This window comes from Aythya ferina (assembly GCF_964211825.1).
Source record: "Aythya ferina genome assembly, chromosome: 1".
NCBI classification, from domain to species: Eukaryota; Metazoa; Chordata; class Aves; order Anseriformes; family Anatidae; genus Aythya; species Aythya ferina.
Window position 1 is genome coordinate 175,218,418 of NC_140296.1, and position 288,358 is coordinate 175,506,775.

Below are 288,358 nucleotides of genomic sequence, written 5' to 3' on the forward strand. Positions count from 1 at the left end.
TAAAATGGAGATTGTTATTTATAAAACTATTCCAAAGGCCTAATGGAGCTGCCCAGCTCTTTACAAAGTTTTTCTTGTTTTCTTTGACCTAGGAATCACTTTGAGCCTCATCTAAGATGATTGTTAAAAATCTCTTTCTTGTGCACTCTATGCACAAGACAAATTTATTTGACCTTGTCATCAATAATCAATAAAGAAAACATAAATTTTAAATAATTAAAATAGTATTTCCCTTTAGAGAGAAAAGGAAAAAAACAAAAAAAAAAAAAAAAACAAAAAAAAAAAACAAGAACCACAGAGATACCAGTCATACTGTTTAATGCACTTCTGGAATGCATTCAAACACACCATGGAGGCAGAACACAAGGTGGCAAGAAAGGTGACTGGATCACAAATCATTTTGCACAATGATTTTGCAGTGGTATTTACATGTTAGTTAGTTGCTATTATTAGGGTAAATATATTAAAAGATGAACCATGTGAAGAATTCCGTAATTTCAAAATCACTGAGACCATAAAACAATTTGACCATCATATTGCCCCTTATACTGTAAAGGTACATGTAGATGCCATGTCTAGTGTCTATCTACAGATTTACCAGATGCGAATATGAGCTAGAAATGGACAAAGATACCAGCAAACCATATTCAGAATCAACTCTCTAATAATTTATCTCTGCGCTTAACAGAACAGGAAGAAATATGGGAATTCCCACCAATTGTGCTTTGTTTAGTTTATTTCACCAGACATTTGCTTCTTACTGTCAAAGCATACCAAAACACAACAAGAATTATTTGTCTGCAACTTTTAGGATAGCATCTGCAACTTTTAGGATAGCATCAGTGGCTGGGAACCCCCTACTGCCTCAAACTTGGCTATCATCTATGTCATAATTTAGTTCTAAAATAGTTGTTTACCTAGCGTGTACCTATGAGCATAAACAAATGAAGAGATATATTCACAGTGCTATGAAGACTTACTGAAGTACATAAAATGAGAGATGTCCTTCATACTGTAATAAAGACACACTTGCTATAATGCCAAAAGAGTGTGGAGTTCCTATAGCAAGATTTTTTAATAGCAGATTATACATAAGGTCTAGCAATTGTAAAGGAATACCTTCTTATTTGATTTGCACATAGTGTGCTGGTTGATCATATATTCTGAGACTTACAAAAAGGCTACAATGTCATGCTCATAAATCACAGTCCATTTTGGTATGAACACCTTTCACACCTATATCCTTGAAATTATAAACAAATCTGGCTGTAGGAGTGGTGTGATTTCTTTGTTTAGCTACCTAAGGGTGTATGGGAATGGAGATTACAGGAAGCAAACAGAATAGAAGAAATTAAGTTTTCACATATCTCCAGAGGAAATAGTTTATATTCATTCTTATTCTATATGGATGGAAGTTTATCTTGCTGATGGAATAGTTCTCTAATACTGTAAGTACTCTTGAAAATACGGTTATTTTTGAAGAGCATACTGATTGGGGAAAAAAATAATCTAAGCTTAAGCTTTAAAGGGTGTCAGGACAGAGACCTTCAGGCATTGGAGCTCTACTGCAAGAAAATTAAGTTTTACTATTGTTCAGTAAAAAGGTTATCATTCTTCACCTGGTGGAAATGTTTAGTGCTTGAAATATCACCTCCAGATAGGTATGGACTGCAGTAATAAAAACTGTATGTAAAAAAAAAAATGTTAATTTGTCCTCAGGTGGACAATCATAATCAAACTTGGAACGAGCCTTCCTGGCAACATCACAACAGGAGAAAATGTTTGCACACCATTATGAACACAATTAACTGAGGACTCCATAGAGATTATAACCACAGCATTAAATCAGCTAGCAGAAGTGAATAGTGCATTGTTAAACCAATGAAGAGATAAATGTATAGGGAAAGAAAATAAAGACAGCAAAAATGAAAACAAGACCCAGAAGTCATACAGAAACTGCTGTATCAAAGTCTACTAAAAATACTTCCTTCTTAAAAACAAAACAAAACAAAACATCATTTATTATTTAAGTTAAAAGAATGTTATTAAAATTTGGGAAATTCTGCAATATGCAGTCTGTATCAAAACAAGCACAGCCGTAATTAGATACAAAAACTAATGTATATTGGAAAAAAGTAATTTAAGTACAGGGAAGAAAATGTAACTATAACTTAATGCTTATGCATATGCTAATAAATAAACCTCTCTATTGTTCCCAACAGTTGTATGACTTGGATAGCAATTTAATAATCCAAAACATTTTAGGAAGGCTCCAAAGTAAACTAAAATTCATGTGTTTGTGCATATTCAACAGATATGAAATCTTTACTTGTTTTTGCTCGTTTCTGTGCAACATGGTTTTGTTTGTTTGTTTGTTTTGTCAAACATCAAACACTGAGAATTTTAGAAACTACCTTAGACTTTCAGTTTGTCTTTTCCCCAGAAATCTCATACAAAATGCCAATGTGTACAAGGCTCGTTTCATATGAAGCAGATGGTAAGATCCCTCGGCTGTACTTTAGAGCCCTCTGACAGATTGGTGGGAGTTGATGTGATGTCACCTCAGACAGCCAAGGTGATCTTGATGTGGTGACAGACACTACAGTCTTGTACCATTCCAGTATCTCTACTCTTAAGTGTGGGCTGCCATTGAAAGCACAGTCACAGCGTGACTCCACAGTTTTGGCAGTGCATCCTCATTGCCACACTGCCAATACCAGCGCTTCTGGGGACACATGACCAGCTGGATCGTGGTGTTCATGATCCTTTACTTTGGTACATCTGGAGACAAATCAGTTCTTTATAAACTCTTACATTGTTAGACAGAAAGGATCAGTGGCAGACTTGAGTTAAATGATTTAAATTATAGTAATACCACATCTTTGGTACCACTCTGAACTCTAGTACTCTAGTTGTTCTTGGAAAAGCTCTCCTCCAATAGTTGCTTTACCATTTTACAACCTCTATGCTCCTGGAGGTGTATAATAGAGCAATTAGAGCTGGCCTCACTGTTCTCTGGGAGGTACCCCCTATCGTTTCTTGATTTTCACATGAAGTCTTTTCCCTTATTTTCTGCTTAGAAAATAAGCTGCAGCTTCTCTGTTTCCCCAGCTGCCGCAGTCCTCAGTTAACCCCAGCTCGCTAGCTGGTGACACATCTCCATAGTGACTCCTTATTTGCTGGACTAGCACTACACGGTGCTGCTCACATACTACAGTTACAGTGCTATTTTGCATTTCCCAAATAGGACACTGAATCCCTCACATGGTGTCTTTACACCGGGGATATGACAAAGTGCAGGCACCCACATCTATCAACACAAAGAAATCAGCTGACTTCAGAAATTCCTCTAGAGGCTGGGAAGGCGAACCAGACAAGTATTACCACATGCTTCCCTTACTCTTCCTTTTTCATTCCCTGTGCCACTGTGGAGATACGCAGGGCAAGGTAGTTGATGTGCCCTGTTACAGCATTTCTTACGTTGTGTGGTTAGCGACTATAAACACCCTGCCAACTCCCTAGAACCTGAAAGAATGATCAGCATTGGGACATTTATTAAGTGCCCGCAGTCCTGTTACTTCTATAAATGCCTATATGTTTCACCTGGGAAGTCTAAGCCAGACCACAGCACGGATTAAAAAATGTAAACGATGGTACACAACACAAGCAAATGTTTAGAGAAGAGTTAGGATGCATCTTTTATTGTCAGAGGGTGATGCTTTTCAGCCGGTGGACAGAAGTGCCTGTGAAAGACAACTAGCAGAAGCAAACCTACCTTTACAGCTGGTTTAAAGTCACTACTTAGGACTCTCCTTTGCTGGGAGCTTTGTGAAGCTTTCAACAAGCTGAAAAAGTGTAAAAGCCTTTGCCTGTGCGGATCAGCCACGCACAGGTGCAGCCTTTCTCTGCCTGGATTCACACCTTGGCAATGCAGGCAAACATTTCAGCTACCAGATCCGTGCTGAAATAGAGGAAATAATTATTTCTTTTGAAGCTGTGTCACCAACTAGCAAATATGAGGAGCAGCTGAGGAAGTGGGGTTGTTTAGTCTGGAGGAGGCTAAGGGGAAACCTCATTGCTCTCTACAACTACCTGAAAGGAAGGTTTGGGATGCTGAGGGTTGGCCTCTTCTCACAGGTAAGCAATGATAGGACAATGATAGGCAGTGGTCTCAGATTGCACCAGGGGAGGTTTAGGTTGGAAATGAGGAGACATTTCTTCTCAGAAAGAGCAGTCAGGCATTGGGATGGGTTGCCCAGGGAGGTGGTGGAGTCACCATCCCTGGGGGTGTTTTAAGGGAAGGTTGGACGTGGTGCTTAGGGACATGGTTCAGTGGGTGACATTGGTGGTAGGGGGGTGGTTGGACCAGATGATCTTGGAGGGCTTTCTCAACCATCTCGGCCTGTGGGGCCCTCATCCCTCTCGGGGGGCCGGCACAGAGCGGGGCTGACAGGACAGGGCCGGGAGGGCAGGACAGGGCCGGGAGGGCAGTGCCGTGCGTGGCAGCCCCGCGCCCCCACCCGGCGGCACCCGGCTCGGGCCGGCCGCGGGATGGCGGCGGGGCGGCCGCTGCCCGCCGGGGCCCCGCTGTAGGGGGCAGCAGCGCCTCGGGGCCGGCCGGGCCCGGCAGGCGCCGCGCTCCCTCCGACCGCTGAGTGGCGGCGGCGCCATCACGTGTGGGCGGCCGGGCCGGGCTGAGCCGAGCCGGGCTGGGCAGGGCTGGGCAGGGCAGGGCTGTGCCGAGCCGTGCCGTGCCGGGACAGGGCAGCCCCGGGCGCAGCGGTGCGACATGTCCCACCAGACCGGCATCCAAGGTACTGCCCCCCCTCCTTCCCTCGGGGTGCGCTGCCCGGCGCCGCCTTTGTCCGCTGCGGGCAGGGGGAGCCCCGCTGCCGGCTTCAGGCAGCTCCGTCCCGCCGCAGCCCCGGGGCTGCCGGAGCTTTTCGGGCAGCCGGTGTGTGCAGCACTGCCAGCGCCGCCGGTCCCTGCCGGCCGGTGGTGGGGAGAAGCCGTGAGCAGCTGCAGGGAGCCGGCAGCCCAGCGGCAGGGCAGCCCAGTGAGCCCCTGCTACGGGAGGCCAAGAAAAAGCTGGAAATGCACAGGAAAGCCTTTTTTCCCCTCTGTTTCCAGGCCTCGGGGGCTGTGAGGAGCAATCGTGTCTCGGTGTTACCCCCCCACCCCGGCGCAGGGTTGCTGAAGGGGCACCGCGGCGCGTTGCGGGGGCTGTGTTGTTGAGATTTGCTGGCGGTCTGTTTGCTCGGTGAGCACCGCGCTGCACTTTGTCTGCGCTCCCGCATTTATTGCTGAAGGTGACTTTTGTCCCGGCCGCAGCGGCTCCGAGCTGCGCCTCTAAGCCCTTTGTTGCCTCTTGGCTATGTTCGTTCAGCAGCCTTTAACCTCTCCTCAGCCCCTTCCCCTCTACGCCGGTGTTTGCTCTTCTTAAGTTTGTCACCTTCTCAGGCTCGAGGTGCATTAGAAACAGCTTATTTTATTTATTTATTTTTTTTTTTTTCCAGGCTGGAGAAGCTGTTACAGTGGCTCTTCATTCCCTTGCTTTTTTCCTCTTGCTGTCTTGCTGGAGGAGCAGCAGAATACCCTGTTGCTTACCGCAGGGACTGCTAATCCTCTTCTGCAGCTCACCTTCATTTCTCGGGCAGCCTTTTGTCCTCCGAGGGGATCTGCGGGGAGCTCGGCTCCGTTCCTGCACCGATCCTGCCTCGGCAGGCCGGGATGCAGGGCAGCCCGCTAGGCAGGGCTCCTTTCTGTGGCAAGGCTTCTGCAGCCGGCAGGGGAACAGCGTTTGTGGTGCCACTGCTGGGTAGCAGCAACCAACCTGGTGCTGCTCCTAAACAGCTGCAAGGCTTGGCAGCACGGAGTGCACTTTGCTAGAAGCAGGAGTGAAGTAATGGGGACAGTGAGACGTACCAGGCAAATGCTGAAAGGACTGGGCTTTCAAACAGGGTGGTAAATAAGGAGTGTAGAAGTCAGGGTGCATTGAGCTGTAGGGAAACTTGCCAGAATATGTTCAAGTCTTCTAAGTTATTTTAAAAATAATTTTCATGAAATAAACCTAATTGAATTTTAATATTTCATGCTGCAGGTAAGTCACGTTGAAAGTGCAGCAGAGCAAATGCAAGGAGTTGACGTGTATGTTTACAGGCTGTTTTATACCATCCTTTGAAACCTTTAACTGGTTTTTGTAATGGACTGTTCAAATATTGAATAGCTTATTTAATATGAATTTGCTCATTGAAGAAAGAAATATATGCCAGCTTGTCTATCTTAGTTTTGTATGTTGCATCTTTATAAAAATCGTGTCGAGGACAGCGCCTAGACAGCAGATAATTTCCATTGCTGGATGATAGGACAGGATATGTAGAACTTGTATATATCCAGAGTTTCTTCCCAAATACATAGTAAAGCATTTTTGCTACTGAAATATAACTTCATTAACAGAAGCAGTAGTGCATATGGAGAAAATGGATGTGTTTATCATTATGAATGCTTTTCAGAAAATAAAGTCAAATTAAACTGTAAGCTGGTCAATGAGATACCAAGACCAAATTGTAAATGGGGTCTCTGCTATGCAGAGATTTAAGCAAAAATGCTATCATTCTGTTGTGAATTTTAAAGCCTTGCGTGTGTGGCAGGGGGAGGGTATATCTCACTGATAGTGAGATTGTTCCTTGATAGCTGGTGTCTCATCTCAAAAAATTACTTCAGGAGCTGTTAGTTATGGTATAAGTGCGAGGGACTAGTCTATCTTGTTTGGTTGTGTAGGCTTGATGTAAGAGGACAGAGAACAAAAGATCATAGATGAGAAGAGGACAAAAAAATCCCAGTGGAACTGGGAGGTCTAGAAAGTGGTGTAATGTTTGTGTGCTGAGTGGAAGTGTTAGGAAAGGCAGAGATGATCAGAAAAGCAGATCACAGTGAGGGTCTGCACCAATGAGTGGGGAAATACTGAGATGAAGCTGGGGCTGGACTGCCCATTGCAGTTCAGTCTGCTTAAGTGCTAAGGCTCCCTGTCCTTCCCCCAGCCTGTTTAGGAATTGCAGAACGGACCCAGGCATTGCATAGATGGACATGAATTTTAAATATTTTGAATATGGGCAGTAACATAGCCAGATGCCATCTGTTCCTTCGGCCTCAACGTCACTGAATAATCCTTTTTATGCTTCCTGGTTTGTTGTTTGTCTTGCTGGTGCTATCCTCTGCTTTGGGATTACTTAAAGGACCAGCTTGCAGTGAATGTTCTTCAATAAATGCTGTACAGCCCCCTGTCTGGGGTATAATTGAATTGATTTGCACTCAGATTATTAAGCAGAGCGGTTGAGATTACTGTGATTTTAACAGTTTGGGCACAGCTCTTCCATGTGCTTACAGAAGCAACTCTGTCATGTTTGTGTTGTGTCAATGTGAATTACAGAAATTTATTTTTAGCTACTTCTTTGTAAATTAATTGTAAACCTATCCTACTGTGACAGGTCAGAATTTGAAAAAGTGCTATCAACATTGATACAAGTTGATATGAAAGATGAGCAAAGAGCGGCAGCCTTCCCCAGTACTTTTCAGGGGGGTTGTGGTGGTTTTACCCAGCTGGGCAGCAGAGCTCCACCACTCCCCCCCTCCTCAAAGGGAAAATATGATGGAAAGGGCTCAAGGGTTGAGATAAGGACAGGGAGATCACTCAGCAGTTATCATAATGGGCAAAACAGACTCAGCATAGGAAGATCAATGTAATTTATTATCAATTACTAAAGACTAGAGTAGTGAGAACTAAAAACACCTTCCCCCACCATCCACCCTCTTCTATGTACTCCCCCTGAGCAGCACAGGGGAACAGGGAATGGGGGCTGTGGTCAGTCCCTACGCTTCGTCTCCACCTCTCTGTCACGGTCCCTCTCTGCCCCTGCTCCCCGTGGGGTCCTTCCCGAACTGAGCCTGTGGGGGCTGCCCACAGGCAGCAGCTCTTCAAGAACTGCTCCCACATGGCTCCGTACCATGGGGTTCATCCCCCAGGAGCAAACTGCTCCAGTACGAGTCCCCTACAGGCGGCAGCCCCCCCCAGACCCCCTGCTCCTGCGTGGGCTCCTCTCCACGGGCTGCAGCTCCAGCCCGGGGCCTGCTCCTGCGGGGGCTCTCCATGGGCCGCAGCCTCCTCCAGGCCACAGCCACCTGCTCCACCGGGGGCTCCTCCACCCATGGGGGGGCTGCAGCGTGGAGATCTGCTCCATGTGGGACCCATGGGCTGCAGGGGGACAGCCTGCTCCACCAGGGGCCTCTCCACAGGCTGCAGGGGAACTGCTGCTGTGTGCCTGGAGCACCTCCTGCTGCACTGCCCTGGGGGGCTGCAGGGCTGTTTCTCACTCCTCACTGTCCCAGCTGCTGTTGCACAGCAGGATTTTTTTCCCTTTCCGAAATCTGCTGTCCCAGAGGCCCAACCAACATCGCTCACTGGCTTGGCTCTGGCCAGCAGTGGGTCCCTTTGGAACTGGCTGAAACTGGCCCTTATCTAACACGGAGCAGCTTCCGGACTCTTCTCACAGGGGCCATCCCTGTAGCCCTCTGCTGCCAAACCCAGTACAGAGGTGTCCTCAGGAAGGCAGGTGTTTTTTACAGACAAGCTCTAAGTTTTTCCTGGCAGGCATAAAGTTATGTCTGAACATTTGTACTAAGCCTGCAGACTTCATGAAGCTATAGTAATTTGAGTTGCATTGTGTTTTGATTGTGTTGCTGTGTGACCTGTGAAACCTGAGAGCAGTGATGTGATGTCACTTTTAATTTTCACAATGTTGAGAATGATACAGTGTGTGAGTAAGCAGGGCTGTTCTGCAGATATTTATAATGTCTGTCACCCTTTTGTGGCATGCCGTGGCTGGAACTTGATTTGACATGGAGCGTAGGGGGGAACATCACTCTTGTTTTCCTTTTCCAGTCCAACTTTGTAGTGAAGGGCCAGGTATATGCTTTTCCAAAGTTGTTTTTACCTTCATGAGTATTCTTTATTTGAGAAAGGTAAAATGTTTTAATTTGGTTACTTTTATTTTCTCTTTTTCAGCTAGTGGAAATGTCAAAGATGTCTTTGTTGGAGCCAGAAACGGAAAATACAGGCTTTTAAAAATAGTCATTGACAATGGTTAGTCAAATTTTAATATTTTTCTTTGACTTTTAAGATTTTTTCCTAGTTGTTTTAGTGACCTACGTATAGAATTGTTAAAAAAAAACAGAACTCTGCAAAACTTAATGTTACCAAGGTCTTTCCTATCCTGAGGGTAGGATTTAAGTTTTGGCAATGGTGAAGTTTTCAGTATGATGCTACTGTATTTTTGCACTAGAGCTTTTCTTCAAATTGTCATTTCACGTTTTACCAAGAACTGTTGCATATTTTGGATGGAAGTATATCAAATACCCACCTCATTACCTTGAGGTGTTTTTGGTTGTTCCAAAGTTCATTCATTTATAGTACACTGAAAAACCTGTTGGTTGGAGAAAGGTACATGTGTACATAAATACACGTACACACTTTTATTGCTAGGTAAGTAACCTGCTGTTATCTTTGTGTTTGCTTTTCTTAGGAGGTTTTCCACCATGTAACACCGCTTCTCTCAAGGAAGCAGCAATAATATTATAGGCAGGTCACTGTCGTAAAAAGTTTCACCCACACAGGTTAGCAAACACCGGCATACTGTTGAATTTGGTTTTATTATTAGGCAAGGTAAAACAATGTGCTGTTGTGTAGATGGTACTCCCTATTTATGGCCTTCGTTTTGTATTAAAAAGTATCTTCCTTTTCTTGTCTTAATGTTTTTCTTTATTCGTATGTTCCTGCGTGTATGTTTGTGTGAAAATATATGCATGTGTATATATGTTATATATATATATATATGTGTGTTACATATGTACATTTTTGTCTGTATGTGGAACCAGAATCCAGTCTCTAATGCTATTTTCCACAGTTCAAAGAGAAACTTCTAATGCTCCCAGAGGAGGGACAGTTGCATCACCTGTCTGCAGGATCTTTCAGCAACTGTCCTTAGCGAATAGATAATACTCAAATTGAGTTCTGCTAATTTGAGTGAATAAGAGAACAGGCTTGCTGCTATACAACATAATTGCTGTGGGGTTTTTATTATTATTTTTTCCTATCTTAAATTCAAATGACTATAAAGCCACCTAGAGCTATGAATTGGCAAATACATTCTGGATGTTCTGGTTGTCTAGGTATATGACTTCATCTGCTTTGCATCTAGTTCAGAGAAGTGCCAAATACTCTCTTGCTCTGAGCTCTTAATGCTCTGTGCCTTGGAAAATTACTGTGGGAGAGTGGCTTGTTTGGAAAGTTGTGCATTAGAGGCATTTGAATACTGCTGTACTTTCATCTGAGCTATCAGAGGTTCAGTCCTGGACTCTCAAAAGATACTTTGCATACCAGCTAATATAATAGTCCTCAAACCATTGTGGGAACCATTCAAGTAAGGTGCTTCTCTTTTAGCTGCGGGGGCTACTATTTGTTGGGAAGCTAATAAATGTTTTGAAAGATACCGTAGTAATATTTTTCATTTGGAAAAACTGAAACATGATTTATAAATAAGAGAGAAATCTTGTTGCTATAGCTGTTCACATAATTAAATCTCATCTGAAGTATTCTGTGCAGACTTAAGCCAATTATACATAATAAACAACTTCAGTCATTTAAAGACTGTAGTTATGAAGCTATAGTAGAAAGGGGCTCATCTGCTTACTGTCAAGTTAGTGACTAGTGCAATCATGTTCATTCCCAACTCTTCACTATACAGCTAACTGTCTTTTTACAATAAGTACAACCACTAGTATGGTACAGCAAGTAAGAGCATCAATAACGCTAATTTTAAAAATTAAAAACTTACTCTCATCTTATTTCTATTTATTTCAATTTAAAAATAAGATAACTAGCAAAAGACAGTTTTTATTTCTTTTCAGTGCACATTATGCTAAAAACAACATCAGTCTTATGACATGTGGTATGCATTCACAGCTTGTGCAGGAATTCACCTGCTTTCACATTGCATGTTCTTGATTTCCATTGTTGTGAACATGATTATAAAAGAAGCATTTGATTAACTGTTTATTATAATAGCTAATTTTGAAACAAACAATATTAACTATATTGTTGCTAACATGTAGTTTTGGTTATTGGTTATAGAGCAGCTTGTTCTGGGATCCTCTAGGCGGCCAGTTGGATCATGGGAAAAGGATTATGACTCCTTTGTTCTTCCCCTTCTTGAAGACAAGCAACCCTGTTATATATTATACAGATTAGATTCTCAGAATGCTCAAGGATATGAATGGATCTTCATTGCATGGTCACCTGATCACTCTCCTGTAAGTAGCAGTCATCGGAGGCTTCGCATTGTTAATGGCTTTTCTACAGTGTCTTTTGATCCAAATCCTAGATGAGAAGGATTTTGAGAGTAAAGCATTCCCTAGCTTTCCCCTCACTTTCTGAGAAGAGAGCCGTGGAAACATTTTTCATGAACCTGATTGTGGGTCCAGATGGAGTACAGCAGATCCAATTTATTTCTAGCTTAATTGGAGGAAACAAAACACATGTTTTTGTACTGTTTGTTTGTCTTATCTTTCTGTCAGTGTTTCATGAAAATTCAAGGAAGAATATAAGACAGAAATCTCAATTGGTGTCATCACAGGGAGAAAGACTATAGTTTGAGCTCAAGCTCTTTGTTCTACCTGGCTTGCTGGCCGACTGGCTGGCACTTGTGGATCTGTTGAAGCCACCACAGAATGTACTCTTTATTTGGTGAGCAGTTAGAGAGCATGGGAGGAAACTGAAGTCGGAGTTTCTTGGAGAAACTAGGGTGTTATGTGCAGGTTCAGGGAATGTGAGACAAGGGAGGACAAAGTAAAAGTACTACTAGATTCCTGCACTATTTCCAATAGCAGTTAGAAAGGAGTTGGAGACCAAAGGGTAAACTGCATAAAAGAGATTGGGTGGAAGAGGTAAGGGTGATGTGATGGCATGATGTTGAAATATGGTGGGGAAGATGGGACTGTTGGGAGAATATGTGAGTATGTTGGACACAAATTGATAGGGAGCACCATTAGATCATCTGCCTCCAGAAAATTTCATTTTTGCATTCTGTAGTTGAACTAAGCCACTACCAAATCAAAAGAGGGTAGAGCTACCAAAAGATGGTAGAGCTGGTGGGTTATTTGCAGTTAGCTCTTTCTGTATCTATTGTGTCCTTTAGTACACAGACCAGCAATAAATGATCTAAATCATTGTGTGTTTGTTTCCCCGTTTAAAATTAGTAAGGATTGTGCTCCATTTCTTGTTTCATGTTTTTATTATTGTTGTTATTTTAAATTTTATTTTATTTTTTAAAGGTAATACTCTAAAGCTGCAATTTAGTTTTGGAATTACTTTAATAATAATGCATATTAAAATGTCTCATTCTGCACTTGAGAATTTAATAGCATATGTTAATATCATGCTCCAGAGCTCATTCTGTGATTCTGTTTGATATTAAGAAGTACAACTTCAAACTTAATTTTCAACTCTTAAAATAGTTGTTCAGGAAGGGTGTTTGTTAATGGATTTGGTACCGCAAAATGCTAGATTCTCAGTGTACACTAAAGAGGAAAAAAATATCTTAAAAAAACAAAACACACTGTTTTCTGATATACTAGGTTCGTCAAAAAATGTTGTATGCAGCAACCCGGGCAACACTCAAGAAAGAATTTGGAGGTGGTCATATTAAGGACGAAGTATTTGGAACAGTGGAGGTATGTTCTTCCCTTTAAAATCAATACATTATTCTAAGGAATAGTTGGAACAACTGCTGGTTTTACTGGTAAAAATTTGTGGTGGTTCTGTTCTTTCCTGATGAAGGAGAAAGAAGGTTAAAAGCTATGTGTATTACTCCAGTGTTAAAATGTAATTGCTCTCGTTTGAAAAAGTAATTAATTTTATTTAACAACTTCAGGCTAAGATGTCCTTGCTTCGAACGCATGTTAAAACTAAATAAACTAGGACTAACAGGAGAATCCTTTAATTTCAGTGCATAAATGTGGATCCTCAAAACGCCATAACACCCAAAACTTTCAGGCCAATTGTTTGCAAAAGCCATTCTGGATGTATGGGTCTGAATCAGAGGTGGGCTAGAACAGCTATCTGTACGACTTAAACGTCTGAAAACAAATGTTTGTCTTAAACCAAGGATATGAAGCTGTCAGTTCATTAAAATTTGACTGTGAAATGTTACTTGAGTCCATGTCTGCCATTTATGGAAAGAGTTTTAGTAGCTAATGATTTGTTCAGTGAAAATACTAATAGTTGGGCGTTCAGTTATGGTAAGATAATTGGAAGGTACATGTATGAAGTCTGACAAACTTCCAAGGAATGTTGAAAAGCCTGCAAGTGTTGTGCATGTAAGGGAATCTGAGGCTATTGCATTACTATGGTTTCCTTAGGACACAAGTCTAAGCTGATTGTGATGTCTGCCAGTTTGCCAATATTAAGTGTTGACTTCTTGATCCATTGCCAGTTGTAAACAAACAAGTTTTCAGAGACACAGAGTTTCTATAGCTTTCATGAAAACTGATCATTAGCTAGAGATCAGTTATTGCTTCCTTTTTCCTCCTTCAGCAAAGACAGTGAGCTCAGCAGTTACATTCTGTTGGGCCAAGAACTTGATTATAAAGTCATATCCTGCCCTCTTCTGAGTGATAACCTTAATTGTTTAAGTACAACAATATTTGTCTCTGGTATCAGCATCTTTGGAGGGGGACAGAACTGACACAGAGAATTAATAACTTACCCAAAGTCGTCATCAGAATTTATCAGTTCTGTGAATTTGCATCCTAAACAGTTGGCAGCGTTATGTCCTGAGGTAGTATTCCTGTCTCTTTTTTTTTTTTTCTAGGTAGAAAATTATCAATCAGCCACCGGTCTGAGCATACAGGTTTTGTAAGAAAATATGTACTTTTTTTTTTTTTTGTAAGAATTGTGGCAGTTCTGTGATGTTCAGTCCAAGAAAGCTGAATAAATTCATACATACCCCAGTCTTCATTAAGACTAATTTTTGAATTAGCAAGGTAATTAGGGGGTAATTGTGGAAATTCTGCACACAGTACAACCGGGTACAGAGCAGCCCAGCGGATCCTACTGTTCAGGAAGCCAAGTTCAATTTGCAAATGCATGTACACTTGCAGTCTGTTCAAATAAAATGAACATAACTGTATGGGAAATAACTGCTTATTTATGCTGCATAGGCTGTCTTGAAGAAAGCCTTTATTATCAAAAAATGAAGAATACTGATATTGTGCTTTCAGGATGATGTTTCGCTGAATGGATATAAAAAGTACTTGATATCACAGGCTGCCCCTGCGCCTCTGACTGCAGCAGAAGAGGAGCTTCGACAAATTAAGATTAACGAGGTACCTACAGTGTCTTCGAGCACGTTTGGGGTGTTGGGTTCAGAGTTCCTAACATATCACTAGGACCATATTGTTAGGAGTAAGTCTTTCTGGGGTAAAAAGGGCAGAACAGAGAAGTTTCAGAAAGCTTAAGCAGATGAGAATCCAAATTTCTCCCTCTGAGTTGAGGTTGCAGGACGATGACGGCTGGAGACAGAGCAGTGTGATCTTGCTGAGTTGGCAAGGTCTAGTGTCTGGGTCAGAGGCTGAAGAGGCTTAGTGGTTACAGATTTGTTCCCTAGGGTGCTTCAAACATCAGTGGATGTGCTTTATTGTGAGGGGGCCTGAGCACTGGCTGGTCTGTGTGTCCCTGCTTGGGTGGTGGGTGTTGGAGAAAGGGACTTTCAGAGACCCAGCCTCAACCATTCTGTGATTGCCCAGGTGCATTTCACATGGTGGCAGAAATGGTAGAGAAGATACAAAATAGCAACTGTGGCAGTGAGTAATCCCAAAGAATGTTTCAGCCACCTTTATCTCTGGATGAAGCTTCCCCTCCTGAGCAGCCAGAACCAGTTTACTTGTCTTTATTTTGACTTACTTCTTCTCAGTCTGAAAGTTCAAAAACCACCAAAACCAGAAATCCAAAGCAAGTAGCTAGGCCTTTTAAAAGACTGATCTGTTTTTGCTACAAAAGCCTGATAGAAAGATTTCCAGCAAATGCCTTTAACCAAATAATTTGATGATTGTTGGTTAGCTGGTGACTGATGCGTTTCAGAGGATTCTTTCCTCACATTTTTCCATGACTCAATCTCTTGTTTGTGTTCAGACATGTATTAATAAGCCTTGTGCTGATCTTATTAGTTCTTTAGGCATATATTTTACAGCCACCGGGAAATCTGTTTTGCTTTCCAGCTGGATGCCAGCAAACCATCATGTTAAATGTAGCTCTTTATCTTCTCTAGCATTTGCACTCTCTAGCATGCTTTTTCTGCAACTGTTGTTTATTAACAATTATTTTTGTGACTGTCGTCTTTTGTCATTTTCTATCTTTATTTTTGATTAATTCAGTGCAGAAATGCTCTCATCATCACTAAACACTGTATTTTACCTCATGAGCTTTAAAACAAACAAACAACAAAAAAAAAGCAGAGACTGTAAATTCTGTGGTGTCAATGATCACTTACTCTTGGTATTAGTATTGTCTTTCACGCCCTGTATGCATCATGTTTACCAGCTGATTCATGCAGACTAATACTTTATGTGCTCTAGTGAAACTTCAGCAGCAATAGCTGTAGTTCTCAGAGATGAATAAACTGCAAATTGCTGCCACTTTGGCTTTATTTGAAGCATCCTGCAGTAGGTTAACGTGTCATTTGGATTTTTGTTGTATCTGCCACTGAAGGAGCATTTCATTAACTTTCCTTCTTTATCTTCAGCAAACTAAAAACTTTCCGATATTAAAAATAAAAAATCGAGATTTGCACATTTATATTCTTTTGTCATTACCCCAAGAAGTATTTCACTGAATCAGGTCAGAGGTTACTTACCTAGCCTACTGTCAAGACCCTAAGTGAGCAAGAGCAGGAATCTGAGGAGGGTGTAAGAGCAGGGTAAGAGGCTATAATAATTCCTCTCACCAATTGCCTCAGCCATTGCAGGTAGGGATCTTTCTGAGCAGGACGTAATGTTTTACTATGTAACTGTTTTTATTTTTTTTTCATCCATCATCTAGTCTTGTCATTTTTCTAAATCCATGTAAAGTTTTGGTGACCACAGATCCTGTGGCAATGTATCCGACAGCTTGACAAAGTATTATGTGAAGAACTGCAGCGTGCTTTCTACCAGCTGATTCTCATACCCCTACAGATTGCATATAGAAGGCAAAGAAAAGTTATTTCTCATTCTTTTCTTCCCCCACTCCCCAGTATATCCACAAGACCTCCGTATTTCTAATCAGTTATCTCTTCTGGGCAGAGGAGTCCTAATCCATGCCCTTGTTCTTCCTAAAGAAGACACTCCATACTTCTGATCCTTTTGCTTTTCTCTGCAGTTTTTCCAGTTCTATAAAATTTATGAAAAGGAGGGATGGGGAAGGCAGAACTGCATGTGGTATTCAAGATGCGGGCATGTTACTGGTATCTACAGTGCGTAATGAGTTGTTCTGTCCTGTTCCCTACTCTTACTAACAATTCATAACATTTCATTTGTGGATGGGTGGTTAGTGGTGGGTTTTTACTATTATTATTTTGTTACTGTTGATGTTTGTTTGTTTGTTTGTTTGTTTTTGCCAAAGCTGGTCACTGAGCTGACATTTTCAGAGAAATATTTTGTGTGACCTGCATGGTATTGCTCCTGAAGGGTAGTAGCTAGCTCAACCCCATTGCTGTACGAGTAGAAGAGAGGTCATTTTTCCTTTCACATACGTTGTTTTACATTTATTCTCATCAAATTTCATCTGCCATTTTATCACCCTCTCAGCAGTCATCATGAACAAATCTTGCAGTGTGATTTAATTATTTTTTAAGTGGCTTGGGTGTTTTGTTTTGTTTTAGTGGGCTGAAATATATTGCAGTGTAGACAAGTAGATTTAAATCCTTTCCATAGATCGGGATACTGGGCTACTCTCTTCATATTACTGTCCCGAGACTTCAATGTCTTTGTCTTTTATGTTTTTTTAATACGCTTTATTACATTTTGTTCTGTAATGCCAATTTTATAAGGTTTATTAGTTGGGCTTTTATGCAGATATATTTTGCAAATATTTGTCATATAATCTTGTTAATAACTTTATTAGTTTTATACAGAAGTAAGCTCCTCCATTTCTTTTTGTTTCTTCCTTCTTTGTTAATGATAAACAGTCCTTTAAAATACGAAGCATAATTTAGTATTGTCTCAAGTGTCTTTGTTTTTAATTGTTTTCATTCTTGTTGCATATTTCATTATCTATTTTTAATTAAAGCTGAGCAGCTGGAAGACGTTAGATCTAAAACCCACACTTTTCAATTTTGTGTGCTTTTCTGTCTGGCTTTTTGCTGCCTCTTTAGCAACGTTAACTGCATTTGTAAAATTACAAAGGAAAGTCGGGACATTCAAAAGCTAATACTTGGACAAGTTTAGACTTGGAAAGACTGTAAGCCAGAGTTCATTTTCTGAGAAACTGTGCATGAACGTTAAAATACACCACATAAATTCTTGAGAAGCGGCTTTAAAGCAACTGTCCTTTTATCTCAGATAGTTTGTGACTAACATAGCCAGATCACGAGTGATTATCTAGCTTGCAGTTACCATCAAATTTTATATTTTGTGTTACACCTAGAAGTCAAGGATTGAGACTTCATTTGCTTGTTTTTTGTTTGCTTTCTTTTTGGTGTAGGATTTTGAGGGAAGGATGCTAAACAGGAAGGGAGGGAAGATGCTTTGTTTTTTCCTTCAAGAAGATTGGTTTCTCTAATAAGACATAACTTTTCTCTCTTCCTGCCAGAATGTTGAAAAATTACATTTCTATGTTTTGATCTAAAAATGTTCAAGATACAGCAAAGTTTATAAACAACATTGTCAGTTCAAAAGCACAGCATATGAAAATCAAGCTCCTGGCTTACTGTATCTGTGTACCAGAATGTAACTTGGAGCTTCCTTGAAATTTGGTCAGTTTTTTTTCTCTTGTGATTCTGTGGGTTTTACAAAGCTAATGTGATTTTTTTTTTTAAGGTAAGTAAGCAAAATGTAATCATAAAATGAAAATATGCAATTCTTTTCCAGAAGTGGATGATGGTTCAGTGTGGCTTATTCTCAGAATAGCTACTGCTAACTCTGTGTGTTGCCGTATGCGATGCATCATCAGTTACTGCATGAAACAAAATGCTTGCAGAAGTTTCTGTTTACATTTCAGTTGACTTGTGTTCCAGGTACAAACGGATGTTGGTGTAGATACCAAGCATCAAACACTGCAAGGAGTAGCATTCCCCATTGCTAAAGAAGCTATTCACGCTTTGGAGAAATTGAAAAATAAGCAACTCAATTATGTGCAACTGGCAAGTATAAAATACTTTAAATATTTTAAATAGTGAGTACTAAATAGATTGCCTGTGTATTGAACAATATATGTTGATACTGATATATTACCATTCTGTAATAACTTTTTTTCCATCCTGTCATATTCTCTGGTTTCCTTTCTGCGTATTAACTATATGCATTTTTCTTTGTTAACAGCAAATTGATATGAAAAATGAAACTATTGTTTTGGCTAACACACTTCATACTGAACTGAAGGATTTGCCAAAAAGAATTCCAAAGGACGCTGCACGTTACCATTTTTTCCTCTATAAGCACGCCCATGAAGGAGACTATTTGGAATCCATAGGTATGAGAAAATTTTCCAGTGTAAACTTGCATTGGTTTGTTTCAAACAGTTTAATAATCTTGAGGCAGAGAGAAAGATGCAGGAATCTGACTGCTTAATGCAATCATAAAATTCAGGGTCATTTGGTTGTGAAACTGACTTCTGAAGAGTCACTGTGTTTAGAAACTAGAGAATTATCCCTTCTGATTATGAACATGCATAAATCAGTTGCCATGTGAAAAAACAAAGATGCCCCCTCTTCTGAAATTAAATACTCGCTGGAGCAAAACATCCTAAACTGTTCTGGACATTTTCCCTTTCAGACTACACAATTACTCTGCAATGTCTTTCTGCTGTACATGATTCTATGATACAGGTTTTGATAAGGTTTATTTTTGTTCTGATATTTTTTTCCTGCAGTTTTCATCTACTCCATGCCAGGATACACCTGTAGTATACGAGAACGAATGCTATACTCTAGTTGTAAAAGTCCACTTTTAGAAATTGTAGAAAGACAATTGTGGATGCCAATAATTAGAAAGGTAAGTACGCTGGGTATACTGGTATTTTTTTCCATCCCTCAGTTCCCTTCTTAATATTCTTAACCATAATTATCTCTGCCACTACTTTCTGTAAACAATGAAAAGTTCTGCATAGTTATTAAAGATCTGCATAAGAGCTTGCCCTGAACAAGAAATACTTGTTGATTTAGCTTCAGGGCTTTTGTCTGGTTCATAATTTTTACACTTTCATAGATTTAGTAAACATATTCTTCTGCATCAACAGTGTCTGAGAGTACTTTGAAGGACTATTTACAAGTAACATGATTTCTTACTCAAAGGCCTGTTATTCTTTGGACCGCAGCACATTGTTGTTGAACATTAAATTCCTTTAAGGCCAAGGTTATGTAATAATTTTCAAAATAAAAAATCAAGCAGCAGTTCTGGAACTTAAACTGCATTTTAGGAGTCCTTGATGGGGCAAACAAGGACGTGTGAGTAAGCTGATCTTTCCACTTTGTCATTTGTTGTCTTGTTGTCTTTACAACAAGGGTTTCTCACTTCCAGAGCAGAGGCCATGGTAGTGGTCCATTTGTTGTGAAATACGACTGATGGTTACATTCTTAACGCTTGTGCTGTAAATTTAGAAGGATTTTGAGGCTTGGTTTCAGTGGGGTTTTTGTCTACCTGAAAACTAGTAGACTTGTCACTAGCCATTTTTATTGTGTTGATATAACTTAAGTAGATTATCAGCACATGTACTTATACATTGCTATTTCTCAGAAATGTCTTTAGATGAGACGTACCAAGGGACTCTTGAAAGTCCTGAAGACTTCTTTGTGAAGCATGTACTTGTAACAGCAATACAGTGGCTGACAAGTCCATCAAGTGCTACGGTTGGCAGGCCATGAAGTGTTCAATGCTCAGCAGGACAGGGCCAAAGCATTTGTCTGAACTCTAAATTCATGCAATTAAAAACTGGGGTTTGGCTTCAGAACAGTGTTTTCTTTCAGGTTTATATTCCTACATTTAAAACAAAACAAAACAAACTCTGTTAATTAAATTTATTTTGGCTTTTCCCTGGCATGAATACTTGCTGAGTTGCAGTAATCCATGAGTTGTATAAGCTGTTTATACAACTTCTCCTTCACTCTAAGGAGACAGCAATATATATATATATGCATTGCTTTTACAAGTTTAATTCTTCAGACACTGTCTAGTGAAAAAACTTTAATTCTTAAAATGTGAAGATTACACTGGAACAATGAAAAGTTTCTACTTTTGAGGGGAGGATAAACAAAGGAAATTTTCTGAAAGATCACATGCTGCTTTATTAAGGAAGTTTCTTACGGAGGACTAATAAACACTTGTTTCCACATGGAGTGTGTACTCCTAGTTATTGCTGCGTACATAGTGCTAAAGCTTGGGGCAATAGGAGTTTCTTGGGATATGTAGTTGTGCTTATATTTAAGGAAGAAGTGATTAAATCAAAATGCACTTACATCAGTACTGCTAAGAGTGTGGTTGATTCTCAGAAAGACTATCGAGGATTTCTGAGGTGACTAGGCACAAGTTGAGAACACTTCATGTAAGACTCTGAATGTTATTGTACATATTGGTTTTAATACAGTATTTGGAGCTTCAGCAAAATTTCTAAATGTTATTAAATGTCTAAGGTGATATATAAGTGATATTATAAGCTGCTTTTTATTTCTTTCAGATTGAAATTGATAATGGTGATGAGTTAACTGCTGACTTTCTTTATGAAGAGGTTCATCCAAAACAACACGCACACAAACAAAGTTTTGCTAAACCAAAAGGTCCTGCAGGGAAGAGGGGAATACGAAGACTGATCAGAGGTCCAGCAGAGACTGAAACATCTAGTGATTAGAAACTGTCATTTGCATTAATTATAGGGTATTACAGTTTAAAAAAAAAAAATATCTGACTTTTGCTAATGAACTGAAATCATTCCATCCATAGATGCTAGGGGGGAAAAAAAACCTTTTTACTCTGCCCTCTTCTGACCTCGATGCTTCCCATGTTATTACATGATTATATTTGTTGACCATATTTTATGACATGTGGAAGAGTTGATTATTTTAAAGGTAGAGGAAGAAAAATAAGCTAGTATCCTTCTATTTTAAATTAGAATTCATTATTTAATAGCAATACATGTGATCATTCACAGACAAGACTATTAAGCCCATATTTTCTGTGGGTAAGTAGCAGCTGTATGCCTAGATAACGAACCTGTATCCATATTAGTTGCCTCTTGAAACCCATAAGACTTCACCTGTGTGAAGAGCTGAACCACTATCTACCACTGTCCCAGATAAATCATTCTTTCTGGTAGCTCTCATGGACAATAACACAGCAGAAGATTTTCTTATGTTTTTGATGTGATGGATTGTTGGTGTTTTCTTTTTTTTTTTCTTTCTTTTTTTTTTTTTTTAAGTAGAAAAGATTAATTAAAATCTGTTATCTGTCAATTAATGGTAAGTACTTGCTCAGGAGTAGCAGACTTATTTTTTTTTCCTGCACAAAAGCGTGGTCATTTCAAACTTATGACCAACTTAGTGGAATTGTCTCTTAAGGTAATCTAACATAAAACCACTACAGCTTTTCCAGACTTCTATACCACTCATAAGACTTATATATTAAGTACTGAATGACCAAGTTAAATGTGATTAAAAGTGCATCAGTCAGTATACTCAGTAGATTATGGAGCTGCTTTCAAAGTGATATGCTTAAAGTTTCTAATAAGTGATTGATAATCTATCTGTGCACTTGGATCTAAACCTGTGCAAGTTCATCAAATGGAAATAGATTTGCTTTGTTTCATAATGATGATTTATTCTTGAGAGCCTAGTGCTCTTCCATTATCCACTGCAACTTTAAAGGTATTCTAAAAAGTACTTTTCCTAAATGTTTGAACTTTAATAGTAAGTTAAATCTTAAACAAAATCCAACTGGGTCTTGAAAAACTGCTGGCAGCACCTGAGTAGGATTTTGTGGGGTTTGTTTGTTTTCTGCTTCCCTTTTAAATTCTAAAATTAGCCAGAAGAGTCTTAAACTTGATTGAACCATGAATTATCTATTTAGTAGGAAGAGGAAAGATAGATTTTAACAAGGAGATTAAAGAATAAATAGATTTGGAAATCAAGTATTGGATGAACTTAAATATTTAAAATTGTGTAATGAGACAAATTCTAAAGGATAGATTATATTCCCCAGTGGGGACTTGCTTTTTAGTATCTTTTATGTGAGCTTTGAGCTTTTTTTTTTTATTATTATTGTTATTATTATTTTTAGAGCTACATGGGAGCTGCGAGTCTTGGTTCACTGCATATTATCTTAGGTGCTGGTTGTATACATTGTATAGCTGAATCATGTGTTTACCTGGTGGAGGATAGCTCAATTTAACATAGTTCTGTAGGGAAATAAGGCTGACACTACTAGTTCCTGATAAAATTTGTTTTATCTTATGTATTATGTCATTTGGAGATACTAGCTTGTTACTGAGATTGCACTATGTAATGTGAAGGTTGCAATAGTTGCTGGTTTTACTGTGTTGTTTATATGCAGTAGGAATCTGACACCTCAGCTTTTTTCATTTAATCTTATACACTACATCAATCCAATTCAATAGCTCCCGATCCTCAGATAATCTGCTTGCCCTTAGCTGCTGTGTTCTTTCTTCTGCCTCTTGCCTTTACCTGCTAGGGCAATGAGCTGGTCCTCGGGACGTTTCTGGTGTGTACTACTGGTGAGACAAGTGTCATGGCTTTTAAACATGGTTAGTGTGTATGCAGCACATACATAATAACTAGCTTTTTTTTTTTTAATTTGAAGTCTGAATCATTTCAGCATCTTTTTTTTTTTTTAAAGGTAAACATTTGACTTGTAGCAGTTGAAAATTACTGCAAGAGGGCTTTTTGTTTGAATTTAATATTTCTGCCCATGTGTCAACCATGCCATGAGTGCACATACATATTTTTTTTTTACATTCATTTGAGCCAGTAAAGAAGTTCAGCTTTTTAATATGAACTGTTTTAAATAATGAACAGTTTGACCAGTTGTGGTTATATGCATGTTTTGTTTTTGTTGTTGCTGTTGTTTTTGCTTTTGTTGTTTTCCTTTTTTTTTTTTTTTTCCTCCTAATCCTGCCCTAGGTAGATGAGGATAGAAAGTAGAAAGCTTAAGCTGGAGGATGGCCAGAGCTGGTTAAGTGATTATGTGAGGGAGTTTACAATGAGCTGCTGTGGAGTTCAGCCCAAACCAGACATTTAAGTTATTTTACTTTAAAATATTTCATGTGGGTGTATAAACCCTCGACCAGCCAGCAGAGTAATGTCCTGGTTCCCTCTCACTTTTTCCCTAAAAGAGAGTGCCTGCTCTAACAGACACTTCTCTTTAAATTACACAAAGTCTTGCACTGCCAGCTGCCTCTTCAGGCCTCTTGTAGCTATTCTCCTGACACAGCAATAAGAAGCTTTTCTGATCTTTTTGTAAGATCTATCATGTTTACATCTGTGTAGTTGCCTCCCATAACACTACTACTGTTAAGACATGTTCAGAGCCAGCACACTACAAGGGCATTAAAAAAAAGTTATTTCTTAAACTGTCTCTGGTAATTTAATAATTGAAAGTGTCCATTTAAAACTATTGTTGGCCTTCATAAAGCCCAAAAGCAATGCAGCTGCTTGCATTTAAATCACAAGCTATTTAATTGCTGTAAATTAACATGACATATAATTATTTTTGAAGTGTCTATGTTGCAAAGTAGGGACAATTTGGTCTTACAAACCTCCCGTAAGGGGGTTGTGAAACTAGCCAAGGTAATAATTGGTCTGTTAGTTGAATAAATGCATCGATAAAGGAAACTTTTGATTTATGCTGTCTATGTATTCAATGAAAACCACCTTCAGATGCTAAAAGTAACTTTATCTATTTTGTAATCTACTTTATAAATAAAGATTGATGCTTTAGTTCAGTGTTGTCTGAATCATTTCATAGTCTCCCTTTAACAAAGATACATATTTTATTATCATGGTGTATAACAGGCGAAAAAAGGAAGTGACTGGAGGATAAGAACAGAGGTGGGCAGGAACCAAGTTTCTGATTCTTGCTATTGAAGAAGAATCCTTATATGCTCTGTTACACAGCTACTTTCTTATTGTTTTATGGAAGCCTTCATAGCAGGCTCCAAGTGTGTTTAACGCCTGAGGGTTTTTATGCTTTCAACAACAAACTGCTTCAGAAAACTTTCTTTTAAAATGCTGAAGTAGTTGATTAGTAATCTAATAGTTCTAGCCGCTGTTATTTGCTCAGCATGAGGTATTAAAATTAAATGATCAAATGGTGATGTTTCATAAATGTTTCTCTAAACTGCCAAGAACTAGTCTGCTTGTAGTCTTCCTAAAGAACACTTAGTGGTTTGGCTTGTCTTTTAAATGTCCTGCCAACACATTGCCACAGGGAAAAGGGATGATAGGGCAGTTTGGCAGGTGGAAGAAGGAAATTTGTGGATGTTTTGAACTAGAGTTTAAGAGTAATTTTAATGCAAAATGCTGTATAAAAAGACGGTTCCTAGAAGAGGCACGGGTAAGAGAGGAAGGAGGTATGCTGTATGTGAGCATGAATATCACAGACAACTTGAACAAAAGCCACTTTATTTGCCTTATGTTCAGTGGGTGTTTAATACAACTCTCCACTAGCCATCTTGAATACAAAGGTGCAGTAATTCTTAACATTTCAGCAAGAATATGAAATATTACAGCTGACAAAAAAATAATATCCAGCTATTAGCAGCTATACCAAGTTTTTTCTCACCTCCAACTCCATCATTCCTTTATTCACCAAGAACATGAACGACCAATTTACTGACTTCTGTCACAGAAAGCTTAAGTATAGTAATTAATGTAAAGGATGCAGCCTAGGATAGTTTAATGCTTTTTGCAGGGAACAAATGAAGCAGAAGTCAGCTACTATTGGCCCATCATTGGCTATAGGTGCTGGGTTTAGTATCTGCAGATCTTAAAAAACAAACAAACAAAACTTCGGGGGTAGGGAAGGTCCCCTCTCCTTGCAACTTGTGAATAACAGAAAAACAGATAAGCTAGCTACATTCACTTAACACATACCTTTATTCCTCACTGGGATATTCCTCACTATGAAAAGAGTTTAATTTTTATAATTTACTTTTTAACTGAAGTGGTAGCAAACGTGCTTCATTTTCATTGAGTGAGGAGAACTACCAGCAAAACTTAGGTGCTAACAGGCAGGCAGCCCAAAGAGGCAGCTCACAGGTCCACTATGATGTAAGAACGTTAACTCACACACCTGTGATAACAATGCTCCTTGCACCTAGAACATCACGTCTGTTACATGAACAAAATTGTTCTACAACACCAGCAGCGAATAGCACTCATCAGGGAGATGACAAACCAACTTCAGAGCAACAATACAGATGTATTTGAGCTCCAGGGAACAGTAAAATGCAGAAATTATCTAGAAGAAAGCCTTCAAGTAACAGCTGGAATAGTTGCTTTAAGAATGACTTAAATGCATTTTATTCTCATTTCAGTTTATAGCAGGGTGTTTTTTTCCCCCCTCCACTATACCTGGTCCAAAGCTGTACAGCTTTATTCCATGCAGTGAGGTTACTATAATGCTATTATCAGAAACAGAAGCAACATAGAATGCACGTTGTTTCCAAGACTAAAGGTTTTAAGAGCTGGAATAAGCATCTACAGTCATAATGCAGTTTTTATTTATGTTAAACAGCTTTTAATGTTTATACTCAATAAAACTAGAAACGGTTTAAGTGGATTCTTTTCTAGGTTAATCTATCATTTTGAAAGGGAAATAAAGAATAACTTAACCTGAGTTCTAATGTTATAAAAACAAGTGCTAGAAATCATATGCCTTCTACAATGATATGTGCCCCTAAATGCAGTTAGATTCTTTTCTGTGTATTTTTTTTCCATAATCATAGATCTTAGTTTAGCTGTATGCCAAACTGTTTTCCTATCCCTAAGCTGTCAAGAAAATTTTGAAGTACAAGAAAAGGTTTATATGAAACTAACCTTTTTCACTTACAAAGGTAGTCCAAAGTATCTAGAATCTCAATAAAAGTAGAATGAAGTCTTCTTTGGTCTGTCGATCTTTCTGCTTTTGAAAGCTTTCAATGCCTTTAAATGTATATTTTTAATATTTACTTATATACATAAATATAAGTAAGAGCTTAATTATTTAGCTAAGGAAAGGGCAGAATTGGTCCTAACAACATTATATTGGTCTCTTTTAACAGAATAAACCATCTGTATTTGCAATGTCTCATATAGAATCTTATTCTAAAACATAAAATATTAATTGTGAGTCTTCCTATGAACAAAGATTAAACCGTTTGTCATCACACTGAGTTCACCAAAAGAAAGCTATACATTGTTTTGCATTTGTATTAGTGTAATTGTTTTACTTATAAAACCTTGAAACCTAGAAGATAGCAACATTTATTTGAATAAAAAAAATCCTGAGAAGACTTTTTCAAAGTCACATTCACAAACATTACCAGTCTATTCTCAGACTAAAATGAACTCTCAAGCTAAAATGCTAAGCAAGAAGTTGGTTTTAAATGGGTACTACTATTGTGTCTTTCCAAGAAGACAGTGTTAAGTACCAACTGTAACTATGAAATGTTTTTCTCTTCAGTAGAAAAAAGTCTAGTAGATCACTCAAGAAAGCGATTTGCAGAAAGACATCCTAACCTGCAACTGTCCCACGTGTTTGCCAAAGACATACTTGAAAATCAAAAGACATTTCCATTTCATAATCTATTTGTTTAAAAAGCTGTGTAGATGATGTACCAGCACTAAAACTTAATACAAAAAATAAAAAAATAAAAATCTGTTGAAGGTCCAGTGACTAAGGATATGTGGAAATGCTGCTCAGTTAAAAAAACAGCACAATGGTGACAAGCCAACAGCACACCTTATACGCAGGCCAGAAAGTTCTGGAAAGCAGAAAAGCTGATAATGTCGCACTATGTGCTGATAGAAGTCTGCGTTTGTTGCTGGTTTCTACTCTGTTTAGAAAACGTGTGTATCAGAAGAAACATACGTCAAGCTTTTATCTCTTGTAGATGCTGCTGGACCTGCAAAAGAACAGAGAGAAGTACAAATAACTGACACTGTAACTACAAAAAAGGCTAAAAATAAGCCTTCAATCTGAAAAGCTACATACCGTCTTACTGTTTGGCCTCCTGTTTTTCTTCTCATTCAGACACTGATCAGCAATTGAATACATTTTATGAACTGAAGTTGCATCCCAGTCATGCATCTTTGCATCAATATAATCCTCAATAGTTGCTTCCTCATCCTCAATTTCATCTTTGATACCTAACTGCAAGAGAGTTTGAAGCAATGAACAGATAACATGTAAGCATCTGAAGATCATAATTCCACAGTAGCAATTTGAAAACTTGCTTTGGGCTCTGCACTTATTTTTGCAACCACTTTTCTAGACAAAGAATAATGGCAGTGGTTTGGCTGCATAATTATCCATCAATATTTTCAGAAACAACTTATGAGACTATAGTGTGTGATAGAAGTGTACAGTACATTTATCTCTGAGTTAACACAATTGCATAGCAAGTTCCCTTTAGCTGCGTCATACAATTTTAATATTCAAGGCTTAGTACAGTTTCTTATCAGGCTGCTTCTCTTGAAAAAGTAACAAAGTACCCGTTTACTTACTAACCCACAAGTAGGCAAGCATAAGCACAAATAACTTTTCTTTTTTGTCAAGTTTGTAAGGCCTCATTCTTGAGATTAATGCCTTCCTCCACCAGTCGGTCACTGGCTGCTATGTCTACTCTAAGGAAACTTCTACATCAGTTGACAAGGAAAAACCAGACGATGTCATCTACCTGGACTTGTGTAAGGCCTTTGACATGGTCCCAAGTGACACCCAGATCTCCAAATTAGAAAAATATGGATTTGAAGGATGGACCATTCAGTGGACAAGGAGTTGTCTCGAAGGCCACACTCAGAGAGTGGTGGTCAGTGGCTCTACGTCCAGATGGAGGCCAGTGACAAGTGGTGTCCCTCAGGGGTCTGTCCTGGGACTGGTACAGTTTAATATCTTTATCAATGACATGGACAGTGGGATTGAGTGCACCCTCAGCAGGTTTGCAGATGACACCAAGCTGCATGGTGTAGTCAATACACCAGAAGGAAGGAATGCCATCCAGGAGGAGTTGGATAAACTTGTGAAGTGGGCCCATGTTAACCTGATGAGGTTCAACACAGCCAAGTGCAAGGTGCTACACCTGGATCAGGGCAATCCCAGACAGAAAGGAGCACAGACTGGGAAAAGAACTCATTGAGAGCAGCCCTGCAGAGAAGGACTTGGCGGTTCTGGTGGACTAAAAGCTTGACATGAGCCAGCAGTGCACCCTTGCAGCCCAGAAGGCCAACTGCATCCTGGGCTGCATCAACCAAGGCAGATGATTGTCCTCCTCTGCTCTGCCCTTGTGAGGCCCCACTTGCAGTCCTGCATCCAGGCCTGGGGCCCTCAGCCCACAAAGGATGTGCACCTCTTAGAATGGCACCACAGGGCTGGCCACAGAGTTGACCAGAGGGCTGGAGCACCTCTCCTACAAAGACAGGGAGTTGGGGATGTTCAGTCCAAAGAAAAGGCTCTGGGGTGACCTCAGTGCAGCTTTTAAATACTTCAAGGGTGCTTATAAGAAGATGGAGAGCAACTTTTTGCTCAGGCAGACAATGATGGGACAAGGGGAAGGGTTTTAAACTAAAAGAAGGGAGATTTAGAATTTAGATATTAGGAGGAAATTCTTCACTCAGTGGGTGGTGAGGCACTGGCAAAGGTTGCCTGGAGAAGCTGTGGAAGCCCCATGTAGGTGTTCAAGGCCAGGTAGAACAAGGCCCTGGGCAACTTGCTCTAGGGGAAGGTGTCCCTGCCCAGGGCAGGGAGGCTGGAACTGGATGATCTTTAAGGTCCCTTCCAACCCAAGCCATTCTATGATTCTAGTCTGAAATCAATTTTCAAATCTGATGGTTTTAGTCCCAAACTTTCCAGCCCCAACGCACTTGAACTATGTTATCGGCAATCACAAATACTGTCTGAGGAATACCACAGACAAGTCAGTGAACAGAGGCAGGCCTTCTGCTGTCCCCTATGGGTGAGTCTGAAACTGCTGACATTCAACCACCCTAAAATTTTCAAAGCTAGGGATGTCACGTTGTCTTACACTGACCATTCTCTTTATGCTCCCTAAAATATGTTACAATGATAAAAACGTTCCAATCATAATCTAAAATGGAATAAAAAGTATGATTTATCTTGTGAAAAATCCCACTTTAAATAAATAAATAAGGCTTAGGATTGCATTTGACACAGCGTTGAGTTCTCCAAGGTCATCACAGAGTTCAACAGGATAAGTATTACACTACTCCAGAAGATACGGATTAGAGAAAATATTCTATTAATAGTACACAGGTATTCCTAAAGCTGTGTTAGAAGTGATCTGATATTGAATAGTATGGAACAAAACCAAACCAAAACTCATTTCTATTTCATACTTAGTAAATAATTAAGCTGTTACATTAGAACTATACCAGAAAAATCTTGGATTAAGTAGTTTGAAAAAAAAAAAAAAAAAAAAAAAAAAGAGCAAGCTTATAAGATTTTTAATTCAAAAGAGTAAGTTTGGAGACAAAGTTCCTAAATTAGCAGACTATTTCTACTTAAACATTAAAAATCAAAGCACCCCAAAATAGTTCTTCCATTCCCAACTTCCCTAGGGTTAAAAACAAGGTATTTGCAAATTCTTAGTGAAGTTGAAGAGAATGAAAAATGATACAGGAATGGTAAGAAACAAAGAACCAATGGAGATGAATGCTTTAAGATGCTCTAGTAAAAGATGAACTACCAGGTTATCTGGGTAAAACTGGATTACATGTATGTTCATAAAGCAGAATGGTGTGTGTGTGTATATGTGTGTATATATATATATACATGTATATGTATGTATGTGTGTATATATCAATAAGAAACAATATCAAAACAAAGAAATAAAGCATCAGATTGGAAGGAGATGACCTTGGGGATGGGGCAGTTATCTACCAGCCAAGAGAGAAAAGTTTCTGCCTCACTTCTAAAACACACATTGATACAATAGCTCTTATAATAACTGCATCTCCTGCTGACTAATTTGATTGTCTAATAACCTGTTAACTGACTACGATTTCACATGATGTGATCCTGGAGGGAGAGAGGGAGAAAGCAAAAAGAAAAATACCAGTAACTGTGGCTCCCGGTTTTCATCTACTGGTGGAAGACCCGTTATTATTTCTAACAAGACCTAAGAGAAAAAAAAATAAAAATCAGAAGAGAATCACAGAATCACAGAATTTTCTAGGTTGGAAGAGACCTCAAGGTCATCGAGTCCAACCTCCAACCTAACGCTAACAGCCCTCCACTAAACCATATCCCTAAGCTCTACATCTAAGCGTCTTTTGAAGACTTCCAGGGATGGTGACTCCACCACTTCCCTGGGCAGCCTGTTCCAATGCCTCACAACCCTTTCTGTAAAGAAGTTCTTCCTAACATCTAACCTAAAACTCCCCTGGCTCAACTTAAGCCCATTCCCCCTCGTCCTGTCACCAGGCACGTGGGAGAACAGGCCAACCCCCACCTCGCTACAGCCTCCCTTGAGGTACCTAAAAAGAGCGATAAGGTCACCCCTGAGCCTCCTCTTCTCCAGGCTGAACAAGCCCAGCTCCCTCAGCCGCTCCTCGTAGGACTTGTTCTCCAGGCCCCTCACCAGCTTCGTCGCCCTTCTCTGCACCCGCTCAAGCACCTCGATGTCCTTCTTGTAGCGAGGGGCCCAAAACTGAACACAGTACTCGAGGTGCGGCCTCACCAGAGCTGAGTACAGGGGGACGATCACCTCCCTAGCCCTGCTGGTCACGCTGTTCCTAATACAAGCCAGGATGCCGTTGGCCTTCTTGGCCACCTGAGCACACTGCTGGCTCATATTCAGCCGACTGTCCACCATCACTCCCAGGTCCTTCTCTGCCTGGCAGCTTTCCAACCATTCCTCTCCCAGCCTGTAGCTCTGCTTGGGGTTATTGCGCCCCAGGTGCAGGACCCGGCACTTGGCCTTGTTAAACTTCATGCAGTTGACATACAGAAGAAACATACAACAACCCTTAGCATATATACCATTTGAGAAGAGGAGCATAATCCTCAGTCTTTCAAACAAATGTTCACAGAATGCATATTTGTCCAAAGACAGCCCTCTATGCAATTGTTTGGTGTTCCTTCCTTTACTTCCATTATCACTTATTAGCAGTGTAGTTTGGGAAGTTTTTCCTCATCCTATATTGCATTGCTTCAAAGCAAAATGGAAGGACTCCCAAGATACTCAATTACACTATCTGGCCTACCTGCCCATGAAACTAAATGCCGTGAAGGAGGGTGTCAATGGCTCTTGAATCTATTCAGAATTGATTCATTTTTCTCCCAAATAATAAGCAGTTATCTTATTTGGATTAGATAAGCACTGTATTCAGCTTTAAGGCAAATCCCACATGGTACCACACATTTGGTGCTGAAATATAGTAAAAGAAAATTTAAATTTGAATCATTTTCTTAAAAATCTTCAAATAGAGTCACATTTCTGTGAATTACTATGCAAGAAGTAAAACAGTTTTACATTATTTCAACCTATATTTAGTTGGAACTTAGAATGTTGTTTTACTCTGGTCTTTCATACATAAATTCACATTCTAAAGATATCCATTTGAAAGTGCATTAGCAAAGTCAAAGTTTTGATCCACATAGTTAAATGCTTTTAAACAAATCAAAGTTCAGAAATACTTTCTTACGAGCACATGCACCAGGGGCAGGGTAAGGAGAAATAATAGATCAGAGATAGTTCTCTCATTCTTAGTTCCCGGGTATTCTTGATTCTGTACACTTTTACCAGTCACAAAACAGAATTCATATATAGCTTTGAACATTCTACTTACTACTCCAAAACTGAAGATATCAGATTTAGGTGTTATTTCTCCTCGCAAAGCTTCAGGTGCCATATAGGCTGCTGTTCCAACAACTCTATCAGTCATGATGGTTTGTGTAAACGTTACAGACGCTCTTGCAAGTCCAAAGTCAGAAATTTTGGGCACATATGTATCAGTTAATAAGATATTTGCACTGGTAGAAAGTGGAGAAAAAAGAAAAATTAATTTTCCAAACCAGTAACTTGGTTTTATTAAAGACTAATAACTTTTTAGTAACTAAATGCAAACTGGTGTTCTGAATGTTTCTTGAAATATAAGGTCTTTATTCATATTTCTTTATATATATACATAACTTTTTTTGAAATTGCTCAATTTCAAAATGAATTGCTCTAAGTAAATTAAGATCTGTCTGACAGGAAGACAAATCCATGCAGTTTTTCTTGTGCATGCATGCAAAGAAGAAACAAACAAATAAATAAACAATCAAAAAAAAAAAAGACACAAAAAAAGAAAAAAAAAAAAAAACAAGAAAGAGCAAAATTGGGTATTGGATCACATTAGAATTCTTAGTTGTTAAATCTCTGAACCAATAAAAGCAGGTTTTACAACTATTATCTAATACAATGTCAACCATTACAAATTCCCATGTAAAACGAATAACAATACTTATATTCTTCTCTTGAAACGTGCTGTGTTTCTATTTGATCTCCAGCTTTTACTGGCCTTACAGAAAACCCGGAGTAGGAGGCCTATGTAAAAGATCTTACATTTTTGAAAAATATTCAGTTGAATGAATTGCGGCATAAATCCTTCTACTATTTCTTATGCTTGTAGAATTTGGAACCATTTCAAAATCACTTGTTTAATATTTATAATATTTCTCCTTATTTTCTGACCCCCTTACTGGAACTTATTAGCAAACTACATAGCCAGATGCAACATGTAACACTAGAAACTTACTCCTAACTTGCCATTCTTGTTCACTAAACCTTGTCAACAAAAGTAACACAGCTGCAAGCTACAAAATGTCACTTGGCACTAGAACAGTTGTAAAAAGCGTTATAATATACAATCATTGCAAGAAGCCAAACATCAGCCAACCGGTTTCATAGTTAAAGCTTGTTAAGTAGGAACAGGATCACAACTTCAAGTTGATAAGCAGCTCTGATCTCTGAAGAGTCAAGTTACGACAGGTCATATTGTGATACACCACAACAGAATCAAGTTTTATTGCAACTGTCAAGCTCCAGAAGATACAGGCACTATTTCCTGGGTATAACCAACCAAAAAACTATGGTCAATTCTGAGAACACCTATTCAGACATGCCCTCACTAGCCTACAGAGAAGCTGTTCCAATGCCTGGGTAGTTATGACACATTCCCACATAACAGATGAAAAGACAGCTAAGTTTTACTTCATTTTTCATTTTGCTAAGTTTTACCTGGGAGCGGCAGCAATATTAACAACACCAACCAAATTGATTGAACTAGTCACGGTGACAGTGCAAGAGGTTACAAAATGGAATTCAAGAATAACAAAACAAAACTCAGTCCTGTAATATGATCAACTCACAGCAGTTAGAAGGGTAGAGCAGCACAAGGTAATGAAAATGAGTCCCTCCCAGGCATTACACTTGTCCAGAATCTTAAGCAGGGAAGAAAGAAGAAGAAACATGAATTGTCAAAGCAGCAGTACATTTTATGAGGGAGCTGAAGCAACAAACTCTTTCAGCATAGGCTGAATTCACAAAATGTATACATTCTAGATGTAGCAGAGTTGTTAGAAGCCAGAAAGCGACTGAAACATTCATCCGTGACATTCAACCAGTCCGTTTCTCCTCGTTAACTCACAAAAGGAGTAAGGCATTTAGGGCTTTTCTTCAAACATTTGTACTGTGTTGGTATTTCAAAAAGAGAACCAAACTACTAGCAAGAAAGGGAGAAATAAAAATCACAGAATGCAAAAGCTTTTTCTGATCTCTGATATCCCTAGAAAAAAAAATCTGGTGGTATAACAACCAAGTGAACACCACATCAACCTTGAAGAGCCCTGAATTTCATAAACCTGACTTAAGTAATTTTTAAAGTCTTCATAATAAATAGAAAGAAACCAAAGGGGACACTCAGAAGAAGTGTTCTAGGAAGAAAAAAAAAGGCTGGGTTTTCATCTGAAAAACTCCCAATTTAAGAACTCATAATGTTCTCCAACAGCAGCTTTTTTGTTAGCAGCAATTGCAAAACAACAGAACTTCTGTGTGTCTTTGCAGCACTCAAATAACTGTTTGATAGTGACAGATTACAACAGCCCCAATTATCTTTAGAAGTCTGTTCTGGCCGTGTCCTTGCGGCACAGACAAGATTATGGTGATGGATGGCACTTGCAGAAAAGATTGTGCCCTTGAGTGAAGCAATGATTCTTTCAGTCTGTTCCCTCTAACAAACTTTAACAGGGTACAACAAAGCAAAAGCAGCCAGTGATAGTCAGCAGCTTTTACCTTTTAATGTCTCTGTGAATATGATTATTGTCATGCAAAAAGTTGATGCCATTTGCTGTACCTTGAGCAATTTTACATCTCGTATTCCAAGAAATTGGTGGAGTGTCATTCTTGAATAAGAAGGGAAAAAGGGAAGTGAAAACATGAAAATTTACTATACGCATAGATACAAAACATCTACACAATACACATAATACAAAACAACAACAACAAAAAACACAATCCAAAACAACAATTGCGTGCCATATGTTGTGATTTTCAAGTAAATCATTTAAAAGATTAATGGCATAGATTTCTTAATTTACTTTGACAGTCACATACAGTTCTCTTCCCCACACTCTGGATAAGGTTAATTTACTTTTTTTTTGCAGGTGTTCTCAATAATATTTGATGCTGAGCCTGTATGACAAGCTACATTGCAAAGAACTATCAGCATCTACTGCACCTTGCTCTTTGTATCAGCACCAATACCAGTGCCTTTTAAGTCAAAGCCCATCACTCCAAGCAATCAACATTTTTGTACTATTAATAAGAAGTTAATCTTCCAACATTTCCAGACTTCACACTTTTCCAAGAGTTTAGCTCAATCCACACTAATAACTAGACCTTGGAAGCGAAGACACCTTTCAAAGTGCATTTCAAAAGCACTTTTTAATCTTGTCAGTAGCCAAGGGAGGAGGATTAGAGTATTTTATCACTCTACCACCTCCCTTGCCTGCTCCTCAAAGCTGAGACAAGAAGCAGATGACATAAGAGTTTATGCCCCAAACAAAGACAGTGAATTCACAATGAATCCTGCTTTATCAGCATACACACACATTCAGTATATGCATTCCTCACCTATTTGACTTTATCTGACGAGGACTCTTTCTGAATTTATATTGTAAATTTGTCTTTTCCTTGTAAAAAAAATTAGTTTAAAAAAAAATGCATTTCCAATTTTAGCTTTCAATTACCACTATTCTTCTCAGCTCACTTGTTGATAATGGCCAAAGTTACATGTATATGAAAACATTCATCTCTGTCAAGGACAGTCATTTCTACAAATAAACAAATAAACTTGCACTGTCTTAAGCAAAACTTAACTTCTCTTCTATATTGACTCAGCTGGAAAGCAAAACCAAAAAACCTGCATGCATATAGGTATCTGAGCAAATCAAACAAACCAGCCTGAGCCAGCAGTGCTACCAAACACATCCAGGCCTTTCCCCATTCACTGCTACTTATTCTCATCCTAACACAACTCCTTCCTGTTGGGGCAAAGGTGGTGCCTTGCAGAGAAAATGTCTCCAGTTGAAATGTAAAGATTTTGCTCAGAGTTCAGCCTGATCAGTATCCCAACCCAGCTCTCCATCCAACTACTAAACGCTTGAGCCAGCACAACAGGAAGATCAATGTAGAAAAAAGTAAAGCTACATTTTTGGGGTGTAGGGGCATGGAGTGTTGAAGAAACACCAGTTTAAAATGTTGAACAGATAACAACCACAGAAGTTGCACCTGCTTAGTATAAAGCAGGTTTTATACTGTTAAATTACTGTGATTACTGTGGACACACCTAGAGGGTTAAATCTGGTTTACCATTTTTATCACTCCAACAAGGGCTGGTTTCTCCCTCATACACAAAATTGCCTTTATCAAAAAAGAACCAACTTCTGTGTTATTAAAGGCCAAGGCTAGAAGATACATCATTTGATTAAATCAGATGAAAGCATTACACAAAATAATAATTAAAAAGAAGCATACCCCATTTGTTTAGGTTCTTCAGAAAGCGATACACAGACTAGGAACATCATGTTACAGCTGCTATCACAAGGGCAGTTTTACAACACAAAATCTCAGGGGCTGGCAGAGAACAAGCCAATGTCAGAAGAAGGAGCTGCAGCACCCTCTGCTCCACTCCACAAAAGCACAGCAAGTCCAAGCTTCCCTTGACTTCGGGGTACTGGTGCATCACATCATATTGTTATCCACTTTGACTAATTAACACTGAGTCTAAAACATCTGTATGTAACATTACTGGAAGAGTACTTCTCATCATGTGTCTTACTTCTAGAACACAAGAGCAAGTAGTAAAATATTGTTTGGCCACTACCATTTGCTACCGTTCCAAAGGTATTTCAGAAATAGCCTCACTTTAACAAAGTAAGGCAGCTGGAAGCTAGAAAAGATTTTACTTACCAGACAAGCAAGTCTATCAAGCAATGAACCATTGGGCATGTACTCATACACCAGACAGGGCTGGGCACCATCACTCGAGAAACCAAGCAATTCCACTAGATTCTCATGCTGACACCTGTGGCAACAAAATTCTATTCAGATATGTTCTGCCAAGCTCCTAACGTTTGTAAGAAAGCAAGGCAGAGGCAACTTGCTCCCTCATGCCACATTCCAGCCCTACTGCACAAGAAACTAGCCATTTGTCAGCAGCAGTGCTTTGATGTGACCCAAATACACTCATGCTCTATATGAAGTTTAGCAGCATAAGGTAAATTTTCAGGTTAAGACAAAAATAAGGGACCATGCTAGCTAAAGTGTTATCTAGCAACTCAGATTCTTAGAAAAGGTTATAATGATATTTATGATCTGCTACTTACTTCGCCATCATTTCTATTTCTTGATCAAATTGCTGTTTCAAATCCTGAGCACTAATATTAACCATCTACAAAGAAAGTATTTGACATTAATATTGTTGCACATATTCAAAAAATCGGTCATTGTTCACAAACCAAGTTGTTGGCCTTTATTTTAATTATTTACACATAACACCTACTTAAATACTGCTTACTGTATTTTTTTACTGAATTCAAAAACAAACAAACAAAAAGTATCAGAACATGGTCTTTAATAGCATGTAACATGATGTTACTGGAGTAACTAATCCAGTTTCATCAGAGTCACCAACTTAGCATAGAATGGTTTGGGCTGGAAGGGACCTCAAAGCCCACCCAGCTCCAGCCCCCTGCCATGGCAGGGACACCTCCCACCACACCAGGTTGCCCAAAGCCCCATCCAGCCTGGCCTTGAGCACCTCCACGGATGGGGCACCCACAGCTGCTCTGGGCAGCCTGCGCCAGGGCCTCACCACCCTCACAGTAAAGAATTTCTTCCCAATATCTAATGTAAAACTGCCCTCTTTTAGGCCCCAGAGCTGAATGCAGTGCTCCAGGTTTCACCAGATCAGAGCAGAGGGGGAAAATCCCCTCCCTTGCCCTGCCGGCCACATTCTTTTGACTCAGGCCAGGACACGGTTGGCTTTCTGGGCTGCGTGCACACATTGCCAGGTCACACTGAGTTTTTCCACCAAACAGCATTCCCAAGTCCTTCTCAGGGCTGCTCTCAATTCATTCTCCACCCAGCGTGCATTTGTGAGTTTTACCTCACTTGATTCTCCTACTTGTACATTTTATTTCACTGCATCTTCCTACTAAAAGCACTTACTAGTTACAAAATTAGTTATTCACACAAAATATTTATTACAAAGACTGAAATTATACAGCAATACCTATTTAGTTTGTTTAGCTTGTGAGTCTCCTGCCTGACTGTGCCATAGGAACTAGAAGGGAAACCTCACCTGCTCCCCTTCCCTTCTGCCCCTTCTTGTGTGCAGGGGGAGGAGGGGAAGTGAAGAAGCACCTTGCTCACCCCAACAACTATCCAAGCCACCATAAGAACCACTGAAAGGCAAGACATCATCTCTGCTGACAGTGACAGCATGCACCACACACAGGACTACAGGATAAGGTTCTCAACTCAACTGATGTTTAATGTAGGGATGCTTTTTGAAACCTATCATTCAACACCTTCCACAGATAAACAAGACTATACTATATGGTCATTTTTCAGAAAAGATGTTGAGGATAACTCACAGCAGCAAGTTTCTTCACAGCTACGTTTCTGCCATTGATGTAGCCTTTGAACACCACGCCAAAGCCACCTTCTCCCAGCTTATTACCTCCATCTGATTCTGGTCGTGCATCGAAATTATTTGTAACACTTTCCAAGTCACGAAACCAAAAATTGTGGAAATCTAAGAGAGATATATGCCATTTAACACAGAAATGCATTTTTGCTTATGGGACAAGCACATTGAATTGATTCTGTCTATCTGCTACAACACAAATCCTGACATAACAGAGCCCTACTTTCTGATGCAAGGAAATAAATGTAAAAAAATAATCTTTCTTTTTAAAAAATATCTTTCCTTAATCATCTTTTCTCCAACCTTCTCAGGTATTTCTGATACTTAAGATCCAGATCTAAAGGACAAGGTGGTAAACAGTCTACAAAATCAGTATTGAAAGAGGGCAACAGGTTTATGTGTAGCACTAAACAAATTGCAACTCAATTAATAATTAAGTTTTCCATTACATTAGCCACACTAATTGCAGGGTGCATCTCATATTCTGATGACTTATTATTACCACAAGCTTCATTCACGGTCACACGAAGAAAAAAAAAAAAACAAAAGCAGGGAGATAGGAATGTAGTCATTACTCCAACGTGCTCCTAGGATTTATTTCACAGAGGTGAAGGACGGATCAACAAAAAAGATTGTACCTAAAGTTTTGCAAACTAAGCACCTACCCGTGTTACTAGACTGTGAGCTGTTTTCCTGACTTAAGTAGGAAGCAGTTGAAGGTTGCTCCTCTGTATTCTGAGAGGGACTAGGTTTTACAGCTGCCACTTCTTTTTCCTGTATAGGCAGCTGCTTCTCATCTATGGGCAAAGTTTCCTGCGAAGAAAGTGGTAACGTAACTTCTTGTGCCTCCTTTACAGCTTCTGAAAATGGAATTTAGAGAAAGGGTTAACTGTGTTAGGAATAAGAAAACAAACAAACAAGTAACAGTATGGCATTATTAACTCAGATTATGCAAAATGTAAACTCCATGAAAAGATTATATTCTTCTAATGTGAATACTACAGGGCTTTTATTCAAACTTGAAGCACTCTAAACCAATTCTATAAAGCTTGTATTGTAAATAATGACAAAGACAGCCACTGTAGGTTATTTTGAGGTAATCCTTTCCGACCTTCAGGTTGCTGTGAGGCTTTTTAGCCCCCCAGAGAGCTGCTGACAGAGCCCAGAGGGGTGGGTTACCTGGCAGCAGAAGGCTCGCGGGTGCCAGGAACTGATTCCTGAGCAGCAGCTCCACCAGGTCAGCGACCGTGCAGTTGGTGGTGCCCCAGTCGTAGAGCAGCTCGCAGGTGGGGCTCTTCCCCATGCGCTCGAAGGCCTCGAACCTCCTGAAACCACAAATTGGAGGCGGCTTTGAGAAGAGCGGCGGGGGGGAAGCAGGGGCAGAGATTAACGGCGAACGCAAGGGCATTAAAAATGAGGATGTAACGGATTGCGTGAAGTACTTAGAGGCATGAAAAACAGCACGGAAATGCACATTTGGGTATAACACGCGCAGCTTCAACGCTGTGTTGGGGCACACAGTGCGCTTTACGTGTCCGTGGCTCTGCTTTATTCTGATTTTGGCCGATTTCGCCGCGTATCGCCTGCCTGGAGAGCCAAGCGGGGCGGAAGGCAGAGGAACCGGGCTGGGACCAGCCCCACGGGGCAGCCCCCGCAGGCACCCCCCGGGGCAGCACAGCGCGACCCCCGCTTTGCTGCTAAAAACCCCCAAAACGGGGCCGCGCTGCGGGACCGGGGAACTTCCCGTTAACCCGGGGACCTGATGTGCAGCTGCGTGTATCTGCTCTCCCCCGAGGGGCCGGCGATGTCCGCGGCCAGCCGCCTCCAGCCGTCCTGCGGGTCGATGTATGCGGCCAGGCGCTGCAGCAGCCCGTAGGGCAGGCGGCGCAGCGGGGTGGTGGGGCCCACCGCCCGGCTCATCCCGCCCGGAGCGAGCCCACCGCGTAATTCCCCTTTAAGAGGGCAGGGCCTGGCGGAAGCGCGCTCCGCTCCGCCTTCTCGGGGCGCTCCACTGGGAGGGGGGAATAGAGGGGGAGCGCTTTCTCCCCCCCTCCGCTGGAGGGAGTTGGTAGCGCCCTCATGGCTCCCTCACGGCTCCCCCGCGCCCCTCCCCGCGGCGCCCCCTGGCGCCATCTTGGATCCGTACCCCTGTGCGCGGGGCCGCCTTTATTTCCATTTTTATTTAATTTTCAACCGCGTATTTTTAATTTTGCCTCGATTTTTAATTCTAACTCGATTTCGAGTTTTAATTTCTCGCCCCTCGGGGGGCCATGCTGCCTTCCTTCGGCTACGCCGCCGCGCACAGCGGCTTCCGCGGCACCCTCAAGGGCTGCCCCGGCGACTTCGTGGTGCGGGAGCTGCCGCTGCCCCCGCGCGGCCCCGAGCGGCCGCGGGCGGAGCCGGCTCCCCTCAGAGCCCCGTCCCCCGGCGGGCAGCAGCCTGCAGCGGGGCTCCCCGAGCCGCCCGGCGACCCGCTGGCGAGCTGCCTGGGCGAGGAGGCGAGCGAGCGGCTGGCCCGCTTCGCCCGGGCGCTGAGGGAGGCGTGGGGCGGCGGCGAGCTGAGCCTGGGCAGCCCGGGGGGCAAGGCGGAGCGGGCGGGGGTGCACAGCGCCGTGCGGCAGCGCTTCCCCTTCCTCGCCACGGCCACCAGGGGCCGCGAGGTGGTGGTGAGGGGCGACGAGGGCTACCGGGAGCTGCGGCAGCTGGTCAGCGAGCCCGAGGCCAGCGGCTTCTTCAGGTTCCTGGACGCCAAGGTGGAGGGCTCCACCTTCTGCTTCGAGCCCGACGGCGACAAGGAGCACCGGCGGGCGGTGCACCACCTGCTGGGCAGGAGGTTCGGGAAGCTGCTGGAAACCAAGAGCTTCGCCCTGCCCCGCGGGGACATGGCGATAACCGTGCGGTTCCGGGGCAGGCGGTCCCGAAAACGGCCTGCTGAGGGCTCCCCTGACGGGCAAGAAGTTTACACAGGTAAATGTGGTGGTTTTAGGAAGTGTTAGGGCTGCTCGCCCACGGGCCTGGTGACAGGGCGAGGGGGAATGGGCTGAAGTTGCGCCAGGGGAGGTTTAGGTTGGATGTTAGGAAGAACTTCTTTACTGAAAGGGTTGTTAGACACTGGAACAGGCTGCCCAGGGAAGTGGTGGAGTCACCATCCCTGGAGGTCTTTAAAAGACGTTTAGATGTAGAGCTTAGGGATATGGTTTAGTGGGGACTGCTAGCGTTAGGTCAGAGGTTGGACTCGATGATCTTGAGGTCTCTTCCAACCTAGGTGATTCTGTATTACAGTGTTCTTCACTAACACTGACCCTCAGAATCACTTTAGTATGATACATAGGCCTGATGCACCCATTGCTTATCCTGAAATAAATCATTCCCGGTGTAATATAGTTCCATCACTGAAAAACAGACCTGAGATGGATGAATCAAGTTACTGCAATGATTTACATAAACTGTTCAGCGTTAATGCTTACGGTTCTTTTGTCTGTATCTCTAATTCTCTGTTAGTCCACATGCGTTAGTTCTCCCTTGAAAGAAGTTGAGGGATTTGAAAAGATGTGTTTTCATGTTGTACAGTTTAGAAAGGTCAGATTTGATTTATGATCTCATTTCTTAAAGCAGTTGTTTTCTGATAAACCAAGTGTTTCTAAGAATAAGTCATGTTATTTGAAGTGTGTTGCATTTTGTCAGGTACTGCTCTTAGAGTCAGCAGAGGATTGATTGTTCTGAGTTTTGTTTAATGCATCTTTATTCTTCCCATTCAGTACTGGAAAAAGTCCCATTTCCTTTAATTTTGTGGGGTGGGAGAGGAAACAGTGGGAGCACTGTTTCTTTGCAGTTTCCATGCTGTCATAGTTTGAAGGGAAGAACAGGACATCTGCTCTGGAAGAGCACCTGTATGATTTGCATCAAATTCCTAATAATTCTGAGATGATTGTTTCAGCTTTCACCCTTCAGAAAGAAAACCTAGAAACACTGGAAGCAATCGGCATCTTGGCTGCTGAACTTGGAGTTCTTCCTTCAGACTTCAGTTACACTGGCATCAAAGACAAGAAGGCTATTACTTACCAACCTATGGTTGTGAAGAAGGTTACTCCTGAGAGGTACTAGAAATCTGGGTATATGAAGTTTGAGACACATTTTAATATGTTAATCAGCAGATTGCACCACGTTGATAGTTAAATGTTCATTAAGCAACCTGGTCTACTGTGTGGCATCCCTGCCTGTGACAGGGGGGTTGGAATTGGAGAGCCATTAAGGTCCCTTCAAACCCAAACCATTCTGTCATTCTACCACTGTCTTCCCCTCCTGTATCAGAGCACAGTGGCAGTGGTTGTAATATTTTGTGGCTTTACGATGTATACAGCATAAGATTCAAGTCCACCGGTGTGGGAGTTTAAAGAAAAGTCTTCCCTCGTTCGTTTGTTTTAATAATATGAGTATACTATATCGTCTGGGACATTATCCTTCTAACTCATGCTCATGTGATCCCCTTCACAGTTTCCTGAATACCGTCTACTGACAGGAACAGAGAGGGAACCTATACTATGTGACCCAACAGTTTTCCACATACTATCAAATTTTTATCTAGTGGTCCACAGACAACTTAAGAGCCATATACAGATTAAAAAAAATAAACTAGATCACTATAATTATACTTTGGACAGATGCTCTTTTAGAGTCCTGAATATCAGCTTCTCTTACATTGCCCAGTATAGAAACCTGAGACTAAGTAAAGATGCCACCAAGTGTAAAGGTTCTGAATAACATGACAATAATACAAGTCATGCCATTCGGTTCCTCATTTTTGTTACTCTAGACAAAACTCAGTGGGTAAAAAAAATATATATATTAAGTTCTGCAGTAGTAACTGCAGTAAAAAAAAGTTTTTAGGGTTTGAAACTAATAAATAAATAATGATAGTAAAGTTCCACTGCAAACCGGACTATAAGGCCCTTTGTTCAAGAGAATAGGCAAAACTTTGTCTTAATGTATAAATGATTAAGCAAAATAGTTAAATGCTTCCAAGCCTCTTATATATTAGGAAATAATTTATGAAATTGTTAAAATATTTCTTAGCAAGTAAGCTGAAATTTCCCTTCATTTGAATGACTGTTCAATATACGTAAGAACAAAGAGACTGAGCGGATACTTTAAAGGGCAGATAGTTGAACTGTCAGCTGCATTTCCAATTACAGGCTTGTGCAAGCATACCCAGAGAATCAGTATTCTGAGTTTGCTTTTGTTAAGGCTGACCAAGAAAGAGCAAATTGTGTTCTGGAGACCAATAGAGTGGCAGACATTACTTTTTTTTTTTTTTTTTTTTTAAAAAAAAAAAAAGAGTGAATTATTCAATATATATTCAATATATGAGTTATTCAATTAAAAATACAAAATTCAGTTTGGTTGCCTTGAGCAATGAATTGTTTCATTCCAACACCCATCATGCTACAAAACATAAATGCAACTGAAGCAAACGTTTTAGAAGTATTTATGGATAACAACTGAATTTTAAGACTATCTCTGCATTTGCTTTGATTTTTCTCATAGTAATCTGTTTTAAATCTCTTTTGAATTCTTCAGCCTTTTTAGTTCTAGTATAAGATAAAGAAGGTATTTATTGCTATAGTTCTATAGCTTTTATAGCGGACGGCTCATAATTTCTCCCAATTGTTTATGCAGGTTGAAAGAAATTGGAAGCAAAATGGAAAAAAAAGGCATGAAAATACAGAACATACATTCAGCATCCCAGCACCTTAGGCTTGGTCAGCTGAAGGGCAATCACTTTGATATAATTGTGAGAGATCTTAAACTCCACAGTCATGACTCCTCTGCAGATTTGAAAGAGAGAATATCTGAAGCAATGGAAAATATTAAGGTAAAAAAGCTGCATGGCTGCCAATAAGGGGTTGTAGTTCTGTGCTGTAACACAAATTGCTTTAAAAAAATATTTGTAATGGCAGAACAATGGTGATATTTCCCTTCTTTGATGTTTTCGCTGTTTTATGGCCTTCCTTCATTATCCTTGGAACAAAGCTGCGATCTGAAGGAGGCCCATAAGTGAATTCATTCTGTGTTGCAGGCTTCAGAACCCAATGTGGTGCAGCAAGACAGAAGGGAAAGCAAATTGGTAGCAAATGAGTATCGATAGGTGAGCTGTCAACCAAAGTAATGTGTTTCACAGTGGCAGTTGATAGGATAAAAGAATATAGTTACACGTGTCAACTGCTTGCCTTTTTTGGTCATTTGAAGAAAATGCATGTTTGGCTTGGGTGAAAAAATGTATACTTTGATGCAATAAATATGTGTGAAATGTCTGTAGCGGACAAAGATCCCCTGAAATCTAGTGGATTTTGATTGCTCTTATCCTTTGTGTGATGATGAGGGTTTTTTTCAGGTCCTATCTTAAGTCTCTGAGAAAAGTAGAAGACAATCATGGAAAGGAAAACGTTTAGATGTTTTGTACAGCAGTAACTTCCCTTGCTTTCTAAGTAATGGCTATAACACAAATTACTTTAAGAAGATTACTCCAGGAATAAGGACTTGAATGAAAACTGTCCAGTGTGTAAAAGCCAAATACATGACGTGTAAAAATTTTGGAAATGTATTTGATTACTGGAAAAAAAAAATCAACTGGTGCTTTAATGCCTTTCTCTCTTCTACATCTGGCCTTTTTACTCTTGGCCTTTACTACTGTAATAATCATACAAACAATCTCATGTGAAAAAAGAGCATTTTAAAGAAAAAATGTCCAACAGTTCGTACCATTCATTACTTTTGCTCTGCTGCATTTTCTTCGATAGAGATTTCATAATTTGGCACATAGAAAGAACTCTCTTTGATTTGAACTGAATTAGTATTTCCAATAATTACGTATAAGTGATTTTATTTCATTTACCTAAGTGTTTTTTTTTGAAAACAAAGAGAATAGAACTTGTTTGTCTTTTTAGACCTTTCTAAATCAGTTGCTAAATCATATTTTTGTTTTATGTTATTTCAGGATTAAAAAAGTGTGTGTATTTTGGATAAATACAGATACGTGTTGTACGCTTAGTCTCACTGTTTTGATGTTCTTAACATATTTATTCTTTCTAATTCTAGACAAAAGGTTTTGTAAATTACTACGGACCGCAGCGATTTGGCCAGGGACAAAATGTTCAGACAGATCAAATAGGATTGGCTCTACTGAATGGAAAAATGGTATTTTCATTTTGTAATATAAGTAGTTACTGTCAAGTTCATTTTACATTACTGTTGCAACGTCTGGTGCTGGGGCTGACCTTCCCAGGGAGCAGTTTCATTTCTGAGATAAACCCCTCTGTGTGCTGGAAGTAATTGCCAGATTAGTTCTGACAACAACACAAGCATGAAGATTTTCATGCTGAATCAAGAAAATCTGTAAGCAGTAGGTGCAGCTGCATGTAGCTGAGGAAGTGATTCTCCTGTCTGTGATGGGAATGCGATCATCATTATGCCACTTCTCAGGGAAGTGGCTGCATTCCGTACAACATTTGAACTCTGAAATGAAGCAATCTTTATACAATGCCTAACCTGTAGCCTCTTTATCCTCCTGGGGGTCTATATTCCTTTTGCAAATGTCACAAGATACTACATAGGATCATACAAAAGGATTTGCTTTTTCAATGCCACAGTAATTTGTCTGCTGTATAGAAGAGATTGCTGCTTTCCATTATTCCTTGGCTACTTGCCCAAATCTTAGTTCTGAGCAAATGTTCCCCTGTAAGCTAAGGAGAACTTATTTCTTAAGTAATAACCCTTAAGATAAGAATCATATACTTTTCAGTGTATCTAGTGTAGTATTTGGCACAGGCTTAAGACAGAATCAAGCTCTACAAAGTCAAATGAATACTTGAGTATCCTTTTCCTCCAATACTGTTTTGCTTCTGAGAGAATTTGAGCGCAGACCATAAAAGTAGCTGTTGATGTATCTGACATTTTGAATTCTGATATGTTAACAGTTGACACAATGTGTCATTCTCTGCAGAGTAATGATACAAATCTCTAGTCTTAACTCAGTTACTTTTTAATTTGAAACATGCATTTGTGTTAAAAATGTGACAGTATATGTTTACACAGTCCCAATACAGAGGAAGACAACAACGTTAATAAAAGAGATGAACAGGGAGAGTCACAGGCTGATATAGGTGGTAGTGGACTGTGTGGTTCCACCGGTGTTACAGGTAGTGTTTTCCCTGGAACAGCATCAGTTCAGTATTTAAAAAAAAAAAAAAAAAAAAAAAAAAAAAAGGATTGTTGCCCCTCTGTGTGAGTCTACGGAAAGCTCTCAGCTTAAGTGTTACATGAAACATGCTGGAGGGAAACAAGAGGGAGGAACTGTCCTGCTCAGGATAGAACAATGGTGTTGCAATGCAGAGGAGTCCTAACTGGATGTTCAAGAAGACATTTCTCATAGAGCTTTGAAAGCAATCTCGTGCCTTCTTTGTGACCAGAACCTTTCCTTAATCTGAGAGTAACATAGCCACACTGGTGGCTATGCTGTTAATGGTGTCTTCTGTGTCTTTCATGTAGACCTTAAAGAACTGAAATGATTTTGAGAGGTTGCAAATCTGTCAGCACAGATTTGGATGCATGATTGTCTGTTTAGTTGACAAATAATTATTTTTACGTGCAGAAAATATAAATTATTAATATTGTTCTTTAAAGGTGGAAGCTGTGAAATTATTCTTCACGCCTGAAGATACGGATGACCCTGTAAACAAGGCAAAAAGGCACTTTCTTCAGACTGGTAAGTCCAGTTAAATTGTCTGTTCATCAGTTCAGCATAGGTATTGGGAGGGAATAAAGTGTTGCTGCACAGAGAGAGACCGTTTATTTTGCTGTTGTTATTTATGTCACTTATGGCATATTCCATGGAACTCCTGGAACCGCACATATTACTTTTAATAATGAGATGAAGATCAGGCCCTAAATGTGCAAAATAGTGGAAAACTAATGTATTTCAGGTGCGAGGCAGTGCAGAAATAAATGGTATATAGCATAATGCTGGAAAAGACTACAGTATTATTCTCAAAGCAGTTTTGGCCTCCTTCAGTCTGTTAGCTTTTGGAATACAGCTTTTTCCTCTCTAATTTAGAAGGAAGAATGCAGAATGAGGCACCCAACTGACACTCAGCATTTACCACATTTGGGCATCTAATTTTATGAAATTTCTATAATAATCTTAGCTCCTGGGTTCTTGCACCTTTGGGCTCTGGTTTTATGTCTTTTTAATTATGTATCTTCCTCCACACATTGCTCTAATCTGCCTTCTTTCTTCCTTGAACTGTTCAACAAAATATGCCAGAAACAGTGTGCTGAGTAAAACACTCTGTGTGTCATGTTTATTGCTGTCATTCAGCCAGCCAACTTTCCCTCCAAAACTAAAAATGTTAAGTTGCTCTTGACCGCAAATGTTTGATCTCTTCAAATCTTCCACATCTGTTAGCCTGCTTATCACTGTACGTTGACACGACAGCTACAATATGTGGCATCAAGGGACACAGAGACCTTTCATTTCACAGATGAGATAAGATGAATCGTTCTGTGTTATACATTGCTGTGTGATGCATGGAAAGACATTGATGTGGATTCTGTAACAGCTGCTTGCCTTTTCCTAAAAGAAAAGGCCATGCAGTGGCTCCTTCAGATAATCGCTCTTCATAAGAAAAATTAGGAAGGAAAAATATGTAAAATGTAAGATTTTAAATATGAAACATTTATATAATGTAGTACAAATCTGATTAAATATAATTTCATCTTGGTTGAGGCCTAGACTTCCTAGTGGCCCTTGTGATTTTTAAATTTAAAAATAAAGACATATTTTTTTTACCCCCTATGAAATACGTTTTCAAATGACTTAAAATCAAAATTTAATGATCTTCCCTAGGTTGTTTTCTACTTTCAGTTACCTGATCTAAAAAAAAACTTTGGAGCGATGAAATACATTTCTAAGAAACTGCAACTGGATTGAATAACCGAATGACAGCTAGTTGATTTTATCCTGTGTGAAGTACAGAGAACAGAGTTCATGGGACTATGTTGATAGGTGTATAAGATGGAATTTGTCTGACATGACACATTGAAAGAAAGGGAATAATAACTTAAAAGTCAGCATAAAGGGGTTAGACTGACACAATTTATTCATACCTGATTATTTCATCCTTTTAAGTGTGTTTTTTCCTGTAGGTAGTATTTGGAAAATCAATGATTACTTATATGGTTATTTTTGTTTATATCAGAGGATGCAAAGGGCACACTCACGATGCTGCCGGAATGTAAAGTGAGAGAGAAGATGTTGTTACGTGCTTTAAATCGCTATGGTGTAAATCACGAAGGCTGTACCAGAGGATGGCTCAGCATTCCTCACTCCATGCGTATATTCTATGTCCATGCTTATTGCAGTAAAATATGGAATGAGGCAGCATCGTATAGACTGGAGATCTATGGTTCAAAAGTTGTTGACGGTGATCTAGTCTTCACTGAGGAAAATGATGAAAGCCTTTCCCTGAATGACAAGGTGAGTTTTTACAAAATAGTTCTGGTGAAAAATAATCGTAATGCACTTGAGTACATTCATATGTCAGACAATAATCCTATGCTTTTATTTTGGTATGTTTATTAAATTAGTTACTGTTTGTGGTAAATCAAAAAGAGATACATCACTTCTTTCCCCTTTATCACGAAGAGGCATATATGCTAGATGTGTTTTAACAGTTTTTATCTGTTTTGGCTATTCGTTTTAGTGAACGGATGAGAAGGGACAGAATGGTGGAATTGATGTATGTAAGAAATTATTCTGCGTGGCATCTGATGCTCTTCTTACAATCTGGCTGGGGAAAACCTTCAGATTAGGCTTTGGGTGGACCGATATTATCAGTCAGAGTAGATCTGAGTCTTGATTTCAAGGTCAGACCTTGCCATCACGTACATTATTGAATGGAAGGCCACGGTGCAAGTTGACCTCAGACTGTACTGCTAATCATGCTGTAGCTACACAGTCAAAGCATGTTTAGCAAAATTTCTCTTACTCAGGCAATTAAAACAAATTGATGATGAGTCTAAACTGTTGGCAGCTGTTCAAAAATGCACTCCTCTTCTTGGGAAAATAGTAAAGGGCAAGGGAGTATTTCTGGTTGCCCATAGCACAGCCTTGGTGCTCTGCATGGAGCCAGAGGTGAGCAAATATCTTAAAGCCAGCACTGAAATGTATGCTGGCCACAGGCTTGGGCATGCTTAAGTCCATTTCTGTAACAACCAATCTCTTCTTTCAGGGTTAACATATCTTTTTCTTAACTGGATAAGGAGGCAGTTATCCTTCTCCCGATCATCAGATAGAGCGTAGAATTTTTGCAATGTTTTACTGGAAAATAAACAGGGGTGTGCATGGGCAGAATGTATCTCACGTCTTGGGTGGAAATTCTTATAAATTTGCAAGCAAAAGCACTTGAAAGGTTGGTGAATAATTTCTAGTCTCTGTAAAGAGTAGCTTCTGTTTCCATTGTGATTTTTCCTTTTGAGAATGAAGTTTAATAAACCAAGTAGATCAAATCAAATGAAGAGCGGAGCTACCACATTTAGCATTAAGTTACTGAGTTTACTATATATTCCTATTCAATAGAACACATTTTAATTAGTGTTTTTGCTTTTGGCAACGTAACGCAAAATTGCAGATTATAGTAATCATATCTAATATTTTTTGTAGCTGGAATAGATTATTTGGCCTTTTAGTAGTCAAATAATCCTAGAACGCAGAGGTTTTTAAGCTTTAAAACTTTGTTTTATTTTATTTTTAACTTTAAAATAACTTCACTTTAAAAAGTTGTTTTATTTTTCTTAACATCTTATCTGTCTTGCCAGGTTCATGTTGTCACTGCTCCAGAAGAGTCAGCTAACAAATATTCTATACACCAAGTAAGTCTGTCTGAAACATCCTGAGCTGATGATCTCTTTATTTGATTAAAATGTTTTGTTTTAAAGATAGTAGGAATATATTAACTGGTGCAGTCTTATTTCTTGCCAGAATGCACATTAAAGAAAACACATGTGAACTAATCTCCACCCTCTTAACAAACGGAAGGAAAAAATACTTACTTTGTAATGGAAATTAGTACAGTGTCATTTGCAGTATGGTAGTATTTTTTTGAAGTTGGATATAAATGCTTTGAAAATTTATTCAATCTATGTCTGGGAAAAACACTTGAATGGTTCATGTAATTGTTGAAGGCTCAGAGTCCTGTGAAGTCTTACATATGTAACTTAATATCTTTATTTCTGTATCTTTCCCAAGAAGTAAGGAAATTCATGTTAGTGTATTTCTAATTTGTTTTAGAAATCATGATATATTTATTATTTTTGCTACTTTTCATTTAAATTCTGTTCAAGTAATTGCACGGCTGTATTTAGCAAAAGAAGGAGCTGTTTTGCTATTTCAGGACCCAGAATAGAAGGTTTAAACACATTTATGATTGTAATTGCATTTCCTTAAAGAGAAATTGGTGAATTGTATTTCATTTTTTTTAAATTGTTTTTATTTTTTCCTTGAAGGTTGTTCTTCCAATGGTGGGACATAGTATCAAGTATCCCAGTAATAAAGTTGGGCAATGGTACCATGAAAGACTTTCCAAGGATGGACTGCAGATGTGCAAATTCAGAGTGCCTCCGCTACAACTGAATATACCTGGATGTTACAGACACATTTTGAAAAATGTTCAGAATCTGTCATATTTTATAGAAGGCAGTGAAGAAGGAATCAAAAATGAAGACAACCATCTGAATGAGTCAAAACTCTCTCTTCATATATCGTTTGACCTTGATCCTTCGTGTTATGCAACAGTCTGTCTAAGAGAAATAATGAAATGTGACTTTTAAGATACCAATTAATGAAAGATGGCAGGAATATTATAGCAATGGAGATATTTTATGTATAATGCCAAGAAAGTGAGGGAGAATCCCACTTTAAAGCCAGAAACATGAAAAATTAATAGATTGAGATTCATAGTGAATGGGGAAAAAACAACTCCAAAATCCTGGTTCCAAAAACATGCAAATCCTTGTATGCACTGGAATAAACAATGCAAAGCTGCGTGTCATGTCAGACAGATTTAACAGAACTTAAGCTGTGAGCTGCAAGCACGAATTTTGTATTTTTGTTGATGTCCTACTTGCAAAGTTACATTCCGGGAACAAATACAAACAGAAGTATATTTTATTTCATTATATATTGTTAAAAGCTCGCTTACACTAAATGTTGAAGAACATTGAGTAGCCATTATGTCACAAGTTTGCAGCCTACAGGTACCTAACTAAAAAGCTGCTGTACTGAGGTTCACTAAATATTTGTGTTTTTGTTGCATTCAGGCACCAAGTCTTAAAAAGGTGCAAGTCCTTAATCGACAGTAACAAGTCATCTGGCACATTGTCAGACAGTTGATGAATACAACTACTTAAGTTCATGCTAATGATTCCAGGATTAAGTAGCACATAGCTTTTTAGTTAGTGCTTATTCAATTACTTGATGAGGTGTTTAATTAATATAATTGCAAAAGTATTTATAATAAAAAACAAACCCTGTTTTATTGTTTACAGAATGCAGGATCTCTTTCTGTAAAGCCTTATGGTGACAAAGAATTTTTAATGGAACCATCCCTTGGGAAGAAAAAAAAAAAAACAAACTTTTATATTCTTAATTAAAAAAGTCAACTGTGATAAAATGAGTGCATTTGTAGACAACGGAAGAATGTCTTTTACCTTGACTTTAGTAAGGCTTTTGCCATGGTGTTCCACAATATTCTTGTGAGCAAGTTAGGGCATTATCTTCTAACATAATGGGTGGGCAAACAAGCAGATTAAAAAAAAAAAAAAAAAAAAGTGGCTGGAGGAGGCTAGGAGAGTAATGGTTAACGGGAGTGAATACCATGGGGGATTCTTCTGGGCCCTCTGCTGTTTAACATCGTTGTCACCCTCAACAAGTTTGCTGGTGCAGGTTTGGTGTAGCTCACACCAAATTAAAGGAACAAATGGATATGCTGGAGGATCCAGCTGTCATTCAGGGAGACCTAGACGTGCAACTGGAATGTCCCGACAGGAACCTTATGAGAGTCAGAGAGCAAGAAGATGGAGCCAGGCTTCACAGTGGTGCGTGGCAGCAGAACAGGAGACAATGGGCATGAACTGAAATGAGAGGTTTGGACTGGTTGTAAAGGAAAAATTTTGTTCCCCATGAGGATGGTGAGACAGTGGAACAGGCTGCCCAGACAGATTTCTAAGACCCAACTGAATAAAGCTCTAAGCAAGGTGGTCTGACAGGTGACCCCACTTTGTGGAGGTGGCTGGAATATAGACCAAAGATCTCCTCCAGCCTGAATTACCGTTATCCTAACCCCAGAGTATTGTGTTTATTCAAGCTGTAGGTGGCAGTATGACTTAAAAGTAAAAGGGAAAAGTCTACCCAGTTTTACTGAGAGAATTAATAACATGAACTGAATTCTGTATATGGCATCAGTCTTTCAGTTGTTGGTAATAGCTGAGCAAGATAAAACTCCCAAGGTTGATAAACTGTTTATTTATGCCACTCTTATGGAAATACAATTCCCATGATTTCAGTGCTTGTATAAAATTGTGACGGATCCAGATATTTCACAGCCTTAAGTAAGAGGATTACTCTGAAAGTCTGTGTAAGTAATTCAAAAATTGACCTTTAGCTTTCGTATGGGAAAATAGACTGTCATGCAAACAATAGCTACAGAGCCACTGAAGGCAACTTACAATGCTTGCTCTGTTACAGTGCTTACTTTACACCTCAGGTTTATGGTATGCAGCCAAAATAACTGAAAAATCCATTTCCCTGCCACGACCCATCTGAGGCAGCTTTGTTCCTGTCTTTTCAGTATCACCTCTTCTGTATTCCACCTGCCTTTAAAAATACCCGTCTTCTGAAAAACTGTTTATTACCCAAATCATGCTAGTACAGCACAGCTCAGAAAGAGTTGTCTTGCCACCACTGACTTGGAAAAGTGCTACGATGCAGACAAGATGCTGCATGCAGTTACAACAAACAGAAGAAATGAATTAGCACTGAAGTTCCATTTGGGCTACTGTGATTGTCTCGCCTGCATCTCAAAAGAGCCTTGAAAACTAACTCCTCACAATGAGATTTGAATACATAGCATTAAAAGTTGATCCTTGATTTGGAAAGATGCAAGAGGTCAGATTAAAACATTTTTGACCGAAAGGCATGCTATTTAAAAATAAAAGATCAGAAGATGGTGTTAACAGAGCTCCTCTATAATCATTTTAGGCTCATTTGTCAGTACTTCTATTGAACACTCAAAGGGCTAATCTTCTTAAGCAAATCGTTCTTTCAGCAACTTGAAGGTGAAAGAGCTAATTATGTGTGTCCATGGGTTAAATTCCTATAATATAAATGTTCTACTAGGGAAAAGTCAGGTTAGCTATTAGAGTGTTTGTATGGTAAACATCCTGCTTATTTCACTGGGCATTTATTTTTAATTCATTCTTTTAATCTTAGCAGCTATTTTGCAGGATTATGTACATGAACTGTTGGATTCAAGGAGTTTCATATGAGTGCAATACTCAGCTATTTAAGTCTAACCTACATAAGCAAAACAGCTGTGCCCCTGCATTTAGAAAAGAAGATAATCACTGTGCACTGATCTGAGTTTAAAAAAAAAAAGGTCTTAGTCATCTCTCATTTTACTAAGTACTTTTATTGCTAACATCCTTTTCTGATAAGCCTTAAAGCATGAAAAGAGGTCTCTGATTCTGTTTCTAACAAAGGGGGTTTTAAGTTCAATAGCCAGTTGATTTTTTTCAGTGTAGATTATAGATAATTAATTGGGCATTTGAATAGGAAAAATGCAAATGTTCTTAAAGCTGTGAAATCCTGTTACTTTTAATGCATTAAAAATTTGACAACTAGTATTATCCTCAATAAGAATGTACAAATTTTCAGACCTTGCAGAACGTGATGGATTAAGGTTACATTCCCATCATAAAGGCAGTTCAGAAGCCAGGTCGATATGTGACTATTGGCCCAGCTCACTCATGCAACTCCATTAGCTCCTCTCTTAGCATCGGTGCCCGTGAGCTGGTGATTTGACCTATCGCACCCAGCTGATGAGCACAAAGCTCCTCTCCTTTCCCTTGAAGAAATTCTGCCCGGAATAAAAGCTTAAGGAACCAAGTTGAGAAACTATTAACACTTTATCCCCCACCCTCACAAAAGGCACTTCATCTTGAATTAATATAAGCCAAATTTCAGAACTCTGCATAAGAGGAACTGTAATAATACATGGCAAAACTACTCACTTGTGAAAGCACAACAGGAATCATTTAGTGATTTCACACTGATGCTATATAGAATAAATATGTAGAATTAAACTGAATTTGGTTTTAGAGCCATTCTGCTGCAATGGTTTGAATCAGTGTTCAGTCTTGCACCTTACCCTGTCTACAACTGTTTCTGTAAGTAGACAGGTAGGAAAGAATAAAGCAAGGGAAACATTTATGGTGTTTATCCTACAACCATTTTCACTTCAGACAATTTCCTGTACCTGAATGGTTTGTCCAGTCTTCCCTTGAATATATTCAAATTTTTCCCAGAGTTCCATGTTTGATATCTGTTATATGAAGAATCACCAGAATTACCTTTTTCTTTTCTTTCCTTTCCTTTTTTTTTTTTTTTTAACAAAACAAAACAAACAAACAAACAACAACAACAAAAAAAAAAACCTGCCCCCTTCTGACTGATGGTCCCCGGCTTTTGTATTTCAGTACACTGGATAATGAAGAGTCCATCCCTATCCATTATCCTGGTACCTGCAGTTTGTATGCCCCTCTGTATCTCCCAAATGAATTACTTACCACAACTGAACCCCTGTGAGACTGCTCCTGTGGAGGCTATTCCATACACTTGATGTACTTCCGTGAACTGTTTCCATTTTTTTAATATACCATTTTGGAGATGAAGGATCTGGAATTGCACACAGTTTTATATTCAATGGCATGGATTTCTACACTGACTTAGTGATGCTTGTTTTGTCCTGTGTGTATCCTGCCCAGAGCAGCTGTGGATGCCCCATTCCTGGAGGTGTTCAAGGCCAGGTTGGATGGGAGCTTTGGGAAACCTGGTCTGGTGGGAGGTGTCCCTGCCCTTGGCAGGGAGTGGAATCAGATGATCTTAGGTCCCTTCCAACCAAAACCATTTTACTATTCTACTACTCCCAGTATGTGATTGGCTTTTCGACACACCCTTCTTCCCTATGCACTGAAGCAACGTGTTCTTGAAAGTAGCTATCACAATCCTGACATTTTCCCCCAGTCAGGTGAAAGCCCATTATTTTGTGTGTGAAGTTGGCATTGGTTTTGCCTGTGTTTGTCACTTTATATGTGTCTACACTTCAGATTTCATCTGCTGTTGTATTTCCCGTCACTAGCCTCATAAAAAAATTTGCAGTTCTTCACACTCTACCTTTATCTTTGTAACCCTGAGTCACTCAGCATCTTCATTTGTCTCAGTCACCTCCGTGCTCCAATCCTTAATGCAGCCACTGTGCTGCATTCCAGGGCCTTCGGTCTTATGCAGAGACCGCTCAAAGGTGTGTGGTGACGGCTCTGTCAAGCACCTTTCGGGAGCTCAAGTGCACCATCATAGCTGCAGGAAGCATTTCCCCACAGCTCTTAACCCTGCCACAGAACTCCAAGGGGGCTGTAAGGCAACACTTTACAGAGGCCATGTCAGTCCTTCCCAAGTAGATCATAATTATTCAAGTATCCACTACGTCTGTCCTGTGATAGATTTGCCTGTTGCAGGTCTCTGGTTTATAGGCTTGTAGTTCCTCTCATTTTTATTATTTTTTTCATCTCTTTCACACAATATATAACTAACAGTTATATAATTTGATGGCTTAGATATCTACTATATCATTAAATGACTGCATAACATACATATTGTAGTTACCTCTATTCTGAAGTTGTGTTGAAGGTATGAGAAAGTATTTTAAAGTGCTGCTGGGATTTGGCTGACCTTGGTTTGCATCTGTACTCTGCCCAGTTCAAGGTGGAAATTTGAATCTATATTTCATCACAGCCCGTTAACCACTGCTGCAGCCTGTACAAGTTACTGTTAATTGAGGAAATGACCAATACGGCATTTTCAACAAAAAGTAAGAGAAAGATTTTTTTTTTTGAAATTTGAATTTGGGAGGCAAAACGTCACGTTCTGGTTCAGGTGGGAAAGACTTCGAATCCATGTGCTGTAGTCACCAGGTTATTGTGCAACAAGCTACTGACACAGCCGTATGCCCATGCTCAGTAAGTCAGGTCCTAGCGGTGAGATACTGGAAAGACTGTCTCTAATGTGAATCTTGCTTCAGTGCATCTTAAGTTTGGGGTGAGAAAATGAGGAACCTGACCCCCTCCTGTGGTGCCTTCCCCTCCTGCCCAGGCCCAGGCCCATCAGCCCCTGCCCCAGCAAGGCTGCAGCAGGGCCTGGCCCTGGCTCCCTGGCTCAGCCGAGCCCACCGGCAGGCCCATGCTGCAAACAGAATTTCCACCAGCTTCCTTCATACAGCCACTTTCTTTACACCTTGCAAATAATTCCTGTTAGCGAAATGGCTGCCAAATCATTAAACCGAATTACTCAGAAAAATCCTGGAAAACTACAGGGCAGAGTTCACCACCTCGCACCAGCTGTAAGCCCTGGCTAGACTCCTGATACAGATAGTGCTTATCACCTACGAGTGCGTCCAAGGCAAAGAGTAGATTTCTGTTTCACAACATTTTTCACATAAGCACACACTCAGGCATTTTAGCAATGCCTCAAGCAGCCCATCAGTTGCTTATCCTCCCAGAATAGCTTGTGACATATTTTATGTTACTGTAAATGAGCTCTAGTCTATCGGCTTTCCCCAAGAAGAAAAATAAAACAAACAAACAAACAAAGACAACAAAGAAAATATAATTAATGAAATTAAAAGCTCTCTAGAAGACAAAGAGTTCCCCATCTCTCTTTTACTCAGGTTGCCTCCCAAGCCAGGTGGGGTGAGTGTGCCTCAGGGTGGGTTAAGCAGTACAGGCTCAGGTCCTCTGTCACCTAAATGGATTTTGGGGTGGATGCTTTGTATGGCTGATCTAAGGGTAATGATAAAGATGATTTTGGAGGCTGGGATGACTGCTCTATCAGAAGGGGCTATTGATAAGATTGATACACTGCAGAATCATGTTGGGAAAGGCAGGAATTGTGGGAGAGAAATGGCCTAGGAAGGAAGTAGCTCTTGTAAATGAGTGGTGTTGAGAAATGAAGAATACGGGGAGAGAAAATCAGTAAGAAAGTAAGAGAATTAGATCTGCTTGGGTAAATTGGCATAGCCCCATTTAACTCAATATTTATTTGCACACATACATCGGTCAGAGTCTGGCTGTTACGGACACACTGTTGTCTTTGCTTGAAAGAAGGAAACCATCTTCTGAAACAGCAGTTGTGAAACAGCACCTTCCACCTTTCCTCTCTCTTACATGCTCAGTGTCTTCATTGTAGGAGGCAGCAAATACCTTGTGCTCTTCTAGGCTAAAATGTGACCTTTTAATACTAACTATTCCAGTCAAAGAACCTGCCACACTTCTTTAGCATCCATCCATGCCTACCCCTGCCTGTGGACTGCTATTCATCTTCATCCCGTTACCATCTCTGGTATGGAAAGAGCTATGTGGAGTAAAACTGCAGGACTGAGAATCAGTTTTGCAACAAGGACACAGGTTCAGAAAGTTATTGCCTCATTTTCTTACTGAGCTCAGCTCTTCAACCCTTGAGAGCTTTCCAGTCCTGGCTCAAGCATGTCAGACAGAGAAAGGGCAGACCCAGCAGCTCCCAGAGCTTGTCCTGCTTGAATTTATACAACAAAGACCTTAACAAACAAGAAAACTAAGACTGCAGAAGGCTGGTGTGGTGGCTTTGGCAAAGCAGCTGGCCTACAGGTGATACTTGCTTTTTCTCTTAGGACCTTTTTGATGGTGATTGTGTTCAGGAACTGTGAAGTGATTTGTCATCTTCAAAGGACAGGTTTGTCTTGAGTGCTTTTAAGGCTTAGTTAAGCAAAAAGATGAAGTGCTATTCCTGAAATGAAGTAAAAAGTGGCACTTTGTTCAGAATATAAAATATTCTAATGAATTGAAAAATGAGACTCAGGTGAATGTGAAAACTTTTCATCCTTGAAAGCTTCTTCCTCCTGCTCTATATATTAAAGCACTGCAGATGTGGAAGGTAAATCCCTTACTGTGTGGGATAACTATGTTTTATGCTGTGGCCTCTTAAGCTAACATCAGGAAAGAATATAAAAAATATATCAAAGATCTTTCTTTTGTGACATACAATCTTTACTTTTTAACATAATTTTCTTCCAATGTTATAATACTGAAAAAGGATACATGAAAAGAACAGATTAGCATTTCTACTGTCAGAACTTCAGCTGCCTTCTGAACCACTGGTATTTACTGGCCCCTTTTAAGTTCTCCATTGTAATATATGAGCAATTTGCTGTGTCTTCTGACATTCTTGTTTTCAGACAGACAAATTGTGCAGGTGAAACAACAATTCATAACTCAGTTTATTATCAGCATAATTGTCCATCCAAGGTAAAAACATCACAAGAAATTTGATTCTAGGATTTAAATTGCTTTTAGGCATTAAAGAGTAGATTTCCAGACTGTCATATTTTTAATGAGTAAAGAATAAAACAGCATATTGTGCTGAGGTTCTTGACGAAAGACCATCATGTGGCTGTATAGGAATGCTGAGTTAAAATCAGAGACAGACAGACAAATTTACCAAAAGTATGTGTGTGGAAAGGGCATTTGGTTTTACGTGCATTGGAGCCTAATCACAGGGGTTACACAAGAGACCCACATAGGCATAAAGTGCTCTGAAACAAGGTGTTCAGTCAAAAGAATTGCTGCTGTCCAGAGAGGAGCATGGAGGAGAAGCTATGAAAATAATGGTGTCACATTGCTTGAATTCTCTGTTTTTAAAAGTGCATTGACACATGCTTGCTATAAAATAATTTGATATGCATTCCTTATTTCTAGAACATCAAATTGATACATTTCATATGAATCAGATTCCAGTAGAGATTGCACATACAGATGTACACACATATGTATGCTTCAGAAAAGCTCTGCCCTGTTTCTGGTTCCCTGAAACGTCTGAGGCAAAAAGGCTTTTTTTGGGCTCTTTGTAGGCTCCTTCACAGCAAGATCTCTGTGCTGGATCCTCACATTCACATGGAGCTGCTTATCTCAACTACATACAGATTATTCTTCTCCTGCAGTAGGATAATTTGCATGACAGTGCCTAACAGGAGTCTGAATGTGGGCACAATTTACTGCATTTTTTTTCCATGTTTATGGGCTAATTACTATTTAAAAACAGAGTTACACCAACTAAAAACAAACAAACAAACAAACAAAAAACCACCAAAACTTATTAATGAACTCTGAAATAAATATGCTGCCTTGCAGTGTTCACAATTAGCACATCATACAGCTTCATTCTGTAGATGTTACCTCTGTTCAATTTTCTTCCACAGTAGCTTATATAGAGTTTACTAAATTATTGTGATACATTTAGTATTGACATTGGCAGGAAATGTGCCAAACTGTTTTTAGGGACTTAGATGTGATATAATTTACAGGATAAAGGACGGGTTTTCAGGGCAACAACCAGAGAGGAATACAAAGAAATTCAAGATAAAATAGTGAAAGTTTTCCTTTAGAAGACGAGGTATTGTTAGTATTTCAGAGCTGCTTCTGCCCGGAGGCCTGACACAAAGCTGTTTGCAGAGACGTCCCAAAGGAGAAGGTTTGGATGTTCTAGATGTTTCAGAGCAGAGCTGATCTCTTTCACCCAGTCTGAATGGATCAGAAATGCTCTGAGCCAAGCACACTTTCAGTCTCATCCACTCGCATATACCCTGAGGGTGACTTTTTCTTACCAGTTTTAATGTTCTCAGCTGAGCTACAACGGAGTCTGCAGCCAATGATGTGGGCAGACCAGGCGTGGCTTTCCCAGCCTTGAGCCCGCTCTTAACCTTGCTGTGTACGTAGGAAGATTATGTGTAGACATAATTTGCAATTCCACATTAAAGAATTTTTTGGATTTTGTGTGGCTTTTCTTAAAAGCTTAGGAAATTACTGCCTAGAAAGCACATTAAAAGAATATTATGGTTGCAAGAAGAATAATACTGAAACTCAGATTCCCTGCACAATCTTAATTCAATCTCTGTTACTATACAGTCCTTTATTAATTATTTTTCCCACAGGAAAATGGGAAGGATGGATCAAGTTCTGAGGAAGACTAAGAATTGTGCAGTGAAAGAGGCTTTGTCTTGTGATCTCTGCTTACGGTGGAGGGGTCTATACAGAAAGGAAAAATGGCCTTTTGTTTCAGGCAGTTGAATTCAGAATTGCAAAATGTGGAATTGCAGCAGTGGAGTGAGTGTTGTGGGACTAGATTCTGTCCTTGCCTCCAGCACAGAATTCCTATGTAATATTTTTCAAGGTTTTTACCCACAGACTTTTTACAAATGTATCCTCCCTCTTAAGGGAAGCCTTTTAGGGACCATCTGCAAAGTGCTGAGTGGTGAGCTGCAGTTGAAAGCAATGACACCTTGACTTTCCTTATAATCAAAATTTGACTGTAAGCATCAGATTGGGCACCTAAAGCCGATGGAGATTTTTTTTTTTCCTTTAGTTTCTGCTCCCCTATCTGGAAACAAATGATTCTTTCAGTTTCTGAGTTTTTTGTGAAACATTGCTTGCAGCTTGTTGAGGCATGGGTGGTGCCACAATATAATGAAATGTCCATGCAGTCAGAAAATCTCTTCTCACATGGAGCCCAAAGCAGGGCACTGAATTCTGCATGTCAAAGAACATTTTTTGTAACTATCTGCCTGGTGCTTATGGCTCCTCTATCCCCTGAATGAGACTGCAGACCTGTGGAAACAGAGGATGTAGCAGTATTATGAAGGTTATTTCCTAACACAGAGTCACATTGACATTTAATGGCATTTTTTAACTCTGTGCAACCCATTTGACTGTGAAACCTTCACATTTCTGATGTGGCTTCTTCTGCCCAAGATTGCTACATGATGGCATTGATATTCACACTGCTTTAACAAACAAACAAAAACAGATCCTGAGGCAACTGGATACTACAACTCTTCTGCATATATGAGCTGTTTTCATAAGTAGCCCCAAAGGAGTAATTTATTTTGATTGAACAAGCATCAAGGGACCAACTGTTTTTCAGAGGTAGCCTGAGAACCTGATCTAATCATCGCCAACATCAGGAAAAGGGAAAAGTATCACATTTTGTTCACAAAAGCTGATAGAGCTGCCTATTGTGATGTGGCCCTCCATTTACCATCTAATTTGTCTTAATGCATATAGTCATTATACCAGATTTAAAAAAAAAAAAAAAAAAAAAAAAAAAAAAAAAAAAAAAAGAAAAGAAAAGAAAAGAAAAGAAAAGAAAGCAGTCCTAAGATGGCAACTTTAATTTGCTGCCAGTTTGGGCACAAATTCAAGCTACCAATCTCAAATTTCTACGTTTTTCCATTACTCACTAATTTTGTAGCCACCTGCAGTACCTGTTTAGATGAACATTTAATTACGAGAGGTAATTGAATGAAAGTGACTGACAGGAGCAATTGGAGCTAAATGCAGTATTCTGTAAGTGAAAATACTCTGCCCCTGCTCTTTTGATCCAAACTGGGGCTTTGTCAAGCAGAAGCTGATTCATGAAAATAAGAACACCTGATTTAACTGAATTATGAGATAAAATGAAATAGCAGGTGAGAAAACCCCCGTCATTATGAAAACAATGCTTTCCCTTGTATTTACACTACAGCTGTCTAAATCTCCGAATGAAGGTATTAACTGAGATCAAAGATATTCATACAAATGAAAAGGGAAGGCCAAAACTCCAAGTAATAAACCAGGTAACTATACATACCAACAGCACAATGATTTTCATTTAAATCAGCAATAGCACTGGGATCTTATTTCTGGGGGCTATAACACCTTTCATTCAAAAGGATTTTCTGAAATACCCAGAAAGGAATCATTTCAGGTGGTTGAACCACTGCAAGGCTGACAGCAGGTGATAATGCAGCCCGGAGCAGGATATCAGGTTGCCCTGCTGTTGTCTTCTTTGAAACCTGCCTCTTTCTCCTGGGAGAAACAGAAAGGACAAACTGCAGTGAAGGCTTTGGACTGGGACTTAGCAGATGCAAGTTCCCAAATATTACCACTGTGACCTTTGGCTGCTCTCCTAAACACCCCAAAGAACCCAGCATTTAATCATTCAGCACCTGTGTTTCCTTCTTGTATTTTGGAGGTAATGGAAAGTCTGGTTTCTTCCCACTGAGGAAAGGATGGGATATAGAATCAACACCCAAACCTCAGTCCATTTAGCATTAGGAAGAACTCAAACCACAAAGTCTCTGGTTTCCATAAGGTGGTGATTTTGAACAGCAAAGTTTAGAATCAAAATATCAATGGTTGTTAAGTGAAAAGAAAGAACAAGGAAAGGAAAGACAGACAAAATGCTGAATGCAAGCCTGACAGTGATCATTTTAGCCAGTTCTCTGCTTCGTAGGCAGTTATGTCTACAGACAGCACTCTGCAGCTTCTTGAAGAAGAATAAAACAGTGGGCTGCTGAGCAAGCCCCTGATTCCGAAGTGGATGATACAGTAAGCTGCCTATTTTAATGTACATGGTTCAGAAGAAAAGGAACAGGCCTGAATGGTGTTTGTCAAATTATGTATTTCAATGGCAAGTGTTGTTTTTTTTTTTTTTATGTGATGGATAGTCTTGAATTAATTTGATAATAAATTGATTTTATTTTCCTTTTTTTTTTTTTTTTGAATTATGAAAAGTAATACAGAGAGTGAGCAGTGCTGGATTGTACAACATGCCGTTGTGCAACATGACGTTACATTTGAAAGTATCTCAGTGAAAGAAATACCTGTTTGATTAAACTAGAACGAATCTGAAAAATGAAGCCCTGGCTTCACAACCAAAAATGGTCAATGTGACTTTCACCTAGGAATATCTATGTGGCTCTCAGCATGCTTCTGAGCAAGCCCTTGGACAACATCACGCAACACCTGAGGAGAAATGGGCATCTTGAAATGAGGTGCATGAAAGGCGGAAGCTAGAGTTGCATGTCCTTTGGTATTTTGCTACCTGATTTGGGGCTGTAAAGTGACATGTGCCAGGCTGGAATTTGCAGTCTGTACTCTGTGTAACTTCTGCTGTCAGTTGCCTACATGGTTTCTTCAAAATTCATAGGTTGGCCATTCCTTTCTTTAAAAATGCTGCTGCAGAAGACAAAGATTTTACCTGGTGTATTTCTTATCTGCAACATGAGAACATTCAACCACAGGTCTTCCATTTCCTAGTTATCCTAAGGTGCATTTATCCTCTATGTATCTTTGTGAAGCAGTGCCACTCTGCTAATAAGGATTTGTGATTTATTGTAGTGATAGATGACAGTGAGAGAGCACAATTCCCTCATTTAGTGGTGAGAGATTCCCCTGGCAGAAAGGATACCTGCTGCAAAGACTGTTTATGGATTTCACTCAGATATTATTTAATTACAAACAAAATTTATTATCTTATTATGGTTAGTGTGGGAAAAAAAACAAGGGGATGGGAACTAGAAAGAATAAGGACAGGTCACTAGTTTGAAGGCTTGGTTAGCCGCAATGATGGGAACAGACTATTTTATCATCAGAGAAGATTAAAAAGAGACAGAAAGTAATGTAAAAGAAAACTTAGGAAGTAAATTTAGGAATAAAAAATAAATCATCATCTAGTCAGAAAGATGTTAGAAGTCAGTTTTCTTTGGCATTTACTTAATGTGAACCCATTATTATGTGGAGGGAGTAGGCGTAGGTTAAAGGCTAGTAAGCTATATTCCCATGTAAACTTAAAATGAGAGAATGGAAACAGTGTATTAGGAATTTTTACTATCACAAAAACCTCCTTATTTTTATGACAATGATAACGGTGCTCCATTACTGGTGGAATTGTTATTCCTAAGTAAAGCAGCGGGCTTCCAGTGCCTGGCAGGCAGCTAAACCAAGCTGCTGGGGCACTCTGCCAAAGCCCCAGCACGCTGTGAGCCTGGCCTAGCCCCAAATCAAGACGTGCTTCAATAGAAGCTCCTCTGACACTGTCCTCCTACCAGTGTTGCAGGAGGTAGCTGATAAAAGGAATGCTTTGTTGCTCGTTCAGGCTTAGTCTTTGGTTTCAGGCTGCTGCAGCATTTCTCACGGCAAGTCCTAGCAGCACTGAGGAAGAGGATGGACCCAGCAGTCTGAGAACCTGGGCACCACAAAGTTGAGCATGTCCTCTTATGCCTGAACTGGAATCCTGTGATCTGGCTCCAAAAGGCTACGTTTGCATCTGAGCTTGTGAAATTTGCAGTACAGAGGTTCCTTGATAAGAGTCTGAAACAAGAAATTGCAGGAAAAAATGCACTGCAGGAGTATATAGAAAAGGACAGATATTTCTGAAATGATAACGGGATGTAAGGATGTTACAGTGCTGCTGAGGACATGGAATGAGATTACTAGATTGGAAGATAAAGCAACTATGCACTTCAAACAGCCACCCACAACGTGATGATGCACATGTGGAAAGTGACCTGCTTGTGGAACATTTTCTTGTAAAAGTTTTGGATTCAATTATGGATGCGAAAGAACAGCCTATAAAAAACTGCTGAAAGATGTGCAAACAAAAGCTGTTCCAGCAGAAATAGAAAGGAAAATAGAATAACGATAAAGCTCTTTTATAGAGAGAACCATGGAAATCTTGGAAAGATTATAACTATCGGGTGGCAGAGGTGGTGAGCAAATATTGTAGGCAGCTGCGAAGGAAAGAAATTCCTAAATTAGAAACTGGAAAATGCGTTCAACTTCTGCAGAGAGCTGGGGAGAGTTTCAGTCAGTGTATGACACTCGTGACACCAGAGATTAATATATTTTTTGTTTCCTTAAGACCTCATGGAAACTACCCATTTCAGTAGCTCTGACGCTATGTGGACTCCACCATTACAGCTCCACCATCTCCTTTGCACCTTGTCTCTAATTCCCAGTTCAGCCTCCTGCACTGCCTGTGCTGTATTCTGGTGCTGGAGCAGAGCAAGGCACTGCTCCCTTTCATTCAACATATCCCTTCGGTTTAGGTGGAGCCCAACCTGACCTGCAAGGAGGGAATAAGTTGGTGCTCCATTTTGCTAGGCCACAGTGTCTTGGTTTTTAAACCAAGATGTTTGCACCATGGCAGAACATCCTGCTTGTCCTTTATCTGTAAACGAGAGCATTGTTCTTACTTTGTCTGGTTTGTGCTTTAATGATAGTAATCTTGATGCCATTGTAGACTTACACCATTTTTTTTCCTCTCCAAAATCCTCCTTTTGTGCGACTTTCTTGTCACAAACTTCAGAGAGTTGATTAAATATAATGGTCCTTCTTCTGTATCCCTTTACTTTGCACTTTACAATTTTGCACTTTTTTCATCCTATTTTTATTTCTTTTTCATATCCTTCAATTCTTGCTCTGTAACTACCATTGGATTAAGAATGCTGAAACAGTTTTATGCCTTCAGAAATTATCTTTTTATCTACTGTGAAAGCACAAGGTTGCCTTCCTCACCACAATAGATTTCTTGATATAAAAAAAAAAAAAAACACATTATCTATCTATCTATCTATTTATCTATCTATACATATATAAAGAAAAGATGTATCAAAACCATTATGAAAAATAATTTAGCTTCTTAAATGATCATCATAGTCAAAATGATGCTAAAATCAGTGGAAGAATGTTTTCAGTCATTTTGATAATAAACAAAACTACCATGTCTATGTTTTCCCCATTAAGACTGATTATGCTAGTTGCTGAAGTTAATACTTATGGGGCAACTACACTAAATGGTCTTACGGGAACTACACTTTCAGATGTAATACAGCTCTTACAAAAACACTTTCCATCACATGGGGACTTGTTCTATCAAATCAGTTCTTAGAGTGCCTTTGTAGCAGCCTACAGCATTAATTCACTGTCTCTGGAAGTCCTTTCCAATTCAGAAACAATATTGAGCTGCATTAATCATAAGTTCTGTTTAGCAAGACACTCAAAGATCTGCCATGAGCAAGATATTTTAAAATCTGATTTCCTTTCAATAAGTGGAACTAGATGCTTACAGACACATATTAATCTCTGGCCATAATCAGTATTCATTTGAGACTAGTGGCCAAGGCTCCACATTTAGCCTCTAGGACATTCATAGGGCAGTAAAGGAGACCTGGACTCTGTTCTTATTTCAAAGAACCATTTCCATCCCTGTCTCCCTCATTTGAGGCCCCATGGTTCCCTACTGCCCTAAGCAGTAATCAGTAATTCCCCCTTCACCTTACCCAGGCCACTCAAGGTTTTGTAGTCTGCTTCCATCTCTGTCCTCGGTCATGTCCAGTCTGAAGGTTTTTGTCTGCTTACTTGTTTCCCATAGGAAAGTGGTTCAATATGTTTGAAGATCCTTGTCATGCTTCCTTGACCCTTTTTCATTTCTGCCTAGTCTGACCAGAGCTAATTGTCCTTGATTGCTGTCTTTCATCAGGAAAATGAAAATTAGCTGTTATTATTTGCTGCCTATCTAAATATCTAAGTAGAAAGGAGTTCAGCTCCCTGTTCCTGCCTCTCCACAAAGCCATTCAGCTGCTGCTGTTGTTATAAAAAATAATTAGTTGCTTTGTAACCAGTATGAAGAGATTTCCAGTCGGTATTTACAACTACTTCTCAGTCATCTCTTCCAGAGGAAGTGAGCTGTTGCCAGCAATAAAACACTGAAATTTACTTTTAATTTATTTTAAGTTATATGTTTTAGATTATTGCAGTAAAGTTTGTAATCAACATTAAAATAAAAACTTACATTAATACAGTAAAACAGTAAGAAATTAGAAAAAATAAAATTCCCCAGATTTTTCCCCGTAGTTCAGCAAACCCTTTTAAATTTTCCAATGCCCTTCTGCAAAGACTGTAGCCCATAATTTTAAATATTCTGCATCAGATTCTTCTGCAAAAGAAGGCCACTAACACCTCCTTCTCTTTATTTTTATTTTATTTTATTTTTTTTTAAGGGAAGACTACCTCTCCTGCCCTCTTTTAGGAAGAATGTACCTGCCTAAGAAGCCCCAGGCTGGTGGCTGTGGCTGAGCAAGCCCTGGTCTGCTGCTCCCCTTGTGCTGCCCTGGGAGGGCTGAGGGCCTTGGTGGTGATCATTAGATAAGGCTGTGATTGTGTTCCCCCTTTCCCCCCCAAGAAAAGGGGCTGATTGTTAAAACATTCTCTGAAGAAGCTGTTTCAAGCTTTTCTGCTGTGCTAGGCTTCATCGTTGGTGATTAGCAGCCTCTTTGCTTTGAAGATTTAGTGCAAGAAAACTATACTCGTGTGACCTTTCATTTATGCTCTGAACCCTCTGAAAATTCTTGTTTGTCACAAAAGAAGCAACACTCATGCCAGCCTGACAAAAGGAAAACTGCATTCTGAAATGCAAAGATATAAATTAGGCAGCAATTCCTCATCTTCGCCTAGCTGCATATTCACTTTTTCTTTCTCTAGCGCAAGTAATGTGATTTATTTTTATGAAGTGTTTGCCATTCAGAGATTGCACAACTTATATTCCCAGCATTTGCTGGAAGGCAGGGTGCCCTTACAGCTGAGGCCCTGGCTTGACACAGCAGAAATGTGTTTGCAGTTTGTGGCTCCGCTTTAGACTCATTGTGCAGCCTGTCAAGTGACCGGGACAGGAGTGATCAGCCCTAACAGGCATCCGAGAGGGAGACTTTTAAGTTGAGTGAGTCACTGACAGCCTGCTTGGCTTAGCTGGGCTCTCTTTATAGATACAGATTCCATTTTCTCCTAACATAGACATTGGGAATAGGCCCAGTGATGGTGCCTATTTATTTTCTTTAACCATGGAGGGACTCTGAGGTGACATGTTCCTACTTAGCATTAGACTTCTGAAAATAAGAAGAAGACCCCTGCTTAAAGTCTCTCCACACATACTATCTATCCATAAAATTTCAATTATAATATCATCTTTCTGTTCTTTGTTTTCCTCTTTAAATAAGAAATTTCTGGGGAAAAATCAATGTTGTATCATGTGAGTTTATGGTGCCTACTTTGGATGGTTGGTGGAGGGGAGTCTCAGTTTCAGGCAGGGCTCTTCATTGCTGAAATCAGATTCTTAATTTTCACTGCCCAGCTGGTGAAAAGGTGGGAATGAGTTAACTGACTGCAACAAATTTACCTCTTGCCACAGATAATCCATGTCTAGCTTCCTAAAATGCACTACCACCTCTAGCAAAGCCATTCTGTAGTTATGTTCCTTTTGGCAGAGCTTTATTCATGGCAAAATATTTACAAATAATTACTTTGCATTGCTCAAAAGTCATAAGATGATGTATATACTGAACCCCCTCCTGGTGGTTTTGCACAGTTGTTGCTTAATAATCCTTCCCATCAAACTATGGAAGTCTTGTTTCCAATCACCAGCATCCATATTGGCTTGAATTAAATGTTTCAGAAGCTCTTGTCAAAATATTTTTTGATGTTGTTTCCTCTCTAGTGTTTTCTAAACAGTTCACAACTGCCTGGTGATGTGCCTGTTGCCATCTAGATCTTCCCTTCCAGAGACCCACTGGAATACTGCAGTTAATGAGTTTTCTTTGACATTATTCACAAACAGATAAATCAAATAAATTAATTCCATCTGACTTTCTCTCATCTTACTGCAATAACTGGCTAACTCAAAGGATTTCTAAACAATGAAGAGAGTGAAGTTACTGAAGTTCATACATATTTGCTGTTTGCCTCCATTAGAGAGCTGGGTTTGAGTGGTGCAGAATGATCCAGATGGAGCTAGTGCCTGAGGACAGGCTGTCTAGCTGGATACTGTGGTTCGATAGATAATAATATGTCTTCCTCTTAACTAGCAGATGTTGTTCTTTCTCTCTTCAAAATTCACCCTATCAAAATAAAATGCTGTGAAATGATAGTTCTGGTCCAGGAGGAACTGCTTGCGCCCCGAGGTTGCAAGTGATGCAGAAACAGTCATTTTGACAGAAGAGCTCTGGGAAAAATCAGGTCACTTGGTAAGGTGAAAAAGATAAAACAAAACAAAACAAAACAACCCATCATCAAAAACAAACAAACAAACAAACAAACAACAACAACAACAAACAGAAAACAAAGAGAAAAAATTGAAGTAGGAGAAAGAGTGGGAAAAAATTAACATTGATGTTGAGGAATAGAGAGGCATAGAAGAGAGGAAATGAAATATGAGAATGTACTAAAGTAAAAAATTACTGTGCGAGTATCTGGAAGACTTCTTGGGGGAAAACATGGAAAGTAAAAATACAAATGAATAAAGGAGATTAAGCCACGTGTTCAGAGATAGTTAGAGAGATCATAGCTTCATGCAGCATGATGAAAGCCTTTATTTATAACAGTACACTCTACATCCCTTAAATAAGTCCGAGCTGATTCCATTGACATAATTGGCTTTCCATGTAACAGTTTTCAAATTAAAAAACATCAGAAAAGTCAGATGACACCCCTGGAATTCATTGGATATGCAGCCATGTCACCTGAAAGCAGAATTTAGCAGAGTTGAGTCAGTGCCAGCAGTGATCATTTTCTCTGCTGTTATGTTGGGATTAGTCTCATAAAGACATAAGGTTTGTTCAGAGTAAGTATCCAAACTTTTCTTTGTGATGTTAATTTGATGATGATCCTAAGAGGTGTATTTTCTTGGACACACTCATGAAAATCTCCAAAAATAAGTTCGTCAGATATTTTTATCAATTATCTTAATAAATTAATATAATACTTGGTAAGTACATGTCTAAAAACCATTTATTACCCAGCTAATTATCTCCACATTTATTTTAAGATATGAACTAATATTTTCTTCACTTTTATAAAAAATACTAGTCATAAAGATTTTCACGTGTGCTTTTCCCATGTTTTCCTTTCAGGATCAATTGTGCCCCATGGGTTACTGTGCTCAATTTGTCTTCCTTGCTGGAGGTTACGGCAGGTCCCAGGGACCATCCCTCTGAAGTTGGAACAAAGGCGACACTTGAGCCTATCCTTTCTAATTGAAGCAAAACAGTGGGAAAGAAAATTCCAGGCTCTGGGACTGGGGTGAGAGGTTGGAGTGTAGGAAGAGTGGAAACTTCTCTTTATGCTTTTTGATACATCGAATGGAGATAAATAAAGAGCAGTTATTGTCCAACAGATGTACTCCAAGCTAAGCCTTTATCAGTCCAATCATCGTTGCATTAATGAAGCAGGATAAAGAGTTTGCCCTGCAAAAAGTGACATAAGTCTTACTTTTTTTCCCAGCTCCCTAATAATTTCCTTCCTTGATTTTCTTTTATTGCACCATCCCTATTATTAGATGCCAAAAGTTCAGAGGACTTGGCAGACTGCTGCTATCATGTGGCAACCCCCTTTGGTGCTCTGTAGATATGTTGTGGGTTTACACTGTGTATCTCCTTTCCACATGCTTGAATCAGAGCGCTCTTTTTATCCTGTACAATACTGAAACATTGCCACGAAACTGCAGCTGGAGCTGTAAAGAACACTATAGGCTTGAGGGCCAGGCCTCAGAGCCACTTTATTGGGCAACAAGGCCAAATTTTAAACAGAAAGGAAGAAAAAAAGACACCAAGCACAGCAGGCTTTTTTCTTCCATTCAGCAGAAGTGGAGTTCCCAAGCGGGCCTGCAGATTTCAGTTAATAGCGGGTTGCAATAGTTTGCCAACTGCAGGCACCTTTAATACCAACAAAGTAACTATTAAAACTTTTGTTCACAATACATCAGATCCCATTTTTATAAGAAAAGATAGAATCAGCTGTTCTCTAGACCTGGCATGGAAGATTGCACTACTTCCAACACAGTGCCACATCACATCCTTTAGCACTAAAATCTTCAAATGAGGGATCATTCATCTTATACTTTATCTATTAAAAATAAAAAGTAAAAACCTTAAAGAACTGGTAAAAAGCAATTATTGAATTTAGTAACAAAAGTAATTTAAAAGTTTAATGTTTGGCTTACAAGAGCAGAAAAGAATATTTAAATCCTTTTCTGAAAGTCAATGAATGCATCTGTACTTTGGAAGACAAATCCAGCTGTGAGGGTAGAGTCCCTCATTTCTTCTGTTATCATCTGGAGAACAAGATATTTTATGTGAGAAGTAATTTTATATATTTCATATCCTCTAGTTTCCTCTTAATTGCTACTAGGAATTCATTTTTTCTCAAGATTAAAATAAATCTGTTTGCAGCCTTGTTATATTGGAGGAGAATTTTTTGAAAAGTGATTTCAATTAAATGAAAGAGTTACTAGTCCTTCACATGGACATTTTTTCACTCTCATTGTCCTTGTACCTGTGCAAATTCAGTTTGCTGCAGACATGAGGAGGCTGTTGGTGAGGAAGTTGTAAAGCAATCTGGCAATTGCATTCAGTCTTTCTCTTCAGTTTCATGTTTTCTGCCATACAGAATCTACAAACTTGAATACAGGTGGAAGGTGTAAAAAGCCAAATTTTAAAGAATAAAGCTCAAATTAACGTATAAGGCTAGAATAAAAGTTATAATACAATAATAAAAATTATGATACAAAATTTAAATTGCTTCTGAGCTCTCCCAGTGATTGAATCTGCTTGACATTGCAAATATCCCTGCAATGGAGATGTCAGAGCGCTTTTAACATGCTCGTGTAACAGAATTTAATTGGACACCTACAAATGTTCCATAAAGAAAAGACCTGGGTAGGTGAATCCACTTTTTTTTTTTTTTAATTATTATTATTATTTATTTATTTATTTATTTATTTTCTGAATCCTGTTAATGCTGGGGATACAAAGAACTTTCTGCCCCTCCTGTAATATGAGGTGAGATAGGAAGAGATGGGGTTCTACTCTGACTGAAGATGGTGTGAAGAAGCTGGACATGAAAGAACTATTTTCCCGATAGGAGAGGATCCCACCCAAGAGGAAAAACTTAGGGATCTGCATTCTTATGTACCAGACAGACATTTAAAGGATTTTGTGACCCTTCTCCTCACACATATCTTTGCCTTTTTTTGTGGTTTAAATATAATTATGGCAGTGGATTTTTTCTCCCTCTCCCTAAAGAGATCTGGAGGCTAGCTCTACTTCCAAGCCGATGACAGAAATATGCAGATTGCTGCTTACAAAAGAGATTAAGAACATCAGGGTACCACCTGCAGAATGCTGAACCAACAGAATGCCTTAATAAAATATTAGGAGATGTGGAGGCACTTCCAAAGGGAAGTAACCATCTTTTATTCTTCTCCTGCTTCCAATCTTGTGGTTAACCAAGACACCAGGTAGGGAGAACCAAGCAGGTCAGGTAGCCAGAACAGTTATGGTGTTCTTTATGATTATGTATCATGCTGGAAACAAATATGTGGCTTGGTGATAATGTCATGAAGTCTTAAGAAGACCAGTAAGAACTATGAGTGTATGACCAAAAGAGCTCCTTTCCTTGGCATGAGGTACCAGCAGAATGACACAGTTTATATTTTCAGATAAAAAAATATCCATGGCCAGATATTCTTCCCATTACTCTGGAGAAAACCACATAAAACTGGTGAAATTACAGCAGATAAAGTGAAGTTCCCTGTCCTGATACATGTGTTAGTGGAATAAATGAAACCTTTCCATATTTAAGATGAACAGTGAAATCAAATATTGCCATAAATACTGCATTTCAGAGTGATCAGAACAGCTAAGAGTAATGATACAGGATAAGATGTAGATTCACCCCTTGGTCCAGTAGATATTACAAAGGTTATTGAGTTAATTTTAGGAAACTGGTAAATACTGAGGCTAAATAACATTAAAGAGTTTGACTGTACTTCCTAAATATTATATAAGATGGATCTGAGGACAGATCCAAGGACATTGAAATTACAAAAGAAGAATCTACTAAGAGAAAGACAGCTGTCCTCAAAGCAGCAATGACTGCCTGTTGGACAGGTGGAAGGCAGCTGAAGGGTCTCAGCATCACAGATTCAGAGGCAATTTTAATGGCAGAGTTTGAGCTCAGTTGATTGCATTTTCAGAAGAAGGTTGGAGGCCCATTAAAAGTGAAACCCATCACTGTCAAAGGAATCAATATAATCACACATTGCTTTCCATGCTTTGTAGAGTACATTATAGATATTTTTGAAGACACAAACCAGAACTGTTTAAAAGAGAAATAAAACCAATGATTTTCCAAATTAATTACATGAAAGTTGAAAGTCTTTAGCTTTCAAGAATGAGAGAAAAAAAGTTTTAAGTTAGAACAAAGTTAAAAATGCTGAGATCGGGCTTTTTTTTTTTTTTTAAATCAGCCAAACCCAAATATTGTTACTTTGGAGTCTGGTTTCTTTGCTTATCAGAAGTTGCTTCTTGAGCAAGTTTTACAGTGCAGTGTGACTTTATATGCAACTTTGTCCTTAGAAGAGAAGCCATGACTGTACTAGTGGGAGGAGTAATCCATAATTTTATGGATTAATTACATGGAATGTAGTATTTTATAGGAAAAAGATATGTTTTATACTGTTGGCTTTATAATAACCATTGCTAAACATAATACAGCACACTGTTGAAATACTAATGAAATGTTTAATAAAGTGACTTTGGGATTTTCACTAACTCAGATTCACTTGCTATTTTAGTTCACTAGCAGGATGAGCCACCATGGAAAAAAAAAAAAAAAAAAAAAAAAAAAAAAAAAAAAGCTTTCAGAAAGAAAGTTATTCTGTCAATGCACAACAGTAAAAAGATTCACAGAATGAGGATTTCCAGATAGCACAGTAGATCTGTTGAGTTCAATAAATTAAATATCTCAACTGAAGGAGTCATGCAAAGTTTGTGTTGTAAACATTTCCAATACAATTAAAGAATTTATCTTATAAAAATTTGGTTGACAAACTTGACGAAGAGTTAAACATAGAGAAATTTATTATAAAAGTAAGGCAAAAGACAACAAAACTGTGTAGTGGCTTGCTCCATGAAGTGTGCAGTAACAGATAAATAGGCGATGTATACAGCCTTTCTGCATGTTTATTAAAGCCCTTCAAAGCACCCAGAATAAAGAGCAAGCCTAAACAGTTTCCGGAAATTGAAATCCCCTTGTATAATGATCTGACTTGCCATCAGATGCTACAGAAGCCCAGCCAAAAAAAAGAGTAGATTCTTATGTTTATATTGTTCGGTATCTCTTTGACTTCACTATGAATTAGTTCTCATTTTTTACTTTCAGAGCAAGTCAGCTCAGCTATGCTCAGAGAGTAATGTGAACCATATTGAGGGACAAACCTGCATGGATTTAACAAGCATTGGAGCTATCTTGGCAACTTGGAGCCCTGAATTAAAACCAAGTTCAGTACATCATACATAATTTCTTTGATTTATTTGAACTGTATTGTTACTGTTAATAGTGCTGCTTTGAACGCTAAACTGCTTGCTTGCTAATGCCGAAAATGTAGATTGTACATTAGGGAAGGATGTGGCACTAATAAAACATCCTGATTTCTTCCCTATGTGATGTTGTTTCAGTATTTGAATTATTTGTTATTTATGCCTTTGCAAAACTTACAGGTATTGAACTAACGTTGTGTTTTGCTGGCAGTAATTGCTGAAAGCTTCTACGGATGCTCTCTGGTAATAGCAACATTGCTTCTTCTGGCATCTGGCTCACCAGGCTCCTGCTTTTAAAACATTATCTGCTGAATTACAGCAATGTGGAGACAAAAGCCCTAACAGTTGCCTATTTATGGAAATATCAACAGAGAATTGGTTGGAATCAGAGATATTTTTGAACCTGAAGAGCAGAAGAAACAGTCTAAAATCTCATGTGCTGGAGTATGGGACTTTGGGAATATCCTGCAGGAGACAGAAAGAGCAGCTGAGGATAAAATGGAGGAGGTGGAGGGGAGAAGGAAGGAGTGGAGAAGAAATTTCTCAGAACAAAGAGAGCAGGAAGATGCTAAGGCTCAGGATAGTCAGAAATGATTGGGAGACTCATTCTTCAGTCAGCCCTTCTTCATCATCAGAGTTCCCCTAGATCCCCTTCTAAAGATCACCAAAAGATACTTTATGCAAAAGTAGATGTTTTTGTTTTAGCATGTTGTAAGAGCTGCTTCCTCAGCTCTGTCTCACCCTTCCCCATGCAGTTAGCCCTGGTAACCCTTCCAGGAGGGAGGACTTGTGGAGTTTGATGACCAAATGCGGAGAGCTCAATGAATGCAAATCCACACCATTCCTCAGTTTAGCCTCTCTAACAGAACAAGATAATCTCTGCACCAGTAGACATTTTAGGTCAAATTCTGGCCTTGCTGAAATGACAAAATCCCTGATGAATTTATAGAGCCAGAATTTTTCATCCTTGTGTTCTCTTACAGGAGTGTTATAAAAGGAGAATTAACTTACTGCCACAGAGGTCAGAGCAGGTCTGAGTGTGAAACAAGTTAAATTGAATAAATAAAAGGAATAGGAAATCTTCCTTATTTATTTATTTACTTATTTATTTTGATCATGTTTTTTAACAGGTCTGGCAATTTAATAAAACAGATCATTTTGATTTAAGAAAATAATCTGTTCTACATAATAGCTCATCCTATTTCTTAATAACAAATGGAGTAATTTACTGTCAGAAGACACTAAAAATACACTTTAAGCACTGTCAAATAGAATGACCCAAAATTCCAGAGGTCTGGAAACCGTTGTTAGCATAAAGAGCTGTGTTCATTAAAGTACTTTTTTTATACTTGCCTGGAGTACTAGTATATAGAATACTCATCCATGGAACAATAAAGAATTTAATTAACTGCTTTTGCTAAATTGAAACAATGTGTAAATAAATAAATAAATAAATAAAAAGCTCTTTCAAGGAAATACAAATATGCGCTTCCAGAAGCTGGCATTTGAGTTATACACGGAGCTCAAAATTTGGAAGCTGTTCCACACATCTTATCTGCAATGCTGGCCTCTGAGAGTAGTTCTGATCTGCTTTATTTCAGTAGATCTGCTCAGGGTGAAGAGCTGATTCCCAATTATTTCAGCCAGCTACAGAATACATGAAGCAAGGGAGTGCTGAATGTGAACCACATCAGCAGAATCAGATCAGTATTTGAAAGCAGACTGTGGTGGAAAGAATGGAAACTTTAATTACTGCAGGCAGCATATTTTGCCATTTCATTCTAGGCAGCTGTGTACCGTTTTTCACTTTTCATTGAAAATTTGGTAAAATCATAAATTTAGAATATGGGAAAAATCCTTTCTTGTCTGCTTCCCATTAAAAAAACTCATCCATGAATAAATAAATAAATAAATAAATGAAAGAAACCTGAGAGTGTAAAAAAGTCAAAAGGGAGGTTTTGTCAGGGTAGATCAAACCCTGTTGTGCCTTACTTCACGTACAAGGTCTGTTCAGTGAAAGCTGCTGTCTTTAAAGTTACAGCCCTCTGTTACTCTAACCCTCACACAGACTTTGGTTTATAACCAAAATCTTGGGACACTGTTTGGCAAAAGTTAACACTAATAGAACTTGCTGTTTTGCTGTCTCGCTGATTGTAGCCTATTGTGATGCTTACATACATTTCTTCGTGGTATGTAAGAGAACTCCAAAACACTGCAAAGAGTGAGCACCTCAGGAAGAGCTGTTGTACTTCCCACTTGCAGGGGATAACTGAACGGTTCTGCCAAGCCATCGCCTCCTTTTCTTTTAAACCCATTCCAGAAGGGTTTCTTCCACTAAAATGCAATGTAGCACTAACATTATTAATTTACACTAATTTACATTAATTATTAATTAATTTATTAACATGATTAGTTTACATTGCAGGAGAAGTACTTAGGGAATTTGGGGCCTTCTCTGAGTGTACTGTTACCAGTTAATAACAGCAGACAACAGAAGAGAATTGTATCAGAGGTGAACTGTTGAGCTTGCAAAACTGAATGACACTAAAGCTGTGAAGTTCAGAAATGCCCATGAAAATAAAACAGCTCTCAGGAAGCAGTAAGTTCTCTTTCCAGAAATTAGTGGTGCTAGACTAGGCCAAGAGAACCACAATTTAGGTTCCTTTAGGTCTGTTATAAACAAGAGATCAGAGCCTAGAATAAATCAAATTAATGTCAACAGAACAGAAACACTGTCAACAGAAGCAGAGTATGAGCATTTCTTGAAAATGCAGAGATCTGTAAGGCCTGGGAAAAAGAATGACAAATTATTGTAAATAGCAAGCATATAGAGAGCTACAGCCAAGAGCAAATAGATTTTTTAACCCATCAGAAATGGGACTCTGCTCTACCCCCTGATTTTCTTTGCAAGCCACATGGCCACATGGTGTGTTGGATCAAGGTCTGTGCCATGCTGTAGCTTCACTCACCCAGAAACGTGAGGGTCACTTCTGTGCTGGTACAAACCCAGCTACTGCAGAGCCAAGAGCTGCTCTAAAGCCTGAGAGCTTCCAAAAGCTTTTCAGCAGCAAGGGTAGCTGCAGCAAAACATGTCTCCTCCTCTGTCAACAACATGGGTCCAGCTATGTGATTGAGCTCAGTCTGAAATTCAGAAACCCAAATACAGATTGGAACAGCCATCAGTCTTTCTGTACATCTAGACCTCTCAAAAAGATGCATCACTCTTTTGCTAAAGCATTGCATCAGTGAATGAATGATCCCAGAAGAAAAAGGAAGGAAGCAATGATGTCTTCTGCACATATGTGTCTCTCCCATCAAAAATGACAAACTCCTTTTTGTTCATTTCTGCAGAGCTTCAGTTACTGCACTTATGCTTTCAATTATTTACATTTTTTTTTCACCATGCTTTCAAATATTTATTACCATTTAAGCTTTTTCAGCTAAAGAGTTAAAAGACTGTTTTCACTCTTCTAATGCAACTTAATTCCTGTATTGATGTTGCCTTGACAACCCTGAAGAATGAAGTCTGCTCATCCCTGGAACAGGTACAACACAGGCAAAACCACTGCATTTATTTCCACATTGCCCTCCCAATACATCTCAGCTGTTGCTCAAAGAGAGTGAAACAACAGTTTAATCTCCATGTCCATTCAATTTCTGCCCTCCGTAAAGAGACTGCCAAAAAAGTTGCCAATTAGTGCTAATTGTAGGGGCGGTTTTTGTGATGTGCTCCCTTGTCCACTGAAAATTGGATTACAACCATCAACATCATTTCCTATGCTGCTGATACGCTTTATTCAGGTCACCAGTACTTCTCCAGTTAGCCTTTTTTAAAATGTTGCCTGATCATACACAAAGAGAACAGAGGTTGAAGACTCATTGTTATCTTTTACTCTCTTTTCTCCCAATGTGTTAGATTTATTTGGGGGGGTTATGTTCATTGCATTTTCTCAGCCACAATGCATGAAAACAAAATAAGACTTCAAGAGCCTTTCGGTTCTCATGTGGTTATGTAATAATACATTAATATAAAGGATTTCCATTTTTAGACATCAAACCCCTGACAGATGTTTTTGGATCTAGTTGCCTTTAGTTAGTCTCCATTATTATGGCACACTTTGATCTGGAGCATTCCTTGTCTGTGATCAAATGCAAAATGAATTCAGATTCATTCCCTTTCATCTCATGTGAGCAAGACGTGTGAACCATTTACTTAGCTCTGCGACTCTGTATGATGAGTATTGTCTTTTTCACTGGTTCCTGGTGGGATCTTTTTCTTTTTTTTTTGGTAGATGAACCAGCTCCTTTATATGATCTTACAAAAGACACTGGCAGAATGTCACTTCACATTTGTCAAGAGCAAGTTCCACAATCTCTTTAACAAGTGATGTTTTACAACGTCTTGCAGGAGATTTTTGTGAACTGATGTTAATTAGCCCAAGGAAAAAAAAAATATAGCAATTAAGGCATCAAAACTGTCTTCAGAAAATCTGAAAGGTGTTACTCAACCCCAGAGAGGTAGACATTACAAAGACTAACACTACAAAAGCCTCCTTAACTCATCTCCATGAAACAAAGCATTGTAGTAATCAGACAAGAAGGATTGCCCCTGTTTAGCACTCTCAAGGCTCAACAAAGTGTGCTGAAAGAGATATTCAGTAATACTAGTTTCTATGTTTCCTCAGGTTTACACTACATCAGTATCATAGCTGTATGCATTTCCTACAGCTCTATATTATTTTACAAGGAACGTGGAAAAGAGAAGTAGGTAGAACAAAAATACTTTCCCTACATGCTTTTAGGATCAGTAGCTTAAAGTGCTAATATAAGTATTGGCCATCATGTCAACCATTTAAATTATGAACTTCCAATGTGTCTGTAATATCTTTAACCTCTCAGAACAACTAAGTAATGTTCATACAAGTTTTGAAGAACAGGTTCCTATGTATGTGTTTTGTAAATACAAATGTTTGTAAGTGTATTTGTAAATTATAACTGACTCCTATGCTTTACACTCACATACCTGAAAGCAAAATACTGCCATGGATTACAATCCCACGAGCATATAAGTGTGCATTTAACTTCAGCAATTTAAACAGTCTTACAAGCATAAGAGATGTCTGCTCAGCACTCACAGCAGGGAGGGATAGAATGGGATAGTTTTAAACCTGTGGGCCCAGGTGCTGCTAGCAGTTCAACTTCTGTGGAAAATTGTCTCAATAACTAAAATCAGCCTAGGGCTCTGCAACTTCTCTGTCCTTGTAAGCTTTGTGTCCAAATTATTAACCTATGGCTTCAAAACATATAATAAAATATGCTGACCTTCTTGCTAACAATGAACACTTTTTTAACTATTTACTTGAACAATTTTTTACTTGAACATCTGTGTAATGCTTAATTTAATTCCCAAGCAGTACTGATGATATCATAAGTTAATTTTATTGTCAGCCTAGTGCTTTGAAACTGCTTCTTCGGAGAAAGCTTCTTTAATGCCATATTACGTAGTAGGTTAGGAAAGAGGAGCAAAGTTTATGAAATTTTGTGGAAAGATCAGTGAAATTGATTGTTGCTGAACTGACTCAGTACAAAAAGTCTGCATAAGACTATCTTCATCTTTTCAGCCTCTCTTATGTCAATGTGGAGGCTGCTTTTGCAAGAACAGAGACATTTCTGGTCGGTCTTTTGGAGTGAAAAGAATTAAAAAGCAAGTGCAGCAGCTGGCTGGACACAAGAGCAGAGGCAGGGCTGGGGCTGGGCACTATGTGGGGATGTGCTGCAGTCCTCCTGCAGAAGCAGTTTCTGCACATAGGTTACTCGATAGCAAATAGTGAGCTTACTGTCACAAGCAGAAGCATAAAACTTTTATAAACTATTGCTGTCCTTTTGGGAAGCTTTGTAGCAGATTGATGCTTGGCAAGCATGAATGTAATAAATTTCCAATGTAGGTAGAAAGAGACAATAAATGTGGAGAACTAAGTAAATGTTTGAAAATTCACTGGATTTCAAAATAGATGGTTAAAAGTATGATGTGAACGAGCTGATAATATCACCTTTTCCCACCTGCCATAGTCCAAGAGCTTGCACACAGAGCATTACTGTTGTGCAGCTGACATGGGCATCTATGAAGCAGTGGTGGCAGTGCCCTTACAAATGTGTGGGCAGTCCAGGGTGTTTCCAAGGCAAAACTCTATTTTTACTTTCTTACTGCTTTGTAAAACTTTCTTCTGGTTTGGCAGAAATTCAGCTCAGCCGAGTTTTTTCTCCAAGCTAAGCTTTTGGAGGGGACACTGAAAAAAAAATAGATTATATATCAGGGTAGAATGCCGATATTACAAATGAGAATACATAAAGAAATAAAATGATCCATGTGGAGTGACCTGTAACTCTTATTGGCACTTGTTTGAAATACATTTAATATTTTTCTTATTAGTAGATTTTTTATTTATTATTTATTTGCCTCAGTCATGTAGACTAGTATAAATCCCAAATTTATGCTGGTGAAATCTTAACATCACACGACCTTTTAAATCTTATTTCAGAATTTATTATTGCCATTTTAGTTACTGGTGGCTGGGATGCAAACTCAGTACATTCAACGCCTTCCATCATTTCTGTTTGCTTTACTGGTGGCTGAAAGTCCTTTGCTGATTTTATTCTTCCAACTTTTTCTGCTTCTGGTGTGGTGCGTACAAGTAATTATTATTAATATTGGTTCTATATTGCCTCTGGATGGCAGTAAAGAGACTGATGTTGGAGAGATTTTTTTTTATTATTATTTTTTTTCACACGGGGTATTTGTGTGCTGCATTGTGCTGTACACTATGTCAGGCACTTTGAGTTCCCAAATGTTACAGTTCTGGGATAATAGGAAGGCAGTGAATCTTAGACCCAAACTGAAGCATTCCAGGCTTCAAGAAATGTTTGTGACCTCAATTTTCTCTCAGTAAATCCCAACCTTTCTGGCTTGTGCACAATCCTGCAGGTTATGGCCACATAACTTAATGCCTTTTGAAATCATGTAAATGTTGTGCATGTTTTCTCCAGCAGTACGCACACAGAATAAATTGAAACAGTCTGAAAATTAGCTCCTGCAAAGGTGCATAAACCTACACCATCTTATTTCTTAGGCAATTGATGGAACGCTTCAACTGTTGGATAAATGGTCCAAAAGATGCCATAATTTAAATTAAAAGCGCCTTCTGTATTTTGAACAGCGTTACATCCTGGAGAAATGAATACACAAAAGCTACTTTGCAGCTGTGGAAAAGATTGCAAATAGTTTTGTTCTGCCAACAACTGCCAGCCAGAAAGGGCACGCAGTGTTACAGTTTGCTGTTCTGTGTGGCCACGGGTATGTTTTCTGTACACAACAGAAAAAGCGTTATGCACTTGTAGGCAAATTTCACTCGAAATAGTAGGGTTCACAGAGGGCCCATAGTTTCATCCCATGGAGGGTGATAAAAAGAGCTGTGAACCAGGCAGACAAGGGACCTTTTGATGCTCATGAGTGTACCGGAATTAGTTTGCTATTTTCTTCCAGGATGTTGGGCTTTCCCCTTCCTCACATTCAGAGGGCAGAAAGGAATTCAGTGGATGTCAAATGTTACCAGCACAACTGAAAGAAACCCCCAAGGGGCTGGCAGGGGGATCAGCCTGTTAGCAGATGTGTGCAGCATCCTTAAAATGCCCTCCAGAAGCAGTGCCACAAGTCCTTTCCTCTCCAGCATCCCCTGAAGTTTGTGGTGTGCTGAAGAGGCCACAGCAGCAGGCAAGCATTTTGTATTTCTGTGTTATAAATCCCTAAAGCCAATCTGTTTCTGAATGGGTAATCCATCAGGAACTGCTGGTGAGTACTTGCCTGATGGCATTGCCCATCCCTGTCTCTGCACAGGGTGGTGACCCCAAAGGCAGCTTGGGTTCAAGTGTTGAAGTCATTTCTATCCAGGACTGTTTGTAACCTGCCCAGTGAGCTTGAACTCACATAAAGAACACATCCAAGAGAAGCTTTATATCTGGTGTCAATGCAGACAGAACTAGATATCCCTTCTCCCTAAAATTACTGTTTTTTTCTACTTGTGATTTATTTTATTATTATTATTTTTTAAATTCTGTATAGTAAGTATGTTCTTTATAGTCACCTCTGAAAATTTGCTAACTGGTTTTCAGTGTCAGCAGGTAGGAAAAATTGGGGAAATGTTTTTGTCTATGTGATGACCTGCAAATCTGTCAATAGCAGCTTTTGACACAAATAAAAGTAAAATGCCTTTTATACCAAAGCTGAAAGAAGATGGTTGTTAGACTACCCAGAGATACCATTTTAAATCATGATGTTTTTTTTAGTCCCTGTATATAACGCCACACAGTGAATCAAATGCGTGCCAATGTATCAGAGAGCTGTTCAGCTTTCTGAGTTTCTTTCTTGCTGCAAACTTGGACAGGACAACATGTCTTTCATGTACTGTTGGAGTGGGATTGTTAACTTACATTAGGATATTATGTTATTAGGATTTTAGGATATTAGGAAAATGTTCTTCACCAAGAAGGTGGTTGGGCATGGAAATAGGCTCCCCATGGTAGTGGTCATGGCACCTGCTGGAGTTCAAGAAGCATTTTGACAACACTCTCAGACATAGCATCTGATTTTTGTGTGGAGCCAGGAGCTCAATGATCCCTGTGGTTCCCTTCCAACTCGGGGTATTCTATGGTTCTATGATACATTCAATATAACATACTTTTGTTATTCCATTTTATTTTTTTCTGCTGCCACAATGTGGGCAGCAAGATGTCTTTTATATTGATGCCTCACTGTAGGAATAGGAAAAACAAGCACATACCAGTGTCTTCTTGTCAATTATTTAAAATAATGGTACTGGAAAGGTATGACAAGAAATCTTACATTTGTATGGGCTTGTTTTTATCATTGCTGTGCTAAAATGGTGAAAGTTCTACCAGAGTTCCACTGGTTTGTCCATTTTTCATAAACTTTTAGTCTCTTGCATTTCAGTCCTTAGCATTCAGAGCCTCCTCAGGTTTTTCCTTCGTTTACAGAACCTATTTCTCTGAGAACTGAATTCAAACAGTTTTACCATGCAGACTTCTGGGACTGGAAACTCAAACTTGTTCTGAAAGCCTCTGAGTAGAACCCAGCATCTCAGGGTCTGATAAGACAATGCTTTTATTACTTATGTCTGTCTCTAAGCAAACAGAAGTGCACTGATATTCAGGAGAGAAAAAAGTAGCACACTCTGATTCCTAGACGTGTTTACCAAGCATGACAATTAAGCTAATCTTGGGTATTTTCAGCTGTCAGAAAAACACTTCAGGATTAAAAGAGATGTCTTGCTAAAATTTTTAATTTTCCACATTTGGAAGGGAGGGGAAGTATTGGGAAGGGAGGGGAAGTATTGTCATACTGGAGAACAGAAATACAGCCGTTGAAATCAGTGTTTTGGATCTCGGTGAAGCACATTTCTCCTGACAGTGCATGCCTCACATAACCTTTAGTGCCTCCAAGGAGAAGCGTGGAAGTGGCCTCTCTCAGATTGGAAGTACAAACTAATATAGCACTCTAAAGAATGTAAAGCCACATACTTAACTCTCTCTTCACTTTAACACCATTTCTGAGATCCTTGCATACTATGCTAAGTGATATAATAACAAGGTGTTGATGATTTAGTTAAAGACATTTGTGGGAAAGTTGTGTTCATCCTGTGTTCAGACAAAGCCTCCAACTACATTAACAGAGTTTTATTGTGGGTCACAGTATGCGAATGGTAAGACTTTAAACTGAGAGTTTAAATTAAGTTTGAAGTTCTGGACAAAGATCAAATACAAAGACATGTTGCATTGAAGTGTAAGACTTTAGACTGAGAGTTTAAAATGTGAGGTCCTCATATCTGGACATGTTTCATGGCTCTGCTACAGATTTCTTGAGTGAAGCTAGCAAGACATTTAAATCATGATGTGTTGTAGTGTTTTGATCTCTGAAAAGAGGACAATGACAAGTTCATCAGGAATGCCATGATGACTAATATTCCATCTAAGCATTTTGAAGGCTCTGGATGGAAGTTGCTATACCAATATACAGTATTACCATTGTAACTGGGTAATTTACTCTCAGAGGTTGCTATAGTTATAATATAGATATCACATTATGTCTAAAGTCTGTGTTTGCTGTGACTATTTTTTGGTTATTTTAGGCTGCAAACTTATATATCCACCTTATCCCAGAAGCCTGAAGGAAAGCCATTCAGCTGTTAGCAGAATATTTTAAAAAATGATTTCTTTCAGCTGTTAAAGAAATTGAGCAGGAGTATTTGGCACTTGGCTTCTAATATGCATGTGTGGTAATCGCCACAATGAACTGCTGCTTTGTTAAAAATAGTTTGAGATCCAAATTCAGTTATCTACTTCATAAAGCATATTCTTTTTAACTAAGGGGATGGAAAATATAACACACAGGCACACGTATTTGAATAACTAAAAACACATTGGCAGCTCCTAGGGGAATATATGAAAAACGTAAGGGTAACTGAAATAAATAAAGTACAAGTAAGACAAGCTAAATCTTTTATACCGTGAATTCCAAACTACAGCTGTTGTGAGAGCCAGCAGCCCTAAATCTTCGTCCTCTGCCTGCTTTGCACCAGCCTATCCATGGAGTGCGCTTCCCTCGGGATTTTTTTATGGGGCGAGTATCTCTCCTGGCATTACGATAATTGCGCTCCAGCTTTCTGAAAGTGGAAGGGAAGAGGTTAGAGCAGGGCTGTTCATCCTTAAATTATGGTGTGTTTTTTAGGCACTGACAACTTTGCCTAAAGCACAAGACTTCTGAGTCTGGTGTCAGTTGTGCCAAGGACCAAGCGTTGCCCCACTCCTCCCCAGCGTTGTGCAGCTCAGAGAGCAGCATGTCATTATTTTGGCTCTCATCCCCTTGCCTTTCCTCCTGAGCTGCTTAGCTGCACCACAGGGTCTTGTTTCCATAAACTGTTGTCTAGAAATACAGTGAGGATAATACTCTCTGTGGATGCAGTCAGTCAGTCCTAAATTAAGGGGAGTTGTATCTCTATGCCATTGACACAGCTGACCCATAGTTTTTCTCCATCGAAGTCGATAAGATTATGCTATCTAATCCAGCTGGAGCCTGAGCCAATGAGTTGAAAAATATTCTCCACCCCTGTGACTGATCATATCTAATTTCTTTTTGTTAATCAAAGACATTCAGACTGATTTAGTGTAAATGAAGTCAGAATGGGATTCAAGACTCCAATTTTTGTTTTAACCAGTTACTACAGAGAAATGTAGTATGCTTACTGCCCAAGTATTGCTGAATGTGACTGCTGTAAAGCAGATGAGATTTACATACCGACAGGTGGGATTCAGGCCACATGCTCTAAAGCTGAATTTGGGCAGAAGTCTGACTCCCAGCTGTGTAGACAAGGATAAACGTGCACCTTTAGCTTGCTTGTTTTAAAGGCTGCATATTTTCAAATAAGGATATTTTTACCATGAATATTTACATTTATATATACATGTACACGTACATACACATGTGTTTTTTTTGCTTGTATTTGCAAGTGGTTTCCACATCTCAGGCTATAACAACATGAATTTCTCACTAGCACAGTCTTTTGTTCATACATCCTACCTGTACTCTGCTGCCTTGGCAGGTTGTTTTGAAGAACCCAGGCATTAGCAGACGAAGATCAGTCTCAGCAGCCAGACAGAGCACTGACACTGATGTGCGCAGCTTTTCTGTGTCTCGATCTTGACAGATCATGTCAGTCTCTTGGTCTGTGGAGATAAAAAAGAGACAGGTCTGGCTTTTATGTCCTTTTTTAAGAAGCAGGGAAGAGCCAGCTAGCACATGTTTAACAAAACCATGCAGAAAGCCATGTCTGTTTTTCCTAAAGCCCCTGTTAGTATAAAGATCCAAAGTATAAAATATTTATTTACCTACTTTCTGCTAACATAACTAGCTATGGTAGATGGGACTTGTATGGCCGCTTAGAATTAAGACTGCAGAAGGCAAACTTTACTGGATCCTGTTTTCATTGCTCATTACTTTACCAGACTTTGGATTGATTATGTTTGCAAAAATTCAGATAAAACATTGTGGCCATCTCTGATTACTAGATTACAGAAAAAGTAAGTTGTTTTGTACTCGCTGAAAAAAATACTGATTACTTCAAAGTTTCTTGGAGGAGAGATATGCTGTATATAATAGTTTATTGGCCATTGCATTCTCACAGAATTGGCAAATTATAAAGCCCTGAAAATTCAGATTGCAGTAGAGATTTGCACAGTTAAAGATCTCAATAGGTTATAGGTTCTGTCCACACGGAATTTGCTTTGTTCCCTTGCAGCCCCTGCACTGATCGGACTGCATATATAGCATCCTCAGCTTCCTATAAGCGAGCAAGCTGTGGAACACCACATAAGACATTCTGGCACTGGGATTATTACTGTGCAAAGCAATAAGCTGCAAAAAGCTAACTTTTAACTGGGAAAAAAAAATCAACAACAGCAACAACAAAAACAGATCTGCCAGGAGCCACCAGCATAAGCTGAGCTGTCTGCAAGGAATTCTGTCTTTGCTGTGGGGACCTTTTTTGCCAGCTGAGAGCTCCTACAGGCTCAGTTCATGATACAGACAAAGTTGCCTATGCCCATGCACTGCTAGGGATGATAAAACCAGCCAGAGACATCCTGCTTATGTTAGAGGACCTGAAAACAGGCACTGGGGCAGAGGAGAAGGGCTATGAAGAGGCAGACGAGCAGTCCCCTAATGGTAGTGTGATTCTCTGTCCCCTGCCGGCAACACCTGATGCACCTGATGAAGGCTCCCTGGAGCTCTTTCTCTGGCTCTCCAGTGAAATTCCTCCTTCTTCCCCTTTCCTCCTTTTCCTCTCCTGAGACAGAAGTGAACTTTCTCCTGACTTCATTTTTTCATGCAGCAAAATTTAATTTTGCTTCCCATGCTGAGAAGCTTTGAGCTGTCTTTGACTTCACTGCAGGAGAATCAGGAAAATGAAGAAAGAATAAAGCACATTTCACTAATTAAATACTTAGTCACACTTAAAAGAGCAGGATACTTGTAATGAATTCTGTTGTACTTTTATCTTGACATATTTTAACACTACTACAAGTTCATGAAAACTAGCTTTAATATATTAGTGGTCATAAGTAAAAAAAAAAAAAAAAAAAAAAAAGAAAAGAAAACAGGTTGTATAATGTCATCTTTCCTACACTGCTGAAAGTAATTTTGTGTATTATATAACCTTTTACTGTCAATCAAAATGACTACAAAAAGCTCTTTTTAAAGAAGAGATGTACTTTAATAATCAGCTACATGGTGGCATCTCTTGTAGCAGCTTTGGAAGCCCATTTTAAGCAAGTGTAAAGTTATATTCTGGCACTTCTTCAGGACGCTGTTTCTTCCTGACAACGTTTTATTTTACAGAAGTGTAAAAGAAGTGACAGGTTATTGTGTATGTAATCATGGTTACTTTTTAACTTCAAAAACTGCTCTCTGATCTTAAAAGCTTTTAATTTGTTCATAGGCACAGGTTTGTACAAGCCCTGTGCAACATCTGTGCGCTGTTTTAATGGTTAGGTGTAGTGGTGACTTGCTCTCAATCCAAAAAAAATTTTAATTAGATTTGAAAAGTGGGTTAAGCTCTTACCTGGCTTTGACATGGATATTCACACTTTGAACCTGGTACTGAAAAGTGTTATGGTTTTCATGGAAAAATATCACTTACCAAATCCCACTGAAACTGGTGGGTTTCAAGGTATTCAGCATCTCTGAAGACACAGTCAGTGACTTGTTGAACTTCACTCAGCATACATGGAATAAATATCTGGGAACTCTGCAATCCCATGTGCACTTCGATAGGCCTAGGAATTTTCAGTGAAGATGCTCATAAAAATAGCTGATATTAGGGATCAATGATATTAGGGATCAAGAAAATATAAAATATAACTGTGTAGGCCTATGTTCCCAAATATACATCCTTCACTACTCCAACATGCATTGTATCACAAATACTCCTCTTTAGCAGTTATTTTATTTTATAAAAACAAAACTCTGTGACTAACAGCATCATATGCATCATCACAGTTAAAATATAATGTTTATATATTGTCATGTGCACAAATAAACTTACATTTCATTCAACAGATGACTAAATACAACTAAAACTAATCATATTGATCAATAATATTCTTAATTTTGTAATCAGTCTAATGGCATTTAAGGAAGGCTATAAGTACTTCAAAATAACTTAAAATTAGTTAAAGTGTTTTCATTTTTGAAATTGGTATCAATTTCCATTCATTCAAAAAATCTTGAAATAATTAAACTTGTTCTCTGTATTTAAGTCAGTGGAATGTCTTTAAATAGTTCTTGATGTGCATTTCTTTAAGAATTATGGTTATTTCCTAATAAACAATTTAACATCTTTGTAAGAGCCTGAAACACCTCCATGTTTTTAATTTGTAGTAGAAGTAAATGTTGGATAGTTAGGAAGGATGGAATTAACTTTTAAGCAATTATCAAAATTTGCTGCTTCCGTAACTGGTACATTTGATACTCTCTCTGTTCAAGCAAAAATACATTATTATTCTGAAAAATACAGGTGCTGTTAGGATTATTTCACACCTCAGTCAATCCCTTGTCCTCGACGTTAGTTGCAGAAGTCCCGCTGATGTTGCCAGGAGCTGCACTGACCCCATAAAATTTCTTCTTGTGCAGCTGGATCTGGCCTACTATCCAAAATCCAGAGCAAGGGGTGAGGTTTACAGTAACACCTATTTATAATTCCTGCTTGCTCCAGGAAGCATGAGCAGGGAGTGAAATGGGATATGCTTGCCCAGATAGGTGATTTGGAGCTCTCAGGCGAGTGAGCACTGCTGGGCTTTAGAAGAGGGATGTAGTGTGGCCTGGGTCTCTGACCAAAATGCTGTCCTCTGCCACTCTCGTAGGAGTCACTTGCAGTTTCACATTTAGTTTTCCTTGCTTTTGGTTTGCTTAGTGCGTGGCAGGTTTTCCTAAAAAGTTTAATTCCTTACATTCATCGTTCAGCTGCTCTTATTCAGGAGCCTTTTGGCACTTTTACCCCAGCAGGAGCACTTGGATGCAGCTGAAGCTAGAGCAATCAAGGTAATCTCCCTCCCTGCACTAAAAATGGCTAGATAAAAGGAGATATTAATAAAGCAGGAGATATTAATAAATTAATAAAAATATATCAACATTCAGAAATAACAAGGTGTTTGCTCTGCATTTCTATTTTATACGATGTAGCTCTCTTTAGGGATTAAGGTTTTAAAACTTAAACAAAAACAAAACTACAAGAGCAGTGATGTGGGAAAATATATCTATTTGCATTGCGTGGAGATCATCTGGTCAGTGTTTCTACCAGAGGGTGCTGAGAATAGCCTGTTGTTGCTGGATGTGTTGCAGAGAGCCTGAGGGAAACGCGAGGCCTTCTTGAATCGTGCCGAGTCCTGGCTGCTACGTGCCCCCTAACCCAGCACAGCCCCTCCTGGCTGGGTCTCAGAGCTGCTGCTCACCCTCATGCCCTTTATTTGGCCCTGCAGCTTCATGTCCATGCATCAAAGTCTTTCTGAGAGGTGTGTGCCTCACAGTACTTGCTCTGGTTGCTGCTCTTTGGTCCCCCTGTGTGAGGGTTTTCCCTCTCTGCCTCTGGGCACACAGGAGAGTTACAAGAAAACAAGGAATGCTTCATCTGGCAGGGAATCAGCTGCTCCTGGAGCACACTGTTATACATCCCTTCTCTGTGTTGGTCACTAAGCACAGCAAGCTTTCAAAATGCCAGGAGATTTTCACGGCAAAAATACTTCTGAGTATTCATTTACATGAGTGTCCATAGCTCCTCAGCTCCACGCAAATGCTTTCATCTCCAGAAGCTTGCCTTTCTCAATATTTGCCAGCAACAAACCCAGCAAGCTCCAAATACTAGCACAGCACAGGTATACGTTTCAAGTCCCCGAGAATTAGGAAAGAGATGCTTGCTGTGCTTAGCCAGCTCGGCCTGCCAGTAAGTGCAAGGCAAGTGTCCAGTGGCCGTGCTTGGACTCCTGCCCTCCAGCCCTTGACGTGAACGGCTAGTGGCTTTTTGCCTCTTGTCACCTCCACCCTGGTGTCACCCCACCTCACTTGGCTTTCTCTCGGGTCACTGGGCCAAATGCTGCAGGAGGAGATCTCCCCTCTCATCTCCTGCTGGGCTGTTTCCTTGGCCAGGACCCCGGCTGGATGTGTGACATTCAGTCCACTTCCACTTGTAAACCCTTCTTGTAAAAGGATGCTGTTTTCTAATTCTCCAGCTTTAGGGCCTTTCATTTAAATTTGAAGCCTTCTGCTGCTCTCTCCATTCATATTATATCCACTAATATCAGAAAAAGTCAAAAGTATATAACTAAAGCACATGGAGTATTTAACACATTAATACTACCTGCAGAAATTATAGCTTAAAAAAGAAATCTAACACCATTTATTTTTTTCATAAAGGTTTTTCAAAAAGACCATGGGAAGTCTACCTAATATATTCAGATTTATTATGTCAGGCAAGGAGTATATCTGTTTCCCTGTAGGATTTTTTTTCTGTGGTTATGCAGATCAAGTTTTAGATGTTTTATCACCTACTTAAAAGGAATGAACTGGGTCAGGTAGATTCTGGTTGTCTAACAGTTTGCCACAGTCGGTCATTGCTGCTAATTTTTTTCATCTTTAAAAACAAACAAACAACAACAACAACAACAACAACAAAAAACAGTAGGAAAGACACAGGTAATTATATTTTAGTGTCCCTCTGCAAGGTATTACATGTCTGTCTGTAAACTGCAACAACCTGGTATCAGAAAAACCTGGACGAATTCAATAGGCATATTGCAATGCACGGGAAAGTTTGGTATTTACTAAATGTGGAAGCAAATAATTATTTTCCAACAAGGCATGAGATACAGTAATAATAGTAGTATTGTGTAAGCAACACGGGTTAGTTTCTACTTCCAGATACATAATGTGCTGGCCATATTTCTGAGCAAGCCTTTTACTGTGCCTGCAGTATTATATAACGCGTTACTGCGTGCACACAAGAGCATATTGTTGGGGCATTCACTCATGCAAGTGGCGTGTGTCAAAGAAGGCTGCTGAAAGCTGTAGAAGTTTCCATGTATTATCAGTAGTTAGCTCGTAGCAAATCGAGAGCGTAATTCTCCCTAGTATGCTTTTGAGAAAATTGGAGGTAAAGTGTTTCAAAACCAGAACGACTGTATTTAATGGCCACAAGTTATGAGTATAAAAAACTATTTATCACTAAACATAGTGTACAGCCTAGAGTCAGCTGTGAGAACAGTGTGTGTGCATGAATATACTTGTTAAAAAAAGAGCATATTTAGCAGCAAAATCCTCTAGAAACAGAAGTTTAAGGGAACTTGACTATTGAAAACAAAGCTATATTTCTTAGAAAATGCATACATAATAACATAAAAGAACATAAAGAACTGTTACAGGTATATCTGCTGAATTTTTAAAATCTATTTCTCTGTGAGGATATGTACTGAATAGTAAATGAACTGAAAGGAAGTTAGGAGAAAAAAAATCATAAACTGTATAAATGAAAATATTGTTTAGAAAAGGGGAATAACAGAGCACATGACATTACCTCACCAAAGAAATATGATTGCATATTTTAAAGTAACATTTTCTTATTGATGGCCTGGAGTGCAATGAATGTAGGAAGAGGAGCGTAACCGGGACGTCACTGGTGACCCTCTGGGAGCAAAGAAGTTTGCAGGCACTTTGCAGACTGTGTGCAGACAGATCCACTGAATAAAACAACAGAAGGATCATGGGGTAATGGAGACTTCAGAGTATCTTTGTACTCCTTTTAAAGAGCAAATAGTAGGTTCAGTATGAAAACTAAAACCGAAACAATAAACAGACAATATATATGTAATGTATACTGACTTCATTGTATTAAGACAGCTCCCGTACTTACATGCTTTTGAGTTAATGCAACTGGTTGAAATACTTGTGAAGTGAATCAGTAACACATATTAAGGAGGTATGCTGTTTTTCTCTATTTGTTTTTAATCTTCCTGATGAGGCTCATTTGTTTTTTATTAAAAATCTGAGTGATGCCACCACCTGCTGACTTGGGATCACTGTATCAGACAAGGCACTATTTCCTCCTACCACCTGCTGGATGGGATACAGCTGGAATTCGGCTGATGTTTTTGAATACTGATGACAAGATTATAACTCTTTCTGTAACTGGTATTTTAATCTAGGTGTTTCCCCAGGAGTCTTCTGATAATTTTAGATAGTTCAAAAGGCTGCAATTAATTAAAAAAATCAGTATCTGATGATCCAGGTTTTAAGAATTATGCTTTCCTATCTCTTAATTTATTTTGGTTTCCTACCAAATCCAAATATTCAATTTAATTCAGATTTATTTTATTTTTTAATTATTTTTTTTTTGGTACTTGCTTTGCATTGGATATCTTGACTACAAGATGTCAAGCCACAGGGGATGGTGCAGTATCTGTAGTAGTAAAATCTCATTATTTATAAACTAGGATGTAGACTGTCCAGGTATTCCAGAAACAAAAGTAGGGTAGCCATTTAGAAATTACCATAACCACTCTTTTTGAATAGTTTACAAGAACGCAAATGTGACATTTCTCCATATGCACATTGATTCGTTGTGGCCAGACTAAGAAAATGACTGATTTACAGGTAACTCACTATTTAAACATAGAGGTAGTTTTGTGTCCAGAAGGAAGTGTGCATCTCAGCAAAGCAATTTTCCCTGTAAATGTGGTTGTGGTTGGATAATTCTGTGAGTTGCAGTATTATACAATGCACAGATCTGTATGTCAGCATATCTCTATTGCAACCTTTAAGAAAACCTTATTTTAATAATATTTAAAAGCCCTTTCTCATTAGGATAAACCAGAAGTGGAAAATGTGCAGTTTGTCTATGAACATTTAATTCATGTTTTCTGTGCACATAAATGGTGCATAATCTTCTGTAGTTCGAGATGATCAGAGGATGGGGTAGTAGTAAAGATCTTGACTGATATCTCTATGCTAGGATGTGTTTTCAAGAATAACTAGCACTAAACAAAGTTTCAAAAGTATCTAATAGATTTCATAAGTTTCAAGAATAGGCAATTAGCCAAAGGTATAGTTGCTCTTTTTTGGCAAAGGTGCAATGTAACAGTTTTATTTCTATAGGCAGGCAAATCCACAATGAGAAAGGGTTTCAGACTTTTACTATCTATTGAATAAGACTGCTCATAATTGTTTAAAAGTGTCATGAAAGAGCTTATCATTATGCATGTGTGGGAGAGTAATGCTAAAATCACAGTGGAACTACTTGGGCTTTCTCATTCTTTAGTAACAAACACATTATTGAGTACAAAAACTTAATATATCTTTGGTTTTAGAAATTAAAATGTTTAAAAGAAGAGGGAACTGGTCTTAGGAAGGAGAAAAAAGAGGGAGTGAAAGTGTCTTGTTGCTAGATGGCTCAAATTCAAAGTGGTTTACAACTGACCCAAGTATTGTCCATATTGTGACTCTACAAGTTCTTAAAACAAATGTACTGGTGATTCTGCCTCAGGGCTTAGCAAACAGGATCTACAACACAAAACCCTTTGGCAGGAAAGTTAGGATTGTCAGTAATAGGTATTTGGATTTTGCTTGTCTCTAATGTTAAAGTTTGTGTCCTAGTTACAGAAGCACAAACACTCTCTCTGAATGCTGGTTTTAGTGAAATGTGTTGGTTTTGTACCTCTCACTTGTTGGAAGTGACTTTATAAGTCTTACATCAAGTTGAACAGTGGCATCTCAGAAAAATAATGTAACCTCTTAATAAATCAGTTTTTGAAGCACTGAGGGAACTATCCTTGTACTTCTGTACCAACATCCCATAATTTACACATTTTGACACATTATTTTTTACACATAATTTACACTTTCTGACCTGTCCATCCTCAAATCTGTGCACAAATGTGAACATGAAAGGAAAATATTTCACGTCCTGTGTGGCAGTATACAAAACTATTAACTTTTTGTTCAGGGCCTGAAACATATTTTTATTTTAATTCCTTTGTTCAGACCTGATCTAAATATTTTTCCTGACATTCTTGACAAAAGAATGTAAAAGGTAAATCTGGAAAAGCTTCTACTTTGATTTCTTTCAAGCTTTCAGAAGTAAAGCAGAGAACTCCAGCTATAAGGAAAGAAGTTCTACTCCATAACCCCAGGCTTACAGACCTCAACAAGAATGATGCAGGATCCTGGAGTTTATTTTCTGTTGCTGCCATAACGAGATATGAAACCATGCAACAGAAAGCTGATCTAACTGCTATACTGTAACAGATTTTCCGCTAGCGAAATGGAAAGTATGTGGAAAATATATAGTGGAACATCATCAAGAAAATGGGTTACAAGCATGCCCAGCTTACTCTACTGCATAGCTAATGGAAACATCAGATCAAATCTCCTTTGGATGAAATAGGATTAAACCTGGGTTTTCCCTTAGATCAATTCTGCAACTGATGGCTAGGATAAAAAAGCTCTCATCCTTCATTAGTTTTGTAAATCTAAAATTAAATTCAGTCAAAATAATCTGGTGAATGAAAATTTGTTTATCAAAATAAAAATCTCAGTGTATTCCCCTTGAATTTGTATTCAGTTTGTCCAGTTGGGGCATTGCTGCTTTCTGCAGAGACAGCACATACAACCTGACTATTGGGAGATAACACTTCAGATTTAATAAAATCTGAATAAATAGTAAATAATAAATATAGAATAAATAATAAAATCAGATTTAATGAAATCTGAAATACAACATTGCCAAGCCTGACAAAATTATGGATTCCAAACCAGGGTGACTGAAGTAACTGAAATTAATTAATTTTGGTAAGCGTCTTAGTGTACATATCGGAGAAAAAAAAAACACCACCACCACAAACACAACAAATTATTAAAAGTATATATTATGTTTCTATCAAGGAAAAACACTTATTTTATAAAAAGGACGGTTCCTCTACCCATAACTCAGCTTTGAATGTTGAGTGTATACAGAACGGGTACCATAAACACAGTTCCCCACATAGTTTTTTGTTGTTTTGCTACTGGAGCCCTCATCCATTCTTTGTCCTGGCAGTCAGTTTTTCTTGTGACTCTCCAACTGGGAAAAAGTAGTGCATGAGGAGAGGTTAAAAAATCATGTATGTGAATGAACAGAATGAAGATGGTAGCTGGTGGTGGGCCAATTCAGTGACTGTCACCTGGCAGAGAGCTGACAACTCTGTTCCTAGAAGTTTCTTGCAAGACATGAAGCACACACTGTTTCCATGAATGGTCTGTTAATGCTATAGAAAATTTCATTCACCCTTTGTATCCAGCAATTGCATACTCAGAATTATATATTCTAATATATGAATGGTATTCCAATATTGAATGATAACATCTTGCCCAGCAAGATACAACTAAGGTCCATGAATCTGAGATGTTGCTGTAATATAATGTTAGAACAGTGAAGTTAGTGCAAAAGCTCAAACCCTCTCCAAATCGCAACACCGTGATATGAGGCTGTCTCATGATGCTGTTGTAGCCCTAGTGATATGCTCTTACTAATCTTTTTTATCTCTCTGTACAGCCATATTAGCACAATGAATTCACTTGAGATGCTTTGGGATCCTTTGTGCAGCTTTCTCATATGGACTTTAACAAAAATTTTTGACTTTGAGTAGTCTAATTCCTGCTAAAGACAGCATTTCTGGAGGGTGTGGGATAACACTGCAGGATAACACATTCAAGCACTGGTTTGAATTAGCACAATGAGGAGCTTTTTCACTTGCTATTAGCAATTTGATACTCACATGATATGACCATTGGTAGTGTCTTGCAATATTAAAGCTGCAGTCTCTTGTGGAGTAATTTTAGGGTGCTACCCAGAGTGAGACTCTGAAAAAGGCTTGGTAGCTAGGAGAGTGCTATGTGAGCCAAATTATCCCTTGCATAACTAACAGGGTTGATATGAGAGATGAATTGGGCGCTATGTCTTCTTAGTGTAGGAATACTTTCTCTCGAGCCAAAGTAACAGCTGCAGTGTGCTTGTGACTGAAAAAAAAATAAAACTTGCATTTTTGGCAGAGTGAGTGCACATGCTTTTGTCTTCACACTACAGAAATTCTTATTTTTCTGAATGATTTGTGTGGGGTCACTCGTGAACCTCAGGTTGGAAGTTTTTTTTCTTACGGACTCACCTCCATGAGTACACAGTGACCTACGCTTGTCTGCCCTGGAAAGCTGAAATTCCTCTGGCTGATAGTGACAGGTGCACTGTGCTGACGGAGCTCCAAGACGGGGTGAAGTTCAGAGCAAGATTCCTGCCCTGGGGTTAGCAGAAAGCACAGAGCAGTCTGCCAGCTCCTGTCCCGGGACACTGAGCCCCTGTACTTCATGGGGATTGCACAACCCAGGGTGTGATACCTTGTAGCTGGCACATGCTTCTTCACTTATCTTCCCAGCTGATTTGTAATGATATCAAAGCGCCTGTCTTCACCTATAACACAACAAACCTATTTGAATCAATGCTTAAATTAGTAGCTATGACTGTGTGGCATATATTTAATTATTTGCAAACAATTTTACCAGTAAGATAGCATTTCATTTTCTGAAATTGCTGTAAAGACAATACTGCAAAATTATTCCCATCAAAAGTAATGCAAGATCCCAATAAAAGCTATGGGAAACCAGTTCCAATTACACAGTATGGTATGTCTTATCACCATGGCAGTCACTACGTAAGCCTGTATTTCACAAGATGAAACTTGGCAAAAGGCTGCATGTTAAATAATGTAAGAGTAGTGAACTTCCATTTACCTTTGATTAAGGGAAGAGTAAATGTGCAGACATTATGCAGAATAAATGATCACTGTTGCACAAATATTACACTTTTAAAGTGGATAATAACAGAAATGCATACATGCCATAGGGCAAACCCCACCATCTGAAAATCTTTTGAATCGTCCTAAGAATGAAACAGATTATTGCATCAAACTGTTGAAATAATTGATAATGTTGTTCAAAACCCCTGCAGATTTCTACTGGACTCTATAAAATTTCATTGATTTCACAGAATCACCGAATCATCTAGGTTGGAAGAGACCTCCAAGATCACCTAAGTCCAACCTCTGACCTAACACTAACAAGTCCACCACCAGACCATATCATTGAGCTCTACATCTAAATGTCTTTTAAAGACCTTCAGGGAAGGTGACTCAACCACTTCCCTGGGCAAAAACTGTTGGAGCCTGTGTGCCGTGGTGATGCCGTGACTCGGATTCGAACCGAGGTTGCTGCGGCCACAACGCAGAGTACTAACCACTATACGATCACGGCGTGCTACCAGGGCTCTAGTTTCACTCCTGTTAAATTCTCTGGATTCGTTGGCTCATCTACATGCTCACACTGAATTGCTCCTCAGTGTGCTGGTGTCCTCAGCACCCACACCGCACACAGAGTAATGCACTCCTGGGCTGCCAGGCTGGTGGAAGGGACAGTCCCTCCGGGGAGGGAGGATCAGACCATGCCAGGGTAAGCCCCCTGACTTATCTAAGAGCTTCTCCAGCAGCACCCCTGCTGTCCTCACACCCTCGCCCATATTTATACACTGCTCAAATCTCACAGACCTTGGCACCCTGCTTTCAAGACTAGAGAAGACCCTAGAGCTCTGCTATCCAGGGCACATTTTAAATAAACTTAGGACTTTTATTAAGACTCTAAGGCAATTTAGCCTCTATTTTGCTTGTGTGGGTGGCAATATTTCATCATGACCTCTATGATATCCTTCTGTACTGTGGGGTCTCATAGATAGATGCCCACGTGCAGACCTGGAGCTGCAGCTGGGCTGGCGGGTGGGCAGCCCTCTGGAAGAGAAGCTGAGGGCTGGGCAGCATGGCATGGCATGTGCCTAAGGAAGGGAAAGCAGGGTGGAGAATCAGACTAACATGGGCTTAAAGTTATTTGGAGCATGCCCAGAGACCTTGCTAAACGGCTCTGATGGTGTTCTTATGGATGACATTGCCAGCCCTGAGTCCCACCGTACTTCACAAGCCAAAGCTGCCTGCAGCGGCAGCAGCTGGGCACACAGAACAGCCCAGCTGTCACCACGTACAGGTCACCTGCATGAGTCCATCCAGACAGATGTCTCCCTCCAACTGGGCACAGCAGAGCCATGGCACTGAGCTGTGCTCCCTTCAGGGCTGAGCACCTGGGCAAGGCCAGCCCACTCCTGGTGACAGGGGCCTCAGTGGCCTCGAGCAACAGGGAATGAAGCCACTCCTGAGCTGGTGCCAGGGATGGGGGGACTCCATGGTGTATGTCCTATCACAGTACAAATATAACCTCTGAGACTTCTCAGGATATCCATCAATCAAGGTGATGAACACAAGAAGTGACTGAGCACATTTGTGCAACGGGCTTTGTCTCTTGACAACAACAGTAAATAAAAAGCCTGGAAGATTGATTTAAATTGTACTTCACGAGACAGAAAAATGCCAAGGTATAGTAATGAGGATGTAGAATACATACTTTATCTAGTCCTCTTCTCTAAATAAAATTTGTTCATCAATCTTGTTTTTAATAACAATCTCACTTAAATGCAGCCTTTGCCTTTTCTAAACAACTGGCTTTTATCCTGCTACTATCTCCCACTTTGTGATTTTCAATCAAACCACTTACAAAAGACCACTTTAAAAAAACGGAGGCAAGGACAGCCAGAATGATTTAATAGCTAATCTGGGCTAGAACGTGCTGGAGCTAAGGAGGAAATTCATTAACCACTAAATGTGCATTTTTACAAATCCCACTCTTTTATCTGGAAAGCCTTATCTCCTGCAGTGCATTAAGTGTACATGGCAAATATTTGAATAATCATGACATAATTGCGATTCAGTTGGTCCATGCAGTCCCACTGAAACCCTGAGGAAGGCAAGTGGTTTCAGCGAGCACAGAATATTCTTCTATTTCATTCATTTGTAAAGTAATTGGCACAACACGCTTCATTCCAAACATTTCCACTGAAAGAGATAAGTGAAAAGAATAAACAGTGTAAATAGACGGATTTATTTCACTAATGTAGGAGGCATTTTAAAGGCAACTGTTCAATAGCAAGCTTTAATGTCAGTGCAGATTTAATTAAGTCGGAATACATTACATCTCTGAGGACTGTGTTTGCAGTTGTAAACCAGCACAGTCCCATGGCCTTAGCTGGAGCCTTACCCATCTGCAACTTCCAACCTTGATAACTTGCCAAATATTTTCAGTTTCTTCTCCTTTCTATCTGTTCCATTTCTTTGTAGCTTTTCTCCTGCTTTTTCTTCCCTCATATCTCTGTTCTTTTAGTAGGGCTAATGATTCTCTTTTTCCTAAGTGAAAACACTTTGGTCTCCATGGATTTCTCCAGGATACTTTCAAATTTATTTAATAGAATCAAAGATTAATCTGGGCGGGAAGGAGCCTCTGGTGGTCATCTAGCCAAAGATCCTACTCAAAGCTAATTTCAAAAGTCAGATCAAGTTGCTCAGTGTCTTCTTGTCCCACTGAATTTCAAGTATCTACAAGGATGGAGATTGTACAGCCTCTCTGGGTCCTTGTTCCAGCACTCAACCCCACATTTATAGCTTTTTTTTTTTTTTTTTCCCCATATATCCAGTTGGAGTTTCCCTTGCTGCAACTTCTGACCATTGCATTTTAGTTGTTTAAGTATGCACCTGTGAGAAGCACCTGGCTCTGTCTTCCTTATACCTCTCCATCAGGTACTTGACAGAACTCCTTAGCCTTCTCCATTCTAGGCAAAGCAAACCTCATTCCTCTGCTTGTTTCAGCTCCAGCCAGGCTTGGGCCTTCTTAATTGTATGTGCCTGGGCAATGCTTCCATATTCATTAGGGGTAGTTCATTGTGACTTTCTGTAGGTTTTCATTTATTTATTTGTTTGCTTTTGAGTTCAGTCAGGATGTCCCCGTCAGCCATGCTGGCAGCCTGCTAAGCCTGCCTGTTTTCTTGATAGATGGGGATGAATAGTTCTTGTGCTTTGAGAAGTTGTTCTTGTCCATTGAACAGCTTTTCTGGACTCCTTTGCGAGGGAGGGCCTAGATCCCACCTGCCTGTTTTCCAAACAAAATGAAGGTTTTTCTCCTGAAGTCTACATTTTCCAGGCTCTCCCCAGTATCCAAAAGCTTCCATCTGCAGCCAGGGTCGCTGTAGCATAGGCTGCCATTGCCTACCCGGCCCCTCATCAGTTCTTTTGCAGACAGCAGATCCTGTAGGGCTGTCACCAATTATTCTAAAACCAATGCTATTTTTCAACTCACTCTTTCATTATGTATTTCTGCAGTTGCTCCTTAAAAAAGCCTCTGTAATTCTCCAGCTTTGTTTCATCCTCATGCCTCACCATTATACCTCTTAATGTCATAGCAAACACACTATGCCTATGCCTTGTGAATTTTCTGATGCACTTATGTTTCCTCTTAATAAAAATATACCCCTTCCTTTGATATACAGGGTTATATTTACTTGTCACAAGACTCAAACTGATGCCATATGGGCAGAGGTCAGGTTGAATGACCGCAGCTTATTGCCCAAAGCCATTCAGGTAACTTGAATACTACTACAACTGCCTAAAAAAATCCTATATTTCTCCTTTACTCCTGCACAGCTAACCCATCTTGTGATTGAAAATCAGCCTTGTGCATTATATCTGTAGGACTTCTCTTTTTGTTAAATACACTGGTTTTCTGAGAAAGTAGTGGTTTCTACATACAAAGAAGGTTTAGATTTGAATGCTTGACATGATCTAAATCACCAGATGTCTAGAAAATGTGACTGTAGAATCTGGACATTTTTTGAAATTTATTTTTTCTTTAAGATGAGTATTTGAAAACATAATTGAAAAAATCGGCCCAACTGGCACCGGATTTTCTTTTAGCAATAGTCCCATGGCACTACCAGGAACTACTGAACAACGTTTGCAATCTAAATAAATGTTGTGAATTCTAAATTGCTCTAAGTCTATCTTTAGACAGAAATGGACCTTCCATGTTTACTATAGAAGTGTTCCATTCTAATGGGGAATACAGGAAAAGTTAAGCATGTTAAAACAGCATCTAAGAGAAATTGTTATCATTTCTGAGACACTCGCTTTTTGAAGTAAATACTGCCTTTTCTAAAATACTGGAAATACATACTACTCTTAATTTCCAACAACACTCAATATTCTCAGGATTGTGCCAGACAAAAATAGTAATATGCTTTGGAACAATCCAGATACCTCTTCTACAATCCTGGGCTCCAACAGGGGAAACTGACTTGAGCAGTGAAGGTTCTTTCTCTACTACTCACCTTCATTCAGAGCCTGATCATCTCGTTCATTCTTCAGGAGAAGAAAGCATGTCCTCTGACTCCATTTCCACCTTACAAGATTCCAACAGTAACAAGTGAACTAGACTGCAAAACAGCATGAAGACAGAAGAGGTACTTCAAGCTCTGACACACGCGGCCATACTCTTCCCAGTAGTGCCAGCATGTGTAATGGTGGACAAATTAGCAACTGGTATGGCTTCCAATTAGTAATTGTATCAACAATAAAGAGCATTGTGTCTTCACCTTTTTCTGGAACCTTGGTACTCACAAAGACACTGGCTTAAGTACCAGCCAAGTCACTACATCTTACAGCAATACATGGACCTCTTTTTCTTCACTTTTTTAATGCTGTTTCATATGATCTGATGAAGATTTATTCACACGGCCTGATTTAAAATTTAGCAGAAGCGTTTTATAGAGCTCGTCTATGAGGAGGTACAGCCTCAAAAGTTGTTCACATTATCTTGGCCACCAGCACACTGATAAACAAGCTCATTGAACACAGCACTTACCAAGGTTATAAACAGCTTTATATACCTGACTTACTATTTGTTGAAGCAGACAAGAAAAGTTTGAGACCAAGCACTTTATAAAGAGAAGACAAAAGGAATATTTTTGGGGAAAAAAAAAAAAAAAGAAAATTTGTATGTACAGTGCACATTTTCTGGAGAGCATTGGTGGCTAAACACATGGATCTCAGACTGCATTGACTAGACCCGCTTCCAGTTTACAAACCTTGGTCACGATAGTTATATGCTTTGTAGATATTTTCATGTAGATTTCAGAAGCTGAAAATGATTCTTCCATTCCATGTACATTTTTAACTGTAATTGGTCATCAGATAAATGAATTCTCCAGCCTGGAGATTTTTTAGTTCAAGATTTTTTAACCCAAAGATATAGGTTTAATTACAACTATAAAGACTAGAGTTGATTGGAGGGATTTTTGTAGTTTGAGTTATGTACAAGGTCGGCCCAGTGTGTCCTTATGGCCTTAAAATATGCAATGCTATTTTCTGCAAAAGATTTATGTATTTGCATGTATGTGGGCTACATCCACAGAACTTAGACAGCAATGCTGAACGCTGCAGCATCCAATATTTAACTTGTCTGTATTTCGTGGCGAACTTTTTTTGTTCTTGAGGCTGTGAAAATACCATCTCCCTGTCATCCTTTTCTGGAATATTTATTCTGAGAATAGGGCAGCAGCTTTGACAAGAAGAACTGAGAACTTCTGTGGCTAAATCCCTGTTGCAGCAGCAATGCAATCAGCAAACTTTCTGGAATACGTAAGATCAAATCTAGTTTAAGAAGGAAGACTTTGAAAAAATCTTTAATTAAGCTGCTCAACATAATGAATGTATAGAATGTTACTTATTAAGCTGTTAATAAATACTGACGTTATGTATACAGCATATAATATACAATATAAATACTGTATAATTAACACAGATGGGGTTGCACCCCTTTAAAGGATTGTGGCTGGCACTAGGTTGGCACAGGCTTTGTATACGGAAGGTCTAGAGGTATCCCAGGCCATCGATCCTGGAGTTGCCCTTACTGAACAGACTCATTGGGCTCCTCAAAGTCTTGTGTGGGGTTCAAGACGACCCTGCCTTACTCCAGGCATCCCACTGCCTCTAGGAGCCGCTGGGACAACCTCAAAGTGCTGCTGTAGAAGAGACACAATAACACAACCCACACATGTGAGCATGGGGTGGACTGGGGACCCTCCTGCTCACTGGGGCAGACTGGCTGATAGTGACTGTAAGCCTCCAAACAAACCATTTTCAGCAAGGTTGATAGTCTGTAATCTCCACATAATAGATGCAGGGCCTTCCTGAATGCTGCTTTAAGCAGTTTTATGAAGACTTTGCCCAGACAGAATAAGCAGGGGATTCGGCGTTAAACAACAAGTCGAGTCTGTTGACACCACGGTGTCAGGCTGTGCTCTGTGCCGAGATCCCCTTCCTTCAAAGCTGTGCGTGAAGAGGTCCTCACCCTACCCATGTGTAAAAACTCAGGTACCTTAAAGGTGGTCAGCGGGCTGCATGTGGACAACCACAGGAGCTGATGGGCCACCCCCTAACCTCACGGAGCTCCCTTTGCCCTTCTCGGGGTGAACCCGGGACTGCCAACCTCCCCGATTCTCCTTCAAAAAAATAAATAACCACAACCAGCGTTTGCTCCCAAAGCCCCATTTTCCCCTTCCAGTGACACCTTTCCCCCGCCGGCCGGCCGGGCCCCGTCCCCCCTCAGCCTGCCGGCGGGGCGCGGGCGGAGGAGGCGCTGCGCGGCGGGAGGCTGCGCTCCGCCATTGGGGCCGTCCTGCCCCGGGGGCGGCCCCGCTTTGAAGCTCGGCTCCGGGGATGGCCCCCGCCTGAAGGCGGCCGGGCAGCCTCGCCTGCGGCGGCTGCGGCAGGGGCGAGGGAGAGGAGGAAGGCGGAGGGAGAGAGGGAGGGAGGGAGGGAAAAAGGGAAAGGCCGGGCCGCCCTCGCCCACCGAGGAGGAGGAGGAGGAGGAGAAGAGGAGGAGGAGGAGAGGAGGGGAGCTGGGGGCGGCATGAGGGAGCCGAGCGGTGGCAGCGGCTGAGGCAGCGGCCCCCGGGCGCGCCGCGGGCGGAGCGAGCCATGCGGGCGGCGGGGTGGCTGGCGGCCGTGCTCTGCCCCCTCGCCCTGCTGGGAGCCGGGTCGCGGGGGCTCCGCTTCCACCCCGGGCAAGGTAAAGGAGCGGCAACAAAGGAGGAGGCGGCCGGGGGGTGCCGGGGGGCTGCGGAAGGGGCCGCGGAGCTGGAGGGGGGGGAGCTTCTGGAGAGCCGTGCGGCTCGGTACTGTCAGCGGCAGGGAGCGGGCGGAGGTGGCTGCTGAGCTGCCCCGGGGAGGCTGAGTGTCCGTCTGTCCGTCTGTCCGCTGCAGAGACCTTGGTGAAGCGGCTGTCCTCCTACGAGATCGTCACGCCCGTGCGGGTGAATGAGTTCGGCGAAGCTTTCCCTCGCACGCATCACTTCAGCAGGAGGAAGAGGAGCTCGGAGGACCCGCCGCAGCCCTTGGCTTTCCGCACGCACTACCAGCTGGCTGCCTACGGGCAGGTCTTCCAGCTCAACCTGAGCGCTGATGCCGCCTTCATCGCCGCTCAGTACACCACGGTGCACGTCGGGGCCCCGCGGGAGCAGGTGACCCCAGATCTGCGCCACTGCTTCTACCGCGGGCACGTCAACGCGCAGGAGGCGCACATGGCTGTCTTCAGCATCTGCGGCGGCTTGGTAAGCGCCCGGGTTGCTCCCTTCTGTCTCTGTTCACGCTCTTTTCCCTCCCCAAAAGAAGTGTAGGGGGATGCCTTCGCCACGGAGCTGAGCTGCAAGTTCTTGGGCATCGCTCCAAGTAGTCGGTCGCGAAATGTCTTGGCGTTGGCAGCGTGTGGTCATGATGAACCGCTTCTGGCGGGATGTACAAACGCTGCTTTCAAAGGATCGGTTGCTGGCCAGCTGTAGAGTTGGTTGATGTAACTCTTGACACTCACGGCATTATAACGGAGGGAAAAAACCATGCATCAGAAGCTCAGTAAGCTATTGTTTTAGCAAAATGCTGCTGTGAGTTGGCATCAGCTATGTGTCTGCAGCTAGATGGATGTGATGTGGTTATGAGTGCGAAACAATGGTGATTGAGATGATGAGAGAAGAACTAGTATTGATATTTTTCTTCCTGTGCTTTCAGTCACCCTGTAGCCATGTGTCATGTTCCAGTAGACGCACAGCAGTGCTCTTTAATCATCTTTCTGTTGAAGTGAATGGGAAGATCCCTATTGACTTCACTGGGAGTGTGACTGTAAAATGCTTCTTTACTTAATTGAATTGAGCAAAGGAATCAAAACTCCATTGAAATACGTTCTTTACTGTACTTTGATAGTATCCTGTGTATTTTTTCCTAAAGGTATAATGAAGCAGTAGTACCACACAGCTGTCTGTCAAAGCCGTTGTACTGTGTTGGTGCATTTCATAGTTTTGTATCTAGAGACAAGACTTCCATGTGCCTGGTGACAGGACAAGGGGGAATGGGCTAAATTTGTGCCAGGGGAGGTTTAGGTTGGATATTAGGAAGAACTTCTGTATAGAAAGGGTTGTTAGGCATTGGAACAGGCTGCCCAGGGAAGTGGTGGAGTCACCATCCCTGGAGGTCTTTAAAAGAGGCTTAGATGTAGAGTTTAGTGATATGGTTCAGTGGAGGACTGGTTAGTGCTAGGTCAGAGGTTGAACTCGGTGATCTTGGAGGTCTCTTCCAACCTAGGTGATTCTGTGAAGACATGATATCTGGTGCTTTACTGTATTACTGTTTATTGAAATGCTGAGGACAGATGAGTGACAGCTACAATTGTTGCTAGACCAGCCATTCCTTTGCAGTGCTTTAAAATAGTTGCACACCTTAACTATACAATGTTGTAAACTTTCCTGTGAATGACACTTGAGGTTGTGACAAGGTTTCTATTGCAGCCAATGAGGAATGTAAAGGTGCAAGACTTATTTCTGAGAAGTGAAAAAATCTAGTGGTATCATAATCTAGTTTCTTTTTGGTAGCATATAGAAGATAGAATGGAGTTGGCTGGATGGGTGTGGGCGAGAGAGATGCATATTAAAAGAAGGCAATGCATGTGGTGGAAAAGAGGATCAGAAATAAATGGTACTTCCAAGAGACACCTCTACTGTCTAGTGCTTATTCTTGGATATGTGGATAAAGGCCATCTTGTCTTTGAGTTTGAAGCCTTTAGACTTGGGCTATTCTGTGGAAATTACTGAAGAAGCAAGCATTCTAAACCAGTAATTCTGAATTAATCACAGTTTTGCCTAAGTACCTTTCTTTACAAACAGATCTCATTGTTTCACCTGCTTTATACAAAACCCAACTAGAACCTATACCAAAGCCCTCAGTATGTTGTATGCCTAGCTCAAAGGGAAGTAGAAAAGAGAAGGAATCACAAATAACTGCAAATAGGTTTTCATGTTGTTTTTCATTCATATACCATGGGACTGGGGATAGCATCATACTCTGTAATAAACATGAGAAGCTTAAAATCTTCTCCTTTCATGACTTTTATTGCCTGTTTTAATCCTCTCCCTGCAAATAATCTCTTCTTATTGCTTGAAGGAGCCGCATGTGCTGAAAATCATTTCTCTGAGAAACACGTACCTACCACACTTCAAAGCTGTCCCAACTGCCTATTACTTAGCAGTTCTCAAATCTTCAGCACAAGACCTTCTTAGCTGTGGTAGTTCAAACGTCCCACTTCTCTTGTCACTTTCTCCACTTCACTTATACTGTGGTCTGTACCATGCATTCTTCCACTCAGAAATCCTTGAATGCTAGTTAACTGAGCCTTTTCCTCTTCTAGATGAGCCTTGTAAGCTTTCACTGCAGCTTCCAGCTGGCCCTCATGTCCTTCATTATTGTCTGTCTGTCATTAGGAGTTCCTTGTCCGAACCACCACCAAAGTCCTTGTTGTCCCAGAGCTCCCAGGACTTTCTCTCACTGCTGGTTTCACCTTTTGCCCAGGCATACAAGTCCTTGGGGAGCACAGCCTGTGATAACCCAGCATTGTGCTGCCTTCCCTTTGCTAATGAACCTGGTAAGGTTTTGAGAAGATGAAGCAGAACTTCACATGGTGGCTGGTGCACTTCTTGTGGTACATGACTGAAGCTCCCAAAGAGGGATTGTATGAGGACGAGGAGATATGTTACTGACACGTGCACAGAGTATCCTCCTAACCTGACTCAGAGCTTTCATTCTACTGTTCTTCTTCATCCGTAGTCAGGCACTGGAACGGGTTGCCCAGAGAGGTGGTGGAGTCCTTGTCCTCGGGGGTGTTCAAAGAAAGGCTGGACGTGGTGCTAAAGGGACATGGTTCAGTGGGTGATACTGGCAGTAGGGGGATGGTTTGCACCAGATGATCTGGGAGGTCTTTTCCAACCCTAACAATTTTTTGATTCTATGACTACCAGGGGAGGGAATTTCTTTGAAAAGGAAGACTGGACATAAAAGGAGGGGGGCAGAGGATTTTTTATTTCTTTTTTTTTCTGTGAAATCTTGTCCCTCCTGAACACATTCTGCACTCCTGGGCACAGCTGTCCTCATGTTTAAGGACCGTTGTCATGGCTAGAAAATCTAGTGAAAAGATATCTCTTTTTTTTTTTTTTTTCTCTCAGGATTTTTAAAATGTGTTTGTTTTGTGCATTCAACAAACGTACCTGCAAAAATTACCTGGTCAGTTATTTATCTTTTATTGAACTGCACCCTGTTTTGTGAACAAATGCAAAGATTTATGTGATTTAAGGACTACAGTTGAGGTAAGATGAGGTATTTATTGTGAGTTGGTAGAAACTGGACTATAGTGACTCAGCAACCCTGTATTATATTTATCTGAAGTAAAATCCAGTCTCTTCTTAAGATCCATTTTCTCCCTTGCTGAGTTTCAGCTTGGTGTATAGAAATTAAAATAGGAGGGGTTGCTTAGAATTACTAGGTATAATCGTATCTTCCAAACTTGCATCTGTGAGGCAGTTGCTGTAGACCAATGCTGTAAAAGCTAGGGATGAAAAAAGGATTGTGGACTTAGGGAAAAAAAAAGAAAATATACAGGAAAATTAACAATGGAATCTTAAAAATTTGCTCTGAAGATCTGCCTGAGAGTGATCTGAAGTTAAACTAGGTACTTGCACTCGCTCATTGTATGCTGTAGGCACCTGTCCCCAACCTCTGCACTGCCTGCATTGGCAGCTGCACTGCTGGTTCCCAAGTTCCTTCTCCTCTTGTTTGCATTCTCAGGTTGTGTTCTCCCCCTCAAGCTCTGCTTTCCCTTTTCACCCTCAGTTAAGCCTTTTTCTGAGTGTGCCAAGAGCATGTACGGCCCAGAGTACCCGTGGAGTTTTGCTTAATGGCTCCTGACACCCTGTATGCAGTTTTGTTGTGTTACATTTCAGAGTGTGCCCTGGGTTCAGGGATGCAAATGGCAAAGGGAGGTTAGAAGGTCAGCGGGGAGCCTGTAGTAATTGGTAGGAGGGAGTCTGTAATTAGGGAAGTTCGGGAGGCTGTCAAAGGCAGAAGGTCATTTGGAGTGATGGCCTGAGTGCCTAGCTGAACATCTGATCACATACAGGCATATTTCTTATATCTTGAGAGTAATTTTTGAAATTTCAAACTCTATTTCACTTTATTTTCCTAAGTTCTATATCTTTTTTTGCTTTTACTGCATTGGTCAGCTTTAACTTCCTACAGACATGGGAAACAAGATCTGCTGAGGAAGTCACTGGATTCATGTGGACTAAAGTGACCTCTCAAACATTATCCAGACAGCAAAATCAGAGGTAAAAACGCTTAATTTAACTTTCAATAACATAGGCTACAAATTGATTGACAAATATCAATGAGTAAAGTATCAAGATGTGAGGCAGATATAATGAGTTTTAACTGGAACAAGCCTTGGGTTAACAACACGCTCAGGAGATAAAAAAAAAAAAAAAAAAGAAAAGAAAAAGAAAAAAAAGAAAAAAAAAAGAAAAAAAGAGCTTTTTGAAGTTATTTTGCTTTTTATCCTGAATGCTATAGAAGAAATTGTTTAGTCCCTTGAGAAGCCTGGTATTCTTCCTTGGAGGTCAGGGATGTGTTGCCAGACTCTGGGGACAGCTAAAATTTGTTTTTGTGAACTGGGAGAATGCCTAAATGCCAAAGGTATTTGATGTGATTCTACTGTGAGAAGGGAAGTTAAGTAAAGAAGAAACCAACATTTCTTTGGGTGTCTCTGGGGTCTAGGGACCCCCCAGTCTCTGGGGTATAGAGAAACATCACATGCGAAGTGACTGGCAAAAATTAGGAGTACATGTGCATTTTCTTCTTGCGTGGATTTGCAGATCAGCTTCCTGCAGTCCAGGAAGGCAGGGCTGCTTTGTTCTAATGTAGCTTCTGCAGAGTAGTGAGGTCTGCATGACAAACTTCTTCCTCCCTCAGGAGTTCAAGGAAGCCCCTTTATTGCACATCAAGCTCATGTTCTTGCCATTCTCCATGTAGAAGTGAACTGAAGTGGATCTTTAAAATATGCTCAGTACAAAAGGCTGTGCTTATTTTTTATTATTGGGGATTATCGGATCACCTTTTTGGGAGTTCTTGAAAACAATTCTGTCTGCTGCATATAACTACAATGGTCCTTTTTTTTAGGGAAAGTAGGCAGCTCTGGAATTTATTTTAATGAAATTCTATTTTTTTGGTTTAAAAAATCAATTGTGCAGGAGCTATAAACTATTACTAGTATAGTCAGCATATAGCTTCTTTTGCAGTTGTAATGTAGGTAACGTACTCCTCCTTCCCATTATCGTTCTGGCCTCCATTGTTTTGTGCTGTGTGGTACTGGTAGCTTCAGTGAGTTAAACTACAGTGATTTATTTCCAAAGAGAACATTTAACACTTGTAACTGAAAGATATGCTTACCTTAATGCAACTTAGCAGCTGCCACTTCAAAAAAGTTGCCTTCTAAATCTGAAAGGCAAATTAGTTTCCAGCATTCAGGTCACGTTTATAAATCTTCGCCACATACTAGTGTCTGTAGATTTTATCTTAATGTAGATATTGCATCATAAACAAGGAATAAGTCATGTTAAAATGTCAAGAGAATCACTTCTTGTTTGGACAAACCAAGTCTTATTAGTGCTGACAGACTGACCCGACGACTTCTACTTAATAGTTCTGGTTTCACTTGTCATATAGGTGTACAAGGTGAGTCCTCTAGCCCTGAAGCCCTGCAATGTAACAACAAAAACAATCAGTGCTACCACTATAGCCCCTTGCGCTTATTTTGTCCCTCACAAGCATGAAATGAGTTCAGGTATAAGAACCTTCTGTAAAAGATATTTTTTTTTGATTGTTTGAGTAACATTTTTTAGCTAAACAGAATGAAAACATATTAGGAAACATATTAGGAAGTAGGTTGAACCCCACAATCTCTACAGTGGAAGGATCTGTGTAGCAATAGAGTACAAAAATCTCTTCATTTGAATCTTTCTTTATTTTTTTATTCTCTTCTTTTCTCTCTGATTATTTCTTCTTTTGCTTTGGCTTTTGCATTGTCTTTTGCTGTGGACTTCATTTCATTGCAATTTTTGTCTTTCTTACTTTGGTTTGTTTTCTACACAGGGACCAGCACAGACCAGCAAATACAGGCAGAATTAATGAAACTTTAAACTAAGAAAACATATGGGGGTGGGAATTGTACAGCTGAAGGTCTGTCACAGAAAATGTTTATCAGAAACAGTAGGCTCTGAGTATGTGTGTGTCTACTCTTTTGACCAGCCGTTCTACAAGAACTTTCCTTCCTCTAGGTGTGTCCCAGGTGGCTTAGCATCCTTGACATAAGATTGGATTTGCTTAATTAAACTTCTGGGAAGCATACAGAGGGTGTTGTGCATGAACATAAGCAGTTGGTTGAGTTAGGGGAGGAGGAAGGACACATCATGTGGCCCTCTGTCACCAGAAGAACTAAACCACTGCAACTAATGCTTCCACCCCCTGGGGCAGTCAACAGTTACCTGTCATGGATCCCAGGATTGTGCGTGCTTGGGGGATGTTGATGGGCTTTCCATGTGAGATATCAGATCTGCAGTAGCTTCAGTTCTACTTTAATGATCTACTTTCATGTAGAAAATGGCAAGGTTATGGTAGCAAAGTTAGACCATGAAAAGAGACCATACCTTCTGGGTGTACATACATTGACAAAGGTTCTCCAGGTAACTACTGCATAATCGACTAAAACAAGGTGAAAATCTAGCCTTAGCCATGTGTGCTTGAGTGATAACTGCCTGGTGATGTATGTGAGGTTGAGGTTGAAAGGTCCATTTGGAGCTATTCACCTCCCCAGGAGGGTGAAAGGTAGTTCTGCGTGTTCTTAAAACATCGAAGCTAGGACCGTCTTCCTAAACAGGGATAAATCTCAAATGCAATATTGCTTCTCATTCACTGAGACAGGCAAGGTTACATGGTAGAGTTTCCTTCCAGACTCTCGTGTGGAGGATCCCTTAGGTCTGTGTTCTAGGGGAATACTTAGCTTGATGATAGCTTATGATAGCTTATTCACGTGTGTTTAAAATAACTAAATCTGTGTATATGTGCACTTCACTTTCCAGTTTCACTGGATGTTACAGAGTAACCACTTTTCTATAATGAAATCTGTAATGTTTCAGTGGCAAAAGCTGTTACATTCTTAAAAAATCAATTTGTCTGACTAGTTCACTGTAAATTTTATATAAAGGTAACAATAAATAAACTGGCCCTCTCATTTCCTTCCACTCCAATGAATCTTGTTAGTTGCTGCGATCCCTGCAGGCTTTTCTTCCTGCTTTTTCCAGCTGTCCTTGAGATTGTTACTATAACACTCTATAGTAACTCTAACACTCTAAGTTCTCCGCTATTTAGTTAGTCTGTTACTCCAGACTGTATTTAGAAACTTCAGAAATGCCATTTTACTTGGCTTCAGCCAGGCTTGTTGTTGTCTGGAATAGTCTTACCAAGAGATGCTCAGGGTACCTACCACTGGGTTTTCCACTTCCCACATGTACAGGCTTTCCCCTAGGCTGTTATGCAGAACAGAAATTTGGTCTTATTTGTGTGTTCCTGAGTGGAAGTAACCTGTTGGGGGGCTGCTAGGGCACTGGGTCCAAGACTACAGTTTTCAGTATGGTTAGATCAGGCATGATCTAAACACACTAGTAGGTAAGAGCCCTTCAGGATTTTACGTGGATCTTAATTATGTAATTCCAAATTGGAATTTGTATTCAGCCAGTGACAAGGGACCTGTCTTCCCAGATGAGGATACTTCTGAGCAAGGATGGATGGCTTTACTAATTCTGTTTACACGTGTGATTTAGTACACCAAAGGTATGATTTCTATCTACTAATGAAATCCTAGTGTCACAGAAAACATTAGTGTCACAGAAATTTATGAGGAAATATAAAGTCAGATCATACAATTCAAATGATGATTAAATATTCTTCCCCATTCTTTTTTTAGCACTTTATTCTATCAATCTTTAAAAGCTTGAAATGTAATGGTGCTTCTAATCACTCCTAAAAAGGTGTTCCACCAGATAACATTTTTTCACTGCTAGGCAGATTTTTTAATGTTGTTTAGATGGTATATTTTTTACTATTTTATTACTATTTCCTTTATTATCTGTAGTTTTCATAAATGAGCTGGCAACCACTGCATCTTATTGTGCTTCTACTTTATTTTCTGGTAGAAATCTCTCTTCCAGATGTTGGCACTGTACCATGATCAGATAACCTCTAATGCTTTTTTTCCTTCAGTGAACTAATTAGGCTATTCTTCTCAAGTCTTTCATTAGAAAACGTAACAGTGGAACAGGCAGAGAAGGGTGAAGGACTTCTCACATTATTCAGAAGAGTTTTGAATTAACACAACACTGAACGAGAGAGAGAGAATAATACATAAGAAAGGTATTTTTTAGCTTACTTTGACTGAGAAAGTACCTGTGCTGTAAACTACTTGCAGATTTTGAGCTGGAGTTGAGAAGCTCTGCTATGAGGGCATGGAAAATACTTAAGTGTAGGAGCAGAGCTCACCTGGGAGGGAGTCTGCCAGTTTGGAGTCATGTTTTCCAGAACTTCAGTCATTTGGTTAGCATTTTTCTGAAATCTTTCCAATTTTGCTGTTGGACATATTAAGATTAATTCCATGTTTCTGAAACCTGCTGTATATCCCTTATGTCTTCCATGTGTTCTTCCAAGTTGCCATTATGCACAAGGATGTAATTTGTATATGGGTATGGTCCGTACTTCAACCATAAATTCTGCAATACTTATTTCTACTACTCTTGGAATAGAGCAAATGCATTGATTAAGACTATGGACTTTTAAGCCACTTTAAACCATGGAGACATACCATAGAGAGTGAGTAGCTGCATTGATCCATTGAACCTTGATTCAATATAATGTGTCTAGCTCATCCAGAAGATTTTAAATCCAAGAAATAAATTCTCTTTCTCTTGTGGGCTTTCTCATAAATTTCCTCAAATCTGTGCATACGCACACAGCTCTGGGTAGTGCTCACTCTTTCCTACTTTCTTTGGACCACTTATTTATGATGTGCAAGAGACTGTTTTCAATTTTGTATTCCACTTCCACTGAAGAGATCTTTTAAATGTACTTTTCCCTCTTTATCTGAGAACAGAAATAGAATGTTTAGGGCAGATTTCTTGTTACATGATTTGAGAGGCATCTGTGGCTGATAAGTAAATCCAGTTCATTTCTGATTTCATTTCCTGCAAATGCTTGGGCTCCTGTTTCAACAACCTGCCTCTGTACATCTAAGTGACTTTGTTTGGTTTATTTGTTTTTACCAAAGTATTTTTCATTTGGATCCCACAGCCCTCTTCCTTGTGAGTCTAACTCACAGTAACGGCTCCATTTGTATCTGCAGGATCTGTCACCAGAAGAAGCATTGCTTTTGTGAATGAAGGACTGCACACCAGGCAGAACAGCGTAGTTTGTAGACCTCTGTGCTCGGCAAACAAGGAGAAAACCATGTGTAGCTAATCAAAATCCAGCTTTAGTTTAAGAATTGATATTGGTGGTTTTAAGCTTAGCTTCTCTTAACTTTTTCTTTTGACAGGGTTGCGTTCTGAGATGCTGGTTTCCACTCATTAATCTGACTGCAATCACATATGGGTATTGCTTGGATTTTTGTTAGTTCAGTATTCCACTCCAAATTTATTTCACTGGTGTTTGTTAAATAAGTTGTGATGTCTGCTTGGGTTTTAAATTACAGATATAATACTCTGTTCTTAATTCAGAGCACTTTTTTTGTCTCTTACCCTTTGTGTTTTCACTTGCAATACTAAGAGTTCACTTGAACTTGCACAGGGGATGTGCAACAAAACAGTTATCATGGGCTGCTGCTGGGAGGTGTTCCTAACCAGTCAGTGGCAGTAGTTACTGCTTGTGTATCCATATCCTGTTGAGGAGAGAAAAAACTAAGAACAATTCTGAAGGCATGAAATGTAATGGAGGATTCCTCCCTTCCAGCTGTCTGTCCAAACTTCTTGGGTTGTAAGCTTATGATGTATTCTTTTTTTCTTTGCTGTTTTTAACAAAAGAGAATTTGTTCCTTTGGTTTCTAGGCATTTTCTCTATTTAATGTAACCTAGAGGTAAGCACAGTTACTGCTACTTCTGAGTAGCTTGTAAGAGGGAAAATTACCTGCCTATTTTCCCTAGATGTCTTCAATGTGTTGACTGTTAGGACAGGATTCTGGATTTCAGTTAAGAAGATACTTGTATGAGTTCTGACTGAAATATTTAAACTATAAGGTGATGAAAGTTATGCCCAGATGTTGCCAGGCATTTGATATTGTGTATTTATAGTTAGGCCCCATGGGATAGGCAGGCATCAGAGCGCCTTCTGAGGTGCCTGAGAGTCTGGTTTTGCAGTTAGCTTTTGCTGATACAAAGCTTTTTATTTATTTATGTATTTATTTTCAGGAGAAATCATTCTCTGTTCCCAGGTAACCCTTGCTATTTTGCTTGAAAAATAATTTTCCTTGATAGGAGGCATAGATTTTACCCAGAAAGGCGTCGGTGCACTTTGCATTGCTGGTGATGAAGTGCAGTGTGGGAGTGCCCAAAGAGAAGAGGGGAAATCAGCAATGTTAGACTGACTTGGGTTTGCCATGATGCCTCGTGCTGACTCTCTCTATGAACTGGGTAGGTCAATGCATTCAAAAATGTAATTCTGAATTCCTAGGTAGTGTGCCACTTGTACCATTTGACTGAGTACAGGGTCAGGAAGCTGAGTGGAGTTTTCAAAGTTATTGATCTCACTCAAAAACATCTTAGTAATTTTTTTTTATTATTTTTTTGAGTGTGAAATAGTAGAGATATAAACCCTTGTTCTTGAATTTCTCTCTCTCTCTCTTTTTTTTTTTTTTTTTTTTTTTTCCAATGGAAGTTTGCTATTGTGGAAGATGAGCCTGAAAATGCAGCACAAACTCTTTCCTTGTTAGTTCTGTGCTATTATTCTCATACTTGGTATGTTTGTCATAGCTGAAACCATTTCTTTGTAAGATCTGAAAGCCTGTTAATTGGAAAAGCCATGGAAGAAGCCAATAAAGAACCTGCTCTAGCTGTTAGGAGTAGGAAGAAAATAAAATATACATGGGGGAATAAAGTAGCAGCAGTAAAGGTTTTGCTCTTATTAAATCTTAAAAATAATCATAATAATAAAAAAGACTCTGTTACCTAAAAATAGGGCTTAGGATATGCCAGGAGAAAAGAATTAATTAGCATGTTTGTTCACAAATCGTATGCACCTGAACTTATGCTGCTTGGGTGGTTTGGACTTGGACAATTCAAATAAAAGCATCGATGTGAGTCTTAGCATCCCTTCTTACTGCTTTGCCCTTTATGGATAGGATCTGTCCCTGTCATTTTGCCCAGAAAGTTTCACCTACTTTGGTCTAACTGACAAGCTGTAGCATAGCTGTTTTCAAGAGACCCTAGGTTTTGGAGACCCTTCTCATGACGGTAGATAGCATTCCCTGTGCACTGAGTCTGCAGTCCTCTGTTAACAACATGTCCTGAAAACACATGTGTGAAGAGACTGTTCTGAACACATTCAGGATCCAGCATGAAAACAATTTAAATGTTTGAAACTGAGGGGGGGGGGGGCAAGGATTTCTACTGAAATGAGATTTTTACAAGTCTTGAGGGGAAATATTTAGTGAGGTTGGGACTCTTTTCCATGCTACAACAAAGATGATGCAGAGGCTCCAACCACGGTGTGTTTACAATTTTGGATGATACTTAACAGGTAGGATTACAGATAGTCTGACATGTACCTGAAATGTAACAGTCTTTTAAAAACAGAAAACTGGCCACTGCTAGATTGGCCCTGAATTCAAGGGGATAATATAATTCAGGTGTAATGCCCTGGTTACAAAAGTAGCCTGCAGCAGATTTTAAAAGACTTCTGTAGGCTGCTGGAAAACAAAACAAAACAGTTCTCACATCTATTCTTACATACCTTGCTCTGCCACTCACTCTTCATTTGCAAGGTTGACTTGAATACCTAATCTCTTAATCCATAAAATGTAAATGTTTGCTGTTCTCTTAATGGATAAAATGCCTCACTAATACGACAAAACAGTCAGCAGGATGAAGTGCACCCACTCTTTCTGAGAAAAAAAAAACTGAAATTCTCACGTTTTTTCCTCCTTCTAGTAACTGCACTAGCCTCAATTGTGTTTTATAAAACTATGTCCTCATTTGTTGCTGTGTAGTTTCTAAGCAAGGCTTACTCCTGTCCTTGCCTCTGCTAGTTACACATCTTTTGTTTCACATCTTTTCATAATCTTCTGAAATATGGCACTAAAGCCATAGGAAACCATGATTTTTTGTTAGAAGTGCAGAGAGAAGGACGAGATTCCATGTTAGGGTTTTGTAATTTAATGGATTATGGGGTGGTGGGAAAAGGAGCTTAATTTCTGTTCTTTTCCTTTGTATGTATGCCAGTGCTTTGGTTGGTAATCAAGTTTCTTTGGTTCCCAGTACATAGTTAACCATGTGTGTCCCCTAGGAGGAAAAAAAAAAAAAGCGAGAGAAGAAACATATTTATGAAACTGTCAACTCTGAATTCCTGAAACTAGTTTCAGTCTTTTAAAAATACTGAAAAGAATAGCCGGTTAACACTGTTGCTAATATGTGGACAAAATGCAAGTTTAGAATAAAAATGTCAATGATATAAAGGACAGGAAGGCCTCATCTAGAACTCAGACAACACAAATCCTGAATTTCTTGATGGCTTCCACTCCCTTCTGCACAGTTTCCCAGGTGATCTTGCTTGGGTATGCCTAGATTGTTTTGACTTCTCTGATCTTTGTTGCATTAACTCTGTATAAAGTTTACATATGTTTATGTAATATGTAATACCTAAGGTAGTCTTTGTTATGGTTTACACTGGTGGGACCAGATTCTGAAAGAGAAACTTTGCCTTACTTCCAGCTTCCACCTCTACAGCTTTTCTGAAGTTTCCTCTGTCTCGTGCAAATTTATTTCTATTATTCTAAAAATACTATTTTAAATTGTTTACTTCCAATAGAATTGCTTTTATATTGGTATTTTAGTGCAAATTAAATCAATTACTTCTCTTACTTTCAGATGGGCACCTTTAAAACACATGATGGTGAATATTTTTTAGAACCTCTCATGAAAACGGATGGAGGTGAACATGAAGATGAGCATAACAAACCACATCTTATATACAGGCATGAAGAATTTAATAAAAAGTATCAGAAATCCCATAAACCATGTGAAGTTTCAGGTATAGTCCTACTTTAAATTTCAGTTTGACTTTTTCAAGTGTTTGTGTTCTGATATCAAAAAAAAAAAAAAAAAAAAAAAAAGATTGTTCCACTAGAACCTATGCTTTTCTTTCACGTAGGCATGGCAACAATTGCTTTTTTTCTTGCCAGTGGCTAATTTAGATGTGGGAGAAAATGGGTATGTTGAAGTGTATCCTGATGTTTTAAGGACTTCTCTGTGGATTTATTTTTACACCTGTGTGTCATATGTAAACATTTAAGGAGCAGATCCACAGGAGTTAATGTTGTTTATATTCACAAAAGATCATGAATTTATTACAAATCTAATGGATAATACAGAACATCTGTCCTCCTTAAAAATTGAAGTAAATATGATTTTACCCATTGATACAGGTGTTTTCCTGCATGGATATTTTAATAATGTAGTCATACTACAAATCAATGTTTAGCGTTATTTAAATTAAGTAGAAGCAAGGGGGTATAACATACAAGCATACTGTTAGGATGTGTCACAAGTGAATGTGTCACATTCTAAATACTGAAATGTCATCTGCTTTGGGGTGTTACGATGTAGAAGCCTTTGAAGACCCTGTCTGAGAAATGTACTTCTGAAGCTTTGCTAGAAGTGCCATTTTAAAAACATTTGTACTGTATCTGAAGGATTTCTCATTTTTTAAGTCTATTGAGAGAATGCCTTCCTTCTTTTAATAGATGCATATGGGCTTCATTTAGTGGGCATCAAAGAAAACACAACTGGGTGGAGACCCAAAATAGGAGAAAGCAGCTTCAATTTGGTTCAGCTTGGCATTTAGAAACATCCTGTCTAATTAAAATTCTCCACTTTACATGAGACTGAAATCTGCATTTCTTGCACTTTGAATCTACTTGCATTTCAGGAATGTTTATGCAATGCCGAGTACATCTGGAGAAAAAAAATCACAGTCTCAACTATTACTTTCTTTTAAGGAATATCTGACCAGCTGTTTTCGAACATCAGTTGCAAAAATAGTGGAGTAGCTTGTGTGGCTACTGGAATTTTGGAAAATTCTTAGATTGCATTTTGTACTCAGAAAAATATGTTGAATTCTGCTTTTCTTTAGATGGTGTTTTTTTTTTCTGGCCTTAATTATGATAATCTTCCATTGAACAAATTCTACTGAACTGTATTTATTTTCCTGAGTCTGTTTTTCTGGAAGCTGTTGCTATCTATTTATTTGTGGTTGCCATTGCAGAAAATGGTGTTAGTACTTTGAAAGCCAGGCAACTATCAATAGAAAAATCCAGGAAACTATTGATTAAAAAATATATTTTCAAATGATGAATGGTATGTACCGAACCAAAGAAGAGATCTTTCAGGTTGTGTTCTTTTTCCTGTGCTGCGTATGATAGAATATGCTTAATATAAGCAATTTAGTGTAAGAAAAGGCTTTCCCAGCATTAGGAATGCGGTCATTTTCCCCTTTTCATGTATTGTATCAGCTACAAAATACTCTGAGCCAGGGATTACTGTAACTTATTTTGAGGGGTGGTGGACATTGCACAAATATTTATGGACAAAAAACTTGTGTGGTTATATTTCTATTTTCCTAAGAGATTTGTCTCCTTTAATGCTAGTCTTGCCTGGTTATTCGTTTTTTTTTGTTGTTGTTGTTCAAGGAGAAATAGAGTATATATAGCAATACTTGTGATTATGAGAGTTTGTTGTTCTTTAGTTAATGGATTTTGACAAGGGGATATGGAGAGGCTTTCTACTAGGAAGTAAGTTAAGCAGTGGATGTTTGATCAGGTTGTGATTTATAACAATAATGACAATAGTGACCCGTCTCATCCAACTCTAGACATTGTACATCTGCATTAGTCATCCTTAGCCCCTTTTTATCTTTAAAGAAGAGAAAGAGTCACTTTTATTTACTATCATTCATGTGCTTATTTTGGACATCTTCTTTTGGGTAAGATGATTTGTTACCAAGAAATGTGAATTTCGTTCCACTGATGGTAAGGAGAAGCTGGATGATAAGACATAGATGTTTAATATACTCACATGAATTCCATTATCTGTGTCTAAAGAAAATTAGTATTGGATATATCTAAATTTTCTTTGAATCCCTCATCCATTTTCTTTTGTTTTAAACTGTTTCTTACTTGTTCATCAATACTGTATCAAAATGTTAAATCTTGACTTGCCATATTCTGTTTTACCTTTACAGTATTTCCTAATCTGTGCATATATTATTTGTTTTCTTAAAATAAATTACAAGAAACACTGAAAGAAGGACTGAAAGGAAATAAGACTGCTTATGCTACTGTAGCAAGTCAAGATCAACTCCTCCTCCATTTCTAATATTCATTTGTCAGATCTCTATGGAAACTACGAACTTTCCTAGACCTTCTATCCCTGCACATAACTGCTTGTGAAATAAGGTTTTCCTTATAACCTTACCTACAGTTACCTTGTAACAATTTAAGCCCAAGAGGTATTCAACTGTTTTTCGGAGTTGATGGTGTATTCTTTTCCTTGCAGATCTGAAGAAGGTCTGCTGGTAACATACTTCTCTTTGGAGTAAAAATACCCCTTTTTCTAAACCATTCTGTATGGATCAGGTGTTCAGGTTTCTTCATACACTTGGATTTTTTCGAGGTTTTGTTTTGTTTTTGGAAAAAAGAAAAAAAAAAAAGGCAAAATTAATTAATTTAATAAATTCTTAAGCTGTTTACATTAGTTTAATTTTTTTAAAAAATAAGAAAATTCCCCAAACACAAGGTTTTAGCAGAAGCATAGCCTAGGCTGAACAGTGTGGAAGGAATACCTTAGATGCATATGGATAACGCAGCAGTTAATACATTCCAATTTAACTTATGTTGTTGCTGTTGTCCATGTCTGTCCTGTCTCTTGCCTCCTCCCCTCCCCCCCCCAAAAAATAAATCTATTGTTTCAACTTGTCATTGACTATAATCTTCGAGATCCTTTGCTTAATAAAAAAAAAATATGCTTTTTAACTTGTCACTTTTCATCCCATGCATCTCTGGCCAAACGTAGAACTTTGCATTTGTTTCCCATGAATTGCAGCTTTCCTTTTTCTAAGCCATTGCCTTCATTTTTCTAGATCACTCTGAGATCTGATGCTGTTCTCCAACATGTGTAGTACTCTTCCCAACCTCTGACATCTGCACATCTATTTTTTTCTTTGTGAATAAAATATTTTGAATAGCAGATAGATTTCAAAGGTGACATGTCTCATTCAATACGTCTTTTTAGTTTGGAATCAGACCATGGTAATTACTTCTAAAGATGTCTAGCTAATCTTTTTCACACTTGTTTCTAGTTTCTTTTTAACTTGCTGATGAAAAGTTAATTGGAAACTGTGCTATAAGCCCTACGCAAGTCAGGATAAGACATCTGTTGCATTTCCTTTATTCATAAATTCTGTTTCCTCAGTACAGGGAAACTAGAAGAATTTATCATAACGTTTTTGATAAATACAATAGCTACTGCTAATCCTTTTGGTTATTTATAAACACAATTATTTTTATTTGTTCGAGTACTGAAGTTGTCTTGGCTGGTCCACAAATTTGTCTTAAACTCTCATTGGAAATATGGGTGATGTTTTGCACTTTCTCCAGTACTCTAGAGTCTCAGACACCTTTTGTACTTTACTAAAAATCATGTGGATGTGAGACTACTTCAGATAGTTCTTTTTAATTGCATCAGGCTCAGTCAGTCTGAAAATACCTGATATGTGTAGATACTCATTGACATGTTCCTTTTCTATGCCAGCCCCCACATTTCTTTCAAATTCCCTCTCTATTGTTAGTGCCAATAGTTTTTGCAATTACTGCACTTGTATTTTGTGACTGACTCTCAGGTGACTACTCAGCAAACTTAAAGGTGCTCACTGTTGTCCCTTTAGCGTCATTTTGGACAAGAGGGAATGGCCTGAAGTTGTGCCAGGGGAGATTCAGGTTGGAAATGAGGAGACATTTCTTCTCAGAAAGAGCAGTCAGGCATCGGAATGGTTTGCCCAGGGAGGTGGTGGTGTCACTGTCCCTGGGGGTGTTCAAGGAAAGGTTGGATATGGTGCTCACGGACATGGTTTAGTGGGTGGCACTGGTGATAGGGCGGTGGTTGGACCAGATGATCTTGGAGGTCTTTTCCAGCCTTACTGATTCTATAATTTTCTGGCTGTATGGTGGCTGACTTCAATGGGGACAGACAGTTTACCTGTCAAAAGTAGCTTAAAATTTACTGATGAGGGCTCTTCCACTGAAATATGGAATGCATAGATTTAAATCCTCTCCAACTGAGAATGACACTGAGTCAGGATCTTTGTAGTCAGTACTGTAGTCCTTCTTAGTCATTGGAAGGATGTAGTTATTTACTGGGACTATATTCTATATATTCTATACCCTATGGCTATATTGTGAACCATATTCTTTAGTAGCTGCTCATTAAAAGGACATCTAGCCTCCAGAAAAACAGTGAGGACTGCTGCTGAGTGGCTTGAAGTATCTCATTAGGTGCTCAAGTTCCTGAGAGCAGTGAGAATTCAGATGTGCTTCTCAGCTAAGTATTTTCATGGGCTGCTGCTGAGGTGACTGTGATCAATGCATGGGTTTTACCAGGCATCAGAAGTCCCTGATGGCTGGAGTGCATGCTATAATTGGGAAGTGTTGCAATACTAAAATGCCTCCAAACTATATCTTTTAAACCCTGATTCAATATGATGAATATTAATAAAGCTGTCAATGAAATCACTCTATACAAATTTAATGATACATAAATGAAAAAGTCAACAGGGACTTGAATTCAGGACTCAGGTCTAGTCATTGTTATGGCTTGCTATGATTGGTTTTATTGGTGTTAAAGGTTTGTGTGTAAAAATTGATATTTTAATTGTTTCCTTTCTTGCACTGCTTAGATTGTAGTACTTATCTCCTTCCAGCCCACCTGTTTGGATTACACTGTGTTCCAGGAACGATAATACCACTGTCTAATTCTTAACCAACTTTCAACAATTAATTTGTATATGGAGAGAGTAAATGCTAATGTTCAAGATAGCTATTTTGATGTTCCTATTACAGCATTCCATGTTTAATTTATTTTTTTATTCTTGCACTGGTTTCATTGGAAGTAAGCTCATAATTCCAATTTTTCTTTGTCTATTTTAGGCAGAGTTTTATCTACATATTTTTAAATTTAAAAACTGCATTCTACATTAAATCTTTTTTTTGCTTTACAGAAAACAAGCTGAAAGAAAGCACTTTACTACATCCAGACTTCAACAATTTAAATGAAGAGAAAAATGTTTTACAGAAGTCCCCAAGTATAGAGTATGCTTTTAAAAATTTATCTTTAAAGGATGGTGGCAATAATCCACATTCCCGGAAAAAGCGTTTTCTTTCTTACCCACGATACGTAGAAGTGATGGTTACAGCTGACACCAAAATGGTTCGTCACCATGGGCAGAATTTACAGCACTATATATTAACACTGATGTCAATAGTAAGTAAAACTGAAGTTCATAATTATCAGCAATTTGTTATTTCTGTTCTGGTGTTTTCTCTTTTGCAACTCCCCACTCTTCTGATTTGACTGAATTCGGTATTGAAAGAAAGACTACGTAAGTAAAAAAAATATAGGGCCCAAATTTCAGATTCTGCATGTTTCCAGCTTAATGCAGTAAGTGAAATGTGTAGGTGAAATACTCTGACCCATTTCCTGATTTGCTGTTACATTAAAAGAATTGCTAAGCTTCAGTGAGTTAAACATACAGATTAATTACAGCAGACACAGAGGTTAAAAGGCATTGTGAAAAAATGCTTGATTATAGTAATCCTACTTTTTCAAGTAACTTCAAATTAATATGGGTCAGATTTTGAGTTGACATTTGGTTCAAGGAAGAATTCAACACAGAAAGAGCTCAACTAAAAGTCACCTCTTATATTGGTTCAGAACTCAATACAACATGCTCTGTAAAATCAAAATGTTTACTATGACATCCATTGAACTGTTTTTCATTAAAACCTGTGCTAAAATATTCTCTGTAATTTGTGTTCAAATCTCTTGATTTGTATCCTTACATAAATTAAACTTCTTCAGTAGATGAAAGTTGCATGTTTTTGTTGCAAATGAAGCTTGTAAATGAAGATACCTACACTTAGGTTTCTGTGGAGGTATCTGGTTTAAATAAGTGAGCTCTTCACTTGACCAGTTATAGACATCTACTTTGGATGAACAGAATAGCTCAGTAGTTTCCACTGAGCTTAACTAATTGGCACTGGATACTTCTGCAAAACAAATTAAGATGCCATAGGATATCCACCTTGGCCCCAGCTGCTGCTTCACAAAGGCGTGCAGGTCTCGTGTAGCCTGTGTCATGCCTGCTAGTTCTTTGCAGGTGTAAAATATCTTAAAGCATCTGAAATGACACTAGACACAGGTAGGTAGGCAAATGAACCGAGTTCTTCTCACCGTCATGACCAGCTGACAGAGGTGCTGTCACCTCTTACACCGATGTAGGCATCAAAGTTTAGAAGCCTTAATGTGCCACATTGATTTTTACACAGAAAAACTGTATATAATTTTAAAGAATTATGAGGGTGGGAAAAGGGGATTTTCAGACTGTAAAATTTGTGTTTTCTCCCAGTTGTGCACCTCACAATGAAACTACAGCAGCACTATAATCTCTTATTAAATGCTGCCTTCATCCTGTGTGGTTGCACAGTTTGTCTCTGTGTCTTACAAAGAAAACTGCGTTTTTGAAGTTTGGCTAACATCTGTATCATGCTTAAATATTATTTTATTTTTTTTTGTAGAGCTTCTTATGTAATTTCAGAACTCTGCTATAATTACACAAGAGTTAGATGGAATTTTCTCTGACCGTTTTATAAGAATTATGAAAATTAAATGTATGCTGAATCTCATTTCAGGTTTTTAATAATTTGATATAGTCTTTGATTTTTTTAGACAAGTAATGCTGTGAAGGTCTGAAAGGTCATGTCTGACCAAAAAAAAAAAAATCACCTTTGGAAGATGTTTCTCCTCTTTAGCTTACAGTACAAATTTAGTTTGAAAATCATTTGGAAACAGTCAATCCCAAAGATGTCATTATTAGAAAAACTTTTTAATACAGAGTTATACTTCAAATCAAAATGAAGTAGTCAAAACATTATTTTAAAATAGAATCTGTTTTTTCTACAAAACCTACAGTTCGATAAAATGATAGATATAATTTTTGTTTAGAACAAACACAGTTCCTGCATCTGTAGAGATCATTCATTCAACCACTGTGCCTTATGTTTGTTTCCTGTGTCTTTTCACTCACATAATTGGACTTCTACTAACTAAATGGGGTATTCACAGTATAACTGCTTCTAGAGAGCCTATATACACTGTTTTTAAGAGTAACATTTAACATATACGTGATGAATGAAGCAACACCAATTCTTTGCTATAAATCTTGTGACTTCATTCTTGCATGCATCTGTCAATACCGTAAAACTAGGGCTTAGGTAACTTATTGCTGTCTTTGAGGTAATGGCACACAACAAAAAGGCACCTTTAATGTGAATTTAATATCTTTATCTATTACGGTTTTCAGTAAGATGTATAACTAGCATCTTTTGGCAGCTATTAGTCCACATGCACATCTGCTAGTTCTGAAGGCAATCTTGAAACAGAAGCTTGTTTAAATCTTTGTGTAGAAATACTTAGTATAAGTATTGTAATGTATAAATGCAATAATTCTTGGAAATACATAATTGGACCCTAGTTCTGAAAATCTTTCTTCACTGTCTAGTTAATTTTTCCCCCAAGAGTACATATCCCAGCTTAATGTCCTCTACTTCTTTAAGCATTTCAAATAGTCGTAGAATTATTGAGTAATATAAGTTGTAAGGAACCTCTGGAAGGTCATCTGGCCTAACCCTCTACACACATACATGTTGCTTTGTCAAACAAATCCAATATATGCATATGAAGATAGTATCTTCACTATCATTTCTTCCTTCTCATGCCCCAGCATACTTATGCTTCAATAAGCTAGTAATAAATGTGGAGAATAGGAAAACAAGTAACTACCACTCGTTGCTATGTAATCTATATCAGAATTCATCAGTATGCAAGTGGGTATTTTCTTGATGAACTGCCTATTCCTGTTTGAAATAGAACCCTTATTAGTCTTATTTCATTACCCACAAAGGGAAGAAATGAAACTATTAAACTTTATCCTTTCTACTATTATACAGATAGCTTTGATTATTAAACTTAACTGGTACTTGTGTCTGGTCAAGCAATGTCTACTGTTACAGGAAATTGGCAGGTTGCTGGCATTTCAAATGAATCAAGCATTATATTTTGCTCTTATCATTCTGAAACTTCTAAGGATATCCAGTTTTGGCTTGGATTTTAAAGAAACCTAAAGTTTAAGCGTATAAATCCCATTAAATTTTAATGAAACTTAGATATCTAGCTCCCAGAAGAACCTTTGAGATGCTGGCCCATTTTTCTTCCTTTTTTTTTTTTTTTTTTTTTTTTTTTCTTATTTTAAACATCAACAAAACCAGAAGAGTAAACTCGCTGCTATAGAATACTCTTTCTTTTTATGGGTGGAAAATAAGAACCAAAATATACTGCTAAATATTTTTAGGGTTTTAAGTGTCTTGTCACTCATCCAATTCAACCTGAAAAGGCTTAACTCTCAGCATGTGAGTAATCCCATTGAACTGAAACTGGAATGCATTTAAACTGGAATGAGTATTCATAGTATTTACTCTGTCTTGGAAATGCTTTTTACTACTGGTTGAAGGATGGATTTGAAAAGTACAAAGAATAGCTTTGCCATGGAAAGGCTTAGGACTTTATCAAAACTTTTTATATTGAAATACAATAAACAGTGGCATTATTTAATGTGAAATGATTAATAAAAAAATCTGCATTCACTTAACTCTCCATGTTCCTTCTTGTTCTTCTGAATGTTGCATCAACATAGCAGGTTCTGTCTTAATAGATTCTGTGGCTGGAAGACTCTGTCTTAGGCAGTTAGGTTGCAGCAGTTCAGAGTTCCTAACAGTAAAGTGAGATCTTAGAAAACAATTGAGATAATTGATTAAAATTCATTAAAACACTGGAGTTTACTATAAAAACACCAGAGACTTGTCACATCTGGTTCCATAATACCTTTTGTGGCACCATCCCTTTCTCGATCATGCACCTTAGTACTGACCCTTTTAAAAAAATTTACAGTTTAAATAGTTATTTTGGAGACTTCTTAGTCTATTATTAGTCTGCTTGCAGCAAGACCTGTGTAATCTCGCCTTTCTGAAAAGAAAATGTGACATGTAAAAACCACCTGGGGTACGGCTCTGTTGGCCAGCTCCCATCGTGGACTTAGCTGCTTGTCTGCCCGTGAGTGCCAGGGCTGCAGTATGGCAGGAGGGCGGCCGCGCATTCATGGAGAGGATTGAGACAGCATCAGTTTAGCTCATTTAACTTGCAGGGGTTTTGTGGAATCATAAAATCATATTATTCAATGGTAAAACAGGACCATTATTAAATGGTATTAAATCCTGGTATTTCTGTTTTCATCAAATTCCTAATGTAGACTGCACATCTCTTTGTGCAGGGAGGCTTTTACTCTTTATTGTTGTTTTCTTTGATCTGAATAAATCTGAAAGATTAAACAAACTGCCGTTGATATACTACTGTCATTTTAATAACATTTTATGTCTACTATAATTTACTGAGATGTAAAATGTGAGGCACTGAGTAAGAGCTCTTAACAGCAAAAAAAAAAAAAAAAAGCTTATAGTTTAGCCTTGTTTATACCATTTTTCTCCCTTCTGACAGCATAGTGGCAGCATATCAGCAGCAGCATACACCCCAAAACATTTTCTGCGTGGAAAGAATCCATGCCTCAGCATACTGCCCCCTTTCATTAAAAACCAGCTGAATGATTTTGTCCTAATATATACAGCATGCGTTTGAAGAATGTTTTTAGACTTTCTTAGCAGTCCATGCCATGCAACTGCTAACATTTCAGCTTTCCATAACAGCATGGGAAAATAACCAGATGCAGGCTAGCGTTTAGGAACAGCTAATGTTATTGAATCTAGCATACAGTCATTATTTTTAAAATAGGCAGTAGACTGAAATAAATTGTAGGTTAATCATATTACTTTTGTATGAGTTGGCATCTGAATGACAAAATACATTTCTGAGTTCAAAATCTTGTGATGAGTGTGTTTCTCTACTGCTGAAAGGCTTCTACACTTATTTTACTCTTCCTTTTCGCTCAGACCAGTGTATTGCTATTAATGTTGCAGTAACATTCAGTGCTTTTTATCTTAAGATAAGTGAAATCTAGAAAGCCAGCACAGAGCCATTTGTTCTTGCTTAAGCTCATTCCCGTACAAACTATATCTTGACATACAGATATCTCTCTCTATAAAAACACTTTTTGTTTTCTTAACTGACAACCCTTACAGCTGTTCCAGCACCAGGGTGCCTTTTACCAAATGCTGTAGTGCCTCATCGTGTAATACTGTATTTTGAGATCCATCAGGTAACAGAGAGATGGAAATTCTGCAGCACGTAAGCAAGCCCGTCTTTATGATTCACTGCTCTTAGTGCTCTTTACTACTATTGTGAGCTAGTGTTGTTATTGTTAATTAGATGTTTAGTAATTATTCCTTTAGTAAACTGAAAGAAACTACCTGAAAAGGTAATTTCACAGGGAAGGATGCTTTGACATCTGAGCCATACGTGGTGCTGTTTGATGTGATCTGATTATAGCCTTGATGTGTGTTTTCATTCAAAGACTGCAGCTGGTGATGACTTAGTTACCATTTGTCAAGTTTTTGCAGTATTAAGGGGATATCTTTGCAACTGTCTTAGTCCCCAAGTTACAGATAGGAAAGAGCCCAGGCATTCCTGACGGGGTGACTCACCCTTTAAAAGGGCTGTGTTCTTTCTGTTTGTTTTCATCAGAGCACAACAGGGAGTCTGCTGGAACCTCTGCTTGAATAACTCAGGGGATGGTAGATTGGCGAGAACGGTAGGAAATGGCAGGAAAAAATGGTTTCCCTGAGCTGTGTAGGTATATCTGTGCAAGTTTGCATGAGTTATTGCTACCAGTATTAGGTTCCTCCAAAGAAAACAACTTTGGATAGGAAAGGTGGAGGGAACAGAATAGGAGTAACACTGGCAGAAATAACACAGCTTTTTCTTATTCTCTCTCAGTGAAGCAATAAATGCTGTGATGACTTCTTTATCTCATGACTTCAGACAATTCTGGGGTCTTACGAAATATATGGCAGAATCAGGATATGACAATGGAAGAGGTGAAGGAGAAATCTCCCAGGTCCTGGATATCTCACATCCTTTCAGCACCACAATGATAAATAAGAGATTGTTGGAGCCTGCAGAAGACATGTGAGCTAAGAGCTGATATCATGTTTCTTTCAAGTGATATGAATGTTTGTGTTCTCCTGCGATCATGGTTGCATGTAGCAGACAAGAAGAGAAAAAGAGGTCTTGTGATGCAGTATTCAGGGGAAAAAGATCTGAAGAAATTCAATTCTATTTAGATATATCACTTCTTTTCCAGCCTCTAGATGTACTTGCTCATATTCTAGCCCCTTTTCTGAACTTGACAGTTTGCAACAATTCACAGTTCCAGTGTTATGGACAGCTACAACAGGGACAGCAAGAGAAACTAAACTCTGCTGTGACAATGTCACTTCTAGTCACCTGCCAGCCACAGCTGAGGTGATGACATGATCTGACTTTAGTCTTTGGTGGGAATTTCTTGAAAATGAAAACTGTATCCTTCCGCTGAAGGATAACTACCTTCATTCTTGTGGTGTTTTTTTGTTTGTTTGTTTTTGTTGTTTTGTTTTTTGTTTTTTCCTTTCTTTATTGTGTGGTCTGAGCTGTTGTACAGTGATGTAGGTGCCCATAGCAAGAGTCTGAAAAATCTCTTGAAAGTTAATTCCCTTTATCTTGACTGTTATCTCCCTCTTTTGTGAAGCCTGGATTTAGATCGCTATAATGCAAGTGGATCTGGAAATTGTAAAGAAATGGTGTGTTCTGTCAAATTCCTATCCCATTTCATCATCCTTTTTTATGAATGCTTCCAATAAGAAAGCATTGAAAGACGTGTCCCTAGAATACGGGGGCTAGGAGTGCTTATCCCTGTACTTCTTACAATAAAACAAGAAATAATATCATATTCCAGGACTTTGGTATTTCTGCATTGATCTATCATTTCAAGTCTCAGCTGATAATTTTAGCCTGTATAGTTCCATAGGTAAATCTTTCGAGATTGGTTTGTTTTTAACTCTCAGGATTTTTCTTTTACCATGCTTTCAACCAGCTTGCAGGAAATACCATACATTGCTGGTAGGAGCATCTCATTACCAGCACAGAGTCTTGCTCCTTGATCTTTCTAAAGCAGTGACAGTAACAACTAAATGGTTGGAGGTCATGAAAGCACCCATGAGACAGAGGATCCGTACTTATGCTTTAGCATAGGGTTAATGAGAGCAGTGATAGATTACAAGTTTAGCAGGTGCTTATGTGTCTCCTTACAAGTGTAAGTACACCTCAGATTCTGGCAAGAACTGCTGGCCTCAGATATCTGAATGACAGGATTTCAGACCTCACCTGTGCTCTAAACAGAGGCAGCCAGTAGATAACTCAGATGTTGTTAAGGTCCTTGCAGATGTATGCCTTTCAGATGTACAATGAGATATTCTTTTCTCTCATACTTGTCTGCTCATACATCTTCTCTGAGGTATGAGCAATTTACATTGGCTTTTGAAAAGTGCTTTTACTCAGATGTTTTACATGGATGTTGTGTCAACAGGCAGACAGGAAGGCACCTGGTTGGGTTTTGTGCTGGTTTCTTTGCATCTGTTGTTTTCAGATTTTGCTAGCAGATAACCTCAACAAACATGAGTTATACAACAGGAGCAGATTTTTCAGAAACCTGTTACTGTATCTGAGGAAGGATCCATGGACTACAATAAGAAACAAGAACAAGAAATGCCAAGTTTTAATTCCAAGAAAGCTCCAGTTTGGACTCCTTGCGCAAATCCTTCTTCTCACGTAGGACTAAAAATGAGCCTTCCTCTCGCATACCATAGTACTGGAGGCCTTTATGAAACCAAAGGGTAATGCTGCACTGAAAATTATGATAGTCCCAGTTTAGGCTCTTGTGATCTTGTTTCTCATCAGCTGAACCTAGTTAAACCCCATCCAGACCTCAATCACTTTGACTATATTACCTGAAATATATTCTTGTAGAACTGGACAAATCCTGTATCAGTATTTTTTGGTGTATCCAGTGTCACTTTTGTGTTCTTGTATAGGTTTGTGCTGTAACAAATTCTCTGATTATGGTGTAAGTAGCTCTTACATCAGTTTAAGTGATAGGAGAGTCAGTCCTCAGGACAATTTTCTCCTTCTAGAGTGCATAAGCCAAAGAGTCTTGCAGGTCTCATCTCAGACTCCTCTCTGACAATATTTTGGAATGCTGTATCAACCAGTTTTCTGTTTCTTCTTTGCTGAAGAGAAGTAAAACTTGAAAGAGTTGGACTGGAATTAATCTCATACATCTGTTAGTTAGACATCTAGTCTCCCTCCATTGTTAAGTGGATGAAGAAATGAAATAATTTATTGTACTGTTTTGTTTGAAAATACATAAATCTAAATATGCCTCTTCAGATAGTCATGTCTAGATGACAGTTCATCTGTTCTTCTTCTCCATTAACTGTCCAGCGAGGTTAGGCAGATAGCTTAATGTTTGTTACAGGAGATGAATGTGATAATGGTGTTAGGTTATTTTAAGAGACAATTCATTTGGGAACGTAGCTAGGCTGTTTGTGATCGTTCACAAGAAGGTTAAATACAGAGAAATATCCTCACTAGGTTTATTGAAGTGGATCTCAAACTATAAAAAAAAAAAAAAAAAAAAAGAATAAAAAACATTTGAGGCTGATAACTTGTGGTAATTCAAAGGTAGTTTTGGTAGTAGTTAAATGGTAGTTTATTCCATTCAAACTCAGGTAACATCCTCTGTATAAATGCTTATTTTTAAATCTATAGTGCCTGAGCTCTACCTGTACAGGCACCTGTTCTTTCATAAAGGTCTTCTGAATGTTTCTGTTCCTAATTGAACTGTTCAGCATGTACTCGAGAGATGCTCCACAAAATAATTGGACACTTGCTGGTTAGCAACCAAGGATGCAGTCCATATGGAAGGAAACAGGCAGATAGCTGGGCTTCTCTGAAATATGTTTTCCACATGGATTACAAGACTCAGCCTCCTCCCCTGATATTATAGAGTCCTCTATATCCGCCTTGTGTGCCAACAAAGGCATGAAGGACAGTGCTGCACATTGTACTCAATCCAGTGTACAGAAAGGGATGGTGTGAGTCATGGGGAGCCAGGGCTCTGTCAGTGCCAACTTTTAGCAGAATTACTTCGTCTCAGGTATGCAGGATTCACCGAAAGCAAGGCTGTGGTTTTGCAAGCTGTTTGAGCCAGTTCAAATGAAGGCTACCTTTGAAAGAAGCCTATTCTTCTGTACTGTTCCCTCCATCTGCACTTGTCTTGGAGAGGCTGCACCAGGAATGAGATCATGGTGATCAATATAATGTGATAGAAGAAAAAGGAAAGAAACAAAATACTGTTTTCAGCTACATCAGTTCCTTGATCCTGCTCCTTTTGTAGCCTTGCAGCCTTGGCACAAGCCAGAGGGGTGGAAGGTCAGGGCTTCTGTGTTTGGTGGCAGCTTTCATTTAGATAATGCTGTTATTCAACAACTGCTTTCAGCCAAATGGTGGAAACCATATGGATGGGTTCATATGGAAACAGTTGTTGAGAGTGAATAAAGATTTTTACTGCCTTTATGAAGAATAACTTACCAAATGGTTTAGTTTGGTGTATGGGAATAGCTTACAGTTTTTACTCTCTGGGACAATATTATACAGAAAAATAATTGTTAGTTATGTAAGTATGAATAAATGAATGAATAAAGAAACCTTTGTGCAGTGTGTCATGGATGTTTTCAGTGCAGGCTTACAACTCAGTGCTGCCTCTATGAAAAGTAGAGGCAAAAATGTATTGGCTCAATGTCGCTCTCTGAAACCTTCTAATATTTTAGGTGTTAATTCTACAAATCATCTGTGTAAACCAGCTTATATCTATTGTGGTCCCAGTGGCATTACTCTTTTTCTGTCTTTGTTGTTTTATCAATAAATTCCAGGTCTTCCAGTGTATAATAGGTGTACTTGCTATGCTAAGCTTGCCAACGTACTATCTAAGTGTTTGGAAATGAGTATGAAATTATAACTCTTTGGATATTTTAAAAATGCATTTTTAACATTTAGGAAAACGTTTGTAGGATAATTGCCTTCTAAGTGGAGAATAGTACTGGAAAACATCATGCATGTGTATTCTGACCTTCATGTGTGTAGTAAATGTGAGTTGTTCCGAGGCAGCATTTTAGGTTAAAGCTGGGCAGCTACTTCAGGTTCATTACCAAACCCTTGGGTAGAAAGGTACAGAAGGATGCCTGAGACATCTATTGTATAGAAACTAGATATTTTTTTGATAACTTGTTTGCATGTCAAAATGACATGATTTGTCAAATGAGTTTAATATTCTGATCTTCTCACTTCTTCCTCTTTAGGTTGCAGCAATCTATAAAGATTCGAGTATTGGAAATCTTATAAATATTGTTATTGTAAAGTTAATTGTAATCCACAATGAACAGGTAGGAAAGCTAAAATATTTATAGTAGAATTAAAAAAAAAGCATTTTAATTCCAAACTTGAAAGTATTTTAAATACTTTTTTTTTTTTTTAATTTAACTCTATCATTTTATTCTAGAAAAGGGAGTGAATATTAAATATGCTGGTAAATGTGCTGGTAGCACAGTGCATATTTAATGAGTATATACAGAGGTTAACTGCAAAGCCTTTATTTAATGTGTTTATTTCACCATCTGTCTATAAGCACCCCCTGTTGACCTAAATGGGCTTAAATCAGATACTTTGTGAAAGCTTTTGACATAACTACTCATGCAAATATGAGTGGGAAAGGGCAACTTTTATAGAGGGTTTTGACTGCAAGTTTTCAGCAATAACAACTGTAATATTTTAAATTTTAAGAAATACATATTTTTCAGAAATTAAGAAATACATATGTTTTCATATTTATCATTAATGTCTGCTACCCTATTTTTCTGAATCTATCACATGATTAAGAAAAGGGTTCTCATGAGTGGTGACTTTTAGCTAAGTTAAGATGCTGATTCTGCAAAAAAATCTGTGTGTGTGAGGTCCTATGTGGAGTCCTTCTGAGTTCCTTTCCACTCACAGTCATTGTTTTGAAGATTACAGGTACAATGGTCAAAATAATAAGTGCAAGTATGTGAATATTACAACCTTTTTTTTTGTTTCTTGGACATTTCTTGCTTAGGAAGGACCAGCTATCACTTTTAATGCAGCTACTACACTTCGTAATTTTTGCTTATGGCAGCAAGCACAAAACACTTTGGATGATGCTCACCCTTCTCATCATGATACTGCTGTTCTTATCACTAGGTATGGTATCTGAAATAGCCAGAATTACTCAGCTAGGTGAGACAAATGCTTCCATTTCTTTCTTCCATCATCATTTTTAACTGTCACACGGACACTGTTAATAGTTAATTGGAATCAGTAAAGAATGTCTTGCATTCACCTAACCACAAATGATCAATACATGAGCAATTAGTCTTACAGTGCTGTGTTGGTAATTAAGCATTTGACCAAACTTATGTTAAAGATAATGTAAATTATTTAGACCTGAAATTGTTACAAGGAAGCGAGTTCTTCAACCATTGAACACGTAAGTTGCATACAATGGAATCAGCTAAAGGATGCAGTGATGCAACTCTTTATAGCCCAGGCATAATTAGAACTGCCAAAAGCTTACAAATGGAAAATGTTAAAATATTAGTGTTGTACACTGATTTCCCCAGTGGAGGTTCTGACATTCATTCACTGAAGTATATTCTTTTTTTTTTCCTTTTCATTAATTTTTTAGCTGGTGTTCAAATTGGACTCACTCCAGCACTTAAAACTCTTTGATATATGTCCTGAAATATGTTGTTATTTTAGCATCTGCTCCACTGCGTAAGGTATTTTCAAGTAAACTGGAATCTGCACGTTTTCAGCAGCATTTTATATGTGTGAACATAGTGGAGAAATAGCGTAGTATATCAGTCTTTATTCTTTGCAAGCTAGGTAGCAAGTAATACTGTGAGTGTTGTGTCATGAATATAAATTACTTCTTTCAGGAAGTAATAACAAGAATACAAATTGTTTGAATGGACTGCAAGACTGAAAATTGAAAATTGAGATTTGCAACTGCTGTAACTAATGTAGCAATAGTGAAATACTTTACATTGAAGTACTTTTTATTTGCTCCAGTAATTTCAAATACATTTTTTCTTTCAAGGGAAGATATCTGCAGAGCTAGAGAGAAGTGCGATACTCTAGGTGAGTTATTCTTTTTTAATCAGTATGATCTTACAAGAGAAAATCTGTAAGAGAATTTTACTGTAGGAGATGCATGTAAACAGGAAAAAACAAACAAGCAAACAACAACAACAAAAAACAAACAAAAAATTATGTAAAATTTAATTGAGAGACAAAAAAAAGTAATCTTTTCAATACTGTGATCTCAGGTGGAAGCTGGTTTAATGTAAATTTGGTTGCATAGTCATGCATGACTTTCAAGTCTTGCGCTTTAGTGTTCATTTATAGAATCATTCCTTAGTGAAAACTTGTTCTATTAAGCTTTTATAACAATTCAATTTTGCAGGTTTGGCAGAGCTAGGTACAATGTGTGACCCACTACGCAGCTGTTCAATAAGTGAAGAAAATGGATTAAGTGCTGCTTTTACTATAGCACATGAACTTGGACATGTGTAAGTACTTATTTCCCAGCGGGTAAATTTTTTTGTTTCCTTTTGAATACTACCAGTTTCCTGTGATGGGCTCTATTTTTCTAAGAGTGAGCAGTCTGCTACATCCTTTTAGAACAGTCATTGTCTTTGCCCTTTGCAAAGGCAGGTCTGCTAGCCACCTAGAGGTAGAGAATCCACGAGGTTTATAACCTGGCCACTTGCTAAATGTGGATGATTGGAGATACTGGCCATACAGCCATCTTCTGTCCTTTTGCTATATCAGCTGGTTGGGACAATGGGACAGGTATCATAAGTGTGAAACATAGCCCTGTTAACTCCACTTGCATTCTAGCCCTGAAAGGAATTTCAGGTAAGATATCTGTTAATATAACGCAGAAATATTCTTCCTTCTCTGTGATCCTTTCTGAATAAAATAGAGTAACACAGAGAAATGCTCTACATAGAAAAATAAGAGGAGATGACAGCATTTTATTTTATGAAGTGTACCTCATCAGTGATGGCAGAAGGATGCTATACTCTAGCTCCATGTGGTGGAGGTAACAAGGGCGTTACAGAGCTCAGTAGCTAGCTAGTTGATTTTCATAATCCTGGAAGTTCACTTATAGACATGCCATTTATCATATAATTTAAACTGAGTTATAAAGTATGGTAAAGTATTAGTTACATAAATATGATGTTGATGTGCTCTGCAGTTTGTTATTGAACAGTAAGAGTTACGATGTGAATGTTGGAGTAATCTGTTATGGTCAATCTGGATGTGACCTGTATATTCAGTTCAGTAGATGTGTATTTAAAATGCCATACTCCCAAAACACTGGGATTTTTCTGGTGAACTGAAGAATTATGCAATTGTAAAATTCTTACTGGATTCAGCATTATAGCCATAATGTCAGATAGCCATAATAAATGAGACCCATTACCGTGCTGAGGCGTTTTCAAACTCAAAACTGGAGCTTTTGTTACTGTAAGAGAAGTGTATCAGGTAATTATTGCTGAATTTGTTTTGGAGTTTGTTTGTTTTGCTTTTTAGATTCAATGTGCCACATGATGACAGTTTTAAATGTAAAGAAGCTGGAATTAAACATCAATACCATGTGATGGCTCCAACTTTAAATTACCATACAAGTCCATGGACCTGGTCAAAATGCAGTCAAAAATACATCACGGAATTTCTTGAGTAAGTACCAGTATAAATGCTGTGCACTTTTGTTTTCTATTTTGTGTCAATCTGAAAAGCATTTTAAAAGTATTGCTGAAGTACCACTTTTGTGTTGTTGTTGGCTTTAACAACTGACTTGTAGGGCCTCAATCCTCCAGAAATGACAAGCATTTAACTGTTTGGATGATGATTAGTTCCATGGTTTCAGTAAAGTTACACTCGAAATGTAAAGCTAAGAGCACATTTTAATTTAATTTTTTTAATATCATGGCCTTGATTATTGAAAAACTCTTTAGTATGATTCTAATAGTCAGGCACGCTTTATTTTAGAAGTTTATATTTCAAAAATATTAAGTGATGGATATAATTTTAGTCAGTAACATTTTTTCTTGTCAGATTGTAAAAATAAGAAATGACAGTCAGAAAACAAAGACCCTAAGCTATGTTTGGTGGATATAACATATAATCCAGTAAGGAAAAATCAAGTGACCTAGTTTATTTTATTAATTACAATTAATTTAGTTCTTTATATAATCAAGTGTGTGTGCAAACCCATAATTGCATTAAGATATGCATACATGTATGTAAGCAGTGTATTAATATGCTTCCAATTAATTAGGAATGATTAAATCACATTTTGTTCCTGTTTGTACAACAGTACTGGTTATGGTGAATGTCTTCTAGACAAACCTAGTGGAAGAATATATGATCTTTCCTCTCAGCTGCCTGGATCGATGTATGATGTCAATAAGCAGTGTGAGCTTATGTTTGGTCTTGGGTCACAAGTCTGCCCCTATCTGGTGAGTGAACAATGCACAGACTCATGCTTAATAGGTACTAAAAACTGCGGAGAGGTAGGCTTAAAAATGAAATCTCAGTCATTCAATTTTTGGAATAATTTTATTCTCAAATGTGTCAAAGTGCAAATTCTGTTCTGCTGAAGGGAAATTGTTCAGTGGAAAGCGTTTTCACATTGTAAACACTATATTACATTAACAGATTTCTTACCTGATTTAAGTACTTTTATAAATTTATAACTTTAAAATTTATATTTTAATTGAAATATTTGCTCCAAATGTTTGGTCCAAAATGCAGATTCCCTCTACTTTGTCAAGTATTTCCGTACATGTTAGAGTGTACAGTTTATGTACTTAACCAAAAATTCTTTGAAGCAAAATTGGGATCTGGAAAGAAAATAATAATGTAAAGAATTGAGTAGATAAAGACTGAAACTTCAGTTGCATTTTGAAAACTTAATGTGGCCCGTTTGCCAGTACAATGCATAATGACAAATATAGTGTTATGACTTCATTTGATTCTGTCAAGATGTCACACAGTGTTAGATTATGGACCAGCTTGTTCAATACCTGTACTTGTATTGCATTGCTTGTTGGAGCTGTTTAGAGGAGACAATTTAAGATCAGATTCAGACTGAATTAAGTGGACCTGTTGTTGAAGTAGTGTTGTTTAGGAAGAGTCAGTCTTTATGGGATTATTATAGAAAAATAAAGAGGAATTCAAAGACCTAGGGATGGTTACTGAAGACTGCTTTGTAAATTCAGTAAAACGTAAATGGTATTTATCCTTTAAGAGTCTTTTTAGCAATCTGTAAAGAAGGTTTTCTTCTTAATATTCTGGCCAGCGATTTTTAAAAAATAATTCCAATTAGTGTCTTTACCTGAATATTATTCTCAAACTGTGCTGCACAGTATCAACCATAATCTTGTATATGCTTTTTTTAAATTAAATCATCTACTGAATTAGAAAATAAAGTCATCTATTATTTCTGATTAGGTCTGTTTCAAATTTTCCACATTACTGCCTAGTGTTACATAAAATCCATTTTTTGGAGGGTGAGGGAGGAGTTATGTGTAAAAACTAATAGTACTGGTAGTAAAAATTAAACCAATATATTATGAGAAAAACAATGCAGATATCCCAGCTGATATCTGAGGTGGTGTTACAGGTACAACAAAGGTAATCTTGTTTTTTTGTTGTTGTTTTGTTTAAGAAACAATGCAAACGCTTATGGTGCACAAGCACAGAAGGAGTTCACAAGGGATGTCGTACTCAGCACATGCCGTTGGCTGATGGAACGGTGTGTGGTGTGGGAATGGTAAGCCTTTGTTTTTCAGAGCTTGCATACGGCAAAGTCATTGATGGAAACCAAACATCCCAAAAGCATATTCCCCCAATTTCTCTAGTTGAGGCTGTTTCACTGAGCCAGAACTAATTAAGTATGAGTGATTTAGGTATAGGAGTACACTTTTTTCGAAAAAAAGAGTTTGTATTAGACTCGTGGCTTTAGTAGATATTTGTGTATTACGTTTGTTTCAGACAAAATGTGAAAGCACGTATCAGTACCTTTTCATCTATTCCAGTAAGTACCTTAACCACACATAACTCATATTCTGCTTTGCCTACTGTAGATACTTGATGCTAAATTCAAGATACTTGGATCTGTTCAGGGCTAAAAACCAGAACTTCTCATCCGTTTACACCATAAAGTGTTTTATTTGACCTGGCTGTATGAGAGACAGATTGCATTAAATGAAGAAATAAGAAGGAAGAAATAGAAGCTGGACTTCCTATACTCTGCTTGTAGGTTTATTTCATAAAGCGTGTTTAGAGGATGAGAGAGCAGCTCACTACTTTGTCATATGGCAGATTATTGTTTTTTTTTTGAACGTAGATCTTGATCTGTATCCTCTGAGAACATAGCCTGCCTTGGTCTTGGCAGGGGGGTCATGAATAGCTAGTTACTAGATACAGTCACGGCACTTAAAATACCATGATAGAAACAGAAGTACTGGTGGATGGTAGTTGAATCCAGTGTTAACAATGAGGATTTGAGGGTCTTAGTTTTGGATTTGCATGTAGCTTGGGATGTGAATAGAAATAAGATGCTCGATTTCTTTGCTGATCTAGTCTTTGGCTTCTCCCTGTCTCAGTTCACTACCAGCAAACAAAAATATTTTCTCACCCATCAAGGGACTGTGAAAATAAATATTTAAATATTTCAGAGATTTTGACATGCTCGGAAATGACAGTGTTTATCTTAAGTCTGGCAGGTTTATTATGCTGAACTGTTTGTAACAGTAGTGTGCTTTGCCAGCTTCAGGGGCTGTGGAAGCAATGTTAATTTTTATCTTTTAATAGTTTTATACATTCAAAGATGTTTTTAAAAATTCTGGTCTAATTTCTATGTGTAATAAAGTATATTTTATTCAGTTATTATTAAATTTCCCCCAATAACTTTTAATCTTTAAAGATTGCTTATTTATTTGTTTGTTTCTTCAGTATTTGATAAGACATAAGAAGTGAGAAGTTTGAAAATACTGTCCTAAAGGTTAATAATTTAATGGGTAAACTGTGTCTCAGAAATTTCTTCTCTCTTGCAAAATTAGGAAAAGTTATTTGAAGGTTGCTATGGAAGCTTTGCTTGTTTACAGCTGATGATATAACATGGTATATAACATTAAATCCATTTTTCAGTCAGTGATTGATCAGAAAGGAAGTTCATAATTTATATAAACTTCATATGTAACATTTAATTCAATTGACTCTAACTTGCCAACATCAGAGCACTTCTTTTATATAAGAATACAAAAATCTATTTTATGCTATTTTATGCAATTACTGCAGTGAAACCAAACAGTTTTCTCTAGGTGAAGAGCTAATTTTCTTCAGCTTCTCAGTTTTCTCTAAGTGAAGAGCTAATTACAGTCATTACCTCTGAAAGATGTGAGAAAGAGCAGCAATTAATCTGACAAATTGTCATCTGTTTCTATCTAAGGGACAGTTCCTTTCAAGCTCAGTGGGTGAGTTTCTTTTGATTTTAGTGAGATTGTGACTAGTGACTGGTGACATGGTGACTAGTAACTGTAACTAGTATTTGTGAGCACGCTTAATACATTTATATTTGGTGCTTGTAGCATTTTTGCTGTGACAAATACAAAAAGATCTATTTAAGGCATTTGCAGTTTATTTTATTTGCAGTTTATTTTATTTGCATTTTAAGCTTAGATTTGACACATGAGTTCACTTTCACAGTAATTTTTTGTTTTTCTTCAATTTGAGTCTGATTAGTGGATCTTGCTTTATGGAGTGCTCTATAACAGTCCATACTTTATGTCTGTACTTTCCCAAAATATAAGAAGGTATCAGAGACTCTCAAGAGAATGAGCAAACTGCTCTTTCTGAGCTCAGTGGAATACCTTCTTGCCATATGCAACCTATCAGCATGCAAGCTTTTTGAAAGAGATTTTTTTAGGACGTGCACTCACCTGTAGAGCTCAGTGACTTCCTAATTTATGTAGTATTGGTAATAGGTACAGGTAAGATTTTCTTGTACAACTAAAAGGAAAACTCAGCCTAACTTACTTCAGGGTCTTAGTAGAGAATAAAGAAAATATTTTCTTGGTTATTTGAGATATTCCTGTATTAATTCCATAGTTTTAATATTATTAATTATTGAGAATTCATATTACAAAAATAGAAACCATTTACTACAATTTGATGTCTAGTAAAACTAATTTGATTTGATCAAACTGTACTTTGTTCATCCTAGAGTTATCTTTAAAAATGAATTGTTCTTACTTGCTAGGCTTCTACCAAAGGTTGAAAATTTCTCTCTTCATCCTCCTCTTTATACATTCTGATTACTTAGATTTGACAGCAGCCTGTATGTAGCAATTCTTCTGGCTCTGAGAATGGTTTCTCACTCCATTGATACTCATGTACCAATTACATCACTTCAGGTGTTTTTCTTTGCTTTTTTGACTTCAAAGAGATCTGTAGGAAGTCTAAGCTTCTGTCAGGTTCTAACATCACACAGAACTTCTGAACTTCCCTGAAGCAGATGATGCAGTCTTTAAAGTCTTTGGCCTAATTGGTATTTCAGAGAGAAAATAATTGTAAATATATCTTCACATGCTGTATGTGAACATTGACGAATTTTGCAGTGATTAATTTCTGCAGACCATGGGAATACAGTAGTCATTGCTTGAAAATGTTTCTGGTGTGTTTTGTTGTTGTTTTTTTTTTTTGTGAGAGACATCCAAAGATCTCTCATTCTCTTCATTCCTGGATTGGCTTCCTAAAGGCAATAATATATACAACCATAACATATAGTTATTATTTAAATTTTGTGTTTAGTTAAATGTTATTTTTATTGTGTATTGAGGCACAATGATATGAAAACTATTATATGGTTAGTGCTTTTTTGTCTTGTCTCTGTAATCAAGTTACCATGGTTATGCTGTATTACTAGTCTGATGTAGGCTGCTCACTGGATGCCACAATGAATTTAGTATATCACAGAATCATTTGTCTGAGTGGATGTTCTTATTTTCATCCTTGCTCATTGCTCATGCTCATTCATGCTGAATCTGTGTAACTTCTAAGGTTCATACTCTTTTCCCATTTCTATGTAATTTGAGTCTACTTGAAGAGTGCTTATGCTCAGACTTCAGCTATAGGCCAGATGCTGCATAGGGAACAGATATTATGCTTCTGCATTGCCTTTAGTGTTCATCTGTTTTGTGGCACCAGGTACGCCCATTTTCCTTTCACACATTCAGTCCAGCACAGCTTTCTTTTCTTGTTCTATCCACTGGCTTAGTTATTCTCAGAGCTCTGTCAGGGTATCAGGAATGAAGAAATCATATTGTATAAGAAAAAAAAAATCAGAGCAATATAACTGGATATTTGGAAAGCAAAATACAAACCATAATGTCTACTTCTGCGACACTTTGTCTTTTTCATGTCCCCCAAATACTTTTCTGTTCTGTTCAATCATCTTCTTTTCTTTTAGCAGCATCAGCAGCTACCAGCAACATCCATGGAAACATGGTGGTGTTTCAAACCAGATAAACTATTTTTTTCCAAGCCTTCTTTTCTGCATGGCTACACAGGACTCCAATTCCTGAAACTATGTCCTCTCATACTCATTGTCTGTGTCTCAATCTTTGCCCCAAGGTCTTTAAAAGCCATGGCAGTAGCTCTGGAGAATACAGACAGCAAGAGTGAACTTGGAGTCCTTTTCCTGTTGAATTATACCAAGCTCTGTATGAAGTCCTTGATTTCTGAAGATCTCTGGTGCTGTTTTGTGTCCATCTATCATCTTGATTTAGTCAATGTTGATCATAGCCTGACAACATTTTCATGATTTCTTTCAAACTTTCTTTCCTGGTAACTTATCGAGCACAATAAGCGATGAGATACACTGGAAGTACCTGAAATTAGTTTATCCTGTCATAGTTTAATCCATAAGTATGAGTCAAGCTACTTACTGTAAGCAGGCAATGAAGAAATATGAATACAGGTACCTGTAGGTTCATTGATCCCAAACTTGAACCATTAACCCTCCCTCTGCTGTCTGCACATATTGCATGTGGATTTGGGTCAGAATTACTACCTTTTTGACAGAAAAGCTACTCTTGACCCTAGCTAAAGCAGAGTTGCCACTTGCTGCAATCAGTATGTTTGGAACTACAAGTGATAGCCATTTCATATGATGCATGCATTATATTTGCCATAACAAATGTAGGAAAAAATGTTAGTGATTAGATTTAAGTTTATGAGAGTTCAATGTATCGTAGTGTTCTCAGTGAAGCAGTGATTCAAGGAAGCAAAGAGGAACATCTGGAATGCGTCTAGTGCCTGAATTTTCTACTGTGACTTCATCATGTTGCTTCTGTAGGAATGTAGCGAAATAATAGCTGAGACAAGTTTGTTGAATAAGCTATTAAAATCCCAGATGTGAACATGTGCTTTGCATTTTTATGGATCAAAATAATGCTGTTGTGGGTATAAAATTTCATTTTACAACTCTGTCTTTTTCTGAACTCTCCCTTCAAGTTATTGTAAATGTTTTTGTGGATAGGGGAAGAAAGTAAACTCTAGGTCCTGGTCACATATTTGGATGGGGTATTTCTTTTGTGAAGTGGGGCGTAGAATCCTCAGCCTATAGGAATCCTCAGCCTATATATGAAATATTATTTCATAAGGTGTTAATGAAAATTATTGGAAAGGCAAGATCTTAATGTTTCTTCATGTTTACCTTGCACATTCACATAGTGTAGCCATATCTAGTACCTCCTAAAGGTACTAGAAGGTTGAAGTACAGAGGTACTCTAGAGGCATCTAGAAAAAAGTAATGAAAAGTATCAGTAACCACTGCAGTGATATGTAGATGCCCACGGAAAGCATGTTGACTTTTGTGTGTTAAGTCACAACATTAGTCTGAGCATTAAGTGAGCAACGTGGACAGTTTGCCGAATCATTTAAATAGTAGTATAGCAAGATAAATCTAGTTTTTGTTCCATGTTTGCTTTGTGCTGGAAGTCATCTTGAGTGGTAACATTCTTCGTTAGAGACATACTTGGGGCTTAAAAGACACGGCCAAAGTTCAAGAGTCAATGCGACCAAGAACTGTGCAGGCAATTTGGCAATTTATTTGCAATATTTGGCAATTTAATCCAATTTTATTGCCAAATTTGATTAAGAGTTCAGGCATTATTCAGAATGGAGAATCTGATTCTATAACAAATTCCTATTTGGAGAGCAAGGCCCTGGTCCTCATGGGGTTCTTCACTGGTATTCAACTGATATGGCTGGAGGGCCAACACAGCACAGCATGGAATCCAGGAGGTTTCTGGCATGCATTGATGATAACTTCCTTCTCCAAGTGATAGAGAAGCCAGTAAGGAGAGGTGTGCTGTTGGACCTCATACTCATCAACTGTGAAGGGTTTGTTGGGAATGGGAAGGTCAAAAGTAGCTGTGGCTGCAGTGACCTTGAGATGGAGTTCAGGATCCTCATGGCAGGGAGGAGGCTGAATAGCAAGTTTACAACCACAGACTTCAGGAGAACAGACTTTGGCTTCTTCAAGGATTTGCTTGGTGGAGTACCATGGGATAAGGCTCTAGAAGGAAAAGGAACCCAAGAAAGCTGGTTAATATTCAAGGCTCACCTTCTAGCTGAAGAGGGGTCCATCTTAAAGAATAGGAAGCCATGCAGAAATGCCAGGGGGCTTGCATGGATGAACAAGGAGATCCTGGACAAACTCAAACATGAAAAGGAAGTGTACAGAGGGTAGGAGCAAGGACAGGCAACCTGGGAGGAATACAGAGAGGTTGTCTAAGCATCCAGGGATAAAGTTAGGAAAGACAGAGTTCAAGTGGAACTGGACTGGTAGACGAGGGGAGAGCACTGGATATTGTCCAGCTGGATTTCACAGCAGGACTTTGACACTTTCAGTGTCAAGGTGGCCTTTGACACTGTCCTCCGTAAGATCCTTGTGAACAATCTGCAGATGTATGGGCTGGGTGGGCAGACAGTGAGGTAAATAACTAGCTGAATGGCCAAGCCCAGAGAGTGGTAGTCAGTGGCACAAAGTCTGGTTGGAGACTAAATGGCCAGACCCAGGTTAAGAATAGGGTTAAATTTTCTTTCATGTATAGTAACCTGTTGCTTGACTTAGAAATTTTGCTTTGTCTGTCAACTGTGCAGCACTGCCGCCATGGAATTTGTGTGAGCAGAGACATGGAGACACGTCCTGTAGATGGAGAATGGGGACCATGGGGACCTTACAGTTCATGTTCAAGAACTTGTGGAGGTGGAATCAAGAGCACCACCAGGCTGTGTAATAGACCGGAGTATGTTTTTTGCTGTTCTTTACATTAGATCATACTGAAGGTATTATAACATAATGGATTCGTTCAAAACAAAATGAAGGTATTATGGTTGCATAATTTTTTTCAAAACTCCAATAAGCAATTGCTTGTTTCATCAATGTTTGAGAAGAGGGATAAGTCTAGAGACTCCTAAATGCAGGGAGCGTTTAGATTTCTTTTGCCTCATCATTCACATTTATAGATAGATCTGAAGACTTATTTTGGTAAAGTCTTTTTTTTTTTTTTCTACATGTTGAGGGTTTATTTAAACTTTCTGATACTTTTTATGGACTGAAAGGCGCAAAATGAAAATACATGTATTGCCAGGTAATCTTTTTAGTGAAGCACTTGATTTGTTTAGCTTTGAGGCTGTTTGACAGCGTCACCACCAGTAATGTTCACAAGGAACACTGGTTACAGCAGGGTCATTTACAACTTCCCTTTTTAATAAGAAACTTCCACTGACTGAATAATTCCATGTGGGTTTCATTCTCTGTAACAAAGGTCAGTGAGAACTTTACCCTTAACTTCTACAGAACAAGAGCTGCAGCTATGGTTATGGTTTTATTTTTACGAAGTGATGTCATCTTGATATTATTGGAAGGATAAATGAACCTCAATCAAATCACCCCAGGTTATTTTATTTTTTTTCTGCTAAGTAGACTAGATTCCTATAAAATATGGCTGTGTCTGTCTTAGTATCTGGTAATATCAATATGCCATTGCTTTATTTGTTTTCTTTTCCTCCTCAATCCTCCAAAGAATCTGCTAATACCGAAGTATAGTGTTTTAAGTTAGGAAATGTATGTTAGACTTAAGAGTAAATGGGCTGCTGTCCACAATTCTCCCGTTTTGGATTTTTTGATCTACAACCTGAAACTGACATTAAAGAGAATAGTGTAGCGGCTCTTAATTTTATCTTCTTTCTTTGTCACTCTTTAACATAATAATTTAAAATTATTGAGGGAGGTGCTGCTTCTGTGAAAATAGGACTGTAATCATGGCTAAGTTAATGGAAGCATTGAAGTTAATAACGCCTTTTACCAGGCAAAACATTGATGAGTATAAGAGAAATAAAAACATTTAATATAATAGACATTTAAGATATTAGACTTTATCATCAATAACTTGTTTACCACCTCCCCCAGCAGTAATCTTTTATGTAGACTTTTTTATTTTCTTCATATGGGTACAAATGTACACCCAGTGCAATAGAAGATGAGAGGTTTTGGGGGGGAAAGACAGTACAGGACTGACAGAATGCTGCATGAGATTTTCCCTTTTACATCAGTAGACCTCTTTTCATGGAAAAAAAGGAATTTTAGAAACAGAGAGAGAATGTTTTACATTTAACTGTTTTTATTAGACCAAGGAATGGAGGAAAGTACTGTGTTGGCCGCAGGATGAAATTTCGATCATGTAATACTGATTCATGTCCAAAGGGCAAAAAAGATTTCCGGGAGCAACAGTGCTCTGAATTTGATGGCAAACACTTTAACATCAATGGTCTTACGTCTGCTGTTCGCTGGCTTCCAAAATACAGTGGTAGTAAGTGATTATATATTTTTTCAATTAACAGAATAAGAATGTTATTTTAACTAAAGTCCTAAAACAGTCAAGAAACCTGTTGGATTTTCTTTCCAGTTTCTATGAAAGATCGCTGTAAACTTTTTTGCCGAGTTTCTGGAACAACTTCCTACTATCAGCTGAAGGACAGAGTTGCTGATGGTACTCCCTGTGGAGCAGAAACCAATGACCTTTGTGTTCAAGGCTTATGCAGGGTATTTAAATCTAAACTTACTAATTATTAAAATCAATTTTAACAGATGGTTAAATAGTTACTAAATAAATATACATCCAAATAACCATTACTGAAAGTATGTAAAGCAAGATGTTTTGAATTTACTTCAGTTAATTTTAATCCCTACCAAATTAAGATCTGGAAATGGAGGCAATTAAGTGAAGAACATAGAGTTAAATCTGAACACCCATAGTCTTTCCTCATTAAGCCTAATGTGTGAGAGGGTTAATATTGTCCACATGAACTGAGAAAAGCTGGTCCAAAATTGACATTAAAGGGAGTAAAGAAGCATGCTGTCTGATTATTGCCATCATATTTCTGCTAGCAAAGAAGTGAAAAACTGAAAAATCTGAGGGTAGATAGATCAAGCATTTATGGTTTCATTGCAAAATCAGGTGGAATGGACCCCTGAAAAAGATCAGTTCAGCATCGTTTGCTTAATAGCAGTTAATAGAAGTACCACAAGACTTTGCTAGAACATGCATATTATAAAAAATCAAGACATTTTTTGTCCATCCCAGGTAGAATCATAGAATCATTAAGGTTGGAAAAGACCTTCAAGGTCATCTGGTCTAACTAGCAGTGTCACCCACTAAACCATGTCCTTAAGCAGCAGGTCCAACCTTTCCTTGAACACCCCTAGGGACGGTAGTTTTGCTGATTGCAGTGAAACTGGCTAAATTCAGGATGAGGAGAAAATTTAACCTTTTTCAGAGTATATATCAAGAGGAAAGAGGAAGTCCTGTTTATGATCATGTAAAAAAGAGAAGATTAAGTAAAGATACATAAATGAAGTGATCTTATGCTAGTCTACTTATTTTCCTTTTCTTGTTTTGTAGTAGTGACAGACTTTAATAGAACTGATGTCTGTATACAAATACATACTGATTTTAGGATTCAAAGACTTTTTTAATGCAAATATACCTTAAAGTTTATACACTATGTTGATATTTTTATACAAAATCTTTGCATGCTGTTATGCATTCTTGTACAGTTCTTGGCATATTAAGTGTATATGGATTATACATTCTTTGTACAACACAACTACTGTGTTTTGCCTGTACGTTACAGCACCCAAAAACATAAAAGGTTTTTCATTAATTGCCAAGGAAGACTAGATATATACAGTGAATAAAAATGTTTTTGGGGAGTGGGAAATTTACATTGTATGTTTTCATTGTTTTACATTGAGCTGAATGACACGGGATTGTATTTTTTTGTAGCAAGCAGGCTGTGATCATGTTTTGAATTCCAAGGCGAGGAGAGACAAATGTGGAATCTGTGGTGGTGACAATTCTTCGTGTAAGACTCTTGCAGGTACTTTCAACAGTGCTCGTTATGGTATGTTTTGCTTTTTTTTAAATCTTAATGTACATTTTAGTGTGGCTTAGCGATTGTATTATTTGGTTGAGGAAGTGGAATTTCAGTGTATGTTCTTTAGGGCCTCTGCCAACAAATAATATCTCTGATTGTCAGTCATATGTGCCCTCTCAAGGATGCACAGGCAAGCGCTGTGACACACTGACCCATTCAAGTGGCACAAACCAATCTGCTTTAAGGTCAAAATAAAAGCCATTAAAAAAGATATGATGAGGGCAGAAGTACTTTAAAAGGAAGAATGCTTCCTGCTGTGCACATTGTGATCTCTGTTATCTGGAAGTATCTCCTTTTGGTTGTGTAAGGAGATATCAAGAGGGCTGTGGCGTGAGCAGCTGGTGAGATTTCTTTTTCCCTATAGTGAAAGCCTGTGAAATCTGACCCTTTTCTTTCCAGAGAATATGGGCAGCAACATTTATGTTCTTTTCTCTTAATTGGCATGTAAGGAATGAGAAAGTCTTCTGGAAAACTCTGGTACTTTATATTTCTTTGATTTAATTTCTCTAATAGAGCTACCAATAGTTCTCGTTCATGTAGTCCACTCTGGGAAGTACGGAGAGACTGTCATATGTATGCAGGTCAACAGTTAGAGTGTAGAACGTAAGGACAGAAGTCTCTGGATTAATATTGTATTCCAAAAGGCCTCTTCATGCGGCTTCATTGGATGAAAGAGACCACAGGCAAAGTGAAAATGATACCTGGAGAACTGCCAAATAGGACCTTCAAAGGACAAAGGAATTGCTGGTCAAAGAGGAAAGTATGCCCAGTATCCTGGTGGATTTTTATTTTTTTTTCCTGGCAGAGGGCTTGTACCAAGCAAAAAGTACCAAGCTTAAGGGTGGGCTATAAGTACCCCTCCTGTACAAATACATGTCACTTTTCTTGTCTGTCCTGAGATGCTGGAATAAGACACAAATATTTTTATTGAGACTAGATTTTTGAATGTGTGGTCAAATACTGAAGGAAAATAATGCATTACTTTTGATAACTCTGAGTAAAGGACTATCAGTTTGTGTGTTTTTTTTTTCACTATGAAAGATATTTTCATTTACAGGTATCACATTAATTATGTCACAAATATGTTTGATGCAAATAAGCAGCACAGTGAAACTGCCATTCATTCAAATATGATTGACATTATCACTCTGTTAATCAGCTTCTTGTCATCTCAGATTTATTTGATTCTAAATGAAATTAATTCCACAAAGTAATAAAATTTTAATTTACTGTATTAACAAAATGATTCATCTAAAAAAATCCCTATCATTCTATATTAAATAGTGAATTATGAAAAATGGAAGCTCTTTTTTTTTTTTTTTTCTTTTTACAGTCCAAGGCATAAGGTAGTCTGATTTGAAAGCTACTGTTGCATTTGTTTTCCCATATACTTTAACTGATATAATATAGGACTATGTATTCTGAGGGAAAAAACTCAGGAGTTCATACTTATGCTGGGAAGCTAGATGACTGTATTCTCTGTGAAGAGTATGATAAAGCACATTTCCCAGCTTGTTAGCATAGAAAGGATGGAGGGTCCTGAGTTCTTTCCATACATTCCTTGAACAACTGCTGGCTGGAACCACTGCTGGGTGTCCTTCAGTTATTGTGGGCTCTTGTAATTCAATATGCTTTGTGTTTTGTTCTCTAAGATTCTGTATTTATGAATATTACCATCTTGGCTTTTTTTTTTTTTTTTTTTTTTTTTGCTAAAAAGACTCATTTGGATATTTCTGTGGCTTAGCTGGTCTTGCACAGGACATCAGAAAAAGATTCAGTATGAAAAAGACAAAAAAGATCAAAAAAGTTTAATTATTCTTTCCTGTTTTGGGGGATCAGGAAAACTTTATTTTAATGTTTTGGTGGGGTTTGTATACATAGTTTTATTATTTACATTCTTTTTTTATCTTGGAGTTACATAAAAGATGATACTGAGTTATACTACTGGGTAGAAAGCTATAACATACAGGATTATGCACAGCTGTGCTCAGGCAGGAGTGCAGCACTGCAAACAAGAGGTTGTAGCTAGCCGACCACTAAAAACTCTGTTCATGGGAGGCCTATGACATCCCTAGGCTAATGACTGAAATCGCTGTCTGAGGAAGAGTCCTGAGTTAGGTGTCACTTGATAATAATGCCAGTCTGTGAACCTGGTCTTTTTCTTTTAACTGTAACTGGTCCCGTTCCATACTGTCACAAGCCATTTTACTGAGGCAGAATTTGGAATTCGACAAGAGCAGTCAGTGGTACAGGCTTGTATTCATACAGTTATGATGATTGTGATGTTGTCATTAAGTGTTTAAACAGCAGTGAAACAATCATAAGACACTCATTAAAATGAAACGCTAATTTGCTTAGCTCCCAGTTTAGGAAATGGTCATCTCATTATGTGCACATAATTGTTATGTTGTCTGTTACTGCATCAGACTAGAGTATGTGATGATTTCCTGGAAAATTGTCTTTCTTACTGCCTTAGTACATGATCTGGTGTCCTGTCCTATATAATAGGCAGTTTTATTTATAGTTTCCTCCCATATTTTGTCTTCTGTCTTCCTATTGCCACAAGGTTTTCAGTGTGTGTGGTGACGAGATTTTTATCACGTTTTGGTTTTCTTCCCATTAATTTTGGAAGATTTACCATTTATCCAGAGCAAGCGGCATGCCAATTTGCAATTGCAGTGCTGCCCCCAGCTGGTAACCGTGATGGACCTGTGATTAGATTAAATGTTCATTTTAAACGCATGACATAGTTGTATTAGATTAAAAACACTGGGAAGTTAGTGAATTCTGAAATTGAAAGAGGATATTGCCATTTAATTTGCATCCTACATATATGAGTCAACTAACTAAAGTTAAATTCAGCCAAGTCTTTAAAACACAGCAAAACAAGTGGCAGAGTTAGCAAAGATTATATTAATGCTTCAAATTGCATGTTTGTGTTTATTGTTTCCTATGTTTGCCATATTCAGTTGTTCTTAGACATTGGGATCCTTTTGAATTTATAATCAGTATCTGTGAGAAACAACTTTTTTTTTTTTTTTTAAATTTATGTGGATGTACAGATCGACAGTTCTAAAACATAGGTCTTCGTGCATCTATTTTGATACCTCAAGACCATCATTCTCATTGAAGACATTATAGCATACAATCATTCATTAGTGAAGCATTTATATTTTAGAGAGCACACACTAGGGTAACAATTTGTGTAGGAGAACGTGGATCTGGCATGGCTTGTTTATCCAATACACCTACATCAATTCCAGCACTGCAGTATTCGAGTATTTATGACTTGTTCCTTGGAGTGTTGTCATCTCTTGTGTAAGGTAGAGAAAAACTAACCCAATTGAGTTTAAGTGATTTATTCAAATATCATTCAAAAAATTTTGTGGTTAAACTGTGAGCAGACAACATGTTTCCTGAGTCCCACGTGATATACTTGACTGCTCTTTAGAGTACTGCTAGCTCTCAAGAGATTTTTCTGAATAGGTTTAACTCATGTTATTGTCGAAGAACAGAATTCACTTTGCTGAACATAGGAATGATTTTTTAACTGTCCTTTGAGTTATGAAAATAAGTTTCATTTCAACTGATTAAAAAAAAAAAAAAAAGGAAAGGAAATTTAATATACATAAAATACTCACATTTCCTTCCTAAACAAATGAGGGTATTCAACAGAAGTAGTTGCTGGTGCACTCTAGGTTTTTGTGAATAAAACTAGTTAAACTTATGCTCTTATCTGCTAATACTGAAGTATTTTTGTCTGCAATTAATTTGTGAATAATTGCATTGCAGGTTACAATGTTGTAGTAAAGATTCCCAAAGGAGCAACAAACATCGATATTCGGCAGCACAGCTACTCAGGGAAACCAGAAGATGACAACTACCTTGGTAAAAGCCTCCTGTGTATAATACTGATAGATAGTTTTTGTGCTTTTGCCAGGGGTCTGCTCTAAACACAGTCAGAAGTCTGATAAAGGCTTTAGAGTAAATATGTAATCATTATCATTATTTGCCTGATTCTCTCTGTAGATATTAGTTTTATGAAAAATAAGATGACGATAGGATTCTAATTCCTAAATGTGTGTATCAGAGAAGAATTAAAACAGATTGTATGGTCTTGTCAATTTTTGACTTTGTGGTGGCCATGTTAATGTTTCTGGAGAACAAGTCCTACGAGGAGCGGCTGAGGGAGCTGGGTTTGTTCAGCCTGGAGAAAAGGAGGCTCAGGGGCGACCTTATTGCTCTCTACAGATACCTTAAAGGAGGCTGTAGCGAGGTGGGGGTTGGCCTGTTCTCCTACCTGCCTGGTGACAGGACGAGGGGGAATGGGCTAAAGTTGCGCCAGGGGAGTTTTAGGTTAGATGTTAGGAAGAACTTCTTTACTGAAAGGGTTGTTGGACACTGGAACAGGCTGCCCAGGGAAGTGGTGGAGTCACCATCCCTGGAAGTCTTTAAAAGACGTTTAGACGGAGAGCTTAGGGATATGGTTTAGTGGGGACTGCTAACGTTAGGTCAGAGGTTGGACTCGATGATCTTGAGGTCTCTTCCAACCTAGAAATTCTGTGATTCTGTGATTCTGTGATGAGTCAACTAAAGAATAATGCAGGCATTTGTGTTTTCAAACTTTGGAAGCACGTGGTTTATTTACAGATGAAGCAGTCATCAAACATCAGTCATTTCACATTTCTGTTTTTTCTGTCATGTCTAGGTATAAAGATCACATTTTGATAAATTTCTTGATAAATTTTCAAATACAAAAGAAACAAAGAACAAGTGAACCATACGAAGTGAATTGTACCAAAAACCTTGGTTGTCTTATTTTGCAATATTTATGTTACCTCTTAAGTGCCTGAAAGTATATTGATGCTTAATTTCCTTTTTTCTTTTTCTATTACCATCTTACTCGACAGACTTCAGAGCATTCAAGTTTTTTTCTTACTGCCTGATGCCTTGCTGCTGTTTGTGCATCTCACAGGATACAGAAACAACCCTTACTCCCTGATACATAGCATGTCTTGACTAAATATTTTAGTTATTTTTACTTTGTTATTCATCTTCATTGTTATAATAAACTGTTTATTATTTTTTTAATTGTAAATGCCTAATAATTTACTTTATTTTTACTTTTAAATTTACTTTTAGTAAGTAGCTATTTAGTTAGCCACTTAACTAAAAATGCCTCTAGCAAGTACAAGAATGTGAACTGTAGAATTGGACACAAATATGAATAATACTTGTTCTCTTCTCCAGCAGAACCTAACCAAATTTAAGAGTGATGACTATAGTCAGCTTTCAGCAGAACAAATATTATTATAGTTAAGTGTTATTGCAGAGAAAATCCATGACAACTGCCCAGGTGAAAGTGACTGATGGTTGGGATTGAATTCATGCATATTAGAAACTGTTCATTAGAACTGTAAAACCTTACATGTGGACTAAAAGTGTTGATGCAAAGACATATTTTAGGAGTTTTGATTGATAGAACCTTTTAGTCAAAATAGTTGTTTTACTTCCAATATTTTATTTTACTTACAGCATTATCTGATATTCATGGCAATTTCATCTTGAATGGAAATTTTGTTGTAAGCATGTCAAAAAGAGAAATCAATATACAAGGAGCCATTTTTGAGTACAATGGTTCAAATAATACAATAGAACGAATTAACAGCACTGATAGAATTGAAGAAGAGTTAACCTTACAGGTGAATGTTTACTTTTTTTTTCATAAGCTTAAACATTTTCTACATGGTCATTGTATTCATTACCTTATGTCATGCTCAATTTCACTGAAAAACAGTTATCGTTTTATCTCAATTAAGGTTTTGTGTGTAGGGAATTTATACAACCCTGATGTGCGTTATTCATTCAATATTCCAATAGAAGACAGAAGTGAGCTGTTTACGTGGGATCCTTATGGACCATGGCAGGACTGCAGCAGGATGTGCCGAGGTACTGTGAATTCTTTTGTCAGCAGATCCAAAGACCTGATGGCATTTAGAAAGAGACCAGTCTTAAGCACTCAGATTTTATAACCTCTACTAAGGAAGAAACTCAGCATTCTCAGTAATTTTAGGCACACATTGCATTTAAGGGCTGAATAGCTTCTGATTTTGTTTTCTTGTTTTCAGTATTCATGCAGTACAATTCTATATCCAAAATTACATTTGTGCTCCTTTCTTTTTTAGCTATAGGACTGCTTTACAGAAAATAGTTGAATCGAGTATAATGTATCCTTAGTAAGTGGAATTGTCTATCTACTAAGGTGTATTAAGCTTCTGTTATTGTATTTCCAGATGGTGACTGAGTGGTTTGTCTAGTATCTTCCATATCTATTTCTTCAGCTTGTTATGGTTATCTGCTATTTGGAGTGAAGCTATTTGGGAATATTATTTTAAACTGTCATGCTATAGGCCATTACAGTGCAAAAATGGAGCCACAATATGTATGCAGTATGTCTATAAAGTGTACATACTCAGATTTTTGATAAATTCTCTTATACAGGAGATAGAAATGCTTGTACTTGAGACAGAGAATGGTGAGTTTCTTTGGATTTTGAGTCAGGCTGTAGACATATTCATATGCTGGGGAAGCAGTGCACCTGTCAACTGCACTACTTCTCCAAGCACTCCAGTTCTTTAAGGTATGCTGCTCAAACTTTCTGCTTCCTGAAAGAAAGAATTGTGACCTTTTAGGTAATACAGTGGTGTTCAGTAATTTGGTAATTAGGAAAGAAGAGATGTCATGCAAATGGAATACTTAGCCTGATGAGTAGATTTGCTGTTGCACCTTATATCAATTGTAGTTTTTTGGAGTTTGATATCCTCATGAGACCACTGCAGTGTAGCTAGGAGATGGCAGTGGTGGTGGACATAGCTGGGACAAGGCTAATGTTTGTGCATGTATAAAAAGAGTAGTGCTAATGGGGTATCTCAGTTAAATTCCTAAGCGATTAATAGATTCTATTACCGTAGAAAGGCTCTCTTATTTCAGACCTTTTTTCACTTTTCTTATTTTCAAGGTATTCGAAGAAGGAGAATGACATGCATACGTAAAAGTGATCATGTGGTAGTATCTGATCAAAGATGTGAATTTATACCTCCTGTACCGGATGTCTCAGAAGAGTGTAATACAGAATGTGAATTAAGGTAAAAAGAGGTTCCTAACTGATGAAATGACTGTGGTCTTTCCTATTTTTGTTGGTAGAGACTGAAACAAAGCAATTGACTGGTTTATCGTCCCTCCCACCACCTTTTCTCCTTCCCTCATTCCTCCCTTCTCATATCTTTCCCTTCTTCCCTCAAATCTATCAATATAATTGGTTTATACATTTGGCTTACACCTTTGAAATTAAGTATAATTAATGTATTTTTCTAATTCTTATTCATGAAGTACAAAGTCTTTTGCTAGGATTGCGAATCTGTCCTCTATATTCTGTCACACAAAAATTGTATTACTGGGTACAATATATTTTTCAGCAGAATTGTACCCTCAACTGGAACTAATTTGAAACACAGACATGTGTTTTTGCACTCCAAATAAGCCCACACTGAAGTGTTCAGAAGATGAAGGGTTAGAATTATAACTTGCATTTTTCAAAGTCTCCTGGGAGACTCCTGGGGGAAAAAAGGACCTTTAAATTTCAAAAGATGAGTCAAATTCTTTTATATTGTTCTGAAAATTCCAGTTGTGATACAGATTTTATAGTTTTAGCTGTTGCCTAAAATTTGTATTACAATTTTAGGTACATTCTTTGAGTGCTTAATTAACCATGGTTTTACTTTTTAAAACATAGTTAGCTTTCTATAACAGTTTGTCTTTGTAGGTGGCACAGTATTGGCAAAAGCGACTGCACATCAAAGTGTGGCCCAGGGTATCGGTCTATAGAAATCCGCTGCATGAAGTACTCTGTTTCAAAAGGACTCACTGCTCCAGTGGATGATAGGTACTGTGCCGATCAGCAGAAGCCACCAACCAGAGAGCCTTGTCATGGTGACTGTATGTTGACAAGTTGGCACTACACAGAATGGTCAGAGGTAAAAGTTGAAGACCTTGTAATTGTTGCATTATAGTTCTGGTTAGTGTTCATAACAAATCTTCATTTCTATATATATATATATATTTTTCAGTTTAAATAGCTAAAAGAAAATAATGATTGACAAATCCATTGTTTTTGGAGGAGCTAATATCAATCTCTATATTTTGGTACCTGCTGGATGTAATTCCTCGTATTTTTATAAGAAACTGTAGCTGTCTATAATAATTTCCAGCTTGAATTTGGACGTCAACAGAGAAGATCTGGGGGTTAAAAGTATGTGTTTTATTTGAAGTCTTAATAATTTAGTTCTGTATGGATTGGAGTAAAAGAGTTCAGCTTTCATCTTCGTTAATGAGTTTTATCTTGGAACTGCCAGACAAGGTGCCAAATTTATCTCAAGTTGACATAGTAACAGTCTATAGCTTAGATGTAGGATACGATACATCTGTCTAACATAATCTTTAATGTCTCATGTTTAAGTCTGACGGTGCATTTTGACCTGTATTTATCATGCTGTGTTTCCTGTTTCATAAAATCTTCTAAACACTGTAGTGTTCCAGGAGCTGTGAAAGAGGTGTCAGAACCAGAGAAGCTTTCTGTTTGAACAACTTGGGTCGTCATCTTCCTGACAGAGAATGCCAAGAACTTCCACGAGTTGTGACACAGAGTTGCAATGAATTCTTATGTCCAAGCTGGTCTGTTAGTGAGTGGAGTGAGGTAATGAAGCCTGGTCATTGCTATTAAAATAAGCTGCACTGAGCGTTTGTTTTTTGTTTTGGTTATTTTCCAAAGTAAAAGCTCTTTAATCCCAGGACTGTGCTGATATGCATCTCAGATGTACAATGGCATGAGAACTTCTGAAAAGCACACCCGTAACTAATTTCTTCTCTGAAATGTTGTTACATTAATATTAGATAACAAAATTGCTTAATCGCTCTAGTCATACATATAAATTCATTTTTTCTGAAACAAAGAGAATTATCCCACCAACTGAAAAACAGAATTATATCCATTTTATTACAGTTTATGTATATATAATACGATGAATGATAGTTTAGACATGTTCTCTGTGATATGTGCACTCACATCTTAACTAAGTATTTTTTGTTCTAATGGAAGTAAGTGAGCTGTACATTGTTTTGTATCTTATAGCTTTAGAAACTTAGTGTTATGTGTTTGCATAGATATTTACAAGAAATACAGAGTTCACAAAATAACTAGTTTTGTTGCATGATGAACACATGAAATATTTTTGTCATTTATGTGACCTTTAAAATCCAACAGATTACTATAAGAAAGTGAAGCAATTAACAGAAATTCATGTCTTTACAAACTGATGACTAATATTATTTTACAGTGCCCTGTCACATGTGGCAAAGGAATGAAACATCGGCAAGTATGGTGCCAACTTAATGATGAACAATTGAGAGACGATTTCTGTAATCCAAATGATAGACCAGGATCAGTAACACCATGTGAACTTCATGAATGCGCATCTTGGCAAGTAGGGCCTTGGGGATCAGTGAGTACATCAGGATTCCTGGCTTTTGGCTTGTATTTCAGACTATGAGTGATCACAAAACAACACCATTTAAATATTTTAATTAGACCTTAAGCAGCTACTTGGAGGTGAATTGGTTCGCACATTTGTTTGTTCCTATTGACTATCTAATCTGTAATTTAGAAACACCCTTATGTAAGTTAGATGCCTAAAACAGACACTGACTCTGAGCCTTAATATCAAAAATCGCCAATGCTATTTCACATGAATGTATTTAATTTCCAAAATAATGAAAATGTAGATAGCAAAGCATTCAAATGAATGAGACAGGTAAAAGACCAAATATTTATAGGTGTGTCAGCATATTTAAGTGATAGCTTTAATTAAATTAAGACCATTGAATTATACATGCTAATAATAGCAGACAAAAAGATTTAGTATTTGTTTCTTTTGTTTTTATCTTCAGTGATGAAAGAGTTTCTATATCTTAATGTGAGAGTGCTGTTCCTTTGTCTAATAATGCTCATGTATAGCAGAGGGGCTTCAAAATTCCAGAAAAAGCTGAATTAATTTTTGAAGGAAGCTTTTGTCACCAAATAGATGAGCATTAATTAAAAAATAATAAGGTACTCAATGCTGTGGAGCTTTCTTATAATCAAGTTGCCCATGCCAATAGAAATATTGGATAATTTGGTGTTTCTTGTTAGTGAGAACTCTTAACTGAACATCAGGTAATACTTATTTTTTACATATAACCTGTCAGTAAAATACATAATAAATGAATCCTTTGAAAATGAAATATGTATTTAACTTACACATTTCTTTTGTATAGATGTTTTCTCATTTCATATTTGTTCATGTTAGAGATAACCACGCTGTTGTCTAACACAGAATCATAGAACCAAAGAATCGTAGGTTGGAAAGGACCTTAAAGATCATCCAGGTCCAACCTCCCTGCCATGGGCAGAGACACCAGCCACCCACTAGATCAGGTTGCCCAGGGCCTTGTCCAACCTGGTCTTGAACACCTCCACGGATGGGGCATGCACAGCTTCTCTGGGAAACCTATCCCAGTGTTTCACCACTCTCATAGTGAAGAATTTCCTCCTTATATCTGATCTAAATCTACCCTCTTTCAGTTTAAAACCATTCCCCTTTGTCCTGTCCTTATCTGACTGAGCAAAAAGTTTCTCTCCATCTTTATGCATCTCCATAAGCCCCCTTTAAGTATTGAAAAGCTGCAGTAAGGTCACCCCAGAGACTTCTCTTCTTCAGGCTGAACATCCCCAGCTCTTTCAGCCTTTCTTCATAATGTTGAATTCCTTTTGGGTAATCTTCTGGTTATAAGATGCTGGCATCCTGGCTCCCTACAAGTTAAATGCAAAGAAGGAATTAAATTTCTTTAATTTCTTAAAAATTAACCCACTCCACCCCACCCCCAACTTCTTCTCTTACCCCAGGTTTTTATTACTGAGCATGATATTTTATGCTATGGATAATCCCTTTGGAGAATTTGGGTCATCTGTCCTAGCTGCATCCTTTCCCAGTCTATTGCCCACCTCCAACATACTACAGCAAAGTGGGGGAAGAAAGTGACACTGTCCAAGCACTGTTGGGCAATAACCAAAAATTGGTTTGTTACACTGTTTTTAGCACCATGTGGTCTGCTGTGAAGAAAGTTAACTGCATCCCAGCCAGACCCAGTACGCATTCCTGTTCATGCTATAGAGAGCTTTAAAATATAAAAATTGTAATTAAAAAAATAATTTGGATTAAACATAGTGCTATTTCAAGTGTGTGAAATTATTAACAGTGTACTGTGACATGTGGACGTGGATACCAGATGCGTGCAGTCAAATGTGTTACTGGCACTTACAGAGTTATTCTGGATGATGACAGAGAATGTAATGCTGCTACTCGTCCTAGAGATAACCAAGTAAGTTAAAAACACTTCTCAGTTGGTTGTGTATTTTAGTTAAAAGATTTTAAAATGAATGTGGTCTACTGACTTTTTGGGGAAACTTGCAAGAAACAATTTCTAGAATGAGAAAAAAAAAATGAAGCTGTCTGCTATTTTTCTCTGCTTCAAATTTGGCCTGGGTAATTAAATAAAAGAAAAGTAATAAGGAGATCGGAGATTTGAAAATTTGGTATATAATGACGGGGTCAAAGACCTTTCATTACTTGTAAATAAAAATTTTTAAAGACTCCAACATAGAATAATGTAAGGTTGACTGCTTGTCATGATGCTTAGTAATCACACCTAGCCGGCTTGATACTCTACTCTAGAATTCTGTTTGTTCTTAAAAGAAAGTCATGGTTACTTGAGGAAAGCTTTGATGGTGGCAATAATGCTAATTTGAAACAGTATATACATTAATTTTATATAGTTCAGTAAGGTATTAATGTGGTTCTCTACATTTCCTCCCCATCTCTGTTTGCTTGCTTTTTCACTTCTTTTAATTTAAATCTATTGTTTTTCAGAAAAAATGTCTTTAATACAGTCAAAGGGTTTATCTTTAACTGAAAACGATTAGTATCTAACATGCTATGTATATTGATCTGGCTACCAGATTGATTCTTCACATTTATATCCAGTTAGGCTGGTAACCACTTACCTCTCTGAGGGCAGGCTCTATACTGATCTATTTTTTGAGAATAAAAACCGTAGGGTATTGTGGTCCAAAATAACCTGGTCACAAGTCACCAGCCCTGTGAGGGCTTCTTGAATAAGTTTTCAAATTATAAAAGCCAAACAGATCAAGTACAGATTAATTTCCACTCCACTCTAAATTAGAGTATGCTTCTTATTTTTAATTGTGGTATCTATCTGTTGACTGAAATTGAAGAATTTCTTGGTTTTTGGTAACTGAAGGTATAAAGTGGTGCAGCCACTTTCTTCACTCAGTTCTGTAGCGCAGGAAACAGAACAGAGTCATATTCATGCCTCTTGTATCCAGCAGGTTATCTGATACAGTTATTTCTTAAAGTGCAGATATTACTAATTATTACTCATACAGTGTTAACGTTAAATAAATTGTCTTAGCCTCACAATTTGAAATAAAATAATTTAATAAAAAGCTTTTAATAATGACAGAGAAAAGTAAAAGATGGTATTTACTGTTTAATTAATGCTGACTTATTGTGATAGTAACATCTGTCTGATTGTGGGAGCCATCTGCTTTATGTTTTTTTTTTTTTTCCAAATCTTAGACTTTGAAAGCTTTATTTATTTATTTATTTATTAATTGCCCCACAGGAATGTGAATTGCCCCCTTGTCCAGAAACTACAAAATTATGGACTACATCGCTTCCTCTAATTCATGTGGGGAAGGCAACCCAATGGCGATATGGATCATGGACTCCAGTATGTAATGTAATGGTGATCACAGCTGGCAGAGAAATCCTCCATTCTGTCACCCCTTTTTCCATAAAGGTTTCATTAGTATATCTTTCAGACTGAAATCTCTTTGAGATGATCTTTAAGAAATTCTAATTTTCTTCAAGAACCTGTTTCTTTAGAAGGAGATAGACACTCCCAGCAAATTCTGTGTGTTTCAAATCTAGCTAGGGAAAATAAAGGAAAAAAAAAAGGATTTGGGGGATAGGAGATCTGAGTTGAACAGCTTTGACAGGACTGAGAGTGTTCGAGGAAGTGTGTTTCAAAACAATTTTTATCATTGTCTGAGCATGCAGAACATCTTTCATTTTAAAATATGATTTAAATCTTGTATGTGAATAACAATATTAAATAGTTTGGGTCTTTAAAGATTCAATTTCATGTAACTTACAAGTGTTACACAACAAACTGATTTATACACAAACTCTTATCAAAGAGTGTTTGATTTTTGATTTTCATCCTAATGAAAATTAGTTTTGTTTGACAGAGATATGAAAATTTGGAATAATCTATAAAAATGTAGGTATTTGTTAATCCCTTGAGGTTCTTAATTAAGCATATAGCACTTATATCTTTGCACAAACTGTTTTAACAAAATAGCAGTAAAGAGTGAATAGACTGGGGCTACTCAGAAGCCATTTACTAAATCCCCCTGGAACATTTTATCTATAATAGCATCAGAAGGGGCTCAATTTAATATGCTGATATGAACTAGAATGGCAAATGAATTGTGAATATCATTTTTTATTAATATCAGTTGATGTAAATATTGCATCACTGTGAAATAACTAAAATGTTCTGGAAGTTGCTCTCTAATGTGTCTATTGTTAAGAAATTAATAAATTCCCTTTGCAACTGTATAATGATTCCATATTATAGTTGAAATGCTACCTGTTAGATATGTTGGATTACTTTCCAAGAGTGAAGGCTATGCATGTTAGTTCCAAGCCAACAGGAATTCTTAAGGCCAAAACCATCCAGCAATATTTTGCTTTCCTTCTTGAGTGCGTGGCTCTATACTTGAATATTGGTCTGAGATAAAATCTGTTTCTCAGTGTTTAATTCTAAAGTTAAGCTAATACTAAGCAGTGTTAGCATTTTTGATGCTTGCATGGTCTTTTTTTGGCCTCATAAAGTGTGGTGAACATGGATTGTTCTCTGACAGTGCTCGGCATCCTGTGGGAAAGGTGATCGTGCTCGCTATGTGAGTTGTAGAGATGCTCATGGAGGAATAGCAGATGAATCTTTCTGTGCTCATTTACCACGACCAGCTGAAGTTTCAAGTTGCTTTAGCCCATGTGGAGAGTGGCAAGTTGGAAACTGGTCCCCTGTAAGTATTGCTTGAACTGTTTTTTTTTGTTTGTTTTTAGTTAGAAATTGGGACTTCATATCTATACATGTATTATTGAATTTTCATCCTTTGGTACAGTGAAGTATATGTTTCTTATTGCCAAAAGTTAATATAAATGTCTTTGGTTATTAGTTATCAATGTTCGATCACAAATATTGGGTTAATTTTTGGTCAGTGTACAGTTACGTGTGATAGTGGAACAGTAACAAGACAAGTTATCTGTGTCAACTATCATCAACAAATCAACGAGAATTACTGTGATCCTGAAGGCCGTCCCTCTAAAGAACGAGAATGTAACATGCCACCATGTCCACCAGTTTATCATCATACTCCAAGAATACATGACCGTCCAAGTAATTTTCCAGAAATAGGTTATCTTCCAATACACCATCCGCAAGACAATACAAACCAGTGGAACCATCCTTCTGTAGGAGGATATCAATGGAGAACTGGACCCTGGGGAGCAGTAAGAATTTATTTTTTTTACATATATATTAATTTGTTATCTCACTTGTGTGTAAACATTTCTAGAAATGTTATTGCAGTATGGATTTGGTCAAAAGAAAAGTACACTTAAAAAAAACAAAAACATGAAAAATACATTCAATTTAAAATACAATTTTTGTGCAATTTCAACTTTAAAATACTTCAACAGTATTTATAAAAATATTTATATATTTTTATTTTATGTTTATATTTATAAAAATTTTTATTTGCAAATTTCTGGTTTTAAATGATAACTCTTTTTTTTTTTCTAAGTTGTTGTAACCAACACGTTATATGTTTTTCTGATTATGTAATGGTGATATATATCTTTACATGTTTTGGTAGTGCTCTAGTACTTGTGCAGGTGGATTTCACCGTCGGGTTGTAGTATGTCAAGATGAGGAAGGACGAAGCGCTAGTTACTGTGATGAGGCAACAAAACCTCCAGAGTCAAGACACTGTGATTCTGGACCCTGCCCACGATGGAACTATGGGAACTGGGGAGAAGTAAGATCATTTCACTTTCAAGTGGAAACATTATTTACATAAGCTTAGATATAATAATTTAAATGTGAATGGAAACATTTTATTTACTTATTTAAAAATAACAAGTTTCAAACTGTTTATCTAAAATTTGTTCTTTGATGAAATTCAGAACTCTAGTGTAACTATGGGTAGTGTAAGTATACATCTAAAAGATATAAGTATTCTGTGATGCTAAAGGTGTACAAAATAATAGGAAATATATTATTGTATTTTTAAAAAATACTATAGTGATAACTTCAGGAATTCTAGTTTTATTAACACGTGGCTGGTATTTCTCAATCCACTGAGTACTTGCTGTAAAAGCTTATAATTGAATGTTGTAGTAGTATATTGAATCTTGAAACAGCCAATTATTTTCCTTTACAAAAAGATGAATTGTATGAGGAAAAACCTCAATGTAATAGCTAGCTAGAAACAAAAACAAAAACAAAAAACAAACAAACAAACAAACAAAAAAAACCTGCAAGCAGACATACTTGTTATGTGTATGAAAAATGAAAACAACAACAACAAAAAAACACCCCCTCAACCCCCTCCCAAAAAACAACCAACCAACCACCATCAACATAAAAGAACTCCCTCTTGTAACTAATCCCTTGATTGTAGTTAGAGATTCAAAGTATGAAGATAAGATCATGCATCTAAAAAGTGTGCCAGGGTTAGAATGTTTTAATGTAATGTTATACATTGTTGGGCAAAGAACAGTTTCTCCATTCTATTGTCATTTTTGACCATGCATTCTTGATTAAACACTACAGAAGATGTTAAAAATGTTTTGTCTGGCATTCATTCTGCTATAACCTTTTACAGTTCCTACCCTCTTCTCTTTCTCTTGATAAATCAATATCTAGATTTGATTTTTTTCTTCTTTTCAAAGAAAAATTGAGTGAATTTATAGTTATTTATTTATTTTCTATTTTGGCCAGATCTAGCTGTTTTGTTTTCACGTCCAGTCTCAGTGTCACATTTTTTCATGTTTAGTCTCACAAATAGCTATTTTTCCTTGAAAGAATAGGTTTTCTATAACTGAAACTTTTTATATTTTCCATAGTTTGGTAAATTATAAAAATGTTGCTTTGTAAATGTTTTGGTGAGAATAATTTTCTTATTATATGAAATTAAAGTGAAAGTTATTATTCTTGAGTTGGGCATCCAGGAAACATGAAAGTAGACATAGTAAACAATAACATGTGTTGATTATTGCTATATCACTTTACATCAGTTGTATTTGATGACCCTTAACAAAAAATCTGTCTATAAAATTTTGTATTTTAGTGTACTCAAACGTGTGGAGATGGAATAAAGACAAGACTGGTGATTTGTCAGCTTCCTACGGGCCAAATGTTGGGTGATCAAAACTGTGAAATTCTAGACAAGCCACCTAATATGGCACAATGTAATGTGCATTCTTGCCCTGGTGATGTTTCATGGCATCGGGGACCATGGAAATCGGTACGATAGCATTCACTAATATTTTTCACTCTTTGTTCTTTCTGTCATTCTATTTCCCCTTGCCTTTTAAAAATTATACAATTATTTTATTTGATAACAGTGGAATAATAGTGCATGTGGAAATATAGTCGCTGTATTTTTATTAAGCCATTGAATTAAATGGGAAATAGCCATTTACTTCAGTGGGAACAGTATTGTGCTCTGTAAAACATCATAGAGAATATTCTGAAATTTACCAGAAATCATTATAGCTAATAGTGATACCTATTAGGTTGTTCTATTTTGAAGGATTATGATTTGATCTGTGTTTTAATTTAAAAATATATGCTGTAATTTATACTGTAGTATTATCTACATATTTATATTTGTAAAAAAATCAAAAAAGGCTTTCTAGTGCATAACTTTTCACTAATAGAATATTTAAATACAAGCTATCTCACACATGTATATTACACTTTGTCATCAAACAACATATTACTCCATATTATGTGTAAATTTGTGTATAAAGGTTTATATTTGTGGTTTTAAAACAGTGACTAATTAAAGTTGTCTGTGTATAATTATGTATGTAACTATAATACGTTGTTGTCTATGTCACTGTCTATTAATGTATAAAAATGACCACAGCAATTACCATTAATCTTTAAAATTGCCACTAGCAGATAATTAACATGGAGAAATAATCATAGTATACTCTACAATAGAGAGTACATTATATTTCCCAAGCTATGAATTTGACAATATTTATTAGTTATTGTGCTCAATTTTAAAGAGATTAATGGCAATCAAAGGATGTTGGATCCAATTTTGGTTCCATTAGAAATCAGTTCAATACCTGTCATTAACATCACTGGGAGATGGACTGGATAACAGTTCTTTATTTAAAAAAATATATAATTTGGTTCTTTGAATAATCGTGGAAACATTAAAAAAAATATTATCCAATTTCAGCTTTAAAAATCGATTAGTTTATGTAATCTACTCTAATTTATTGCAAATACGTTTTAAAATGAAAGCTTGAATTAATGATTTACCACAGTTATCTTTCTTCCACTGGGCAAACAGAGTTTTGGTTTTGTGTTTAACAGACACCAGAGTTCCTTTTCTAGCCGTTATTCAAATAATTAGTGGTGACTTGCTAATACTTTACTAATGCATGTTCTTCAGGTGCTGAGGATGCAAGCAGGGCATTCGGCACATCATTGCCTTTGCATTAATAGCTTACCTGTAAGTTATTGCAAGGTATTGTAAGTGGCATATATGGCTTAGTTTTCTTGGTTGTTTTATATTTCAGTTAAAGCCAATGTAATCCTTCAAAAACTAAGTTTAGAATGGAATCTAGTTAGCGAGGGAAGAGATTGTAGCTTCTGTTTTATATGTGATTGCAAGCTCTGCAGGTAATCAGTAATAATATTAATTTCATGAGAAATTTCATCTGCAACGTGTCGTTGAGCAGAAACCAACTGTTGAGCAGAAACTACTATAAAGTAGTAGAAGCTTTAGTCACATAAATACTGTTGTACTTTAGCACAACCAGCTCTGTTTAGTCTTCACCTATGGTTGGCTGACTAGTTATATGACAGTCTGGCCTTAGATGATGGCTCTGCCTGTCCCATGCCTTCCTGAAGTACAGTATGCTCTCATGTAGGGTGCTGTTAATGGTACATTAACATAAATGCTGTACATTTAGATGTAGCTTTGTCTAAACCATGACTGAACTAAAATCTTTAGCTTACTGATTATTTCAGCTTTTACAATGGCTGATAGTCTCCTTTTGAATTTTATGTTCAAGCAGAAATGGATTCAGAAAAAGCTCAATATTAGCAAAGACTAATCCAGAATCTTTAGAGTCAAGAACCTGAGCCACAACATTGAAAGACTGTTCTAGTTAAGTAGTTGTCAGTGTCTTTTTTGTGGAAATGTGAACCTCTGATGGTGCTTGCCCTCTGTTTAGAACATTAAATTAATTAAAGTTGCACTGATCATTTTAGTGATGAATTTTGCTTAGACTTTTGAAGAAGTTTAAGGTTCAAATCACTGAAAGTTGGCCATGTACACTACAGTAGCTGTCCAATGTTCTCTCTTGAAATCTAATCAATTACATGTGGAAGTACCAGGTATTTGACCTGTTTTAGTCTTCGAATTGCTTCAGACCACGATGAGCTGGCATCTAGTGATTTGTAATGCTTGGCTGCTTGTTCAGTTCTGCAAAGAAAAGGAAACTGATTAAAATGACTCAGAATAAATTCTTCAAAATAATGTTTAATCTGTCTTCTGAAGCAATAAATAAAAGACTTCAGTACCCATTTCCTTATCTGAGTTTATTCATATCATGTGAAGATAGGGGAGGCAGGCAAGAGTGTTTCTAGTGTCTGCTCTGGGTGGAAAGGCTTTTGCTGTGTCCAGTGCACGCTTACAAACCATTTCTTGTAGGACTTTTTTAACAGGAAATATTGAGAATTAAAATTGTGCAATAGAAATAATGGTCCCAGATGCATAAACTAGTGTGACTACTTTGTATTTTAAAAGAAGCAGCTTCTGACCACTTCAGATAATTAGCTAATTATTGATTAAGTGTAATTCCATAACTATTGATGTAATAAACTTACAAAGGCTGCTTGTGAGAGCATATACAGAATGGAAAGGTGAGGTTTGCAGCATGGTAATGTACAGTATCTTTCCATCTTCAGTGCAGGCTGGGTACTTCTATTTTAGGCTAATAAGCTTGCTTATACTTAGGGATAGCTCTAACTCAGATGCAAGAAAACATTCTTCTCATGTGGAAAAGAATGTTAGTTCAGTTAGTTCAGGTCTGTTCCAAAAATCAGCAGTAAAAATGGTTTTGGTTCTTCGTCTTGATATTCTAGGCTGATACTTTGTATAGATATTTTTAGAGTTGTGAACTAGCATTAACTGTACAGCATGAGGGAAGAAGTAAATTATTTATGTCTGAAGTCTAAATTAATGAATGTCATTATCTAATTAATTTTAATCAGATTCAGAAACTTTGATTGTTTGAATTCCCAAAACTTTATTCAGTCCAGAATTTTCATATTCATGCTATCTGAGCCAGAGAAGCACCCTGCAGTTTTATAGATGGCTAGGAAACACAGCCTTTTGCTTGTAAGTTGAATTCATTTGACCTGGAGGTCATGGAGAGACTCTGCCAGTGATCTTTTTATCTTTAGTTTACTTTTTCTGCCCTGTTATTTTTTAGCAGAGACTGAATTCTGCTCTTCTTTTGTTCAGCCTCTTTATCAAATTCCAGAGAAAATTGGAGTGGGTTTACACTGTCCCTGCATCCTGAGGGATTTTAGACGATTGCCTTGTTTGTAAAAAATATTGGTGTCAACTCCTAATGTAAATGAGGTTGACAAAATATTATGTGAACAGTCCTGAATTCAAATGTTTTAAGATAATGTTTTAGCCTGATTGGCTTGCATCTAAGTACACTACCTCATTTTTGATACATGTAAATTATGATGCATATATATTTTGATGTGTACATATTTATAATGTGTTTGTAAGCTATTACCTACTTCAGGTAAATACATTCTTTGCTTACTTTAATGGAGTTGCACCACCAGTAAATTTGGCCCATGTGTCCTGGATATTTTTCTTTTAGGCTACTCTGGTTTCATTGGTGAAGGGATTGAGGCAATGATCCAAAACTACACGAAAGAATGAATAAATTACAAGCTACAAAGTATGGAAACCATATGTCACATTATATAATGTCAAGAAAAATTCCATAGCATTCTGACAGCTGGCTGAGAGTACTTTGTTCTAATACAGATTTTTACTGTGTTCCTTTCTACTTTCCACAGTGCATTGTTGGGTTTTTGGTTTTAGTCCATGCGGTAAGACTTGAGGGTTTTTGCATTAATTTTCATCATAGCGGTTAAGGTTTTCTGACCTTAATGACAATAAGTTACTTTTTACCCTGAGCACAAAAAGGGAGGGTATAACAAATTTGCCAAGATACCATAAGATTTTAAAACTGAACTATAGTAACTAGATTTAACAAATTTCTCCTAGAAGTGCTTTAGGATAATGTGTCTTTACTTAGTTCAATAATACTGATATTTTATTGAACGGCATCTCCTCTATCTAAATGCTTTAGTATTCTTAGCCAAACTATTGTCTCTTACCTGACAAAAAGTTATGTGGGAATATAACCAAATCAACAGTTAATCAGTTCAGTGGTTATGCTTAGATACACCAAACCTACAGTGCACGTGCTCTTTTAAAGCTCTTGTGGATACCAGTAATGTAAAGTAGGTATACTACAGAATAAAATACTATTTTTAGCATATAGTACACAATAATATGAAATGTAATTTTACTTATGAATCCAGTAATTGACATATTTATCACACTGTAGGAGTTTTCCGGGTCTAAGGACATAGCTAGTGCTGACTGGTAGCTGATAGATTGACCCACTCTGCTGCAGAGGGTACCTGTATACAGCAGGTTTAAGGAATCCCCAGCTGTAAACTGTCTGTAAAATATAAGCTGTTCACCTGCCAGGTGAAGTGCAGTACTTGGCTGGGAAATAATTTGATGCAGTAGTAAGTTAAGAGATTTCTGATGCCAAAGCCCTGGCCTGGTACCCAAGAAAAATGTATAATGTGAAATACTTTTTGTTTTACTCTTCTTCCTTCTGCTGTTCAACAACTGATGACTTGTTTGAACAATTTGTCCTGAAACATAGCCATATACCAGTTGTGCAGTCAGATAGTAATTGTAGGATTATTTTCTTGTTTACTTTAAAGTTTAAAAAAAAATATTTCCTGTAATTAAAGGGACCTCAAATTAAAAGTGGATAAACAAAACTTTCCTAGGACTCCAACTCTTGCTTCTGCAGAGTGCTTTTACACCTGTTCAAGCTATTAACATAACAAAACACCGACAACAAGCTAGTCAGCTCAATTATACTTTGGTATAAGCCAAGAAATTGAGTGTCACAGACAAGTGTTTCACTAACAGTTCAAATTACATTTAAAAATGGAAATAAACAGTTTAGGAATATTAGGTTGTTGTTTTCAGAGGTCTTTCAGAACAATATAAATCTGTTTGTGCTGTGTGCCTTTATGGTCAGTGTTACAGGCGATGTTTGACCCTTACAGAAAATGACTATATTTTGTTTGTTTGTTTGAGCTGTTGATAAAATAAGGAATTTTTTCCTTACTCTTAAAGTTTTTACATCATTTTGTAATTTTGTATTATTTCTGATTTCACATAAATTTAGTCATAAAAAAAGTGGATCAGCTCATCTTTTAAGTGTCAGAAATTCTTATGTATTGCCCTTCAGATACATACTGTAATAGTCTTCAGAGTAGCTGTTTTTCTAGTTTTTCAGTTTTCTCTTGAATAATTTGCTTCAGAGGAATTTCTGTTTAATTCTGTCTTTGCACTAGTGGAAGAAATCTATTATTTCTTTTTAAAGTATAAATTATTATTTTTAAATTGATATCCCAGTGTCCTTCCAGTGATGTTATTGCCAGGCATCCTATTGATCTCTGCAGGAGCAGAAACAGCCTAAACATGCATAAGTAAATATTTATTTGTTTTCATTTTAATGCAAAAAAAAAAAAAAAAAAAAAAATCTTGCTGTGTATGATAAGTGCCTTCATTCATTTTTTTCTAATGTGTAAAAAGTATTTATATCTTTAAAGATAATCTTTTATATTAAAAGGGAATTCAGGATCCGTGAACTTGGTTTTCAAAACCAGCTTCAGTCTTATACCTCTACTTCTGCTGCTGCCTAATGTCGAACTTCAGAATACCTCATTACGAGTACAGCACGTTTATTTAATATCCCACTGGCTGAAATCTTAATGTTAGCATATGCTATTCATTTTTAAAAATTCTGGAAATGGGGAGTGCCTTTTCAGAGATAACTGATAACATATGTCACTACCCAAATAATGTCATGAAACAGGCTTGGGACAGTGGATTTCATTTAGGGTAAAGCTGATAAAAATGAAAGAAAATACTTGTTTTCAAAATTCAAACACAAATATTTATGTGTACTGTTCATCAACTTCAGAGCAAATTTCTCCATTTTGGTGCTATGTTTCCTGTATAGCTTGAAATAATAAATAAGTTATAATGTATGTCTGATAATTTAATATAATGACTGTGACTTGTGTCTGTGAAATACAGTTGCATTTTAACCCTTCTTTTTGATGCATGTTGTGTGGCTTTGTGTTTATATTTAATGTGTCTTTTATTAAGCAATGCTAATGTTTAAAGTCCTTAGGAAAAAAAAAAAAAAAAAAAAAGGAAAGAAAAAAGAAAAGAACTAACTACTTTACTAAAAGTGTGTTTTTGTGCACTAAGTAATCTTTGGGTTGCACTGAACTTCATAGATATTTTAATGACATTGTTTTCATGGAGTAACTACCTTTAAAATTTCCTTCTGTAAAAGATTAAAGGTTGCTGTTCTGTAGAATTTGTAAAGGATCTTGTACTTGAACAACAAGAAAAAAACATAAACTTGCTTCTGATGCCATTGGTCAATTAGACTGAAATAGGTTGATGACTTCTGATCCCCTGTGATAAAGATACATGTCATGTAACGCCTTTTGCTGGAGCTGTTATTTTACAGCCCAGTCCTGCTCCCATGTAGTCAGTGACAAAATGCTGGAAAACTGAGGATCGTAACACAATGCTCAACTAATATAATCTCAAAAAGAGAACATTTTTTCACATTCCTAAAACACTTTTACATACATGTAACTTTCATACCTTTCATTTATGAAGAGGACAACTAAGAAAGGAACACAGTCAAAGTAAAAGTAAAGAAAGTTAAAAATAAAAAAGAGTATCATGGAAGGGGAAAAATGTGTGATCTTGGTGATCTTTAACACCATTCCTAAATATATATAGCCATTCACTGAAATGAATGTAAAGCTACTCATGTATTTATTTCTGTAGTGTATGAAATCTCAGAGAAACCAATGGGTTCTGGGTGGCCAGATCCATAAGAAAAACATTGTGAGCTGCCTGTGGCAGCTATGTGTGGCAGTTCTGAAAGTCCCAGACAATGCTCATAAATATTGCCCCAAAATGATTTTGAAATCCAAATTTAAAAGTTACTAAATGTAGATTGAAGTGTTAGCATTGTCTAAAATTTGTGGAAGTTACTACACATTTTGGTCACCTGGAATGTGTTAGGAAATGAAGAAGATGTTCCATAGTTCTCTATTATGACATTTCTTAGTCCTTTCTGTGAAATTATTGTCGGAGATAGTCTCCTCCACTAAAGCTATATTGATCAGTATATGAACTAGCATGAATATATTTATGGCCCTTGCACTTCAGTGAGAGCAGGACAGGATCAGGCACTTAGATTTCCTGCTCATGCAGTCATTCAGAAGCTTGGGTATACGCTCACATTTATGCACATAACTGAGTAATGTTGAAAAGATTGGTCTGTAAGTAATTGAAAATACACAGAAGAATGGCTTAGGTTGAAAATAAACTGGAAGACAACATGCAAAGGTGGGTAAAATGTTGTATTTCTTATTTTCTAAAATATTAATATCTATTCTTACCCAATTAATATTTAAAATAATGTGTTTTTTTCTTAATTCTTTAGCTGATATTTAATTAAATTTTTTAGAAAGAGTTATATTTTTGCATGCTTCTAGAAAGTTTAAAAAAATGTGACAATATTGTATCATTCCCATAGTGTTCTGTTTCCATTTTTTTCAAAGTTTAAACTAAAAAAAAATCAAACAACAACAAAAAAAGTGAAGTGGTAGATTTTGTAGAACAGACAGACAGAAAAAGTTCATATCTATTTGGTATTGCTTTAATTTCTGATCTACTGTTTTGCTGCAGCTAACATGATTGAAAATGATAAACCAGAGACTGCTGTTACTGGGATCCAATGTTCCCTTCTGATCATGATTACCTTTTTGCAAACTCAGCTTAAAGTAATTCGTCTGCTATAGTAAGACTCCATTATGTCATTATTTCTGTACTTTGTTGGTTGAAAAGACCCCGTTTCTTAATATAAAAAAGAAGAATCCTTAAAATGAAGTTTTAAATTTTGAAAAGTATAGAAACAAATCATTTTATCTGTGCAATCACTCTGTGAAAATGTGGCTCCCACACCAGAGATCCTCCATCATATTAAAAATATAGTCCATCTTTTATTGTGAAAATCTCTATATAAAATGTCACTCTCAAGGGGCAAACACTTTTCAGTGGGAATGCAGATCATGTCATTCCCATGCCTTTGTTCAGTCTTCCCAAGCTTTGGAAGAGGCAGGAGGCTATATCCAGACTCCCTGTGATGCACTGTTAAATTGTTCAGTTGTTGGAAGTAATAATGGGTCAGTTTGGGTTTTACTTTTTTGTGTGTTTTGTTTGTTGTTGTTGTTTTTAATTATTATTATTATTATTTATTATTTTTATTGTTTTGTGGAGGTTTGTGAGTACAACTGCTACACAGACACAGGTACATCTGTTGTTCTCCCTTTGGAAAATATGTCTGGGAATTTATCCCTTGATTGGAAACAAACAAACAAACAAAACAACTCTTTTGCTGTCACCATATCTCCTATTTCCATTTCTGCCTCCCTTCTTTCATGATACTTTTGCTTTACTTACAATTTATCTCCAATGCTGCTGCCTTCATCTAATTGCTTTAAGGAGTAACTTGTTATATTCTTGTGGAGAAAAGAAAGAATAAGACTTGCTGAAGTCTAGCCACGCCAGAATTTTTCCATCTGCAATGGTGCAATGTTAAACTTTCCTGCACTAAATATTTTCTAGGAGATGTCCCAAAGAAGGCAAAGATCAGAACTGCTGTTCAGCCTTGTAAATTTGCCACAAATTTATACCAATAGATTAAGATTTTTCAGAAAGACCTAGTGAGGTTCTGTCTCTGTTCCTGTTTGCCATTGATTTCAGAAGGAGAGGTAAAGCAGAATTGTCTGGTTCTGTTTTTTAATTTCCCACTGTTCTTGTATTTTTACTTGTTGGTTAGCCTCAGCCATCTGTCTCCATTGTATATATCATCAACTGAAAGGTGATAAAAGTTAGGTACATGTACCAGATATGCTGTTGCAGGAATGCTTACTGAGCAATGCTGTTTATCAGTCCTCTCCCCCCCCAGCAAATAAATGAGCTGATCACACTTCTCATTGTTTTAATATATGTTCTGATTAATTACAGTGATAAAGTTGCTTGAATAAGGGCTGATGGTGAAGTTCTTAGCAGAGGTATATGCAGACCCTTCAGTGACACGTAAGGCCTATCTTCAGACCTGCACATGAGGTAGCAGAGCCTGCCAAATGGCTGCTGAAAGGAGACAGAAATACCCATTGTTTTTCTGATTCTCAGGTGGCAACCAGATGCAATGAACTCAAATCAAGAGCAAGTAAGGCAGGAAGTGTAACTATACAACCAAATTTTTACTGTAATAGAGAGATGAAATAGAACCTATAAAGGAAGTGTTAAATGAGATACCAAATGTGACATGTCATTACTGTTGAAGGCGATCGCATTAATCATCCCCTTGTGAAATAGTGACTGTTATTTTTAAATTTTCAAAAATATCAAACACATGTTAATAGCAACAGAAAATATCGTCAGCACAAGGCTTGTTTTTGCATCTCACTGGTGTTGCCATATAGCGGTGCTAGCATGTCTGCCACTGGGTGTCCTGTAGGTTACTGTTGTGTGTAATGGTGAGCTGAAACCTGGAAGAAAATAATATCTGGATGACAAGTCACGGCAGCTGAAAACAATTTGGGACTTCAATTCAACTATTCATGTCTGAGTTCTCTAAAGTATGACAGCGATCTTATTTTCTGTGAGGCATTTCCCTCTTCTAACACATCTCATATTTTTGCCACTGTTCATCTTGCTTTCCACTCATCCTCTTCCACCATGCCACACAACCTTCTATCAACACACTAAAATATCTATAATCTGTTTGAACTGGCTTTTCCACAACATGGAGTACAATACAGTTGTTCTTAGTGCCTTGGATTATACTCTTATGGAAAATAGGAAGATGGTAGCCTCCTCACTATAAGCCATGTTGACTTATCAAAAATTGGAGTCAACTTTGTTCCTTGCTATGAAACTCAGAGTTGTGTATTACCTGTGCCCAGATTTTCCTTTTCAAATTATATGATTAGGATTTTGTAGGCTCTACATTGAACTTCTATGAAAGGCTGCTGTTTCATTAGTTCTCCTCAGGCTCAAGATTTTTACGTGGCATCAGGAATCTTCGCATTCCTTGTAGCAGCCTAGTACTGGAGTCACCTCCAGATCAGACATATCTTTCTTTTGAAAGAAAATGGGTCAGACTTTGTTTAGAAGCAAAATCTTGTACTCCTTTCGTGGGGAGAAACATCTGTTCAGAACAATGAAGTCACCAAAAAGATTCAGATGATGACAGTTCATATCTGAATGTGTATGATTCCACTGCACATTCTCACATACTGATACTCTTACTGTAGCTATACATTTAATTTTTTATTTTTAAAAAAGCAGTCTCCAGAACAAACAGGAAAGCAAGGAGTATTCTGTCACCTCCTGTTCAGATGTGACAGGTCTTTTTGGTAGCTTAGTATGAAGAGCTTTGTGAACATTGGCTAACTCCCTGGGGAGCTAAGGAACTGCTCTTTAAGAGGCAATCTAAGTGTGCTTACATCAACTACTAAATCTCTACAGTAGAATTGTCCTCTATAAATTCTAAGCTAATTATTTTTTAATATATTTTACATTTTTAGAGACAAAATGTAATTTGAAAATTCAGGATGAGTAGTTATGTAAAGTGTGATCAGTCCTTTACAGAAAAAAAAGTTTCTGATTTCTTTTTCTTTAATGAAGGAACCTGGAGTAGCACCTGTGGAATGTAGTACTTTGAGCATTGAATTATTATCTGAGTATTCCCTTAAAAAAGACTTGGGTATAAGTGACTACCCAACAGGATCTAAAGGTATAGGTGGAATAAAAGCCAAATCCCATAGTTCCTCAGACAAAGTGGCAGCTGTTTTGTCTGTTCTGTTCTTCTTGTGTTATTGTACTAAGATCCTATTGGAGGGTTTAATTATATCTGGTATCTAGGTAAAACAAAGACAAGGTTGCTGACTGGAAAAGCTTACAATCTCATTATGAGATGTATGTAGACAAATTGGTAATAAAAGGCACAGTGAAACCCTGCTGAATAGCACCTGGTAGGTGGGGAACTGAGTTTATTTTTCAAATGCTCTGTAGTTAGCCTCAAAAATGATGCCAGGCTTTAGGCAGTGATGGACAAAATGGTGGTGTTCGTCCTGAGCAGGAAAGACTTGGCTGGGCCTTTGTAGAAGGACCTTGTTTTCTGATTTGGTTGTGCTGAGCTTGAGGTAATGGGCAGTGCTTTGATGAGATGCCAGAGACATAGGCCAAGTTAAAAGACTTACTCACAAATCTAACTAGAATAAATAAATGAAATTCTGTGGTCGATCATTAAGTGGAATTTCAAGAGTTCTGGTTTTGATTTTTCCAGCAGCTGCACAGAGTATGGTTGTTCATCTGCCATCTAGGCAGATTACTGTTTTGGTGAGAGGTATCCCTCATTAACACTACAGCCAGTTGCACAAGACAAAGAAATTCAGACCACATGGAGGTAATTCTAAATACTGTCTAAAATGCCTCAGTAATACCATCGGTAGAATTGGACTTGTGAAGACAATAAATCAACTTTCTTTCAGCATCTGTCCTGAATGGACTGGCTTTAATATACTGAAAAAGGTTTGGTTTGTGTTTCTCTAGTTGTTTTGTTTTGTTATTTAATTGGGATGTCTTTTAACACACACAGTCCTAGTAGATGCCTTACAGATTCTCTCATAGCAGTTTTAGCTTCCCACTCTCTACATCAACCCTAGAATGTTCTTCTTTATTCCTTCTTCATCTCTTATTTTTCCATGTATATAGGTGTATTTACTTAGTTTATCATTTATATCTACCTCCTAAATACATATTTATTCTACTTAGTGTTGGTGAAGCTGCAGCTGTGTCCAGTTCAGTCCTCCCTCCCCCCAGTACAAGAGAGACAAGAGACACGGGCATGGTGGGGAGAGTCCAACGTAGGCCATGAAGATCTTTGGGGGCGTGGAGCACCTCTCCTGTGAGGAAGTCTGAGAGAGCTGGGGCTGCTTAATCTGGAGGAGAGGAGGCTCAGGGGGGATCTCACCAATGTCCATAAATACCTGAAGGGAGAGTGCAAAGAACATGGAGCCAGGCTTTTTTCAGTGGTGTCCCCATGCCAGGACAAGAGGCAGTGGACACGAAATGGAGCACAGGAGGCTGAACTTCTGAACTTTTTTGCTGAACCCAGGCAGCACTTTTTTTACTGTGAGGGGGACAGAGCATTAGCACAGGCTGCCCAGAGAGGCTGTGGAGTCTCCTTCCTTGGAGATCTTCCAAAGCCACCTGGATGTGTCCCTGGGCAGCCTGCTCTGCATGTCCCTGCTTGGGACAGGTGAGCTCCTGAGGGCCTGCCAGCTTCAGCCATGCTGGGGTTCTGTGATATGATTCAACATGCCTGAGAAGCAATTATTCAGAAACTGCATTTTTCCGTTATCCTTCAGATTAAAGTTGAAACAAATTTATCATCTTAAAAAGAGACAGACAAAGGCTGCCTTTCTGTGGAGCACAGAGCACTTAATCCTGTCAGAAAGGATGTGGCTATGGACTGTGGACAGGTTAGATGACCTCAAACAAACTGCTGCTGTCTTTCACTGTTCTCAGCCATCCCATTCAGACTTACCTGTTAGGCCATTCTGTGGACATACCCTCCAGAGTCCTGTACTCCCACATTGGATTTGGTTTGGAGTCCACTGGTGTTCATGTCCCTGACACATACCATGGAAACCAAAGTATGGATGGTAGGAAGCTGCTGCGTGTCTGATTCCCACACTGTAATGCAGCCAGTCCTTCTGAGCCCGGTTTTCCTCCCTTTCATTTCTCTAGCCGCAAAGGCAACTATCTTTTTAGAACCGCGGTAAGGCAGATCTACACACCTCAGCTGCAAGGAGGACTTAGTTTCATCAAAACAAAACATTTTCCCAACATGAGAAATCTGATATAACACTAAACTTTTCAAATGAAGCTGTGCTTAATGAGGTGACAATGTCTTTAGTGCAGCTTCTGTAGTTAGCATATGTCTGACGCTACATGTAAAAATAAATAATACACATGCCTCTTGGAATTCAATCCACTTGGTGAGAGTGAAGGATTATTTGTTCTTATGTAGGCATGGTCCTTTCTGATTGCTTGAGCTAATGGCACAGGCTATATGTGCTCATTTTAGTGAAAAAATCTCTGAATCCAAGAATGCAGTAGGACCCCTTCTCAGAGTCTGTGTTACTTCTTGACAGTAGTCTACAAATGTAAAGGGAAGGACAGCTTTGTGAAAGCTTTCCTCTGAAGGCTTTCATTTGTACCTGTTTCATGCTCAAGCATCACACGGACCCCTGGGGAGATACAGCTAGTAGAGAGGAGGCAGGCACAGGAAGAACTAATTCTAATACAGCAAAGGAAGTGTTGAAACAACTTGCAACTGAGTAGTGCTCAAAGGCATGTTTTATGAGTGTCTAGTGCAATAGTGGTCCCAGTCTACCTCTAATATAATTTTAAAAGAGCCCAAACAGACTCTTGGACCAAACAGAAATGATCAAAATGTGGTTTGTCAGACAACTCAAGCAACTACTGTGTTTAACCCTATAGGACTGGAATTTTTCTGATATATTATCTTTGTCATGTTTTAAATTCTTCCTGTCCAGTCACAGAAGTGCCAGACAAAAAGGAAAAAAAAAAAAAAAAAAAAAAAAAAAGGAAAAAGAAACAAAAAAAAGCATTACATTTCTGTAATATTTGTTATCATTTTTAGTGGCAAAGCACTCTGTTTGATCACATTCATATATGCTTCTCATTTACTGGTTTGTTTTTCAGTCTCTCAAAGCCCGGTAAGCTCCAGCTAAGCTATGCAAAATGCTCCCTTGAAAGAAAAGGTTAAGAAAATTTAGAATGAAATCCACCAAATAATCCCATGTCTTCAACCTTGAAATGAAATAATACCGATAGTAAAAGCATTAAATTTTTTTATTTTTTATTCTTTTTTAGTAAGACTTTTTTGAAACTACAGCTGTCAGCTGCAGAGAGAGTCTTAATTTGGTAGGACCTTATGATGGCATGCCTGCCTGAGCATCAGTCTGTGCTGTGGAAGGCACCAGGAGTCCTGTCAGGCTGATCCTTGTAGAATTTTACTGCTATGAAAAAAACAAACAGATGAATCCTAGTTACCAGTGTTATGGAATGACTTTGAACAATAGTAATCAAGTCCAGCTTTTTGCTGCAGTTTTATGTTTTTAAAAGAACCTGACATATGGGAAATATTACTTTAGCCAATGTTAAGACAAGTGCTAGAATTTCTGTATAAAATGATTACAGGATGTTTTTTCAACTAGTATTTAAAAAAAAAAAAAAAAAGTTTGTATTTATTTTGAGATTTAAAGTTCTTATGGATTTTTATTCTACACATGCAATCCACATAAAATGTATGGAAAAAATGTCCTCTCCATGAGCCTTCAATCATGTGGAATGTGGTACAAATGAAGCCACTTTACAGATGTCTTGAATTGTAAGGACCAAGTTGTTCTTGGCCACATGCAAATTTACTGAGTAGAAGGAAGTCAAGCAGCAGAAGAGTTAAGTGCCATTATACTTCTCCCAGTCAGGAGAGTTAAGCCTTGGGAAGATCATTACCAGAGCATCTCTCAGAACAGACTGGGCACCCAGCAGCAAGAGAACCACATTCCACAAATGGCCTGTAGTAATGTATTAGGAGCTTCAAATATATGCATACAGGGCAAAACTCACCCTCCTAAGAAATGTACTGTAGTCTAGATTCAGTAAAAGGACATGAGTGGATTCCAGAGCACAGAATGAGGCCTTTGTCCAGTGCAGGTGAAAATCTGATGCTTTGTACTGGTGCGCTAGGTCAGTGTGTGCAATATGCAACTCTAAGGAAAACATAAATGATGGCAATGGAGCTAAACACAGGATACCTCACTGTAAGCTGTATGTAGATATTTCTAGACACTTGGGATTCCCAGTCTGGAATCTTGCATAGAACCTATGTTTCTCATGCAAAGAACTGAGCATCAGCTGTGATCCATCTTTACATAAAGCTAGAAGATGCATCCCCACTTTATATTGATTAAAGCTTTTGATTCATCATTTGAAATACCTGGTTTCCTTTCTTTGGTATTTACTCTCTGTGCTGGAGGACAGGCAACCCCCACCTGGCCAGGAGTTACCAGTGAGAAGCTGTGTTGGACGGGAGCAGTCTTCATTTGCCTTGCTGAGGGTGGGCCACTGTCCAGTAAGGAGCACACCTGAGCCTGCCTGCATCCGATGCCCAGGCATTTTGTAGAGGAAACAATCCTTCTAAGAAATATTTTTAATGTATTATCTATGGAATGAATCCAGAATGTGTCCTCTTTCAGGAGAATACTGTACCTACAGAGTAATATGCCCTCTTGAGTTTTCCATTGATGATCCTTGGATCATCTATATCCAGAGTGAGTGCATTTGCACATATAAAAGAAAAAAAAAAAAAAAAGGGAGCTTTTCTCTTTCTTTGTTTGCGTTAAATATTGTCTATCAGTGTGTTTTGTAAGGTGCTTGCTGTGCTACCAGTGTACTCTTAAGAGGAATTGCTTTTTTAGCCTGACAGTGTGGAAAGGGATAAAAAACTGGTTTTAGGATATTGATCATCCTTATGGGGATGTAAGCTGGTCAGTCTATTAGAGGATTGTAAATGGTTATAGAATTACTATAACAGAAATTTCTTAATGTCTTAGACTGGGACTCAGGGCTGCCTAAGTGATTCTGCAGCTGATGTGGATGCAAGACTAAGGATAACAGTTTTGAAAATAGTTGTCTAAATTTTATCCAGGCCCCACTGGAGTTACAAAGGGTCTGATCTGATACTTAGGTTTCTCTTCCTCTCACTGGTGTTGGTGGGAGATGCTTGCTGCAGCGCATATAAGAGTTTGTCTTGTGCTGGAGGTGCCAGCAGCTTCTCCATGAAGTACCAGGAGACACAGTACCCCAAGTGCCTGACTCAAGCAAAGCTGCTTGCAGTTACTTAGTTTTGTGGTTTACTTGTTTTTAAATTTGCACAATCATATTTAAGCAGAAGTTTACAGCTACTTACTGTCTGCTGTCTTTTTATTTGTGTTTTTTTACTAATAAGATATTTTCATTCCTTCAGTGAAACAACAACCATGCATTAACCTAAATAACTTAAACTTCAGCATTACTTCATGTCTTCTTCAGTTAAAAAAAATAATAATAATAAAGAACAAAACTTCAAAAAGCTCATAAGTTGAAACCCCTAGTATCAGAACACTAGTGAATTACCTCTTGCATGGTGAAGTTTCTGTTTTACTGTAAGATCTGTTAAATAGGAGATTTGGATACATGGAAATACAGATCTGTAATTTGATGAATATGTGAAAGAAAATGATGCCAAATCTGTATACTGAAATGCTGTTCCTGTATTTCTGGAAAGCTTACACTTTGCCCATAAGGATTTACTGCACTTTTCAGATTATTTTTTTCCCCCATAATCCTGACCTGTTGAATGTACCTTTTTAATTTATTCCATATAACATTACATTAACATGAAGTGAAAAATCTCCCTGGAAAAAGTATTATTCAAAAGTGGATAATTTTTTCCTATGAGTTGGCAAAATTCTATAACTTACTGTCTCTCAAAGCAACAAAAAATAAAATTTCAGATGATTTATCAGTTGCATTAACTGGAAAGCTAAAATGATCATAGAATCACAGAATGGGTTGGGATTGAAGGGACCTCTAGGACCACCGAGCTCCAACTCCCTGCCATGGACAGGAACACCTCCCACTAGACCAGGTTGCCCAAAGCCCCATCCAGCCTGGCCTTGAACATTTCCAGGGATGGGGCATCCACAGCTGCTCTGGGCAGCCTGTGCCAGGGCCTCACCACCCTCACAGTAAAGAATTCCTTCCTTATATCTAATCTAAATCTGCCCTCTTTTAGTTTAAAGCCATTCCCCTTTGTCCTATCACTACACTCCCTGACCAAGAGTCCCTCCCCAGCTTTCCTGCAGACCCCCTGTAGGTACTGGAAGTTACCCAGTATATGCTCTTTAGGTATATGGTCTTCCTGGAGCATTCTCTTCTCCAGGCTGAACAACCCCGATTCCCTCAGCCTGGCTTTGTAGGAGAGATGCTCCAGCCCCTTGATCATTATTGTGGCCCTCATCTGGCCTTGTTCTAACAGGCCCAGGTCCTTCTTGTGCTGGGGACCACAGGGCTGAACAGAGCACTCCAGGTGGGGTCTCACAAGAGAGGATTAGAGGGGGAGAATCACCTCCCTCAACCTCCTGATGAATTGAAAGGGGTTTTTTTGAGAGCAAAAATATTTAATTTAGAAACATTTAGTGGAATTGTCTAGCACACAAGTAAAAGGCAAGTTGTCACCAAATCAGCACCCTTAGCATTTTGCAAATATAATTATAGTTTCAAGAGAAACACTCTATCCATTGCATTGTGTGATAAATGAAATGTATTGCTTTATTCTGCAATGACTTAGTATTAAACACATTTGTGGTTTAAACCTTTAAGATTACACATATAAATGTCTACAAATATATAAAAATCCCTGTATATCAAGGGCAAGAAATTCAGCTGAGATTCGATTTAATGTAATGAAGTTACTCTTGTGAAAAATGTTTCAGTATTAGCAGGTTAATTTGACATAGTTGCTTGTTCTGTATTTTAAAAACTTATCTCCAGCCAGGTTTTGCCTGGCTTTGTACTGAAAGATGTATGTTCTGAGCTTCATTTCCTGAAAATAGATTTTTATTTTTTTATTTTTTTGTATTTTAAAGTGCTTGAATGTAGTAATTTAGTGTGTAATGCTAGTGACACGGAAAACAAATAAAAGGCAGAGAAGTATTTTAGGTGCTTGGAAAGGAAGTCAATATTTATATCTTTTTTTCTGACATCCATGTAGAAATTAAATTTTTATTTGAGTATCAATTCTGTAGCTGATTGTAAAGGCAATGTTTGTCCAAGTGTAAAAGTACAGGGTAAATTGTAGAACAAAGTAAATGTGTTCTCTTTCCAGACACAAAATGAAATGTCTCCATTTATCAAAACGTTTTGTTAGTATAACATAAAATAGACAGGTTAACAAAAAGAAAAAATAAAAAGAAAAATAAGAAAAGAAAAAGACTTAAGTGCTTGCTTTTAGAAAGTTCATGATCCAAAATAATCCAGCTGAGTTGCCACCTCATTTGTAAAATGCTTCAGATACTCTTTGTTTGACTGAAAGTTCCCTGGGACCTGCAGCTCTGCTTTGCAGGTGACAGGGATAGCCCTGGTCTGAAGAGTTCAAGACCAACCTCACTGCAGCCCAGGAGGTTAGCGGAGTAATGGCTCATTCTCCAAAACAGAATAATCTGTCAGATAAGCCCTACTCATGTCAAACGCATACTGTTGGGATGGGCTTCATAAAATATGTCTGCAGCTCCAGTGGTTTTATGTCAGAGTGGGAGATGTCCTAGAGCTAGCCTGGCATATCATAGCAATTTTCTGGAAGAAACAGAAGAGCCAGGGAATATCAGGGGCAGGGCTGAATCTCCAAGGCCTGCTCTGTAAACTGAAAAGTTTGCTTAATACATCTTCTCTGGCCTCTGTGCCACATACAGTGAGATACCCAAAGCTCCTGGAAAGGTGTCAGAGCAAGCTTGACTGCATAGCCTAATGGTTGGAAACATCATATCCATATTTTGCATTTTTCTTTCTTTAAAGCTTATATTAAGCATGGTAAGCATAATGCGTACATGAAAATAGCAATATCCTTAGTAGGAACAGAAGGCTGATTGTGAGACTGGCTGGCATGGGAGACTGAGCTCAGATATTCATCAGTGACTATTTGAATGAAAGAACAATGTGTGATGGGGATCTGATCAATAATGCTAGGTACAACAGAAATGGCATAGAAATTTCAGATACATACAGTAGATATGTCAGAATATAGAGGCTTATTCATATAGTTGTAGAGTCCATCTGGGGCTCCTCCACAGATTCTTCGGATTTTCTTATTACTCTGAGATTTTTAGTGAAGTAATGAAACATACTTCTCTTTACAGTGTTCTGTTTCCTGTGGAAAAGGTTTGAAGTATCGTGATGTGCATTGCTTTAACAGCTTCCAAGCTAAAATAGAGGAAGGAAACTGCAGACATTTAAAAAAACCACGGACATACAAAATCTGTAGAGCTGGAAGATGTCCTGCTTGGAAAGCGAGCAGATGGAAAGAGGTATGTGAAGTCTGCTATAATTATGTTCTTCTCTTCTATAAAACTACAAGGCAATATCATATTCATAACACAGTCCTTCAATAAAAATAAGTGTCTGCAAATTTTTACATGCAAATCACAATTAAATTTGAATATCTGTAAGAAGTTCATTGCTTTTTTTTTTTTTTTTTTAATATTTTACAAGAAATATTTCTGAAAATTTAAAGTATTTGGTAATCTGAACCTTGTACAGAATAGTTACTTGCAACTTTCCATGACTTGAAAATTCAAAATATCAGTAAAATTTAGAAGTTTACTTCTCACCTACACTGACAAATTCAGTAGTACTTCTGCTGTTGCTGTCATAGTCTGAATATTGAAGTAAAGCCAGGTCTGTGGGGGAAGGAGAAGAAAAATGGCTTGTGGACACAAATACATGGTCTCTCCACCCCACATTGAGGTTGTAAAATATCTCTCACCTTGTTAGAATCATAAAATCATTTAGGTTAGAAAGGCCTCTAAGATCATAAAGTCCAACCTAGTTAACCTAGCACTGCCAATACTATCACTAAACCATGTTCCTAAGGATATCTTCTGAATGCCTCCAGTGATGGTTACTTAACCACTTCCCTGGGCAGCCTGTTCCAATGCTGCACAACCCTTTCAGTGAAGAAATTTTTCCTAATATAAACCTCTCTTGGTGCAACTTGCTGTCATTTCCTCTTGTCCTATCACATTTTGTTATGAAGAAGAGACCAACCCCTCTCCTGCTACAAACTTCCTTTGAGGTAGTTGTAGAGAGCACTAAGGCCTCTCCTGAGCCTCCTCTTCTCCAGACTAAACAACTTCAGTGCCCTCAGCCGCTCCTCACAGGACTTGTGCTCCAGGCCCTCCACCAGCTTCATAGCCCTTCTCTGGACACACTCCAGGGCCTCGATGTCCTTCTTGTAGTGAGGGACCTAAAACTGAACACAGTACTCGAGGTGTGGCCTCACCAGAGCTGAGTACAGGGGGAAAATCACCTCCCAGCTCCTTCTGGCCACGTTATTTCTGACACAAGCCAGGATGCCATTGGCCTTTGGCCACCTGAGCACGCTGCTGGTTCATATTCAGCTGGCTACTGACCAGCACCCCAGGTTCTTTTCCACCAGGCAGCTGTTGCAAAATTGTGTTCAGCTCAGCACATTGCAGTATTTTGCATTTCACTCGATATTTCCATACCTTCTCATATAGGAAAACACTCATTTCCATTTAGAAGTCTGCTCTAAAGCTGATTGCAGTTGATGCCTTGTTTTCTGTTAAATGCAAAAATACTTCTTTTATTTGAGAAATAGAAACCAGATCTTATTTTCAAGCAAATGGCATAACCATTAACCTACATGGTCATTCTCTTGCTACACAGATCTATGAAGAATTGCATGGAGAGTGAAATAGCTCTCTTCCATTTTATTTTCCTTTTCACCTGAGGTCAATGGGTATTATGTTGGTTTAACTCAAACAGTATGAAAGAAGAAGAAAATGTTCCAAACAGGTTTTGGTTTTGTCATTCATTTGTAGACTTTTGTTTTACCCTCCTGTATTAATCCATCAGTGTAACATTTCTGAATCACAATAGAAATTCCTATTATGGAAAAAAATGATCAGTCTCAGATGATTGCTACTAGCAGGCCCAGGACACCCTAGAGAGGGAGAGTTTATCTGTCAAAAGAAATGGGTGCAGTAAGGGCCTGGCTGCTGCCTAAAACAGGGGCTAGAGGTAGAGATTGTACAAGAGTCAGGAATGTCAATTCACATGTCCCGATAAGACCGATGCATGTAAGTTCACACATCAGAAAAACTGGTAGGCTATTACACTCAGATTGAAGAACAAGATTAAAAAACAACTTTGTAAAGAGAATGTGAGTTACTACCCCAAGCATTAAAGACCATACCTGAGTGATAAGGAGTGTTGAAGGATACACAAAGGTACAGAAACAGATGCTCTCTAGTGTTATCTATCTTTAACCATTTGGTAATTCTGTGATTTCATTAAAAGACCCAGATTCAACCTTTTAGAGGGAAACACGGAAACTTTGGATATTACAGAAGGGGGTGATGCAAGTTCCGTTCCAAAATGGTGGTGATAAAATGCAGGCTGCCATTTATTACCAGTCTCCACAATTTTGCCACATCTGATAGAGCAATATCTGCTTTATGATTAGGTTGAGTCTTTAGGTATGTTTTGGGATCTAATTGTGCTTCTGACTGGGGTAAAAGAGAATGTCTATTGCAGCAAAGTCTTTGTATTAAGTATTGCTTAGTAAACTACCATTGCAGTTAACTCCTTTTGGCCAGAGATAAGGAGAAGAGACATATGGTAGACAGGTTTTGAACTATTTTAAGCTCATCATAATTTAAAATCCTTAGTACTACCTGCAAAAGAGAGACAATAGCCTCAAAATGCTGCATCATTTGCAAGATTTTTCTAGAATGAAATACTGAGGTTCTTTTTCTTTCAGTTTAATATTTGCATTTTACAATAACAGGCAAGACTGACATTCTTCAATTGAATAATGAAATAAGGTGAACTCAGTACTTTGAACTATTTGATCCTGCAAACCCTTAAACTTCTGTTTTGCATATGCATATGCTGATTGTTCCTACTGTGAATTAAGATAAGCAGACAGATCAATCTAGGCATATTGGATGCATTTTTTTCTGTATATCTTAGAGGCTTTGATTTTAATTGTAACGTACATTTTCATCGTAAATTTATTCAGATAACATGGTGGGGTCTGCAGATTGTATTTTAAATAATATTCTAATAACACTCGCTAATGGAAACTGTGACACTTTCTGTTGACTGTCTCATTTCACACTGACATAACTAATTTTGATTCATTTCAGTGTTCTGTGTCTTGCGGAGTGGGGATTCAGCAAAGGGACATCTACTGTCAGCTGAAGGGCTTGGGTCAAGTGAATGAAGCTGTGTGTAATCACGCTGCACGACCCACTAGCCAGAGGCGTTGCTGGCTGCCTGCCTGTATGCAGTACCGCTGGTTGGCAGATGAATGGGAAGATGTAAGTAAGGCTTTCAACTTGTATGAAGTAACTATGAGTGATGTAATGAGTTTTCCTACTTTTTTCAGCTTTGGATATGTTTCTAGTAGCCTTTATGTTGCAGAATAACAAGTGAACATGCTGGATATTTTGAAGGTCAAATTTGCAAAACTGCTGTGGTAGGTCCCCAATGATACGATTGAGTCATTTTATTACAAAGGTCTTTATATATTGCAAAAAAGTTTTAATAAAACTTAATGATGAAATATGCAAAAACCACTTTTTAGGAAGAGAAATATAGATGAAACATCAGCTGGAAGTAAAAACCTCAGCAGTAAAATCTTTGGGATTTTTTTTTGTTTGTTTTTTCAAGAACTTCTAAATGGCAGACTAACCAGAAAAGAAGTAACAAAAGCAAACATACACTCAAGAAAATCTAATGGTACTTTCAGGAAAGAACTTTTTTTTTTTTTTTTTTTTTTAACATGATTACTATTTTCTACATGCAAAAATATGCGTTGTATCCATGTATGCACACACATGCACATATAGGTCGAGGGAGAGAGAAAACAAAATCCTGGATAATACCTGAAATGGTGTACAGCAGAGCCCGTCTCTTACTGTAACATTAAATAAAAACTCAATTTGTACAGTTGCAGCATCTTTATTCTGCCATGTTACATTTTTTAGGGCAACCCTTCTGAAACTTTGAATATGAAGACTCAAAAGTGTCAGAGACCTAATGATGTAGAACAGGCTACTGCTGGTATATAAATTATTTGTTGGTGTTTTGCAAAAACCTGGATAATATTCATGCAATTCTGGCATATAATCATCTGTTAAGCCACACTGAGAAAGGTGACAATATAGGTTTCTTCCAAGTGTTCGCTTCTAATGTGAACTTGTTAAAATCAGGAATTAGAGCAGAAATGGCTCGGAACGTTCTTTTATCAGAAATGTACATTTTCAGAAAGTGAGGGTGAGTTTTCCTTTCCTATCAAACACTTGTATATTCTAGCTGGGTATTAAGAGCTCTTCACTACAAATGCATTGTGTTTCACAACATCATCTGTCTACTTCCTAAATTTTTCCACATTTTTACTGCTGTTTGCTTGAAATTCCCATGTTCAATTCTTTTCCCCCCCAAGATTCATACATAACCCTGAGCACTGACAGTAACTCTTCAGGTATTTATCTGTATCCCCCTCCTGGTGCAGTATGTACTCAAACTCAGAATATTTTCCCCAGCTGTCTGTGCTCTGAGTGCTCGTGTGTCATTTTCTTGCCTCACCAGTCACAGCATATGAGAAAAATTTCCAGATCTAGCATTTGTACAGCTTACAGCTGGGATGCTGGCTATTAGAAGCAGCCAGCTTTTTCATACCGCATATGCATTTTCATACTAAAAAGAAGAATCTCTACTGGAACAATATATAAGGCATACTGAAAAGTAGTCTTCTGCCTGTCCTCATTACCTAATGATTGGGTTATTCCTCATGTGCCTAATATTCTGACCTACTTCACGCCATTAAAAGGTGAGATGTCTCTGTAAGCTACAACAGCCAACTGTATCCACACTGCACCCCTGATACAAGTCCACACATCTTCACTCTCTGAGTGATGGGATTTCTTAAAGGCTTAATGCACATATGGCTTCCACTGCTGAGCCCCATTCTCTTGTAGATCTTCTGAACAGGCAGGTAAGCTCTCTCTCTGGTTTACACCCATTATTCTCTCTGATTTCCCACCATCCTGCTTGTGGCCTCACCTTTTCAAGAAAGTTGGCAAGCACTCAGATGGCAAGACTAGGACATTATAAGCACTTAATTCCCTAATCATGAGTCAATACTTGAATTTCTCCTTCAGGTGTTAAAACCTTACTCCTACCTAATGCAAGTGAATTTTTGTCTTTTTTTTTTTTTTTCCCTCCAAAAAAGCCCGCTACAAAGAGTGATGAGAAGCTGATCTCAGATGGAATAAGGCTGTTGTTTTTCCACATCAGTAACATGATATCACTGATTGTTTTGCCTATTAATTTCTTGCTCACATGAAGAGAATAGAAGGCTAAAGCTTTTCATCTGAATGATTGTTTACCTGGGTCTCAGCTTGTTTAGAGCTTTCTGGTCAAGAGTGGTTTGTAAGCCCAGGTGTATATTTTGCAGCTTCTTTCAACAGTGTATTTATGTCAGTGAAATTTCTAAAGCAGTTGCTTGGGGCTCAGTGCTTGCTCATGAAGTTTGCAGGTGACACCAACTTGTGGAGATGGGTTAATATGCTGGAGGGCAGGGCTGCCATCCAGGGGGTCCAGACACACTGGAGGATGTGGTGGTTTTACTCAGGTGGGCAGCCGAGCTCCACCACAACCGCTCTCTCACTCCCCCTCTCCTCAAAGAGGAAGGGGGAGAAAATACAACACAGAGAACTCGAGGTTTGAGATAAGAAAGGTTTAATTAAAGGGAAAGGGAATGGGAGGAAAAAACAGAGACAAAAGAAGCAATCAGTCCGCGCGGAAGCACAGAGAGAGATAAAATTATTCTCTACTTCCCATCAGCGAGCGGTGTTCGGCCACGTCCTGGGAAGCAGGGCCTCAAACGCGTAGTGGTTGTTCAGGAGGAACAGCCCCCTCCCCCACGAGAGCCCCCCCTTTTTATTGCTGAGTGTGACATCAGGTGTTACGGAATATCCCTTTGGTTGGTTTAGGTCAGCTGCCCCAGCAATGTCCCCTCCCCATCACTTGCCCACCCCCAGCCTGCTGGCTCTTGGGGGCTTGGAAGGAGTCCTGATGCTGTGCCAGCACTATGCAGCAATAGACACAACACTGGAGTGGTATCAGTGCTGTTCCAGCTACGAGTGCTGAGTACAGCACTGTGTGGGCTGCTGCAGGGAAAAGGTGACTCCAGCTCAGACAGACCCAACACAGAGGAATGGGCCGATGGCAACTTTCTGCATTTCAACAAGACAAAAGCAAAGTACTGCCCTGGGAACGAAGCAACCCTGCAGCAGCCCAGGCTGGGAGGAGCAGCCCTGAGGCCTGGTGGCAGCTGAGCCTAGGCCAGCCATGTGCCTGGCAGCAGTGATGGCCTGAACCATACAAACAGAGACCTGACAGTACATCAAGTGAACTGATACCTTGTTCTCAGCACTTGTTAGACCATGCATAGCTTCTACATTTAGTTTTGGTTCCCCGGTGCAAGAAAGACATTGACAAATGGGAGGTTGGATGGGGGCCGAGCAACCTGCCCATGAGGAGAACCTGAGGGAACTGGGCTTGGTCAGCCTAGAGAAGAGGCGGCTTTGGGGAGACCTATCAGTGGCCTTCCAGTATCTACAAAGAAGTTGCCAAGAAGATGGAGCCAGGCTCTCCACACAGTGTTGCATGGTGGGACGGCACAACAGGAATAAAGGGAAGCTAGAGGTTCGAGCTGGCTATTAGGAAAAACTTTTCCCCCATGAAGACAATTTGGGCAGTAGAATGGACTGCCCAGGCAAGTTGTGCAGTCTCTTAAAAGTCTTCAAGGAAACTTGATAAAATTAGAGGTTTCCTCTCACAGAGCTGTTCTACCTTACATCTGTTTTCTGTACTTCAGGTTGGCACTTTGAGTAAATAACAATAAAATTTGAATGATACATTTGGCCTATACATCAGACCTTGATGAGTCTCCTAATTGACTGTGGTTGGGTCCAAATCCATATAAAGTTATGCTCAGAGTCAAAAGTACCAAGTAGACAGTGGTATTGATTAATGCATCCACTGAGACTGGAGTTTATGTATTTGAGCCTTCCTTTATCACAGCCAATTCAAACAGGTTAGTTTAAGCATCTGGAGCTGGGGACGTGCTGTTGACCTGTATTATTACATAGCCCGTACCTCTGTATTATGTAGCCTGTACCTCTTTTCTGGATTTAGGTGGCAGCAAGGTTCACAGTCCATGCTGGCAGAGCTGCTGCTGATGCTCAGTCTCACAAACCTGCCATGGAAGGACATCTGAGGACATTTGGGGCAAAGGCACAGTCTCAGTAGAGACTGCTGCCCAGAACTGCCCCTGGTTTTACTAATAGACAGTTCTGTTTTCTTTTGTTTTATCAGTGTAATATCATGTTGTCCCTCCAGGGATAATTTATGTTTTGTTTTCAAGACCAAGTTATTCTTTCCATATTTCATTTAAATCCTATCTTGACTGTTTCCTTTTCATGCAGAAGAGCTTTTTCACTCAACCTATCATCTTAGCCTGACATTTTTATTTTCTGCTCCATCTCACCCAACAATTGCAGTGTCATGCCATTATGTACTGTTGTTTTTGCAGCTGATTGGAGGTATCTGAGCAATGAAAATAAAGGATTTTGATTCAGTGAGTAATTCAGTCCAATTCTGATAACACGTCAGAAAAGTTTTGGCTATCTGAATTTTAGTGATATGTGACAATTGACAAATAGCTTTATTCTGTAAATGACCAGTTTTGTTCCACATACCGTGATTGTTTTTCTCACACTCAGTGCTCGACATCATATAGAAGAGAGGAAATACACCGAAAGGTTAAGTGTGTGGATGAAAACCAGATCCAAGTGGATGAAAGCTTCTGTGATCCTGCCACAAAGCCTCCATCAACCAAAAACTGTAGGATAGCTCCCACTAAGTATATTGTGCTTACAGGAGACCTGTCACAGGTAAACTAACGATATTGCTCACATATTTTCATGTAATGTTACACTGAAGAGTATTTTACTGCTGTAAAATGTACTTTATGAGTGCAGAGGGAAAAAAAGCATATTTTCATCTGAACGAGGGTGCCCCAACTTTCTCTACAGTGAACCTTACAATCAATCATTGTTTATTGTAGTAACTCTGTCTACTACCAAACTCTGATTAGTAAGGGCTATGGGATAACAAGTTATTAGAAAGAAATAGTGCTTGGTTTTAGAGAAGCTTTTGCTCTAATGAGGGATGCTAAATAATGCTAACATGAGTAGTGGTGGGAACATGAACAGGAAAAGGCAGTGCTAGGGACTGTTTGCTAAGTGTTATGATTAAGGGAGAGTCACCATAAATAAAATAATACAGGGGTGAAACAGAGAGTGTTACCTTTGCCATTTGACACTGACTGTCGTCTGGTAGCCTGCCTGGGAGATATGAACACCTGCTGGAGGACAGCTGCCCTTACCACCAGACTCCTCTGCTAGCTCGAAAGGAAATGTCCTTACAAACTGATCTCACTGAAGCAAAGAGAAATTCCTTGATTTCAGTGAAATGTGGGATCAGTCTCTTGTTTCCCTTGCACTACCTACATGTATGTGCATGTACTGCAGCTGAGAGGGAACTGCTCTGGAACCTCCATGAGCTCTGAGAAGATCTCCTTGGGTGTGTAATTACTGTAGACCTTCACTTCTGCACACTGATTAACTGAGATGTCACACATAGGATTAGAGGCTTTTGCCCAAATGAGGGATGACTTACCTGTAGCTGCAATGCTGTGGGAAGGTTCGCCTCTGCAGAAATAATGCTTGTGCTTGGGGATTTGATTTTAGTGTTCAGCCAGCTGTGGGGTGGATTACCGGCAGAGGATCACATACTGTGTTGGAATCCATTCTGTTCACAACAAGCACGCCTATGGCCTTCGAACTGTGGCATATCGAGAATGCCCAGTAACACCCTCCCCATACATTTATACATGTAATATCAAAGGATGTTCACAAGGAGCTACCTGGAGAGTGGGGAAGTGGACCAAGGTGAGTACACATGTGCAAACTGATTTTTGATAGCTGCCTCAAACACAAATGCATGCCAAGATATTTGGCTGACAAACTTATGTTAATTATTTGCTACCTTCTAAACTAACTTTTGATTGCTATCCATGTCTAGTGCTCAGTTACTTGTGGAGTGGGAGTAAAGGAAAGAACAGTAGCATGTATGACTGAAAATGGCTTATCCAGTGACTTGTGCCTGCCACATTTAAAACCAGATACCAGAAAGATCTGCCATGCAGAAGAATGTAAGTGGAAGCTGTAATTTTAGGGTGAACTTAATGTTTTCCCAGTTTATTTATTTAAAAGCAATGATTATATTTGGAGAATAATTATGGAAAAGTCCTAGAACTAAACTCTGATCAGGAAATATTAATATGATTCAATCCTTCATTTTGAAGGTGAAATACTTTCTACCTGCAAAGCTATCCAGGTTAAAAAAGGGATTAGAAAAGACGGTGAATACCTACTCAACATTAAAGGAAGGATGATAAAGGTACTCTTAATATTTATGAGCACATATTTTTATTAAATAATACTTTTTTTAATAAAGATTTTGCTAAAGGGTTGTATTTTCTCTGGCAGATTTATTGTTCAGGCATGCATTTAGAGAATCCCAGAGAATATTTGACATTGGTAAAAGGTGAAGCAGACAATTTTTCTGAAGTATATGGATTCAGGTACAAATGTGTTTTTTTTTAATTTTATGAAGTGCATTTATATCTCCCAAAATGAAACAATAAAATAATAGTTACCTGATAAGAGTTAATAATATTTATCTGATAAGAACAGATTAATATATATATATTTTTACTTTATTTTCTGTTTTGGATATCTAGGCATATAAATACGTGCAGAAATGTGGATACTTCCAAGCTGGACTTGAGATAATTGCACTAAATGATTATAATTTTTTTTTTCTGTCTTGATTTTAGTAGAAAATGATTGAATCCACATTAGTATTTCAGCTGAGCCAAGGCTAATGGCTGAGCTTCTTGTTCAGTAACTGTCGGTTAATTTTCTATATGTGGCATAGTTCAATGCAATTATTTTTCACTATGATGTTCTGTTATGGAAAAATGTCAAAAGGAAAACTAAATCCTTGCTGTTCTCTAGGTTACAGAATCCATATGAATGTCCTTTCAATGGAAGCAGAAGGCAAGACTGTGCCTGTCGAAATGATTACCTTGCAGCTGGCTTCACAATTTTTAGCAAAATAAGATTTGATGTAGACTCCATGCAAATTAGAAGTAAGCATTTTAGTAGTTTTAGCTGATGTGAGCCTTTGTTGATACTGTGCATGGTCGCGATTACCAAACTTTCATTTGAACACACTCGTGGATCTAATGATGCAATTTTTGGGTGAAGAAAATTTGTTAGTTTGTCCCACGTGGTCAAGTGGCATGAATTTTACAGTTTCGTATTTAAGTGATTTTGTAAATATTTTGTTCCCATTATTCCATTTCCTTTTAGCCACTGGCACATTCTTCTTGGGAAAGTCTTGCCATGCCATCATTAATCCCTCTCAGACCATGGTAGAAAGGCCCAAAGCATGGGGAATCTTGCAGCACTTTGAAGCCCATCTGAAGGTGGCAAGCTGAGCCACAGCCAGCTCACGTGGACCTATGTCAGTCTTCCTCCTATCCCCATCCTGTCTCAGAAAGCAAACTGGGCTTGTAGATTGGGTTGATGTGGCATAAACCAGAATGTCAAAAAAGAGAAAAAAAAGATTGTTGTTTCACACAGTTTTCACCTGATCTTCTAATGCAGCACTTCTAGTGTTGAGTAATTTTCTGTTTTCTAGCCACAGATTTTCTTTTTGCTCAGACTATACTTGGGAGAGCAGTTCCGTTTGCTACAGCTGGAGATTGCTACAGTGCTGCCAGATGTCCTCAGGTATTTATGATTCCTTCTCCCCTTGAAATGTGCACAGAGGAGAAAAAAAAAAAGTCTGTGTGACTGGTTTAGAGCTGTAACTCTAAAACACCTAAAATCTGTTCTGTCTGGTCTTTGTACGACTTTATAAGCGTTTGTTGTTTTTTTTGTCTTACTGCTTTCTCTCCTGTTTCACCATCTCTTTTTTTTTTTTTCTGTTTCTACCGCAAATTGTTTACTCCATGATTTGCCTCTAGGCTCCCTGTAGCTGTATCAATTTTTGTACTGCTTTCATGTATTGCTCTCCCTCCCTCTTGAATACCTGGATGTGAGGTATCCTTTGTTTTCCCTTCTCAGTCTTCCTTCTCCTTTTATTTAACCCTGTGATTTTTTTCTTTTCTAATCTGTTTCTTTCCTGACTCTGCATAGCTTTGAAGGCTGCCAGAGAAATTGATCCTGTTTAGTACATGAATTCAAGTTATACATCTATTGGTGTGTCTACGTTATTGTTTTAGTTTGTATTGGCTGGTGTTTCTTAAGCAAATCTCTCTTGTCCCAGTTTACTGTTTGTAGTTTTGCAACATGGAGCAGTCTTGGGACACATGAACCTCCAGATGAAAATAAATCAAAGCTCCAGACTGACCCTAGTGAATGCCAACTGCTAATGTGTATTCAGTCTGTGGGACTCGATGAGAGTTAGCCCAGTGTAAAACCCTGATTTGTGTATTGCATACTGTACATTAGGTTCTCTGACCCAACTTTTTCACTTTACAGATTTGCTCATACTTCAGTGTAATTGATAACAAAGACATAGCCCTAGTCTGACCTAGTCAACCTAGGCTGCCCCTGGAGTCCACTAGCAGAAATGGGATCCCCTAGAACACAGTACCTCTAACCTTACCCTATTAGACATTTTATGGTTGACCATCCTCTGGAAGCACATATTTCTTTACTCTGATTATAAAGAGAGTTACGACTCACTAGCTCAGACTTGCATGGATGTGAATCCCTGTTTTCTGTCTAATCTGGGTGCCTAAAATTGACAGGCTATATGCATGGATGCATTCAAGGGCTGGTAGGACCTACAGTTTAGGTACAAATTAGAGTACCTAATTTAAAAAGTACCTAATTTTAAAAGTACCTAAATTAGACAAACTAAGTCCCTAACATGGAAACAGTTGGAATTCATTACAATGTTGGATGCCTTCAACCTGCAAACTCTTCAGGCTTAATGCAATACATGTCTATCTGCAACCTGTAATTTTTGTTGGAAGACACTTTGCTCATGTGTTTTTCACTGCTGCGTTTTCATCTGTGAGATGGGCATTGAAACTACTGCTCTGAGTCTGTATGTAGATAAAAAGCCTCAGTTACTTCACTCTGTCCTTGAAATCTGTTCCTGGTCTTGAGTTTACTGCATGACAGACAGCTGTTATGCTGTCATTGTAACTGCACATAGCACTTTTAATTTATTTTTACAAAATGATACCCCTGTAAAAGTAGTCACTTTGGGCCTGTTAATTGTGGAAAGCATTTCACACTATTTGAATGAATATCCCCCAGCTGCTTTATTCGTTAATAGAAATCTACAGAAACAATAAAATACAGAAGCTACAAAATGTAATGGAGATTTTATCTTTCCTTAAACTTTGGTCTTGTGTTTTAAGCAATTTTAACTAGGTCTGAATACAGAAATACAGGCCTTCAGTGAACTGGATGGGGGTTTCAGATTACAGTGTTGCCTAAAACAACAGTTAGGCTCTTTGTGGAGCTAACATATATTTTAAGCATACTGCACTTCTGTGTGAATGCAATTTAATCATTTTATGTACCCCAGTTTGTTTACCAAGCTTAGTTCTGTTAGTTCTGTGTTCAGGCTCTTCAAACAGATACTGCAGATCAGCTGTTTCACAGGTGCTACTTACTGCAGAGTAACTTGTTCATTCATCTCTGTGTCCCGAGAGTCAAAAATTAGGAAATATGTGATGTAACAAAGCCAGGTTAAGCATGCCTCTTTGAGTACTTTAGGTATAACTAAATATACCCTAAGTTATGTGTGTAGCTATGCCAAAGTAAAGTGTTTTAGTGTTTTGAACTCTGTTCAAAAGCTCTGTGTTTTACCTTTTGTTTTTGTTCTGTTAGGGACAGTTCAGCATTAATTTGTCTGGTACAGGACTGAGATTATCCAGTACAGTTAGGTGGATTGCTCAGGGCAACTATGCAACTGCTGACATACACAAATCTCACGTAAGTCAATGTTGTTTTCCTTTACCTACAATTATGGCTTGGAATATGTCTCAGGAGGCGCTGCTGATGACATTCTAGTGCAATGCTAGTTATGAATCAACTATAGTGCTCAAGGTCTCTGATCTGTCTAAATTTTATTTCAAGTGCAGTATGAGACCTAAGCCTGATAATTTCATTTTAACAATCTCATGGAATGTTTAATAACACCTCCCAGAATCTAATTCAAATCAACACTGCCTACCTAGCCTTCTCTTACTGGTTTTAAGGGCCTATTTCCATATTAATTAAGTTCATTAAAAAAATTGGAGATACCTACTATTGCCTCATAAAAAATACCATTTTATTGAAGATACCTACTACAGAAGATTCTTACAGATTGCTTACCTCCAACTTGATTCATATGGGAAACCAAAAGATCTGTTGAAAAAGAAGAGTAAAGATGCATAATTTAGGAAAACATTGGATAGTAAGCTGGGAAAGAAGGTATACAACACTAACGATAAAGGATCTCTGTGCCTGTTCCATTAATTTGATGCTCACTTGATTTAGTGTTTGTAGGTTTGATTTGTCAAAAGGTCTATTGTGTGCAAACCTCAAGGATTTTTTTGTACAACTATGATTTCAGTTACTTCTCTTGATTGATTGCTTTCTCTGTCTCATTTCCAGGATGGTACTAAAATATATGGAAGATGTGGAGGATTTTGTGGGAAATGTATTCCTAACACAATTACTGGTCTTGAGCTTCAAATACAGTGAGAACTCTGGTGTGGTAAGAACATCAAAGTGCAACATCTGTCATTTAGGTGCAAATTGTAGGTGCTGTGTATATATGTATTTTTTTAATTTTCATCTCTGTAATACTCATTACTGTAATGCTCACTGCTAAGAATTCCGTTCTGTTTTCTTCAGTGTTTATTTGGGGAGGTGCTACCTGTCTGTGAGCTAAGAAGTATGTAAATCACAATCATAAACCTTCAGGTTTTCATGGAGAGGCATTCATTCAATGTATAGTAGGTATATCAACTAGTAAATTGCACTGAGATTGCTAACATGGGTAACACCTTGAACTGTGCCATAATTGCAATACATTACCTACAACTTATTGGTGCAATTCTGTATGCAATATTCAGTAAAATACATACTGTACTGATTTTCTTGATCAGCTACACTAAAATGTAGAAAAGAAATAAAAGTCATTCCTATATAGAGAAAAGAGGTAATAGTTTCAGATCTTTCAACTTTGTGAAACCTGTTAGGAATTTCTGTCAATTTTTTAATTTACAGCAGAAAACTATATAACCAGTGTATTTTCCCCTGAGATCAATAGATCTGTGTTTCTCTGTCAGTAAAAGCATTTTTCCCCATACCTGTCATTATATCTATTGTGGTGCTCAAATACTAGCAGCAATGCTGAAAGTGTGGTTTAACCTCTATAGTCTCTATAGCACGTTAAACATCTAGGCTTAGTTTTTTGTGGTTACAGAAAGAGATAAATAAGGAGAAAAATTGCTTGGAAATCTGATTTTAAACCCTGCCTCTCAGCAAAGAATACTGTAAAAGGAGCATGTTTTGTTTACATACCACTTGTATGTGATTGTATGAATATGCATTTACTTAAACCCTTTCCATATACCCCTTATTCCATTAGCATATTTGTAATGGCTGTAGCATGCCTCCCTTTTATATTCCAACTCAATACAGTTTTCAGTAACCTTAGGAAAACTCTGGGGCAGAGGCAGCGTGGCTGGTGTCCACCTTTGACTCCGTTTGATATTTTTGAAAGGCTATAAGTAAAGCTCTAACATCTGCTAGTTAAAATTATGTCTTCCAAAAAAGTAAGTATATGAAAGAGTTATACAGTTTTAAAAATTATCTAGATGGTTGATTTGTTGTTTTGGATTGCATTACAGTCCAGAACCATAGAAGTATATGCTTATAAAGATAATGCGTTTCAGGGCCAACACTCAGGTATTCTGAATAAAATTTACTACCTGCATAATAACATGTATGATGTACTGGATAACTAGACATTTATTTTTCTTTCTGACAATGTGCATTCTGTAAACCAAATATCTGTTTTGCATGCCAGTAAAATTGTTAGATCAAATGGCAGCTATATCATATTTCTACCCACAAGGAGTTAGCCATGAATTAGCAATATGTATTAATTAAAACCAAGACTGTACCACATAAGTCTAAGCAGCTACTTTTAGATAACACATGTAGGTAATTATTTTGTGATCTCTGCATCAGAAATGTATTTTTGCACTATGTGCCTTATATTAGTTGTAAACATTAATAAGAATATAAAACATTATTTTCCTAGAAATGTTTACATTTATAATTAAAATCTTGTAATTTATAAAGTATTTATATAATAAATATGCTTGTGTGAATGGTACTTGAGTCCTTTTGCTTTTTTTTTTTTTTTAATCAAATAGCACAGAACATTGCAAAAATGTGTCAACTTGTTTATGCACAGAATAACTATGATATTAATACTGCCTCACCATTATAGATAAAGACTTATACTGGAATAACTGTCATATAGGCAAGTTGTAGTCATACAAACATTTTCCATGGAAGCAAATACGACTTTGGAGGTACAAACCACATCTGCAGGCTCTTTCCAGCCCCTACCCTTGTGTTCACCTATACATTTCTTGTGGGGTTGCCCCATAGATCATTCACTGAAATGAATCCACTGGTCAGTTCTTCTAATTATTTAATAGCATGGTCCCTCAACAGATGTTTTGGCAGAAGGTGAACTGAAATCTGCCTCCATCTACAGGAGGATCATTCTCTTTTCAGCCCTGAAACACACTGGTCACAGGCTGGGAAATGCTCAGCTCTTCTGCTGCAGAATCAGTCTGCAAATCCACTACCAGATCAAGTGACTTTAATCTGATACTCAATGTAGCATATTCTTAGGTAATAGTAGTGATTTTTGAATAAAAATGTTTCTATAATTAAAGTATACCCTGTGACCACGTTAAATTTTTGCATGAAACAGCATTGCATCATATTATTTTTTTCATCCTTTCTTTCCTTTTTTTTTGTTTTGGGATTTCAGCCCTACTCTAGGGAGACAATACTTGTGTGTTCTGGCACTATATTATTTTCATGTTATGATTCTGATTTTATTGAAAAACAGGGCTTAATCAATCCATTTGAACTTCCGATAAATTTAATCTTGTGGGCAATTTGAGGAAAACATGAGCCTGATGAATTTGGAAACTTGGTGATGCTGACAAGTTAAAAGGTTTAATAAAAGGAGAATCATGTGCTGTACTTACTGGGCTTCTGTTTCTTTTAACTGACGTGCCCAGAAACCTGCATCACAGCCCAGCTGGGTGCCAGCACAGCCGGGTGCTTGGTGAGAGGCTGAAGGCTCTACCAGGTGGGTCTGTGCCTGCCAAGCTGGCACCACTGGTCACAGGCAAGTGGTTCTCCAGCCTTGGCTGATGTCTGGGAAAGGAAACATTGAACTGTCCCATCACTCATCCATACAGAAAAAAAAAATAAACTAATTGAGGAAAGATAATAGTTAAAGAGGACTGTAATGATAATTTTCCCCTGGATGTCTTCTAGACCACGTTCAATCCCATCAGCTACTAGGTGACACAATTTGTTTGTGTATGCACACACACACACATCGAGTACTTGTCTGAATGTTGAAGAGGGACTATACGTAAAGAAAACAACTCCTGTAGCCTTGAATGTGGATAGCATAACTTCTCAGATTTGTTTACTATCTGAAATAAAAATTATGCATAACTAGGAGGGGTTTTATGTCTTAACAGTTTTATTGTGGTAACACATGAGATCCTTGAGAAATTCCGAATCTGAATAAAATACTACAAGTAGATTCCTGAAACTTGATGACTTGTTGTTCTGTGGCTGTCAAAACCGCATGTGAATGAGAAGTGAAAAAGAGATACGTTATAATACTTTAACCTCACATTAAAAATTAGAGAACAGAAAAATAACACACAAAAACAGTCTTAAAGCATGATAATTGAATTTTAATAGGAAATAAATATTAAAATGAGGAGTATATATATACATTACAGTTGAGATTCCATGCTCACATAAATCCATGCTGAACCTATGTATTTATTTATAAATTAAAACAATTCCGAGTTGTACTCTAAAGAACCCCACCAGAACCTTTTCCAAAAATTAACTTTCATACCATATACTTCCCTGTTTCATTTGTAGATGTGGTACTTGAACCATGAAATGTCACAGGCTAGCCTTAAATGCCTTTATATTTGCTCAGGTGTTGAACAATTCTGCAGTATTTTGCTCACTTAACACAGGTAAGAGCAGCCTGGCAGAACTGGTAGGAGATAACATCCTCAAAGCTAGAGAGTTGCAGCCCTGGGGAAGAATTTGCATCCTATGGACCAGCTCCTCGTCTTGTTCTTGTAAGGCCTGCTCTGTTCTTCTGGTCATCATCTCCTGAGCCTTTACATCTTTTCAGGATGGCCTTGTTGTGGTTATGCATTAACAAAAACTTTGAGGGGGGTCTCATGAGCCCCCTGTCTCTCTCTGGTGTGCTTTGGAAATATGCTGAATAACTCGTAGAAGAACAGTATTGCTTTTAAAGTTCATTCCTGCTTCACACTACTGGCTTAGAGCAGTAACTAGGATAAGAGCAAAGGAAAATTATCTTCTGCATTATATTCAAACAGAAGAACAAGATATCTGACTTGGAGCTGAATCCGACATTTACCGTCATCCACAGAAGGTGGGTTTCTTTTGCACAATTAAGTTTATTTTGCAATACCACAGCTTGAGAGGCTTTTCTGGGCTATGTTTATCCTGGCCTTAGAGAAGTAATCTGTGCTCTGTTTCTGATAAATTTCTTCTTGTGTTCAGTTATGACAGATATTCCTTTGAATTGGCTGTATAAAAATACTGTAGCAGCAGAGCAGAGCAAAGATCTAACTGTATTTATGTCTATATTCTGTCTTTAAACATGAACAGCTGTGCATACATTCATCTGTCTCATGTCTGACTCTGTGCTGCCATCCAGAACCTTTTCCTTTTTAATAAACAAATGTTTCCTTCTTTAATCTGTGTGTGTGTTTTTTTTCTCCGTTCCTGCAACAAAATTTTCTTGTCTGCATATGTTTTTCAAATCTTATTTGTATAATTAAACAAAGCATGCAACACAGAGAGCCCACTTGGCAAATGGTCGCTCTCTACTCTCTCTCAGAGCAGCTGAAATAAAGTACACTATTTCTGTCTTGCACACCATTACTATTTTGTTTTGGAAAGCAAAATCCTGCATTTATGAATACTGAAAGACTCTTTTTGAAATCCCTGTATGGTCTTATTTTACAGTCTGATTTACAGAAGCAAGGAACATTCAGGGAGAGCTCATGAATTTTCCATATGCAAAAGGCTGGGGTGATTCATAGCAGCAACAGATATTCGTGCCTGGTGGGATTTAATCTTTTTTTGCACTTTGGTTGTCTCTGGTGGTTGTTCATTGATCATGATAATGATGTTCCTGGTCAGTTCATCACTCTCTGTGAGTTTTTTGATGTTCCTCTGGAAGCTGGAATAATTAAAACTGTGGTTGCACGGACCATATTTACATTTGTGCTAGTAAATACAGGGGGCAGCATTTTTATTTTTTTTTAATGCTTTGTATTTAAAATGTCCTGCAGAAAAGGCTTATTGTAAAAATATTTATTTAACACCTCTGTAAAGAAAACAGCAGCTCTGCTACTATTTGCGTTCCTTGAAGGTTTGCAGCTCAAACAAGGCCAAGACAGCAGCCACCAGTAGCCCCTTTCATCAGGGTTTACAAGGTATTTAGCTAAGAATTCTTTTGCCCTTCCATTATTGCTTTCTGTCTCGAGTTTATTACTACTCTTGCCTGAAAAGAAACATCATCTTCAGCTCCTCAAACAAATCCCTGCTAGCAAATTCTGAGCAAAAGGAAAAAGAGGAATCAATTCGTAGTTGTTACCTCAAAGGGAAAACACACAAGTTGTGGGTTTTTGTTTGTTTGTTTGTTTTCTTTTTTCAGCTAACATAAAAACAGTAAAGAGTACCAGAAAAAAAAAAAAAAAAATTTTTTTTTACTTCTAGAGCCACATCTTCCAGGATTAAAGATTCATTGCAATTCCTTCTTACATGGTTGGGTGTATTTTTGGTACTCTTCAGCCAAATATTTACTCGGAGGGATTATTCTAAGATGGATCTATGGGGGAGAATGCAGATAGGCAGGCTTAAAAGAGGGAGATTGTCTTTGGGTTTGAAGTGCACTCTTCTGCAGTGTGTTTGCCTGGCCAGCTGTCGACAGCATTGCCTCATAAGAAATTCAACATTCAGAATATTTTCGATGAAGCAGAGGAAGTGAACTCTGGAGCACTGCTCTGAGCAGCAACTTATGCCCCTGTTTAAGCAGAGGCACACAGAGGACTTTTTCTCTAAAATGGAAACAAGCTTCTGGCTATCTGAAAAGCTTACCTATCCCATAATCAAACAAACCCCCCACTATTGTTACCAGTGCTCTGTGTGGTCTGCTGTTACTGCCCTAATAAATTATATATAAACAGTAAGAATCATGAAATTTTAATAAAAATACGTCTACAGGCAATTCTCTGCTGTGCAGTGTCTTTTTCTTTCTGTGTGTTTTGTTCCATGTACCACAAACACTGTTTCATATCCTTTGGATGAACCTGACATTTCAAGCCAAAACAATGTTCTTTGGAGGAACTAGTTCTTCAAAATGCTTCTGCTTCACTTCTGGAAAATGTAAGATAGCATATTCTAATATTATTGCCCAGGGAGCAGATATTGAAACAACCACCCCACACACGTACACTCCTTATCAAGCCATTGCAATGGTGCTTTCTGTGTCAGAAGAAAGAAAGAATTTGGCACAAGCACGAAAAGAAACTTGGCAAAGAGGTGCTTTTTTTGTTTTGTTTTGTTTTGTTTTGTTTTGTTTTGTTTTGTTTTAAACATGGTACAAGATTTTATGTGTGCTCGTGGTTCAGTACAATAAAAGACTTCTGATCCCACTAGTCACCATACCATGTATTGCTAGCCCTTTATGGAACCCCAATAATACGCAGCACGTAATTTTGTGCTGGTGCACAGATCTAGTGGGGGGATCCAGTTCCATGCACTTCAGACCTTAGGCTGTGGGGGTTGTTTTTTTTTTCTTCTATACATATCTGTGTGTCTGTATGTAAATGTATATACACATATATATCTCTATAAACATTAGTGTATATACACTAATATATACACTATATATTATAAATATATGTACACACACACATCCTAGTAGCTACTTTTGCAATGAAGTTTGTTCCTGGTTATGTGTCTTCCTCTAGTGTTTTGTCCAGGACAAAGCATGTGGTTATTTTTCATATATATTTTTCAAAATATATTATTACTAATAGGAAAAAGGGAAAAATTAAGTAATACATTAACTCTTTTTGTTTGCTTTTCATTTCTTCTATATATTTATTTTTAATCATGAGTTGCTATTTAAAATTTTAATTTCTAATCTTACTAGGAATTTTGCCAATTAAATTCCCTAGAGCTACTCAAGAGTAACTCACTCTGAAAAGCGGAATTTCATACAAATCTGAGGGCATATTTTGCTTTAAAGATATATCTAGTTGTACGCTGTGCTGCTAATTTACACTGACTTAACAATCTGAGCCAAAGCTAAATGATGTGATCAATGCCATCCCAAATATGAGCTAAAAATATTAGCATATTAGATATGAGGTTATTAAAATGTTTTTCTAGCACACAGGAGACCAGGCTGCCATTCCTACATAGCTACAACTATCAGAAGAGTCTTAAACCTTGATCTTCCTAAAAAGAATATGCTCCTTATTGCTGAATTTCAGAGCATAACAAAGAATCTCTCTTGCATATATTTATTTGTATATGTAAATACATGTATAAAGCTTGTTAGACTGGAAAGTGATTTAGTTTTTTTGCACTGGGTTGACCCAGTCCTTGCTCTGGTGATGCTGCACTGATTCTTTATCACTAGGAAAGGACTTGTCTGTGAACCACAGGAGGAGGGAGTCTCCTGTGTGGACTTCAGTGGTCAGCTTAGAGCTCACAACTTAGCATTTCCTAGAGGCAACATGGGTAGCTTGTGCTCCAGCTGTGCTGGCCTTCTGTCAATCTCATGGCCCTAATTTTCCCCCAGGTACTGTCAAGGAACATCCCGCATGCAGCTGTGGCTCACACAGCCTGGCAGAGCACCTCAGGGCTCAGCACTGGGGTCCCTGTGGTGTTCCTCTCAGGACGGATCTCCTTTCATCCCTCTGAAGTTCAGGAGTCACCTGTCTTTCAGCCTGTTGGAAAGAGCAAGACATATAGAAGGTGAAAGGTGTGCTCTTCAAATTTGTCTTAGGGCTTTTGACTGTTCTTAGCATTTATTGTCTGTAGTAAATTTCACAGGTCCATTACAGAAACAGTAAGAGGGCCCAGTAGCTCTCAGTGGTCTATTTTATAAAGTCCTGTACAGCCAGCTGCCTTGGGGCTGAAGGACAGTAACAATGAAAGAAGTAAGGTGACATACGCTGTTGAAAATTGGGAAATAATCTGTTTCACGATTTCCTATCCTGGTCACTGTATACCTGCATTAGTGTCAAAGGTGCTTTTTAACAGGGACATGTGACCGTCAATCCAGAAAAGAAACATTAAACAGCCCTAGCCTGGCATCAAATAAAGTCTTGCCTTTGAGGTTATAGCCATCCTACTAAGCAGTGGCATAACACACATCACCTCTGTGGGTGTGTAGGTACGAGAGCCCCCACCAAGGCAGGGGGCCCTGCTTACTGCTGGGAGCCCCTGGCAGGAGCAGCTCTGAAACATGTCCACAGCTCATCTGTGGGGTGGCACAGGCCACAGCAGTGCCAAGAATCATGGCACAAGCAGCGAGACAGTGTTGGGAAAGCCCACAGAAGCTCCCCTAGGGTCCAGTTTAGGAGTGGAAAGCCTGAGGTGAGAGCTGAGTCCTTTCTTGCCCCTCTGTCATGCAGCTTATGCTCGTCACCTTGGATGCAGCAGCAGCCTTCGTATCAACCTTTCCCTTTGCTGCAGAAACCTCTAACACCCCAGGCAGGGATGAAACACTTGCTAATGTGTTCCCATGCATGGAGCTGTCATGCTGTTTCACTACCACCCTCCCCTCTTCTCATTACAAGCACAGCTAAATTGCATTGCTAATTTTCCCTGGGTGCATTTTGAAGGAGGAGGATGCTCATTTGGGGAAAACATCTTGAATTTTTAAGAAGTTGCAAAAGAGTCTGTAACTCTGGCAGATTGGGAGGGAGAGGAAATTTGTGGTTTTGAATAACATAACGTGGCGCCAACTCCTCTACATTTATTCCAGGGGAAATTTTATTAACGGTTGGGAAATACAATCTGACTCCAGATTTCCCTATCTCGGACCTTTCCGATAGGGTGTCCTGCCTAACGCAACAGCAGCACGGGGGCTTTCTGCAGGGTACCTGCAGGTGACACAGAGGGATTGCAGTCATGAGCCCATGAGGGCTTGGCACCTCAGTCAGCAGCCCACAGAGTGGTGTGTTTGCTTGTTATGAATCCCTTTTACCATGCTAGGCCGTGTGCAGTGACCCTGGAATAAGTCCACTCTGCATTTTGGGGTCAGGGTGCTCTTTCCAGCAGATGCTGCATTGGGTCTGGGTGAAGAGGGGTCTGAGGGTGAAGGGGCTGTCTCTTACAGAGACAGCCCCTTGCCACTTCGCAGCTCTGCAACCAGCGTGCACCGTCTCGGGTTGGAAACACAGGACAGGTCACAAGTCAGATTTTGGGAACATCTGGTTCGCATTTATCCAGAAAAATTTCCATCAGACACCAATGGCTTGGATCGATGGAGAGAGGGAGTGTATTTCTCAAGCACCTTCAGACTAGGCAGAGTTTCTGAACTTGAAGCAATAAATTAAGGCTTAAGGAAAACATTTAATACCCAATGGCTGAAACAGACCCATTCTCTGAGAAGACATATCTGTTTATGTTACAAATCTGGTTTCTCTTACATCTCTGTTGTGCCAACTTTCATAAGAATCTACACTTAACCTTTGGGAGAAATATTCCGCCTGCAAATTGGAAAGTTTGCTGAGCAGCACAGTAAAACTGCAGGAACTCCAAAATGCTCATTTTACAGTATCATGCGCAGCGATACCACTGCAGCACTTAGAGCAATCACTTCCTCCCCGTTTCTGGAGCACATATTGGGTGCACAAGTTGAAATCAGAAGCTTGCCAGATGTTACCCTAATGTCCCACAAGATGGTGACAAAATAATTCTAATTACATAACACTTTGATTTGTGGTACATGCAGACTTGGTGACTCCGACTATTTTCTTACCATGCAGTTGCATTAGACTCTGCTGATATAACACACTTTGAGCATATTTTAATGTCTTACTCATTTGTAAGAGGTTCGTTCTTTCAAGTACTTTTTTGATTGTATTTTAAATTAACTTCAGGACTAGATAGAGACTTTCAGTCCTCCCACATTAGGAGTCACAAGTTCCCTACACGCTGGAGAAGGAAAAGCAGTTTTATTGCTTCAGATCTATCCCTTTGCCAGACTGCTTCCCTTCTCCTCCCTCTGTGTTTTGTGTGTGTGAGATCTCATGTTTCATAAACTCTTTCCTTTCTGAATTAAACATGAAAAAAACTGCAGTAAGTGAGGCATAAGGAAAGGGATCACTGCAGAGCAGGTACATGTTCTCCAGAGGCAAGTCTGGGAACAAACACGGCTGGGAAAAACTGAGGCTCCTGAAATGGGATGGCTGGAACTTCTCTCCCTTACCCTTACTCACCCCGATAGATCATTTATTAGACTTTTTTATTGCCAGTTTTGGCTGTTTCCTTTTTGGGGCAAGCAAGTTGAGAAGCCTGAAAGGGCCCCAAACTGCAGAATTAATCTCTGGAAAATCATGCCCTCAAACTGGGCACTGGAGTGGAGATGGAGCAGGCATCCACATCACCAACAGCTTGTCATTTGGGGGTAACTGCATTGTCCTATATTAGAAACAGTTGCTTCCCTGGGTCCTATTGTTTTAGAAACAATAAAGGTGACAAAGCTCCAAAGCTCCTTTTTTTTTTTCCTTTTTTTTTTTTTTCTTTTATAGCCTGTCAAAGGACAATAAAAACAATCTGTAAATATACTGTAAATATTAGCCCTTTGTTTTGGTGAAGACAGGAGCTGATTTTCATAGACTGAGTGGCTCTGGCCCTTCAGTTGCCTGAAGAAGACTGTAAAGAAAACACATTCCCAGCTGTAGCTGTGGGTTTCTATCAATAGATGGCAAGATCAGACTAGTCCTTTGGCTACAACTTACAAACGCATTTTGGTGACTTGAAAGCCATGGGACCAGATTTTCAGAGGTGTTAAGACATCTAATTCACAGTGATTTAAATCTGATTTTGGTGTCTGAATATGTTCAATTTCTGTCTGGAAATATCATTTTAAAATTACTTAAGCGTTCAGGAGCCAGTGTTAAATGCAAAGCTTGTGTGATAATGTGCAGAGATGCCCAACTCGTTCTGAACAAGCTTGTTTGGCTATTGGAAGTGGTGTGGCCATGTGAGCACGGCAGCCTGCCCAGGAAAATCATTCCTGCTGAGGCATGTACTCAGATCATCTTCAAAATCTCAGCTCCTGCCTTCAAAGGTATTTGCTGTAAATTTCTTTCCTAAGGATTTTGACCAGAACCAATACAGGATGACTGTGATGCACTTGTAATTTTTAACACTACACATGAGATTCAATTGGATTTAGTGTAGCATCATTTAGCTTCTACCCTGCGAGACTGGATGTAGCCAGCTGGAAAAGCAATCTGATGGCAGCATGAGCAGCAACAGAGGGATGGTTTGGACTCAGGGACAGCCATGTTCTCAGCACCGGTAGTTTACTAGGACTTAGGAGGACTTTTTTTCCAACCTTAATTTTAATTTTAAGGGTTATTCTCTCTCCCTGCTTTTTTTTTTTTTTTTTTTTTTTTGTAATGTCCATCCTGGACCTTCTCAGTGATGACTTCCCACATGGGTTCAGCCTCACACCTCTGCTATTGTCTGATGCTTCATTTGACACCTGACAGCAGAAGAAACCCTGCCTTCCTCTGCCGGCACAGCCACATTGAGCAACTTCATGCTGTCTACACCCACTTTTAGCAGGTTTTTACATATAAGCACAGTGAATAATAACAAGCACAACCATGCTTGTCTGGAAGTGGGCTATTCATGCTTGCTGTATAATTTTCAAATAATAAGCTGAATGCCTAAACCTATGTTCAATATATAAATAAACATGACCCAATTTTAAGCATCTGCCATTCCCATGGCCTTTGCAGACATAAATTAAATGTGCAGTCTTTGGCACCCAACTGGGAAAGTTTTGGTTTATATTTCCAGGGGCCCTCAAGAAAGCTCATTTGTGTGCCAATACTTTAAAGGCATAAATACAGTGACTCAAAAGCAGGGCCTTTGGGCTTTACCATCAATCCCGGGCAAAACATCAGAGCTACTGATAAAGAGTACTTTTTGCAGGAAAATACTATCAGCAAAGACAGTCAGCAGAGTTTTATGGAAAAAAAAAAAAGCTCTTGTCGGATTCACCTAATATCATTTTTCACACTGTTTTAACATGGGTGTTTTAACAAAATGAGGTTGGTTGATAAAGGTTTTAAACTGATAAAATTCATTTATACTTCTGCAGGGCATTTAACATGATTTATTGTGTGTTTTTTTTCATTAGTGGAAGAACCAAAAATCTAACTGTAGAAGAGAAAGCATCCTCAGATGACTGTCTTTCTAGTCAGATCCCATTACAGGTTCTTGGCTTTTTACAGCAATTAAGGGGAAAAACCATTAAGCTGTGAATCAAATATGCTGCAGAAAATATATGCCTCCCCTGCCCCTAGTTGGCCATCCAACTAGATCACATTGCTTATCTCCTCACATAGAATCATAGAATAATTAAGGTTGGAAAATACCTCCAAGATCACCTAGTCCAACTGTCCCCCTACCACCAATATAACCCACTAAACCCTGTCCCAAAGTGTCAGGTCCAACCTTTCCTTAAACACCCCCAGGGATGAGTGCTCCACCACCTCTCTGGGCAGCCCATTCCAATGCCCACTCCATAAGCTTCATGGGATTGAGGCAAAAATGACCCCTTTAGCCTCAGAATAAAATTAAATTCTGAATATTTCTCTACACCGAAAAGAATCCGGTCCTACTTTACAGGTACTAAAGAGGTTATGATTAGTAAAATCCCAATTTATGGGATTTTAAGACAATTACATGGGAAAGTTGGGCCAGAGTTAGGAAAAGACATGAATGTCCTCTGTCACTGCTTTATCTGTAAATATGACCATATATTTTGGGGGCATTATACCCTTCCCCTCTTGGTAGTGTGATATGTAGTCCATTTATTTCCAATGGATGTCACTCCTAATACAACAAACCTCCATCACCAGAGGTATATTTCAGCTGTAAACTGCTAATAAGAGAGGAAGTAGGGGACAACAACAGTCTGTGGGGAGGTTATGAAGCAATTTAGCAATTTTTCAAGCAAACATGCAACTGCAGCCCCCAAAACCCAGTGCAGCAGGATGGGCTGAGGAGCAACACATTTCTCCAGGCTGCATGGCAAGAAGGAGCAGTTCATCTTCCTCTTCTGTGCTGAGCATCCTGCTAAAGAAACCATCCTCCTCCTCACTGACTGAGAGGCTGGGTGTGAAACGTAGGCCACCCCACTATGTCCTGTACCAGAACTGGGCCAGCTGGTGGAGGAAGGGGAGGCCAGAGTGGAAGCAGGGAAGCTGTGGCCTCTCCAACTGCCTTATCAGGACCCATCAGAGCTTCTCTGCAGGAGCCCTTTGGCACAAGCAGAAAGCCCAGTGTGAAGCAGTGGTACCATTCCCTCCATGTCTTCAAAGCTGAGCTCTGCCATCACTTCTTCCACTTCTCTGGAAGATGCCTTCTGCCAATCCTGTCCCAAAAACCTGAAATGTTGCAGCACTTGGGAACACGTAAGAAGAAGAAAAGCTCAATGCTGGATTAAAGCCACTTTTGGCACAAGATAAAAGACACTCTCTCTTGTGCGCACACACATACACAGACAGGAGGAAAAGCTCCCAGGGGCACCATCAATTACAGCTCTCTCTCTTCTGGACCGTCAGAGATAGTTACTGGCACAGGCTCTGCTGGAGTATGAACCAAAAGGGATTTACAAAAACAAATCCTCAGCTGGTGTATATACGTTGTACACCCGCATGGCCCGCAGCAATTTGTAGAACAGGAGAAAGAAGACTAATATATGATGATACACAAGCACAATGAATATTTTTCCCTTAATTGAATTTCCTCTGGCCTTCTGTAGTGAACTGACTGAAACAAAGGCTTTGCTGTTTCATGCTGCTCATGAAAAGTTCAAAATTTTCAGAAATCTGACTTAGTCCCAAATGGGACAGACAAAATCTTTAGATATAGCTGGATGTATTAATGCAGATACAAAGCAGGAAATTCTACAAAGGCTTAACTTGGAAAATCCAAATTACAGTGTGAGAGACAGACCTGCTGATGGTGTATTGGCTTGTACATTTTGCAGCTGCTGGTAGTGTCTGTAAAACTAGCCAGAGTATGGTTAGAAAAATCATAGAAGTGTCACACAGGAAAGTAACCTGAAAAAGTCACCAGGCCTTCCTTGGCAGAATCAGCAGCATGTGTTTTATCAATTACAACTGGGGAATACAGCTTGAGTGTAAATATTTGCAATCAAAACAAAATTAAATATTTGTTCTGTGATCAGGTAACCATTGCTGGGTCACTATGACAGCCACATAGATCCAGACTAATACGGCTAATATGTATGATGGGGATCTGTGCTCCAGTCATGTAGGAAAATGCTGTATTGACTTGTTCTGGATATAGAAAACATTAGGATAAACAGCAGGAATACATGCATTCAGTTTAATGTTAGAAGGGGATTAAAAACAAGCTGAGAGTCTGATGTGAACCTGTTACTTATTTATTTTTGATGTTACACTCAATGCATCTCATACCCTTCTGAAATTTTGAGTTCTGGCCTCATGGAAGATTTCTGTGATCCAACTGCCAAAGTGCCACGAGTGGGTGAAGAACAGACAAATTTGGGAGCCTGGCTTGGGGTGCAGCAGGCACCCTCTCACTTAGGGGGGGCCATGGAGCTGCTTTGGGTTTTAGGAGCTCAGGACGCCCCAACATGGACAGTAGAAGTGCAGTAATAAATAAAAAGCTCAGCCTAAACAAGTTTCAAGTTTAAATTAAAAGCCTAAATCCTACTCTCCAGCTCTCCAGATCTGGGGCAATAATTTGAGCCACGTCTGATTACAGTAATGGCATGTGTTAATGTTGTTTGTAACCGAGCACAACCTTCACCGCAAGCAGCACCTCAGAGCCTGTAAGCAGCAGTCTCTGCGTGTGGGGATCAAGGGCAGGATCAGGCCTTCCCTTTCTGGGCAGGGGCCGGAGGTTTCAGCAGTTGTAGGGAGGAGCGGCTGGGACCATTAACAGCCTGCTCAGTGCTGGGCAGGTATTTCTGGGGGCTGGAGACACAGGCTTCAGCAGCTATCTTGAACACAGGCTGTGCCATGCTCCTGGGAGTGCTGTTACCCCTGTCACCCTGCTCTGCTGTGACCACGCAGGCCTTGCTAAGGAAAAGCTTGCAAAACTGCAAATCCAAATCTAAGCTAATGGTTAGTTAGGGGTAATATGTACTCTCCTGGACACGGCACCTCGGTGTGCCTCTTTTTGTGTGATCACCACAGAGTGGGGCAGGAGTAGTACAATTCAGACAGGCTATGGAAAAAATAATCAGCTGAGGTGTGCAGAGAAGAAGAACTGGAGAGGAAGGCTATTATTATTATTATTATTATTATTATTATTATTATTATTATTTATTTTTTCTGTTTTCCTAAATATTGTGGAGCATGTTGTGGGAAAAATTTAGCCATCTGTCTAACGGATATTAGTGAAGTGGAGACTGTGTTAAAAATAAAGTGCCAGGTTGTCCTCTGCAGAAAGTTAATAAAAAGAAGGAAGTGAAAGACTGCTCATTATTTTTAATGACTCTGCTTTCCAGCAGAGCGCCTGTATCTCCCTGCCTTTACATTCTGCCTTATTTCAGTTCATTACGGCACATTAAACTGCTCAAGAGAATGACGGCTTTGTTCTAAAGCACTGAATTTATCAGGAGGCCCCTGGCCCAGCCTGGCCAGGCTGTTAATCACAGCCCTGGTGCCAGGAGGAGGATGCTGAGAAGAGCCCGGCAGCCTGTCCGCCCCACAGCGAGTCCAGCTTGGACGGCTGGGTGCTGGTGCTGCTGAACACCGTGCACGACCCCATCATCGGAGTCGATTAAGCTGTGCTTGATGAATGCCTGAACATTTTCTGCATGCACATGTCCACATTTGTCTCTCTTACTGGCTCTGTCTGACATGAACCTCTCATATCCTGTCAACTGATATTTGCTTTATTAACTTTAAAATATAGGACATGTTCAGCAGTCCCGAAGATGAAGATTCATGAGCGTGCAATTCAGATCACAGCACCACGCAGAGCACCCAGAGCATTCAGCTGTATCTGCAGGCTCCTTGCAGGGAGCAGACAGCAGGTAGGAAAGCTAAAAGCAGAAGCTGCTTTTCCAGATTTGAGAACCAATAGTTTTTCTCAGCCTTGCTTGCAAAAATACATGCTGTGATTCTCTTAATCTGAAACTCTTCTACTATGCTCTTTGCATATATTGTGCCACATTACAGCTGGGTGTTTGTAGCACTACATTTACTGTGGGTCATTAAGAAGCATAAGACATGCATTTTCTAGGACTCAGAGGAATGACCTAGAAGGGGTCCTCAGGCCCCAGGGTATTTCCAGGGTTTTGTCTTACAGCTCCTCACAAACTCATTTGTCAGCAGATTTTGTTGTCATGTTCTGCCCCCACTTCTTGCTTATTGATGGTTGTGGCCCTGAAGTGATTGGGCACAGTCAGACATGCATCCTGCATCTCATACATAATGCAAGCCCACAAGTCCTACACACTACGGAGGAGCATCTATGTAGCTTGGGGCAGTAGCAGGGAATGTGGGGAAACCTCACACAGCTGTGGTGACAGCAGGAACATGTCTCTGTGCCCTGCTCTTTCCATGAGTTTCCTGTGACTGCTGCTCCACAGCCTCAGCTGCCTCTCCTGGTGGTACAGAGACCTGTGGGATTTCATAACGCCAAGGGCCTTCCAGTGCAAATGATGCTCCACTGGGACAGTGGCTTTCAGGACCAGCCTGGCCAGTGGGATCAAGTTTTCCTGGAGTTGGGGTAGAGTCGGATGGGATCGGAAGGAGACAGTGTTGATCCTTTAAATTGTAGGCTTGGCAGGCTGGCTGATATTTTGAATTTGCTTATCTTTTAACACAGAACAAGGCCAAAAGTGATTTATACTCACAACTACATTTTTTTTTCTGCCTGTCTTAATCCAGGAAATGAAAACCGTGACCAGAAGTGTATTCCCCTTGTCTAAACACTGGCATGCTGGTGTTTAGAAGAAAGGGCTCCACCATGACTCTTCCCAAGTGCCTGCAGAGTGAAATGAGAGCTACAGCCAGGGAGAAAAATGAGCTTGTTCCTGGGTGAAAATGCAGCACAGAGTCAGGCAGAGCTTTTTTTCTTTTTTCTTTTTTTTTTTTTTTTTTTTTTTTTGGGGGGGGGGGTGGGGGGGATGACGAGGGGAAGGTGGAGGAAGAGATGGGGAGATATATATGGGGGACTGTTTGTTTTCCAGCTCTGCCAGACACTAAACTTGGCAGAACCCCGACAAGGCGCTACAAAGCACCCTTCTGGCTGGTGCTGTAAGTTAACAAGAGAAACATTTGATAGATGCCTACTGGCAAGCTAATTAGAGGAGAAGTGATTTGCTGGATTGCAGGAAAAACAAAGGAAGGAGAGGAAAATGTTCAGGCAGATCATTTAAGGTCCTCATCCTGGGAGAGAGGGAGTAACTGGTTTCATTTCCCAGAGGCTAATCCTGCTCTAATTGACTTATTATTAGACTCCAAAGGAAAACAATCCTTGTGGCCATGACAACATACCCAGGGAATGCGTGACTGGCTGCTCTGGGGAAGACACATGGGGAGACAATAGGTTGCAGTGTATGAAGTGGCACAGGATCACATTTGTCATGTGCAGATCTAGGCGGCATATTAGCCCTAACTGGGCATACTGGTTAGCGTTACACTGTGGAAGGGGAATATTAAAGACAACCTTGTGATTCATTGTGGCTCATTTGTCTTCCATGAGAAAATGCACAAGCTCTTTCTACACACAGACCAGACAACCAGGGATCACACGTTACAAAAACAGACGATGTGGTAGCTGTAGGTTACTTGTGAACTACAAAAAATAAATTACATATTTATAAACCAAACTCAGGACAGCAAGATCCTGGTACTGTGAGAGGTGCTCCTACGGACGCGGTACTGTAGAGCTTTAAGAACAAAGATGCATCAAAATACACTAAGTCTGGGAGCTGAGCAAAGGCTTAAGAGATTTGCATTTTTCAAATTGGGAAAATCTGGTGTGCTTTCCATTAGCACTTTGAAAATTATTTTGAGTCACTAGTTTGCATAATGCAAATACATAGCTATAAAATACATAGTTCAAATTTGTGCTAAATTACATTGAGGAAACTATGCTCAGTTTTGATCATTATGTTTGACACGGACTCTTTGGTATTAGAAATGCACTGAAGATATACTATTACTAAAATAAGAACTATTACAAAATGCCTAAGGGATACAATTCATTATCCAGATAAACTTTCAAATAAGCAGACATAAGTGCATGCTAAATTACAATAAAATTCTTGTGGAATTACATATTTCTGCCGTAACAGGCCAGATGATCTCATCTCGTGCATGTTATTAGTATGAATACCAAAGTTCTTCAAGGAATCTCAGAAGATACAGTGATGTTCAGGTATAGTCAGATAATAAGTATCCTGTAAATTAAAGAAATAAAACACAAAAGCAGAAAATCCATAAATAAATAAATAAATAAATAAATAAACTTTGTAGAAATATACCTTCCACCTTTCAGAAAAAATCTAAGATGTATTTTCATTCCCAAAATTAGTGGAAATGCTTTTCCTTCAGAAGGACTTGAAAAGAACAAGCAAGTTTTGAAAAGATCTCATTAAGTATTTGATTCACGACTCTGGTATGGCAAGAAAAGTGTAAAAAACTGGTAACTTCTGTTGAACCAGGTTTTCTGAGATTTTGGGCCAGGCTTTTTGGGTAAGGTTTTTATTTCATTGTGTCCAAGAGGAAACTGGTAAAAAGAATAGCCTAAAATTAGGAGACCAGAAGTATTTTATGTTGCTGGAGCACGTGTATGTCCAGGCAATATGCATTGCTAAGTAAACCAAAAGCTCATCGTAAAGCAAATAGCCAAGGCATGCCACTCATTGCCTGCCACTGATGTTTGCAGCTTCACCTGGGATACAGCTATAGGGAGACAAAAAATAAGAAATTCCTCTCCAAATTCAGCCCATTGCAAACAGAAAAGAGACATGTCACCCAGACGAGTGCAGGGGCTCATTTTGTTGCTGTGGGAGCACTTTTGCAGACACCTGTGGCTATGCTTGGTGCCTGGGTCAAATGTTTGTCCTGCAGTTTGTCAGGGAGGGTGCACAACTCAAAGCCTCACTTTTTTTTTTTTTTTTTTTTAGTTTGTCCTACAGAGAAAGACATACACCTGCCTGTTTTGATAAAGTAACCTGAAGTGAGAAAATTAAGAAATTCTAAAAAATCCTTTAATACTTCAGCCTTACTACAGACTTCTTCCTGTGAAAGAACCAGCTGCTGTACCATACTGTAAAGCAAAATAAATAAACAAACAAACAAACAAACACAGGTGGTAGTGGCAGTGAAAAAGATCAAGGAGAAATTGGTGCATTTCTCACTTATTAGGACATTTCCTTGATTTTAAGCATAATTTATTCTGTTTCAGCTGCATGGTTTCTGCACATTTCCTTTGAAACACCTGTAATTCTTTCTGGCACAGATCAGAGGCAATACACTCAAGTCTCATCTGGGAACAGTATCCTAGGAAAGTGAAAATACCCCAAAGCTGTACAGAAAGTAAAAATAATAAGTTATCATTTGAGTTCTTGAATGAAAAAACAGACTAAATCAGAGGCAGGTGAATCTCATCACCCAGTGACTTAGGCCACATTAACAAGAAGGTTGATATCAGCCCACCCTGTGCACAGGCAGGGCTGGGAGAGCCATCCTTGCTCCAGGCTCTGGGACTCATCAAACCTGGTTTCTGGTGGACTTGTTGTTCGTGGCTGACTGACTTTTCAACTCAGTTTTAATAAGAGTGAGGTATGCAGATCTCCTCTGTGGAATCTACCTCAGAGACAGAAACTGTGACTGAGGAGTCAATTATTTGGAGGCTAATAAGGCAGAGTCCTTAAATGTGCTTTCTGCAGAACCCTCTATGGGCACTCTCCCACCTTAAGGTCTAACTCCACAAGCAGCAGCTGACCTCCACCCAGGCACCCATTCCTACAAACCCCGTAGAAACTGAGTATCTTTAAAAGCTCCATCAGCTTACGTGAGACAAGGCAACAAGTGCAAGGAGACCCTCCATGACAGATGCACAGAAGGCATGATCTCAGAAACCTTGCTGCTGGGGAAACACACTAAAGCTTGTAAAATTTAAGGTTGAAATTTAAATGGAACAACCTACGGTTTTAACCAAAATTCATGAATTCTCACCTATTTTGTTTACTAGCTATAGGTTTCTACAGGTGAATTAATGTGCTTTGTGGGCTTCCTGTTTAATGTGCCACCAGAGGGGATGTCCGCTACTCTAGGGCAACTTGACCCACCTTATCCATAACATCTCCGCTGCGAGTCAAAGACCAGACATGAACTTGCTACTACTAGAGAGGAGAGACTGGCATGTATGAATACCTTTTTTATGAGGTAGATGTATGCACCATGGTTGCCATTTGGGCCCACAAAGAGCTGTAGGATCATTCACTTCCCAGTAAAGAACACAAACAAAACACACAATCATTCCTTGGTCATTTGACTAAATCCTAGGGTTCAGCAAAGTCTTGACAATGAACAAAGACTACATCTACCATGTCCAGTATGGCACAGAGTGGGATCTCAAACAGCAGCAAGCTGGCAGGTCTCTGTGGCACAGAGCTGTGCCCTGCAGAGGTGCTCGCTAAGGTCCCAAAGCAGCATGACCACATCAGCATAGCACCCTGCCTGGCCTAATTAAAGAAATGGAGCTAATTAGGCCAGGCACTGTGCCATATTGATTAGACAATATAGACACAGCCCTAATACCTAGACATGTTAGCAGGATAGTATGGCCCTTGGCTTGCACGTTACCCCGTTAAATCAGAGCCTTTCTTCCCTGTAACTGTCAGCTTGGCACTGCTTACAAGCACTGGCTTCACACGGGTTTTAATGCTGCATTGTGTTTTGTTTTTCTTTAATACTACCCAGAACTCCACAGTCATCTCCCTGTTTTGCAGGCACAGTTCCTGAAATAAGATTAGCTTTGTCTCAAGGGGTCACTTCGCAGCCAGCAAACCAAAAGCAATGCAGGAAAATGGAGACAAGACAGAGAGACAAAAAATCAGGTTGCATTGCAGAATTTCAATTGAAGATGAAAACTTTTCAGGGCTCTTTATGAGGAAATGAATAAACCCACAGTTTTGTGTTCAAAGAGCCCTCCATATTCATCTAACTGCAAGGAGCTGGAGGTTTCCCTGCATGCTTAGGACTGCCTGTCCCTGGGTCTTCAGTCACGCAATGCTTAGACATGGCTTTGCTGAGCTGTGGGCTGGTTATTCTTTCTAATTTAGTGAAGACCTTGCTAAAACAAATTGGTGAAGAGATAAATAAGTAAATAAAGCCCCCCATCAACACTCACAGAACAAAACATGGACATACAGACCATAGCATGGACCCAATTCCCCATAAATCCTGTCGTACAGCCTTCTTTGTGAGGTTGTTCATCTTACCCTGACAGCAGCCCTGCTGGTTTTGCAGAATTCCTTAAAATGACAGTAAAGCTACAGTAACAGCAGATGAATTCATCCTTCTAAAGAAAGAAAGAAAGAAAAAAAAAAAAAAAAAAAAAAAAAAAAAGCAGCTAATTCTTTTCTTGTGGCCTTCGTTTGCCATTTTAATGCTTATCATCTAGGAAATTTCAAAAGGATTGACATATATTTTTTTCTAAATTATTCTAGAGGGGCTCTGAGATTCTTAATATTTATGGGTCTGACTATCTGGGAAATCAGACTTCATATCACAGAATAACCATTTTGAAGATCCTGTTTCAAGGAAAAGCGAATCCCAAGGTTCAAGCAGGGCTGAGAAAAAAGAGAATGTTTTATTAGCTATGATCTCTCTGATCAAAGCAATACCAAAAGCATTTCTCTGTCTGCAGATAAAACAATGAAGAATGTGGAGTAGGCAGAAAACCTAATGCCTGTGCTATGGTACATATGTCTGTACTTCTGAATCCCCTCCCACCAAAAAAAGAACAGCACAGCCTTTCAGCCTGCAAGCATGTGCACAGATCTCCTTTTATCAGGCTGTGAACATCTCTATTTTATTCCATTTCAATCTGTAAATAAATGCAAATTGATGGATTAAGTAAAATGACTTTATTCTGCTTTCCTTCCACGGCAAAGGTGGCTGAGCTGTTTTACTTGAGAGCAGACAAGAGGGGGCACTCATGCATTTCCACATTACAGCTTTTGACTTAGGCTAGTTGGTTGGTAGGAAATGTATCTGACACAGACATCCGAGTTGTTGAAAAAGGTTGCAGGAAAAATACCGAATTAATACAATGACATTAAGAAGCAGAAAAAATGTCATATAGGGAAAATAGAAAAATGGAGGCAAGAAGGCATCCAGGCTGGCACCAGGCTGGGAGGTTTGATTCTGCAAATCTGCTTATGAGGAAAGAAAAAGTGTTGTAGGAACGGAGGTAGAAACAAACTCACATGGGGGCAAAAGAAAGGCTGGATCATAAGAATACTCCACAGCAGTAAGCTAAACTTGGCCTCAGGCCCCTTGCAAGCTTTTAAATTTTCAGGATAATGAAAAAGGGCTGAATAGGGTCTGAGAACAGCTGAAAGAGATACAGCCTGAAGGGTAGTCCTCATTTTACTAATGAAACAGTTTGGACTGCCTACAAAGGGTCACTCAGGAAAGCTAAATAAATCAATCAGCTAAAGGTGTGAAGTCAATTTATATAAGCTATAGCATATTAAAACTCTGTGTGAATAGTCTCATTCAGGGTAAATAGCCCTAGATTACTACAGTTTAAAATTCTAGATTAACAGAAACAAAATATGTTTTGATAGCGAAGTAAAACAAGATGGAGGGAGAACAAACATCCAGTTAGTAAATTAGTTCTACATCCATGGCCCGTCTTTGTTTTTAGCAGCAGAAAACCCAAAGCTTCTTAGATGGGAAAATAAAGTTTAGTGTGCTCTCTATAATCTTAGTAGCAAAAGGCTGAGAGTAGCAGAAACTCTGATAGTGCACCCAGGTACAAACCTCACAGCGTTGGCTGTGCCACCATGAGTCCCTGCGCTGCCCAGCTTTCTCTGTGAGCCTGTCTGGCATATGGCTCATGCATACAGCAGTCAGTTAACTATCATGTAACTCCTAACTAACAGAATTTAACTACATTACTGAAGAGTAATATTACCAGAAAAAATAACTCCGTAATTCTTTTATTAAACACTACATTCACTTGCTCAGTTAAATGAAATATCAGTCGATCAAAATCTCTGCCTCGCTTGGTAAGGCTCCCATCTCTGTCCTTAGCTTTTCATCAGGCTCTGCTCAACTTTTTCTTTTTGCACTGCTGTAGTAAGTCAAGCTTTTTTTTTTTTTTTTTTTTTTTTTTTGTTTGTTTGTTTGTTTGTTTGTTTGTTTTTGTCTAGTGTAGGCTTCTCTTGTTACTCTCTTCCTCACCCCAGGCTCTTCATGACATTTACTCTGCTGTATGAATGAAAAATTTCTTATGCTACAACTAAATGAAGCAAAGCAAAAATAAGGTAATGGGCTGAGGTCAATATGTGTTTGTGAAGCACTCCTTCTTCGCAGGGAAACCTAAACTGTAAACAACTTCTGCAGATCAGCAGTCTCCCACCACAACTTTATAGAGGTGTTTATTAAAACCAAGGTTGGGATTCTGTAAGCAAGTGAGCTTCACTGCTCACTTAGTGACTTGTAGGTAAATCACTACCTGAGGATGAAATTAAATGAAGCAGGGAAAGATTGTACAGCTTAGATGTGATGGTGTGACGGGCCTGAATTTTTGAAATTAATGTCTGTTTGTGAAGGGATTTTTCATTGAACTACTGTATTGTTGAAAATAAGGTCCACCACAGACTTTTTCTGTAGAACATCCTAGCTGCAAATGTGTTACCTTCCTCAAGGGTTACATTTTCCTTTTGGAAAGAGGAAAATATCAGGATTGCTTTAGAAAATTTCTGACCTATTTTAACAAGACAGGTTTGGAAATTTAACTCTAAATTGATTATTTCTCCATTTCCACTATTCTTAATTGAGATTCCACAGGAATGTGAAAATGGGAGGAGTAATCCAATGAGAAAATGAAAGCATGGAAGTAACACTAGTATGTCTATGGCATTAACTTAGGAGGAAAAAAAAAAGAAAAAAAAAGATAAACTTCATGCTTGGGAAGAAAAGGCAGGCTGAAATCTGAAATTAGATACTTAAAAGTTACAGACTCCAAATGTGGCTTAAGAGGTTGCAGAACCTCAAGCTGCATGATCCTATCCCCAGTTAAAGGCAATGTTTACTCTCTGTATATGACATTATCTGGGTAAGGCTGATTAGATACCCTGCATAAAACTAAGATATTTCTAAATCATTTAAAGAAACAACAACCAATATATAAAATGAGAATCTTATGATGGTTCTACGTAGTTTTTTTGAGCAATTTAAGAGGAAATCTGTTGTTTTCCTCAATTCAACTCTCTATCCGCAATAATGTGGTAAAAAATGTTAAGCAATATGCATCATTTATACAGTAGAGTACAATTGGTTTGAGTCCTGTAGGCTCTGTCACACAACATAATCAATAATTAGGTGATTTCTTCACCTTTTAACAGTTCTGTGCTATCTTTGTTTTCATTGTAAACTCCCAATGCCCTGGAAGCACAGAGTAAACAACTGCAGAACCACTGTTTCCTTCGCTACAGGGAAACGGTATTTGAAATTTATTGGTGAAAATTCTTCAGATGCTTTAGCAGTGCACTTGCTTCTGGATTCAGAAAAAATTTGCTCAATTCAGGAGCCAAATGGTTTCCAAACCATCTTAAAGTCTGGGAAGAGCTCTTGAAAAGCCTTGATGGGATGACTTCTATCTCATCTTTGAAAGAGACCAAAACCAAGGCCACACCATATTAAAGAATCAAGAGGCTTTTTCTGGTGAAGAGAAATGACATTTACTGAAATGTGTCTAAGGTATGTAGTTAAGAAGGACCAAACCAGAAATTTTACTTCGTAAAACTTTAGACTGAAATGAGTTTTGTTATGTCTGTAATGGTACTTGTAGGAAATCAACAAAATAACTACATCTAGTAGTTTTAAGGACATTTGGTTGCCATTTGAAACAAAAAGTGGTTAGAAGCACTTGTAGCCTATGCAGAGGACTCATCTAGAATTTTACGTGTCTGTTCTCAAGTAATTGTTTTTCTAAAGTTCTCTCTTCAACACTTCAAGAGATTTTCTTTTCTCATCTCCAAAATGCATTTTTCTTCAGCCACTGTTCTTTTAGTGGCTTCAAGGCACCATTCTCTGTTTTTCTAATTCTCTAACACTTTAACTACGTTCTCAGTGTCCCCAAGATCTGGTTTGCCCAGAATCTATCAGTATATGCTTGAAAAGCTACCAGAAGCACAAACACAGCATAGTGTTCACCAGCCACCAAAAGACAGCCTCCCTCGGGAGCTGAGAAAGGAGATGCCTCTTTTATCTAGGAAGGTTTGTATGCTAAGGTTCTGAAAACACACACACAACTCAATTGGTGAAAGAACCACAGAGACCCATTCCTGCAAGGTACTGTGAGTGACCCGTTTTCAGGCAGAGCTTAGCATTACTCAACCCCTTCCAGCACCAGGCTCTGTAAGAGCCTCCTTAGAGCTTAAATGTACTCCCACGCCTTTTTATACTACCCTACAAATTAGACACATTTCAAGAAATTAAAAGGGTGGGGGAGGGGGGAGGAAACAATTAAGCTCCTGAGAAAAAGACAAATGCCTCTAATACAGAGAAATTTATGCATACATTTGCTCATTAACAGCAGAAGGAAATTTCTAATACTGCACACAATGTTTTAAAAGCCATTGGGAAAGCAGACTCAGAAGGGTGAGGGCAAGATGTTCAGCCTCCTTAAGCAGCAACTGAAATGGGCTCTAAATTAATCAGGATTCTTAGAAACTCTAATAAGAAGGGGCTGATGAGAAACAGCTGCACCCAATCCCTATAAAAACCTTCAAAAAGAAGGGAATTAAGTGATAATGTCAGTGGAAGAGAATATCATCACAGGATGGTCTCCTGCTGCTACAAAATGCCAGTGCAAAACCAAGTACTTTTCCAATGGGAGATAATTATGATGAGTCTCAGTCTTGTTTTCAGTTCCTGGACTTGATTTCCACTCTACGGTGTGGCGATGCAGCTACCCTTTAGAAAGACTTTAAATTTTATCAAGCTTGTGATTAAGAACATCTAATTCTAATGTTTATCAAAAATGGTATTCAAAACATCTACTCTGCCCCCACTGTAGACAGCTGTGTAAGAAGAAGTATGTATAACCAAAGCATGACTTTGTAAAGGAGGGGAATATGAGGCAAAAATAAAATACATGCTCACTATTAATTGTTGAGAGTCTTCAGTATCATAGAGTCAATAAAGTTAACTTACAGCCCACTTCTAAGAGTCTTCCAGGAAGGATGCACATGTAGCTGCAGCACCGGAACACAGAGTTCCTAGTCTCCACAGATATGCAGTAGCTTTTTTCCCCCAAACTTTGTAGGATTTGGGCAATGCCAACAGTCTTCAGCTTCAAAATCTCCTTTATTAAGGGGACAGTTGCAGCATTGACTCTACAGATTTAAGCATCTGGATGCTGAAGTCTGCATTTTGCTTCCAAATGGGCTTTTGGTGACTGGAAGAAAATATTTTTGTGGGGGAGTTTTCAACTCATTGTTTTCTCTGGAACAAAATGCTTAATTTTTGTCTTCTTCAGTTTACATGTTTTTAAGATTGTCTTAATGCTGTGGTTACAAAGGAGACTCAGTGAATGAAGATTCCAGGGCTCCCCTATAGAAATGCTCTATTACTTCTGAGCTGCTGCTACTTCTCTAACCTGAGTCACCACAATAGGAAATGACTCCTCAGTAGAAAACATTAGATGTAAACTGTAACACACTTGTCTAACGTTGCCACAGAAGCTCAATTTTTTCTTTCTGAACTAACTGTACAATAAAGGTTGATCCCATATTCAGTTATCTGCACAGAAAAAGCAAGCTAAAGCGGTAAGATTTCTGCTTGCTCTGGCTGAGGAGAGGGAAAGGGAGGTACAATCACTGCGGAGGGGCCATCAGGCAGTACTCACCCCCACAAGGAGGTGTTACAACAACCTCTGCACCAAGTCTCGTCTCCCTCTGCTTCCTGGCTTGTGCAATCCATGAGCCTATCATTTCCCAGCATAGCTGAATGTCAAATCCCGAAAAAAAGGTTTGATAATACAAATGTATTTAGTAATGATGAGCCATTCTGAGGACTCTAAGAGTCATAAACATGTTTGTTTTATCAAGGCAGGGTAGGGTTTGTAGTGCAATAGAAGGATGAAAACAGCCCAGATTAACAACTCCTCTCATCTTTTGCTCTGACAGCCCCTTTCTCAAAGCACCAATATTAACCACTTAGAAAATGGATTTATGCCAACGTTTAAAGCACTTCTTCTTCTTTCAGCACACCAGATGGTACTAAAAATTCTAAATATTTCCTACAACAGCTGTATCTTTGACAACAAAATTAATACAAGTCGAAATACCATTGCTGTGTGTAGGCCATAATGACCAGACTCTTCGGTTTTATGTCTAATGTAAAAAGGCATTTTATAGCTAAAAAATAGATCTGATCAACCCAGTATTGCGTCAATCATGTGACTCTGTCTGGGTTTTCAAAACCAGATGCAAAATTTAGTGCCTTTATAGTTTAACAGCTGGTCTGATAAGAATGTAAAATACACCTTTCCCTAGAGCTATAATAAATGTGTTAACACTTTCTTACAACCAGCCCTTTCCTACAACCCATCATTTTCTTGCCCCAAGCCCCGTCTTTATGTATTTGATGACATAAATCTTTTAAGCAGGTTTTGACCAGAAGCTAGCTTCCCTTTCTCTCTGATATCTGGACAATAATATGTTTTTGTTTTTGATTTTCCCCCTCTGGTGTTTAAAGAGGAGGAGGAAGGAGGGGAAGTGCTTTCAATTAAGACAATAAAAAAAAAAATGCAAATTATTATGCTTACAGTTTTTGTCTCTTTAACATGAATTTGTATGGTAGGATTTTTTAATGATCTATTTGTTAGATCATTAGTTAGATCATTAGATATAAGTCAGGCAGCTCTCAAAGTTTTAGTATTTTAAACAGTGAGGTGTCTTTGGCAAGCCCTGAACAGTGAGCAATAAGGTCAGGAAACATGAAAACAAAACTCAAGCCAAATAATTTGCCCATCAAAAGGGTGTAATCTCTAAGCAATGTAATGAACATGATTTTATTATCTGTATATGTTTCTACATGTACGTGAACATTCTTGATGGTAGCATGTGAACATCTGTTAAAAAAATTCAATGACTTAACAGCGCTGTGAAGCAAGAAATGACTGTCAGCTCTAGCTGCCTACACAGAGAGGAAGGGCAGTCTGGTGATTATTGACACTGGACTCTGCCTAAGGAGGAACAACTTCATGTCCCTCCTCTGTCACATACTTGTGAGACACTGAGCCACCCCTGTGGGGAGCCTTACATCTCAAAGTTGTCTAAGACATGGAGAATCTATATTGGGAATAGATATTACAATGCCTGCACCTCACCATCCTTTTCCAGGTCAGAACTTGCTTTTGGTAGGTGAACATCACCTTTCCCACATCTGTTTGTTGTTTGGCTCTCTCCTGCCAAGCACAGCTCCCCGCTTTCCCACTGGCACCTTCCCTGCACAAATCACTCCTCTCATCTTCCTGCAGTGCAATTCCTCCCCTCATTTGTGGGATTCCCTTTCCTCTAGTACTCTATTCCTCATTCAGCACAAGTGTGCACTTGCACAAGGCATCTGGCATTGAACTGATGTGGTTGGCCTGGCATTGTCATGCTTGGACGTGGAGGTGATGAGCGAAAGGTTGTTATTTGCGGATGTAGAGCTACAGCTATTTTTAACCATCTTCCTTCTGCACAGCTGCAATGCTGTCATATTAGTTCAGCATACTTGAAAATTAACATTCACAAAGCAATAAATGAAAGGGTGTGGATCTAAAAACTATTGATAGAGTTTGTTCAGATTTTAAAAAGTGAGACAAATTATTTTGGAATGTGCTTCCTTTAAAAATGTACAGCCCCTGTGCTCAGCTGCATTAAGCATAAAACACAAGCTGGAAGTGGAGAGAAGGACTATAAATCACGTGGAGGTGGAGAAACAAGACAGCTCACATTGTTCAGGGCTCCCTGCAGGTGCCTCCTCAAGCCTATATACTGCCTCATGACCTTGCAGGAACAAGACCACAATAGCAAGGTGGGCAATAGCTGTGCTCAGTGACTTATAAAGGCACTTCATTAAGATAACACGAAGATAGGATTGCTAGTTTTTATTTTGTTTTGCTCTATGAGTGCTCTCATTCAAATTTTTAGTTATTTTTGCTCTTCAAAAATATAATGACCGAACTGATGGTCAGAGAGGCATCAGGCAAACGGATGTGACATTAGCAAACTTGAACAGGTGATTTACTGAACTTCAGGCTCTAAATACCACAAAGGGGATGGCTTCAAATACAGTGTGTTCCCACGACCAGCTCACTCAATTTCAAGATGAACAATATATATGACTATATATGACTATGAACAATATATATGACTTCTATGCCCTGGTGATCATCTTTGCAGGCTCACAAGCAGCCAGGCAGCCAGGCAAGGGCTGACCCACTGCAGGGACCCCTTTTAATCTTTTAATTCGGGTGAAGTAATTTTAAAGCTATATTTAGGAGACATTTTCTAAAGGAAATATTGCATTTTGAAACCATAGCATCACCCTTAATTTCTGAGGGGAGGAAACTAACAGTCCCTAAGCATTGCAAACTGAGCAAGGTTTTCTGAGCGCTGTTGGCTCATTTTGCATTTGGCCAAGATTTACTTAGAGTTGTTTATTTCCCTTTCCATTTGCAAGAGCTCGGCTTTCCCTCGCACAAATTCCTGTTAGTGACACACATCCATAGCTCTCTGGAAGCTGAAGGACTGGCCACACTGTTGGTTAAAACCACGCTTAGCTGCTGATTTGGAGCCAAACTAGCTGCTAAACCTCTGAACACCGATGCTGCTGAACGCTTCTGTGGTGCCCACTAAGCAAGCAGGAGCCAAGCATTAGCAGGGGGACAGCCTGTCCAGGAGATTTTCCTGTGCGCACTGTGGACAGCAAGCCCTGCTGTACTTCAGCAGATAAAAACTAAGTTACCTCTGGACCCATTTTCAGGTGTATCTATTTCATTCCAGTGCAAAACCAAAGAAGCTAAAATGGTTAGTGCCCAGGCTTTAACTAATCCATTTGTTTTTGCACAAGAATGAAGGATAGCTGAGAACAGTTATTGAAAAGTTATTGAAAAGTTATTATTTGCTCTCTTTCTTAGTGACACTCCTTTGTCTTCTGTGTACTCACTTGGACAAAATCAGAGTACATCGTGTGATGTGTTGGGCCAAGGCTTTGGCCTCAGGCTTGGGACAGAGAAACTTTTTGATCATATTCTTGGAAGCCAAAGCCTTCATTAAAATGACTTCCTTCTTCAGCACTAGCTCTGCTAGCTGCAGTGAAACATTGTGCACTTGAGTGATTCCTAGAAGACCATCTGCGCTTTCCAAAGCCTGTCCCTGTAAGTCTCAGCTGCAGCACACACATAATCACTATGGCTAACTGATTATTCTGTGAGCGTGTGTGATTCCCAACCTGTCAGATTTTCAAGGTTTGAGATGTTGACATACAGCTCCAAGCTGAACACTTTCAGCTGTAGGATAAAGCACATAAAGGAAAACAGGGTCAGTTTGGTACACCTGTTCTCCATCCATCCACAGAGAACACACTCTTTAAAAACTTGAGACAAATTCACCATAGGCTCCCAGAGGTAAAAGGCAACAAATGAAGTCACTCTTCAATATTTTATTGCTGCTAAGATACTGAGAGATTGAAAGAAAGCTGACACCGGGAAAGGTTACACAGACATCCCAGGAAAGTGCTCAGGAAGCAGTGAGCACCTCCCATACACTTTTAGTGCATTACTAGCTAAGCTCTGCACATTTAATAGCTTGCTCTTCATCAAAAAGATTTATGATGCTTGATAACAGAATGATATTGCCAAGAGACTGTGCTGCAGGAACGCTCTCCTTGCGGTGGCAAGCAATGACATTGCTGGAATAAATGATCTCACTCCCTCGCTGCAGTAAGTGGTCACAGTCTTTCTGCACAATCTGTTTGCTGAAAGAGAGCTGGGATGCAGGTCAATGCACACCGCGTCTGATCAGCAGCACAGAGACTCCACACCCTGTCTCCTTCTTCTGTGAGGGATGGAGTCCCTGACTTGGACTTTCACCTTTCTGCATTGTCCTGAGGAGCTCATGGTCTCTCATTCTGCTGTCCAGGTCCAGCCTTCAATATACCTGGGGATTTCCCTTCTGCTCAAGTGCATTTGCATTCCTGTAAGTCCCATGACTTGGGAAATATCTGTTCTTTGAAGGGAAATTCCCATGTAGTGTGCAATATTTTCCAGCCACCTCTGTACAGCAGCACGTACCTCCTTTGTCATTGCCAGGACCACTGTGTGTCCCTGCACGACACTCCACCTGCAGTCTGTAGGCACATGCAGTGCTGTCCTCGGGCACTTCTTTGACCCTCCTGCTATCCATTTGTGCTCAGAAAGATGCAGTGGACTGGAAAAACTATCAAGTGACAGGGGGTGTTTTGAAATATCACTGTAAGTCTGTGACACAGTGCGTGGGCTGTGCTGCACCCTCATGATGCACATGGAGCCACCTGCAGACACCGTGGTCAGAGGGCTGGGGATAAGAGAGGACCGGTCTTTCCGGGATGTTCTCAGTATGGAGCCTGTAGCTGCAGGCACCAGAGGGGTGGGAAGATCACTGCCATGGCAGGGTAATGTCTTCAGTCACTGCATTCACCCTCTGGCAAAAGGACACTCCTGGAGTTGTTGGATTTGTTTCTAAATAGGAGTAAATGCTGGGAAGTTTTTATCACAGTAGGTTACAGTTGGCTTCTCCCCTCACACACATATTGTGGTCTCTTGCAGAGATACAGCCCTCAGAGCAATGTTCTGAGTTTGTGAATTTATCTCTGGGTTTTGATGTTACTTTGGTAATTAGATCTGAAATCCATTTTGAAAAATGAGAAGCAACTACATGCTCTTTAGATGTCATCAGACAACCGCAGGAGCCTCTGAGGTGTGAACTGCAGACAGCACTGTGTCTGTCTTTATCTTTATGGCTTGCTGCTGGCCATTTATTGCTAGTTTTTCTCTTTCTCCTGAACATATTCTTTCTTTTACCATTCACTCTGTCACACTTTGCTCCAATTATCTGGTGCTCACTGTCCCCAAAGCCAGGATTCATCCTCAGCAGTGACAGAACACAAAGTTTCCCTTTCTGTGTAGCCAGAGCTATCTCAAAAAGGCTCTGTCTGTAGAAAATAACATGCAAGCTGAGACGGATGTGAGGTAGGTACATGGCCAGTTAAGAACCACTCAGGCATGAAATGTCTTTTCAAAAGTACTGAGGAGAGGTTGTTGCAATGATGTGGTCATTTGTACAGGGTGAAAGACATGGTTATTTTTCCTAGTAACTGGCTGAAAGAAAGCAACAGCATTACTGACCATGTATCAGCAGCCTCTCCTGATAGGGAATGTGCCTGGGAAAGGTGCTTTCAAGACACAGCATATCTCAGCAGTGATTCACCGCGAATGACCCCTCACTTTCCCCAGTAGCAGGTTAAGTCATCATGACAGAGGTTCACACTCTCCAGCACAACCTGACAGTATTTATTCCATATTATTTTATATATTTTGTGTGCTAATGTGGGCAGTTGACTCATTTAAACACATGGTCATCCTGGGACCCCCTTTTTCATGGCATTCCCTGAAAAATCCCAGAGCCTTGTGACCCAGTAGTCACAGTACAATCTTTCAAGTTACCTCTACTTCCCCGCAGTGACCTTGGCATATCCTTAGTCTTGCTGTGATGATCGCACAAGAGGTGGGTATTTGCAGGTCCGACTGAGGATTTGGGAGACAGTTTATTCTTAGCTCTGTCACTTGGCTTAGTGGGTCACCTTGGAGGAATATCTTCCCCATTGCTTGCTTCAGTCCCCTCATATGCAGGAAGAGCTATTTAATGTTTCTGGAAGAAAAGTGATTAGCTAAGCTCTAATACAATTTCCCTTCCTAGTTATCTGTCAGACTGCTCTCTGCTGAGAGAATACTAGATCTGTGTGCTCTCATGCTTGCAGATGTCCCAAAGCACTATTTATTTTATTTTATTTTATTTTATTTTATTTATTTTTTTTTCTTAGCCTCTCTCATATATTTCAAGGGCACAATCTTTGTGTCTCTTACTCCTCAAGAAAATGGACTATGACATGGCCTATGGCCTATGGACTATGGCCATCCTAAGTCCCACCATAATTTCCTTGGCAGGCAAACACACCCTTTGCCAAAAATTTAGTATCAGAGTTTTAATTTATCATTTAGCTCCTAATAGAGGCTTGATATTTGAAACAACATGATATTTGAAGCAATGCGAAGTAAGCAATGGCACCCAGGCTCTCCAAAGGACTCTGGCACCATCCTACCTGAGAGCAGACAGCACAGGAGAAACAGAGGTCTTAGCAAAGGAACACCTGAGACTCTGCACCTTGCTGGATCTTTGGAAGCTCCTCCAAACATCTGCTAGGACAATGCATGGTATGTCTCCACTCTCTGGAGCATGAGCGGTGCTTTTCATGAGTGCATGTTCATAAAAGGCATATTCAAGAAGCCCAGTGTTTCTGGAATACCCCTGCCTCACAATTTAAGTGCTGCGTAGTCTGCTTGGCATGTGCAATGGTGTTTTGTTTGTGACTTCTGGAAATCTGGCAATTCCATTAGCATTGTTTCTCCTTCTCTTTGCACTGCCAGACAAAAGGACAAAAAACTTCCTTTCTCCTGATAAAGATTCTGGGTAGAGAAGAAAAAAAGACATGTCTGGGAAAATCCAGAGATGTTTTGGTTGAAGACCAACAGTAAGCTCTTCTGGTTCAAGACCAGCATTAGTTCCAGAAACAGTCGTCTTCCTTACCCACTCCTTCTTCACAGATTTTGTATGATTTTACCCTGAGGCACACAATCTCCTGCCCTCTCCCAGAGTCCACTCCTCTCCTTCTAGGTTTCTCTTTCTTTGGATGATGGTGCAGAGGAGAGAAGTCCTCTCCAGGAAAGCATGCCCCTTAGTTCCTCCTTTTTGCCCAAAGCCTTCTCAGTCTTCAAACCACTGCTCTATCACCTCTGTCCCTTTGTTCTCCTGCTTAGGGATTTTCCACTCCTCACCTTCCTGCTGATAAAGTTAATCAAACTAATTTTCCCACTCAGTCACCTCCCTTATCGCAGTCACTGCTTGGCCAGAGCCCAATGGATATGGTTTATGAGCTCTGTTCTTTGTTCTGTAGCTTTTTCTGGCCAGGGTGAGTGATATGTCCTGGGGTCTGTGTCAGCTCCCAGCTGATTCATAATACTTTGAGACAGCTAGCAAATACATTTTGGACCATTTGGGGGAAATAACTGGAATTCAGAAATTCAAATAATTTCATCATCAGGCAAAGATCCAGGTTATTTTTTTATTTTTATTTTTATTTTATTTTTTCCTTAGAAACTCTCAATTCTTGTGCATAGCTGCCCATATCCAAGTGATGACTGCCACTTCATTCAGCTTCTGTGTCAGTGATGAGAAAAGGTAGAGAACACAATTTATTCTGCCCTATCCTTGCTTGTGTTGCAGTACAGATATTTTAAAGAGGCAGAATGGGAATGCATGTGAGAATCAGCTGGAAGCTGTCTCTGTCACCTCTGGCAGATATCTCGGCTGCTCTGCTCTCCTGTAGTTGGTGGAAGAGCCTATGCTCTCCTAAGTATCTGCGGGGTGTGGGGGAAAAGCCCATGGCCCTTCAGCACCCAGACCAAGTGCAGACCATGGGCACAGACCAAGTGCTTCACTCCAGATTGTCACAGGTTTGGGGAGGTGACTCCTACCAGGCTAGTCAGAAAGATTTTTGGTCTCTTTCTCATGCTGTTGCTGCTCCAGCACCACTCTTATAGTTAACACTGAGGACAACATGTGAGAGCCAGCAGCAACATTTTGGCATGTTCGTCAGTTAATCTGAGCAGGTGTGTAGGGGATTCTTATGCTCAGAGTCACTACTAATCCCCATCATGTCATTTTGTGCCACTGACTTTGTCCAAGCCTTCACGGCAAGACTTTCCAAAACTTGGCTGTCAGCATCAGGGACGTCTGAGGAGGTCCTCACAGCTCAGTGGCAGGAAAATCCCCAAGCACCCAAGGCTTGTGTGGGCTATGAAGCTGTCCCAAAGGGATCCCTCTCTGCACATCACTCCTAGTGCTGGGAGACATCTCAGTTTTTCACAGGTTATCCTGCTGGGGCAAGAAATAAAACAGGTTTTGTTCTGTTATTCTAAAAACTTTTATTTTTAAATGTTTAAAGTCTGCTAGATTTGGAAAGCAGGTGAAAAGAATCAAAAGGCAGATCCTGTTCTGACCTCATACACCCCATCCCCTTGCCAGGTCCTGGTTACTTGTCTTTGTATACCCTGATGAAGCTTTCCATGAGCTGATGAATCAGCAGAAAGAAGGCAAGGAGAAAGGGAAGAGAAAGCAAGGAGAAAGGCTACCTCAGGTTTCACTGAAGCCATGTGGCTCAGAAGGATGTCCTGTGGGTGCTGCGGCTGGGAAAGGGAGTGGGGAGGAGTGGAGTGGTGGATGCAGGATGGAGCCTGCCTTCTCTATCTGCAGCAAGCTCTTTGCCAGCTCAAAGACGCATGCAACTGCACTCCCAGGCAGTCCCATCCCTCCAACATCAAGCTCCTGTACTCAGGGCAAAGCCTTGTGAACCCATCCTCTTCCTGGGAATTCGATAAAGTGTATATGCCACACGGGGGATTTCCTGTAGCCCAAAGACTGGATAATTAATTTAATTGGGATATCAATTTATGATCTTTCTAATGAAAGTTGGTTGATACAATGTTAGCTTTTGATATGCAAAAATGCTTTTGAAACTCTACCTCACCCTGGGTGGCCCAGAAAGCGTTATCATTTCACTGTCAATAGATAATTCATTCATAAGACACGCATGTATCCCTGCCTGACAAATGCTGATGGTACGTGTTGAACAGTCTCTGAGGTTATGGATTCATGCAAAGTTTTCTTTTGTGACAGTGTGACAGTTGTGACAGAAAAATTATCCATTTTTCAGGCTCTCCCCAACCCCAAGCCACTTCAAGATCACTTCACTGACCTTGTTTTGGACCTACAAATATTTCACTCAGCCTACTGAGGGTGCATGGAGACAGGGACAGGGACAGGAGCAGTGACGGGGGGACTAGGACTAATATTGGGAAAAAATGTAACATGAAACTAAAACCTTAGTTGGAGTGACTAAACTTTCTATGCCATATAACCACAGCAGTACCTACTAAGCAAGAACTATGGTGGTTGTAAGGTATAGATTATCAGTAATTTTGCATTGGTTTTTATCACAAGTGCTAGCAGGATGAACTGTAAGGTACTAAATTCCGATTTGTGGAAGATACCAGCACAGCAAGAAAGAGAAGGCTGCCTACACTGAAGCACGATATAGTGTTGGTAGCATTTCTCTGTATTTGAAAGGCCCCAGTATTTCCATAAATAGTATTTTACTGGTGTGGTAATGAGGATAGTGGAATATCTGAGGGATTTCCACTTATCTCATATAATTTTAAATAATGCTCAAACTGTCTCTCTGCCATTTGTTTCAGTATTTTCTGCTATTTTGATTTAATTTAACACGATTTTCTGCAGAGCCAAAAAAATTTCCCACTCTCATTTCTTTTGGACGGATTTGCTCATGGGGCACGTTTGTTTTTATTTCAATTATGACCCCGTTAAAATGCAAACATTTTCAATGTTTAAAAAATCTGCTTTGAACAGCATAGCATTCTTAAATTAACATTAGCTAGCCATGCACTTTTCATGTTATTGCACTGATAATCTGGAGTGCTGAGCCTGATTAATTGCTGTAAGTGCTGCTAGTGACTTCCCAAATCACTTGCCATGTTGCCAGCCAGTGCACCTCCTTGTTCAAAGACCAGTCATACCCTTGACTTTAACAAATGTGTTTCCATTTCAGACTGGCTTCCTGGGCAGCCTATACAGTTCCTGCTCTCATCAGTGCTGGCCAGCTTCTGTGGCTAACCTCGCCCTTCCGGACTGGCACCAGAAGACACCCATGGCTCACTACAGAGCATGGTGGTTGGTGCAAGGCCCGTGCTGCTGTTAGATGGTCAGTACCACGCTCTGATGCTCACATTAGGAAGAGAGGCCCAGCTCAGGAGAGATTCTCTACATGGATGGAAGAAGAGGATGGAAAATAATGAGCTGCAAACTATTGATCCTCCCATAGTTTCTATACCTTTTTTCCTGCCCTTGCTTTACAGACATTACAGGATGACTTCCAGAGGTCCCAGAGGTTGGACCAGATGACCTCCAGAAGCACCTTCCAAGCTCAACCACTCAGTGACGCAAGGAGGGAGCACAGCCAAGAGGAACTGCCACGAGGAATCCTTACTCATTAATATCTCTGGCCACATCAGGAATGCCCCATTGCCCCTGGCCCCAGGGTTACAGTAGTATCAAGTGCTTCCAGCCCCAGGTCATCTTCTGTGATAGCCAGGAGCAGTGTCTGGTCATGGAGGGAATAAGCAGGCTACCAGGTTTGTACAGCTGGTTGCTACTCTGGCAGGTTTGATGGTGCGTGTAGATACGGGCTTTTGAGCTGTGTACTGTGGGTGTCTTGCCTGGAGACAAAAAGGTGGTTTCCGAATTGTGGAAAACCACCGAGGAGAAAAAGCTTGAGGGAGAGTTGGTGGGCTATGTGACACAATGTAATATAAATATTGTGGACCCCTGTCAGAGAGAGTGGCAAAGCATTGTTTGAGCACTCTGTGGGGATTGAAAAGCTCCTCTCAGGTTGGTGGTAGACTTCTTGTGTTTCTACTAAACCCTACTTAGTGTGCGTCTCCTGACCCTAACCTTACATCAGCTTTAGCTGATGAAAATACCCTCCCAAAGTCCCAATTCCTGTATCTCTGCTTACACCCTCAGGTGAGGATGAAGGTGTGCTTTAAAAGCTGACACTTTTAAAGTGGTGGATATGTCCTACTGCAGGAGTATTGTTTCCAAACTGCCCAGAAAAGCTATGACACTATGTATTCCCTTAGAATTAAGGGTGTTCTGTATGACAGGTGGAGACTTAAATCATGCAAAGAATGTGAGGAGAGGGCCAGATACCTAAACTCAAGTGAAAAGAGAAAGAAAAGAAAAGAAAAGAAAAGAAAAGAAAAGAAAAGAAAAGAAAAGAAAAGAAAAGAAAAGAAAAGAAAAGAAAAGAAAAGAAAAGAAAAGAAAAGAAAAGAAAAGAAAAGAAAAGAAAAGAAAAGAAAAGAAAAAGTTTTGTTTTGCACTCATGCAAAACAGGCATTTTAGACAGCTGGAGACATTTCTGCATCTCAGTCTGGATGGTGGCCAGGTTAGACAAGAAGCTGGTGCCAGCAAAGAGATGAATGAACTGCAGTAGCTTTTTCAATCCTCCCTGTATGGCTCCTTTTGGGGAGATGCAGTCAGGCCTTCCTCTCGGTGATATGAGAGAGAAACAAATCTAAATCAAAAGTCTCCCTTTTACTCACTAATCTTCATTTGTGAACCTCCAATGGGAAAGGTGCAACAAAACAGAAACCAAAGAATACTGAAGAAAAGGAAAAGTAGCACTTCAAAAGCAATCCAGAGGGGGAGTTACTTCAAAAGGAAACCCTGGAGTGAGAAGTACTTCAAAGGGGAAAACTTCCCTAGGGAGCCTGTTGCAAATTATTTTAAAGTAGGTCCTACCATCAAACAGATGTAATTAGTTTCATTCCTATTGCTACTGTCGTGAAATCTTCTTCATTCAAAAACACCCTGAACATTTCATATGATGGAAGAGCACTTGCTAAAGGAAACCTGGAGCTTTTTTATCATTGCCAAAATCTCAGCATCCTACAACGGTGGGCAATAGGCTGCAAGAAGCACATGCTTGTCAAAGCTAGCCAAAGCTCAGAAAGGTCTTCCATAGCAGATCTGTCTTGGATTCACTTGCTTCTCATCTTTTCACAACAGACTTGCACAGCATAAATGACATTTGTTGCTGCAGCAAAAGCTGGTGCAATTTTCCTGCCTCTCATGTATTTCCATACACTTTATATAGTTTGATCCAAGCACTCTAAAACTACATGTACTTTTTTATTCAGCTACTTCATTGCCTTTAAGGACATGCCAATCCAAATGCTATGACCTGCATGTACTGTCAATTAATTTTCCTATTATCATAGTCAGTGTAATCACAATAATGACAAATAATGACATGTTCTAATCCTCCTATTTTATCTCTTTATATCTTTCTTGTCATTTTCTTCCTTCTTATCACTTTGCTCCCTTCATCTTCCATTTACCCCTTTCCAGGTGTTTGTTCTCACCACAAGGGTACTGACTCTCCCCAGTTCTCCTGGCTGCTGCTGTGTCCTCCCTTGGCTAGATTCCACCTTAGCTGCTGGCCCTCTCACTACCACTGATGCTAATGCTAAAATGTCTGTTTTCTTTTAGAAGTGCAAACTCTGTTCTCTGTGGAGAAACTGACAAGGTGAAGAGGGTTGTATCAGCAATGTAGGTCAAGCATGAACAACAGCTTCCAAAGAGAATTGAGGTATATCAGGATTATTAAGTTTCAAAGTGCCCACAACCTAACCTGAGGAAACCTCCCTCAGTTCTCAGTGTTTTGTTTCCTCGATCCCCTCCCAAATCCCCAGACATTTGTTAGCTTCTCATTGACTTGAGAACCAATTAGTACCTTTGGATTAATTAAAATTAATGCTGTATGAAACCACACCCATGCGTATTCAGGCACCTTGTTCCATTATATTTAGACAGATACACGAAAAAAAGAGTGAATATGTATTATCATGGTGTTAGATATAGCACATATCAATCGGAGGCTCTCTCACACAGACACCTAGAAAGCTTACACATCTCTTTCTTCTCTTTCCCATCAGAGTATGTCTCTAACTTACTATGCACCTTATTCAACAGTTTAACTTCAATAGAAAGTATGTTTGAATCTCCCTAGGTAGCATTTGGATTGTTACCCTAACTCAGGCAAAGGTGGATCCTTCTGTTTCTTGTCCTCTGTGGTCAGGCAATGTTGTGTAACTGTTGGAAAAGGAGAAAAGGGTGTAATGAAGCTATTAGGTTTTTATTTTTTTACTAAGAAACAACATTTAATGGCCCAGCCTGAAAGTTTAGAGGTGGTTTTTTCTCCTTCTCCAGACATACTGTTACACTGTATTTTCAGGTTCTAATTCCCATACTTCACGTTGAGCAACCTTACTTCAGCAAATCATCCCCTTTATTGGCTGTGAGATAAACCTTGCCTTCAAAGACAATTAACCCATCCACATGATTTTTTATGTATAAAGAAGATATACCTCCCAGTCTTCTGTAGACCTCTCAGGTGCACCAGTTTTCTGGATTTCAGCAGCCTGTGGTGCTAGACATACAGAGAAACAGCTCCTGTAAATGCAAGGATCACTCAGTTATGGTGGCGATATGTACACGATGGGACATGTTAGACCTCCTGCCCTCTGAACTGCTGGTGCCAGCAAGTCACTTTCTCTCAAATAGCAAGCTTGGCTTTATCGGAGGATGTTAGAGTGTATTCAGCATATTATGAACATCTTTATTTAAGATTTTAATATTAACACTGTTGTGGTTGAGACTTGTTTTGAAATTTGTCTCTTAGCAACATCAGGGTTATTTACAGTAAATCACATCTGAATTGAGATGAAAGAATTTCACCTGACTTCAGAAAGAAAAATATACACAACTTGTGTTTACAAGGCAACCCATTACATGTGAATGCCTTGATGGTAGCAACTTATGGAACATCCATATGTGCTTTTGGCATTTGTAAGGTGATGAAACAGAATGCAGTTTCTGATATCTGAGCTGCTTTTACTGTGGTATTTGGGTGAAAAAAAAAAAAAAGGAAAAAAAAAAAAAAAAAGCCCAATTAAACTAAACCTGGAATTTATAACAGTTGATTTATGTGAAAAACAGGAGCCAAACCATATTGTTTATTAAAATAAAGTTCAAGCTCTAAAATCATTAAAAATAATTGTGTATTTTAGTAGATATGCTGACCACTGTAGAGCAACCTGACAAAGTAGTGGTGCCTGAGGCTACTATTCTGAGCTAAAAAGAAAATTACAATAAAGTTGTTTTTGTTTTAAACTAGGAAGGAAAGAAGCTTATGGAGAGCAGTTGTTCTAACTCTCCTGATTTCTTTATCACAACTCAAACAAGAAGAAAACAGAGAAGAAGAGTTGGTTTAGGAAATGATGTTTTTAACATCAAATATTATGCTAGTATGCACATTTTTCTACTTTGTGTATGGTTTAAACCTCACTGCTAAGTGTTTGACTTTGTAGTGCTGGATCAATGTTACCTTGGATGGTGCAGAGAAAGGGAAGAATTCATGCTGTAGATATCACATTAAGCTAATTGAGAAAATCAATTAATAAATTAAAATTAAACAGTGTCCCTAGTTCAAAGAACACGTTAAGCCATTCTTTAGATAGTTGCAGCTAACAGTCTTGAATATTAGAAAACCAGACATTCCTATTGGAAAAAATGTGCAAAATTATGTTCTGGGCTCACTCCTGAAAAAGCGGAACCTACAGATTAAGTTAGACCCATAGGCTCCTTACAGTGTAATGGAGGGCTTAGCACTGAAAGCAGAATGCATCCTTGCCAGCTGAGCAGGGAAGAGTTGTCTTTGTCAGTCACGTCAGGCTGGAAGTGTTTTGGAGGACAGCATGGCTTGGGAGGATCACATCTTGGAGCAGAGACTGCAGGGAAGAACATCTTTTCACCAGAGTGCAGCTTTCAAACGTGCAGTTTGAAACTCCTAGAGTTTGGAACTCTTGCCAAACCCTTCCTGTAAAGCAAGCCAGAAAAGGTCTTCTCTCCTACCATCTCCCTTTCCAAAAATTTAGGTTTGCATCCTTCCCTTAACACAAATCAAATTCAAATCTCCCTTTTCCTTAAATCTTCCCCACTGCCCTTCTCTCCCACCTACTAATCGCTAGGCTGTAGTGGTGTGGGTTGTAGGCCCATTTTCATAGGTAAATTTGCATGGATTAATTACATGTTCATTATAACTACCTTGGTTCAGAGAAGATTTGAATCTGGAGATTAAAAATGTGAAGATTTGAATTTGAAGAGGACATCTCTTTTCAGGGAAGAGAGGTAAATCTTTGTGTCTTCTGTGCTTCAGGTGAATGCTGTGGTCACTCAAACACAGTGGGGACTGCCCTCCCTTTTGGGGGAGCTGACCAGAGGGAGCTCAGCAACCTGGTGCAGGGGGATGTGCGTGGTGGTATACCTCAAGCAGGCCTCAGGCCGAGGTGGACACCCAGCTGGTTTCTCCACTTTGTCACACCTTTAGGCAATTTCTTTGTGTGCCTCAACAGGAAATTCAGACTCTCTTGGCTTTGCTGTTAAAACTCAGACATTTACACAATGTGATGGCATCAAAGAAAATCAGCCAACAGGGCACTTGGGGAAACCCCATTTTTAGATTGAAATGTGCCTAAATATCTGGCAGTTGGGTGTTACCACTTGACTGGCATCTGAACATCAGGCAGTCTCTCTTTCCACGACATTTTTCCCAGAATGGGTAATTTCCTGGAATGAGGAGACAATATCAGCCTCCAAGAAATAACAACCTTTCTTTCCAAAACATTTGAAAATGTTTTCTAATCCTTCAAAATGAAAGCAGCAACTGTTTCATGTCTTATTTCCTGTACAAGTCAAAGATTGCCATCTTTATTTTTGTGCCTTTCCTCAGCATGCAGCTGTCATTGTAGTTCATTATCTTGTCAGAGGCATTTGCAATATGGGGACTATTGCTTAAATATTTTCAGCTGTTTGCATCCCATGGTAGCCTATTTTGGTGAGTGAGAAGTAGGAATAGGATGGAGTAGCAGAGTGGCTGAAAAATGGTCACGTTTGGCAATGAACTGAAAAAAGAACATAATGCAATAGAGTTAATTCCAAAAAAAAAAAGATACTATGGTGACTGTTATAGCACAAGAATAGGTGTACACCTTTAGAAATGGCAGAGAACAAGTACATTGCTTACTTTTGATATAAGTAAATGGTAGTGTGTAAGTAAAAAAAAGGTAATTTTGAAGTTTGCTCATGATATGCAGTCACTTCTACCTGCATGACCTAATGGCATTGCAATGACATACCTGTTGGACAACCTAAGCCTTTCTGTTTGAGGGCTTTGTCAGGCCCAGCTTTTGTACTGGTGCTTGAGGAGGGGATACTCACATTGTGCACCCGCTGCATGTCTCTTAAGAGACATGGACACGTTTTTTTCTGGCAGTCAGCTACCCTTCTCCTGATGGGACCATGTGAAAAAGGGTTAGGAAGAGATGGCCTTAGCTGTGGAGAGGGCAGCAGGGACACTAGACTAGTGATCCCAGCACATGCTATATCTTTTCCAGGAATGACAGTGAAGACCTAGCAGGTATAGTATCGCCATGATTTAGTGATGTTCCGGGGTTAAGAGGACTGCTAGACACACAATGCCTCCTGGGCCTCCCATCTGGGTGAGAGAGTATCCATTATGCTAGAGCAGGCACATAAAACACAGGCTGACACATAGATTAATGGTGATTACCAAGTCTGGACTTCGCTGCATCTCCAAATATACAGCTTTCTTTTAGGATGACATTGTCTCAAACATCTGGCCAGAGGGGAACACACAGTAAATTTCTCACATGCAGAAGGGGAGAAGTGTTAGATTATGTCTGACAAATAAACAAACCAAAGAAACCTGTTCCACCTCAGCTAGAGAGCAACAATTGCCTGGATTATCACTGTCAGCACTTGAGTAGATTTATTACTTCTTATCAACAGCTAGTTAAAAAATAAAAAAATAAAATAAATAAATAAATAAATAAAAGCCAAATAAGGGAACAGGGAGGAAAATCCTCCAGACCATAGTCGGCTGTTGATGCTCACCAGTCAATCTGACTTGCTTGACAATCATGCTATGGCTGTCAATAAGGATGAGCTATGCTACTTATGCAGCTGTAGCTATGGCAAGTGTGAAAGTCAGCTTTTTGTAGAAGACTTTAAAAGAGAGGTTAGTAGCATATACAGGAGCACGTAGCCACTTAGGTTTCATGACTGAGGAATCTTAAATACATGGATTATGCAAATACTAAAAATATGGCTGTTTGATGCACTTAAAAATATGGAGCAAGGTCTTCTTTATATATACAGCAGGCAGGTTGCAAAAATAATTCTCTTCTGGTCTAAAACTGCAAGCAAGACAAGAATATGTCTGAGGTAACCAAATTTTATAATGGAGGCGACATGATTATAATAATAGTGCTTAGAGTGATGGCTGGAGTTTGGTTCATCTTGTTCTGTTTTCATATACTAAATTCAATTTATATCTGTCACCTGCTGGTAACTTGGATGCTCAGAAGTGTGCAGGTTGCTGAGTCCTCTATTATTAAGAACATAGGAATTTGATATCTATCTACATAACAGATTTGTAAAATGCTCTGGCATTTTACTGATGGCATTAATATGGTGCTATCGCAGATCTGCATAGAGTAAGAGACAATCAAATGAAGCTGTTTTATTTTTGAAACAGAATTGCTACTGTTTTATTAATTTATACGGGAAAGATCAATTCAAAAACAAGTGAACGTGTGAAAAATAGGTTATACATAAAGAACACACCTATATATCACATAGTTCCTTCCGAGTGTGTATGGACAGAAAAATTAGAAGAATTTTCCTTTTTTTTTTCTACTTTGTGAAGTTCAACATACAAAATATCCAAGTCTTTATGAATATAAATTATAACTTTTATAACACAGAGGAAAAGGAGCTTAAATATGGATGTGTTTCTAAAACTAAAGAAATTCTATACCTACAAATAATTAAATGCTTATCCGTATAATCTCTGATTTTAATGAGTCTTTAGTGCTTCTTTTCTATTCCCGCTTACACCAGATCATATGGGTAAGATGCACAAATAAGTGAGATCTCAGAGTGACAATGCACAGATGGTTTTAAATTCTATGATAAACTCACAGTCTGGACTTTTTTTATTTTTTTTTTATAAAAGTTATTTATTGCAGAATGTCCCTAGATTTACTCTGAGGTGTAATGTTCTGCCAGCAATTGCTTTAACAGCTATCCAACAAAAAGACCCAGGGACTCACTTTATCTCCGGTTTGTATTTTATTAACTCTGTAAAACGATGTCATTTCTTGTCTATGTCCACCACTTATGTTTAAGACTAATTACACAGCCTGCAACAATTACTTCATACATAATGGATATCTTTTGTTTGAAAGCAAAAAGGAAAATTCCAATGACCAAGAGATTTCATTTTTCTTCACACGTGACTGTTCTCCCTACAGAATTTTAAGGTGTTTTTGTGAAAGACATACTGTTGATAATCTGTTCCTTTTTTTTTTTTTTTTTTTTTTTTTATTATTTTTTTTAATCAGCTAGAGGAATCAAAGCAGGAATGGCTGAAATGCAATTGCTTTTGTTTCTGCAGATCCCACTGTCTCCCACAGCAAACCACCTAACAGCCAGCTGAGCAAAAACAACTTCCCCACAGGTCTTATGTCAGCTTGCAGGGACATGACAGAAAGGACTAATTTGCAATTGATCCTTACATCAAAATATTTTTTAAAAAAGCTCTTCCAAAGCTGTTTTTCTGTGGCCACTGGTCTCAGAGCACACAGAAAAGTTCCTCTAGGAGGGAGGCAGTCACAAGCCCGTACATCCATGAGGCACAGAGGTCCTGCTGTGTGACAAGTGTGCTGATGTCCTGGCTGCTCTTCCTCACGTGGAGCTGCTGCCCAGCTGCTCCAGAAATTATCTCACTACTCACCTGACAAAGTTATGTTGCAACGAGGCTGTGGGGAAGGCACGTGACAGGAACGCTGACATTAATTTGGGGATCTGGGCCGATCTTGGCTAGGAAAGTCTCAGCTGAAAACAACATATTTATTGTGTTGGAATAGTTTCTTCATTACCTGGAAATGGCTCATAAGCTGGAGGCTCATCTGACATTAGAAGAAACATCTCCACATAACACATTTGTAGGAGCTCACAGTTAGTTTCACTAATTAGCTATTTTGTAATTGCTTTGGATAAAGTAATTTTACCCTCTTGAAATGTGTGAGCATCTTTAGCAAATTGTCTCAAAGTGCCATGTAATTAGTCTATTTGTGATGGAGTTAAAGTGAAAAATACCGCTTGCTGTTTTGCTCCCAAATCAATAAGCAACTTATTTTGCTGGTGCTAGAGACATGAAAGCTGTAGAAATGTGACTGGTTTTCAGAACATGGCTTGTGTAAAAGTGAAATGTGACAAGGCCCAGTAAGAGCTCAAGTGAAACCTCAGCCTTATCAGACAAAGTGCTGAGCAGACAGGGACCACGAGGCTGGAGGAACGTAAATCTAAACAGTCAGAGCATGCAAAAGAGCAAACGTTAAACCTATCTTGCAGATGGGGAGCAAAGGCACAGAGCAATTAATGTCCTGATTCAGGAAAATACTTAAGAACATACATGAATCCCACTGAAGTAATTAAGTTCAGTTCCTGGGGAATGACTTTAATGAAATGAGACCTGGGAAATTGCCCACAGCCACTCGTAATCTTATGAGTGAGCCAATGGCTGATTCTGGCCTCCAAAGCCCTGTTTGGGTAACTTAAGCACTGTCCTTTCACTGTCCCTCTGGGATCTCACACCAGCTGTTCCTGATTGGGGAGCACTAAGGGAGCCGGACAAGCGAATGCAGAGCCCAGGAAAAACTGGTGGCTGGGGATCCTCCTGGTTTATCAGAGAACATCAGCTGATTTTCAGTTGCTCTTATGTGGTTATTTTGTTATTTTCCTTCTTTTCTTCTTCACTGTCCTTTTTTATGCTGTGATTTTATCTCTTGAGGGGGGAGGAAAGACAGTGGTGATCCATCAGGATCATTCAGGTCTCCCTTACAACAGGGGATCACTGGACTTTCAAGCTAGATTGGATGGGAATGGTTAAAAGAATCATTGCAGCTGAGCTTAACCTGAAAAACTGTAACACAGTTTTGTTTTCTTCCCAGGTAAAATTACTAGGCAGTGTTATTTCAGCCAGGTAGATTCAAAGGACCCAAAGTGAAACATCTTGTAATACTGCTTGGGTTTCCTACTGATGTGTATTTCATGGGTTTCTTTTCTTTAAGAAAGGTTGATTTCAAAATGAAGCACACCATTTCAGATTGAAGCATCATAGTATTTATTTTTAGTCTCTTAAAATAGGGTGCTCAATTTTTTTCAGCTGAGGCTTTTGACTGAATGAGAATGGAGGTCTCCCCTCTTCCTAAAGAGCAGCATCAAAGCATTTATTCTGTCTTCATTCCTACACGTCACCTCCCCTCTGTAGTTTTGCAGAATTTAAACTGTAGCAAGTTAATGACATTTAACATACTAAATATTTTCGCTGGACAGCCATATGCAAGATGACTAATATCTCACAAAAACATTGCTTTAGCTTCAGTTAGGCCAAGGGAGAGGACCCAGTATGTTTTCTGGCAGCAATCACTCCAGCAAGTGTTACCTCTTAAATCACTTCTTTGATCTAGTGAAAATACAAAAAATGAGTTATGATGGTTGAACTGGGATGCTGTTACAGCATGTGCTGGGCTAGTTGGTTTGGGGCTGAGAGGAAACTATTTGTTTTTCTTGGTACAGCTGTTTTGTCCCATCTGTAGTAATTTGGATGTGGGGTATCTCAAAGTAATCCTCATCCCTGGAAAAAAGACCTGTGTGTTTTCAATGAGTCGGGTTGATGGCTGCTGAGGAGGTTCTTGCCATTTTGGAGGCTGACAGTTACACGTGTGCAAAATGTCTGTTTCTTAAACCAACTTTTGCCTCTCTCTGGTCAACAGCATTGCTGCTCCCCTGTTTGGTTTATGATCTGTTGCTAGGGTGTATTTCCCCGGCTGGGAGCTGGCCGCATTTTACTGATGTCTGGCATGTGCTTCTCTGCTTTTTATTCATGTAATTGTTCAGCAGGAAATACCTATTAGCTTGTTATCATCTCGTGTTGAGCAGGGCCCTGGTGAGCAGACACTGAGGAGCTGCAGCACAGTTGTTTCTGCTCACACACATCATTCTCCAAGCTGTGCACAAAGCGTCTGTGTTTTCTTGTTACGCAGAGCACAAGTGTAATAAGTACCACATCATGCGATTTCTCTTCCTTTGATTAGGCTTGCAGGAAACTCACCTCCTCCTGCTAGTGAGATCCACATGTTCATCCTTCCCTGGCTGCATTACGAGACCTTGCTGTAAGTAACCCTAGATTTCTACCACAAGCATAATGTATTAGCTTGTCTCTGTTTCAGGAGACTCTGTGAATAAACGAGCACCGGTGCAGTCCCTGCCGTGACTCCCACCCTGTTCTGCTGCCAGTAAGAGACCTGGGACATAGTTTCCAAAGCTTCTGGTGGGCTCAAATGCACCAGTGACTCTTTTCTAGCCAGAAGCTGTGTTTTCCCAGGACAAGGCACCTGGCAAACTCTCAAAGCACAGGAACTCAACATCAGAAAGAATTATTTCTTATTGTGGTGTTTTACCTCTCTAACATGCATCTAGAGTTATGACACTTAGGGTTAGACCATTTTCAGGGGTAACCTTTCAGAGCTTTTCTGAGAAGGCTTCCTCCCAGTAGCTGCAATAGACTGAAATGGGCACCTACAAAGAACAAACAGAGCACCTAAAATGGGGGATTGATTAGTGGCTGCAGACTTCACTGCAAGATTTCCCCTGAGTCCCTCTGCAAGCTAAGGTTCTGCAGGTGGTGTGGCCACGACAGCCCATGTCCAGGAGGCTTCTGCTGCCTCCAGCTGGGCAGTGCATACACACATGTTCAATACCACTGAGAAAATGAACTAAGAGCACTGGTAGTGTGTGTGGGGGGGATTCTGCTGAGACAACACCGCCCTGTGAGTTGGTCTGCCATGAACAGGAGGCTGAAACCTCAACAGCTCCATGCTTGCTGTTTGGACTTGGAATTTCTGAGATTCAGCCCTTTTATTTTCATGTGATTTGGATTTTAAAAGGCCTCTGCTGAACAGTTTAGTTTTAAGACTCCAACAGACCTTGCCTGGAAGCATTGAATTCATCACAAGGCACGCGACGGGTGGACATTTGGACAGATGCTGAGAGGGGTCTGAGGAGCCTTCAGGAAAGGTGTGATGTGGAAGAAGGCTGCTGCTACCATTGCAGCAAGGTATGCGACCTTCATCCCTCTTCCTGCCTGCCTCTCTGGAGCCCTTGAGGAAGCTGGCAGCCAAAAGTGAGCTTCTTGAATGTCTCTTTTGGAGAAGGCAGATTATTCCTGGCCCTTTTCCCAGATGCTCCTCAGTAAAACAGGAAATGGGAGCGTGAGCTGGACAGTGCATAGCAGTAAGCCTGATCATTTTGAGAGAGCTCAAAAGTCCTGTCTGCCACGAGGTGTAATGTTATTCTGGAGCAATATTATTCTGCTTGCATGCGTCTGCATCAGAGATCTCTGCTAGGGATCTTTGGGTTATATCTGAAGTCCTATTTATAGGCAGCTGCGAGAGCAGTCATAATCACAGTGTGGGCCATGATTCAGCTGCCTTCCACCTATGGGACACCTCACGGACAACCTGCAATTTGCCTGCAGGAGATTTTTCTTGCTCCACGCCTCTGCCCCAGAAGCCTCCAGCAGTTCATGGCAGGGGCTTCTGACAATGACTGGGCCCTAGACTGCCCTGGGGCCTGCCTGGCAGACCTCTGCGAGGAGGTGGCTGAGCTGCCAACTGGCTGGCAGTGCCCTCATTGTGATTTAAATAACCGCGTCCAGAAAGCTGTGAATGAACAAAGCATCTGATGAGTAAAAGCAGAGATATCAGGGGGAGGCTGGCTGTCGCCAGAAGGGATATCTGCTGAACTAACCTGCATGCTAGCATATCAATGGGTTCATTTAAGAGGGAATGAATCATATGACAGCAGGCCATTTTGTTCATGTGTTTGATTTTGACAAACAATGGAGTGGAGTTAAACACTCAATATGAAATACAGACTCTGATAATGATGACAGACTTTATAGGGGCACATTTTACATTACTTAAATATGTCTTTTAATACAATATAATTAGTCTTGCAAAGGATGAGTGAAAGCTGGAAGGGTTCCAGGTTGTTGTCATGCCATAACTGCAGTTCAGTTATGCTGAACCAGGAAGAACAAATTTGAAACACATAGCTTAAGTGGAAAATACGATGACAGATCTTGGTGATACATTAACAATCTCTTCTTATATAATTCTAGAGCTAGTTGGGTCTTCTGGGATTGCCATTTTCAGATTTGACCCTCAACAAAGTGAGATAAATGGTTGATACTTCAGGAAGGTGAGAGTTGTGATTGCAGTTTCATTGTTATAAGACATATTTTAAGTGGTAAGGAGATGCCCTTCAGAAGGAACATATTTTAAACTATTCCAGGAAGCTGGCCAATGTACACAGCATTTGCTGAAAGTACATGAAAGATTTATAAAAATTTCCTGGATGAAAAATTAACAGCACTATGTCTCAAAAGCAGAGCTGCAAGGAATGCAACAAGTTTAGGTGAGCACCTTGAGGTACAGACAAGCCACAAAAAATGCAGGACAGAGAGCACCAACTGCATGGTTTTGCTTCCACCAAGAGAGCTAAGGCACGACGTCAATGCAGAGACTGCTACAATATGGAAAAGCAATATACAGACAAGTTTCTGCTTACCAGCCACTCACTGCACATTTTGTCATGTCTTATTACCTGAAAGATCCTTCTATTTGCATTGCAAATGTAGCATAACATTGCTACTCCATGGTTAAAAATTGAGTGCCTCTGGGCATAAATAACCTCAGTATTTTTTTCAACATTAGTGCCACTGACCTTGTTTGTTGGCTGTTTCTTCTCCCTGGCTTTCAGCAGCTCAGTCTCGTTCACTCTGTCCACTCTGTTTCCCATTCTTCAGCACCTAATTCCCTTCTCTACCCTTTCATATATTTTAACTTGTGTAATGTCCTTCATCTCTTTCCTTCCCACAACAACAGCCCATACAAAGTCTGGCAATCCACACACGCAAATGTGTAAATACATGAAACTTAACTTTATTATTTAATGTATATGTGGAATAACTTTTCCTATTCTAAGCCTTTATCTTTTCTAAATAACACATTTGGACTAGGAATTGTCACTATAGTCACTGTAGCATGGTGGTACTGCCAGGCATGGTACTGCCAGGTACTCTACATAGATGTATTACTATAATGAAGTAACAAAACAAACAAATTAATATGTAAGAGAAATAACAATTCTGAATGAGGAAAGCTCATTGTATGTAGGAGAGGTCTGGAGAGAGATAAGATAAAATTATTTCTTAGGTGTAAAGATTTACCCTGAAAATGTAAAATAAGATGCTCACCTAGCAAATTAATAAAAGAGCATTAGATATTTCAGGAAAACCAATTTCATCAGAAATCATGTAACAGATATAACTGGTAAAACAGTCATCCAGTCATGTAGAATTCACCACATCAATGTATTTTAGAGCAGCCCTGGTCTAAACTCTACCCAAAATGCAAGCGTGTTAGGTACCATCCCACAAATTTTTGCAGGCAAAGCTGGTTTGTAAGCTAAGGTTTCCTTATGCAGATATGACTTCTATTCTTGATGCATTTTTAGGGGAGCTTAAAGTTTTTGGTGCACTGTTCAATTCTAAAAGTACTTTTCAAAGCAGTCCAAGAGCACATTGCATGTCTTAATGCTCCATCTGGGACAGAGAAAAGTGATGTTGCCTGTTCAGGAAATAAGTCAGAACACTTTTTTTTTTTTTTTTAAAGAGTAACCTTTGTTTTTTGGAAACTACAATTTGGTAGTATAGGACACTTCATTAAGTGACTTAGGCATATATTTAAAGTTTGATTATTTGGCATCTCTGTTTCTGAACACAGAATATTGTATCGTGGGGCTGACTTTGGTGTGATTGCTGTCTGCTGCTCACTCATTCCCTAAAATACTCCTCTCATTTCATAAAAGCCTCTACACAGCTGTACAATGCTAGTGATTTTGCATGGAGTTTTGGAGACGTGACTGATTTTTCAGGTGGAAATAAGTACATAAGCCATTTGAAAGTATGCTCCAACAAACTTACTTAGTTACTGTCTCCTGTGATCTACCAAAGCTGCGATGCAGATGTTAAGAAACAAGTTAATGAGCATAATACCTATTCAAGAAAATGAGCTATGATCATCTGAATGATTCTCTGTGGAAAAAAGCTGCATTTGTACAGATTTTTGTGAAGCATGAATATCCATTCCTACTGGATCCAACCTGGCTTTGAAATATGCTGAAGCAATCATTTCAGGCAGTGCTGAGCACGACCTAATTGCAGTTTTGTAGAAACCGGCTTCTGCTACAAGGCTGAGTTCTCTGAAAAACTCACTGCAGACCACCAAGAGGAACAATATTTTTTATTGGAGCAAAGACTATAAAAGACCTGGAAAATCTAGTCCAAATGGGAAATCTTTCAACTATCACACACTGCAAAAGTGCAATTCACACGTTACCAAAAAAAAAATTAGGCAATGTGACAATTCCTGGGTATTTTGAAGTGAGAGTTAATGCATGTGTGGAATAATTTTTTCATTTCACAGAAGAACTCAGGAAAACTGGAGCACTGTAAGCCCATTTGATGATGCAGGTGGAAGAAAAATCTCAAAGAAAAAGAATATCTGATATTTAGGATTTATATCTGGTGCAGATGGCTCAGCTGGTTATAATTCACATTGTAATAACAAAATTGGCACCAGACACCTTCCTGAAATCTGTTATCCAGATTTCCAAGGGGGTGGATAAGAATATGCTTCTAGCTAGATAACATCTAGAGATTTCATTCTAGAATGAAATAAAATTCGAAGGCCCAAATTTCTTCTTGGCAGGTAGCAGAGTTCAACAGTCCACTAGATATCAATTCTATGTTTCAAGGTGTCAGAAAAGATCAGGACTGCATCAGATACTTCACTTCTTGAAAATGAAAGTTAATTCCATTCAGTTCAGGTTTATTTATTTATTCATTTTTGTCATATGCTGCCTAACCCAACCTGTAAGAATAAGAAATAATTACAACTTTGGCTAACTTCTTTAAATTGCATCTCTTTTGTATTCAGAGGACTTTCATTTACAAGTTAAAATGCAGCCACTTTCCAACTGATGTTCAAGCAGACAAATAAAATAGTACATTTACTCATCTTGATAGTCAAATTTTTGAAAGATTTCATATACCTGGTATAAGCAGAATCTCTTTGAAATTATATTGATGAATATGATCATGGCTTTCCTGGACACATTACAGACATCATAAAGGGTTAGACCCAATATGAAAGGAACTTACTAAACACTTTTCAGTTTAGGAGAGATAATAATATAAAGAGAAACTTACTGCTTTTCAGAATACACTATTTGGAAACCAGATTCATTGATTCAAACTGAATTCTTAGGAGGTCCTGTATTTGTGTTGTTTGGAGTTACCACTCAGTAAATTACTCTGCATAGTTTATTTGAAGGTGGCCTAATCTCTGCATAAAACTTGAAAAAGTGATGCAGTTCAGTTGCACTGAACAAAAGTCTAACAAAATCCTATGCCTTGCTTTGTAATAAACTTCAAGTAACTTATACCTTCTGAGTAAATTTTACACAGACAATAAATAAACCTATGTATCTATATATCCGTGTCTATATATACTCAGCCAATAATTTTACTCAGAATAACTCGAGAAATTTTAGAATCTAAAATTAGGCTGCTGTTCTTGCAGTTTGTTAGAGGTTACTGCAGAAAGGAAATCTTTTTATCTGCAGTCAAATACAGTACTGCTGTACTAGTGATGAAGGCACTTGGGGTTTCAACCATTCTGATGGTCACTTGTGGCACACAGACAAACTGCTACGGTGCTGCATGAGCCCTCATCTGGTTAAGCTAATAGCACAGGTGACTAAATGATTCCTGTGCAGAACATAACATGTTTTGAATTTTCGTTTTTGGCAAATGATGTGTAATTGTAAATCCTTTCGTAAATCTATACATATTGTAAACAGGCTGTCTAAGCTTAACTGGGATATCCTTTAAAAAGTTTCTAATAGAATTGCAATTAAATCAAGAAAAAGAGTTAGTGGAGCTTTTGCCCAGATCAAGATTTTACTCTGCCTACATAAATTCTGCCTTTTGCTTTGTAAACTGAAGTATTCCCATTCCCCGTAAGTATTACGGTACTATCGTTCCTAACAATTATCTCATTCTGCTTTCTCCTTTATTTTCCCAAAGGATTTTTTCCCCCCTTTAGCGAAGTCTAATTTGGCCAGATCCACCTACGTATGCTCAGCTTTCAAATGATTCATTTCAGATGTTCCTTCTGCTTACTTCTAGGCAGCATTTGTTTCCATCATTCTCCATATGTCAACAGGTTATTTTGAAGCGGGCTCTCTTCCCATTTTGTCAGTAGGGTCGGCAGTGTTTTCCACATAGGGACAGTGGGTTTAGAATAGAGCTCACAAGCTTTTTTAGAGAATAAAAATCACTGAAGCTTTCATCTGTCCTTGGCTCACAACTCATGCATAAATAACAGATAAAAATCTTCCCTGTTTTTCTTGATACCTGGCTGGTCATTCATTTGCATATTTTTTCTCATTAGACAATAAGATTTTCTTTGATTTCTCATGTTAATTTTAAGTTTGATGTTGTGTCAAGTGTCAAGTCCACAAAAAGGCACATGTTAATTATGTGGGCTTTTATTTCTTTGATTGTACAGATTTTTCCTGGAGATACTTTCTCCCTTCAGCCTTACTCCCTCTGCAGTAATTCATCCTTCCTTGTTTTTAGGGGGCTACTGTTCAACTTCTTTTCTGACAAGTGAAAAAAAGCATGCATTCCCTATTTTCCTTAGAGGTATTCCAAATATTTTTCTCTTACATATAGATCATCACGATGTTAAAATATTTGTTCATTCCAACATATTGCGCCCTCCCAGTCCACCTTTTAATGTTCCACGAGAAACACAGAGCAGGATGGGAGAAGCCAGGAGTCCATGGCAGGTCCAGCCTTGAGTGCACCAACCTGATGTGTTTCTCCTGTCGGACTATTGCAGCTCTTCTGTGTTAGTGAGTTTGCAGGGTTCCAGAAACATTGTTTGTTTAATTTCTCTCTCATTTAACGTATCAGTTCATTCTCAGAATGAAAACCATTTGGTGTTTCTGAACATACAGGACTTTTATTTTAATTGGCAACTACCGCACTTTGAAAAGGGCTGTGAGCTTCATTGTTACAAACCTTTCATGCAAACACAGTCTTGTTTCCAATCCAGTCACATTTCTTATTTTATTTTCGAGGCATACTTTAAGAAGTATCTGTTTTACAGATAGACCGATTGGTAACAAACAGATTTTGAATCATGTCTAGCACAAGCATTGTGCAGACAGGCAGACAATAGCAGGCCCATGGCCAACTTGACAAATGTTAGATGCAGATTTCCATTGTCTAGCTTGTATTTTAGGTCACGCTGGGGAACCTCTACTGTGATTGTGCTCCCTGCAACTGATTGTTAAAAATCATCCCCCTATTCAAATGTTGTTAATAACACATCCAACAGGTGGCAGATCTTTTCATATGAGCAAATTTACCTGGATAAGTGATGAACTGAGTGCAATTTTGACAAATTGCATAATGGAGGTTTAACTCCCATCATTTGAATCTAGATCCAATCTCATCAAATGTAGTTTAAATTGCAGTATAATATAAAAGAAATCATTTTGTGCCTCATGTTATATGCTGATCTGTAACTCTAAGCCTCAGCAAAAATATGTAGGCTTTATGTATTTAATAAGTTTATTGAAAGATGAAAAATAGTACTTTTCAGCAGGAAAATCCTATACAAGTATAAAGTCACATTGAACATATGGAAAACAGAACAAGATTTTTGAGCAGACTTTATTAGCTAAGCTTGTTGGGATTTGTGTAGTTGGGCTCTATAAGCTGCCAACCATTCCTCTCTCTGAAAAGAGTCCTAAGTTGCCTTCAGAGCTATTTGCTGCAGGGATGATCGGCTGGAGGTGTACTTTTTTGATCGTTTAAGGTTAAAGCAAACCCCAGGAAAAATGACATGAAGGTACATTGTAGGAGGAGCAGTCAAGGAGAGGAAAGTTTTTTGGGCTCTACACCTGCTTTCCCTCTGGGTCTAGAGGAAGAAGAACTGTTACTTATCTGCAACAGCAAATAGTTCTCCCCATTGCAGCAGCTCTGCTGCGTTTCTTATTTTAGTGGTGATATATCAGCATGTTTCTCCCAGTTCTTGCACTTGATGACCCAACACTGCACAGCAGCTGAGGCGGGTGACTACACCAGCATCCATCCACAGCACGGTCTGCATATGAATAACCCTCACAGACGCTTAGATTGCAGTTTTTTTCATCCCTTTATGCCTTAATGGGAAGCAGGAAGTACCAGTCGCTTGTGAGAAGTGGAGCCCTGTGGGGCCCAACGGGGTTGCTCCTTCACAACCTGCATGCAGAATGTGGTTCCTTCCCTGCACTGCCGCGGCAGTATCAAAGGATACCCACATGTGATGGAAACTGTGTGCTGTTTCCACCTGCAGGTGATGTTACAGCCCTGTAACGCTAATGAAAGGCCACCTATACTGTCAAAATATAATTAAAATGTAAACTAATCTTGTTACAAAAAGGAAAGTACAGCATCTGCCTTTATCAGCCCTAGTCATGACTCACTGCTCTGTGGTGTAATAAACCTGGCTGAATATGCAGTTGGAGCTCAACCCACACAGCTTCACTCTAAATTAACAGTGACAACAACAGCGGAGAAATGTCTTGCAGGAGCCATTGGAAACTTTCGTTATCAGATACTTGTCAAAAACTACTTTTTTCTGAAAGAAATTTCAATTCATTTCTTGCTAAGATAGTAGCAGTAAATACGCATAGCTGAAGAATTGTACATTTGTAAGTGATTGCTGTACTTACCACAAAGCCCCATAGAAAGTTTGATGTATGGTTAGCATATGCTATATTGAATGGGAATACTGCTAAACTACGCTAAAGCTGGCATCAGATTTCTTGTGCTAAGCGAATTTAGCATGTAACAGTATCTTGAATGAGATTCAAACTGTAATGACTTGGATTTGTAGTTTGTACCAGGTCCTTGAAATAAATTGCACTATTTCTGTTGCAACAGAAGGGATCATTGGAAGGGGGAAGAGAAGAGATAGCTTAAGTGACATACACACCGCATTCTGCATGAGATAATTGTCCAGAGGCAATTTTGTTCAAAAAAATTAGACTTTTTTTCATTCTCCCTCATCCCTCAGCATTGTAAAAGTGCTTTTTGAGGATTACAGTGCACTCCAGGAGTACCGTCTATCTCTATTTTTATCCCCAGTTTACAAAGACACCCTGAGTGCAGACAGGCAGCCAAAGGAACCGAGGAGGAGCTCGGGTGCTGTGCCGTGCTGAGGTGCTCTTTGTAGTGAGCCTGAGCCTGTCTGCGGTGCTACCTCGCTGAGCTATGCATTGCTTTCATCTCAGCTGCTCACAGCTAACATGGAAATTGCTTCTTGCAGAAGGGACACCATCAGGCCCTGTGTGCATTACCATGCTGCTGGATTTTAAAATCTATCCGTATGTTAGGGGTACATTTATCCTTATAGGACACGATGACAAGCTAAGGTGATTAAATCACCAGCCCGATAACAACAATAGAACTCATTTCAAGGTTTATACTTTTAATCCATTTCAGATTAAAGTTGATGATCTGAAAAAGTTATATAATGTAGCCATTAATTACAGCATGTGTTAAGCTCCTATTCAGCAAGGCAGTCCAGCACGTGCTTAGCTTCAGAAGAGTCCTTCCTGAGCTTGAACTTAAACTTTTGCTTCAGTACTCAAGGGTTTTATTATGAAGCTGAGGTGAATGGGTGCTGAATTTTGAATACTATCTTTATGTGCTTCTGCTGTATACCTATCCTTTCATGAGCAAACTTTCCAATAAAATGTATTAATCTTCCTCATGTGGAGTTGTATTACAAATGGTGATGGAGATAAACCTTTCAGAAGCTGTTAAAAAGAGCTGTAAAATTCTTTATAAAAAGTGGTGTTCCCCCAAAAGAGTTCCGAGGGAAGCTCCACATGAGTAAAACAGAGCAGTGAGCCCTTGTGTCAGTGGGCATGGGTGAGAACACCAGGGCAGTGCTCCAATAACCTCTCAAAGCAGGCTTCAAGTGTTATTGTGAAAAAGGCATGCAAATATTTTCTGCCAACAGCACAAAATTATTTAGTTATTAAAGGTGTAAGGTTGTTCCCAAAATGGACTCCTGAAAATCTGCTAAGTGTTTGAATGAAGCTTACTTGAACATAGTCGCATGGGCCAGGGCATGGGTTAGAAGGAAACAATTCCCTTTCTGATCTTACACTTTTATACAGCGAATTCTTCTGAGCATGTGCAAGATTCATGATTAAATTCATGTACAGCCTGGGTAGATTCACAGAAGTTCAGTCTTAAATTTATGCTTGACTGAATAACCTCAGATATCGGCAATTCTTCAAACGTTTCAGACGAGACCCTTTAATTTTAACACAGCCACAAACAAACAATAATAAAAGTATCTTCCTCTTTCCAAAGCCCTTATGGCTCACACAAGAATGTGAAGAACGTTATTTGAAATAAACAGATTTTTCAAAAGCCAGCAGGTAATTGCGAGAAGCAGGAAGACACAATACCAGCCTTTATGCCACAATGCTGTCCTTTGACAGAGGCAAATAAAGAGAGACAGAGAAATTCTAGCAATTTGCTGCTGAAACACAAACACACAAAAGTATTCTGGAAAAAACCTGAACAGTGTAACATAATCATCTACTATATCAGCCAGTGCCCTTGGTCTGCACATGCTGGGTATACAAAGAAAAGACAGTGGCTACTGTAGGTCCAGTTTACATTTCTTAGTTGCTGCTCTCTGTCTTCCTCCTTAAATTAGGAGCTGATTAGGCATGTGGATTTTATTTGCTTTCCTCCTTATCCTTTATATGCCTGTTGCAGAGCTGGGTCTAGGGTAAAAGTATGGTGGAGCCCCAGCTTGGAAAAAAAAAAAAAAACAAAAACAACTAAACAACAAAAAGAAGCCACTAGTTTCTGTTTGTACACACTGAATTCATCACAAAGCCAGTATATTTCTTGGTGCAATGTTTGCAGGGTGAATGGATAGTGGTTTCTGTTTCTTTATATCTGGTAGTTTATATTATATAGATAAGATAAATGCATGCACTGCAGACTGCACTAGTGCATGCCCAAAATGTGATTTTTAAGGAGATTAAATATTTCAGAAAATCTGTTGGTGGATTTGTATGAGGCCAGTGAGCAGGCCAAATCAGGCAGGGTTCTGTCCAAAATTTTATTCCTTTGGTTTAGGGCCAGATTTTCAACCTCACTTCATTCAGGTGGCAATTTTTGAACCTGATTTTTTTTTAGAAGACACAAATAACTACATGAAAACAAACAAACAAATAAACTTATTGTCACAGTAGTTTATGCTAAAATGTATTCACTAAATCTATAGCACCTCAGTGTTCATCTTCAAATACCCAAGAATTATCTGGACCCCTGTGAGAACATTAACAGAACACACTGTTTTTAAAGCTGATGGTGGTGTTTTGTAAGCTTCAGTTGATTGAAGCTGACTCCCCTTCCGATATGGTGAACATATAGAGAACACCATTAAAATTCTGTGTAGCTAACAATTACTTGTTGACTAATGAGTAAAGTCTGGTCCAAAGCAATAAGTGAAATAAACAAAATCATGAAAGAAGTGATGAAACCATGAACTGCAGTTTAACAAAACAGAAGTTAAATCTTATTTTCAATTGTCCTACCATTCACTCATGATAACTGTCAATTCTAATTTTCCTCCCTGTGTTGCCACAACATACATTGTTGAGCTGCATGAAAATTCTCAAGTGAAAAAGAAAATCTTCACTGTGAACTTCTTTAAAAAAATAAAATAAAATGTTTCATGACATTTCATATTTTTATGACTTCTATCCAAAACCCAGACAAAACATTCATGTTTATTAAAATTACTTTTTTATCAGAAAGCTAGTAACAAGAAAATGATTCAGTAACTTTATATAAACAAACATGGATGTGCTCTGCCCAAGGCATTTTTTCAATTATTCTCATTTTGTCCTGGAATGCTCCTTCTCATTAAGTGGCTGATCCCGATCAGAGAGGATTGCATGCTACAGGATCAAAACCCACAAGAATCAACTTCCCTCACTTTCTTCCCTTACCAAAGCCGTTTTTGTGCAAGCTTATAAATTATGTTCTTATCTGTGATCTAAAGTAAATATAAGCCTTTTATTTCCCTATCCAGTGATTATTGCTTAGCTAGGTCTCCAGATCCTGACAAATTTGGAGGTTCTTATTTAAGTAATCTGAGTAATTTTAGATACTATGAGCTATCCTTAAAAAAATTTAGGCAGGTTCCAAAACTCCACTTCACTTAAGGTAACTGTACCTGGTTTTGTGTAAAAGTGAGCATCTTGTTCTTACTATTAATACAAAAGATAGGGGGAATGCATCTTATGAATTGTAAGAAGATTAACTATGGGCAGTCTTTCAGTAAGAGAGTCTGAAAGTAAGTACTATTTGAAAGAGAATTTATTCTAGCAGACAGTAAAATATCTTCAAGAATAAGCAATGAACTGAAAGCCATATCTTAATCCTTTTAATTCAATTGCATGGATAATCCAGTTCTCCAAAAAGATTATTTCAGTATGAAAATAGAAAACAGAAGAGTTAAAACTAAGGGAAAAATCTAAGGCTAAGCAGAGGTGAACCTCACTTATTGCCAGATTCGACCAAGACTGTTCATGACACATTTTTTTTACCACTGTGCAGTACCACTCCCAACAGAGAAGAGTCTTTCAAACAGAGAACCCAGATGCTGAAGGAGAAATGTGGTCCAGGGGGAGAGGGCACAAAAGGGCAACAGGAGCGGGGGACCCGGTTGCTGCAGAATGCCACTGAGCCACCGGTGTCCACCCAGCATCACTTTCTTTGGAGCTGGAGCTGCCAGGCCATGGGACAGCACAGAAAAACCTGGGGGTGGTGCTCTTCACAGGCAAATATCTAGAAGTGACAAATATGATAAATATGTAGAAAGCATATTAAACAATTAGAGGATATCCATCCAGGGAACAAATCTTTGATAGGAGAGTCCCCATGCTCCTGGGCAAAAGTCCTCAGTGTTATAGCCATTTTCTCTAGTATTTGACAAGTGACTCATTCTGGAAAGCACCTTTTGGTCAAGACACTAGTTGGAAAGCACTTGCTTAGAATGTCTCTTAGTGCAGGTGCAGCTTATCAGGGTAAATTGTTTATGTCTGTATTACATTCATCAGCCTCATAAACAAACCAAGCTATCTCACTGCTGTTTGGTGTTTATTTGCCAAAGCAACAGTGTCTGCCATTAGGATTTTACTAGTTTAGATAAGCAATACACACCTGTTTACCAAATACAACCATCTAAGTCCTTCTTGATAAGCATGGCCATGCTAGCAAAAACTCCTCCTTGTGTATGGTAGCACTACTTCAATTTTATCTCCTTTTAGACACCACCTGCATCTTTGTGTGATATGCATCCATGGCCAGAGGACAGTTGAAGAAATATCCTTTCTTTATACACATCCTTTACAGAAATATCCTGAAGTGGATGAGGTTGCACTCACATCTAGCGGTAGGAAATTTATTCCATCGCTTATTGCTTAGCAGCACAGGCAGATTCAAATAGCACAGCCAGCACTAAGCAGAGCACACGTGGAAATCAGTTATTTTGTTCTTTCTACCATGGCTTCAGCTCGCTCTACAATTCCAAGCTGGAGCTGAGTAACAATTTACCATGAATGTGACAGTTGAGCTTCTGCTGTTTATAAATTTTCCACGAGTGAAAATAAAGTTCTGCTGACTTAAACTTCTTCAGCTTTATTAAAAGACGGCATTTTAGAATTTCTTGGCTGTCTCCCAGTTTCCTGACTTGAATTCCCAGGCAGATTTCATGTTCTCAGCTCCTGCCCACAATTTTGAGTGAAAGGGAAAAAAAGAAACTTTTTCATTCTTGGTGACTTCAAGGATCTTTCTTCTTCTGAGTTGTCTAATGCCTTTTTCACTGTCCTCTCTTTTCTCATGAACAAGGCTTCTTCTACCACATTTTGGGATATGTTATTCTTTACTGCCACCAGGGTATCTTCTATTACTTTGCTGCTTTCTATCAAAGTTAGCTGTTCCTCTTTTGACACCAATGTCCTTTTAGTGGGTGTTTTCTGATCCACTCAGCATGCTGCTTTGAAATTTTTGGCAACTAAGATGTGAATTAACCATTCCAAGTAGGAGTCTCAGGGTTCCAGAAAATTTCAAAGCCACACACCAATAATGGAGCCTTTCATGAAATTTGCTTGCATTTGTTCTCCTGGAACCCACAGAGTTCAGGTGAGTTCAAGCCAAAACCATATCCCTCCACACAGCATCATCAGTGGTATTAGTGATTTTTTCCTCTGTCTGCAGATGTGGGAGTGTCAAGGAATGAGTTACTGTGGGCCTCAGGAGCTTTTAAGCTACCTCCAATTAGTACTAGCCACTATGGTTCACATTCAGATGTCCATGCAGCAACCCCTCTCAAATTTAATCACTGTTGCATTTACCCATAGAGTATCCTAATTTGAAGGTTAATGAAGTTTTTCTTGTTTCTATCATGTTACAACAAGACCCTCCAAATCTGAGGAATCACTGGGACCTTTGATTTCCAGTTCAGTAATCTGACCTGAATTCTTCTGTTGTGTTTCCTGGAAAAAACATACTTTCTGTAATACTTTGGCAGATGTTACGCTCAGACCTCCTGGGGTGATTTCTATGACCTTGATCATGCTTCTTCAGTCAATCTTAGTGGGATATAAAGTTTCATATTCATATCTCAGCATATTCACAGCAGACCAAAACAGAGATGCTTACTAGAGCACATTGTAGTCATGAACTGTGAACTCTCCAAAGCTGACTTCAGGAGGCAAAAAGATATATTTGAAAATGTGCTAATTCAAACAAATATGGTTTTATTGGAGGGGCTCAGTGGGCCTGTTACTGCTGTTGCATGCAGCATGCACACTCTGGGTCATGAAATATAGACACACCTTGGCAGACTTGTCCTCCCCTGCACAGCCAGGAGCTGTTTCTGGCTCTGAAGTCCACCCTGAGTCTCTGAGCATGGCCCCTGAAGCATGGGCTGAAAGTCTGCAGCTTTCACGTTGCTGGAAATGTTTCACAGCCTTTGGCCGTGAAAGGTGTTTTACAAGGGGTGAACACATTGCCAGGCTATTCACTCTACTGAATTTTAAGCACCTGATTTAGTTGTCTCCTAGGTTTTTCTTTTTACCAACAGGGAGGATCAAGTTGGGCATGATTCAAAGTTTCTGTTAGGTTTCTGCTTAGAAACACATTCAGAATTGTAGAATAGTTTGGGTTGGAAAGGACCATAAAGATCATATAATTCAACTCCCCTGCCATGGGCAGGGACATCTTCCACTAGATCTGGGCTCAAAGCCCCATCCAACCTGGCCTTGAGCACCTCCAGGGATGGGGCATCCACAGCTTCTCTGGGCAACCTGTGCCAGTGCCTCACCACCCTCTGAACGAAGAATTTCTTTGTATGTCTAATCTAAATCTAAACCTACCCTCTCTTAGCTTAAAGCCATTACCCCTTGCCTTATCACTCCACTTCCTCACAAAAAGTCCCTCCCCAGCTTTCCTGCAGGCCCCATTCTCTTCTTCAGGCTGAAAAACCCCAACTCCCTCATCCTGTCCTCATAGGAGAGGTGCTCCAGCCCTTTGATCATCCTCATGGCCCTCCTCTGGACTTGTTCTAATAGGCCCATGTTCTTCTCTGTAAGAGCTAACACTCTCTTCACTGACTAGGGCTCAGGCAAATGCAGGACTTAACTTGGTTAGGCGGTTTGTATATATCTTCTGATTAGCATACAACCAGATGTCACAAGACAAATTTCTACTGGACACTTTCAAATTCAGTTGGAATCTTGCTAGAGAGAGGCTTTAAGACATTGTCCTCAAGATAACCAGATGAGACAATTGATACCCAAGGAGATGTAGTTAGAACAGATAATTCCTCCACACATTGCAGACAAACAATTAATATTACATTCACAAGTGAAAAAAAGTGTTACGAGCACCACACAGTCTCTTTTCGTATAGTCTTGTAAATATGTTTTTCACCCTGGAACTGATTTTTTGCTGTGTCTTCATTTGAAAGTGCTTTACCACTATTTGTTGATTTGCAGGATTTCTGGTTTTTTGTATTATTTTTGTTTTGTTTTGTTTTATTTTTTAATTAAGGAAGAAGTAAAATGTCAACTGAAGAAAAAGCTTTGTATTTCCTTCATTAAAAAGCAAAACAAAACAAAACAAACAGTAGCATCAGAAAATCATAAGATATCCTGGATGGTCAGATGCACCTCACAAGCTTTGATAAATCAGTTAGGTCTGTGTATACATTACACTGCTGATTTTGGTTAAAGTATTCCGTTGTGTTAGAATCTGTTACATGTTGTTGCCATGTAAATTACTTGGCTGGCACTACTGACAGTTTGTGTAACTGGATTGCAAGTTTTTTATTAATGCAGTGTTGAAAAATCACGTGAAACTGACTTCTGAGACCAAGTCAATATTTATCTACATTTAGAAGATACAGCTGCCACGGTGATGGAAGAGCTATGTGGAGGCCAGTCATGCCTAATTCCAGGTTCCCCTTGCAGGCACAGTGTGCTCAGGCCTCTGTGGCAGGTATGTTCCCCATACCCCCTGTAGGCTTGCTAGTGCCTTGGTAGAGCCAAGTAAATGGTCACTGACCCTGCGGGGGCTTGGTTGTAAGACAGAGCAGACTGACCCACTATGCCCCATCTGAGTATGGCAGTGCCCCTAGTGTGTGTAATACCCTAAGTGTTCCCTTATTTCTGCTAAACAGACAAGACAGGTTTTTGTGCATGGTGAAACCAGACAGGGAAGATGGTATTTCTGCCATTTCTGCCCCTCGAATGCAGTTGCCCGCCTTAGCCACATTAAAGTATGTGTCCCAAGTCTTTTTTTTTTTTTTTTTTTTGAATATTTTCACACCAAGACAAATTTGTCAGTTTCATCTGTCTTTTTCAGGCGTCTCTCTTCCTCCCACTACTGACTTTAAAGGCAGATAAGTTAAAAACATATAAATGAGTAAGTCAGGGCTCTGCCTCTTGCGCCTTGCATTGAACTCCAAATTGGCAATGGTCAACGTGAAATAGAGGCATATACCAGACACTAACACAAACACTGGCCTCTTCGTGAGTACAGGCTTTTCACTGCCCTCCTCTGCCTGTTCGTCAGTCAATGGAGAAGAAAAAAACAGAGGTGGAAAAAAAGAGTTGGGCAAATATCCAAGGCCTCAGAGAGACCCAGGCTTACATGCACAGCCAAGGAAGACCAGCACCATGGCTCATGGTGCAAACCACAGTGGCTCTGTGAACCAGCCGTGTGCCATCTCTGAGGGTCAGCTTGCCCTTCAGATCATCCAGTTTAACAAAAAAAATCATATTCCGCAAAGATCTTACACTAATAGTTTTCTCTGGGATGCAAATTTGTATCAACTAAATGCTTCTTAGAACAATAGGAATGTTTGAAGGAAGAATAAAATTCATTATTTGCTGGTTGTGGCTTGTTTGTGTGCAATGGGAGTAGAGACAAATGCCTCAACATGTTGGATTTAAACACTTGATTGGCAAGTTGTTATGTCTGCCCCAAAGTAAAGACAGAACTGTGAGTGTGTGGCCTTCAGGGAGCTGGCTGAGCCTGATGGAGAGCGAGGAGACCTTGTCTCATTATCTTCTGAGTTCTTAATCTCTTCCCTTTCCTGGGAACAACTGCATGATGTTTATACAGCTGCTGGAACCAGGAGATGTAGGACACATGGGCCACCGAAATGTGGCTTAGATGTCAAACTAGCCCCAGTGGCACTCTTCTAAATACAGCAGCACACTTGGCAGATATATGTGAATCCTGCACTGCTGCCATCACCCAGAGAGGTTGTTACTGGAAAATGTGGGCAGTAAAGCAGGGAGTTAAAATGAAGTTTGCCCTGGAAGTGGAGAAAGGAGGTGCTCATGGCCCTTGGACCATGGGTCTTTGGCACACGAGGTCTGAAATAGCCACCTGAGACTATTTCTACAAGGTTTTGTAGTGCAGCAAATGAAAATTCCAGTAGTCAGGATGCCTTCTCTGACTATCTGATGTTAAGTCATGTTGTAGTTGTAGGTTGAGTAGGGACTGGTGAGAGCAGCCCAACAGAGAGACTTCTCTCTGGTAGGTGCTGCAAGGTCTTTGCATGCAGAAATCTCAGTTTAGTCTCTGACTTCAGAACTGCACATTTTCTTTTTCAATAAATCCAACTATGGAGCACTCATTTTTTTTTTTTCTGTAGACACACCTATCAGAATAAAACAATAGTTAAAATTAAAACTTTTTTTTTTTTTTTTTTTTTTGGATATACATATATATACTGTAATTGGACCTAGAGTTTATCCATTTAAGATGAAATTCAAAAGATCCCCTCCTCCTCCCCCCCACCCACCCTTAAAGGAATATGAGAGCATTTGCTAGTTTAAAACAACTAAGGGATCAAAGACGAAATCCTACAACAACCACTATAATCATCTAAGTTTCAGGCTATCCACCTGCTGAAATGTCCCCAGATAGATGTGTATATACTGAAAGTAAAGGGAGAGAGAAAAGAGAGAAGACACAGATTAGCAGATAAAAGAAAGACCTGAAGGTGTGAAACTGGATGAACACCACAGGCAGGACTGAGAAAACCATATGCTGAATAAAGTTTTACACCATGAGTAATGCTGTAAATACTGGCAGGCCCATTGACTGAACAAAAGATTTGTTACAGTGTGAATAAGGAAACCAGTCTGGCCAATACTCAAATGAGAATGAAAAGTTCTTATCAGCAAAAGAGATTAAAGATTTTATTTTTTTAAAAGGCAACATTAGAGTACTTTTAACATTTAATTGTACCAAAACAAAACTGTCATGAGCATTAATATTGTCAGTGTTTTCAATGCTAAGGAAGAAAGTTTCACAGCTTTCCAGAACCTGATGCAGAAACCACTGTTCTTGTCAAGTAAGATTTTCTTATAATACATCATTTGTTTTTTTCAGAAGGAAGAAGACAATGGTCTGTATACAAAACAACCTCCACATTATTATGTGCTTGATCAGGAAAAGGAAAGGGTAATTTTAGACATCTTTGTATTTGGCAGTTTTGCAGGATCTAAAGTAGTCTATGAATTAGCATGTTTGAGCAGATCTATATCTGATATGTAATTACACTTCCCAAGGACAAACTCACCCAAATCAAAGCATGGATCATCAAAAGTCATGCAGCAGCTAAGTTTCCCTTGAAATTAAAAACATAGCACTACCAAGAGCACCTCAATAAAGAGGAGGATGTCAAAGAATCTTGCTGTCTTTTCCAGTTTCTTTCAGTTAGGTACATGATTTAATATACATTCCTTCCAAGTCCAGAAAACACTCCCGCAATACGTTGTTCTAAGTACCTTCTATATTTTAGCTAATGAAGGATAAACTGAGATATGTTATAACCAAATGTATATAATATTGGCATACTCCAATTACAACAGCATTATCAGAAAAATTAAACACTCAATTTTTAACTAAGAACAGGTGGAAGTAATGATGTGGAAAAAAAAATACTCTAAAAAAAAAAAATACTTTAGATTGAAATTCTGCACTGAGATGGAAGACAACTTTTTTTTAATGCTATCTATCTATGCATTCAAACTACAAAATTCTAACCTGTGATAAATCATCATATAATCCAATACTTTTCTCTTGAATCCTTGATTTAATGGAGAAAAAAATAACCCAGATCAACAATACTGTAATAACTTGGATGCTGTAAATATCATTAAACTAACATGGCAGATCTACAGTAAACTACAACATTTAAGCTATTCATGTCATTTTTTTCAGGAAGAAAATAAGTTCATGTAAATCGTGTGGTCACTCCCAGTCTAATGACTCCATCCTGCGAACACTTACGGACTGGTTTTCTTTCTCGTGTGATCAGTGGCAATGAGTAACAGGTCTCAGCCAGCCAAGTCAAAGTGTTTACAGAGTAAAGCAGAGGGTGGAATCAAGCCTACCTCACCGATACTTTAGGCATGTCATGTCAGGGTTATTGGAGGCAAAGAAAGGGCTGATTCATTCCATCTAAATTTGTTTTATGCAAGGAGAGCACCTCAGAAAATATATCACACCACATTCACCTTCTTCCATTTCTCTCCTGTCTTCAGAAGAGCTCGTGAACTCCTCAAGGGAGAGCCAATCTTCCCAAGATTTTATCTTCACCTGATGGTATGAAGAGCCCACAGCAATTTCTGGGTGTTTCTGGTCTTTCCAATACCAAATCTTCATGATTTTTTTTTTCAAAAGATATTATAAATGTGCAATAAAGTGATACTGCAGCACATTCCTTGCTACAGGGTGGCTACCAGAGCCAGCCAATGGGCCCTGGGCTCTGCACAGGGACAGGAGCCACACATGCCCACACTCCTGGCAAGTGTTCCCAACACCAGAGCAGAGGGTGCCCCAAGGCAGCATCCAGGCCTTGTGCTGCCCAGGGGTGGCCTGCAGGCACCACCACTGCCCAAGAGGTGGCTGTTTGGAACCAGGCCTCTCTGATGTATACACACTGGCCAGTAGAAGAAGTGCTGGGAAGATCTGAAGAACATCATGATTAAACCATGACTGTCCCCACTATAATCTTACAACTCCTAGATAGGGAGGGTCTGAGCCTGGGGGAAAAATGTGGCAGGCCAAGGATGTGCTCAGAAGCTGGGGTGGGAGAGGCAGACCTATGTCAAAACTGACTGGGGTAGGGGTTATGCAATGGTAGTTTCATGTTAAACATAAAAACATCTCAGAGCTGGATTCAGAACACTTAACACCCTCATGGATGTCGTGACTTCTGCAACTAAAATGTGACCTCTCTCTTGCCTCTGATGTTCTGCTCTTTCCCCATAAGAGACCAACCCTGGTGACACCAGGGGATCAATGCACAGTGAGGGAGAGCAAAGACTAATTAACAGCTGTGCTGTGGCTCTGAGCAGGGAATTTTCTCTTTGCAGTGGTGTCACTTGACAGCACTCCCAACATTAATAAATTCCTCTTTGAAGAAGCCTGTTTTAAAGTCCATATTCAGGAAGAAAAGCTTGATATTTTTTCCTGCATTGTTTGCACTCCAAGAAGTGTTAAAATCAACAAAGAGACATTTTGACTTCTCTTGGGCTGCAACTATCAAAAATTAGTTATGATATTTATTATTGCAACCATAAAGAACAAAGATTTTCAACAGCATCTAGTTAGATTATTTTCTCATTTTTCTCATTTTTCTCTTACTACAGAAACTTTGTTAAATATTACTGTATTTTTCACTTCAGCCACTCTATAAATTAGTCTCATCTGAATAAGTTTCAGCCTCTCCTAAATTTATGGTTTTCACTGCATTTTTATTTGAATCACAGCTATTGTTTGTGTCAGTTGAAATGTTTTGTTTCTCTTCATTTAGTCCTTGCATTTTCAGTTGTCACTGTAAGAAATTTATGGCTGAATCAGCAAAAGTTTCTTTTGTAGGAGAATGTTAGTCTGTTAGTCTGGCATAAACTATGGGGAAAACAGCAGGAGGCATATTGCCTATCCTCTGTCTTAGCTGTAATAATTTCTTCTGTAGAGATAGGTATGCTACAATAGTGCCATTCCTACCCAAAAAGAATATGAGACCTTAAAAGCCAAGGGAAAAGAGAATCTGGAAAGCAAGGGAACAACAGTGTTTTCTTGCTATCTTCAATACTCCACCTATCTTCATAAATAAGTTTTCTTATTTTCTTCAATATTTATATTCTTCAATACTCCACCTATCTTCATAAATAAGTTTTCTTGCTATCTTCAATACCACCAGGAGTGGGCAGACATGGGAAAGGAAGAGTGCAGAACTGTTGGCTTACATGACTGTGTCTTTCTCCTTCTGGGAAAAGGAGCTAATATGCAAAATGGAGCCTCCTTGGCTCATTGTTGCCAGCTCTCGTGGCTTTATGTGAGACCAGTGATCTTAGATGTTTTTCTTGTAGCTTCAGCTCCTTGGGCGATGTGTGGGTGAGACTTTCAGCTTCTACTTGTAGAGTAAAGCTACCTTTCTAGCTCTCTTGGTAGAGGAGAAAAGTGAGAAACAAGACCCAAGTGTACCCTAAAGGTTAAAGAGCTCAGAGGCAAATAAAACATGCACAAATGTTTTCAGGAATATCATGATTCCTGTGTTGGTTGCAGGAATTTTGAACCATACAGATGATTTTTAGCTTGGGTCTCACAGTGCTCCTTATTAACATACTAGTCAATCACATTTGTAAAAATCTTTAATTTTATGGTATTTTTCTTCCAACCGTTAACCGGCCCCCTTGCATATGATATTAGACCGAGCCATTGCACTGATGAGACAGCACCTTGAGTACTATCCTCAGATTTGGGCCCCTCACTACAAGAAGGATGTTGAGTTACTTGAGCATGTGCAGAGAAGAGCAATGAAGCTGGTGAAGGGACTAGAAAACAAGACTTATGAGGAGCAGCTGAAGGAAATGTGGTTATTTAGTCTGGAGAAAAGGAGGCTCAAGGGAGACCTCATTGCTTTTTGCAACTACCTGAGAAGAGGCTGCAGTAAGGAGGGTGTCAGTCTCTTTTCTCAGGTGACAAGTCATAGAGCATGAGGGAATGGCCTCAAGTTGTGCCAGGGGTTGTTTAGATTGGATATCAGGAAGAATTTCTTCATGGAAGAAGGGTGGTCATACAGTGGAATGGGCTGCCCAGAGCAGTTGTGGAGTCTCCATCCCAGGAGGTATTTAAGAGATGTGTGGACATGCCACGAGGGATCATGGTTTAGTGATGGGACTCAGTAAGTCAGGCTGATAGTTGGACTTGATGATCTTGGAGGTCTTTTCAAACCTAAATGATTCTATAGGTCTATGGGAGACTCAGATACTGATCTCAGAAAACTGTTGTGCAGATTAACCAGTTCATGTCTGTAAACTACTACAAATAAGAAGTGTTATAAAAATGCCAAATAATGGTGGTCACCATTAAGGTATTTAAAATCTTGTCTCTTCCTGATTTGTGTTACCATAGTATTATCTATGCAAAGGTACCATGGCAACTTTAAATACTTGCAAATGCTAATTATATCCATGTTAATGTTGACCACTGCATTATTAACTGAATCAGTGACATTTTTAAGTACTTCAATGAGATAAAAAATGCCATACAAGAGTTGAGCACAGCAAAGAGCAAATCTATAAGAGTGAAAATACTAGGTGGCCTCAAGTATCCTTGTTTCTGTTTTGTTCTGTATACTGTGCATAGGAGCTACTGAACTAAGAAATAACCTATCAATGTCTTTCACTAAACCATCAGAAAATAAATATCCCCTCCTACATCCACAGAAATGTGTCCTGTGTCTTCACTTAACACTTCAAGATATATATCTAAAGAGCAGGGTTAGAGAGGAAGGCCAAGTCTTTTCTGAAGAATGTTCAAGATGAATGGCAATGAAGGTTGTTCAGAAATTTTATTCATGTTGGAGAAGTGCCAGCTGCACTCATAGTTAATATTTGAAAAATTAATTGTACTTGCCAAAAGACCCTTTCAAGACAGATGCTTCAATTCCTTTTTAAAATGCAAGATCAAAATATGTATCATCAGTTACTTTATTTTGAAACATTGCAAACTCTGCCCAAGATCAAATTCATGACACAGTCACACAAGCTGAAATTGAAGAACAGGTTGTGGGGCTTTATTTATGTCGATAAGAATAGACTGTTTCTCCATCACTCACATTTAAGAAGAAAGAACAGAAAAATTATATGAAAAAGATGATCTGTATCTTTTTTAAAGGGGGAACACAGGAAGAGGGCAGGCCTACAACAAATATTAGGGATTCAAAAGATCCTTTACTTCCCATTAACTCCATGTAAGATCCTGCATGGCTGGGACATTATAATGCACTGTTGCTATACATCTCACTGGAAGAAAGTGGGATCAGCAATCAGTGCTGAAAGAAGAGGGAGAGGCTAAGAATCTGATATACCCAAGATCTGAAGTAGGTAAGGACAGTGACTCTACCTGCTCCTAGGTAGGATGTGCTACAGCAGCAGTCACAGGAAAACAGTGAACTGGGTGATCCTGTTCTGTATTGCTAAGCTTAACATTAAGATTTGTTCTTTTTTGTGTTTCTCGTACAAGTGTTATTACAAAAACCTTTGTAGGGTTTTATAATACATGATTAGCCTTCCCCCGCCCATCCAGTTAACTAAATTCTGTTTCACTTTTTAAAGATAAAGCATGATGTATAATATATGACTGGGAATCAATGACCATATCTTCTGTACATATAGAGCTGGACATCAGCCAGATATTCCAGACAGAAGTCTGGTTCCCAGAGAGTATTTGCCTTAAGGAGTGGTATCTGAAGAAGTTTTATAGCCGCCTGGTGTCTTTGTTACCTCTCTCTTCTGTGTTTCTGCTTTGAGGTGGCTCTTATTACTTTTTGGAGCAAATTTTCTCCAGCTATTTCCTGGCATCCACTTTGGATACCAGATTTTACTATTCTTTGGACACTGAGATAAATAGTTCAATAGTCATTAAACAATGCTGCGGCCACTGTGGCACTAAAGAAATCTTGATACATGTTTCTGTAGAAACTGCCTCCCACAGAGCACTGTTGGCACAGCTGATGGGAGTGTAAGAATGCAGATATGCAGAAGAAAAAAAAATAGTTTTGTCTCAGCTAATATAAAATACAAGGGACTGTTTGATTCATCCAACTTACGCAGCTCCTATATCTTATGATATAACTGCTATACTGAGATCAGAAAGTCTCAAACCATTAGTGACAAAAGATTTGTGTAGGACAGCAAGGAGGTAAGAACAGCAGCAGTATCTGAGTTACAGAAAGAAGAAAAAAATCCAGAAAAATTAAGTTCATGTAAAATTTATGAAAAAAACATCCTTCAAAGCTGTAGTTCTCACTATAAAAGGTAGGCCATGCTGGTGAGAGACTGCAAGGAGCAAGTGGGATGGGAAACAAGCTGGTACTGCAGGATTCGTAAAGCCTTCGTGAAGGGCATGAAGGCTGAAATTCAGTATGAGCTAAATATTGGAGCAGGCTTATGGTTAATAGTGTATCCAGCAGAATCTGATGGGTGATGGGTGTTTAATCTAGCAAGAAAGAAAGCTATAATAAGATCCAATGCCTACCAGCTGAATGTTGACAAAATTCAGACTAGAAATAAGACTCTGAACTTTAGCTGCCAGAGTGATTAACTGCTAGAATAATGTGTGTAAGGATGAGTAAATTCCTGCAGACAAAGACCATCTATTTTCCTAAATGACAGAGCTTCAAACAGGAGTTCTGAGCACAGTGCAGAAATTAGTGCGTACATTTTTCTGGTAAGTGTCATGTGTCATGGAAAAGGTCATACCAACCCATCAGCACCACACCTTCAGGTCTTCAAGTCCTCCTCATTTACTCTGTAATTGGGTGTACTCCAGAGATCTGCATGGCTGCCGCAAGGCTGCAGGCATGCTTTTGTGTTTTCGGATCACACATCAATGCCTTTTCACAGTACATCTTCCAAAGGTGCAAGAGATGACCCAGTTTCACTGGTCTGCCCCTGAGCCCAGCAAGTCATCCTCCTGTTGCATACAGAGTATATCCTCAGTGACTCGTGATATTTTGCATCGTGTCTTTCTGAAACTACAGGCTACCTGAAATTTCACCAAGTTTCACTGTTTGTATATGGATTTGGTAAAATCGAAGATTCAAAAAGAATCAATTGGAAATTTGGGATGAACTGTGAGTTTACTGGCCAGTACCATGTAAAAAAAAAAAAAAAAAAAAAGAAGAAAAGAAAAGAAAAGAAAAGAAAAGAAAATAGGGCTTACAATGAAAGCAAATTGTCAGCAATCAGCAATTATATATAAACTTATATTATTTAGTGCAGAACTTCATCCTTACCCAAATTTTTGATTTTCAGCCTGTGTATATGTGTATAGCATCACCTTCAAATAATAAATGAGCAGGGCTTCCAGAGACCTCAGAGCTCATTTATATATTTTTTTTTATCTGTATCTAATCCATTTTTCTATGACAACTTTGCAGTAGATTCCTGTAGTTTGTGCTAGGAATTTTAAACTCACCAAAAAGCTTGTATAGGCTGGAGTCAGACAAAAGATGACAAAGCTCTGTTATTGGGAAGTGATAACGCTCAAGAGATTCCATTATGTATCTGTCACTCCCAGTAAGCTGAAGTGTCAGATTCTTGCATATATGGATTAACTTTCAGTCAGCATAGATAAAAGACTGTTGGTGTTGTTACTTTCACTAAATCCTCACACACCATGGATTTTTTGCAATTTTCTGTGGCTAAGCAGTACATGCTCGGAAGGGGAGGAATGCTGATGTGGGTGAAAAAAGTACAGCAGTTACCTTTCCTAGTCAGAAAGCAAAACACTTCTGCAGCTACATCAGCGGCCATTGCAAGGACACTGTGCCAAGTGCCGCTTATTCCTCACCACTGAAAACCCACTGCGCTCAGAGCTCCTGGAAAAAACACATTTCATGAAAGCCTCTGCTAACAAATTGCAGCTATGCTCAGTTTTGCCCAGTGGTGATGATAAAGAGCTTCCCCCTTTAGAAAGAAAGCATAGTAGTTTGGGGAACTGGGTAATGGGGGAGCTGGGGAGCCTTAGGGATCCTGAGCTGAGGCACCATCACCAGTGGTAACACCCAGAAACAGGTCCCACTGGCCACAGCTTCTGCTAGCTGCAAAACAGGGCCCCAGGATGGGCATCCCTATCCCATCCCACCATGTGCCTGGTGGTGGGTTGAGAAGATGGTCCTGTGGGGTGGGCAATGCCAGCTCACTCCTGACCTGTGGGCTGCCCCTCCCTGGGGAGGCCAATGCCCCACAGATTATCAGGACATTATGTCATTCCAAAAGCTCTCCAAAAAATAGTGGTAAGGTGCAGGATTTTAACAGAGGGAAAAAAAATCATTGTCTGTTCCAGTGCAAGAGCTATAGGGTGTCAACCAAAACTAAAGGACCAGGTGAAACTAGGCGGTAAATTCAAACTGGACAAAAGGTGATAGTTCACATTCACTCACAACCACAGGCTGTTGCAGATGCTAGCAACATGCAGAAGTTCACAAAGAAATCAGATGAATTCATGGGTGAAAAATCCATCTCACACCGATAAATATAAAGAAACTACTGCTGGCTCAGGAAGCACCTGCACCACAAATCACTGAAGCTGCAAGCCTGTTCCAAGGTAGTTTCACTACATGCTTGTCCTGGTTTTATGTTTTTTCTTAAGTATCTTTCATTTGATACACTTGGATGCAGGCTCCTGGACCTTTGATTTGATTCAGTTTACGGTTCTTGTAGTCCAGTAATCTTCAGAGAATCTTGGCCAAAGCTATGATGTTTGTGTACAAGTTGTGATGCATATAAGCAAGTGTGAGTTACTGCAATAAATACATGATTGAAGAAAAGGACATGCTTTATTTATTTATTATTATTATTATTAATAATAAAAATATGGTTAAAGTAACTGAAATTGACCTATACGAGTTGTATCCCACTTTTCATTGGGCTACACTAAATTTATTTTATTATATTTCCCACATGTTTAGCTTTCTTCTTGCTGCATCATAATATGAAGCATCTCTGTTAAATCACTGGTTGAGCAGAGCCAGGGGGTGGGAGGTTGAGGTCGAATGTTGTCAGCTTGATTCCTATTCCTTTGGGAGGGAAAGAGACTTAGGTAAGAGAGTTTTTCTATGAGGGCAGAAGCCATACTCTGACAGTCACCTTCAAGGCCAGAGACTGCTCCCTGCCAGTCTGATTTGCAGTTTAGACACAGCCTGTAAATCTATGTAATTCCTGTTTGCAAAACAGAAGATAGACTGAGAACCCACTGAAGGAAGAAAAGAGTCTTTCCTTTAATGTTGCTGGGTTTTGGACCTGCGGGTTTAGGCCTGCTGTGCATAAAATAAGTTGGCATTCAGAGCTACACAAGTCCTAAAGGAAAATGGAGATCTATTGATTCTGAGAGAAGCAAAGGTACTTGCCTGAAGGATATAGTGACACTGGGCATTTTAGCAAATTATTTGTGGGCTATTGTCTATGAGACACCAAAAAAATCAATTAAGCTTAAGGGAAGCAACATTTAGCATAGAAAATTTTGGAGTTTAAAGTGATTACTTATTTCTGGATCTCTTTTCCTTATCAGGGGAATGCAGCACTGAAGTTGAAAATGCACCAGTTTACAACACTCAGAGGCACCAAATTTACTATTTGCTGTTCCCTGATGCTCAAAAGCAACAGCCCTCCAAGCTGCAGCTGACACTAATGGATTTCATACACCAGTACCATATGAAAGTCTTACAGCCATTGCGATTTGTCTATTGTATCATGTTACGACAGCATTACCATACCGGTATTCCAGTACAATATTAATGTGGTGCAGATGTATTAGGTTCTTACATCCCTATTTCTACTGAAGTACATTAGTGGAAGAGACATGTGGGTACAGTTGTACTCAGGTCTTCAAAGAATCCCTGAATGATCCGAATGCATTCAATTCCCAGAAACATTCAGCTTGTAAGCTATTGACTGGAAAATGTCTAGACCATCAAAAAACTATTTTTTTTGAAGTTTGGTACTAGTATAATATGCCTATATTTTATATAGGCACGTAGAACGTCATGTAACAGGTAACAAATTTTAGGATGACAAAGACCTAAATAACAGTATGTTGCAAATAGCATTGCACCAAATAGCTTAACTCCATAGCCTTCAAAAATTGTCCTCAGGTGCAATGAAAGCATAGGAAAATATTCTGTGCTGCTCTTTTCCCTCTTTCTTTCAGTGTATTTGCTTCTTATTGTTTAAGGTAGGTTTGCTGATATGGGGATAGAGCATATCACCGGTTCAATAGAGGAGGGAAGGCCTTATTTTCAGTATAGCTGTGGGTAAAAACTATCTACTTCAGAGGGTACTATGGAGCTTAATTAATGTTTACCGTGCCTCAGGAGTCTTACCCACATAAAAGGTATAATAAGAACTATACCTAATTAACTTCCTACTAAAAAGCAAAGTTTCATGAAGTTTTAAAGCAAAACAGTGGGTGAATTTGTAAACTCCATTTATTTGAATCCCTGGAGTAGGAAAAGTTAGTGGGGAAAGTGGTAAAAGTCTTCAATTAATTTTCCTCCACCTGTGGGATTTAATTAAGATGTTAGCAAAAACCTGCAAGTTCCTGTGGGTATTTCTTATTTAATTTTCAGTTTCATTGAGACAGATCTTACAGCTTAGAACAGATTTTTTTAAGCCATAAAGAGATTAATTCAAAAATAGATGTTAGTTTATTAAAATTGAACTGAGTATGGATCAAATTATCTAGACAAAATTCGACAGTCATATGCAACACTTTGTATCCATTTGCATTCTGATAATTCCTTGCTTCGAATTTCTTTAAAAAGGATTGCTTAGGAGCTCATAACATGTCTCACTGGCATAATTCAGCCCCACATAGAGATACCTGAGCTAGCATGATACCCATGAAAGAGCTAGCTGGAGTGCTGGAAGCTGCGTAGCTCTACTAGCTCAGAATCATATCTGAGTTAATTAGTCCTGGGGAAAAAGAAATACATTAGCTTCAGTGGAGCGCATTGTAACATAGTGATACCCAAGCTACCTTCATTAGACATATCCTCAGGGGATATACTTCCAGCTGAAAAGTAGGAAACTATTAAAAAGACCCACAGCACTGCATGCATCACACCACACCAAAGAGGAGGGCTCGCCTTTGGCCTCAGGGTGCATCCACACACATAGGTAGCAGAAAGACCACTTCCATGTGTAGAACTATAGGCCATGACCAGACATACTCAAAATCTTACATTAATGTATCACTAATCCGGGCTTTATCTCGACCTATCACATAAACCACTGTGGAGAAATTTGAGAGGTGCCAAAGTCCCATTTCCTTGAGGACTGGTCACCATGTGTCATGTGGGGGCAAAATGCTGTAGTGCAGAAGGCATTAGAGCTGATGAGCTCCAGCCGTGTGAGGACACAGCGATGGAGCAAAGACTGAGTAAAGATGGAAAGAGAGGAGTTAGAAAGAGAAAAATATTGTATTTGTCCTGGAGAGTGAGGGGGAGCTTTAGAAGATAAAGGATGTGTCTCAGAACCCTGTCAGAGCACACAGAGGATTATGTGTAGGTCTGAGTGTGACTCCTGCCTCTGGACAGTTCTTCCCTCCCATCACTTGCCCAGCTTTCTAGCTTCTCTGTACCTCTTCACTCAGTGCTCAGTGCCTGTCACCTTGCTGAGACTGAAGAGATCTTCTACCTTCAAGGAAAATGCTGGTGGCATCCGGCGTGCCTTGCACTTCATACAGTGAGGAGCCTGGTGAATGGGATTTGAAGCCTCGCTGTGATAAGCATTCAAGCTCCCTGCCAGAACCCCGCTTAATTTAGACAATTGAATACACCTACAGCAGTTAATGCTTAAGGCTAAGATTTTCAAAAAAAAAAGGTTTAAAGGAATTAAACACCCAAATGCCATATACTTTCTCAGTCTAAGTGCTTTTCTGGATCGAGGCCAAAGTGCTAATCAACTTGTAGTCCTGAGCTCGTAATGAGGAACTGAAATCCCAACTGCTCCAGAGTGCTACTTTCCTTATTTGACTTTGGCCAAGAGTGTACAATAGCATCTCTGGATTTGGAATACTAAGGCTCCACAAGTGTTAATTTACATCTTTTTGGACAAGGTTTTTGTCTGATGTGCAGCACAGCCTGCAAAAATATATCCTCTAACATGTAGAATTCCAAAAAAATGTGGTAATATCTGTCTAACAAGACATCTGTCTAACATTAAGTCTGAAGAATTGGAACCATTCGTTTGATGAGCCATGTAACAAAGACAAAAATTCATTCTTAGAATATCAATGGGGAGCTTCTTTTTTATTTTTAATGAAATGTGAGATTTTAACCAAAAAATATGTCCACCAGCACATACAAGCCTCCAGGCAGCTTATAAAATGTTTATAAAAATAAAGCATAGACTCATTAGAAGACTTTGGGGGTAAAATGCAAATAACCTAAGATTTATATGCTGTTTAGCAATATACAGGTGCTCTCAATGAAAAGAACCAACAGAAAACTTGAGGGCATTTATGCAGACTATGTATTTCCTGCTGCACAATGGGTTGTTTGTCCTCATATTTAATTCACAAATAATTTGAAGCCACAAATAATTTGAGAGTTTGCTAGAGAAATCACTAGGGCAATGCAAAACAGCCTATCAGAGGTACTAGACACAGATTTCTAGAGGGCCTCCTTCCTCCACAGGCGAGCAAGCAACCGATAAATGTATGTAAGGACCCTCCACGCCAATGCGGCAGAACTGAACTCTGTGAAATCATGCCATCTTGGATAGGATTCAATGAAATAGATGGTCTGGGCAAAAATGTACTGAGAAAAATAAGTAAAACAAACGCATAGTGTGTCAGAGGAGAAGATGCCAGTGCTGCAGGGTGTTGTCAAACTTGACAGAGTTTTTGCAGAGGTCAGAGAAAGCTGTCTGTGGATAACGGTACATCTGAGGGAGACAGAGCATCCCATAATTCATCTAGGTTGCTGGTAGGTATGAGTATGACAGATAGGAGCAGATGAAATTTGCCCACAGAATGGTATTGACAGGTGGAAATGTCACTATTTTCTTCTTCAGAAAACACTTAAGAAACCCACCCACAACAGTTTTAGACACAAAGCTTAAAGGAAATAATTGGTGCTGTTTTACCATAATCACTGCATTACGCCAGTCACTTGAAGCTCTTTAGTTCAATGTAAAATTTCAAAACCAAAGTCTCCTTTGAAGATTCACTGAGATTTTTTCTTCTTTCCTGTTAGTGTCAAATTTAGTATAATATTTTTTGCTTCTCTCAGCTGGCTCAAAGCATAACTCTATTCAGCTGACCAGCTGTCACATAGCAATAGTTTCCATTGGAGACCTTACTAATTTGTCATTAGTTCTTTTGTTTATTCTATTAGCAAAATAAATGTAACTTGAACAGTAAAGATTAATTTTTATTAGTGGCTCAGAAAAAAAAAATGAAATCTTTATTTCAGACCATAATGAACCCAGGGCTATTTGCTTCTCAGTTGTTCAGTACATATTTAAATGCCTTACTTATGTCTCCCATTATAAATGGGAAACTAAAATGTGTCCGTTAGAAACCAAATAATGCTTATTTATGACTCACCTCTAGGTTTTTGTGCTTCCATTGTTCTCATTTTATTTAGTACAATTAAAATACAAAGGACAATGACTATCCATAGCTTTCGGCACATTACCAATTATTTAAAATACAAGGCCAACACAACAGAGCTCACGCAAAACAAAATTAAATTAACTTAGCTAGCTAGTAATTCAAAGCAGTAAAATGTATCCTGTCCCATTCATTCCCTCAATTCTTCCCCCAAAGCCTTAGGAAATAGACAGTCTTTGTAATATGCTTTAACGGTCAAAAGATTGTGTTTGAAACTTTTCCTCTCTTTTAAACTGATGCACTCACATCCCTCTGGTGGCACTAAGACTGGTAATGTCAGCAAAATCTGAAAGAAAAAATAAGGCAGAACTCAACGACACCAGATGAGAAAATCCAGACAAAAAGTCAAACAGTGGCCAAAAAACACAGGACACACATCTTACATGCTTGCAGAAAAATACTGTTACAGAAGCCCAGCCTGTTGATTGCTGGCTCAGCACAGCCATGCACAAAAATGATGGAGGCTGAGTAAGGCTCATTTAGTGGAAAGTAAAATCATACAATGAGTAGGGGTACAGTCCTGTTTGTTTTTTTTTTTTTTTTATTATTTATTATTATTATTATTTATTTTATTTTATTTGTTTTGTTTTGTTTTGTTTTTTTTGGTTGGTTGATTGTGGGGTTTTGTTGTTTTGTTTTTTTTGTTGTTGTTGTTGTTCTTGGTCGTTTTTTTTTTTTTGCATTTTGGCCAGTGAAGCAAAATAAAATAAAACACAGCCTCCCAAATTATCCATTAAAGAATTTAGAACTAAAACAAAACTGTTTGGTTTTCATTTTGAACTCTGTCAACTAAAAAAAAAAAAATGTCATAAGGCCTCATTGTATGAAGTTGTTTCACATCAACTACAAAGCATTTCCACTTTGTTTTTGTAGTCTTTATGAAGAGGAAAGTGGTGGGCAAGACTAGGGGAGCTGTGAAGAAGGAGGTAAGACTGCAGCCTCACACCACTCGCGGTGCTGTCCTGACACAGGCAGATGAGACTTGGCATACCAGAAGGGCTCCTGGCTCCCAAACTACAGGATGTTCAGGGATGAGAATGTTTGTGCTGGTCCTGATGTCACCACTTCATTTTGCATGAAACAACTTAAAACACAACAGAGCAAAACCAGGACTCCGAAGTGCCTTCCCTTTCGGTGAATACACAAAAGTCACAGGCTCTGGAGCCATCCTCTCTTGACCAGTAGTTGTGAAATGAGCCTGTAGCAAGAGCAGAGATTTTCTGTGAACTCCTTCCTCACTGTTCCCGGTGATTTTGTTTGTATACATATCCCCAAACCTCTTTCTCTTGGGACATGTTTTTGGACTAGATTTTGTGCTAGTCACTTTGAAGCACCTCATGCGCTACAGGCAGTACACACTGCAGAAATCCCTGGCCAAATGCATGGTGGTGGAGTCAGTTTCCATGCTGGCAGGACATATGTGTTCAAATCTCCTCAGGCAGAAGCTGTAGCTGAAGTGGAGTCTTGTACAGAGTAGATGAACTTTCAGATGGCTAGGTGACTGGGGAGGCTATCACATACTCACACCTAGCCCTGAGGAAACACATTTTTACGCATCTACCCCTGAGGAAAGAAAAACCCAAACAGCTTAAACAACTCTGCAGATGTGTACTGAATTCAAGAACTTTTTCAGGCCAACTAAAATTGTGTTTTTTAGTGAATAATCAATTTGTTGGAAATAAATGGCCTAACCCAAATGGACAGCCAGCTCTTTTACTGCTGCTGGAATAAACAATTCCACTTTTTCCCTGGGGCAGGAATCACACCCACATGCTTCCAGGCTTCCTTCCTGAATTACCTCCTCAGACAGTGTCCATCTCTGATGAGAGGGGCCACACCTGAGAGTGGTATCTGTAAATATGCCAAAGAACGCCCACTCCCCTTTTCACAGAGTGTCTCTTGTTACACTCTGATCCCTAACAAGCGACCTGCCGTGCTCTGTGCCATCCTCAACCTACAGCCAGGGCTGCTAATAATGCTTCTCTACCAAATTTACATGACTGAAATAAACCATGATCTGCTGGAAGCATCTTTCTGGAGAAACACAAATCATCTATCTTGACCACTTCTGCATGTTTATTTTCTAAGAGTGAAGATAGCAGCTTCAGGGGCCCAACCACACTCTAATTGCATTCGGCTTGTCTAAACCCTGCCGAAAGTTTCCGTCCTAAGTATCCTATTTCTTTTCTTTTTTTTTTTTTTTTTTTTTTTTTTCTTTCCCTCACAGAGTGTGCAGCTACTTCATTGTAAATTGGGATCCAGAGAATGAATAAATGTGCATGTCCTTTCCTATCCCTGAAGATATAGCAAGAACATTGTTTTACTTGTAGTACTGTGAAATCTTCAAGGAAAGCAAATAAAAAGGAAGAAGCAGAGTGAGCCCCGTAGACACACTTTTCAGAAAATCTCCCTTTTTGTGCTACTGAGATGTGAGATTAGCAACATGTATTCTCCTTGATAACAGCTGAGAAGTAATGGAGAAAAGAGAGACCAGATTGTCCTTGCAGGGCCACGGGTGTAACTCCCAGCAAACCTCAGAGGAGTTGTGCTGATAACGTCAGAGTCTCATCATGTCATAGCAAGTCAGCGCTAACCCATCATCCAGGACAGGTAGAGAGATTTGTGCTGCACATCACTCAGCATATGGGTTTTCAGTGGGGAGAGAAAGAGTTTAGCTCTTCACTGAAGTCAGTTTACATTCATTGCTCTTTTAATTAAAGCAGGGTGCCATTTTCCCAGACTGAAGTGGATTAGAAATACAATGGCTTCAGTGAAAGCTGAGAATAACTTCTCTGTGATGCATTAGGAGGATGACAGAAGAATGAAAGGTTTAGTAGGCCTGCTTCTTAGAATTTGTTTACACATCCAAGAATAAAATGTTAAAACAGATTTAAAAGTCTATTGCCTGATATAAAATTATGTTCCCCAAAGCTTTTTTACCACAATGTCAGTTAACCAAATAATGTATGACTTCCCAGCCTTGGATGTAGAAAAGAAATGAAAAATCTGTAAGTTCTCAAAATGGACATTTACCGTAAGGCTGTGACTACAGCTTTGGAAGGGAGTTTATTATTTTTATTATTATTATTTTATTACAACAAAGAACAGCATTGAAATAGTGTTCCTTTCCCATAGAAACTAGCACTGTCTGGGCTTCACACTCAGTTTAATAATATCTGTAGCAGCATCTACAGCAAAGTATAGCCAAAGTTAAGACAACTTTTTGTAAAAGAAAAGTCAATTAAATGTTTAATTTGGCACTTCTAACTAAATTAAATGCCATGGCTATGCTTCAATGAAATATAGACAGGAATTGGCTCTGAATACCTACACTTAAATAGCCACCTTTGCCAGGTTTAGTGACTCAGTATTACTTGTTTCCTGGCTAAGATTAACTTCTGATTTTATGGATTTTTTTGGTTGTTGTTGTTGCTTTGTTTTCCCACTGTAATCAGCACAGATAAACAATTTAAAGGAAATAATCATTTAGGCCCTCCTTGGACAGAATGACTGCATAAAAAAACATGGATTTTGCTACAGGGAGGACTGAGTCCATGCTGACATAGCTGTGGTGCAAGGAATAACTTTCAAAATAATGGATTACTGTATTCAGAAAAATAGGTGGGAAATTAAGGACATCCAAAGGTTTAATATTTTCTTTCTATACTTCAACTTCATCTCCTACTCCTCTATAAAGGATGTGGGCAACACTAGGGAGCTGCAAAATGAATAATACTAATCAATCCTCTCTCGCACAAACTTAGATGTGTTTCTACACCAGTGTTTTCTGATAGTCAGGAAACAGATTCTTCAGGACAGCTTCCTTTTGCTGACCAGCAGGAAATAATAGAATATTTTTATTGCTGCTGTGTTAAAGTTTGAATGAGGGGTTCTAATAATGCAGCCAGATCAGAACAATTTTTCTCCCTTCTTTCCAATGGTTTTATTTCTAACTTTACTGTGATGTGACTAGAAAGTCATTTTAATAACCTGTTAAAAGATCACTAAGGCTACAACTACAGATAGTTTCATGCTGAATACAGATTTTTTTGACAGTCAAAGTCAAAATAGCTGCCTGGAAAAATTTTCCACCATATTATTCCTACCAGGTTCAAGTCCTGCCCATTAGTGCCTTCACTTGGAGGGATCCTGACTGACCTTTACCCAGGATGTGTCCAGAAAAAAAGGTGAGTTTCTAACAAGAAGATATCTGGTTGGTTATCACTTTAAAATGTTAAAATATCTCAGTCTCTCAGGTTTTCAGCAGACATTGAACTGCTATTACCACAGTGAGGAACTATTAAATACTGCTTGCTCCATGACCTATAGCATGAAATGTTCACATCAATTTACTTCCCCCCAGGGACATGATTACTTGCATTAAGGCACGTGATAGAGAGAAAACTGAGTGGATGTCCATTCATTGTCATTTGAAAGCAGATTTGAATTTGCTAGTACAAATATTTCTGTTGGCTTAAACTCAGTTTCAGTATAAGGTCTCATCTTTCCTACTTACCTATGGCCTTCTTTTCCTGCACAAAGTATTACATCTCTACTTCACCAGCAAAGGTCTCATGACATGGTCTAGCCTTCCTGACAGATAGTAAAAACCTTCTTTTACATATCCATAGCTCTTCTCCCTCTCTAAGCTAGGTAGACCATCCTGGGCTTTCCTTTAGCTTGGCTAAGGAAGGGATGGGGGACTGCCATACTCACCTAGTCCTCACACAAGAGGTCTCAGATAGTGAAATTGCCTTGTATAGCTCAAGTCTGTTTCTTCTCTTGCTTACTCTGTGCTCTGGCTCCTAGTATGTACCATTGCTACCATCATCCTCTGCCAGCACAGCACAGTCACAGGATGCCCTCACAACCATGGACACCATATCAGTAAGGAAAAAGTTAGTGTTCTATTCCAAAAATACTTTTTTTGTGTGTGTGTGTATATTTTAATTCAGTTTGATATACACTGAGGAGTTTGAAAGTGAGACGTCTGGCTTGCAGCAGGTTAAAGACTTCTAACCCTATTCTCCCTTGATATTCATTGAGAAAAAAGGCAACTTCTGGTGGTGCATCATTGCACGTGAAGAGAGGCATCTAAAACAGGTCAAAGAAATTTCCTTCTCTCCTCCATCTCAGGAACCAAAGGTGACTGGTTCAGATCTTGCAGAATAGCTTGGAAATATCTTTATTTTTTTTATGGAAATCCTCTGTGATTTTTCTGCATCACAGAAAGCAGACATGAGAGTGACTAGTGTGTAAGGTTGAGGGTATGTGCAGTTGCAGCTGTCCCAGGTGTGCTCATACGCTGCACATTTCTGGAAGTGGGCCTGGCAGTAGCCCCAGATGATGAGGTGGCATTGTGGCATCCATACTGACTGCCACTGGCCTCCAAAGGCTGAGCAGTGAGCCCACATCAACCCCCTACAGAGCCCTAAAGGCACATGGATATAGTGCAATGAGCTCTGTCCCCTTCCTTTAGCATTTATCTCTACAGAAATCTGATGTGTACATGCAAAATTTTCTGCAGGTTGAGGATCTGGCCAGGAACATATTGCTAGGCATGAACGTAATGAGAAGCAACATCACCTCACTAATTAACCCATGGTAAGTAGAGCTCTATCAGTATCCCATGCTCAAGGCTGCAGTGTTCACTAAGCTGATGGAGACTGCTGTCAGCAGTGCATTTGTGCATTATTCACCTGCCCTGGAGAGGAGAATTGCTAATTGTCCCTTTGCTCAGAATAAAGTAAACTCTAAAAAAAGAAAAGGCAATGGACCAAGATTACACTGGAAATTTACACAGGTTCTGCACGCCCTTAAAATTCATTAAAATAAAGAAATACTTAAAGAATTACTATTTCTAAATTGCCATTACTTCCAGAATACCCATATACAAAATCTTAACTTTCTGTAACAGTCTTATTTTTGCATTTTCCTATTTCTGCCTAATAAAAGTCTGTACTATAAAAAATGGTGGTATGCTCTTAACAGTAGACACAGTTTCAGTCTTTGGATCTGTATTAATCCTTCAAGTTTCTCTCTCACGGTTTATTATGTCATCCAGATTTCACTCTGAACCATCTACTCTTTTCCATATGTTCTTAGCAGGAAATGTGCATGAATTTAGAAACACAGCAAGACATACGATATTCAATAATAAGAACATTTTAAAGAGACACAAAAGAAAAAATACAAATGAAAGTTCTAGCTGGCTTCCAGCCTCACTCGGCCAAACAAGATATCCAATATTCCTTAATTTGAAACTTCTAGTTACAGTAAAAAACACTGCTTTTCCTACTTCTGAGATTACACTGTGGATACAGACGTTGGGGGTGTTTCTTTATATTTACTTACATATAAGCTTTATAGTAATATTTACAATCATGTGGGGTTTGTTTTATTTTGTTTTGTTTTTTTTTGGTTTTGAGTCTTGTGCAGACAAAATTACACAAGGCTTTAAAGGGAAGTCTTTGTATTTTGAGATCCGGTAAATATAGAGGTATGTGAGATGCCACAGCTTGTTTTATGAATTACATTACAGATGTTATGTATATATCAAGTAACATGATGTAACTGTCTAAAAAAACTAAATGTTATACACATGTCACATCAACAAGAAAACTGCAAATGATGTACAGGTAATTGTCTGAACCCGGAAAAATGTTTCCCAGATATTTTTCCCATTAAGAGTGAACTAAATAAACTACCACAGACCTTGAGCATTCCTCCCCTGTGACCCTGTGTGTAGGAAGATGATGGAATAATCTGAAAAAAAAAAAAAAAAAAAAAAAAAAAAAAAAAAAAAGAGTTTGCTACTGCAGAAAAGGGAGAGGAAAACCCAGCCTCCAGAGCCTTGTGTGTCCATGAAGCAGGAGTGAAAGCAAAGGAGAGGGCAATGGGAAAAGCAGAAAGGACAGACCATCTTACATAAGCCAGATTCACACCCCAAGTCAACCTGGAATGTTCCATAATTCTGTTTAGTCCCATAAGGCTTGGCAAAAAGATAGTTTATTTGATATCATTTCCCATTTAAAAATAAATAAATAAATAAATAAGGCAACCTTTGCAACAGGAAGTTACAATTTTTAGGGGAAAAAAGTGTCCATTCCATTTATTTATTACCACTTAGCAGAAATGCTTTATTTTACACCCTTCTTCTCCAGGATGACCAATTTTAATATTAAACCCTTCCTAAAATGTCAGTTCAGGGTAATGATGTTAGCAATGACTCTCTGTCTTTGCTTGGTGGTGATGGGGCTTCAGGCAGGCAACCTGTAGTCTCCTGAATCAGGCAATTTTCCCCAGGGTCTCTGTGGGATCTGCAGTCTGGACAGAGCAGGAAGGCTGGAGCAGGAGATCGGAATGGATCTTCTGTGTTCTGTCATCTACCTCAAAGAATTGAAGTGGGATTAGTTTGTGTTGTTTCATAAAAATATTTATCATGAACATTAATGGTGCTACAGCCCTCCTGTAGGGCCGAATGTTAGAGTAGATGTCAGCAGATGTGTCAGGCATCGCACCACATTTGGTCCCCAGTCCTGGCTCTGACCCATATCATCAGTATGAGATCCACAGTTCCACCTCCCCCACTGTGTAATACAGTCACAGAAAATACCAAAGGCTGAACACTTTTGGAGCTTGCTAGAATCACTGGAGACAAAACT

At 38.9% G+C, this 288,358-nt stretch overlaps 5 protein-coding genes across 10 annotated transcripts; 3 read left to right on the plus strand and 2 right to left on the minus strand.

The window, feature by feature from the left end:
- The first annotated feature begins 4,685 nt into the window (after nt 1-4,685).
- TWF1 (twinfilin actin binding protein 1) lies at nt 4,686-24,245 on the plus strand. The gene is made up of 9 exons (XM_084507035.1): nt 4,686-4,814; nt 9,062-9,139; nt 11,186-11,364; nt 12,688-12,783; nt 14,332-14,436; nt 18,321-18,446; nt 18,625-18,775; nt 19,175-19,296; nt 20,975-24,245. Exons 1-9 carry the CDS (start codon nt 4,790-4,792, stop codon nt 21,143-21,145), a joined length of 1,053 nt encoding a protein of 350 aa, XP_084363161.1. The 5' UTR covers nt 4,686-4,789; the 3' UTR covers nt 21,146-24,245.
- IRAK4 (interleukin 1 receptor associated kinase 4) lies at nt 19,958-41,604 on the minus strand (the record flags this gene model as incomplete). 4 transcript variants are annotated; one of them, XR_014688798.1, is made up of 12 exons in its annotated part: nt 19,958-20,277; nt 27,250-27,412; nt 27,502-27,660; nt 30,581-30,643; nt 32,316-32,499; nt 34,802-34,911; nt 36,980-37,094; nt 37,396-37,460; nt 38,668-38,828; nt 39,386-39,580; nt 39,900-40,045; nt 40,480-40,707. XR_014688798.1 is itself a non-coding variant. In XM_084507031.1 (11 exons), the coding sequence occupies 11 exons, from the start codon at nt 41,602-41,604 to the stop codon at nt 27,380-27,382; spliced, it is 1,428 nt and encodes a 475-aa protein (XP_084363157.1). In that variant the 3' UTR covers nt 24,913-27,379. The 4 variants fall into 4 exon arrangements, 3 of the variants coding, with proteins under 3 accessions (XP_084363157.1, XP_084363159.1, XP_084363158.1); XM_084507031.1 differs by lacking the exons at nt 19,958-20,277; nt 40,480-40,707 and adding an exon at nt 41,408-41,604 and having other exon boundaries at nt 24,913-27,412; XM_084507033.1 differs by lacking the exons at nt 19,958-20,277; nt 40,480-40,707 and adding an exon at nt 40,934-41,073 and having other exon boundaries at nt 24,913-27,412.
- PUS7L (pseudouridine synthase 7 like) lies at nt 41,556-52,321 on the plus strand. The gene is made up of 8 exons (XM_084507034.1): nt 41,556-41,687; nt 42,672-42,817; nt 44,397-44,592; nt 45,816-45,914; nt 47,400-47,481; nt 48,974-49,251; nt 50,592-50,645; nt 51,279-52,321. The coding sequence occupies exons 2-8, from the start codon at nt 42,789-42,791 to the stop codon at nt 51,600-51,602; spliced, it is 1,062 nt and encodes a 353-aa protein (XP_084363160.1). The 5' UTR covers nt 41,556-41,687; nt 42,672-42,788; the 3' UTR covers nt 51,603-52,321.
- Nucleotides 52,322-84,546: 32,225 nt separating this feature from the next.
- On the minus strand, nt 84,547-93,426 carry LOC311429841 (uncharacterized protein). Of its 2 annotated transcripts, none has more exons than XM_084506094.1 (5): nt 93,346-93,426; nt 89,086-89,221; nt 86,970-87,115; nt 86,688-86,749; nt 84,547-86,055 (listed from the first exon to the last, which is right to left on the minus strand). In XM_084506094.1, exons 3-5 carry the CDS (start codon nt 87,099-87,101, stop codon nt 85,893-85,895), a joined length of 357 nt encoding a protein of 118 aa, XP_084362220.1. In that variant the 5' UTR covers nt 87,102-87,115; nt 89,086-89,221; nt 93,346-93,426; the 3' UTR covers nt 84,547-85,892. The 2 variants fall into 2 exon arrangements, with proteins under 2 accessions (XP_084362220.1, XP_084362221.1); XM_084506095.1 differs by lacking the exon at nt 93,346-93,426 and adding an exon at nt 93,010-93,138.
- An 11,874-nt stretch (nt 93,427-105,300) lies between these two features.
- Nucleotides 105,301-201,580, plus strand: ADAMTS20 (ADAM metallopeptidase with thrombospondin type 1 motif 20). 2 transcript variants are annotated; one of them, XM_084507029.1, is made up of 39 exons: nt 105,301-105,509; nt 105,704-106,050; nt 118,990-119,152; nt 124,391-124,653; nt 134,847-134,930; nt 135,638-135,762; nt 136,661-136,701; nt 137,027-137,132; nt 138,163-138,309; nt 138,950-139,091; nt 140,303-140,407; nt 146,806-146,951; nt 148,336-148,517; nt 148,590-148,750; nt 149,994-150,111; nt 153,937-154,032; nt 155,680-155,846; nt 155,964-156,093; nt 157,163-157,289; nt 157,967-158,177; nt 158,732-158,896; nt 159,537-159,701; nt 161,494-161,616; nt 162,940-163,047; nt 164,246-164,410; nt 164,607-164,897; nt 165,263-165,424; nt 166,739-166,915; nt 186,139-186,306; nt 189,172-189,345; nt 193,819-193,989; nt 194,848-195,048; nt 195,182-195,311; nt 195,465-195,559; nt 195,649-195,743; nt 196,180-196,313; nt 196,868-196,959; nt 199,081-199,185; nt 199,852-201,580. In XM_084507029.1, exons 1-39 carry the CDS (start codon nt 105,419-105,421, stop codon nt 199,939-199,941), a joined length of 5,763 nt encoding a protein of 1,920 aa, XP_084363155.1. In that variant the 5' UTR covers nt 105,301-105,418; the 3' UTR covers nt 199,942-201,580. The 2 variants fall into 2 exon arrangements, with proteins under 2 accessions (XP_084363155.1, XP_084363156.1); XM_084507030.1 differs by having other exon boundaries at nt 148,614-148,750.
- Nucleotides 201,581-288,358: the final 86,778 nt, after the last annotated feature.

Bases quoted from the DNA above. Each gene is read 5' to 3' on its own strand.
- TWF1 (XM_084507035.1), top strand. From the start codon at position 4,790: ATGTCCCACCAGACCGGCATCCAAG. The intron at 4,815-9,061 runs GTACTGCCCCCC...TCTCTTTTTCAG, and splicing joins CCACCAGACCGGCATCCAAG to CTAGTGGAAATGTCAAAGAT. The intron at 11,365-12,687 runs GTAAGTAGCAGT...CTGATATACTAG, and splicing joins GGTCACCTGATCACTCTCCT to GTTCGTCAAAAAATGTTGTA.
- PUS7L (XM_084507034.1), top strand. From the start codon at position 42,789: ATGGTTGTGAAGAAGGTTACTCCTGAGAG. The intron at 42,818-44,396 runs GTACTAGAAATC...TTGTTTATGCAG, and splicing joins AAGAAGGTTACTCCTGAGAG to GTTGAAAGAAATTGGAAGCA. The intron at 47,482-48,973 runs GTAAGTCCAGTT...TGTTTATATCAG, and splicing joins AAGGCACTTTCTTCAGACTG to AGGATGCAAAGGGCACACTC.
- LOC311429841 (XM_084506094.1), bottom strand. From the start codon at position 87,101: ATGATCTGTCAAGATCGAGACACAGAAAAGCTGCGCACATCAGTGTCA. The intron at 86,750-86,969 runs GTAGGATGTATG...TTGTCTACACAG, and splicing joins GCCAAGGCAGCAGAGTACAG to CTGGGAGTCAGACTTCTGCC. The intron at 86,056-86,687 runs GTATGTAAATCT...TTCCACTTTCAG, and splicing joins GGCCTGAATCCCACCTGTCG to AAAGCTGGAGCGCAATTATC.
- ADAMTS20 (XM_084507029.1), top strand. From the start codon at position 105,419: ATGCGGGCGGCGGGGTGGCTGGCGGCCGTGCTCTGCCCCCTCGCCCTG. The intron at 165,425-166,738 runs GTAAGATCATTT...TTTGTATTTTAG, and splicing joins ACTATGGGAACTGGGGAGAA to TGTACTCAAACGTGTGGAGA. The intron at 189,346-193,818 runs GTAAGTAAGGCT...TCTCACACTCAG, and splicing joins TGGCAGATGAATGGGAAGAT to TGCTCGACATCATATAGAAG.